This window comes from Pagrus pagrus, assembly GCF_965226575.1.
Source record: "Pagrus pagrus genome assembly, chromosome: 12".
Taxonomy (NCBI): Eukaryota; Metazoa; Chordata; class Actinopteri; order Spariformes; family Sparidae; genus Pagrus; species Pagrus pagrus.
The window spans coordinates 8,616,077-8,868,502 of record NC_140196.1 but is presented as its reverse complement, the minus strand read 5'-3'; the positions used below and the strand labels follow the sequence as shown (position 1 = coordinate 8,868,502).

The 252,426-nt window shown below is 42.7% G+C and overlaps 22 protein-coding genes and 1 long non-coding RNA gene across 41 annotated transcripts in view; 15 read left to right on the top strand and 8 right to left on the bottom strand.

Moving 5' to 3' along the window:
• ptch2 (patched 2) overlaps positions 1–22,538 on the top strand; it is a 27,302-nt gene extending 4,764 nt beyond the window's left edge. Inside the window, exons 3-23 of the mRNA XM_084369433.1 lie at positions 5,278–5,467; positions 5,554–5,623; positions 5,724–5,815; positions 7,996–8,104; positions 8,222–8,308; positions 8,405–8,526; positions 9,482–9,629; positions 10,444–10,575; positions 10,661–10,816; positions 10,926–11,018; positions 11,096–11,221; positions 12,037–12,418; positions 12,502–13,026; positions 13,568–13,710; positions 13,852–14,032; positions 14,118–14,398; positions 15,853–15,990; positions 16,417–16,559; positions 19,222–19,627; positions 19,721–20,252; positions 20,379–22,538. Coding sequence (XP_084225559.1) covers positions 5,278–5,467; positions 5,554–5,623; positions 5,724–5,815; positions 7,996–8,104; positions 8,222–8,308; positions 8,405–8,526; positions 9,482–9,629; positions 10,444–10,575; positions 10,661–10,816; positions 10,926–11,018; positions 11,096–11,221; positions 12,037–12,418; positions 12,502–13,026; positions 13,568–13,710; positions 13,852–14,032; positions 14,118–14,398; positions 15,853–15,990; positions 16,417–16,559; positions 19,222–19,627; positions 19,721–20,252; positions 20,379–20,413 — 4,091 coding nt within the window. The 3' untranslated portion in view covers positions 20,414–22,538. The remainder of the gene's footprint in view (positions 1–5,277; positions 5,468–5,553; positions 5,624–5,723; positions 5,816–7,995; positions 8,105–8,221; positions 8,309–8,404; positions 8,527–9,481; positions 9,630–10,443; positions 10,576–10,660; positions 10,817–10,925; positions 11,019–11,095; positions 11,222–12,036; positions 12,419–12,501; positions 13,027–13,567; positions 13,711–13,851; positions 14,033–14,117; positions 14,399–15,852; positions 15,991–16,416; positions 16,560–19,221; positions 19,628–19,720; positions 20,253–20,378) is intronic.
• A 17,096-nt stretch (positions 22,539–39,634) lies between these two features.
• Positions 39,635–46,496, top strand: kif2c (kinesin family member 2C). 6 transcript variants are annotated; one of them, XM_084368515.1, is made up of 23 exons: positions 39,635–39,723; positions 39,926–40,011; positions 40,109–40,203; positions 40,352–40,453; positions 40,674–40,722; positions 40,807–40,842; positions 41,484–41,654; positions 41,932–42,045; positions 42,371–42,468; positions 42,761–42,856; positions 42,951–43,005; positions 43,126–43,288; positions 43,456–43,546; positions 43,652–43,715; positions 43,932–44,023; positions 44,139–44,281; positions 44,697–44,910; positions 45,145–45,255; positions 45,364–45,431; positions 45,528–45,606; positions 45,692–45,772; positions 45,879–45,972; positions 46,139–46,496. In XM_084368515.1, the coding sequence occupies exons 2-23, from the start codon at positions 39,951–39,953 to the stop codon at positions 46,198–46,200; spliced, it is 2,139 nt and encodes a 712-aa protein (XP_084224641.1). In that variant the 5' UTR covers positions 39,635–39,723; positions 39,926–39,950; the 3' UTR covers positions 46,201–46,496. The 6 variants fall into 6 exon arrangements, with proteins under 6 accessions (XP_084224641.1, XP_084224637.1, XP_084224642.1 ...); XM_084368511.1 differs by having other exon boundaries at positions 40,807–40,851; XM_084368513.1 differs by having other exon boundaries at positions 39,640–39,723; positions 39,929–40,011; positions 40,807–40,851.
• Positions 46,497–47,798: 1,302 nt separating this feature from the next.
• Positions 47,799–53,125, top strand: selenot1a (selenoprotein T, 1a). Its single transcript, XM_084368330.1, has 6 exons — positions 47,799–47,997; positions 49,046–49,156; positions 50,896–51,022; positions 52,027–52,114; positions 52,320–52,482; positions 52,601–53,125. Exons 1-5 carry the CDS (start codon positions 47,858–47,860, stop codon positions 52,439–52,441), a joined length of 588 nt encoding a protein of 195 aa, XP_084224456.1. The 5' UTR covers positions 47,799–47,857; the 3' UTR covers positions 52,442–52,482; positions 52,601–53,125.
• A 294-nt stretch (positions 53,126–53,419) lies between these two features.
• Positions 53,420–58,248, bottom strand: LOC311266131 (glutamate-rich protein 6). Its single transcript, XM_084368329.1, has 12 exons — positions 58,223–58,248; positions 57,861–57,927; positions 57,691–57,740; positions 57,444–57,572; positions 57,254–57,346; positions 56,963–57,174; positions 56,777–56,838; positions 56,437–56,624; positions 55,523–55,605; positions 55,166–55,324; positions 54,746–54,965; positions 53,420–54,213 (listed from the first exon to the last, which is right to left on the bottom strand). Exons 2-12 carry the CDS (start codon positions 57,877–57,879, stop codon positions 53,947–53,949), a joined length of 1,482 nt encoding a protein of 493 aa, XP_084224455.1. The 5' UTR covers positions 57,880–57,927; positions 58,223–58,248; the 3' UTR covers positions 53,420–53,946.
• A 903-nt stretch (positions 58,249–59,151) lies between these two features.
• LOC311266135 (uncharacterized protein) lies at positions 59,152–61,725 on the top strand. 2 transcript variants are annotated; one of them, XM_084368336.1, is made up of 5 exons: positions 59,152–59,478; positions 59,598–59,732; positions 59,826–59,944; positions 60,621–61,183; positions 61,262–61,725. In XM_084368336.1, exons 1-5 carry the CDS (start codon positions 59,202–59,204, stop codon positions 61,686–61,688), a joined length of 1,521 nt encoding a protein of 506 aa, XP_084224462.1. In that variant the 5' UTR covers positions 59,152–59,201; the 3' UTR covers positions 61,689–61,725. The 2 variants fall into 2 exon arrangements, with proteins under 2 accessions (XP_084224462.1, XP_084224461.1); XM_084368335.1 differs by having other exon boundaries at positions 60,621–61,725.
• Positions 61,726–63,761: 2,036 nt separating this feature from the next.
• Positions 63,762–65,909, top strand: LOC311266272 (uncharacterized protein). Its single transcript, XM_084368562.1, has 5 exons — positions 63,762–64,116; positions 64,200–64,346; positions 64,448–64,566; positions 64,690–65,775; positions 65,858–65,909. Exons 1-4 carry the CDS (start codon positions 63,834–63,836, stop codon positions 65,764–65,766), a joined length of 1,626 nt encoding a protein of 541 aa, XP_084224688.1. The 5' UTR covers positions 63,762–63,833; the 3' UTR covers positions 65,767–65,775; positions 65,858–65,909.
• A 1,372-nt stretch (positions 65,910–67,281) lies between these two features.
• On the top strand, positions 67,282–79,936 carry LOC311265987 (schwannomin-interacting protein 1). 2 transcript variants are annotated; one of them, XM_084368168.1, is made up of 8 exons: positions 67,282–67,502; positions 67,810–68,231; positions 72,756–72,865; positions 77,012–77,129; positions 77,279–77,485; positions 77,904–78,027; positions 78,412–78,505; positions 78,654–79,936. In XM_084368168.1, exons 2-8 carry the CDS (start codon positions 67,995–67,997, stop codon positions 78,706–78,708), a joined length of 945 nt encoding a protein of 314 aa, XP_084224294.1. In that variant the 5' UTR covers positions 67,282–67,502; positions 67,810–67,994; the 3' UTR covers positions 78,709–79,936. The 2 variants fall into 2 exon arrangements, with proteins under 2 accessions (XP_084224294.1, XP_084224295.1); XM_084368169.1 differs by lacking the exons at positions 67,282–67,502; positions 67,810–68,231 and adding an exon at positions 70,034–70,168.
• Positions 79,937–81,304: 1,368 nt separating this feature from the next.
• Positions 81,305–83,570, top strand: LOC311266048 (interleukin-12 subunit alpha). Its single transcript, XM_084368233.1, has 7 exons — positions 81,305–81,345; positions 81,447–81,598; positions 81,687–81,773; positions 81,918–81,959; positions 82,421–82,540; positions 82,878–82,922; positions 83,340–83,570. Exons 1-7 carry the CDS (start codon positions 81,327–81,329, stop codon positions 83,469–83,471), a joined length of 597 nt encoding a protein of 198 aa, XP_084224359.1. The 5' UTR covers positions 81,305–81,326; the 3' UTR covers positions 83,472–83,570.
• A 2,269-nt stretch (positions 83,571–85,839) lies between these two features.
• On the top strand, positions 85,840–89,524 carry zp3b (zona pellucida glycoprotein 3b). The gene is made up of 8 exons (XM_084368947.1): positions 85,840–86,284; positions 86,412–86,527; positions 87,355–87,458; positions 87,581–87,758; positions 87,854–87,971; positions 88,100–88,185; positions 88,322–88,563; positions 89,194–89,524. The coding sequence occupies exons 1-8, from the start codon at positions 85,904–85,906 to the stop codon at positions 89,313–89,315; spliced, it is 1,347 nt and encodes a 448-aa protein (XP_084225073.1). The 5' UTR covers positions 85,840–85,903; the 3' UTR covers positions 89,316–89,524.
• A 1,579-nt stretch (positions 89,525–91,103) lies between these two features.
• Positions 91,104–92,530, top strand: LOC311266398 (putative membrane protein C3orf80 homolog). Its single transcript, XM_084368748.1, has one exon. The coding sequence runs from the start codon at positions 91,155–91,157 to the stop codon at positions 91,647–91,649; it is 495 nt and encodes a 164-aa protein (XP_084224874.1). The 5' UTR covers positions 91,104–91,154; the 3' UTR covers positions 91,650–92,530.
• Positions 92,531–92,574: 44 nt separating this feature from the next.
• On the bottom strand, positions 92,575–93,315 carry arl14 (ADP-ribosylation factor-like 14). Its single transcript, XM_084368747.1, has one exon. The coding sequence runs from the start codon at positions 93,259–93,261 to the stop codon at positions 92,659–92,661; it is 603 nt and encodes a 200-aa protein (XP_084224873.1). The 5' UTR covers positions 93,262–93,315; the 3' UTR covers positions 92,575–92,658.
• Positions 93,316–99,883: 6,568 nt separating this feature from the next.
• Positions 99,884–109,540, bottom strand: ppm1la (protein phosphatase, Mg2+/Mn2+ dependent, 1La). The gene is made up of 4 exons (XM_084369036.1): positions 107,903–109,540; positions 103,566–103,740; positions 102,681–102,842; positions 99,884–102,420 (listed from the first exon to the last, which is right to left on the bottom strand). The coding sequence occupies exons 1-4, from the start codon at positions 108,299–108,301 to the stop codon at positions 102,065–102,067; spliced, it is 1,092 nt and encodes a 363-aa protein (XP_084225162.1). The 5' UTR covers positions 108,302–109,540; the 3' UTR covers positions 99,884–102,064.
• A 2,098-nt stretch (positions 109,541–111,638) lies between these two features.
• Positions 111,639–114,537, top strand: otol1a (otolin 1a). 3 transcript variants are annotated; one of them, XM_084370149.1, is made up of 5 exons: positions 111,639–111,701; positions 111,819–112,294; positions 112,377–112,466; positions 112,617–112,688; positions 113,393–114,537. In XM_084370149.1, the coding sequence occupies exons 2-5, from the start codon at positions 111,841–111,843 to the stop codon at positions 114,259–114,261; spliced, it is 1,485 nt and encodes a 494-aa protein (XP_084226275.1). In that variant the 5' UTR covers positions 111,639–111,701; positions 111,819–111,840; the 3' UTR covers positions 114,262–114,537. The 3 variants fall into 3 exon arrangements, with proteins under 3 accessions (XP_084226275.1, XP_084226273.1, XP_084226274.1); XM_084370147.1 differs by having other exon boundaries at positions 112,377–112,688; XM_084370148.1 differs by having other exon boundaries at positions 111,678–111,701; positions 111,840–112,294; positions 112,377–112,688.
• A 3,727-nt stretch (positions 114,538–118,264) lies between these two features.
• LOC311267222 (T-cell acute lymphocytic leukemia protein 1) lies at positions 118,265–123,724 on the bottom strand. 3 transcript variants are annotated; one of them, XM_084370150.1, is made up of 4 exons: positions 123,648–123,724; positions 121,768–122,367; positions 121,261–121,379; positions 118,265–120,295 (listed from the first exon to the last, which is right to left on the bottom strand). In XM_084370150.1, the coding sequence occupies exons 2-4, from the start codon at positions 122,328–122,330 to the stop codon at positions 119,772–119,774; spliced, it is 1,206 nt and encodes a 401-aa protein (XP_084226276.1). In that variant the 5' UTR covers positions 122,331–122,367; positions 123,648–123,724; the 3' UTR covers positions 118,265–119,771. The 3 variants fall into 3 exon arrangements, with proteins under 3 accessions (XP_084226276.1, XP_084226278.1, XP_084226277.1); XM_084370152.1 differs by having other exon boundaries at positions 121,291–121,379; XM_084370151.1 differs by lacking the exon at positions 123,648–123,724 and adding an exon at positions 123,470–123,627.
• Positions 123,725–124,856: 1,132 nt separating this feature from the next.
• LOC311267216 (uncharacterized protein) lies at positions 124,857–138,575 on the bottom strand. Of its 2 annotated transcripts, none has more exons than XM_084370128.1 (10): positions 137,865–138,575; positions 136,153–137,357; positions 134,377–134,449; positions 132,393–132,545; positions 129,586–130,754; positions 129,169–129,322; positions 128,093–128,312; positions 127,466–127,578; positions 127,179–127,369; positions 124,857–126,716 (listed from the first exon to the last, which is right to left on the bottom strand). In XM_084370128.1, the coding sequence occupies exons 2-10, from the start codon at positions 137,321–137,323 to the stop codon at positions 126,523–126,525; spliced, it is 3,438 nt and encodes a 1,145-aa protein (XP_084226254.1). In that variant the 5' UTR covers positions 137,324–137,357; positions 137,865–138,575; the 3' UTR covers positions 124,857–126,522. The 2 variants fall into 2 exon arrangements, with proteins under 2 accessions (XP_084226254.1, XP_084226255.1); XM_084370129.1 differs by having other exon boundaries at positions 129,169–129,319.
• Positions 138,576–138,894: 319 nt separating this feature from the next.
• rc3h1b (ring finger and CCCH-type domains 1b) lies at positions 138,895–153,726 on the top strand. Of its 2 annotated transcripts, none has more exons than XM_084370130.1 (20): positions 138,895–139,057; positions 140,425–140,851; positions 141,752–141,872; positions 143,401–143,640; positions 143,737–143,912; positions 144,029–144,229; positions 144,371–144,503; positions 144,733–144,851; positions 145,186–145,298; positions 145,437–145,676; positions 146,168–146,379; positions 146,505–146,911; positions 147,027–147,185; positions 147,329–147,484; positions 147,621–147,861; positions 147,963–148,053; positions 148,199–148,295; positions 148,970–149,188; positions 149,374–149,477; positions 149,870–153,726. In XM_084370130.1, exons 2-20 carry the CDS (start codon positions 140,621–140,623, stop codon positions 150,024–150,026), a joined length of 3,417 nt encoding a protein of 1,138 aa, XP_084226256.1. In that variant the 5' UTR covers positions 138,895–139,057; positions 140,425–140,620; the 3' UTR covers positions 150,027–153,726. The 2 variants fall into 2 exon arrangements, with proteins under 2 accessions (XP_084226256.1, XP_084226257.1); XM_084370131.1 differs by having other exon boundaries at positions 138,896–139,057; positions 147,621–147,843.
• Positions 153,727–153,816: 90 nt separating this feature from the next.
• Positions 153,817–158,149, bottom strand: LOC311267225 (glyoxal reductase). Its single transcript, XM_084370157.1, has 8 exons — positions 158,050–158,149; positions 156,763–156,863; positions 156,139–156,387; positions 155,931–156,032; positions 155,687–155,778; positions 155,237–155,419; positions 155,079–155,138; positions 153,817–154,041 (listed from the first exon to the last, which is right to left on the bottom strand). Exons 2-8 carry the CDS (start codon positions 156,836–156,838, stop codon positions 153,946–153,948), a joined length of 858 nt encoding a protein of 285 aa, XP_084226283.1. The 5' UTR covers positions 156,839–156,863; positions 158,050–158,149; the 3' UTR covers positions 153,817–153,945.
• Positions 157,030–160,904, top strand: extl2 (exostosin-like glycosyltransferase 2). Its single transcript, XM_084370156.1, has 6 exons — positions 157,030–157,570; positions 158,716–159,164; positions 159,254–159,324; positions 159,429–159,544; positions 159,624–160,083; positions 160,327–160,904. The coding sequence occupies exons 1-5, from the start codon at positions 157,566–157,568 to the stop codon at positions 160,021–160,023; spliced, it is 1,041 nt and encodes a 346-aa protein (XP_084226282.1). The 5' UTR covers positions 157,030–157,565; the 3' UTR covers positions 160,024–160,083; positions 160,327–160,904.
• A 384-nt stretch (positions 160,905–161,288) lies between these two features.
• On the bottom strand, positions 161,289–165,737 carry parla (presenilin associated, rhomboid-like a). 3 transcript variants are annotated; one of them, XM_084370153.1, is made up of 10 exons: positions 165,600–165,737; positions 164,666–164,849; positions 164,457–164,561; positions 164,251–164,383; positions 164,057–164,152; positions 163,769–163,918; positions 163,527–163,597; positions 163,335–163,436; positions 162,865–162,962; positions 161,289–162,110 (listed from the first exon to the last, which is right to left on the bottom strand). In XM_084370153.1, the coding sequence occupies exons 1-10, from the start codon at positions 165,677–165,679 to the stop codon at positions 161,951–161,953; spliced, it is 1,179 nt and encodes a 392-aa protein (XP_084226279.1). In that variant the 5' UTR covers positions 165,680–165,737; the 3' UTR covers positions 161,289–161,950. The 3 variants fall into 3 exon arrangements, with proteins under 3 accessions (XP_084226279.1, XP_084226280.1, XP_084226281.1); XM_084370154.1 differs by lacking the exon at positions 161,289–162,110 and adding an exon at positions 163,067–163,128 and having other exon boundaries at positions 162,874–162,962; XM_084370155.1 differs by lacking the exon at positions 161,289–162,110 and adding an exon at positions 163,067–163,128 and having other exon boundaries at positions 162,936–162,987.
• Positions 165,738–182,030: 16,293 nt separating this feature from the next.
• Positions 182,031–215,789, top strand: fgf12a (fibroblast growth factor 12a). Of its 4 annotated transcripts, none has more exons than XM_084370158.1 (6): positions 187,746–189,010; positions 190,393–190,440; positions 194,605–194,715; positions 200,648–200,751; positions 210,744–210,942; positions 212,821–215,789. In XM_084370158.1, exons 1-6 carry the CDS (start codon positions 188,815–188,817, stop codon positions 212,934–212,936), a joined length of 774 nt encoding a protein of 257 aa, XP_084226284.1. In that variant the 5' UTR covers positions 187,746–188,814; the 3' UTR covers positions 212,937–215,789. The 4 variants fall into 4 exon arrangements, with proteins under 4 accessions (XP_084226287.1, XP_084226284.1, XP_084226285.1 ...); XM_084370159.1 differs by lacking the exon at positions 212,821–215,789 and adding an exon at positions 212,656–212,814; XM_084370161.1 differs by lacking the exons at positions 187,746–189,010; positions 190,393–190,440 and adding an exon at positions 182,031–182,498.
• An 11,149-nt stretch (positions 215,790–226,938) lies between these two features.
• Positions 226,939–249,276, bottom strand: LOC311267215 (uncharacterized protein). Its single transcript, XM_084370127.1, has 52 exons — positions 249,017–249,276; positions 247,340–247,393; positions 246,302–246,391; positions 246,045–246,089; positions 245,828–245,872; positions 245,669–245,731; positions 245,458–245,511; positions 245,294–245,320; positions 243,249–243,317; positions 242,924–242,986; positions 242,789–242,824; positions 242,295–242,339; positions 242,059–242,136; positions 241,084–241,137; positions 240,862–240,927; positions 240,160–240,204; positions 240,024–240,077; positions 239,902–239,943; positions 239,716–239,800; positions 239,520–239,555; positions 239,236–239,412; positions 238,552–238,641; positions 238,243–238,323; positions 238,027–238,097; positions 237,744–237,932; positions 237,469–237,640; positions 237,259–237,348; positions 237,019–237,126; positions 236,821–236,915; positions 236,555–236,705; positions 236,337–236,447; positions 235,957–236,121; positions 235,706–235,792; positions 235,441–235,578; positions 234,554–234,652; positions 234,347–234,445; positions 234,115–234,254; positions 233,853–233,976; positions 233,673–233,753; positions 233,378–233,476; positions 233,201–233,248; positions 232,797–232,979; positions 232,330–232,460; positions 231,949–232,021; positions 231,573–231,647; positions 231,236–231,361; positions 230,754–230,849; positions 230,162–230,371; positions 229,899–230,076; positions 229,661–229,775; positions 229,238–229,410; positions 226,939–228,977 (listed from the first exon to the last, which is right to left on the bottom strand). The coding sequence occupies exons 1-52, from the start codon at positions 249,086–249,088 to the stop codon at positions 228,866–228,868; spliced, it is 5,010 nt and encodes a 1,669-aa protein (XP_084226253.1). The 5' UTR covers positions 249,089–249,276; the 3' UTR covers positions 226,939–228,865.
• An 87-nt stretch (positions 249,277–249,363) lies between these two features.
• On the top strand, positions 249,364–251,390 carry LOC311267227. Its single transcript, XR_014623809.1, has 3 exons — positions 249,364–249,518; positions 249,776–249,869; positions 251,305–251,390. It is a non-coding gene; the product is annotated as an uncharacterized lncRNA (long non-coding RNA).
• Positions 251,391–252,070: 680 nt separating this feature from the next.
• LOC311266047 (uncharacterized protein) overlaps positions 252,071–252,426 on the top strand; it is a gene marked incomplete at its 5' end in the record, with an annotated part of 16,338 nt that continues 15,982 nt past the window's right edge. Inside the window, one exon of the mRNA XM_084368232.1 lies at positions 252,071–252,091. Coding sequence (XP_084224358.1) covers positions 252,071–252,091 — 21 coding nt within the window. The remainder of the gene's footprint in view (positions 252,092–252,426) is intronic.

The window sequence follows — 252,426 nt, the reverse complement described above, 5'->3', positions numbered from 1 at the left end:
ACTAAACTCATCCTTCTTGGCAGAGTTTGGGTGAGGCATGACAGACATGTACACAGACTCAAGCTGTCCAAATATGAGTGCAGTGAGACAGGGCCTATCCGGATAGCAGGCGCACCACATGTCCCATAAAGAGGCCGTGTACAAAGAGGATAGGAAAGGGGGAGGTAGAGACCATACGCAGTTCACATATGTAGCATGAATGCATAGAGACTGCTTAGCTTAGCCGGCTAGCGGGGAACTCAGACACGGTCTTTGGCAGATATGAAGAGGACAGGAAACAGATTGATTAAAAAGACGTCTGAGTTTGCGCAAATGAGCGAATGCACACGTGGGCATTCGAGTGTTTGGAGCAGTTTCTCTAAACAAACCTCAGAGCGGCACAGCAGGTAAATGCTATAATTCATCGGAGCGCACACAGCGCCCCAGTTCAGACAGAGAAAGGGAGCTCTATGAGGCATTATTGGAGGTGAATAGTGCGCGGTGGTGCCCCAGCTAGATAAATAAACTCCCAGCGCTCAGGGCCCGGGACCTCACTGGTAGAGAGAACAAACAAGACCAGAGTCAACCTGGGTCACTTCTAAATGTTTATTTCACCCCCCCCTCTTCCCGCCATCCCTCAATCCAAGTCTCCCTCATTCCATCCCCTTTTTCAGCAGCCCCCCCAACCCAAGCAACACACACACTCTCTCTAACAGTGAGACCGAGACCACCCCCCAACAAATAAACACAGATTGAGCAGCTATGGATACATGTGCATATGACAGACACATGGCTTTTTGCTTCCATAACACACTCTGCTCCCTACCTGATTTAAGTAGCAAATTTTAAAACAAAAGTATACATCACCTAAGACTAGATATCCAGCGTTACATCCACATTTAAAGCTGTTGTTTTGGTGCCAAAGCTCTTATAATAAAGGGCACTGGACTGTCAGTCTTTGCAACACTGAATGCTATACGGGGAGAAAAGGCTGCAATGCGACTGAAAACAGGATAATGAAAACTCAATCAATATAGCGTGGCACCCTTTCTTAACCCAGCTGAAGAGCAACCTTTGTCTTTGGTCGGCGTGCAAATAAAGCGGCACCAGTCACCTCAGAGTTTGCACCATTTGCCTCCGTCTTTACACCGTGGAAGTATAAAAAAGTAAAGGGAGAGTGGGACGGAGAGAGACTGAACATTTTCTTGGTACTTGGGAGGGAAAAAAGAAATGGTTCTCGGGCTCAATAAATTCATTTCTTGTCTGAATGAGACCAGCAACGTGGAAAAATTTTGCCTTTCAGGCAGGGATGAATGTATGTTTCAACCACACATTAAGCAGTATTAGCGGTCAGTGGAGTGTCTAATGTGACTATTTTTCACAGTGGCCAACTCTGCCCATGATTAGCATAATTAGCAGAGGCAAGCCTATACATATGGAAATAGAAAGTGCCTAAATGCCAACCCTGGTGGAAATTTATGTGTGGTGGCTAACACCACTGGCACATCTGAATAGAATGTAAGTGAAACTGATTTTTCATGTTGTTTTCACTGTTTTATACTGTTTTTGAAGGTGTGATCTCAGGGTGGTTGTTTTTTTGTCATGACGACTGAAGCCGCTGCTTCAAACGCTTTAAATCGCATCATTTTGTTTTCTTATGTTCACACATTAAGTAGGATTTTTCTCCTTGCAAAATAACACAACTGTCTTCGACGATTAATGAACAGATACAGCGTGCGCGTGAAGACAAAAACACACACACACACTGTATTTCTATAGGTAAGATACCAAAGTGCCAGCTTCTCTTTCTCGCCCCCAGCCTCACCCTCCCACCGCCAACTCCTGCATTGTTTTACAGGCTGGGAAAGTTTTGGTCCATTTGCTTTTGTTGTGAAAAAAAAAAAAAAAAACCCTCTTTATTTTATTCCGCTGTTTGTTGGGAAACATCTGAAAGAAATTGAAGGGTTGAATGACAAAAGGGTGTGCATTCAGTCTGGAGCTGCTGTACTGAAGGATTGTATGGAGGAATGGCCCATCTGCTGGGGGCAGCCTGCTTTAGGCGGTGCCCTGGCTAGGGAATGCCATAGGGCAGGGCCGGGCTCAGGACCCAAAGTGGGGCATAGTCGTGATTCTGGTGGGTCCACTTGTGACAAAAGGACCAAGAGGTTTTTTTTGTGTGTGATGCTGGGTGCCAGGCTGCCAAGAGAATGAGTTTCTCATTTGGCTCTTTAGCTGAAAATCTAAAGAAATAAAGGACCTTTATTAGTGAAAAAAGATGGGTGAGAGTGAATGATGAATAGAAGATGGCAGCCAAAGAGTAGCTTTCTGTCTTTTTTTATGTATATTGTTGCCACTCTACGGTGATTGGAATGCCTTTTCCCTTAATTCGATCTTTTTTTAAATGAGGTTCTGCTTAGAAATCAGCTGTTGGTTTCTCCGCATGTGGTCAAGCTGTGTGAATCGGGAAACTTCCCATGTACGTAGCAGGTAAAAGCATACATGTCACTTTCAACCCTCTTCGTCTTGGCTCTTCCTCCATAGCAGCGTGGGGCCTTTCAGAGGCCCCCTAATCCAGCTAATCTACCACACTGAACTTTGAAGGTGGCCTGGTCTGACCTAGCATGGCCTGGAACTGGGACTAGGCCTGTAAGCCACGAAGATAGAAAAGAATAGAATAGAAAAGAATAGAAAAGAAAAGAATAGAATAGAATAAATTTGAAACACAGCACTTTAAATGTGGCCTCGCCTCCGTCCTAGAAGCCAGATGTGAGAAGCCGCGCATATTTCACCAGGTTAGGGGATTCTGGGTGTTCGGCTTTTGTGGATGGAAGGGTCAGGTGGGGAGGAAATGACTGAGGTTGGTGGAGACAGGGCCCAGTGTTTACACCAGTGTACGCACCCATACACACACACACACACACAGCCACATGTACGCACACATTCATACAAACGTTGCATTTGTACGCCCACTGCCATGAAACCATGTCAGTGCTTGTTATGACATTTTTCATTAGCTTTTCACCTCCCCGATGTCGTAACTGTTGTGAAAGTGCTTTAAGTGATTAAGCTAGTAAATAAAATCACATGTTGCACCCAACAAAGTCGAAACTGCAAGATGGTGGTCGAGTTTCGCAAAAATAGATCCAGTGTAAGAACTGTGGCAGTGATTCAGAAGGAGTTTCTGATCTATTATTTTATTTCATCATTTCATGTTTATAAAATTGCTCCTGTAGTAAAAAGTTACCCGCCGCCGGGGTGATGAAACCCCCAAACTTCCAGGCTCAAAGGCGCTTTCTTCCCAGGGTGGGAAAATTTCCGGGAACTGTCTCTTTAAGGCTGTGTGGAGCGCAGGCTGAGTGCACGGAGAGGGTAGGGGGGATTGAAAGAGAGTGAGAAAGAAGAAGAAAAAGGAGAAAGAGGGAGGAAAAGGAGAAGAGAAACCAGGAGAGGGGGAGACAGATAAGAAAAGAAAGGTTCCTTCTGGAGCGAGCGGTGAACTGAGCACAGCAGAAGCGAGCAGAGTGGCTGCGAGAAGCTCAGAGTTGGGTGGTTGGGGCCGGACCAGGGGTTGAGGAGAGAAGGCGAGAAAGAGAGAGGGAGAGGGAGAAGAGAGAGGACTGGCTGCCTGGGTGGTCCAGATGGGAGGAACGAGACACAAATAGCTATAATTTACTTCAGGAGGCCTGTAATTACAGAGCCAGAGTCTCTCCGAGCCACCCAGTTCCTGTTGGGATCAAAACCCCACACTGCAGAGGTTAACATACGAAATGTCAAAAAAGGTTTAACAGATGTCAAAGAGGTCCGCGAACGGAAAGGGTTCCATTTTGTAGTAGCCCTTTTTTTTGATTGGAAATCGGTGCGCCAAGGAAGCAGAGCAGCGACGGCTTTAACACCAAGGCGCAATCTGTGAAAACGGTTTTAATAAAAGACAAATAAACTCCAAGAACCGGCAAGAACTCCGAGAACTCTTTAAAAAAATTAGCTTCCAAAAAGTCTTAAGGAAATTCTCCTGCATGTCACTGTTGTGGTTCGCTTGGAATTAAAGCGTTATAAAAACTTCTCGACTTTAAACATTTTGTTGGACCAGATGTGCGACGAGTCCCCTTCTTGAGTTTATATCTCCCCTCTCTTTTGGGATGCACTGAGTCAGACACCCATGATTGCAAATAAACGAGCTGACCTTATATCCTCAAGCTGGACCGTGTCTCCAAGGCCCGGAGTTTTTTCGAACCTGATCTCACACTTTTCGCGGCGTAGGCTGAATAGTTTGTTTTTTCTTTTCTCGCCATCAATTATAGGAGCTCGGGGCTGGGGGAGGTGCAGAGAGCGTGGGGGAGAGAGTAAGAGAGAGAGAGGGGAGACAGACAGGGAGCATTAAAGAGTATGAGAGGATAGATGCAGGCGGGATTGAGCGCAGGGCAAGTGAGTAAAAGAGTGACGAGAGTTAGAATTAAGAAGGAGGTAGCCCCTGTTTCCAAAACCTCCCCCCTTCTCTCCCCCCCTCTTCCCTCCCTCTCTCTTTCTCTCTCTGGGGTTGTCATGTAGTGGGACAGCGAGAGGGGCAGACGGGCCCTCTGTGATCCAGCGCGGCATGTTTCATGTCCACTTGGCACAGGCACAGATCCCCCCGGCTGGCAAACTCTTTTCAGGGCAACCTCCTGTAATTAGGGGGCTGGAGTCTACCGCACAGCACAACATAGCTTCTCTCTCTGTTGTTTTTTTTTCATCCTCTTTCTATCTCTTTTTTGTTCATCATCACCACTGACATCCATATTTATCTCTTTATGAGTCTATTTAGCTCTCTTCATCTACTTGTATCTCCAAGCTCTTTGATTTCCTCTTCTCTTCTCTTCTCTTCTCTTCTCTTCTCTTCTCTTCTCTTCTCTTCTCTTCTCCTTATATATTCAAAATGCCTTTGTCAATATATCTGCTGCCTCCAGAAGAGTGGCAGAGGGTTTTCGGGGCATCAGAAGGGCTGGTTTTCCGAGCTAACAGGGCACATCTGTTTCACAGAAGGAGCCAATGAGAAGCTGTATTACTCATTTCTCTTGGCCAGACGCTGGCTTGTGTGAAGTGCCTTCAAAACCAACACTGGCGAGGGCCAAGGGCGTTGGTCGATATATGTGTGTGTTCTGTGTGCAAGTGCGTGTGCATATGTAACACACTTTGTTACACGATCCGCATCTGTGTGTGCGTCTTTGTAGAAATCCTGCGCCGATGCATGAATAATGTAAAGTCTATCTATCCGCCGAGCTGCCGAGGCCAATTATTTACCCCGTTATATTCTCTGTTTTCTAGCTGGCAGTCGGGTCAGCACGGAGCTTCACTACACCAGGGAGAAGCAGGGAGAGGAGTCAGTATTTACCTCACAGATGCTCATCCAGACCCCCAAAGAAGAGGGCACCAATATACTTACCCAGGAGGCCTTGCTGGTTCACATGGAGGCCGCCCTGTCCGCCAGCAAGGTTCAGGTGTCACTGTTTGGAAAGTAAGTGGACCACAGACGATGTGACGTGAAAGCGTTTCTTGTTGTAAATGATTATCAGTCAATCATGATTGTTTTCTCTCTTGCAGATCTTGGGATCTTAACAAAATATGCTATAAATCAGGAGTCCCTATTATAGAAAATGTCATGATTGAAAGGGTAAGTTCACCAAAAAAATGAGCGTCTTGGCTCTTTACTTACATATTTCCTCCTGATTCATGATGTTTAATCCCGCTTCCTTTCTATTTCCCGATCCCAGATGATTGACAAGCTATTCCCCTGTATGATAATCACCCCACTGGATTGTTTTTGGGAAGGGGCCAAACTTCAAGGAGGCTCCGCCTATTTACCGTAAGTCTTGGAATATTTGACTCAACTTCCATTTCTTCCTTTGCATATTAAAACGTTTCATAGAAAATCTTGGCTCTCCCGTTGCTGTCGTTGCTTCCATCTGAGTTGCGGACTTTTGGTGGGGTCCTGTAACTTTTAGCTGGATGGAGACATACAGTTGGGCTTTCAGTAGTCTGTCAGTGGGTGCTGTGACTGACAGCGGCCAGTAATAGAGTTCTTTTCGGGCCCAGAGAGGGACAGGAGGGGTGAGGGGGGGGTGTCCTGACAGAGAAATTCAAAGAGAGAAAGTGAGGGGAGAGATGCAGAGGGATGGAGAGAGAGAGAGAGAGAGAGGAGATGGCTGCAGCAGCAACTGGGTGGTGGGTTGGTAGAACGGAGGGCGGGGAGGCGGCGGCGGCGGCGGTGGTGGTGGTGGTGGTGGTGGCAGGGGAGCCCTTTGGGTCAGACAATGGTAAGCATTCTTTCAGTTTACGAGTGAGTGTCCATCAGTGCAGGGGCCCCGGAGGAGGGAGGGGGGCCGGCTTTGTCAGCTCACGGCTAACACTCGGCATTCTCATGGTAATGCCTCGGGCTCCCAGCTCCCAAGTTGTCCAACAAATAAAATGGGCAGTATTCAAGCCTCAAGTCCCTCGAGAAAGACAGAGAGAGAGGCTACAAGACGGTTAACAGCGGAGTCGCGGCGTATTTGGGCATTTGCGGATTTTTTTTCTCCCTCTTTTTTTTTTCTGGAAGTTCTCTTGAGAAATTGAGTCACTGAAAGAGGGCTTTTTTTGTGTGTCGTCAGAAGTGATATTTCAATCGAGTTTATAAAAGATAGTTTAGATCGGAGCAGATGTTTCTTTGCAAACAAATTATTTGTTTATATTTCTGTGCAGAGCTGACAGCAGTATGTTGCATGACAAGCCAGCACACACAGAAACAAACACAAGTTTCCCATCCTCTGCATCTCCCAGTTGGCCCGTGTGAACTGAGAGCGACAGAGAGCAGAGAAGGGGGTCTTTGATGATTCGCACGTCTCTCAAGAATTCCTGTAAATTACACAAAGTGTTCAGCATCTGTTGTTATTTATTAAATGTTTTTTAAAAGCAAAAAAAAAGCCGTGAAGGGAAACTCGCGGCGGTCGCTGAGGCCTGTGTCCTCCGAGTCAGCTTCCGCTTCACTTCAGCTGTGGTTTTAAATGCAGAAAAAAAAAAAAAAAAGAGAGAAAAGATTGAGATAGAGAGGGAGAAAGAGGGAGAGTGAGGAAGAGAAGTGAGTGAGAGTGAGAGAGAGAAAAAACTTTGGGGAACAAAGAGCAGCAATCTATGAAAAAACAAAAGGGCCCAGGCCCGGTTCACTCAAGCAAAAACTAGCTGATAAAGGAGTGTGTCTTTGCAAGCAGCAGCAAAAGGGACCCTGGTATGTGGGAATAGGAGAGGAGCTCTCTTCATGAGCCATTGGAGGGAGATTGAGCCTCAAGTTGAGATACTTTGGGATTCTTTTATTTTCCTCCCCTTCTGTCTGTCTTCTTTCTTACTTTGTCCTGCTGCAGAACATGTGCATCCAAAGTGTTTTCTAGCACATAATCACAAAATCTTTCCAATAATTTAGCATTCCACTTTTTCTTTTCTATATTTTGGTACAAAAAAACAGCCTTGGGTAGGCTGAAGCGGGAGATCGAGCTAAATTTGAGGCTAACTTATTGGTCAAGACATGTAAAACCCTTCAGAGAGTAGATTTACAGACCTTAATATAGAGCAAATAATGCATTTATCTGAAGGGGATGGTACAGGAGAGGCTCAGAATGAGCTCCCTTTGCTTCTCCTCTCCTCCCTCACCTATTTCCCTCCCATCCATCCTGCCCAGCCTCTCCCCTTCCTTCCCTCCTTATCAAGATGTTTTGGGAGGCAGAGGTAATCGTTATGACTCAGTGCAGGACATTGAGGAATGGAAGTGAGCAGGCAGCCACCGTGCCTTTTCCCCGGGCATTGTGGCGGCGTGAAACAGGATAATAAACGCTATTTTATCCTGTATCTGCAGCTAGCCTCCTGCGTGGCCCTGCCCGACGAGGGCGAGAGAATTAAAGCGAACTGAAAGAATCAGAGGTTTTCTGGCAGGAATGCAAAGCGACGCAGCCGTAGTTATTTTGTACGCTTTCTTCTGCGAGTTCTTGTCTCATCTGTGTTGCCTTTGCTTTGCAGGGGTATGCCAGATATCCAGTGGATGAATCTCGATCCTGTCAAGCTGATGGAGGAACTGAGTCAGTTCACGTCACTGGAGGGATTTAAGGAGATGTTGGACAAAGCCCAGGTGGGGCACGCAAATACACACTGACAGATTCACCGAATTAAAGGCTTACTTATACCAACAACAGCTGCATGCTTTTTTTCCCCCATATACTGATATTTGCATTGTTTGATTCCTTAGGTGGGGCATGCCTACATGAACAGGCCGTGTCTCGACCCGTCAGACCCCGACTGCCCCGTCAGTGCACCTAACAAAGAGCAAGGAGAGGTAGGTCACAGTTCAGTCGTTATATACAACGAGAAGTCACAGGTAGATGAACCACATAGACACCTAACATGTTTCCCTGTGTTTTCATCCATTCAGAGTCCCGACATTGCCGGGCGTCTCCAGGGCGGTTGCCACGGTTTCAGCCGGAAGTTCATGCACTGGCAGGAGGAGCTGATCCTGGGAGGGCGGGTCAAGAACAGCCAGGAGACTCTGCTGAGGTGTGTGTTTATTAAGACATGTAAAGAGAGGTTAGCCACCGCAGAGGAGGGTTTTAAGTTTGCTCTCGTCTTATTGGAAGATGTAATAGTAAGGAGAGGGAGGGGATTTGTGCCGAGCAGGCAGCCAGTCCGCCCATCAGCTTGTGAGCCGCCGCGACCGTGGAATCCGTGTAACCCCTAATAACCCAACAGACACATGCTAGGAATGCCTCGTACCGAGAGGGATCGGTTTCCTGCATGACCCCGGTCCAGGATAGGCCAATTAAAGATGATTGACAGCCACATAAAGCCCCCTCCTGCCCCCCTCACCCTGTTACACGTTTGTTGTGTAAGGGACCAAACATGAAGAAGATAGAGAAGAAGGAGAAAAAACACTTTCCCATTGACTTCAGCTGGATTTAAAAGCATGGCCACTTCAAATGGAGTGACAGCACTGGGTCAGAGCCCAGATCACGACCCACACAGGCCCAACAGGGCCTTGAATGAAAGAGGATTCCAGTCCCATCTGCGAGAGCCACACTTACTCTAGGGGTGTGATTTACGATCGCTTCTTTCACGTTTTCAGCAGCACTGCTGCCGGCCGTGGCTGTGCCAAGAAAACCTGAGGACATCTGGGATCGCAGCCTAGAGACCGGCAGACAGGCAGACTAGATAACACCTGCTTTTGGTTGTTTACGTTGGCAGACAGACACACAAGCAGGCAGGCAGGCAGGCGTACAAATCCTGGAAGAAACGGCACCTGCCTTTAGACGTTCACAGAAAGACTGGCTCATGCTTAGGTAAAAGGATACTGAGAACATCTAAACAGTCTGACTGGATGATTTTTAGTGTGCTACTTGTGAGATGGATGATGCTGTGGAGGTTTCGGCTCAGCTCAGCACACAATAAAGCATGTTTGCAGGGGGAGCGTGACATCTCTGATGTGTCCTAAGCTTACGCTCGTGTGTTTTCGCAGCGCGGAGGCTCTCCAAACCATGTTCCTGTTGATGAGTCCCAAGCAGCTGTACGAGCACTTTAAAGACGACTACGAGATCCACGACATAAACTGGAACGAGGAGAAGGCCACCGCCATCCTCGAGTCCTGGCAGAGGAAGTTTGTGGAGGTGAGAGCACACGTACACACACACAGACACAGTAGTATAGAAAAGTAAAAGGAAGATGAGGATTGTTTTGCTTTGGTTGACACACACACGCACTGGCGAACACTCGCCGCATGGGACTTATTCTGCAGTGTCTGAATTCCATCAGTCTTCAGCTCCCTTGTAAAGCGACTCGCAGGGCATACCAGGGCAGTAGGTGTGTGTGTGTGTGTGTGTGTGGTAGGCCAGCCATCTCTCTCTGTCAGAGCCCTAGTTATAGGAACAAGCTGTTGCTGTGATAGCTGACACCCACCACGGTGAGGGTAAGGAGAGAGGGGAGGAGGAGGGGGACATAGGCGAGGGAGGAGGGGTAACCGACTCCAACGTAAACTGACAGATAGGCGACACCTCCTCTCGACATATTAAAGAACAAGATCGGATCTATGTGAGATTGCGAACGACGACTGGATGCGGATAGGTAAACAGCTTCAGAGGGGCGCTCCGGTCGGCTCGGGGTGGAGAGAGAAGCTCCTCTGAGGCCATGTGATCCCATCTCTTTCACCTTTGACCTCACAACCTCTGGCATCTGTGCTCATTACTCCTCAGTTGTCATCCGCACACACGCACTCACACACATGCTAGCACATGTAAAAACACACACACACGCTCATACTCACTTTCACACACATTTCAAAGGGAGAGGAAAGGGGGTGCTTTTTTCTGTCCCCTGACATGTGGGGCCCGGGAAGTTTGTTTTTCGCACGTTCAGCTTCTTTTTGACATATTTTTCTTCTTTTATGAGTTTTATCGTATGTATTAATTGATCTTTATCCTTCAGATTGTCCACCAGAGTATCCCAGACAACTCCAGCCAGTCCATCCACGCCTTCTCCACCACCACCCTCAATGACATCATGAAATCCTTCTCCGATGTCAGCGTGATCCGGGTGGCCGGCGGATACCTCCTCATGGTGAGCACAGTGATGGATTTAAGTGAGTCGATTACGGCCTGTAAGTGAAAAGCATTGAACTAATATTGAATGTCTCCCTCTCTAGCTGGCCTACGCCTGTGTGACCATGCTGAGGTGGGACTGCGCCAAGTCTCAGGGGGCCGTGGGCCTGGCAGGGGTGCTGTTAGTGGCTCTGTCGGTGGCTGCAGGGCTGGGTCTCTGCTCGCTGCTCGGCCTCTCGTTCAACGCCGCCACCACACAGGTACGACGAAGGAACATACATGCATTAACTGTTTTAAATTAATGAAAGATTTATTTTAAGGTCCAGATTCTGATGTCAGACACTTCATTCTGACTCTTTCCTATCACAGGTGCTTCCCTTCCTGGCGCTAGGGATCGGTGTGGATGACATGTTTCTGTTGGCTCATTCCTTCACAGAGGCTGGAAGTAACATCCCCTTTAAGGTATGTTTGAGCCTCTCCTCTCCTCTCCTCTCCTCTCCTCTCCTCTCCTCTCATCACTCTCCCTGTTTCTTTTAAAGGATCGCACAGGAGACTGTTTGCGTCGCACCGGCACCAGCGTGGCTCTGACTTCCGTCAACAACATGATCGCCTTCTTCATGGCCGCTCTCGTACCAATCCCTGCCTTGCGAGCCTTCTCTCTGCAGGTATGTTTTGCACACACACACACACACACACATACATGAACGCATGCGCACAGACATAAACACATGTACACAATCGCACACCGAGAGGCCGGGGGGCTCCTTTGAAAATGAAAGAGATAACTTAAGAGAGGTGACACTTATTCAGAGCAGGGAAAGGCTTTGTTCCCTGTTTTATTGCAGTCGCACCTACAGGGCCAACATTTTTTTGTGTGTCTCTGCATGTGTGTGTACATGTGCATAAGTTTGTGCATGTGTGTAATGTGGAATAATCAGAGCAAAGAGGGTGATGAACAGACAGAGAGAGAACGAGAGGGAGAGGGAGGGAGGAGTGGATCAGTATATCACTGGCCCGTCAAGGCGGTTTGCTCTGATCTGTGACTAACTGTGGGTGGTCTGAAACACACACACACACACAAATACACACACGTAGACGTACACACACTGGAAACCACAGCCAGTTAGAATGTCAGCTTCAGGGGCTGCTGGGGTGAGTGAAGGGTGATGGTTTTGCTCAGACTCGCAACATATATATTCCCTCCCTGCTCCTTTCTCTCACTCTTTCTAGTAGTTCTTTCATTCTGGCGACTCTTTTCTTTCTTTTCTCTCTCCCTCTCCCCCTTCTGGCTCGCTTAGTATTCCTGGCTGGTGATTTAGAGTAAGGCTTTTCTTCGCTTTCGAGGCTGTGGTCTGAGATACTAAAAAAAAAAGAAAAGAGAGAGAGAGAGAGAGAGAGAGAGAAGGAGCGCTGACTCTAGGGTGTCTGTAATTTCACATACTGTTCTGTCTTTTCTCACATTGTTTTTCTCCCTCTCCAGGCGGCCATTGTTGTGGTGTTTAACTTCGCCATGGTGCTGCTCATCTTCCCCGCCATCCTCAGTTTGGACCTCCACCGGCGCGAGGACAAGCGTCTGGACGTCCTCTGCTGCCTGTACAGCCCGTGCTCCGACCGCGTCATCCACCTCTCCCCGCACGAGCTGTCAGACGCCGGAGAGCAGCCGCACACGCCCACGACGGCCACGGCGCACCAGTACACAGCGGGGTCGACAATCACCACCAGCACGCAGATCACCACCACCGTGCAGGCGTTCACGCAGTGTGACGCAGCGGGGCAGCATATCGTCACCATACTTCCACCTACCTCACAGATCTCCACCAGCCCGCCATCCATCATCGTTTGCCCCACCTCACAGCCCCAGGGTAAATAAAGTTACATCAAGCGTATGATGATATGTTATTTTGTGTAAAGCAATCAAGACTCACGATCCACTTTCTTCTCCTAGCCATCACACCTACCCCTACCACCACCTCTGTGCCGGACCCCTACGGCTCCCAGCTCTTCACCCCTACCTCCAGCTCCACACGGGACCTCCTCGCCCAGGTGGAGGATTCCAAATCGGGAAAGAAGTGCGTCCCACTGCCCTTCCTGCACTGGAACCTGTCCAGCTTCGCCAGGGAGAAATACGCCCCTCTGCTCCTCAAGCCCAAAAGCAAAGCCATCGTGGTGGTTCTCTTCCTGGGCCTCCTGGGCCTCAGCCTGTACGGGACCACCATGGTGCACGACGGCCTCTACCTGACCGACATCGTGCCGCGCGACACCAAGGAGTACGACTTCATCGATGCCCAGTTCAAGTATTTCTCATTTTACAACATGTACCTGGTGACCATGGATGGATTCGATTACGCCCGGTCGCAGCGGCTGCTGATCCAGCTGCACAACGCCTTCAACTCCGTCAGATACGTGGTCAGAGACAGCGACAACAAGCTGCCCCGCATGTGGCTGCACTACTTCCAGGACTGGCTCCGAGGTAAGAATCCAGGCTCAGTGATGTAATTTTTTTTGAGTGAGTCGGGTAGTAAGTTACCCTCGGTCCCCCTGAGAGTGTCTGATAGTGATGTCAGAATCCGGCAGAGGGTGCAACAGGTTTTTTCAGGTGTGCTTTTTTTTTTTTTTTTACTGCAGGAGTGTGCTTAGGGGTGAGAATGTGCGAAGGGTGAGTGAGAGTTCAGTCATGCTGTTTACGCCCATCCACCTGGGCTCAGGGGTGCAGTAGACGGGTTGGGGTCATAGGTTATCTTTGCATGTGTGTGTGTGGGTTTGTGTGTGTGTGTGTCCTCAGGCAAGGACGTGTCAGAGGCCCAGTCAGGAGGAAGTGATAGCTAACAGGTCAATCAGAGCCAGCTGAAAACAAAAAAAAGAAAAAGAATTAGAAAAGGAAACTTGATATTTCACGTTTTTAGACTCGCCGCCCACATTGACAGACACGCAGGACAACTCCCATCATTTTATGATAATAGAAACCATAATGTTTTATATATTTAAACTGCAATAATCCTTTTTATTTTCAGGTCTCCAGGCTGCTTTCGATGCTGACTGGCAGGCAGGGAGGATTACCTCTGACAGCTATCGTAACGGCACAGAGGACGGAGCTCTGGCGTACAAGCTCCTCATCCAGACCGGCTCCAAGAAAGAGCCTTTCAACTACAGCCAGGTATGTCCACAGGCTACAAGGAATACTTTAAACCAGAATCCACATGTACACTGTGTGTGGTATTGTAGACAGCATCAGTTTATTTTGACCTTTTTATTCTGGAAAAAAAACTCAATCTTTCGATCTTTTTTTCCTTTCCAGCTGACATCTCGTCGGCTGGTGGATGCAGAGGGTTTGATCCCCCCGGAGGTTTTTTACATCTACCTGACAGTGTGGGTCAGTAACGATCCTCTGGGCTATGCTGCCTCTCAGGCCAACTTCTACCCCCATCCTCGAGAGTGGATTCACGACAAGTATGACACTACAGGGGAGAATCTGCGCAGTAAGTGTCTCATCCTATTGTTTTGGATACAGCGGAAAATGCCCCAAAACCAAATGATCTGACCTCAGCCTTTCCTCTCCTGCAGTCCCAGCTGCAGAGCCTCTGGAGTTTGCCCAGTTCCCCTTCTACCTGAACGGCCTCCGCCAGGCCGGCGACTTCGTGGAGGCCATCGAGAGCGTGCGGTCCGTCTGCGACGAGTTCAGCCGCAAGGGTGTGTTCAACTACCCGAACGGATACCCCTTCCTGTTTTGGGAGCAGTACATCGGCCTCAGACACTGGTTCCTGCTGGCGATCAGCGTGGTGCTGGCCTGCACCTTCCTGGTCTGCGCGATCCTGCTGCTCAACCCCTGGACTGCCGGCATCATTGTAAGCCAACAAACTCTTCGTCGTATCCACCTCTTCTCCATCTTGTCTGTACCTCGCGCTACCTCAACAACATCATTAGCGCCTTCCTCCCTCTCCTCTTCCTCTCACTTTCTTCTCACCCTTCTCAGCACAGCTCAATAACGCTGTCTAGGGGGCCCCTTTTTCTCTGCGGAGGGCCAGTACGCACACACACACACACACACACACACACACACACACACACACACACGGGGACCTTTGTCATTCTAATGTAGGCTGGGCCGGCCTTAGAAAAGGAAATGCAAAGGAGCAAGAAAGGCTTTGCCCTCCTGAAGCCTCTACCTCCAACTCTCTCACTGCTTTTGTCAGAGGGAGAGAGAGAGACTTGGGGACAGGACAGATCTGCCCAGTTGCGACCTTGGCCTGCTCAACCCATCCATCAGGGATATGTGTGTGTGTGTGTGTGTGTGTGTGTGTGTGTGTGTGTGTGTGTGTGTGTGTGTGTGTGTGTGTGTGTGTGAGGGAGAGAGAAAGAGACAGTCTGAGTGTTCAGCGGTTGGAAAACATTTCACACACAAGCTGGTGGGACCGGTGGTCTTTAAGGGCCCCCCAAACTCACCCACACACACACACACACACACACACACACACACAAATCCACATATCCCTGACCATTTGGGGGGGGGGGGGTGAATTGTAGCACAACAACAGTGCCAGATTCAGTTGGAATGTGTTTAATTTAAGTAGCCGTCTCTAGCAGCACTGATTGAGACAGCAGCACAACACAATCTTCAGAGGGAGAGGCGCAGCTACATGCATGCACCGTTTCCAAGCATCAGCCCGCCTGTGAAGGTTTCACCCGGCCTGTATGTGGTCGAGCAGTAAAACGGCTTTTATCATTTCCAATTTAACCGTGCCCCAGCTCGGAGCCCCCGCTGGGATCAAAAGCACCCGTTGGCCGGGAACCGCTTTCTCCCTTCTCGTTTTATAAGACTTGTTGTTGCTGCTTGTATTGTGGTCTACAGTAACATCGCAAGACATTAGTGAAGTGAACACGCCGCGCGATCTAAGATGTTGCGTTAAAAATTTCGGAAACGATAAAAAGGAGCAAACAGGCTGCTATCTAGTTAAAGACGAGGGAATTTGTTTTCCGCAAACAGAGACAGATGTGTATGAATAGTGTCAATCATTTCAAGCACCTCTGGGAGGGAAGAATAGAAAAAAGAGCGAGGGAGGGAGGGAGGGAGAAGGGGAATGTATTAGCCTCAGGGTGGGTAATTTGATGCCATGTGGTTGAGCTCCTGAGCACGGGGTCAAAGATTGTGTGGGGTGAACGGGCAAAAGGGGGCTCAACTCAGCCATTAAGGAAACACACATATTCTTAGTATTTTTAGTTATTTTTACTTCATCCTACTGTTTCTCAAGCCCCGTCAGCTGAAAAAGCCTCTTCTCATCCGTCCTCGTCTTCTTCTCAGGTGTTTATCTTGGCCATGATGACGGTGGAGTTGTTTGGCATCATGGGTCTGATCGGCATCAAGCTGAGCGCCATCCCTGTGGTCATCCTCATCGCCTCCGTGGGCATCGGAGTGGAGTTTACTGTTCACATCGCACTGGTAAGTCAAGACTTGGCACACACATGGATTAACTGTGAAGGAGGGGGGCTGAGCTCCTACAATTAAACACCTACTTTACTTGAAACCTGATGCTTCGGTCAGACTGTTAAATACACACCAACATGTGACCACAGAAGACTTACAAAGCAAGTTATACATGGTTTTACCTACTTCAGGAAAGAATTAAATGTATTTGTTGATTATTGATTAAATGTATCTTTTTAATGCTACAAGAATAATAATGTAAAGGGTGCTAAAGTGTGATTAAAGATTTGTGTGTAGCGTAGTGATCCCCAACAAAACCCAACGCAGGAATCCCGAGGCGTGCCAGTCCTCGCCGCAAGCACAAGTTTTGTGTGATCGGCAAGATTTCCAACTCATTTCTCCTCTCCACCTCCCCCCTCTCCTCCTTCTCCACCACCGCAGGGCTTCCTGACAGCGATTGGCAACAGAAACAAGCGCTCCGCAGTGGCTCTGGAGCACATGTTTGCCCCGGTGGTTGACGGAGCGATCTCCACGCTGCTGGGCGTTCTCATGCTGGCAGGCTCGGAGTTTGACTTCATCATGAGGTGAGACGCTGTGTGTGTATGTGTGCGTGTGACTGCATCTGTGAATGTATGTGTGTGTGTGTGTGTATAGCCCTCCACAGCCCATTTGTTAGCCTCAGAAGAGGCAGTGTTTTGGTTTTACGCCGTCGGTGTGTGTGCGCGGAGCCAGTTGTCTAGCCTCACTCGGGGACGGGAGGAAGCCTTGTGGGGGGTCAGTGGTGCATGCAGGTGGAAATGTTATACCCCTATTTATGCACACACACACACACCCTGAGTGACAAATATGCACCTGGTTCTGTCACTCTGGGCACACACACATCCGTCTCCCCAACCTCAGAGCACAACAAATGGGGAAAACATCAAGGGTGTGTAGCAGCTGCTCGTAAACATGGAAGTGTTCTGCTACCCACTGGGTTGTGTCTGTGTGTGTGTGTGTGTGCGTGTGTGTGTGTCTCTTTCTCACACACACACAAACACACACGAGGGAATCTGTAAAAATTCCTGTCATCCGTTTGGCATTCTCTCCCTCCATGTTGGGTGCCGTAGTAAAAAGGGGAGCTAAATTTGAACTGGTCAGCCAGTCAGATGGTCTGAAGCCCACCAACAGACACCGCTCTTCTCTGACTGTGTGTGTGTCTGTCTGTGTGTGTGCGCGCGCGGGCATGCAAATTGTGTGTACTCGTGCGTGTGTTTTCTACCACTGTTTCATGGTCAGAGTGGAAAAAAAGGCGAATAGCTCGATGTTTTTCAACCGAATGTGGTCCGGGCCCAAACCCGAAACCACAACCTTGAGCTCACAGACTGCAACAGGCCTCCATGACATAAAAAGCACCGTTTTTCTGCAGAAACAGAGACGCAGGCAGTGAGAGAGGAGGAGCAGGACTCTGAGGGTGGCTTCCTTGCGAGGATATGAGGTCCTGGTGGGTGGGTAGATGGATATTAGATGGAACCAATCTTCCACGGTGTCGGATTGGATAGATAAAGAGGTGTGAATATGTGGAAAGAGAGAAAAATTGAGCAAAAGAGAGCATCTTGTTTTTTCTCCTTGTCTCCCACGGCTGCGTGAGAGATCGTCCTCATAGGACGGGGTGAGAAAGAGAGACAGAAGGGTCTAGTATCTCTGTTGGAGGTCTTGTTTAGCTGTAGCTGTAGCTGTGGTCGGGTGAATGGGGCAAGCCAGAGCCGACTAGCTGGGGAGCAGCATAAATATACTGCTGTAAACATCTCCTGGCCTTGTAATGCACTGAATAAACAGCCAGCCTAATTCAGCTCTGCTCAGAGTCCTCGCGCAAGCATGCATACACATGCACGCAGACACACACCAGGAGAAAATGCACATATGTACAGGCATGTAAACACTTACGCTGTCTTTCTCACACACGGCTCCCCAGGCCCTGACAACGAATGGAAAAGATTACAGTTTATATAAACAACAGAATTCCTAACAGTGAGACACTGTTGGAGGTCTCACCAACGTCTCACTCTCTTTCTCGCTGTCTCACTCTTCTCTCCTCTTGTTTTGTTTTGTTTTGTTTTTTCACCTTGTAAAGAAGTTGAAGGGCAGCATAGGAGGCCCCCGAAACGGGACGATGACCTATTTGTGATTTCAGCGTCTGCATGTGAGCAGATGAAGTGTCTGCGTGTGGTTTGAAGGCAGCAGACGGCAAGAAATTGCAAATATCTTCCCTGAAGTGTTTTGTCAAAAGTGGTTAGGATGACATGCGTCTGATAAAGGGAGAAAACAAGGACGGCGGTTAAAGTGGGAAAAGGAAAATATGCCAGAGAGTGTGTGGGGGGGCCCTTGTGAAATCACACCCAACATGCAAACTTGTTCCTGAAGAGTGACCTTTGTCAAGTGAAGTGGTAGTGATAATCACCGTCCATTCAGAGGAGACGACGCAGCTTGTTGACTTTTTTTTCCTTTTCATTCCAACAATCATTTTTTTCTTTCTTTTACCTCTTTAAGTCTGGCTGGCGGTTAGCATCTCACTGTCTCCCGCTCTCTGCTTTCTGTTAGTGTTTAAGTGGAGTCCTCTCTAATTTTCTTGTGGAGCTCTTTCTTGTGGCCTGCCTCCACCCCTGGCCTCCTCAGAGCTCCGCTGAGATGCACGCACGCACACACACACACAAAATAAAAAAAACGTACACACACACACAGCGCGAGTGAAAAACAGAGCGAGAGAAAGTCTTGTAGCAGCAGCAGTGGAGGCATCAAAGCATGTTTTAGTTGGACTGAGCGGGGAATCAGATTTGCCCCCCCTGCCTTTGATACACAAACACTGGGCTTTCCCCTGACTTCTTCCCCTGAGCTACTTCCCTTCCTCATGTGCCAACTGTGTGTGTTCGGAGCCGTGCACGTGCATGTGTGTGTGTGCATTTTTGTCCGCGGAAAGCATGGGGCCACTTTCGTCACATTACGAGAAAAATTGAACAGAAAACTGTCAAATGTTCGATGCCGTCCAATTTGTGTAAAAGTTGTCATGAGTTTGGCTGACGCTCTGAAACCGTCGGAGCTTTTGCCAAATCCTTAAAAATCTTAAGATGCAAAAGAAAATAAGATTAAATGTGGCTGTGTGACTGTGGGTAGCTGCACTCACTGGTCTCACTTCTTGTTTCAGACAGGAAAAAAGAGATTCTACCAGCTAAACTTCAAACTAACGTGCCTCATTTCTCTGCCCTTCAGGTACTTCTTTGCTGTTTTGGCCATCCTGACTGTTTTGGGGATGCTGAACGGTCTGGTTCTCCTGCCAGTCCTCCTGTCCATGATGGGTCCTCCAGCCGAGGTCACCCCGGTTGACAACGCCAGCCGCCTGCCCACGCCTTCCCCCGAACCCCCGCTGCCCCCACCAATGACCCACCACGGGTACTACACAGGCCATCACAACCCGCGGTCGTCTCGCCAGCAGGCTTTTTCAGAGTCGTCGGACTCTGAGTACTACTCGGAGATGACCACCACATCAGGGATCGGGGAGGAGGATTATAAGTACTGTGACCGGAACGCGTACATCGCGACGCACACCAGCGTTCCACCTGCAACATCTCACATTCTGCTGGAAGCCAGCAAGAACCCCAGCTTCCCCAAGCTCACGGTACGCTGAAGATAAACAACCTTCCTGTGTTTTCAAATGTTATCAAAATTCATGTGTTTCTCTGAAAGTAAACGATGATTTTATCTGTTGTAGGTGGTGAAACCGTTCAGAGAAAATGCAACCAGTGGAAGGATAGAACCGTTGAACGAATCCTCCCACAACGCACAGTCACCTCTCGGCTCCCAGGTCACGTGCTGGGACGGGAACAAGCAGCAGCCGGGCCTCCAGAGGAACTTACCCAGCGACAGAGCTCACTTCCCTGGGAGGACTTGTCAAAGCGGCCCCAGGCTGCAGAACGGCAGAGGGCCTCAGCCAAACAGGACTAAAGGGCCGAGCTATAGCAACAGTAGCTCCGCCCAACAGGGCTCCGCTGGGGGGCCTGTTACCATGGTAACAGCCACAGCCTCCGTGACGGTGGCTGTGCATCCGACCCTGCCGGGGGCGGCATACCAAGGCTACATGCATGAAGGTTTTGACACGGACAGCGAGTCGGACTGTTTCGAGGCCACTAAGAGGACTTGTGGTGACAAAACAAACTTTTCTTCATGTAAGAGAGACTCTCTAGAGCTCCAGGACTTGGAGGCGACACAGAGCCAGACGGAGCATCAGCTCGGCAAGACACAAGGTGAGTCAGCAACCAATCAACCGTAGGTTTACCTTACTTGTAGGGATATTGAATTTAAGACACAATTTCTAGTCTCTCTTAGCAATATCTAACCTTTTCCCTCTCTCTTCTGTTTTCCCGCTGCAGGTGGGTTGAGGATCCAGTCAGCCAAAGATTGCTAGACTCTCTCACACGCTCCCGCCGTCTCTCTTCGAGCCCTCCGGCCGCTTCCCAGAGCACCTTGACGCCCGCGCGGCGTCACCATCGAGTCTTGAACTCTCGACTGTACATAGACTTCACACAAAAAAGGAGAGGATTTATTTCAAGGACATATTAAGTAAAAAGAAAACAAACAGACGTTTTAAGAATTATATAAATCTATGAGTATATATTTTAATACTAAAAAAAGAAGGAAGCTATTTAAAAGAGTACTGTATAACTTGGGTATACTCTTGTGTAAAAGTTCAGATGTAAAAGATTATTTGTTTTTTGTGGGGCGGCCTCCACGGTGTATAGAATAAGAAATGTGCTATATGTAAAAAGTGTCCACAGAAAAGTGAGATGTTATTAAGATATTAGGCTATTGAACATACATGTCAGTGTTTCTATTTGTATTGTTATTTTCTTTTCTTTTTTTTTTCTTTTTTTTGCTGCTACACTTCAAAATAATTTTAAGTGATTTGCCTTAAAAAAAAAAAATGCAGTACCCCCTCTTCCCCCCTCTGGTTTAAGTCGCAGTACTACACTGTGAGAAAGTCTGAATCTGACACACTGACACGCTCTGTGTTGTATTTTTTAAGTGTAGAAGTTCTCTGTCACTGTAAAAAAAAAAAAAAAAAGAAAGCAGAGAATTACACAGCAGATACTGTTTTCTTAACAGTAGTAACCGTCGTGCCTTCGATTTGTCCCCTTTCTCTTGTGTTATCACAGCATTCAGAGCTCAGTGTTATGTTCTCACTTGTACCTGTTGTGTCTCATCCGGACACAGAATGTTTGTCAAGAAGCAGTAGCGGGCCGTCCGTCCGTCTGTCTGACGTCTGTCCGACATGCCGGCAGAGTCCCGTCTGAGTCATATTTCATGTTAAATATTTGTCCTCTGCAGTTTTAAACTACTTGAAGGAGCTGTGATAAGATTCTTTCTTTTATGTTCCTGCAGTTTTTGTAAGCTCTACGGGAGGTGAAGTTGTCACGTTTGTGTTTGACAATTGCTCACCTTTCTGTGTTATTCTGAAAGGGAATTTTAAAAATCCGATGCAAAGGGAGTGATTATATTTAATTTTATTAATTATTTTGTCCTTTTTTTTTCTTTGCTGGCTGCTTTAGGGTTGTAACACGTTCAACCTGACTCTCACTCACTTTTCTAATTCCTCGCTCTCCTCGCTAATACCAACCTCATACATGCCACGTTACGTTTTCTTTTTTCGTTCTTAGCGTTTTTTTCTTTTCATGTCATTTTGCTTTACAAAGTTCTTGTTGTTGTTCAGTATTGGTCTCATCACTGCCAGGTTAAATTGCAGGGAAAAACTCGCGGATCTATTTTTTAAAATGTCATTTTTTTGTCAAAGTGGCAGCTTCGGTTTTCTTTCGTAAATATGAGAGAAAAAAGTTAAGTAGCTACTGTGCAGTTGTGAATGATAATTAAGCGACGTGAGCAAAGCACCATATTACAGTTGGATCAGACCATAGGCAGCCAGCAGGTGTTGTCAGACAGTGGTGAGGAGTTTTAAAAGGGAGGGGGGGTCGAGGGGGGAGCTCCTGCATTGGTTTGTAGTTTATTTCAAAAAAATTGTTAATGTCATGCCATATAAATTATTTATATTAAAATTTTATTTTTGTAGTTTGTACAGATGTTAGTATCTAGACTGAAGTTCTATTTTTAAAGAGTGAATATATATTATATATAAATATATCTATTTGTTGGCGAGTTTGTTTTTGTTTTGTTGTTTTGTTTGCATTTTGGGATGGGGGGGGATTCGGGGAGGGAGGGGTTGACAACACTTTAGAGCAGAGGCCTTTTTTTGTTTTGTTTTGTTTTGTTTGGTGGGGCAGTTGGGGGACCATGAAGGAGAAGAAGGTGTGTAGGATTGTGTCACTGTTACACCTTGTTTTTTAAAAGTTTCCTCTTGGCCCTTCCTTCTTCATTGTCATTTTTTTTTTTTTTTTTTTTTTAAAGAAATGTTCTTGTCCATGTCTAAAACACTGTGACTTCTGAAAACTATGCTCAAGAAAAAAACCCTCGTGTGACCGTTATGTTCCCTCACCTGCTATAGAAATTTAACTAACAAAATAAATTGAATGAAAAAAGTGGTTCTGTTGTCTTTGCCGGTCTTTTTCGAGCGCGTGTTTGCCTGTGACCCTGCGAAGAGCTGCGGGGTCGGAGCTGTTATCACTAATGCCAACAAACTGACAGTGTTTGCTGGTTAAATACACCTCTCCATTATCAAGGTGCATTGTTGAGGCGTCGGACAAAAGGTTTGGTTTCAGTACGTTTACATTGTAAACCTAGATAGTATCCATGTTTACAAGTGGATTTACTTTTAGGCACAAATCTCACTGAAATCAGATGAATGCTCAACATACTGACTGATAATCATTGACTCACTTACACAAATCACAAGGCATGCACATGTCAGGATCGATAGGCCTTCTTTATAAAGGATATAATGCAGCACAGTACATCAGATCATTATAGATGAAATACCAGTTTAGACTGATAAATGCTCCTAGTGCCATCAGATATCAAACAATGTGTTTGAAGTGCTGAAAAGCCAGTACACAAAAATGAGCTGAAATTTCGTGAAGCACCTTTCTCAAATCAGCATCATTGGAGCTAAACTCATGAGATGAGACGATTTAAGAGGGGACTCCATCCTACCTCGTTAGCAAAATGACCAAAAAGCACAAAAGACATCCTGCAGAGGGGTTGTATAGTTCAGTTGGGAGGTATAGGTGTGTGTGTGTGTGTGTTGGTTGATGGTGTGGAGGCAGGGGGTCGCTCACATTGGGCTATCCTCCCTGTTCAAAATTAACAAACCATTGACCAAGAAGATTTTATGAACAAGGCATCATCTGATATTCAACCTCATGCTTCACAATCACATTTTACCTTTCGTCTTATTTCCCTCAACTTGAACCGAGGCGCCCCTGGGTGCGATGTCAGTCAGAAGAAATACATCTTTAACAACTGAAATAGAGGTTTTGCATTGTCCCCAGAGGATGATCCTGATTTTGGTAACGTCTTTGACCTTTTCTCCTGAGCTTTTTAAAAAAATCTTGTACCCCTGCCGAAACATTTTGACAAGACAAGATTCAACCCCAACATTTTTCTGTTGACGTTCATGGTCACTGGAGCGGCGACATTTTAGAGGACGGCGGGGCAAAGATACAGAGTCCCCTGTGCAAACAGAAAAATGTCAACTTTAGTTACATACGGATATTGATCAAGATAACTTTCATATTTTCAGTCACATCGCTGCACTTACGTTGTTAAGAAAACCACATGAAGTGTAGTGAGGACACGATAACATTGCACAGAGTCGGGGTGACTGTAAGAAGCCATTTGCTGCCTGTTTTGTGTAACATGGAGAATTAGACACACTTCAGTGCTGCCTAAGCTACTGTAAGTTGAAAAAAAAAGGGAGAGATACACACATCAAAAAGCTCCCGGACTTTTATTTGCTTCACTGCCAGAGTTATGACATATTGTTGTAACAATTTGGGTCGAACATAATTAAAAATATGACTCATTACAGGATATAATTACAACGGTTTTTAATTTCTGTTTAATTTTCATTTCATTGTGCCTGAGGCGAACATCATGCTCTGGCTTCCTGTAAGTCACCTGACACCGACAAAAAAACCCGGGTAAGGAAATAAGCTCTCAAAATGTGTTGTCTCACACACTTCGCTGTCGCATTCCTGCTCGTCTGAGGAGATTTCTTGTTACCTTGATAGATTCAAACATTTGGCAATATTTCATTTCTCACTTCGGTGTTTTAAACAGTCTCCACTTCGTGAACAATTAACGCAGAGAGTCACTGAACTGGAGCGTTGAACCACCTGGAAAGTGTCTGGGATCACCGCCTCCTGGATCATTGTTGTGACTCGCCTGACTCACACACACGCACACACACACACACACACACACACAAATATCACAACTGTACTTATGCACGCTACACATTCTTATAACCTCAAACGCAAAACAAACTACAAACTCACATACACATACACACATGTACACCCACGTTGCCTCCTCATACACACACACACACACACACGTACACACAGGCCCACCTGTGTAGATGAAAGGTAGATGCTGTAAATTCCTTCGCTTCTCACACAACAGCTCCTCGTTTGTCAGCCCAAGCAAAGCTGCCCATGTCTGAATCTGATACCTCGGTCTTTTGAAGTTACTGTCATGCACGTCCACCTCTAAACCGAGCCTCGTACACACTCACACACACACACACATGCACATAAAAGCAGACAGTACAACGCCATGTTTATACCTGGCTATGTGGTCAGACACAAGGTAAACGTCACTTCTGTTTATTTAGTATGTCACAAACACCCCGGAGCAGTAAACAATACTGGCATGATTGTTTTATTTTTGGAAGTCGTATGTGAACGAGAACATGTTGTATTTAATGTTAAAGCTCTGTGACAAAAAAAATGAAAACGCGCTCTCCTGTTACGGGTCATGCATTTGGTGGAAATCAGGTTAAACAGCTGTTCAGACTAATATGAACAAAAGGAGTCAGAGAACAGGGACTTAAATGCAACGTTCACTCAAAACAGGCGGCCTTTCTTAAGTTTGTCTTTCTAATCACTCAGCCACCGTACCACATCTTTACAGTCGTGATAGTTAGTCCTTTTTTTGTGGTTGTGATGCTGAAACATTTTAATTTTAGAGTACACTGAGGCAACACATGAAAGATTCTGCAGCACCCATTCATTTTCGTCTAAATGTCCCAGAGAGAAATTAATGAAATAATCAAAAGCAAATGTGATCACACGGGCTGGTTTCAATAGATTTAACTCTCTCTCTCCCTCTCTCTCTCTCTTACACACACACACAAACACACACACACACACACACACACACACACACACACACACACACACACACACACACACATACGAGACTCTGGTATATTTGAGCTTCCCACAGGCATTAGGCATTGTACGGATGTATATCAGATAAGAAACGAGAGATAGCTTTACAGTTTTTACGGCGTTGACCTGAACTTTTCTTTATGTTTGGGTTCGGAGGAGGATATTCAGGTTTATGATGGTGTAATGAAGACGAATGAAGACAATACTTTCACCAGAAAACCTGCCAAAAACCTGGAGAAACCTCCAAGCTCCATGGGTACTGTTCCACATGTCTGATTCTGACCTTCACGAGCATGAGAACTTCTTGTCTCCCTGTTTTGATACCGTCTTATAGAGTAGTATGTCGCAAGAAAAAGACCTCAAAAATATTCAGTTTGTTCTTTTATGAGTGTTATGTAAGTTTGGGAACCTCCCAAGATGTGTCTAACACGCCATCTGCATTCTCACGATGAATTAATGTGTATATGTGAAACAGTTTTGATCACGTTAATCGAATTTCTTGTTTTTCGACTGAGCGAGACAAACGTTAGAGGAATTATCCAAAGAGTGATCAAAGGAATCTGTAAGCATTCATGCTTGTTTTCACATCACAGTCAAAATATACTGTATTTTCAGTATTTATTGAATTATCTTGACATTTTTTTCATCTCTAACCACTGATTAACAAAACACTTCAGCCAAGGAACAACTTATTAAAGATATATGTAAGGTTTTTTGCTTCAAAAGACCTTTGTAGAGTTATCCCGAATGTTTCCAACAATGTTCAATCCCAGAGAAATCCATCATTTTACGGTGCAATTAGTTTTGTTGCAAGTCACTTCCAGGAGCGAGAGAGCGAGGAAGGAAGTTGGCGAATGAGACTAAATGTAACGTGAATAAAACTTTAATACATGACCGCATCCTTGACCAGATCAGATAGATTTTCATTTGCAACAAAGAGATGGAGGGATGACGCATTTCTGTTGGCATCGCCTTGGCTCCTCCGTGTTCGGACCTTTAATGTCCCCGACAACCTCTGTAGTCTCCTTTAGCCTCTTTTTAGACACTTGAACGCTCTGTAATTCAAACATGGGATATTTACCGCCATGTTTTATGTTGCAGACCAAAACGTGAACATTTCTTAACCATGTGTTAACCACCGTATTTCAGGCATTTAACCAAAAAGCTGCAAAAATGCAAACTTATTTCCGGGTTTCAGGACTTATTCCTGATACACCCTATTGTGGTTGTTTAACAATGAAAACAACAACTCCCATGATCCCACGCTAGGCCTACTTCACATCATCAAAAAGACCCCAAGAAGCAGAAGTTACGTACTGTATGTTTAAGTACATTACACAGTGTTGCTCCTTGAACCTTTCCTAGACCGATTATCAGTCTCATTTTTCAAAAGTGAAATAAGGGTAACGAGGAGAATAAGATTATACAAAACAGTTATAATAAATCAAGGGTTCGACCAAGGTTCATTTATTTGTCATTCTAGCAGGCAGGGTTGCACAACAACCTGCAAGTTGTAGTCTATTTCTTTTTCACGGTGGAGTGCAGAGGATCAGTTAAGGAGTTTCACAGCCCGAGGAAAAAAAAGCTGCTTCGTAGTCCGGTGTTAAACGTATGCATGTCTGTGAACTAACGTACAGATAAGAGCATTAATGGAACATCACAGTCAATAAATCACATTAACGTGTGCATACATCCTCACTGTAAATCTCCTAAATGTGTGCTTCTGCACGGTACCGCGAGAGCAGAGGATGTAACTGGTGCTTTATGGAGCCTCCCCCTCCCTCCCTCCGGTGTGTGGGCCCAGATCGCAGCTGATAGTCCAGATAACACGATCTCCCAGTGCCAACTCCTGACCTGTGTGTGGAGGTGAGATCAATGGAGGAAAAGAAAACACAATGAGGGAACAAAAGAGTGAACTCGTGATCTGGTGATGCTGGTGTCGGTGTGTGTGCATGTGTGTGTTTGTGTGTGAGTGTGTGCACTGCTTGGGTGGCCCGAGGATGAGCGCCCATTGTTGCTGGAATTCAATAGGGCTGATTAGTAAAGAAATGTGTGTGTGTGTGTGTGTGTTTGTGTGTGTGTGTGTGTGCGTGTGCAAAAACATGCACTGGCATGCGTGTCTGTGTGAAGCAGGGGGTGGTGTATGTGTTTGTACTTTTGCACTAAGCGCAGCAGAGAAGAATGGGGGAATTAGCTGTAAAGCCAGTGAGAAAGCAGACTTCAGGGTGACATACCACACAAATCTGAGGAATGGGGATTGTTTCTCTCCACATCCACAGCGAAGCTTTGTTTCAATAGAGCAACTCTCTCGCAGCCGGACAGAAAAGAAATATGTATATAGCTGAAGAGCCGCTGTAGAATTCGAAAAACACAAATGAACCCACAATAATCCAGAAGTTTGTCCTCAGTGTGAACCTCAAACCATTACTGGCATTTTAATTAAGTAAAACCCCATTTCCAAGTTTCCTAACACTAATATTAGTTTTGTCTCTGAAATAAGGATGAAACACCTCGAAATTAAATTAACAGAGGAGAGGCAAGTCTTTATGTCACATCCATCACACAGTTAGTCTAAGTTGTGTAATTTGTGTAATTGAATATTGCCTGTAACATGACGTGAAATATTGAGTATCAGTTTGACATTTTGGAAGAGGGTTAGATGAGAAGAACGACACCACTCTCAAATCTGTCATTTTCAATATGAAGCTCGAGCAAGAAGATGGTTAGCTTATCTTAGCTTAGCACACAGACTGGAAGCAGAGGGAAACAGCTAGCCTGACTCTGACCAAGGTTTAAAAAAAATCCATCTTCCAGCACATTTGAAGCTCACTAATAGGCATTGTATACCCTTTAGTTATACTTCCACCTTATAAATTCAACATAAACCACTTTTTGTACAAATTTAACAACTACAATGCGTTGATTGATGAGCTTAAAGGAAAAGTTCACCAGTAAAAGGGTTAGGGTCTTTTACCTTGCTACTAGCTAACAGTAGGCTCACATACACACAAAAACAGCTCACTCTTCTCTGCTCATGCATGCGCAGTTGTTTTTGTTAGTTCACCCATTCGTCCAGATTCGCTACATTCAACTAGGAGTGCTGTTTCAGCTGTTCATGAAACACTGACTGCTCTTCGCACTCTGTAGCTCTGATGGTACCAACCAACGGTCCAGTTTGTCCAGTTTCAAACGGTCCAGTTTGAATGCACCCCGAAGTGGCCTACATATTGTAAATAATACAATAATTCATTATAATAATAAATAATAATCCCAATAAGAATGTTACTATCCCTTAAAGGCAACACATTTAACATTTAAAGTGTGTAAAAACGCGTAGACCTTTGTTATATGTTCAAGGTATGTGTTTCAATTTGTTGCCTATAAACGGCATCATATCCTGTAGTCGCTAAAACTTTGGGTTGATACTGCAGAGAGTGTAGAAGGAAGTTAGCGAGCTAGCTAACCAGCCACACCTTTTTTTATTAAACCATTGTTTGTGAGAGAGATGAGATGACATAATGTTAATCAACGTGAATGAAACTTTACCTCAACACATTACCTCATCCGCGAACATCTAACTCCCATGATCCCTTGCTCCTTCACAACATCCCCATGCTACGCCTTTGTTATTGTTTTGATTGAGAAAGCCTTAGCGACATAAACTATGAACTATGCCTTTAATTTGCGGCACAAATGTTGGCTTTACACGTAAACACTTCACATTGAACCCTGTCAAATAATGCCATAGCTCTCATGTATTGTGTCCAAATAATAAATATAGTAAGGATACAACAGATAGCGAAAACAGCAAATCATTTCTGTGATTGCATTGACAATGTAACTAAGCATTTTGCAGCCTTTTGTAAATAGCGGTGACGTTATTGCGAGAAGTCTTCTTTCAAATCTCCCGTTAATCAATCCATGCACACTCGTTTAATCACACAATCATCTGTTCTCTCACCGTTCTGTGCCTGTGTAAATCTCCTTTGAGAGTCGAGTTTCCCTGCTGACTGCCCGTATTTATACGTGTTCCTGCGCTGTGATTGCACGCTGCTCCAGATTGTTGCTCTGACTGGGTTCTTCTAATCATCTCTCGCAGAAACAGAGGAAGAACGAGATCAATATTTACTGAAAACGCTCCTCAACATAACAAATGTGTTTGTAATCTATGCCCCCTGTGTGTGTGTGTGTGTGTGTGTGTGTGTGTGTGTGTGTGTTTGTGTGTGTGTGATATACCTTGGCCGTGACCGGGCCTATTGAGGGGTGGCAGGAGGAGGAGGAGGAGGAGGAATACGAAGTTCCAGGCAATCATGCAGACAGGCGGGAGGGCCCGTATAGTGTAAACATGTTTTAAATAAACAGGAACCAGCGTAATGCCCTTTTAATTGATTCATTCTGTGCTTTGCTGTTTACAGAAGGGCCTAAATATGAGCCTCGTAAGGCAGAGGCCTTGTGTTTATAAGTGGTTTGTTTAGTTCAAACAATAACAGTTTGAACACCAGACGGAGTTGTGGATCAGCCGTGATGTGTTGTGCTGTGTTGCATTTTTTTGTTGTGCTTTTTTTTTCACGTTCTCTTCGTCGCCCTCTTTGTACATGTGTGTGTTTTCCATTTTAGGGGAGAATAAAGGAGCTAAAGCAGCTCGCTACAGTACCCCACTGTCTCCTCTTTACAATTTGCAGGCCAGCCAGGGTACGTCGGTGTGTGTGTGTGTGTGTGTGTGTGTGTGTGTGACTGAAGTTTAAATTGTAGCCACAGTGTAATGATATGGTGGCATGGCATTGAGGGGTACTCCAAAGGGAAGGCGGGGGTTGGTAATTAAACATATGCAGACACAGACACATACAGAGGGTGAGACACACACACACAGTCAGACACACAGAGAGGCAAAGAAAGAGAGCAAAGCTAAACACATCCAAGTGGGGTAGTAAAAGCTAATGAAGGCTCAGCGCTAGGCTGGCACAGACAGCCATTTCATGTGGTGAAGAGGAGAGGAGGAGGAGGAGGAGGAGGAGGACTGGGCCAGGCTGGGGAGCAATAAGGCAGAGCCTTACTCGAGAGCAAGTTAGGCAAACCAGAGGATAAACTATAATTGACACCATACATAAGAGTGGTTTTCCAATATTGTTTGTCTCAGGCACTGCCAGATCATTGTCCATGCCATGCAAAAGGCAAACAATGGCATTAACACGTTTGGGGAGCAGTAGCAATAAAAGTAACACTACAGTGTTAGGAGCTCATTACAGTAAGTGTTCAGAGTGACATTTCTCTCATTATTTTTTTCTTTGTTCAGATTTCTTGGTCATACTAACTACAAATCTTATATTTGTGTCTTACCTGATGAAGACTGATGGCATAATTCTGCCATCGGGCGCCTTTCTCAGGCGGCACTGTCCTCCCTTTGGCTATCTGCATGTTAGCGTTTTCAAAATCTGCATCGCTACAGTAAACAACAACAACTGCGTTCGAGCTAGCAGCCCACAAGCTGAAAGTGGCAAGTTAGACCAGCCTAACTTGGACGGTAACGGTACGAAGCTAACGTCGCTTACCTTTAATTTTGCAGGAATTACGCAAAAGCCCTGGCGAGCCCTGACGATTTTAGCATCACATGCAAAACAACTTCCATCCTACACTATTTTGCTGGGGCACCAAACGGGACATTACATATCATGAGTCAGAGCGACTTTATGTGACCGAAACGGTTTTGTTAATTAACCAAAATCTTCATCTTGTTGCGTAATGTTTGCACTTTGCTGAACCCTACAAGTCTTCTTGTTTTAAAACTGGTGAAACTATCATCTGCCCTGTGCAGTACGATTATTTCATCTGTTTCCAATGCAAGTCAGCTTGTTTCAAGACTTTTGTAGACAGTAATGTCGGCATCTTGAAGGAAGACAGAAGAAGACCAATCACTGCACTAGATTAAGGGAGAATGGCACACATGGGAGACATGATTTGGGGAAATGTTTATTTGTAAGAACACTTTTCGCAATTATCTCACTGCACCGGCAGATTTTTCACTTAAAGGGGCACTATGTAGTTTTGGAGAAGACATTCACATTTAAATATTAACATTAATGAGGTAATAATCGAAGTCAGAATTTATTTATTTTTTTTCCCATAAGCTGTTCTCAGAGGAAAATAAGGTCCCCAGAACATTGTTTGGAGCTAGAAAGGTGGCAGAGTCCGCCACATATAAACAAAGTGAAACAGTATGAAACTGTTGTCCTTTAAGGTCAGTTTGTTTATTCAGTTTATTCGGTCAGGAAAACGAAGAGACTTTGTTTATCTAGTTTGTTTAGGCTAAAAAAAAAAAAAAAGTCAGTGAAGATCTTTGTCTGCTGATTAAAGTTGCTTCACTAAAACTACACAGTGCCCCTTTAATATAAGGGAATAAGGCTTCTAGGATTCAACAATAGACAGGATTGACTTGATAAGTTGGATATTTTCGTAGCGCGTCCCATCGCTGTGGTTTCAGAGAAGGCTGTAAAACTCTGGGTATAAATGTAGAGAACTGTGGGGTCCACATGTTGTAGCCTGCACTGTGCAAGCAAACATATGACTTCTCTGGTGAGTCCCGTAAAACGGAAAAAAAAGAAACACTGGTGGGTTTTAAGGATTAATTTCAAAAGCATACTAACACATCTCTGCGCTATTCATGGTCTGTGGTTTCGACTGGTGTTCCCTTGAAGAGTTTGTATGCAGGCCTGCAGTATCTCAATCTTTATGGTTCATAAAAAGAAACTTATTGGGTTCAGGAATATAATTTACGGGCTAATTTCCCAGCTGTGGATGAAACTTTGTTTCAGATGTGTTTTGTTCTGTCACTTAAGTTTCAGTGGAAAAGGTTTAAATTAAGCTTCAAGCTGAAAACCTGATTTTTCCCTTCTTAACTTTTTCACCTTCTCTGCACTGTAGTGTCGATGGAAAACTGATGAGGACCGACGGGGAAATTGTGAGTGACAGAGGGGCCCTGTGGACTAGTTACTGACCAAATGGTAAAACAGGGAAACCAAGAGCTGCACCCTGTTACTGAACGTGTGTGTGTGACTGTTGGCATGAAGCAATAACACTTATGGAACTCAATACCGTAGCCCACAAGACATTAATGCTATTTATTAAAAATGTCAGATTATATCACTTTAAATGTTAAATTTGGTGTTGCTGATTTTGCGACTGGTTATATAAGTTTGTGTTACGCACATACAGCTCAAGCATGAAAATATCTAGCTTTTTCCACATATATATTTATTCTTTATATCATATGTTGACTAAAGCTCTCACATTGGACATACACAATGCTGAATGCTATATGTATAACTTTCACTGTGTCCTTCAACATCTGCAACATGCTCTGACCAACAGGGGGCAGTTTACAGCAAAACAACAACGGAAGTGATTTTAGTCGAAATTTCAAAAAGTGATTATAAATTTATCACAACTGGAAGTGTTCATCTGATCGATCAAAAGAGGCAAGACATTTACATTTGTGCACAGGCGACCACACACAAGCACGTGAATGTCCACAAATACACACGTGAGTAAGTGAAATACACCGCTGAGTCATTAGGAAGCAAACGCAGATATTCACACATGCAAATGGCTGCATGTATTTTGTAACCGGCGGCAGAATTCAAGTTTAAGATTCATTCACATCCGTCACTCCGAGCACACAACACCTCTCTCCTGAGTGCATGAGCCAACAGGTCTACCTCACCTGCACTCTGGGGGAGACTGCACTGTGCTGCTTAGCATGGTAACCAACTCACTGACATCTCATGTAGCTGATTTGTAATTTACAGATAATTACCAGTAAATAGCACAGGGTAGTGGTCTCCAAGGAGAAGATGAGGTGGATGGACCTGAGGTGCATCAACACTTTGTTGGCATGTATGGGGCCCTTGCTGTTGAGAATAAATTGATGATTTTATTACATCTGAGAGGTTTTCTTGTTTTTTTCCACGATTTTCTGCACCACTTAACATTCAGGAAAACTACCTGAGTTTTCCTTTCTTTACTCTTCAACTGCCCCACTGAAGATCACCTGTTGGGTCAGCCATCTGTGCTTCCTTTTTCCATTGCAAACTATTTTGCATCTGTTCTTTGTATGGACTCAAATAATTCTATCAATCTTTTAAATCCTCCCAATTTTGGTATGAAACCGTTTCGATTGCCTGCTATCAGCAGAGTCGTGTTATAGTCCTGGAGAAGTGACCAACTTGTGGACCGACAAGCCATTCCCGTGGTGTAACTGCAGCTGTGTGTGCTGCCCCTGACCACTCTTAACTGCAAAGAACAAATAAATAAACAAAATTACAGGAAACAAATAACACTTGCCAGCTGGGCAAACTTAGGTGGCCGTTGGCACAGGCTCAGGTGTGTGTGGCTGTCAGAGCTCAGAGGTGAATAAACTGCTCACTGAACTATTTCACTGCTTGAAATGATGTATTTGAAGAGCGGTCTATATGGCAGCTTTTCTTAAATGATGGGCCGGGAACCAAAATGGGTCACTGGCATGTTTCAGAGGATCCCCACATGCCAAGAATACTAATATGCTTTAATGAGTGAATGTTCCAGACTCACTCTGTATTTGCTCAGTTTGGCTCCTTGGCTGGAGAAGTTTTTTTTAAATCCCTGCTGTAGCTACGTTGTTGGACGCACACTAAGTTCAGTTATGAAGCAATAAATCACACCAGACCATCAATTGGTTGACACTATAGAAAAGCACTCTTATTTTCTATTATTGGCTCTCATGTCTTGTTAGTGCTGTTTTTTCCAAGTCCAGAGTTTTGTTCTGTTTGTAGCTATATTGCTCTCTGCTGGCCATGTTGTATAACGCAACAGGCATCCTAATGTTACAGAGATGTGAGATTCCTTTAAAAAAGATGCAACACATTTCATAAAAAGGGGATTTTACAGAACGGATTGATTAAAACAGTAGGTTCACAATAATTATTTGTGTTCTTGCAGTCTTCCCATAACCTTACATGTCTGTATTTTGGCTTCACCGTGAGACGTGGCTGTCAAAAATCAAGTTTACTCTGCAATCAAGAGTTTCTCCGTGAGCCAAAATGTCTGAATCTTGCCCAAATGCAACATGCTAATAAGTGTTTGTCATAGAATTACGTAATATATTTATTTACTCTAGCTAAAACCGAAATAAAGAGACAGGAGGGTTGAAGGACCGAGTAGATCAATACTCTTCTTTTCTTCTACGACCTTCCTGGGTGGTTTGTTAAGTGTGTTCAGCTCACGTACTGTATGCATGTGTGTTTATTTAGTCTGTATAGGGGAACAGAGCCGCGGCCTCTGCCAATTTTCTTTACACTGAGAAAATATGCTTTTGGACGGATGGAAAAAAGGGGGAGCAGTTAAACAGACTCAGGGCCAACAGATACAAGACCCCTTCTTCCTCAAATCAACCACCAGCACGACCAACCCTCCAGTTGTGCTGCTGCTTTTCCATGACTGCAGTCTCCACACGGCGCAGAGCTGTAGGGAGTAACGAGACTGGCTTTTTAAACGAGAGCCTCTACTGCACTTCAGTTTATTCCTGTGAAATATTGAATCCTTATCAGCACGAGCAAATCGGTGTGTAACAGGGTTGGTCCGAGAGGGAGGCTCAGCAGTATATTTTCATCCAGTGCATAGATCAAATGAAAAGGATAAGTCTAATTTATGAGAGGCCGAGTAAGATAACAAACTCCTCTGAACATGGACGAGCACAAATCTTAACGAAACAAAAGCCTTCATGATAAGACACAGACCACCAGAATGCTCAGATAGACGGACACGTGGATACACTTTAACGACAAACTCGAACCAATAAAGTATCGTTGATTGATTATATGCATTCAGGAACATCCACTGATGATTAATCTCTCTCTTTGTGCCCTCTAATTAGTTTTACTCCCAGATTTCATGTGATATAATGTTAGAAAGGGGGAATAATGGGGAAGGATGTGTTAAATTGATGATGTAATGTAACTAAGTACATTTACTTAACACTGTGCTTAAGTATTTTGAGGTATGTGCACTTTAGTTGAGTATTTTCCATTTTCTGCTACTTTATATTTCCACTCCAGCACATTTTGGAGACAAATTTTGTAGTTTTACTCCACTACATTTATCTGATAACTTTAGTTGCTAGCTACTTTGCAGATTACATGCTGCATCAGAAACATTTTAATTAAATTATTATTAATAATATTCAGTTAAATGTTAAATTTTGAATCTGACTCATTGTATACAGTATATACATACATGAAATCATATATACTTTAACTTGTAATTTACTTTTTAGACTTCAGTACATTTCATATCAGTTACTTTGAGACATTTACTCAAGTACTACTCATATAGTTGTCTTTCACTCTGGAATATTACAGAATATTGAACATCGGTGATACACAATATATGTCAAAGTACTTCATACATGTTGGGACAGGGCGACAAAATCAACTAAAGACCATCAAGTGACTGGATCACACCAACCATAACGCCCGTCAACCTGTCGACACTCCAACCCATGAGTACTCAGTAATCATTATAATATTATCTTTCTATTATCTTAGTCTGTTCACCGTGCTGCCATCTGGCAATAGGTACAGAAGTACATAGTACGTTGCCGTACTGCCAGACTGAGAAGCTGCTTCTTCCCCCAGGCTGTGGGACTGCTCAAGTCATCGGTCCACGCACCAGTTCACTCCACAAAATAGTTTGTTTTGGTTTTGTATTATTTTTCTAAGGAGATTAAACTAAATTTCATTTTGCAACCACTAATTATTACATTAGTGCTCAGTACTCATGGGTCAGACCAAACTCAGCTTTCATTTGGATCTCAACTACACACCTGTAAAGTTTCATGACTGTATCTTCACGGTTGTGGCACAATCGCACTACAGTTCCTGTGTTAGCTCCTTGTACAAAAAGTGTCTCCAGGACCACATTTTGCCACGATGACACACACGGTGAAAAATATTACCAGCCGACAGTGGCGGGCTCAGGATGTTTTAGGGGCAGGGGGAGAAAAAATTAAAGGGGCACCAGCCAGCAGAAAGGGCACTAAAAGGGCACCCTGGACAGCACTTTTGCTGCGTTTTCTCGAACATGGGGGCACCAAAATATCAAAACAATGTGATTTTTGATTAATAATCATCAGATTTTATGACAAAGTGGGTAAAGGCAAGTATTAAAAACAAGTAGAACTGTCATGTAAGTTCAGAAAATGACATCACTTTACTGTAATGCAACCTTTACTTATGCCATATCACAACAAGATGATTCATAGTCTCAAATCTCAATAATGATGTAATATCCATCTATTGCCCATTGAGCAAATGTCTTCTGCGGGTGTATTCGGGCACAAATCACTCCCTCATAAAAGTATCTAATAGCTGAGGGTAATAACGAGGTATACTGAGCTCAAGCGCCCACATGGCGTCATTTTAAATAATTAAGATGTAGAAAAAACGCACAGAAAGGACCAAGTAAAGACACCGACGAGAAACCTTTTTTTTTTAAATGCAGCAGACAGAAGTTTAAAAGCTTGTTTAGCCTACTCCATCCACTCAAGGCCACTGAGGAAGTGTTTAGCCTGTGAGAATGGATAGACTGACTGACTGACTGGAAGGGAGGAAAAGGGGGGAGGAGCGCTCGGAGCAGAGAGCATTGACGGGGAGAGGAGGGTTTGAGGACGAGAGGAGAGGAGGGTGTAGGAGTTTGGGGGATGTGAGGAAGAGAAGGAGGAGGGGAATACCACCCACTAAGCCAGTTGTGGAGAGGTTCTGGGGGTTGGGCTGCTCACAGGAAACAGTTGTGGCTCCATCCCAGGCCTCACACCGAGCAGCTCTGGGCCACCCAGTCACCGACAGACAGACCTACCAAATGGCCTGGCCGGGCCAAACCGACAGGGATTTGTTTATTTTTCATCCTTTGGCGGTGGGGGGAAAATTGTTCAGCACAAGCTGTTTATTAGACCTTTGATTTGTCATGTGTCAGCGTTCGCTTGCGGGGAATGTGTATACATAAGTCCAGCTTGTGTATAGTTAGGAGGTTTGGAGGCTGAGAGGGTGTGGGCACGGAGGAGCGGGGAGGCTGGGGGGGCAAATAGAAAAGAGGAAAAATGGGAAGCCTCCCACGCTGAAGGCAAGGCTGAACTGCATTATGGGTCATTCTCCAGCTGTCCCTGATTGTTGATGTCACGGGGGACTGAGCTGTTGTGCCTGGTTTGCAATGGGTGTGGGGAAAGAGGGAGCATGTGGACAAACACAGGATTCCTGCGGTCACATGGATGAAATGCAGTAGGCTAAACGGATCAGGGTTTAACAGAATTTGATCAGGAAACAGCACAATAGTCACTGTGGAAGCAATCAAGTCATTGATTCACTGCAGCTCGGCTTTGTTATAAAGCTGCTAACTGATTCGAAACCTGGCGCTCTGTGACCTACAATCAGGGATATTTAAAAACAGATATATTACCTGTAGGCTATACGTACACGACATAGACAAATCACACACAATTTATATCGCCCATCCCTGAATGTGTGCAACAAATGATTATTTTCACTGTTGGTTAATCTGTCGATTATCAATAAGTTGTCTAGTCTATGAAATGACGATCAGTGTTTCCCAGGGTCCAAGACGACATCGTCAAATGTCAAAGATATTCAGTTTGCTGTCGAGGATAGGGAAACATTTAAGAAGCAAACCAAAAAGAAATCAAATCAATTAATCAATTATCAAAAATAATTGTTGATTAATTTAATAGTTGACAACTAATCAATTACTCAGTTGATCGTTGCAGCTCTAAATGGCAGTCAGCAGTGATCTTTATATAAAAGACTTCTTTTAATTGTTATTAATCACTTATAACTGAAGCAGCAGTGCAGTAAGAAGAGTAACACAACGCCCGCAGGAGCTGCCTCTGGCAAACTTCATACTGTCAACGCTCGATTTGACAATGTTTCAGGAAACTTTCCTTCTTCATCAGTTTGATAAAGAACAGAAACCACAGCGTAACTCGACGGCTTTCGCTTGTCAACTTTCACCTCTTTTCTGCATGCCAGCTTTTCCCACTGGACTGACAGAAGTAGTACAAAAGGTCCAAATCTCCAGCCAGTTAGTCAGACTCATTTGAAAACCCACAAGAAGGAATTTAGCTGATATATTTTTACAGACGTGCCCAATCTGAAACATCATCAGTTAGTAAGAGGCAGATGGTCTAGTATCATGACTCCAGATAGTTGAGTAATCATAATGAAGCTTTAAAATGACGTTTTTATATTAATGTCAGATTGCAATTAAGAGTGAGGAATTCAGTAAACAGGCATTTTTTTCAGAAAATTACTTTTCCACAAGACATATTTATATGAGTTTAAACTCTAATGGCATGTAAACATGTCACGTTATATACTGTCCTTGGTATGTCATTGCTGTTACTCCTGCTTTTAAGTACTATGAGGAAATGACAGCAGGTTATTGGTAATCAAAGATATCAGATCTAAGAAGTATTATCATGTTGCATGAAATGTAATTACTTGTAGCCTACAATCTGTTTGTAGTAGTTTTCTTTCTTTCTTTCTTTCTTTCTTTTTTTTTTTTTTTTGCAGTTGGCTGTCATTACAATGGCCATCCCTAACAGAACCAGGTGGTGGCAGTATAACACTAATTTGGATTTTACCTATAAAAGCCATAGAGGAAGGACGAGAACCAATCACATTTTTAAACAGCAGAAGCGCCGTTTAAAACGTTATATTTACTTTTCTTTAATTTCTTCTTCTTCTACTACTTATTATTATTATTGGTGTTGTTACTGTTGTTATTATTATTATTATTATTATTATTATTGTTATTATTATTATTATTGAGAACATTACAAATACAAACAAGGCACAATTACATGTCTTTCATGTATATTCATTGAAAATGGTTTGCAACATGTTAAGCAAAAATAAAAAAACAAAAAACAAAAATTACATCCTGCTAAAATATATATATAAAAAAAATACAATGCTGGGGAAATCTCAAAATTAGTTAAGCGTATGAAAACAACTCTTGTCTTAAACTAACTTTAGTGACTTACTTAAACTAAGGTTTCAGCTCAGATTAGCACAATGTTTAAAACTGGGTTTAGTCTAAAAGTATCTACTTATATGTATAAAATCCTTCCCAGTAACAACACAGTAAACAAAGCATATATTTATAAATAACAACATGAGGAAACGTCTGACAAACAGCTGACAACCCGGACACTGCAGGAGCTAACTACCTCCGGTAGGTGGCGGTGGTGACACACACAGGAAGTGAGCTGCCGTTAAACGTCAGACACGAAGAAGAAGTTCAAATCTTGGGCGGCGTTAAGTTTGGCACGTAGGTAAGTTTGATTCTGTCGTTAGTCGGTTAGAAAAGATAAACAAACAAATATAAAAGGATTGTATGGTTACAGCTCGATTATATATTTGTTAATGTATCGATGAAAGGAGTGTGAGGTTTTGTAGCGGACCACAGCAGACAGATAGCGCGAGTTAGCTTGTTACCAAGAGGCTAACGTTACCTGAATCCTGATTTCTCTCCAGCAGCACACTCACAAGGAGATAAAAAATGGAGGGCAACCTGTCCAGACTTCTCGTTGGACTCTCTGTACAAATCAGTCGAAGTGACGGTGAGCTCACGTTGTTTTCGCTTTTTCCAAATAATACCGTTTTGGCTGCGTTAGCAAAGCCTGACTTTGACTCGCCGTTTGTTTGTATGATAAACAGGTCGAGTGCATCTGGCGACGGTGAAATCCGTGGATGGCGTCAAGTCCACGGTTATGGTGGAGTGGAATGAGAGGAACATCTGCCGAGGAAAAGAGGTCAGTCAGACGTGTTATTTTAGCGATTACATGACCCATCCAGCCATCTCTTAAACGTTCATTATGACAGACTTCATGTGTTTAAGCAAGCTGACCTCTTATCTAAGTTAACGTTACTGTATTCTTCCTCTTGGCTGATTTATTTCAGGTTGAGTTGAGCGAGTTATGTACACTCAATCAAGAGCTTTTGGACCATATAAACAATGCAACCAGCAGAGCTGCTGATCCACCCCTTCCTGCTCCAGACAAGGTAAGTGTTAACTTGTACTTTTCCACATAACAAAGTACTGGAGCTGCTTCTTGTCAGTGTCAAAGGTTGGACACTATTTCACATTTTCATTAATATAATCTTATCTGAGCTGCTTCCTTTTTCTGTCCGACAACATAAGACGGCTCACTTTCTCAATAACAACTAAAGAACATATAAGGTATATGACCATTTTGTTCCTCTCTTTTTGTCTCTTCCGTAGAAGTATGAGGGTCGACTGCGCTCATCCAGGATTCCTGCCCCTGCTCCCTGTATGAAAACATATTGTACTATTTCATTTATACGTTGCCATGTCCTGTAGTTGGTCTCCTAACGGCTCATTTTCCTTCCAAAAGCGTCTGCTCCGGCAATCACCAATGCTGAAGAGTCAGGTCGGAAAGGCACGCATGCTCATCCTCTTAAATAAATTATTTGCATTTTTTAAATCAGTCCTTTGGTGATTGGATGGTGTAAGTTAATAAAACTCACACCCCTCAGAGAGCTGATCTCTACTCACTGGCCACTGATTATGCGTAATTAATCACCTGCTTATGGACAACTTTGGATGATTCTGGGCAGCACTATCTGTTTTTGTCCATCAGCTCTAGGTCTGGGTGGGAATAAGAGGAGAAAAAAGGAGTGCTATCTACTGATGATGAAGGCACAGCATTTATCCTTTGAGGATAAAGTGGACTGTGATGATGCAATGCACTGCTTTTTTCTTTTCAAGAATTTGACTGAAAGTAACATTATTATTCTTCTGTCAGTAACATTTTCATGTGCAAGTATAATCAAATATTTAATCACCTGGTAGATTTTAGCTCTTCTGTACCTAGTTTGATCTGTCATGGCTCACTTCTCTGCTACTCTGGGTGTCTGAAAGCTCACTGTGTGGCAAACTTCGCTGTGATCACTTTTGATTTATACCAGACTTTGCATTACATTTAACCCCAACACAAACAATGGTAGCAATATTTCACACTGACACTCTGACTGCAGCTGTCTGACTTTGATTTTTGTCTTTGACTTTCAGTCAACCGGTCTCAGGTCAGGCAGACCTGTTTGTTCCAGGCCCCGGCCCCTGTTCCAGCACCGGTCCAGACCTCTGAACCTTCTGGAGCAAGCCCAGAGACGATCCGCCCTGAACTCCCTTCTTCTTCTTCTTCTTCTTCTTCTTCTTCTTCTTCAGTCCTGACGAACTCTGGTTGGTAGTGATCCTCTTAAAAAAAAAAAAAAAAAGAAAACTCTTCTATGTCTGCTAAATGCACAAAATGGTATGGTTTCTGCCCTTATTCTGAAAAAGACTATTCCTTTCTTACTTACATGGCTAATGAAAAGGAATATTTAACTAATATTGCTATTTACATCCAGCTGTGCAAACTCCAATATTTTACTTGAATAACAGTTAGCTTTCTTTGCTCAGTCATTTATAAATATTTGTCATATTTATAAACCTGAGTCTGTTCTCCTGCCTCATCTAGTGCTTCCAAATCAGCAGCGTAGAAAGAACGAGACCAAATCATCCCTGGCGCTTGTGCGTGAGGCAGTAAAGGAAAATGATGCACCTGAGAAAATGCCTCCACCGCCTGCAAGGGGTCAGTAAGATATTTTACACTGACATATCATGTGTATGCACCGATTTCCTTTTTCTACAGAAAGTCCTTCACAAGTCCTTTTTTTTTTGTCTCATTTAGCACAAAACAGAGTTGTTGTGTATGCACATGTGGATCATATCACCTCCATGTTCTATGAGAATAAGAACATGGGGTGCATGATATGAGGGCACATACTCGTTTTGTGATTTGAATTTGTTGGTTATTGCAATGATGACAATGAGATGTGGTGCTATTTAATGTTACTGAATGTTTTTAAATCTGCTGACAAAAAAATGAAAGTATATGTTATCCGTATGCACTTTAGGCAGAAGAAAGTCTGTGGCTCCCCAAGAGCTTAACAAAGCCAACAAAAGGCTGTCGTGTGTTGGAAAGCCCACAGACATGCAGAACAAGAGGGGAAAGGTGAGATTTCTTTCTCATTCTGCCATTCATGACTTTTTTAAATGTACTGTATATCATATCAGAGGTTTACAGTTTCCCTTACAAGCAGTTACTATCAGGTCCTTTGTATATATAAACAGTTACCATGAAAATCTGTATAAAAATAAACAACTCACACAGACACATCAAAATAATACTTCTTGGACTTGTTATTTGTATCTATTTTTCATTGGAAAAGTTTGATTGGACCTTTTTAAACGAGAGAAAAGTTCATTTTCATATTTTATTTACGTTCCTTTTGGTTTCCTTTAAGTTTGGAGAACCTTCTCGACCAAACCAGAAGTTCTACGACATGATCCAAGACTTCAGAGAGACCTTGGAAGTAACCCCTTTATCAACTACTGACCACGTGAGTTTGTACTCGGGACAATGTGCCTTGTATGAAGCTGCATGCTGGTGTGCCATTATAGCTCATACTTACAACACATCTTGTGTTTTTATAGATTGAACCTCGAAGAATTTGTGTGTGTGTCCGCAAGCGGCCTCTTAACAACAAAGGTATACTAGGAGTGACATCTCACATCCTGTGTACAGTATCTTCTGATTATAAAAGAAATGAATGACTCTGTAGAGATATTAGCCATCGTAAGTTGACTTTTACTTTCTTGTGTTTTCCAGAGGTCACTAAAAAGGAGATAGATGTGGTGTCTATACCTGGAAATGGTGCTTTGCTGGTTCATGAGCCAAAGCAGAAGGTGGACCTGACCAAGTACCTGGACAACCAAGTCTTCCACTTTGATTACTCCTTTGACGAGACCTCCACCAACGACATGGTCTACAAGTAATGGCCTCATTCCTCCTTTTATTTAGTAAAACAAAAACTGGATTTGATGGAAGGTTTTCTAGATAAGATTGGGTGTTTATAAGCTGTCACTGGTCATGCATGCTGCTATTTTTTTAAATGTTTTTTTAGTTCAATTCATGACGGGTACTATTTTTTTTCTTTAGGTTCACAGCCAAACCTTTGGTGCAGTCCATTTTTGACGGTGCAATGGCAACATGTTTCGCCTATGGCCAGACAGGAAGTGGGAAGACTCATGTAAGAAGGCTCTGCTTGCTGTACAGGCTTGGCGTGTCTTGAAGCAGGATTTTCCATAATCAGAATTTATTCATTTTTTGCTTGTTTGGTACATTTTCTCACTAGACCATGGGAGGTGATTTTGCAGGGAGGCAGCAGAACAGCGCTAAAGGAATCTATGCCTTGGCAGGTAGGAACAAAAGCATTCACAGTGGCTCTCTGTGCATCTCATAAGAAAGGAAGTAGTTAAACTGGGTTTTCACATTAAGCTCACCAACAGGAATCAGTCAGTCTGCTTTATTTGTATTTGTTAGTCAGGATGAGTCCTATTGCATCTTCGTTGCTTTACCCTTTAAACTACAGAACCATTCAATTGGCCTTTTTACATGAGTCTTTCCTTCTCCAGCTCAGGATGTTTTCACCTACATCAACCACAGGAGATATGTTAACATGGATCTCTCTGCCTACGTCAGCTTCTTTGAGATTTACAATGGAAAAGTAAGATAAAAACCTCTCCTCCCATCTCCATGAACACATTCATTGTGAATATTTTACTGAAATATCAACTTATTCAAGTGTTACCCTTACACTGAAACATATTTTTGGATTGTAGGTGTACGACCTGCTGAACAAGAAGGCCAAGCTCCGGGTTCTGGAGGATGACAGACAGCAGGTTCAGGTGGTGGGCCTGGAGGAGGTCTACGTGTCCACAGCAGAGGAAGTCATCAAGATGATACAGATGGGCAGTGCATGCAGGTACTTGTGTGTTAAGTGTAGAGATCAGTCTTCAGATCAGATTGCAGTCTTACGGTACATATAATAGTAGTTTTTACCCTCACTAGTCGGCGCAAGAAATAATAGCTGGTTAAACTTATTGAATATGTGCAGTGCTGTTTATGGATTAAATAGTGCTCAATTTGGTTTGCTTGAGTGTTTTCTTACTTTTAGAACGTCAGAATAGCAACACATTAATAAAATATGTTTATGGTTTCACATCAATATTTCAACTGCAACTTCTGGTTCAATAAAAAAAGGAATAACTCCTTAAAACTGTTAGCCTAGGAGTTAGGACAGTGTGCAATACCATATGAACAGCATTTACTTCATTTTCTGACATTTGTGTCATTCTGATCTCTGCTTTTCCGTTTCTTCTCTCCTACTGTCGATCCAGAACATCCGGCCAGACCTCTGCAAATGCCAACTCCTCCCGCTCTCATGCCATCCTCCAGATTGTCCTACGCCGAAACGACCGTGCCTCAACACTGCACGGCAAATTTTCGTTGGTCGATTTGGCTGGAAACGAGCGCGGCACAGACGTCAGCAGCAACGACCGCAGCACTTTGGTTGAGACTGCAGAGATCAACCGCAGCCTGCTGGCTCTTAAGGTAGACTGCAGTGGAGTTGGAGTGCGCACATCAGAGAAATGAATAGCTGTGAGCTGCAAATTGAGAAGAGTCCATTTTCTCTCTGGTATCTCAGCTGGGGTAGTAACCAAACCATGGCTTTGTCAAATTTAGACCGAAGAATCTGTTCAATTATTAAATATGCATGCACAGAACCTAAGAGAATGTTAAAAGTCATACCTTACATGCCTGTTTGTTCATTCTTGTGTCCTGTAGGAGTGCATTCGTTCACTGGGAAAGAACAGTGATCACATTCCTTTCAGGATGAGCACTTTGACCAAGGTCCTCAGGGATTCCTTCATTGGAGAAAAGTCCAGGACCTGCATGGTATGTTTGGCAATCAGTGTATTATGTTGGATTTCATTAAAATGCAGATGCACACCAATCAAGCACACAAACAGTGGTGTGAGTATGTGTCCTCGTCTTCTTCCACAGATTGCCATGGTCTCTCCAGGCATGGCTTCATGTGAATACACAATGAACACGCTACGTTACGCTGACAGGTACAAATTTAGCTAATGAGGTTTAACTTTTTTTTATTAAAAAGACTATCATGCTAGGGAACAAAACTTGAAACATGTTCCTTCTCTCTTTGACAGAGTGAAGGAATTGAACGGCAATTCCACGTCCAGCGGAGCAGCCAAGGTACAAGAGCCTTTGGACAGCTCCACAGAGGAGGTGAGATTGATTAAAATCATAGTTTATGTTGATTTAGTGTATTTATAGTTAGTTTAACTTTTGCTGCTTGCTGTGTGTGTTATAGGAATCTGTTGTGGATGCCAGTGTGTATGATGCCATATCTCAAGTGGCAGAGTTGGAGGAGAAAGTCTATGTAGAGCTGAAGGTAGAGTTGGAGGACGTCTTCTCTTCTTTACAACATACAAGTGATAATGCCATGTTTGTTTTATTCGGCTTTAGTCCTCAAACATTAATCTCTTTTTGTTTCTCAGAGGGTAAATGACTTCGTCAAGGCGATGGAGCAAACCTCATACAACATCAAGGAGGAACTTCCTGACCTGGTGGATCACTCCCGGAAGATACTGGGTACGAACCACAGCTTGATCTTGGTTTTCCATTAGTTTAGCAAAATATTCCGATCTAACATCAAATGTTGAACAAGCCAAACACCAACAACATTACGTAAAACACCAAAATCTTGGTGTTGAGTGTGCGTTACCTTTGTTCATTAAGTCTTATCTGTCATCCACAGACATGGTGTTGGCTTTGCAGTCTGCTGTGGACCAGGAGAGCCTGGCGATGATGAAACACTAAGACGAACCCACCCACACAGCTTCTTTTTTGTTTTTATTGCAAAACGTTTTAAAGCAATTACCGTTTGATTTTATTGTATTAAGGACTTAAATAAAGAACATGCATTTAGACACTATCTCATTGAAAATATTGCAAGTCTTGTAAGAAACCGCTTTGGGATCTCCGGGTGTATATTGTTCGATGCGGCACTTTTCGCTGTAGATGTTTTACCATGAATAAAGTTGGATGCTACTTTGGGAGCAGCAGCAGAAATTCTATTAAAAATAATAAAGTGTATTTTGTTTTTACTAAAAACACATTTGGCTCTTTTGAGTGGCATTTCTTTTATCAGATATTTGACAAGAGAATACACCAATATGACGTGCCCTAAAGTGATTTAAGGGATGCTCAGTATTTACTTTTTAGACTCAGATAAATCCATACGTGATCACTGTTTGATCAGAGTGTATTGACATAAACTTTGTATGTAGTTTATGGATTTACACCTACACCACAACTAAAAATACAATATGATCCTCTGGCTTCACTACAGTTGGAAGAAGGAGCACACAGCCGTCAACCCCCTGAGAGGGTTAGAAATTAAAATTTACAACAGAATTGTTAAATACTCCATTTATTATTTCCTCAGAAATTAATGAAAATGTCAAGTGAAAAACCACCCTAAATCACAATGTTAAAGAAAGTGAGAAAAAAAGTCCCGGATTTGTCCCTTTTATCCGGATCAACACCAAAAGTTACAGGGGTTTATTCTGGGCTGAGATCCATCCTCCATCAAAGTTTGAAGGAAATCCATTCAGTAGTGTTTGTGTAATCCTGCTGACAAACCAACAAACAGGCACAGTCAAAAAGATAATCTCCTTGTTAGGATCACAAGCATTTGAGAGGAATTAACTTCATGCAAACTAAACTAAGCTTGTTTTTTTTTTCATTTCAGTGTCCACTTCCAACTCAAATTTTCACACAAAATACACAAACCAACATAATACACAGAAAATGACTTGGTCAATGACTAGGTTTGGGGAAAGAAAAGTAATCAGAGGAGAAAGATTCATTGACCAAACGCTTTGCTTTAATGACTGAATGAATTGAAGAAACAAACTGACCTTAAAGGATAACACAATGTCATACTGCTTATATTTGGCGGACCCTGCCAGCTGGGATTGGCTCCAGCCCCCCTGTGACCCTGAAAAGGATAAGCAGTGTCATTATAGGCTACATTATAGAAGGTGTCCAGGGCCATTTGTTTATTTAAAAAGATCTCAGCTATTTAATTGTTCTATATAGATTATTTGGGCTTTTTTTTTTAAAGCAACAAAAAATTAGTGTAATAAATATTTTTTTACTCTACGCAGACAGTAATATTTTAATGTAATATATTACTTTAAAATGAAGGTAACTAGTAATATTTAATATATTGGTGATTACCTCATTAATATTGTAAACACAGTGTCCTTTTTTAGAAATGCTCAGTAAACTATAGCGTACAGGGTGTAGGACAGTTGAACAGCCACAACGGTAGGGGGCGCTGAAGGTGCGCGCCAGCCGTGTGTAGAATCCACGATGAGAGCGAGAGGAAAAGGAGGGACCAACCAACGGACCGTCCTGATCAACACACCTCTCCGTCGGACCGAGTGAGGAAACAGACCCCGGAACGCGGATGGCGATGAAGTGGTTGCGTTTTTCGCTCCTCGTCTTGGGGGTTTTCTCGCTGTGCTGCGCCACCGCCGGTGACAGCAGCGGCGTGAAGAAGATGAAGATGCAGTTCGCCACGGGACCTCTCCTAAAGTTTCAAATTTGGTGAGCAGACGAGCGAAAAAATCTGGCGAGTCATTGCGAGCTAGCTAGCTAGCGTTCAACTCCCCGGCTAACAACAACGTTGTGGGGCCGACATTCGGAAGAAGCTAGCTAACTCACATGAGGGTTGCTCGCGTTTACACGTTGTAGGAGGAGCGTTTCTGTTTTGTTAGTTATTTATTAGCGAAATTACTCAACCACTGTGCAAAACATGTTGTGGGGGTTCCTGTTTTTTCCCCCCAGTTTCTCGACTGAAACATGGCCCCGCTTCCGCTGTCAAACATGCGAGTTACCGAGCTAACGTCAAATCGAGCTACGTTAGCCACCAGTCTTAAACATATTTTCTTAATGTCTCTCTCTGTTATTTATGTTGATCACTTCGAGTTGTCTTATTGTTTGAAGGTAGTAACATCATTGTTTAAATTATTTTTCCTCGTGTTGTGGATTAACGTGTTCATTGTAATTTATGGACAATGGGATTATGATAAATCCCTGTAAAGTGCTCAGTCAGTGGAAATACTTAAAGCCATTTAAACATTTTAAATCATGCTGGAAAGTTAGCATAGCTCACTGAAATGTACTGGAGACAATACTTTAACTTTAAGTTATAAATCATTAACAATAGTAACGTAACGTGTTGATCATTAACGTGGGGGGTATGCTAATCACAATTTCACATGATTTTAAGGTGTTTTTGTGTAATGCAACTACAAGTAAAGTAAACAAGAACACAAATCAAACTGTTGTTTTTTCTTTCTATAAAGCGAGCAAACATGTGCCATAAACAGGCATGTAGCATTGGAGCACAAAGTATTGACTGTAAAGTAGGCTAACATGCTGCTAACAGGAATTTCACACTGCCACCAAAACTTTCCAAGAAGAGGAAAACATTATTTACAGTTCGCATGAGCTTGATCTCAAGGCTATCTTCATTGTCAGTTGCTGTGGCTGCCTTCTGTCCCTGTTTGTTCTTGCAACTGTACACTGTGTGTGTGTGTGTGTGTGTGTGTGTGTGTGTGTGTCTCTAACAGTGTTGTTTGTCTTCACACAGCATTTCCTGAGGGTACAAGCGGGTGTTTGAGGAGTACACGCAGGCTTTGTACCAGCGGTACCCAGACATCCGCATTGAAGGGGAGAACTATCTTCCCATACCCCTCTACCGGTAAGAGAGAGATTGTCTGCTTTGTCACAAGTGGATTATATCCAGATTTGTTAAAGCTGAATGGGATTAGCTGCGATTTGACTGAGGAAATGGAATTCCCATGCAGTTTACTCTTATCTGGTCGTGGATTTGTCTTTAGTAGTTGTAGAGACAAAACCACTGGCCCTAAAAATGATGAAGTTAAAGTCAAAGGTGCATCATGTTATAAATGTGGGTTATTATCTGAGCTACCGCAGGAATTGTTTTCGCTTTTTGATTGTAGTTATTTTAAGGGAAGTGTTAGTATGACTCACACACACTCAATTGCCAGTTTATTAGGTACATCTAGCTAAAACTAATGGTCTAATACAGCTGTATAGCCCCACTGTATATCTACTTTCTTTTGAATTGTTTCAAAGGGAGCCCTCATCTTTCAAGTCATTGTAAAAATCCTCACCCTCCCATCTTTGCGGAAGGCTCGACTTCCCTGTTGTTTCCCCCACAATGATGATTATCGGGATAATATTGTGAACTACAATAACTTAATCCAGCATAATCATGACACAATATTTTCATATCGTTCCAGTTGTACTTACAGTTGTTCCTATTATTCTGTCTTCCATATTTATGCTATTGAGGATAGGCTTAACATCGGAAATTTAATTGTGGTCTGTGAGCTTCTGTAAAGCCTGTTGGTTCTTTTAATAAGATTGTCAGTGATATAACAATAATTTACCTTGATCTGTGTCTCAAACTGCGCTGTGTTGGGTCCTTGAATTTGAGGGAACTGGGCCTGAAAAGCCCTTGAAAAGTCATTGAATTTGATGTGGTGTGAAAACCCGGGTTACTTTTAGAAAGATGTACGTAATAAACTGTCCACTGAGTGTATATTTCTGACATTATGAATATGTGGACTACATGAAAGCTTTGTCATTAATGCTTTGAGTCGTCACAGGATTTCCACCACATATTTCCACAATTATCTGACATTTTATAATAATGTGTTGCAGCCCACTGATTAATATTCCTGAACATTTATTTTTCAATCTGTTTTGTGCACTGTTACAGATACAGACTGATATTTTTACTCTGCTGAAATTTTAATTGAGAGTCTGTCAAGCATCACTGGCACAAACTAGTCTCAACGTGGGACTGGTTTTTGCAGTTTATAATCCCAGGTGTTACAGTTAGAGGTGTGGTGTCACTGACACCCTCAGGTCCTCATCAGTTGAACTCTTAATAAACACACTGGAGATTTGCTCCATTTTAAAAAAAGAAGACACTGTTTCTTTCTGTCTCTGTAAGAAGAGAGAAACCTGTCGTGCTACCAGTTACACATTTCGAAGTTCAAAGGTAGTAAAACCGGAGCAAACAGGATTCTGGCTCTGTGTTACCCATAATCATTGCTGAAATGGAAAATAAGTATTTGTATGCGAGGAAGCCATGGAGCTACACAGTTGATTTGCAATCCCTTTTATTTGTTTTACACAATGAAGCTCAATTTGTATAAATTGAAGCCACACCCTCCTGTCAGTGTTTTATTAGGACGATGTCAGATATACCTTATTTTCTACACCTCAAATAAATATGCTGACTTTGATCAGGAATCTCAAGAGACTTTGGGTATTAGACTGTTTATTAGACAAAAGAAGCGATTAGAAAGTTTTTGACTGATTTGATGTCTATAACGAGCCTTTTTGCTTTGTGTGCCCATTTCTAGAAATGGTATTAAAAGTCACTTTCTTTTTTTATTTCCTCAGACACTTTGCTTCCTTCCTGTCTATGTTCAAACTGCTGGTGATTGGGGTGATTATTATCGGCAGGGACCCATTCACCCTCCTTGGTATGCAAGCCCCAGGCATCTGGGAGTGGGGCCAGGGAAATAAGGTAAGGTTTACTGGAACAGTCGGAGGCATCAAAGCTCCGATCCTCATTTTCATGTGTGAAAGAGGGTGGAGGCAGGATGTTGGTAGGATGCAGCTGAGCATTTGTTTTGCCTCCCCACAGATACCACACAGAAGCACAAACTGAATATAGATATGGAGTAGTGGGCTGTAGTTTGGCAGTGTGTATTCAGACCCATGGGATTTCATTAGCAGTTAATTCAGAGTCTTCAGACTGCTGTTCGGTATTGTTTGTGTGTTATCCCCAGGGTTACACACATGCCAAAGGCTCAGAGAGAGACTGGCCAGTGACGGCTAACATCAGATGTATGCAAATAAAACAATCTTGCCCTCGGCTACGCTTGTGTTTTAACAGAAACCGAAAGCTTGGGCTGATAAAATGGAGTATGGTTGTGGTAGACCAACAGATAAGTATCAGAAAACCTTGTAATTGTATACAGAGTAGATACAGATCAAATATGCATTTGACTGATAACAGAGCTAGTCGGATTGTCTCCTCTGTGTGTTTAAAGCTGCTGTAGGTATACTTTCAGAATGATTTAGGTAATATCGGGTTAAATTTTGTTCACATCCTGAGATCTGACTGCGCCCTAATGTCATCAACCATGAGGGAGAGCTGTGTGTGAGGTGTGGCACATAAACACAACTCTGTCCATTTCTGACTGAGAGAGCAGGCAACAAGAAACAAATGGAGCAAAATGAACTGAGAACCTCTTTTTATAAATGGCAGCTATCTTAAAACTCCAAATTGAGGTCTGTAAATCATCCTGTTTGTTCAGAAAATATCTAAAACAAGTAACCTGTCAATCGAGAATCGCATTCATCTCACGTGGGTACGTTTAACAGTATGTTTCCAGTGTGTGGCTCTTCAGATCAATTGAGTGTGCAAGAAGAAAACATGCAAGTGTCACAGGCAGCAAAAAAAAAAACAACCTGAGAAAATAGTTTTTGTGCAGAACTTTATTTATGATCTCCTGTTTCTTTCAGATATATGCCTGCATGATGGTGTTCTTCCTCAGCAATATGATCGAAAACCAGTGTATGTCTACAGGAGCTTTTGAAATCACATTAAATGGTGAGTCAGTTATTTACCGTCTGGCTTTATTGACTGAACAACTATTTTTTCTTAAGATTGATTTTAAAATGTTTGCAGTAATTTGTTTTTCTACAGCTATAAAACTTCTAGGAACCTGTAGTACCATTTCATAGCATTACTTTGTAACGTTAAAATATTGATGAAGTTGTGTGGTGATGGATCAAAACGTGTTGTCTTTCCATAGATGTGCCAGTGTGGTCCAAACTAGAGTCAGGTCACCTGCCCTCCATGCAGCAGCTTGTGCAAATCCTGGACAACGAGATGAAGATGAACGTTCACATGAACACAAAACCACACCACTCCTAACCCTACCCCTCACATCCTGGCTGAAGCTAAAACCCCTCCATGTAAGTATAGTGGTGTTTACAGTCCTTTTTTTAAAAATTCAGTCTTTTGAAGATCTTATAATCTGTGGAAATGTTCATGTATTTAAAGTGATCCACCCTCTCCTCTCTTCCTGTGTAGGTTTGAGGTGGGTTTCTCACAGGGCTGTGAAGTGATGTTTATGAAGGTCTGCGCTGAAGGCAGGAAGACTGCTAGCACAGACTGGATGCCCCCATCACTCTTCACCATGCCCCTTAGAGACGTCCCGCCCCCGACGCCAGAGTGGGATACATGGCAACATTGCCGGCCATTTTGTCATTTTCTTGTACTATTCCAACTACTGCAGATTTCATCCAGGTGACATCAGTGGTCCCGTATGAAGAGATTTAACATTGATTACTTCTAGTCTTTAACTTGTTGCATACAATTGATCTGTGTGAGTAAATAATCGTGTCATTTGTACCACTGAGCCATATGTAGAATTTTAAGTTTATTGTTCTATAAGTAGCTTAGCCATGTAGAAAATGCAACATTTAAAAATCTGTCATCACTGTTGTGGAAATAACGACTGTGTCTTGGTATGATTTCTGAATAATTTTTATATTTACATAACTTGGAGGAAGCTAAGAAGATTAATAAAACCTATTGTAACTATTTAACGGTGAAGCTGTGTTGTGGTGTTGATGTTTACTGATTGATGTGATGGAACAGGGTGTTTTTAAAAATAATGGTTTGGTCAGTTTAGTGAAAGGAAGTCTTGAATGGCTTGTAGGTATTGTTTTGTTTTGTTTGTTTTATTCCCAGAAAGCAGACGAGTGCTTTACGAGAGCTCATCTTTGGACCATCTGCTCAACCTAATGTTATTAGGGAGAGTTGGGGAGCTACACTGATTTGATTAGAAGACACTAAACAGATTAAGCATGAGTACAATGCAAGACTAAAAGTCAGTGCCATACACCCTCTATTTGATAGGGCTTTTATTTGTCCGCAGTATAATCCTGCGTGCACAAGACAAAAGAACAACATGAGACTATTCCTTTGGGTTTTAAGAAACATTAAATCATTTGGTGAACATTTTTTTACTTTAAATAGATCGATGATGTAGTTATGTAGAAGCAATCTAGATTTTTAGATTTAGATTTTACATTTCTTTGACCTCTGGGTTGTGGTCTTGAATGCCATCCAGGAATGACTACCAGTGCATCCTATGTGTGAGGACCCAGCATTGTGATCTAAATGCCATTATACTTTCTGAAATCCCATTACGCGTCTTAAAGTTGTGACGAGGTCTTAGCTTCTGTGCTCTTCCTCATGTTTCCCTTGTAGTTGGAACTTGATATATTATCAAAGCAGACCAAATCAAAGTTAATTAAAGAATTTGTCATTTTAGTCAGATTTAAAGTATTTTAATCTGCCTTGTGGAGTATGACTTAACTTTTTGCCAAAGCAGAGTTGCTGTCAACTGCGAGTACTTTATCACTGGTACATCAAAGACAATCCCGAAGGCACCTATGAATAAAGGCTCTGTCACGCTCACTCATCATCACATCAGCACTGACTGCCAGAAGCCTTTGGGCAACAGCATGGAGGTGGCGGACTTGTGAAGTCTTCGGCAGCCGGGGACGGGAGGGCGTCCTCAGGTACTGGTGAAGCTGCAGAAAGGCCAGGTGGATCCTAATCTTGGCTGCTGATGCAAACAGCTCCTCCTTCAGGAGTGATGGTCCTGGGGCAGCCATGTTTGCTTTACATTCACCCTGGGAAAAAAATAAATGAACATTGTTGCCATCAAAACATGGTATTTTCATTCCTATTTTCTTAGTTTTTTTTACTGTAAGTCCAGATGCCGAAGTTAAAGAAACCAAATGAGTGAGAAAGGATTGTATAAGAGGGGTGCAAGTGAGATGCAGCAGACACAAAATATACTGTAGAGCAGAAATGGCCAGAATGTATTAATAACAAACAATATTAATCTCTGTCTGTGGGTTTGTCTCTTTAAATATGTGGGATCCCTATGTATTTTTACATAACCAGATTCAACACAACACAACTGGTGCTTGCTTTTTGCCTGTGGCTCACCATTAAGTTTCAGTTTTGGCTCTCCACGGAAAAAGCTTGGGCACCCCTGCTGTTAAGAGATTATAACTGGCATTTTAATACTGTAAAGCCTTTTAAGCTAATGTAAGAGTTACATGTTACATCAAAACTAGAAATGCCAGCAGAAATGGATTATAAGAGCTGGAAATGCTGGCCACTGCAACATGAATATGCAGATAAACAATGCTTCACCTGAGTGCAGCAGGTGCCCACGCTGAACTTGGCCTGTTGGCCTCTTGTCAGGAAGGAGACAAACACCTGTGCCCTCCCGAGGACCCGGACCCCAACAGTTGTGTTTAGAGACAGGAAGACGGGGTGCAGGGGAGTGGGAGCGAGGCTGCTCCAGCTCCACTGACGAACCCTGGCACCCTTCTCATCCAAACACCGACCGCCTGATGTGTTTAAGGCCAGCCTGCAATATAAACACTGTCTTATTGTCTCAAAAACCATAAATATAAGATGCATCCATCAGTATAGAAACATCATATAAATTAGCCTTATTTGTATGTACCTAAAGACAAATTAATTGAATTAGATATACCATAATTATTACCAATATTAGTTATAATAATTTTAAATACAGATGATAAATATCTACATTGTGCTGTGTACCATATGTTTCCATTTCTGTGATAACATGTTGACCTGCCATCAGACAGGAACACGGCTCTGATTGGTTGACAGGGGGCATCGCTGTCATCATATACGATGCAGACCCTTCCATTTTCTTCAGTGACCACGACGACGACAGCCAAGAGGCCTGAGGGATAACTGTTACCATGGAGATAAGGATGGGAACACCCACTGGAGAGTGTGTGTTGTATTCAATGTAACTCACACTGGGATTTGCTAAATTTCCACATTATTCTTGTTTAAATGACACCTGTACCATCTATTTTGGTAAAAACCCTACTGGAAATCTAATCACATGATTAAAAAAAAAGCAAATATTAAACTGTGAGTGGATACAAGACCTGAGCAGAGCCGTCAGGGAACACTGTGAGAAATTTCATACCGTTGGAGTAAGTCTTCTGTAGAAACTCTGCCCCATCCTGTGAACATATGAGATTGAACAAAGTCAAAAGATGTTTAATGTTAACATGTCTTTTTAAGGGTCTTGTGTCTCTGGTGGTCAATGCTCTGGAGAAGGTCTCAAAGTTGGATTTTAACCAGGTGCAGAGAAAGATGCTACAGCATTATGGGAAATGTAGGATCAAGTATTTTTTGGAGCCTGGCCTATGCAGTTTTTCACCACAGCATTTTGAAGGCAACACTACATTTATTTGATAGCTTTAGTTACTTTGCAGATTCATATTCTTGAATCTAAAGTATAAATAAACTAATAAATCATAATATATTATATATTATATATATGATGCTTGAGAGACCTCTAGCATCAGAAATGTATGGAAGCCCATGATACATTTGAAAAGCTGATGGAAATGAAACCTTGATAAAGAAAAATATTCCCATGATAAATTATAGTCTAAATTATGAGATAAAAAGTCATAACTGTGAGTTTGAAAGTGGAAATTACGAGATAAATGTTGACTTTAAATATCAAAATGATGAATTTTGATCCCATAATTATAACATACCATGTTATTTATTATAACAAGCAGCTTTCATTTGTCAAGAGCAGCTGGTTTATGGTTGTATACACTGATCAGACACAGTGTGACCACATGGGGGCAGTGTTTATTAATGTGCAAAGAATCATATACAGTATCACACAGTCTTCTGTCTGAATAAATGATTATTGTTTGTATTGTCTAGTCAGTGTTGATAGCAACAATTTCTTAAAATAGTCTTACTATTAACTTTCTGAACTGTTTAGTGCTTTGTGGGTCGTGACATAAAACATGGTAGTAGTTTGTGGGTACCTGGTGATGACACAAGCCAAACTGAATCGACTTATGCTCACAAAAGGGGACCGACACCCGCTCCTCGTCCTCCTCCTCTTTTATTTTCAAGTGTTTTTCAGCTGGATCATCAGGATACTCTGTGCTGCATCCTGTTTCTGGAGCACAAGAGAGCCGGAAGCTGAACACCCTTGAAGTCGGGCCAACATCTGGAAAATAGCACCGAACAAAGTGTATCAGTCTCACAGAGCTACTTAAAAGAGGAATTATTTAGTTTCTTATTAATAATCTGAACAAACAGAAACATGATGCACACTGTATCAGCTCATGTTTGCTGAACAGATCTGTAATAGTTACTCACGGGCTTCTGCTACAGGTAGCTGGATGGAGTCTTCCTCTGAGTATCTCTGTTCTGGTTGTTCTCTAATAAGGGATACAGATTGCATTGCTGCTGACTTAAATGCTAAAAGATTTACTGTACTTTAATCTGTGTGTTTCTGTGTGTTGGATACAAAAACAAAGACATTTTACGATGCCGCTTTTGTACCCAAATCCCTGCGGTAACTCCATGACAAACTTGTTGCCGTCCTCCATCTCCCTGGCCTGGACGAGAAGCTCCTCCGTCTCTGTGGCTGGCTTGTTGTCTCCCTGTGTTGTTGGAGCAGCTGTCCTCGACAGGTCGCATCGCCACCCAACCAAACAGGTCTGCTTCACCAGCATCTCACAGAGCTGCTGCCACCGGGCACAGCAGAAGACTGTCTAAGATGGACACAAAAGAGAATGAAGATCAGCGTCAGGTTTATTCAAGGTTGTTGAGAAGATTCACTCTCTTCCTCACCTCAGGCTGATGCACCCATGTCAGATCCAGTGAAGGTTTGGCCTCTTCTCCACAGTACTCACACCTCACTGGGTATTCTGTCAGAGGCTGAGTCTGCACAACAGTTTGTCAAATTGGACTGATCAGTCACAAAGCCATGTTGCTGTGGGAATTTAACAACAGTAGGTATTGAGGAATTTGATCTCAGTACCGCTTGAAGAATGGTTGTTAAGTTTATCCCGTGGTTGTCGGACTCCCGATTGTACCTCAGAACTCCTGCTGCGCCGATACAATAGGTGGGTGGGTCACTGATAGACTGTGGACAGCCCTCTGGTATCCTCTTACCAAACCCAAAGAGCCATACAAAAATAAGCAAACAAGCAATTCATCAAGGACTACAGTAGATCAGATATTTATTGATAAAATAAAACAGGACTCTAAGGGAAAATAGATCTTACGTCATCCAGTGGCTCACTGAGATCACGCTCTAATGTAGCACCAGCAGCATCTAATAGTACAATGGAAGTTACTGAACTCAGCCACACAAAGGGAAGTGAGCATTGACCCAAATAAGATAAGAACTTCCCCTTCCAATAATTTAATTTTAAATAGTTTGCAGCAGACTCACAGGAAAAGCCAGACCGCATCTTTCTTTTCTCTGTCCAGCATTCACCGCTTGTTGCAAGGTTTCTTTCCTGCTGAGGGAATATAAAGGCCATGAGAAGGCTGATCAGGAAGCAATCAGATGGAAAACATCTCAGACTTTAAGCCACGTTTTATCTCTAACACACACACATACGTTTCAGTAGAAGAACCAGCCTTAGATTTTCCAAAATATGAGATCAAATGTCAGAGAAATGTCAGACAGACAGAAAAAAAACAAATATATGTTTGCTTGTCCAAAATATGAGCTTTACTTTCGTGGAATATATAACAATAATTCACTAAAGCAATAAATGTAGTACTGTACATACAGAGTAATGCACTCACCTCACTTGCCAGTGTTGTCAGTAACCTTGGAGATGAAACAGCTGTGTACAGGAATGTGCAAACGTAATAGGCACCTAATTATGGCTGCTGGCCGACTGGTTTTAATACCCACAAGTACTATGAAACACATTTGTAAAATACTGTACTGCATAATACTGTGCTGGACTGTAAACTCCTGCAGAAGAGAACTGCTACTTCATACTTCCACTCTACTGCATTTTGGAGGCAAACATTGTACTTTTACTCCACAACATTTAGTAATTTTGCAGATTACATGCTGCATCAGAGACATCAATTTATTTTATCAGCAATCGGATAAAATAAATAATCCTGATTCTGATAATCATAAAAGTGATCATGAAGTTTATAGGTGTATATTGACATTTTTTTTGTGTGTTTGTTTTGTATTGTCACCCTCCTTTACACTCTTTCTCAATCCACAGTGACGACATGTTTTAACACCATTTCTCCAAAAGATAGCGGAGTGGTTGTGCCTTTGTCCTTATAGACAAATTACACTACTCAAAATCAGTTAGGGAAATTGGGATATAGTGTTAGAATTTGGTCCCCAAAAATAATGCCACACATTTCATTTGACTTTTATTGCATATCCACACACATGCATATATGCAACCATATCCCAAAAACTAATTGTTGGTAGTGTATAGAGGTAGGAGAGGGGTTATTGTAACTTCTCCAACTGGCTGAGCTGATAAAACAGAAAAACTGATGATAAAATCTTATGATAATCTGGCATTAAAGTCCATTATCAGCTCACCCTCCAACCCTGCTGTCTCTTGACCTCATGATGTCACCCAGATGGAACCAATCCCAGTTAATTAGAGCACAATCAATCAGCCCACCTTCTGCAGCTCCTGATTGGCTGTTGCAGCACCTGCTGGCAGGTGATGTCTCAGATCAAATAGCCGGGGCAGAGCATCACCTCCCAGCTTCTAACATTTGCAGGAGTCAGGACAGAATGATGCTCAAAGGAAAGAGGAAAAGTCCCACTTTTTACCTGGCTGCTGTGATGCTCTCGTGTTATTTGGCACAGACGACAGACTGTTATCGACTGACGAAAACAGAAAGACGAGAAGGACGGAAAGAAGCGTACGCAGGCAAGACGATAGCTCTCCGAGAGGGGAAGATTGTGTTCGGGAGAGCTTTTGAGAGCGGGTCACAGCTCATAGACGAGACCAAGAACCCCTCAAACGCTTCTGTGGAGGATGAATCTACTTATCAAGCAGACTCTGCAGGTAGAAATCTTTTAATAACTATGCATTGCACAGGTTACTTTACAGTTTCATAACTTCTAAAGGTGTCACAATGAGTTTGTAGGCTACACTAATTGTAATGTTCCCTGTTTGGATAACAGGACACACTTCGGTAAAAGGACAAACTAGTGATGCAGAAGCATTATGGAGGCACATGAATCCTTCCCTCCAGTGCGGTGCAGACCAGATGAGGTTCAGAGCAATGGGACCAGGATCGTCATTTACAGTGGGACAAGGTGAATAAACAACGCTGTCTTTTTGTTTACAATTTTACAATGCAGGTGTTATTCCCACCAATGATTACACTCATCGAGATTCTCTCCACACAGGAAGTGCCCCTCAAATGCCTCTGACCCAGATCCCTTCCACCTGTGGCTACAACATGCAGAGGAACGCTCTTGGATTTTCCATGTATGCTCCATACGGTGGCTGCAACATGGTTCAACAGGTAATGTTTGAAATGCAATGGCTTAAACGTTTTAAATGTGGAATCGTGTGACATAACCAAGCGCTGGAATGATTTGACCTGAAACTTTTGATAACCAATTTGTTAGTTAGTGCCACAATTAATATGGAACTTAATTGCTTACAATATTCCATTAAGTGGTTTGAGAAATCTAGTGTCCAAAGTTTCTTGACTCCTGTCGGTAAAATGTCTCTGATTTGGACAATGCAATTTGAGACAATCTCAGGCTCTAAGGAAAGCTTGCCATTTTTCACCATTTTGGCATTTTATAGACTAGTAATTGAGAAAATGGTAATGATAGAGAATTAAAATAATCATTAAGCTCAATCTTCAGCTTCTCAACGTCAACCAATTTACAACTGTTTTTTGTTCTGATTTTTACTAATCATTCAAGCAAATCTGAAGATTAAATGTGCAATATGTACAAATTGGCCACCTGTCAAACTACATTAGCAAGTAAGCTCAGTTAACTGTGCCGCTAGGTCATATTGGCTGACTCTGCCTGGACTTGGCGTGTAGGGGTGGTTTTTCTACAGGCCTATCACTACTTGAGGTACAAAATGGCTAGGGGCTAGATGGTTGGGTTTGATGATTAGGTTTTTTTTTGTTTTGTTTTTTAATTTAGATGACTAACTTTTTTTTTTTTTCACATCCCCAGGGTGGAAGCTATGTGCTCCCAATGCATTGGCAGGGAATCCCAGTCTCCCTCTGGTGTCCAAAACCTGCAGCACAACCCACTACTGCAGCACCCACCACCGCTGCAAAGCACCCAGAAATGCCTAAATTTCCGTATTATCCTTTCTATCCTCTTCCAGTTACTCCAGCACCAACAACAGCACCAACCACAACAGCTCCAAAGCCACAAATGCCTGTCTATCCTCCTTTCTACCCTCCTTTCTATCCTCTTCCAGTTACTCCAGCACCGACCACAACAGCTCCAAAGCCACAAATGCCTCTCTATCCTCCTTTCTACCCTCCTTTCTATCCTCTTCCAGTTACTCCAGCACCGACCACAACAACTCCAAAGCCACAAACGCCTAAATTTCCACAATATCCTCTATACCCTCCTTTCTATCCTCCTCTTCCAGTTACTCCAGCACCAACCACAGCAGCATCAACCACAACAGCTCCAAAGCCACAAACGCCTAAATTTCCACAATATCCTCTATACCCTCCTTTCTATCCTCCTCTTCCAGTTACTCCAGCACCAACCACAGCAGCTCCAAAGCCACAAATGCCTAAATTTCCACAATATCCTCTATACCCCCCTTTCTATCCTCCTCTTCCAGTTACTCCAGCACCAACCACAACAGCTCCAAAGCCACAAATGCCTAAATTTCCACAATATCCTCTATACCCTCCTTTCTATCCTCCTCTTCCAACTACAACGGCACCAACCACAACCGCTCCAAAGCCGCAAATGCCTCTATATCCTCCTTACTACCCTCCTTTCTATCCTCTTCCAGTTACCCCGGCCACTCCAGCCACCAAACCTCCTCCCCTGACATTTCATTTGCCTCCCTTCCCTTACCCTATTCCTGTGCCAGTAGGCTTTCCTGCCTATCCCCATCATCCAACTACAGCGCCGACCACTGCAGCGCCGACCACTGCAGCTCCAACCACTGCAGCGCCGACCACGAAACCAGACGCCCCAACAACTCTACCTCCAGTTGATCATAGTCACCCACATGGGCACTACCCATATCCTTTCCATTTGTACGGCTAATGAGATGAATTGATTCTAATAAATAGTTTGGAAGACATTAAGTGAATCTGTCAATTTCTTTATACTTGTTTACCCTCAAACTGAACCAGAATATGAAGTTGTCACACTTCAGGCTTAAAAACAAGAGGTTATTGAGAGTAACTGTAAAAATAAGCCGTTGGACTAGTAAACTCTTTTGCTTTTAAAGAAGCTTGTTTTGGCAAGAGTAAAGGTGCTTTTCTATATGATCACTTCTGGTAAGCCTTGAATGAAAGGTCCTGTATTTAAAAACTGTTTACTGAAGCAACAGTGTCCACATGGTGGCACCATGATTCACCCATATCTGCTTGAGTCTCAAATTTGACATGACATCACAATAGGTTTTTTTTTTTTTTTTTATATTATCTTCAGTCTTAAGAACTGTTAATATGCCTTTGCATACAAACATGTTGGCATTTAGCAGGTGTGAGTAAAGCTCTACTAAACTGTACAACTACATTGTGCCACTTATTAACCAGAAGCCGACCTGCTGTATTCTGCTTTGTGCCTTCCCTCCTGATTTGGTTTTGTCAAAAGATCCTGAAAGGAGTTGGCAAAAAGAAGTACTTAAGTAAAAGGAGCAATACTACAGTGTAGAAACACTTACAAGTAATTGTGTTTTTTTTTTTTAAATGAAAGTACAAAACACTGTAGGGATCAGATTGTACTCTAAAGTATTCATTATGCAGAATGTCCCATTTCAGATTTGACTACTTTCTACTCCCCTCGGTGATCAGTTTTCTTAGTCTATAGTATTATTTAGTATTATGATGTATTTGATTATATTTGGTGTATTAAGCGGAATCTTCACTCATAACTAAAGTTGTTATTAAACTGAAAGAAATTATGATTTATAAAAACCCTAATGGGTGACACCTTGAATCCTCAAAGAAAAAGATCTTATCAGCAGTGAACAAAGCGAGAAATGTGATATTCCAAGGAAAGTCAAGTACGCTCTCAAGCTTCACAGGAAATTCAGTCTGAATCCTGTGGTCACATGCTTGTTTTCAGTAAAGAAATGAATAGATTGATTTGAGTTTGAATGCAGCCTTTTTTTTAATTTTATTTTTTAAACAAAGTAAATTGAGCCTTTTTGATCAACAGAAAAAAAAATCAAGTGCCTAAATAATTATTACAGACTTACTGAGTACATAGAAGAAAAGGATGTAAATACAATTTCACATGTTGTACAACTGCTGTGTCAAGTCAATTTTATTTATTGAGCTTAAAATCGCATATTTGCCTGTTTAATGCCCTCCATCCTAAAACCCGTGTGTGTTTTAAACTTGTCTTTCTCATTGCTATTGCCATTATTGACAGCATTGACCATGAAGTGCAATGTCCCTGGTCCGAGTCAGGCTTTTGACCTTTGCAGCATGTAATTTCCAGTCTCTCTCCCTCTGGTTTTCCAGTCATCTCTGCTTAAAAAAGCAAGCCCAACCCATGGGCCACATGATCGTCAATTTAAAAAACTTAACCATTTTCAGGTTAAAGAACTCAAATGAATGTAAGTAAGTGAAAAAAAATGTAAACTGATTTATTCATGCCTTGTTTATTTCCATCCATCATTTCGTAGCATGTAAAGCTGTTAATGTTTCTACACAATGGAATAATGTTGAAACAAACTTATCATTATTTATGTAGTCTACTTAAATCTTTTAAAGTAAATTTTCTTTCAATAAATCTTTTTATATTTGAATGTTTCATAAGCAAGTTTCCTCGTTCCTTATTTTCTTGAATATAATTATTCATGGGAAAGCTCATAATATAAAGTTTGTGGGCTTCTTATAATGAGAATATAATAAGATATTATTCCAAATGTTAGTGGAGTTATACGTATTATCCCATAAAATATAATTAGTCACATAACCTGACTGAAACATAAATATACCTACAAAACAAATTCGAGCTGCCTTTATTGTCCTGAGGCAACAAATTAGACGTCAGAGGCTCTTTACAAGGCCACCTGTTGCGATCTAAGTGAACACAGGTGCAAGCTGCACCTGAAGTTGCATCTAATTGGTTGATTACTTGGTGCCAATATGTGCCCGGTGCTAAAACTTCAGTTGTTCTGTGTCACAGCAAGCAAGCGCTCCCCACCTGAGCAGCCGGACGTGCATCTCCAGTATGGCAGGTGAAGATGGAAGGGGACGCCAGTCACCTCAAACTGTAGCAGTCATATTAGTCCTGAGCTGTTTGGCCCAGAGTGTTGCATGTTTTAGCTTGCGATGGCTGAGTGGAAATGTTAAGCAGGGCGAGCTAGCTAGTGAGGCTACAGTGATGGAAGTAAGGACTGGAAACATTCTCTTCAATGGGAAAGAGCTCAAGTCCCAGTCAGGGTCTGCCTTTGCTGCTGCCGCAGGGAATGATGTATTGCTGCAAACTAACTTGGATGAATCACATGGCTCAGGTAAGATATTGCTGCCTAATTATCTGCTAAACCCAATGGATGTGGTCAGTATTGAGTTTGCATCTGGACTTTACATTTAAAAGGGATGTTGGAGCTGACGTTTCAGCTGGAGGACGCCTTGGCCAGTGAAGAAGCATGGAGGCGCTTAAATGTTACCCTGCACTGTGGTCCGGACAAGATGAAGTTGAAAGGAATGGGACCTGGAGCTTCTCGTTTAAAGCTAGACATGGGTATTGAGACACAACCAAGCTTGTATTATGTCAGTTTATGTTGCCGCACTAAGCGCATGATAGTTTGGCATAGAATAATGGTCCCTTTCTCCTCCTTGCAGGCGACGCCAGTCCCCTGCCTTTGACCCAGGTGCCTGAAACCTGTCACTTCTCAGTGAAGCAAACTGCACTCGGTCTTGTTTTGGAGGTTCCCTACAATGGATGCAATGTGACACAAGAGGTAGGACTTTACTCTTAATTGGGCTAACTGGCTCAAAATTGTTTCAGTGTTTGTTTTCTTGAAATTTGAATTCTGCTCATTGGGATGAGTATTATAATCTCAACTGCTTGTACACTGTTTCAGGATGGCAACTACTTGTTGCCAATGCGTTGGCTGGACACTCCAGTTAAATTCACCTGTCCTATGTTGACGGGTTCCGCTTCGACGACCCTCAAGCCTGCTCAGCAGCCATGGCAACTTCCTGTCCCTCATGGGCTTCGGAGCCTGAATCGTCGTAAGCGTCAGGCATACCAGACCCTGCCAATCTACGATCCTCGCCATCCATATTATCGCTATTGGTATTATAATTATTATTATTACTATTACTTGTATATGATGCGACAAACACCAGCACCTAGCACCGCTACAACTACTGCCAACCCTGACACTACTACATCTACAGTCAAACCCCCTTACATGTACTACCCTTACTATTACCCCTATTACTACTACTATCCCAATACCCAAGTGACTACTACAGCGCCACCAACTACCACTGCCAGTTCTACTGGTGGAATGACCACGACAGCCGAGACAACAACACCTCCCATGACTTCGTCTGCTCCCACTCCCACGACGGCTCCCACGACGCCCACTCCTACGATGGCTCCCACGACGCCCACTCCCACGATGGCTCCCACGATGGCTCCCACGACGCCCGCTCCCACGACGCCCACTCCCACGACGCCCGCTCCCACGACGGCTCCTACGACTGCTCCTACGACGCCCACTCTTACGACGCCCACTCCCACGACGGCTCCTATGACGACGGCTCCCACGACGCCCACTCCCACGACAGCGCCCCCCACGACGGCTCCCACGACGGCCCCCACGCCCGCGGTTGATCCCACGTCCGCTCTCACGAGTAGACCATGTACAACAAAGCCCAGCGATGGCGTATATCCAGGCACGATGAAACCGTACGTTCCTTATGACCAGCTCCAGTTTGTTCCATATGTTGCATACAACAAGGCTGGTAACGTGCCGTACGACCTGAAAAGCATGCCTCAAGCTGGCTACAAATCTGGACCAGGGGCTCGAGCACAGCCACCCCCACATCCAGGCTTCAGCCACTGGCAACCTGCACATTGGTTTCCCCAACAAACAGGCCAAGACCATAATCAGTTCGACTTGCAAAATCTGCTGCCTAAACCGGCCTAACTCCAGATGGTAAGGACGACTTGTAATTCATGTTTGAGTTGGTATTTTAAGAATTAAGTTTCTCAACCATAACTTTGTTGCTGTCTTTCAGGGGCTGGTGTCCTGGTATACTGAGCATTTAATAAAGCTGTTTTACTTAGAAATGTGTCAATCATCTTTCATTTGTTATGCAAATATTTCCCTTTGGTGCCATGTGGCTTAAAGCTTGGGAAAGTGATTCTGAAAGATGATCGAGTTTCATTCCCAGGTTGTCAAATACTACTGCTTTTGGTCGGTATTCATCCAGAAATTCTAACCCAAAGTGTCGGTATGCAACAACCTGGCAATGAGACTAAACAAACTGTCTCCAGTCGCCGTCCTTTTTTCTTTTTTTTTTTTTTTTTTTTTTTTATTGGCCCGTGTGTGTGTGTGTGTGTGTGTGTGTGTGTGTGTAAAGGGCAAAGTAATTCAACTGATTAGGTAAACCTGACTAAAGGTCAATGACTTTATTTGCTTTCCAAGCCAGTTTGCAAGTGTCCTGCATAAATTGGCTTATGCAGAAGATAAGACGGTCTTGTTTTTAAAAACTTGTGTCCTTGGCAAAGAGCTTGATGGTGACAAGTCCTACTGGAACAATTTGCTAATCACAATAAGGGCTTTAATTTACTCAAGCTGTACACTGCAAATGTCACAACCTATGCCAAGGCTGCTTTAGACCACATTAATGCTAACCCTAAAGCCTTAGCATTTCTGGTATGCATGAGGGCCGGCCCGCGTAATCTGCATCCATTTGGTGCATTGGTTATGCACGTCATAAATAAATGCTACACGTGCACATATGAAAGGTTTTTCCTTTGCTAAATTTGGGCTCGTCTTAGGCTAGAGGGTGACCTATGCTGTAACATTGTGGCAAATTTGGGTTATTAATAAAGCTGTCTTGACTGACCTCAGATTAAATGGACTGTTAAGGTGCAATACACAGTCCTTGTTCTAAAATTGTGATTTCCTGCTGGCTGCCTCATTCAGTGCTACGTTTATTGAATTTTGACTAAAATGACCCACCCAGATACTGCTCATGTACCCAAGGCTCATCTCTTACTGCTTCAGTGAAGCTGCCAAAGGAAGACTGGTTGTACCTGACAGCCTGGAGATGCGAGTGAATGTGAATGTGAGATGGCGTTGCTGGAAAAAAATGTTTGCCTTGCTTGGAATGAATTGGATAGGTTTGATTTTAAAAAAACAATACATTTGTCTACTTTTTGAAATCTTTTCTGCCTCTAAACACTAATTATTTTCTGAAACATCCCCTCACTCTATACTCAGAGTGCCTGCACACACACACACCCTATTCTGTCTGTTCCTATATACTTCCACATGGTGCTCTCTCCTCTGGGCACGCTGTGACGACACACATGCACCCATATCTACACACATCACTGAAACTAAGCCACACGTGACAACGGAGAAATGTGTAACGCTGGTCTTTGAAAGCAAGGATGCGTGTCTGTGATTCTTCCTTCTCATTTATTGCTGCTCTTCGATGTTAGCTGCCTGGGATTATGCAGCCCTGAGCTCAGGAATAAGAAATTATTTCGCAGAGGAGCAAGACATCCTAAAATCCAGCCTTTAACGGTCATCGTTCCATGTCTGTCCACCATGGGAGAGACAGATGTCCTTTAATGCAACAGCGCGCTGCTTTGGTTTTGCTATAATTTCTGCCTTTGAATTTTTGTTTCAGGCATCTTTTTTCAATCAGGGTGAGTCCTGTGAACAGCATGTGTTATATATGATCTTTTTTATGTTACCAGTGTTTGGAAATTGGGATGAAATAGCATGATATGCATTTGTAGGTCATCTAAGTTTAGCAGAATTTGTTTTGTTGTGATTTCTGTTGAAACAGACCAATGAAAAAGGACTAAAAACTACAATCAGAGACTGAAACATGCCAGAATAGGAACACAGAATCTACACGGAAAATGTTACGACGAAGAATATTGCTTTAATTTCACGTTGAAGTCCATTCTCGATTATATTAATCCATTTATTTTATTTGTGTGATCATAGGAAACACTGAGATACCATGGACATTAAAGATATCGACACAGCCTGCATTCAAGCAGTTGGTTTCAGTTTCAGATCTGCCTCCCATCTCTGAATATCTTCAGTCCATCTGTGGCCATATTCCCAGCCAGGGCACTTAGTCCCTCCCCCAACCACTGACATTTTTCTCCACCCACTCCATACAGTTTATGGAGGACTATGATGTGGACATGGATGAGGAGGAGGAGGGAGAGGTATTCATGAGAAAGGCCACAACAGGCCCTTGGTGGGAGGACTGTGGGGATAATGGCAACTGTGACATACAGGGAGGAGGAAGAGGCTGCATGGTGAACAGCCGCAGTTGGGCCGAGGAGCTCCAGGATATCTTTGCACCACAGACAGAAGACTGTTACAGCGGAGGGCGAACCAGACCGTCCAGCATCTCTGTGAGTTCATTGTCTTTCTCTCTGTGTGTCTGGGCCGCACAAGCACTGAATTCCTCCCTCTGAGTCCGGACGAGTTCCTTTTAACCGAAAGAAAACCAAAGGAAATCCAGGTTCCTACAAACATTACGTCTATTAAAAGATGATAACATAAAACAATTTGCATATAGCATTTGCAGTCTACTTCTAAAGTATCCACACACATCTTGAGCACATTTATTTCGGCCTGGAAGTACAACAGGCTGGGTTTTATCAAATGGTAATGTTAGCTAGGAAAGTGGTTAAATGCTAACGTTAGCTAATAGGTTATCAAAAATGTTGTTTTACCTTAAAATATGGTCCGATGTCCCTCCGGATTTTCACTATCTATCATCTTTTTTGGTGAAATGATAACAATTTGTCAGATACACCTTTATAGTTTATACTTGCAACCTAGAAAACACAATCAGCAGCATAACATTATTCTTGGCCACCATGTGACTATGGTCTATATATGATGATACACCATAGTGTCACAGCATTTTGTTAAATTGTCTCTTGTGTACATGGACGTGAACTTAAAATTGTTTTTTTTTACGCTCAGCATGTCTATCTTTCTTGCACCACGTTTCTTTGCTTAAATGAAGCACTCCATTTATAAACAGCGGGGGAGTTGCACGGAAGTATTCGCGGTGGCCGGCAGGCAATTAAAAAACCAGAACTGTCACACCAGAATCCAGGCTTTGCATCCAGTGTGTAGTTAGGTTTAGGCAACAAAAGCTGTTCGGAAAACATGGTTTCAGCTCATGACACAATCAGGAAATGTAATCTGTAGGATTCACTTTGGTGTTAAGGTCAGGGAAAGATCGTCAAACAAATGTAGGCTGTCAGGAACATGGACAATTTGATCCCACGTACACGAACCCTATAGATGAAATTTTGTCACTATTTCACGAGTTATAGATAATAATGCCGCATACATCGCCATTAGAGAAATGCAAAAAGGCTGTGAGGCTGAGGAACATGGCCTCTGATGCTGATGATGGATGAAAGATGACTCAAAAATGTAATGTCGTTTAATGAGCCCGCTGCTGCACTGTGACACAGCACAGTGGGAACTAAATGTGGGTCTGTGTACGCGCTTTTTCTGTGTGAGTGTGTATATTTTTGTTTCTCTTCGCACGTGTGGGCACGAGCACCCTGTGCCGCCTTGTCTCTCTTACAGCTCATCACACTTGAATCTGTGATGTGGAATGAGGCCTGAGGAGATTCCTTTTTGGAGACAAAACAAACAGAGGATGTGCAATTAGAGATTCACAGCTCAGCTCCGGGCTGACGAGCAGATGCAGACGTCGTGTCAGTGCTGCTCAGAATGCTGACATTTATTTGAGGAGCTATTATTGATCACCCTCTTTAATGGTATTGTTTTCCAGTGTTGCAGTCTCATTTATCAGATTATGTTTAGCCCCGGCCTAACGTTCACCTGACCATGCAGCCGATCATATGCCCTTATTTCTGTGAATCTATAAGGTCTGTCCCACTGTTGTCAAGCTTTCTAGCAGGTGCTATTATAAAAGAAGGATGAAGAGGAAAGAAAGCCAAGTGAGGAAGATGGAGGAGCAGATAACAGATCAGGAGAGCAGTGGCAGCACTGAGCAGCTCTGACTCTCCTCTCCCCTCCCTCCTCCATCCCTCTCTCCTCCTCCGCTTCCGTCCCTTCCCACTCTTTCCTCTCCCGCTTCCCACACTCCCCCCCCACCCTCCCTTCTTCTCTCTGCTGCCTCCAACCCTCCCCTCGCTGTTCTCTCCACCCTCCCTCCCTCCCTCGCTCTCCTGCACGGAGCTGCAGTATATGAGAGGGTCTCCTGGGTCTAGCTTCACTGCAGTGTAGAGAAGGGCAGGGCGGCTGTTCTAGTACGATGCGCTGAAGGATGGTGCACCAGGAGAAACGCGTTTACCAGGTGTGTGGATTTCTGTTTGAATAGATGTGTTGGTGATTGTGAGGGCGTAGTATGTGTAGCATAATATTTACAAGTATGCACGACGGGTATCCATCCTGCTGTGGGTGAATCGGCCACAATGGATGTGTGATTCTGAGGTGGCGTGGGTGTGTTCATACGTGATCTTTACCTGTGTTGCTGCATCTCCTCAGTTTTTAAAATATCTTCATCTCTCATATAATGTGTCATCGTATCAAATGCATTGTTCAGTTTTTCATAATTGAAATCATTCTACATGAGGTGCGTTTGCTATACCACCTACTTCCCTGGGAGGGTAAAATAGGTTGTGTGTGAATCTATATGTGTGTGTGTGTAGACAGTGTACTGGTAAGGATGTCATCCGGCTGTCTGAAGTGGATGAAGAGGAGGAAGCGAAGAGCTGGTTGGACGAGTGAAGGCGATCAACTGCGATTTATGTTCTTACATCACAGACTCGTGTAACGATGCGTCACAAAGAAGATGAGAGGGTGTTAGTGCTGGGCCGCTTTTGAGGTTATTTCGAGAGAAAAGCGTTGACACAGAAGAGAAACAGGCCTAATTTTGGATGTGTTGTTCAACGGTGTCACAGGCTCACACACTCATGAAGGAAGTGGTAGGACACATGTACACACAACACCATGGAGCCAGAATAGGCCATTGTGCACGCTTCAAGGGAAAAAAACTGAGAACTCAAGACCTTGGATTTTGGATTAACCAAAAAACAAAAGACAGCTGACAAAGGCTGAGAGAAAGTGAAACTGATAAATGATTCAGTGGCATAAACTGAAGAAGCAGAAGAAAAAAGGGAAGAGGAAGAGAAAAAGGGGACAACATTAGATCAGGACAGCCGAACTTCTAGATGCTGAGAAATGTGGTCAACATGAGATTAGAGCAGAATGACGAGGCAGTTTCAGTGATTTCACTGGAGATAACGGTCTGCTGTCTCAATGATGGGCTGTAAATGGACAAGTGAGCAAAGAATGATCGTTACTGATGAGTTACAGCAGTTATAGTACTGTGGGTGCAAGTGATTACCAAAGATCTTAAAGATTTGGAAGTTTAACGGTGAAATTTTTACCCTATTCATAATTTTTTTGGCAACGAATATATGGAATTTTACAATACGTATCTTTAAAGGCCGTTTCCCCATTTTCTTCTCGTGCTCTGATCCAGAAATCTGCTCTTACATACACCAAAAGTTCCGGTTTACCTGTAGTCTTAAAGGTTTTTACAGAGAGGATTGTTCATATATCATTCATAGCCTGATTTATACAACATTTTATTCCTAAGACCATGGCTGCTGACAGTATTTTATCATTCATGGGTTGATAACCCATAACCCAAATAAAATGAAACAAGAATGTTGAACCTGGCTTTATCCAATGTACAGATTTCTGTCCTGGAAATATATGCAAATTAGTGCACATTTCATAAGATAATGTCTTGTTTGCATATTTGAACATAACATGTCAGAAAACTTGTATTTAGGTTGGTAATCAACTGGGGAGGTTTAATGGTGATATCTATTAGTTAAAAATGTTACCCTATTCACCTATAGTGCCTCCCGTTAGACGAATAAGGACGCACGTAACAATAGATAGAAAAAATACCAGTAAAGATATAAATATATATGTATTTTCTTTTTTAGATTTGATGTCTAGACCTGGAAAAACATTAATAAATGTACTTTATACATTCAAGCCTCCGTGTTGAAACAGGAAACTGTGTGGTCACTGTTCATGAGGCTAGATTAATCCATCCATTTTCTATACCAGTCTATCCCAGGATGCACCTGTGAGCCGCAGGGTTCATCCTGGACAGGTTGTCAGCCTATAACAGGGCTGGCACATAAACAGATGAATTCCTTCACACTAACATATACAGTATACGCTGATCTGCATGTCTCTGAACTGTGGGAGAAAATCAGACCACCTTCATCTGCCAGGCGTGCCTCTTCCGATATTTATCGTAACGTCTGCTTAAAAGGAGGATCTTCTGTTTTCTGCGTATGATGATATAAAATCTCCATCATTTATACTTGATATTTTTAGGTTAGTTGATTGTTTGGAGAGAGAACAGGAAATGAGAGGAGGAGGGTTACATAAGGAGTGATGTCTGTACCTATTATTGGTAGAGAAGAAGAAAAGGCTAAAAGCTGATTTTCATAAGTGTGTTACCTAAGCTTTTGTTAGCGTAGTTACATATAGTTAACGTATTTATTCAATCATAATGACAGTGTCATATGTGAGCCAGTGGCTGGATTATATTCATGTGTGAAAGGCAGGAAATTGGATTTCCTGACTTGGCTACACTCTCTCTAATTTTCCCACATAAACCCACATTTGTCCCTCCTCTTCACCTCTTGTTTTCCTTTCATCCTCCACCTCTCCACAAGCATCGGCATTCAGTACAATACACGTATTTATAGCTTTAATTTAACCAGCCGGCTTAATATCTATTCCCATGAGTATTCCTCACTCGGTCAATCGAGCAGAGATGAAACTACAGCGACAACAGCGGCACTAATATTCTTTATATTCATGCATTTTATTCTCTTTTTCTCCGGCAGGCCCAGAGGAACGACAGAGAGTCCATCAGGCAGAAACTTGCCCTTGGCAGTTTCTATGACGACGAGCCAGTCATCTACACCAGCTGCAGCAAAAACGGCCTGTCCTCCCGGTGGGTTTGGATCCAGTGTTTGTGTGTGTGTGTGTGTGTGTGTGTGTGTGTGTGATCGTGTTAACGGTTTGATCAATGAAGCCTTTTGAAGGCCGGCACCTTTTTAGATGTTCTCCTGGAATCTATTCTTAGACGGATGGCAGGTGAAAGAGCGAGATGTGGCCTAGATGCGATGAATTATTGAGTCACAGAAAACAGTATTAATCTATTTTAAAGCCTGAATATAAAATTAATGTGTGTACCTGTGTAGGGACTGCAGAGGGAAATTAGTTCACAGCATATTCGGCATAAATCATCTGTTCTCGTTTTAAGATTCATGTTTTTTTTGTGCTGCTTCTTGATGTGTAGGTTTTGTAGGCTATATGTGTTGCTTGTATAATGAACCTGCTCTTATGGACTCCCCAATATAAAAGCTTTAATAATATACCTGCCAATCCTACTGGCAAACTAATATATCAGTATCAGTCTATTTTGAGTGTGGATCTATTCCCAAATTTGGTGATTTTGATTTTTTCAGATAAACTGCTGGATTTTGTGTTCATTTATGGGTCGAGGAAATGCTCTTACTTCCTAAAGGGGCTCTGTGGAACTTGTGTGTTGTGCTGGAAGCTGGTCGTTAGTTAATGTTAGCAGACGTTAGCTACTGTTGCTGTCTGTAAGCGGAGCGGAGAGAGGCACTCGAGTCCGTCCAGAAAGTCACATCCTTTGGACTGTCGCAATAAATCTGATCTGAGTACTTTACAAAGAAATCCACAGTCCAGCAGCATTAAACACCTTAAACAAATTGTCCACAGGCTTCAATAGACAACAGAGAGAGAGACAAGGAAGGTCTCGTTACAATCTGCTCACATATGGCTAATAACAAAAGGGATTCATACATGTAAATTGCTACAAATTGTTACATAGAGACCCTTTAAATAATGGTGTGCCTCAAATGTCAATTCTTGAACCTTTTTCTTCAGCCTATTTGCTGCTCTTGCATTATATCATCCGTAATCCATTGTCAAGCAGCGGATAGACACTTGTACCTCTTCATAGGCAAACTCCAAAATGAGCATGCAGATTGCCACCCACCATTAATCTTCAGTTCTGGACACCCCTGTTTTAGACCTTTTAATGCCTCATGAATGTGTTTGTAGTTTGAGTCTAGGCTGAAAACTAAAGGGGACAAAGCCTTTACCCATCAGAGCCTCGAGGCTCTGGAATGACATGCTTAAAGGAAATAAGGCTGTCTGAGTCAGTTTAATGTTAAAAACACACCTTTAATTAGGAAGCATAATCTGATTTTCTCTGGGCTGCCTGTTTATTTTATCAGTTTTATTTTCAATTTTATTATTTTAAAGTTATCATTCTGCCATTAATTTTTTATTTCATTCATGTATTTAACAGTTTTTTTCCCTCTGTGAAGCCCTTTGTACTTTGTTTTGTGCTCTATAAATAATAGAGTTAAGAGTAGTTAAAAAAATATGTAAAACCCATGGAGAGAGAAAAACGGTGAAACTGTCACCGAGTTAAAAATAGGGCTGTTTTTCTTCTCATGAAGAGTTCTTGTTCGGTGGCTTGTCTGTTTCTTAGCATCTGTAACAGCTTGATCTTCACGGTAAATTCATGCAGTCATTTAAGAGCCAGGAGTGGAAACTGTGGCAGCTCACTTTACCGAAGAACTTCAAGGTAAAAACACACGAATCAGAAAGAACAACATGATTGGACTGGCCGGTTGGCTCGTAGGTCTACTGTAAGTGTAAATGACAGTAAATGCGAGTGGGAACTTTGTCCATTTAGAGAGCGTGAGTCATTGAGAGGAGAGTGCAGCACAGTGCGATAACAGGGGTTAAGTACAGTAAGTATGATTATCCTGTTTGTATGTTCGACTTGGCAGCAAAGAGGGAGAGAAAGAGAATGAGTGACTCACATTAATGACGGACTGGCAGATTGAAAATGAAGGGTTTCCCAGAAAGCCACAGTAGTCTGTTTACAGTTAGCCCAAAGGGAACTGACATCAGACTCAACAATAACTAGTTTTACTATCCACAGCGGAACAAAGTACCCAAGAATGGAAAGAGTTGGCACACAGGAGGTGGCACAGTGGTTAACCTCTAATACGTGACAAGTTGCTGAAAGAGAAACTGAGCGATGTCCAGCTTCCTGAGCCAGACCGTGGGATAAAGTTTAGATGTGAAAAGTTTAATGTCAGAAATGAGATGATTCCCATTGCAAAACAGATTTTCACATTTTTCATTGTATATTTGTTTATTATTATTATTATTATTATTATTATTATTTTTATATGTATTTTTTATTTATATTTAACATTCAAATTCTGCATTTTACCTTAAAATAACCTATATAAAAGTGCAATAGACATGAAGTTTATTTTTTTATTTTCATCAAAACTTGAATTTGACATACAGCAAGTTTGACATAATGAAATCAAACTAAAGGGCACCATTTTCCATAAAAACTGATATTTCATGTTTGTGATCGGGGTTTCGGATGCCCACAATCACAGGAGCACACACACGTAATGGAAAGAGTTGCGTTACATCAGACACAAGATGGTTAACCAAAGCCACAACAGCTACATCACAACTCTGCTTTGTTTTTATGACAGCTTTGACCTCCAGTAACTTTCTGCCACTTTGACTTTCTCATCAGAGGGGGTGTTTAAGTCAAACAGCAACCACCATCCCCCCCTTCTTTGTCCTCGACCATGCTACTGACTGTTTTAGGAAGTTTGAGGGAGTATAGTTCTGTCTGTGATCCAATTGCGCCAGAAAGAGGAAGTGATACCTGCTATGAGTCCGTGGCTCTGATTGGTGGACGTGGTCACGGGACCTCCAGTGGAGGTAAAGGTGCACCCTCTGGAGTGTAGTTTGGGGTGGAAATTCCACCTTCACCCTTTCAAGTTAATGAGATGTTGTACGAGTTATTGTTCTCCGGGGGAGGTGTTACTGTGGGTTGTTAGGTTCTTTCAGTCGGAGTATCGTGATCTGGAATCGGATGAATGGTGTTTTGAGCTCTTGGAAAAGCTGAGGTTTGAGGTCTCACTGCTATGGAAGAGGCAATGATGTCATGTTTTTAGCTGTTGTTTGTTTGATCGGTGACATAGGCATGGATACACTTTGTGGTCAAAAGTATGTGGACACCCAAATATAAGTAATTGTTCCACAACCATGGGTATTGATATTCTGCTATAACAGCCTCCCCCTTTGGGAAGACTTCCCTCAACATTACTGGAACACGATTGCAAAGATTTGCTCTGAGTCAGGCTGAGCACTGATATTGAGTCATGAGCCCCATGATTGCAGTCAGTGAGGACACAGTTCTATAAAGGCCAATCAAGTTCATCAAACTCAGGCTCCTTATATACCTGATTTATGTTGAAACAGGTCACGATCTTCCTCAAATTGTTGATGCACACAATATGTATCATGACGTTCAAATATACGCTGTGGCAGTAAAGATTTCCTTTAATTGGCACAAAGTGGCCAAGCCAAACCATGAACTACATCCTCAGACAAAAAGTACACAAAGTATCCATACGGGGTTGTTCTTTATAAGCAAAAACTAAATAGCAGGGGTGCCCAACTGAGCTACTGGGTTGTGATTGTTTTGCACCGTAAAAAACGCAGCGCTCTTTCAGTCATGTGCTGTTCCAGCTGATTTATCGGGGACTCTGGCACGTGATGCACAGTACAGTATACCGGGCTGGTAAACTTTTTGAAGACTGTTTTTTTGTTGTTTTTTTTCTTTCTGGAAATTACAATAATCACCTCCATTAAGTGTGTTTTTCACGATGCATTATTTTTTAGAAATTTGAAAATGCTTGAACCTTGTGGCCAAATATTTCCTGGCCTTTCCACTCTCTGGTCCTTTATTCATCTTTAGATATGCACAATTTATTAAAAAGCCTTTTAGATCATCTTGTTGAGGATTAATATAAAGACATACATTCCTACCACGTCCTATGTCTTGTGATTTTTTTTTTTTTTTTTACTTACATTGTGTTTGTGTATAAACAAAATATGTACACACATACAGTAATTTCCCATTCTCTCCATTGGTTTCACTCTGACTCTTGAAACACAATTGTCTCTACCTGAAGATCAACATTTCCTCTCTCTCCCTTTGTGCTCTTCCTCTCAGACTGCAGAGTGGCGTGAACCTGCAGGTGTGTTTTGTGAATGACAGCAGCAGTGACAAAGACAGCGATGCTGAGGACAGCAGGACAGAAACCAGTCTGGACACACCGCTGTCACCTGTGGTACGCACAGCTTAGATTGTGTTTTTGTGTGCCTGCTGTGGGCGTGTTTCTTTCTCGTCTCACAACTCTCGTTACTCTTTGTAATAACCATTTGTGACAACCACATTGACCGTTACATGATGATATCACTTACACCACTTCCTCTCCAGAGCAAGCAGAGCTCATCGTTATCGGATCGAGACACAGCAGAGGAGGACTCGGACCCGTTGGATGACTGCGGCGGGTTCTGGAGGGTGCAGCGGAGGCTGCAGGAGGAGGCCCGGGTGGCGCTGGCTCTGGCTCGACCCATGGCACGCATGCAGGTGGAGGTGGAAAGGCAAATCCAACAGCACAGACGCTCACCTGTGGCTGACTTGGTTAGTCAGTGAGAGAAAAATAAAAGGGGATTTGTGTGTTTGTGTGTGGGGAGCTCTTTGTTCCTTCTTCCATGAAAAATGCATTTAGGAGATGATCAAGGACAATAAAATATCTGTAGCATATGTGACTGTGAACACATTACAAATTACATAAGGGGCTTACATAGCCTGAACAGAAGGTCAGTCAGAGCTTGTCCGTGGACGTGTTTGTGAGACCAAGAGAAAACCCCTGATGCTTGTAAACAAAAAAAAAAACAGCAGATCTGTCCCACTGCTGATGGATGAAACCAGACTGATAACATATCAGTAATAATCATGTGCGATCCAGCTGACATGGATCAATATTAACTTTTGGTTTTTATTCACATTCTGAGCCGTGTCACAGTAATTCCTTTTCTCTGTGTGTTGACATATGCAGCTTCCCCATATGCCCCACATCAGCGAGTGTTTGATGAAGAGGAATCTGAGGCGGGGGGACATGAGGGACATGAGTCTAGGACAGCTGCAAGTCATCACGAATGACTTGCACTCACAGATTCAGAGTAAGTAGATCACACACGCAGATATATACACGTATGACACAAACATCCCTCCAATTATTTTTTAAAAACCCAACAAACATCAAATCAAATGGTGGAAACGACACAAGCACATAAACATAATCACTGAACGGCTACTCAAACAGTAACTGCTGGAGAAGCTAACGCTGATGTTAGCCTTTTGGAGAAGCTTACACTGGGATTAGCCTGTCAGAGAAGATGGCCTACACTGACGTCATCCTGATAGCTTTAAATTAGTGAAGAATTGCTTCTGTAAGAGGAAGATTTTTCCTATATTTGAAACTTGAGTTGAGATTGGCCAAGCAGTTAACATTTGTCACTCATGAAAGCTCAGGCTCCTAAATCATCCTCTCCTCTCTAACACAGGTCTAAATGAGGAGCTGGTGCAGTTGCTGCTAATAAGGGATGAGCTGCATGTGGAGCAGGACGCCATGCTGGTGGACATAGAGGACCTCACCAGGTGTGAACCTCCTTTTTTCTCTCACCTCTCCTTCTGTCTGGAAAATCTGCCAAATTCTCAATCATGAGTGGTGCCATGAGCTGTATTTTAGACAAGTGCTGTACGTTCTGATCTCGCTCTAATGTACTTCTTGTTTTTCTTGTGACAGGCACGCTCACACGCATCAGCCGCGGCAACACGCGGAGAAAGCTGTCTCTAAATAAAACACCCCCGTCTTCAAAGTGTGTGACCATTTGCACGCCATCTTTACCTCCCGCTCCATGGACCGTCACCAGTGTTACTAATGAAACTCCATCTGTGCTGACTGTTTCTGGAGAGATTAATACACCATATACTGTAATATTAACACACAGACACATTCGTATTGTATAGCACCGCAGGACGAAGGACAAGAGGGCCCCGACGTCCGACGGAGGCCGAGTCGTCGCTGCTTTCAGTGTGGACACAGTTGAGTTTGTGCAGGCTTTTCATCACGCCATATTTCACAGAATTAGGGGAATCCTCTCAGCTTAAATCCATCCCTAACCCCGATTTACCTCGTCATGATTTTGCACGGTACACTCATGTATGTTAATGCCGGGTCGGAGAGAGCACCTGCACGCCTTGTTTCCTCCCCGATGATGACTTCAAGGGGCCACATCTGACTGAACTGAAGATCAATTTGTATTTTTGTTTGTCTCGATAATAACCACGATCGATCAGTTCATTTATAAACATGCTCTGTTCAACTGTTTATCACCTCTTTCACTAAGAGCACTGTGTCATCACTGTCTAACACTGGAATTCACTATTAAACATGTACTATCTGAGCTGTTGCAATAGAAAATGATAGACTGTGCTGTTTTGCAGCTTAGCTTTAGTGTTTAAATGCTGCAGCAGCTTCACTAAGGTTTGTGTAAGGATCATTTAGACATAACTGGATGTAGTCAGTAGCTGCTACAGTTTCCACTTGCTTTAAAGATGCATTTAGAGCTCTACAGGGCAACATTTTGAACTTTATTCACACAAATTCGAAATTGTCAGATGCCTTTATCGACATATTGGTTTAAAAAGCGGAGGCATGTCGACATGAACAGCCCCTAAATAAAAGTATGTAAAGTCCTTTTTGTTATGCTCAATCAAATAATGCTAAAAGAAAAGAGTAACTATAAACGTGTAAAACAAATATATTGATAAATCACAGCCTCATACATATATCTATTTTATCTGATTTATGGACATTGTATGTAAATGTTAAAAGAGACTTTATTAAAAGGATGAAGAACTGAAGCCTCATCGTCTGGCTGTGTTTAAGTGTTTTCACTCTCAATGTCTTAAGAATGTCAGTCATCACAAAGATTTCTTTTTCTAATGTAAGCTTTACTGAAAAATGTTCTGTATAATTACTGTAAAAAAAGAAGAAAAACTCCAGAAATAAATGTTTCAAATGTGTGAATGTTGGTTTTCATCAGAGTTCATTTGCATTTCATATCCCAGCTAACTCTTGTGCGCTGGTGTTACTGAATGATTCATAAAAAAAAAAACACAAGCGCACCTCGGGAAAGTGTGCCCGCTCTCATTCACATATCCGGAGTGGCACAAAAAGGCACAGTCGAGTTTCGAGCTTTTTCGCACATTCACACTTGTGTCGACACTTACGTCAGTGCGTTTTGTGGATTTCCACAAGAGAGAGGGGAACAACTCTGAGCGTGAGGAGCGAAAATAACACTCAGTAGCACGAACAAGTTGATCCAAATTAACTGCTGTCAGATTCTTCTTACTCATATTCTTACTGTTATTACTAGAAAGTTACTGAGCCAGATTAAAAATTCCCACCTTGTTAGCTGGAAATTATTTAAGAAATTACATTCATGACATTAATGTTAAATAAACTTGTAAAAGCAGAACAATAAATACATCTTTACGAACATCTTTTTCACTACACTTTATAATTAATAATTTATGGTTAATTAAACATCAGTTAATACTTATTTCATTGTTAACAAAAAATGAAATGCTTCAAAAAAATTTGTTAACATTTTGTAAATGGCCAAGTCAAGGTACAAGATACATTTAAATGTCAGTTTTTACAACACTTTGGTTTCAAAAACAAAACTAGGTTCAAGTCCTTTTATGCTACATTCATGGAAAAACTAATCTATTTGATTAAATGTATGTGGAGGATGTGAATGCCATTATAGTAACTGATGTTTATAAACCTTTACGACTATTTAATAAATGGTTTACAAAGCATTTCATTGATTGTCAACAGTAAAAAAACTGTTAACCAAAGTTCAATCAAATAAAAGTATAGAATTTATAAATAATTGTTATTATAAAGTGTTGCCGAAGCCAAATCTTTATACAAACGTTGATTTAAAATTATTTTTTCTAAATATTTGCTGTTAAATATATCAAAATTGCTCACCATCTAATTAAAAGAGATTTTTTTTCTTCAATAAAACTTTATATGTTTTTCTCTGTTTGGCACTTTAATAAAATGAAATGTTTTTTGTGTGTGTGATTAAAAAACACACTGGATGTGGCAGATATTGTACAGATGTTGGAGGTGTTTAAAATAGCACATAACATCATGCTTTTCACTACTGAACAGAAAGCAGCGTGAAGATGCATTACTCATCAGTGTTTGTTAATTCCAGTTTCACCTTATAGGGGGAAAAATTACACAACCTTGACTTCGCACTTTCATTTTCAGAGTTAAGTGTCAACACGCCGCTGTAGTGGGAGGGAAATCCCTGCGTCGGGAAGGGTATAAAACACTTAAGGATGTCTGAGCTCAGTCAGTCACACCAAAGAACCTGAATCAACAGTCTTATCCAAGATGCCTCTCGTCAAGCTCTGTGAGTATAATCCACTCTGACTGAACTGTGCTGTCTCTGTGCAACATAGTTGAACCTGAAGATTTATAACGGTGATTGTGTTTTTCTCTTCTTTTCGTCAGACTTCTCTCCTGCGCTGCTGCTGCTGGTGCTCTTCTGTCCTCTGTGGCAGGTCAGCCAGTCTTTGCCAGTGATGAATAAAGGACCAATGACGGACTCCTGTGTTTCATCCGCCAGAACGCTTCTACTGAACATCACCTCAACACTCGCACAGGTAGGGCCTGCAAAAACTCAACTCAATATCTACACTGTCGTCTTAAATCTGTAATTAAGATTATAAAACTCTCTTTCTGTGTCCTTAGAACAACTTGTTCAGTGGAATCGACTGCACGAAGCAGAGCGTGGAGCTGAACATGGAGACCAGCACGGCGTCTGTGTGTGCACCAAAGGTAAATGATGAAAGTCAAAAAATACTGCACTGAAAAAGTTGCAATATCATGACTATTTATTACGATTTAATGTCCAGATACATTGATTTTGTTCTGACGTAGTTGTGCCTCTGTGTAACTTTAAACTGTGTTTGTGCCCAACAGGAATCGACATGCTTGGGATCCCTGAAGTCAGAATTCAATCAGGTATGTACGTACCTGTGTACGATAAAAATACCCTTTATTATTGCATTATTTGTCTACTTTTATGCTTCTTGTAAGAGCCTATGAAAGTCAAATTATTTGGCTTTAAAATGTTCACATTATTAGATACACCTGTACTCTAATCTAAGTCTACTTTAATTGTGGCTATAATGTACAGTTTTTTTTTAATACACTGTCATTTAGATGTTAATTTAATTATGATGTCACAAGGACCAAAAAATAGGTTAACCTCTCTTTATGATGGAGTCCAGTATAACACTAACTTTGCCCTCAATAATGAACATTTAATGAGATTTATACATTTTAAACAAAAACTGAACATCATGAGACAGGGCTAATGTACTGGTCCGCATTAAATTGTAGGTAAACTTATAGGGGGCCACTGAGTGTACACTATATGTATACGCTGTCTTTACAATCGTCTTTGCTGTTTTTCCTTCCAGGAGTCATGTCTGACAAACATCGGTGAGGATCTGCATCACTACTACAAATTTCTTGCTGCTCAGCCGGATCCACACGGTGTGCTCGCTCGGTCGGTTCTGTTAAGCCTCAAAGAGCTCATGGTAATTCATTTTACTCAGTTTTATTCATCTTCACTGCTGTTTAATACGATTTGCACCAATGCTATTACCATTAACACTGGCTGTCTCTTGAGAGGCCAAATGACCTACTATAAGATCTTTTGTCTGTTTTAGATGTGATGGGCTTATATATGTAAAATATGTGTTTGAGGGGATAAAGAGGGAGGTTTCTGCTCATACAGTTTATCTTTTTTAATATACTTTAGACCTGAAATCAACTTTTAGATCAACAGCCACATCTCGTGCAACATTGAAATGTTCATAAAAGACAGTGTTTAAGTGTGAAATATGTGACAAATAAATATTTTTCTCTCAACAGAACTGCTTCGCATGGTCTCTGCCAGCAGACATGGCCTCAGCGGTGGTAAGAGATCTTTTAATGTCATAACCATGATTTAAGTCACAGTTGTTTACTCGGGAATATTCAATTTCCAACTTGTAAATACAAGAAAATGTTGCTTAAAGGGTAACCCAACCAACTTTACCACCTAATTGGGTGTGTAAACATCTCTTGGGGAGTACGACTAAGAAAAGAAAAAAAAGAAGAAGAAGAAGTAGTATGAAGGATTTTGTGGCTCCAGAGGAAGCTGTATGCAATCTGATAAATTGTGTCTGGTGATTTCATTCAGTGACTAAGTTGCATTTACGGGTTGTCAGTCAGAGTAACATCACTGGATGCAATGTAAGAGAGCTTTGGAGCCACTACAGGCTAACAGAAAAGCATTCATACTCTTATGGTAACACATCATTCATAATTCCTCTGTGTTTTTTTGTTTTTTAGGCTGCTGCAGGTCGTCCAAGCTCCTTCGAAGAAAGGCTGAGCCTCTGCAAAGTGCTGAAGGGCTTCCAGGTCCGCACCATCACGATCAACAGAGCCATCAGCTACATGAACTCTGGTGAACACACTAAATGAATCACTGAGCTCCAACAGATCTTTCAGAAAGCTATTTAAAACCACTTTACATCAAATTAAGATAAACTACAGTAACTGTTGATGTTACGTTCGAATCACTAGTCTAACACTCTTTTTAAGAGTACATATTTTATTACTTTCATGTAACTTATATTTGACATCAAAATGATGTGTTTAAGTACTTTTTTAGTCTATTTACAGACTGTGCTTTTTATTTATTAACAATATTTGTTTTATTCTGGACTATTTATTCAGACTATTTATTGTTAAATTATTCCCTTGTTTGTTTGTAAGAATCAACAAATAAATATTTATTACTGCATAAATCCTGCTGACTTATCATTCATTTATTCACTGTTGTTCACTTTTATTTCCATGAAATGTGAGATGATTTAAGTCGTATTCTCCTTGATAATGAGAATCTTAAGTGACACTTCACAGTCACAGCTAGTGCAGGCTGATCAAATTCGGTCATTGGATTTTCCCTCTATCATGTATAAGTGATTAGTACTGTTGGTTAATCTATTGCAACCACAACAATACAATGTATGTGATTTAAAATTCACAAGAAAAACTCCAAGGCACTGTCTTTTGACAACTGTCACACCATTTTATAGTGGTGGTAATCCACAAATACACGAGAACCTGGGAAATGTGTGTGATTTACAGGAAAAAAATCATCACTGAGAAAAAAGTTCTAACTGTGCTGAAATCCTAAACGTGTGATTTCTTCGCCACACGATTAACCAGACTGTATTTTCCTGTGACCAGCAGAGCAGCGTGGGAATATGCAGGATGCACCAAAGCGTTTGTTTACACCTCTTTTGGAAAGTCCAGTGTTAATTGTCAACTTACTATCGGTTGACCATGATAATGTCGGTTAAAAGTATTTTGACATTAAGAGGGATGTGAAAGTCAGTCCAAAAGATATTCAGCGTTTGGTTTAATAAATTAATATTTGAGCTGGAGTCACAACGAGGTCGTTGGGGTCAATAGAAATACAGCAGATAGTTGAGCATACCTCTGTTAAACGTTAATAGGAGAGTGTTTTTTCTACTCAGCTGAAGACTCTGTTATGTTTTCATGAACCCACCAACTGAGCTTCTTCCCGTTAATTCGTCAATCAGTGTTGGTCACTTTGTTTTGGCAATTATTTGTGGAAAGTGCAAGTAAACCATGTTGGTTCTAGACACTGAAAGTGAAATGTAGCGTCTGTGTTCAGTGGAAATGGCACAGCTGACCTTTGTGGCCACTGAGGTTGAGAGAGATCTGTGACGTTCTTGCCACAGAAAAACGCGTGTGAAAATTTACTGAAGAAGTGAATCTGAGTCAGACACAGGACAGACAGACACACAGAGCAGGTTACCTGAACACATCTATGACGTCTGTGAAGCGTGTACATGCCATCTCTGTGCTCAAGCCTCTTATGACTGCTGCTGCTGCTTCTTGGTCACGAAGCCCTACACACAAGCAGAAAAATGTGTTAAAATAATATAATTCAGTACTTTGTACAAATGTATTGATAGGAAACAGAATTGAGACAACTGAGGAAAACTTTTGTACGACAGCATCCTGCACTTTTTAACAGTATAACACAAAGGTAGCATAACATGAACACTGAGATGTAACTGATGTATTATCAAAGCACTAACCCTACCTAAAATACAATTTCCACAATAGGGATTAATACTCATTAATACTTCTTTTTTGTTAAAATTATGTGTAACTTTATTAACAGAGACACTTAATGACAGGTAAAGGTGGATTTGCATCTTTCCTACAAAGAGCCAAGTGTCCCTTAAAGGGTAACTCAGGTCCATATTCAGTTATGGAGAAGATAAATACTTCAGAGTTTGTATTATTACCTCATTAGTACTGCAAATATTAAAATTCTGACTTTGATTTTTTTTCTCTAAAACTACATAGTGCCCCTTTAAATGGCACTTTGTTTAGTCTTTAGCCAAATGATTCAGTTGATGCTAAAATGGCAATATTTACAGCATGTAGCTGAGGACATACCTCAAAACAAAAACAGACATATCATTTTGAAACACTATGAAGTGAAATTACTTAATTTAATTTGGGTTATATTCATTCAAATCATTCAAACATGAAGTCATTTTTGCAGCTGTGGTGCCACCCAGTGGAGCTCTTAGCTAACAGCACAGTTAGCTTAGCATACTATCAAAAAGCCTACATATGAAGTTGATACCTGAAGTTATTAATTAATTACATGGCCTGGAAATGCTAAACACTTCCATGTTGACACGTTTCGAGTCAATATGAACGGACATTGTTAGTAAATCGAGTTATAATCAGTCAAACCTGCGTCCAGGTGCGTTTGAGGACTTAAAAATCACCACATCACTCACAGCTGCGGTGTGACGTTCACATGCTGTAGGATACCCCGCCACTCCCTCCCGACCCGAGAGATGAAGCCAAGAATGGACCTTCAAACAACCACTTTTTGGTGGATTATCGTCCTTATCTCAGTTTCCACACTCACAGAAAGCAGATTAACAAAGCCCCACACCCCACACAGGACTCGCGGTGACATCCAGCCTCAGTTATCCGCCGTTGAGCAGCAGCAAAGCGCGCCACCTGGCCGACCTGTGGTGGTCCGCTGCCACCCGGACTCGATGGAGGTCGTGGTGCAGGCGGACATGTTTGACAGCGGCCTTCAGGTGGACGGTGGACACCTGCGGCTGGGCTCGGACTCTGTGAGCGAGGGGAGTGCATGTGCAGCAGTCCAGTCAGCAGAGGAGGAGTTCACCATCCGGGCCCACCTGAACGACTGTGGCACCAAACTCTTTGTAAGGATTATATTGTTTTTTAAAGGAACATTATGTAACTTTTTTTTGGTCAGGCTCTCTGTGACTGTGTTTAGGATTCAAACTTTTGTCTTCAGTCTTTCTGAAAGACTACCATTGTTTATTTCAGTCGACAAAAGACAAAATCATCTACTCTAACGTTCTGGTCTACTCACCTGAGCCATCACCTGAGGGTTTGCTCCGACTGGATGGAGCGTTCATCCCAGTTGAATGTCACTATGACAAGTAAGTCCTGGACATTTAGAAACAGCAGTTTGTGTTGAAACCAGTTTCTTGGATTTATTCTCTTGCGCTCATCCTTCTTTGGCAATTATATAATTGGAACCGCAACGATTAATCGTTGGTCTACTGTTAAATTAAGTAATAGTAAATGTACTGCTGCAAATAAGTCACGCTCAAATGTGTTCTTAAGTAAAAGTGCAAAAACATTGGCATCAAATTATGGTTTCTAATAGTAGGCACTATGCAGAGAAGCCTGTTTCAGAATAATTGGATTATTAATGTGTACGTTACTTTACTGTTGACGCTGGGAAAAGTGGTCTGACTTCTACCACTTCATATACTTTATCTGCTGGGTAGCTTATGAAGTTTTTTGTCAATATAATATGTAATTTTTTGTTTATTTTCTGTATTATGACTCTGAATCTACAAAGTAACAAAAAACTAAAGTTGTCAAATAAATGTAGTGGAGTAAAAAGTACAATATTTATGTATTTTTCTCCTAATTGTAGTGGTTTGGATGTATAAAAGAGCAGAAAATGGAAAAATTCAAGTGAAGTACAACGATTCCTAAATTGTAGTGCACAATGCTTGAGTAAATGTATTTAGTTACTTTCCACCGCGGCTGGAAATTAGTGAATTTAACAGGTTACATCCTGAATCTTTTAAGGAAATGGTTAATATTCTCAGAGTCCAGCATCTTAAATGTGAATATTCTTGTTTCTTTACTCCTCTATGACACTTAACTGACTGACTTTGAAACAATGATTGACATTTTTCACCATTTTCTGAATATATCCTGTACTATTGCACTAACGCGCTCTTATTTCCAGGAGGTACGCCCTGGATGGCATTACCCTGAATCCCACCTGGGTTGATCATGTCTCCATGGCCTCCGCAGAGGATCACATAGATTTCAATCTGCTGCTCATGGACGGTATTAAAAGGATTGACAGAGAATCTCTTTTTTCTATTATCATGTTTCTGCAAAAATAGTCATTTACATTCCTGATTATTTCTGGAAAGTTTTGATTTCATCTTTGACTCTCACTTCCACAGATGATTGGCAGCACCAGAGGGGCTCTTATTCGTACTTCCTGGGTGACCCAGTTAATTTTGAAGTTTCTGTCGTCACCGGTCACCACACGCCCCTGCGAGTCTATGTTGACCACTGTGTTGCCACGGCAACCCCCGATGCAGAGGCTACATTAAGATACGACTTTATTGAGCATAACGGGTGAGCCCCACAGCCAAGTTCTGAGACAGCAGCAAGGTTTTTACAGTTCAATGATTTTTTTTCCCCCTAACATTTGTCCTCTGCCGCCCTCACAGTTGCCTCGTTGAAGCCTACCTGACAAACTCCCGCTCCCATTTCCTACCAAGACTTGCAGAGCACAAGCTGAGGTTTCAGCTCGATGCCTTCAGGTTCTACCAAGAGCCCAGCAATCAGGTCAGTGCAGTTTCCTGTCCTAGTTTTGGTTATTGTCCAAAGTGCATGCCATTAGCTACACGATTCTCTTCAATATACTGTACACGAGACCTGATGGAGGAGTTTGATCACATGTCTCTCTCCCACAGGTCTACATAACCTGTTATGTGAAGGCTGTTCCAGTCGTGGTACCCGTCAGCTCTCAGAACAGGGCTTGCTCTTTAATGGAGAACAGGTATTCTACTAATGATGCAGCGATTTTATAATCAGCACGATCAGTGGCCGAAAAAGTTCCTTTAATGTCATCCAAAAATGTAAGGAAAATGCTGTGACGTGCCACAATGATCTCACTAATTTGCCTCCTCATCCAGATGGAGGTCGGTTGATGGGAACGACCAGGCGTGTGGAAGCTGTGATATATCCAATCAGGTTGAGGAGCCTCCGTCTGCAGAACCCCCTAAAACTACTGTTGGCACAGAAGCACGGCAGCCCACGATGCAACAGGAGAGTTTAGTTCAGAGCAGACCAGCCAATTTTGTCCGTGTTCATCCAGACAAACGTCCGCAATCTTCTGCCAGACTCATGAAGAAGAGAGGAGCAGAGGACAAAGAAGGTGAGTGCAACATTTACTGAATTCTTACATTTCTTCTTTTTAAGCAGAGAAAGTGCTGTGTTATTCCCTTTTGCTCTAAAAGCAAGAAAACCTACAACAACCAGAATGCACTGCACCGCACAAGATCAATAAACACCCCCACTGATGGGTGAGATACTGCGAGTTGGGCGGTGCTTGGTTTTGGCTCATCGTCTGTGTTGAAACAGGAAACGGTGAGGCGGCCAGCTGGTAACGACCAATATCATATTACATATTATGTGTATTTCTCTGTGAGGAGAGAACATGGACAGAAAACAGGATTGTGGTTCATAATTGATCAGAACTCTCTGATCTTTCTTTCAATCAATCCAGCTATACTCTTTGTGTCGATGGATGCGTACAAAAATGCAGGAGTACAATATTAACTTGATACAACAGCTCTTAAATCCTCCTGATGATGTGTTTTTGCCTGCTGGAGAGAAGTTTACCATTGTTCAGTAGCATACAGTATGTAGTGACACAAAGCTGGTTGAAAATCAGCAAAGATCCCATTTAACAACTGGCTCACTTAGTTTATTTGTATACTTTAGTGCAGCTGTAAGAAATCCTTCCACAGTTTTGAATGAGCGCCCGTGTGATTTTGTTTTACAGAGCGAACTGTCCAGCTGGGACCCATTACCGTCCTGCCATCCAGCAAAACCGACACTCCAACAGCATCCAAAACGACACTTTCACAGAGAACACCTGAGACTCAGGATCACAGCAACTCATGAGGATGGAGGAAAAAAAACAGATTTCACTGCTGCCATGTCCAAAACAAACAACCGACAACCCCTGTGAGTGCAGAGGTTAATCTCGTCATCCAAAATACCATCTTCCTGTCAACTTTACTCCCTCAACCCCCTGAAAACATTTAAATTTACTTTGTTAAACTTATATTTTCCCATCTTTTTTATTTTCCAATAAATATTTTACATCAACATGCCTTTGTTCGTTGTTGTTGTTGTTGCACCTTCCCCACACACACACCACACAAGCGTAACAATTGCCTCAATTATTTGAAATCTGATCTTTACGAAAATCCAGCGTCCGGTGTTTCCGTTCCTAGGACTCCATGTCTTTGGCAAACAATTTAATTAGCATCTGGTTTTTAAGCACTCAAAGTCATTACGCCCGAGCATGAGAAGCGGATGACTTGAGGATGTCATCGTGTGTTTGTGTATTTTAACACAAATGCACGAACGATGCATCCTTTTGGACATCCACTGCGAAGATTCATCCGACATGACACCGGCTATTTTGAACCGTGGAGGAGAGCAGATGCACTATTAGGGAGCACTTCCCTCCATTACTACCCACAACCTACTTACCCTGTAGTCACATTATTGATTAATCATTGTGAGGGTATATGATGTAATATAAAATGTTGGCTTTGCCTGGCACATAGTCAATTAGACATATAATGGCTTATTTCCTTACCACTCTGTCATAAGTTGTATTTGTTTTGGAATAATTTCATGAAAAAGAGTCTTTTCTGGTTTCATTGAGACTTTCCTTGTTGACGGAGGCGGTGCTCTGCACTCCCAGCATCATAATCAGCCCAAATGGACGTCGAGCAAACCATCGACGCTTTTTAAAAGCAAAGCCCTGGCTTGACCCCTTAATGTACACCAGTATTAATATTGCAAATGGAAAATTCTTTGCGCTCTTGCCAGCGAGAACATTTGAGTTTCCCAGGTTTTAGTTGTGTCAGCACCTCGGACAGCGCCCCTCATTGTTTCCTCCTCCTCTGTCCACGGTCCTGGAGCATCAACTGTCCCCTCTTCCACCTCCACCATTCGTCCCATCTCGGTGCTTCAGACACGACTGGTCGATGTCCTGGGCGCCTGTTTACTTTCATGTGAAATGAATAAACCATTTTGTTTGCAAGACTGTGTTTACGATTCAATAAACCCGCTAAGTGCACAATAAATCAGGGGCAAACTGAAGCACACTTAGGATTAGTGACAGGCGTTCATCAGTCTGCTGTCAGAGCCCCTGCTGCGTGTTGACTCTTCTGTCGACAACTTCTTGTGTGTTGATCGCTTGTTTCTCTTCTTTTCTGTCAGTATTTCTTCTTTAGACTGTCGTTGATATGCAGTCTATGCAGTTGCACTGGTCCCCTGAAGCAACGAGAGGCCCCCAAGCAGTGTGCTGTAGAGATGATGGCACAAATTATTTTTTTTAAATTTTAAGTTTACTATTTTTGCAATCCTTAACAAATGTACTTCAGTAAGTTTTCAGGAGTTACTTGACGAAGGGGAGCACCAAGGTTTCCCGTTTATTATCACTTTCTATAGGTTTGATTTGCAGGGGTCAAAATGTATGTGTAAAAACTTAAAAAATCACTGCCTTCGAGGGCTTTGAATCCCTCACTTTAGTTTCACAAAAGAGGGGCCTCCAAAAAACTTTTGGCACAGGCCCCCCAAAAAGCTAGAAACGGCCCTGGTGCGCGCTGTTGTCGTTGATGCCTCTGAGTCAGCGTTTCAGCCGACGCATCTCCATCCGAGCAGTCTCCCTTCGGCACCCTCTTGTTTATTCACCGGATCATCTCCTTTCTGAGCACAACAGCGATGCTTTTCCACAAATGCCAGGCGCTGGCGCTCTTCACGGCGTGCTTTCTCGTTCGCACTCTGGTTTCTTCCATCCGCAGATGTGGACCGGACATCTGCCGGGACGAGCAGGTCTGCTGCGCGCAGGGCAACGACACCACCGCGGTCACCTGTTGCAAGCAGTTCGTGGACCAGACTTACTACCACATCGCGATGGTGACCCGGAAACTTTCCGGGGTGCTCATCATGCTGCTTCTGTTCGCGGTGGGATACTTTGTGCAGCGGGTGTTGTGCTCCAGGTCCAGGCAGCTCACACCGCCGCACGACGGACACCCGCCTGTTACCACATCGCAAGAGCCGCTGGTGGAGAGCTGCACACCGGGATGCTCGGTGGAGCCGGGTCCTTCTGCTCAGCTGCCCTCGTATGAGGAGTGCAAACGTCTGCCGACATATGAGGAAACTGTGCGGGAAGGGAGCAGAGGACGGCCGGAGTCCAACATCGGACAGACTACATGACAAGGACGTTAGTTGGATGAAATGGGCTCTGAGGGATTCGACATTTGAGATTGTATTTTATATCACTATAATGGACGTTTCAGAAATACAAAAAACTCAAAGGACGTTGTCTGGTACCTGAACTGTGCGTCTTTGACCTATACTGAGGATGTTATCGCTCATTGCTTCATTTGTTCCAAGGATAAGTATCAGCCAGTCTTCAAGTCATGTGTGGCCACATTTTCGATCGAGGTATTCAGCTTCATTTGCTCATGTTAATACATCATCCATAGCTGTGCTTAATAAATCAGGAATTAACCATTTTCAACAAGAACTTTTTGGGGTTGCCAAGTCGTGGATCGTATTATCCCCCATCCTTGCTTTGGCTTTTTGACTCTTTTACTTAATCATGACTTGAAAACCAGTTCATTAAAGCTGCTATTTGTAAGAAAAGTGATTTGAAAAAAAAAAAAATGTATTCGTCAAATACTGACGTTTTGGGGTGGCGACCTACAACCACAATGCGTCAGTATTTGACGAATTGGGAATGAGTCTCAAAAATCAACTTTTCTCACAAATACGACCTTTAACTCATCAACATGCACCACTACAGACTGGATGATGATTGTGAGAAACACTGACTTAACTCACAACACATGTATGCACTTATAGCCTCCTTATCTGGCTGATACTGATGCTGTATCAGGGAGATGCCTCCATGAACCCAGGAGTTAAATGATGGCCGTGGCTGTTTGACATAATCAAATTCAGTTAATAATTGAAAGAAGATATCATTTCTAGGAGTTGATTTGGTTTAATGGCAGTAACCGACTCCATGGTATCTTGTGTTTCCTGTTGCATCCATAATATCATAAGAACTGGATTAATCAATGCTGTGGATCCATCTGCTGTGTGCGCATAGAAGAAGTTAACTTAATCCAAAATGTTTTATCTCTTTTAAATATGATTTATTGTTAAAGCAGTTTAGATTTAGAAACAACTCAGAATTCACATTTCATATAAATAAAACTCAGTGTCTGCTACTCGCTTTCATGTGGTGCACTCTGTCCTTGATGTTGTCTTTCACTGTCGCGGGGTCTGCTGGGAGTTTGACCATTTGGACCACCCGTTTGAAGGCCTCCTCGACTCCGACTCCCGTCGACGCCGAGCAAGGCTGCACGAACCAGTCCCGACCCGCAGCCCTGCTCAGGTTGAATCTGTCCTTGAGCTCTGTGACAGTCAGAGCTCCGTTCACGTCCTGCTTGTTGGCCAGGATGATGAGCGGTCTGCCCCGCAGGTGCTCGCTCCTCAGCGTGCTCTCCAGCTCCCTGCGCGCCTCCTCCAGACGCCCCGTGTCCGAGCTGTCCACGACGAACACGACCGCCGCCGCGTCCTGGTGGAAACCCCTCCAGTGCTCCCGCATCTGCTTCTGGCCGCCGACGTCCCACATGGTCACGTGGATGTTCTTGCCGTTCTTTCTCGCCTCGAGCATTTCCACGTTGAAGCCGATGGTGGGCACGGTGGTCACGCACATGTTGTGCTTCAGCTTGTAGAGGAGGGTCGATTTCCCTGCGTTGTCCAGGCCCAGAAGGAGGACGTGGGCCTCTGGTAGTTTGGATCCCTTCAGCCCCATGGCGACATGGAGAGGGAGACGGTCAACACAAGTGGGAAAGGCACATCTTCCTCTTACAGTACTCTTTTGAGTCAGGTGTTTGCTTAGTGTGTGGCCTGGAGTTTAATAGATGAGCCATTAGGTCCATGCAGACTGTAACTCAGGGGCCACTGATAAGGCCACACACCAGGGGGCAAAGTTTGCGCCAACCAGAGGTGATCCCTTGTTTATTTACCCTCTGTAATTAGAGATATGTAAAGTTTTTATTGCATTTTATGCAATGGCAGTGTGCTAATCTTGCCTTGCATGGGTTATAAAAGGTTATCGAAAGGATTTTACTGGCTTTTTTTCCAATTGTATACACAAACAAACACTGGAACTATGCACACAAGTCTGAAAACTCAACACTCTTAGATTCAAAGACTCCAGACTGCTGAACTCCACGAACAATTCTGCTTTTTTCACTTAAATAAAGTTTCTAAATCACATTTTTGCAAGACTCCCAACAGCCTCACCAATTGGTCCCCCTCACTTCTCACTGGTTCAAACTCAATTGGCAAAACTCTTCAATAACATGTCAGAGCAGGCCTATAATTCCCCTTTCCCACTGATCAAAAACGCCTCAACCTGCTAAGATCAGTGTGCAGTGGGAATGTGTACACTCGGCATTTACACCCGGGTCAGTAAACCCTGCATATTTTTGAAAACATAATAAGAATGAATGTAAAAAGGAGTCATTTGCTTTATTATAATGGAACCTGGAGCCTTGGATGTATTATTACACACGAGATAAACAATCATTGGTCTTAAAATGCTTTTAATTCTAATCACATATTTAATAATGGATCACACTTGTTCCACAACACAATCAAGAATTCACCTGCCAAATAAATAAATGCAGTTTCTTGCAGAACAAGAGTTAATACAGAAAATAATATGTTTTAAGCCTTTAAGTTCATTTCAACATACATTTCCAACAGTCCACACAGTCCACACAGTCAAATGTGAAGTGTCAAGTGGATGTTGTTTCCCTCAGATGCACCACAACTTTCCCCAAACCTCAAACTGAGCCGAACCCTTCAGACGTTCTGGACAAACATTCAGTAAATAGAAATTATTCTATTATTAATTATTATAATATTACATTATTATAAATACAAAAGATACATTCAATTTTAAGACATTTGTTTGTGCTGTGCTGTTACAAACATTGAATAAATTAATTCTAAAAAAAGAGCACTGTCAAATAAAAAGGAAGGGAAAATCAATGAAGGTTGGTCAGCCATCGGAAGGATGCAGTTTTCACCTTGACAAAGTGGCCATAGTGCGATGTGTTGACAAACCACACTCGTTTCTTTAAATAGCAGCGGTATGCGAGCCAACTCAACCCAAGCTCCCTTCTTTCATTCGATCTACTCCACATTATTCTGAAGAAAACAGACGTGATACCTCAAAACCAGGTTGAAAACAAGACCATAGGAGCACGTTTCCAAAGAAAACACATTATCTCAGTGCGCATGACGCACGGCTCTCTTCATCTCCTGTCATCAGCTTCCTCTCATGCAGTCTGACACTGAATTATTAATGTCTCCTGAAGACTAAATGAATGAATTTCAGTGATCAGTCCAGCCATCGCTTCCATGTCGCTGAGATGATTTAAATCCACCTTGCTTCCACGCCTTGCAGCGTGGATGCGACATGGAGACTCACCAAACTCCAACCAGCTGCATCCTGCTGCTCGGAAGACACCAAAGCTTTAAGGACGCATGTAATGCATCTGGTCACGTCGTGCGCGACTTAATTCAATCGATGAATTGGTTTGCATTTCATCTGAAGATTTCAATTTCTGCATCAGGATCTGCTCCATTTCTCTCCCGGCTTCACCCACACGCCTCCGGTTGGGTTATCCATCACGTACACCAGCCCCCCGGAGTCACGGCGGCTTTGGGGCCAAGAATGCTGTGCTGACTTCTCCAGTGACCGGGTGGAAGAGTGAAGACAGGTCGGCTGACTGGACACTCTCTTCTGAATGCGCACAACGGAGGCTGGAGTGGAACATGCGTCCGTTTTCTGACACATTTCCATTGAGCCAGCGCGCTGGAAGATCACCCGCGCCTCCATGGTGGATTTGGAGCCTTGATGTCCCATAATGTGGCTTTCACAATTCAAAAAACTTTAAAGTATCCTAAGGAAAAACAAAACAAAGTCGTTAGATTCTTGGTTGTTTCTGTGTTGTTGGCTCAATGACAAGTTTCTTCCTCTGCTGCCTGCGCGCACTCGTCTCACTTATAAAGTGCCAAAACCAGTTTAAAATGGGGCAAAGAGTTCCCGCAAACCTGAAGTGTGACGCAGTCGAGTGCGTGCGCGTTATGGTTATAGAAGCCTGAATGTTGTAACACGGGTCTTGGCATTTGGATCAGATCTATTCTGAGTCCCTCCACCTGGCACAACCCGTCACTTAACTTGGCATCATGTAGCGCTTCCGAGCTGTCCGCGCCCCCTCCTGAAGGCTGCAGCCGGGACGACAGCGCAGAGTTATGACACGGAGTACACGGACCGTCTGAGACATCCCAGAAACTCTCAGAGGACGTCACAACCTCGCTCTGATCTCATCGACTCATTTTCTTGTGTGATTATTGTTCGCTAAATGATTTACAACAAACAGGTTCATGAGAAGCGATTCAAATTCCTGGAGATGATAGAAAGGCATAAGAAGGGCAGAACACTCGTCATTGCTTACTCATTGCCTCTGCATCTGTTCTTGTTGCGCCCTTGAGCAAGGCACTCCAAACTCAGCTGCCTCAGGGAGCCAGAAGCAATGTGTGAGTGTGTGAAGGCGCTCAAATTAATGGAGAGTCAGTGGTGGAAAATAGATTTACACTGAGGAAAACAAAAATCTCAGAACTAAGTACAGAAAATATCATATTTTATGGAAGCCCACAGGGCACTTCATTAAAATGATAACGCAAACATGAAGATTAAAATGCAGTTTATTTGTTTATTTCGGGCATGTCAGTTAGATCAATCATCATCACACATCATCTTAGTTTTAATCGTACAATACACATGGCCTAAAGGGAAAGCGGAAGAAGCAAAAGCTCATCTAGTCGCGCCCCCGTTACCCACAGAATACATTATTTTCATCATACTATTTTTCTTATGACATTTTGACATAACATGTTTCAACAGCAGGTAGCAATCAGAGCTGCAGTCTAGCTCTAGACGGTCAAACAGACTACGTGTGTGTCTGCACATGTGTCCATATTAGTCCGTCATGAGTGAACAACAGTCTCGACTTGTTGCCTGGCGTGTCACAAAGTGGTCCAATCGACAGAGATCATTTCAGTGATTTGATTATTAACTGGGATGGTGTGAGAGCCCGTTTCTGCCTTTTTTTTTGGTCTTTAATCATCCATCTCTTCTGCAGCTTTCGCAGCGCTTAGCTTCGCCATGTCCTCTCGATTTGTGGCCACGTCCGCTCGCATCCTTGCCACGTACTCGCGAATTGCGGAGATGTCAGAGCGCATCCCAACCACAGCGCTCCGAGCCGTGGCGTTGTCCGCCCTCGCACTGGTCTGCTCGGCGGCGATCTTTCTCAGCTTCCGATGTTGCATGAACATGCCACATCCCAAGAAGAGCATTCCGATTGTCATGAACGTGAATATGTACACATCCTCAACATCCTCTATATCCAGTGCGGCAAGGCACAAGACTCTCCACTTTTCCCATCCATCCAGGATGTAGCCGGCCATGAAGGTCCCGTCCGGGCATGTAGGTTCGCCAGAACCCGCACGCCTGGTTGAGAACAGTCTGTCAATCGCATTCAGTGACCAGCTTGGCAACTCCATCGTGGACCAATTGATTCTCCTTAGTGTCTCGATTTACAGGAGTCGGCTGAATACTTCACAGGAGTTGACATTTGTGCTTTTCAGTGTCAGCTATTGTTTGGGTACAATTGGTTCTTGTTTTTTCTCCCATGCCGTCTCAACACAGTGTCTGCTGATACCTGCCTCTGACCTTTATCAACCTCTCTTCCTTGGTCATTCTGTAACGATTAATAGTCATATTTACATACTTCTTTTTGAAGACACTCAGTTTTACTGATTTTTTTGACCTCTTCATCTAGATCACTCCACTGTCTGACACCCGTGACCGCCATGGTAAAGGATTTTAATGTAGTTCGTACCTTTCTCTGCCTGAAAATCATGTTCCCTCTCAGATTGTGTCCCTCCTCTCTGTTTAGGAATAGTATTTGTAGGTTGTGAGGGAGGCTTTTGTTGGCAGCCTTGTACATCATCTGTACTGTGCGGTAGTTTATTAAATCATATCATTTGAGTATTTTTGATTTGATATATAATTGACTGGTATGTTCCCTGTAATTGGCATAATGTAGAATTCTCAAAGCTCTTTTTTGGAGTATTAGCAGGGGATGCGTGTTGCCTTTATAAGTGTGTCCCCAAACCTCTGTACAGTATTGTAGGTGTGGAGAGACTAGTGCGCAATACAGCAGATAAAGTGCTTTCTGATTTAGTAGTTTTTGTGCCTTCCAAAGTATGGACACACTCCTGGCCAGCTTACTTTTTAAGTGTCTTATGTGTGGCTTCCGACTTCTATCTAGTTTTCTCTAGATTTAGTGATAGTTTATTGACGCTTGGCCATTTCATTATTGACTGTTTCCACTAATTGGTTCAAGTCATCCCCAGAACAGAAAATATTAGCATCATCTGCGAATAATATTAATTTCAGAATATTGGATACTTTGCATTGTCATTTATATATAGTATAAACAGCTTTGGGCCCAGAACTGACCCCTGTGGGACCCCACAAACTATGTCCAAGCAAGTTGATGTGTTATCACCCATTTTAACATATTGGGATCTCTTAGCTCTTGACCCATTCCAGCACTATACCTCTAATACCATATCTCTCCAGTTTAGCTACCAAAATAGCATGGTTAATGGTGTCAAATGCTTTTTTCAGATCTATGAAAATTCCTATTGAATGTAGTTTTTGGTCAACAGCATCAGTAATGATTTCCACAGACTCAGTTAAAGCTAGAGCAGTCGAGTGGTTTCTTCTGAATCCATATTGGCTATCGTATAGCAGATTGTGTTTGTTGACGAAGTTGTCTAGCCTATTGTTAAATCGCTTCTCTAGAATTTTTGACAGTTGTGGCACTATTGAGACTGGTCTGTAATTAGTAAATTCGTGTATGTCACCTTTCTTGAACAATGGCACAACTTTTGCAACTTTCATTTTGGTGGGAAATGTCCCAGTTTGAAATGACAGGTTGCAGATATATGTTAGAGGTGAAATGATTCCATCTAATACTTTCTTAATTAGCTTCATGTCGAGGTCATTGACATCAGTGGATGTTTTTGCTACGCATTTGTTGACCAGGTGTCTAATCTCTATGTCCTTCACTGGTGTGAGAAACATTGTGCTGGGATTTCTGCCTCTGTCCTTATCAAAGTGTTCCCATGCAGTGTAGGGATGAGTCAGGAATGTCCTTGGCTAGACTGTTTGTATCTCGTTTCTGACTGGTCCGTCCTTAATTTTATGTACTGTCTGTACAGGGTGTTTTTCTTCCTGCAGGCATTTAGCAATGTTTTTGTTAGCCATGGTTTCCCCTCCTTGTTCTGATTTGTGTGTCTTTTTTTCACAGGACAGTGTCTGTTATACAGCGTTTTAATTATTTGCAAAAAGGAATCATATGCACCATTCACATCTGTTTCATTGTAAACATTGTTCCAGTTTTGCCTCAGTAGTTCATTTTTCAGTGAACTACTGGGGGGCTGTTTGAGATTTAACCTACATTGACTTAACCTGCCCCAGTGGTCCAATGAAATAAGCAGAACAGCGCTCCCCAGTGTAATGCATTTGCACCTACGTTTCCTCACAGTATTTGGGGGACAAAATGACAATGAAAAAGCAATTTTATGAGAATTTGAAGGTGAAAATGATAATGGAATTCAACATTTAATTTAAAAAAAGACTTTACTGCTCCAAAGTGGACAATAATCAAATTTAAATTCAAATTGGAAAATTAAACTGTAACATTATCAATGCAGCAATCAATTTGCAATGCAGCATTGTTTAAGTCAATTAAAATGATATTGTTTTTGTTTTCATTCAAAAATGTAAATGAAAACAGGACTTGAAATTTAATATTCAAAGACTTAACCTCCTTCAAAGCGGACAATATTCAAATAAAATAACAAAAGTCTGCACCAAGCTTCTTTCTCCCACGGTAAACACTGCTCCTGAAACGCCTCCTCAGTAGTCCCCCCTTCAACTCTGTGACTTTACAGAGACCTTAAAGAGACAGGAACTGAAACAGAGCGTCTCAGACAGAGAGGAAATACAGTGCCGCTGAACTGGACAGTATGAGAAAAGTGATGTGTTTTTTGAGCATTAAAGCATGTAGACCTATTCTAGTAGTAACCCAAAATACAACTATGAAACTGAAAATAAGCATAATGTCTCCTTTAAACTGCTCTAAAGTGGTCAAAATTCAATTTGAAGGGACCCTCGACAACGAGTTGGTGTGTTTGGTAGTGACTGAGCTGCTGCGGTGATCATGCTGCAGTCAGAATGAAAAGTCAGGCCTTACGAGATAATAAAGACTGAAGGGAGAAACACATTTAAGATGAAAGAGTTTGTTTAATACTGATAGTTTACATAGAGTTTTTACACTTTTTTTTTTTTTTTTTTTTACACTGAGCATCAGCTCAACATGTGTGAATAATCGTGGACTGCTCCTCAAACCAAAGTGATGTGTATCTAATGTATTGTAAACTTCTGCTCATGTACAGAAGGACAAAAAAAAAAAATGTATATACTGATTTGGCAAATCTGCCAGACACATCCAAGAACGTAATAATAAATAAGGCATTAGGTAAACTGTTAAATAAAAAAAAAGGCTTCTGTCGACTGATGCAAAGATCATGAAACACAGTGGTAAAAAGTAGTTGAACTCAAAACAGTAGTAAATCAAGTATGCTAGCGCAACGCTCCTCGACAGGTTGTTGCTGTCATTGACACCAGTCGTATTGCTTCACGAGCAGATCACATAACTAGCTACTAGCGTTCAGGCTGCGGCTGTACAGTTGTGTCATCTCATAGTTTCTCACGGCAGCAGCTGTTGCACATCCCATTTCGTGTGCTTCCCGGGTCAAAGGCAGCCACCAGTGCGTCCATGGATACGTACTGTACTGTATGTACTCTGTTCATGAACATGGACAGTGCCAAAGCTCGTGCCCTGACAAAGATGGCGTACATTAACTCTGATGGGGACAGCTTCCATAAAAACTGCAGAACCGAGAGGTGAAGGTCAGGAACTAAATCAGGCTCTACATACGTTAAAACCTTTGTGTGTTACTGAGGATATACAGAGTTTACATCGGCTGATATGCAAGGATTCACCGTTCCAAAAAATAAACATCTGAAAAGTGCAGTTTTTTCATACGTGTTTGCGTGTGTGTGTGTGTGCATGTGTTGTATGTTAAAGTGAAACTCCACTTGAAAATCTATCTTCTGAGTATCACTAACCACCTAAACACTAAACACTACACTACCCGAGACTAACTACACTAAACTTGGCTGTAAAGCTTTGCAGTTTCATCCTCCAAGGACGAGAGTGTCTGCAGTCAGTTTGGATGATGGTGACGAAGGATTCTTTACATTTGAAGAAAAATGAATAGAAGCTTTCGAAAGCTAGTTATCCTGAACAAATGTGCTCAAATCAACATTTATCCTACATTTAGCAATGTATCGTCACTTTGTTTATTTTACCAGATGTTTATATTAACTTTTATCGCTTTTTATCACATTATTTCATTTGAGACATCAACAGATTTTTGGTTTAAATTAGTGATTATTGAGGTAAAGTATCAGCTTCTGATAAAAATCAAGCATCTTTCAAGGAGTGCATCCGAATTCCAGCTTCTTCCTAACTTTGAAAACAGCTCAAACTGAACATTTTCCAAACTTTTAAGCATCTGTACAAACCCTGTGCGCTACTTTTTTCTTCCTCTGTCACGACTGCTCGCTTTTAGATTAAAACCAGCTGATGACTGCAGCAGATAATGAAACTACAAATGTTTAACAGCTCTCTCTCTCTCTCTGCAGGAAGTGATTGTTTGATACTCAAAATACAGATTTTAACTGGAGCGTTGCCTCATGTTTAATAAAAGGTATGGATCCACTGGAGTCTTTTCATATTTGACACAATTTTCCAGGTCAAAGATGTAACAGATGCATGTACAATACTTGGGATTATCATCAAAATGCAGCAAGCAGGGTGGAGTTTTTTTTTTTTTTTCTTTTTCTCCGCGAATGCGTTTTCAGTAGCTTCCTGTAGTTGCACAGTAATTCTTGAGTAGGCACTAGTTGAAGCCTCCTCTGAAGAAGCCTCCAGTGGAGCTGTACCATTCGCGTGCATGTACAGTAAACAGTAGTAAATCAGTCACAGTCTAATGTGTGCTGGTTGAGAGAAAATCCCCTGTTTGCTTTGTGTGTCTTGTGTTTTTGTCTCTCATTTCAGTATTTTAATGCATTCATCGGATGATTATGAGATCTGTGGTTTGTTTGAATGCCCTTATCTCAATCAGAAACCTACAAACCAAACAAAACCCTTTTTTTTTTTTTAACATGTTGTTGCATGTGTGTGTCTGCATGTGTGTGCACTTATCAACAGTACATTTCTCAGTGTCCAAACTTTAACTTCCTCCAGTCCTGCTGTCGTGTCACCCTTTCTGCTCCATCAGAAAGATGGGGAAAAATCAACATTGATCACAATGTGAGCTCTAAACCTACCCCTGACCTACTCCCCGCCCTTGCTACTCCCCCCAGCTCCGCTTTTAAACTTCACCACCATGACGGTGATGTTGTCGGGGCAGCCGCGGTAGAAAGACTGGAGGACGATGCTCTTGGCGCCGAAGTGAGGCTCGTCCAGACGCTCGCGGACGAACCGGACGGCCTCCTCGTTGCTGAAAGCGTCCCACAAGCCGTCGGATGCCAGGATCATGAACTCTGGCTGAAGTTTGTCCAGGTCGAAGGTCATGATGTCAGGGTCGGGGATGACTACGTTGAGGTTCTTCAGCGGGTAGTCTCCAAGAGAGCGGGACATGGCCAGGATCCCCTGGACTCTCCAGGATCCGTTAAAACTGATGAAACCTCCTGGAAGTGAAGAAATAAGGATGAAACAGTTCAGTCTGATGATCGGTAGTTGTTAACACACTGTGTATCTGTCAAAAGCATGGGCTCACCTGTGAAAATCCTTTAATCACATATCTTAGGTTTCACATTCTGACTCTCTGCTTTGTTTAACACAATGCTGTTCCCTGAGTACACCAACAGATGGCAGCCAAACTCAACAGCATGAGAGTGGGGCACAGGTACAGTCAGCATGAGCCTGTTTCCCTCATCGTGTACAGTACCTGCCCTCTTGATCCTCTTGCGCTCTTTGAGCTGATACGGCTTGTGGTCATGCGACAGCGCAACAGCGTTCCCATCTTTGTCGCACAACACGCCGCGGGAGTCTCCGACGTTGGCCACTGTGAGCTCTCTGTCCGACAGCAGCGCCATAAGACATGTCGTTCCTGCAGGGGAGATCGACAGAGAAAGAGGAAACAGCTGAGGAAGCGGTTAGAGAAGTTCCTACAAATGTCTGTAACAACCCTGAATCAGATCTTGCGGGTTTACTATATTCATGTCTTTAATATTCAGAATTGACTACGGCTGTCCCCGGACAAATCAACAATGAAAAAGGATAGGCCAAACAAAACGGAGAGGAAAAGCTGTTTCTGGAGCTGGACGTATCAGATGCCACCAACTGATCAATCTGGACCGTGGCTCTGAATTTCACAGCAGTGCAGAGAGTATCTACTACACCATATTATACTGCAGTGTGCAGCAGCATAATGTTACGGCACAGCAGTCTCGCTCAGAAGCTTTGTGCAGAGAGGATGTTGTACAGGGAATGGTGAGATTTTTATTTGACAGCAGAGAGTAGAGCACGGAAACACGCAAATGTTGAGTTATCGATTAAAACCGTGTGCGCCAAAACATGTCTGGTAACACTGTAAAACATTTGTGTGTATGCTACAGTTATGTGGCTTAGATTTCAGGATGTATTTTCACTATACATCTCCCAAAAACACTCATCTAGCTTCTCCGTGCAAGTTAAAAAGTCAAATTTTCTTCCTATCCTCCCTCTGTTGGGTCATAAACTGTCCCCCCACCACACACACACACACACACACACACACACACACACACACACGTATACATCCACTTCCCACCGCTCTCCTCCCCCTCCTGACCTGCTTCATCGTGGTTGGCGGAGAGCTTGTCCAGCATCTCACGATCCACGGTCAGGATGCGCTGCTCGAGGATGCTGGCGTACGAGTGAGCGCTCTCTCTCTTCTCTCTCTCAAACGCCTGCAGCTGCTGCCTCAGGGTTTCTGGCAGGTGGGCCTTCACATAGTCAGCTGCAGCCTGCAGAGAGGGAGGGGGATTAGACAGAGGAAGGTGGATGAGACAGAGCACAGAGCTGTGTTGGTATCGATTTAAACTCAGTTTAGAGGCTCAGAAATATCAAGCTGCACTCTCTTCTAAAGCTTGTTTAAAGGCCCCATAACCCTCATAACCCCCATAACTTTCATTTTGGGTGTGTTCTAGGAAATGTTTACATGCTTTAATGTTCAAAAAAGCACAGTTTTGTCACACTGTTCATTGCCTCAGCACCTGTATCCCCACTCTTATGTCTGATCACTTAATTTTAGTGCCTGTGTCCCGAAAAGCTCAGTCTGCCCTGATAGGTCAGCTGTCACAGGCCCGAGCAGGCACCGGCCACCGTGTTTCTGCAGGCTTGTTTTTGCAAACAGGTCTACAGCTTTGATGTATAGTGAACCAAACATTAAAATGGCACATAAGTGTGTTCCCACAGAAGTGATGTGTTGTTGTTTTTTTATTAATAACGACCAGAAATCTGTTTCTCAACCCACTGTGATGTGTAAACACCTGGCAGCAGATGCTTGTTTATTGTGCAACACCAACTGAAGTGACACACAACCTCAGTTGCAAGCTCTGACTTGAGTCCACAGCGACAACAACGTGCCAGATTATCACATAAAGCCTAAAGCTTCGCTAATTCTTGTATTAAAACTGGATTAACTGACTATTAAAAGGTGTCTCGGTACTGACAAACCCACAGAACAGTCGGCGCCTTACTAACTGTTTGGGGTTGGATCACTCTCACTCTCGCTCGTCAGCTGTGCTTTGGGCCGCAGTGGGCAGAGACTTTCCTGAGGGGTTAGTGGAGACTAAAAGGAAGGTAAACATTTTCAAAAACACCCGAATGTTGCTTATCCTAGATGTGTAAAATAAGCAACCCTTTGATAACACGTTCATTACAGCAGCCAAGGTGCATGTCTTTGCTATTTATATGTCAATATGTTGTGCTTAGGGCTAGTTCTGCTGCCCCCAACAGCCTAAAAAAACCTCAATAAATACTGCTTTATAGAAACAGTTATTTTTGGTGCCTGCACTAAATGTAAACGAAACATGTTCTGAGTAATCTTCCTCACTTTGACAGGTCACCAGCATGGGATAAATACTAACGTGAAGTTGCTGCTACTTATAATCTTCGCCTCCTGTAGTTGCCAGGTAATTTGGCTCTATGGGACTCTAATTTGGAGGAGTGCTTTCTTCGCTTCATACAGCAGGTGCTCTGCGCTGAATTATTGAACAACCTCCTCATCCACCAACCCACTTGCCCTCCTCCTCCTCCTCCTCTTCCTCCTCCTACATTTACTTATCTGCTTCTTCCCTCATTTTCTCTGCCAAGATTTCCATTATGCTAATGCTGTCGAATCAAATCTGAAACGGGACGATTTTATACCATCTTAATGCACCGGTTACAGAGTGCACAGACTCCATATTTCATCATATCTTATATCACGCGCTGCGCCGTTTGCGCTTTCTGATGCTCTGATGTGCTGCAGGACAAGTGTGACACCTCGTGTGAATCATGGAAACGATCATGCATTTTTTTGTTTTAATCAATGCCGACTAAAGTACAGCCAAACACACGAACAAGAGGTGCAACAGTGCGTCTTCAAACCTCTCTGCTACATTATTCAGGCACGACTAAAACCTGCGTGTTTCCATCGATCTAGTGGTCAAGATCAGATTGAGATATTCCAAATAATCAGTGGAGTGAAACCATCTCTTTCTGCAGCACCCCACCCTCCCTCCCTTTCCTTTTTGCTGGACAAGTGCACGCATTCATTTATTTAATTGGAGAGAGAGGCACTCCTGCTGCAAGTGTAAATTTCCATTTGTCGTAAACAGCTGAAAATGCCAGCACCGGCACAGTTACAACCTTCATAAATGTATCAAATACTTTGACGGTTTAATGAGCGAATGTGACGTGTTGGCTCACCCTTATTAAAAGTTCATTAATCTGAATCTCTTTTTGCTCTTTTGTTAAATCCTGCTTGCCCGTCGAGTCAGTGTGGGACTATACATTTCATTTTATACAGTAAAGTAGTGAGCGAGCCTTTTAAAGTTCCTGCTTCAGCAGCAAATGGTCTCAGTAAATCATGTTAAAAGAGGAGCAGCAGCTTGTGCTGACTTTACTAATTCTGGGCCATAACTCGCTGGCTTGATATAAAATACAAAAAAAAAAAAAAGAGAGAGAGAGAAAGGAAGAAAAAAAGAGAAAAAAGCCATTGACGTGTTTGAGAAATATCCTGCATATTTTCAGAGCTAGAACACACTGCACTGCCAGAGACGGCCTGCTCTATCTGGACATATTTGGTTTGGCAGCATTGCTTCATTTAATAGTGCATGTGTGTGTGCGTGTGTGTGTGTGTGTGTGTGTGTGTGTGCTTACAGTCGTGCCAGATTGCAGAAAAATGCACGGGCAAATAAATCTTCAAGGGTATCCCCACATGTAGCTCTTTTTCCCCCAACAACATCATTAGCATGGAGAGAAGGTAAACACGGCTTTCACCGAAATGAGCCTTCAGATCAGAATCATGTCACTGATTTAAACTGAACATGAGGTCTGTGCGACCCTGTAATGTCACTGTCAGAGTGACCCGTTTCTCTTTTTTTTTGTCTAAAATTTAAACTAGATTGTGATGGAAGGGTAAACTGATGTGAAGTATAAGTGAAAGAATATAAGAGAAGGCAAATATTTGCATGGATACAAATTTGCCTAAATGAGGAAAGGGAGGAAGAGGGAGACGTGCGGACGACAGGAAGGATAAATATTTGTTTACGGGACAGGAATAGACAGAGTGATCCTGATGGTTAAACACCCCGTCCTCTCTGTTAGTTGTCTCCCTCTCTGTGACTGAACGCAACCCAGCTAATCTTTTTTAAAGAGAGAACACAGTGTTTTTTATGGCTCCAAATGTAATAAAATGCAGATGCACAGCGTGTCAGACAAGGACCTGAGTGTTTGGCTGCGACGTGATGGAAACTTTTGGTTTGAGAGACGGAGCTCGTGGCTGCGATTGCAACTGATTTGATTTCCATATTTAGGCCAAAAGTTTAAGGGGGGAAAAAAATCAAAAACACATATTTTTCCGATTACCTGTAGTGCTATTAATCCGTCCAGGTTGTTTTGGTGTGAGCTGCTGAGCTCTGGAGATAACGGCAGTAGAGTTGTCTGCCTTTGATTGAATGTAACGGCACTCAAAGTCCCCAAAAAAGTGTGTTTTAACCGAACTGGATTCAAATTAGAAACAAACACCTTGTCCAACTTCAACCGCAGAGACTTCCTTTACTCAGGACTAACACGTCTCCTGTGGCCTAAGAAACTTAAAGCAAAAAAAATACCAAAACTTCACTTCTCTCAAATGTGAAATTTGACATAATTAACTAAATATCTTCTGGTTTTGGGTTGCTGGTCAGACTTAACACACAAGTTGCAGATGTGACCTTGAGATCTGGCAAGTTGTCGCAGACAAGTTAAAACTATTCTCTGACATTTTACGAGGCATCGATAGATTAATAGAGGAAATAACTGGCTGTACAGTCTTCCTTCCAAACAGTGACGACACGCTACACATCCCTACACGTTTAAAAGTGGAAACAATCACACCTTCTCTTGTATAAGTCACAAGAAAAAAACGTTTTCTCATGATGTATACCGGCATCTTTAAGTGAAACACAGTGGAAACCTCTGGGGAGGACAGATGGCGTCCAGGACACATGGTCTGAAGCCAGCCATGAGAAACCAGTGACCCTTGACAACACAGGGAGTGGAGACACACACACACATCACTAACCCCCAAGCTCTTTGTGATGAAGCCCAAGTTAACTCCCTGATTGGCAGCGGGGAAGGAGGAGGTGTTGGCACAAAAGAGTACAATGATGGAGAGAGGAGGAGGAGGAGGAGGAGGAGGGTTGTGTTTGACAATGGGATGAGAATAAAGTTACTTTTCTATCTTATAATTTCATGTTTTTAAGTGATGTTGGAGCTTTTTGAGTAGTGTCACCCCCCTAAATTTAAAAAAAAAAAACTTCCTGTGTGCTCTGAATCACAATGATGCTGCCCCCCCTGTGCTGCAGCAGCTTTCTTGGAGTCGGGACAAACGCATTCTGCTTAAAATCTGGCTCACACCCTTCTCCCTCCCCAGCCTACCTCTCCACCGTGGCCGTCAAAGATCCCGAATATGGACGGGTGGCTCTTGTTGGCGATGTCGGTGAGCACCTCGAAGCGGTCCTCCATGTGATCTCTCCTCCCCTGGATGGAGTACACGGCTACGTTGTTGTTCTTGAAGTCCCAGGTTTTGGAGAACTCCGCATCCAGGATACTGAGGCCTCCAAGCCGGTCATTCTGCATCATCTCCGCCACTTTCCCTTTCACCATCTTCACGGCGTCCCGGCTGGACTTGACGATGGTTTTCACCTCGTCGGTGTGAAAGAAATAGCTCCACAGCGCCAGACTGATGCACAACAGGAACAATGTCTCAGGCCTGAGGAGAAAATAACGCATGATCCGACCCAGAAGAGACAGGAGCGTCATTGTGTCTCCTATCATCACACGCAACCGAGCTGCAGTCTGTCTCTCTCTCTTTTCTGCACAGTTCACTCCATCCGCTCAGCGGACACTATATGGAAATCGATTCACTACAAACGATGGCTGACAAAGACTGCATTTCAACCTTTAAAGTGCATTTCGACCTTTAAGGAGCTCCTCGGGAGGCCTGTCTTCTCTATTCGGACCGCATTTACGCGCAGTGCGCCGCGGCTGGCTGCCAGACACCGGGCCGGGAGACGCAGGACAAAAGCGGACAGGCCACCTTCATTGACTCCGATGTCTCGGTCCTACCCTCGGCTCTCTGAACAGCTGCAAGAGGATCCTCCGAGTCGAGCCGATCTCCCACAGCCCATTGTTGGATGACGGATTTTTTTTGGGTTAGACCCACCCCGGAGAGAGTCATGGGAGTCAGCGGAGGAGGTCGACGATGTGACTTGGAGGTGTCCTCCGTTTTTTTTTTCCCCTCCTCGTTTCTTCCCTCGGTTATGTGTCTATTCAGTCTCCGCAACAACATTACATTTTTCACACACACACCCCTCCATTTTTTGAGCCGTGTCAAAGCACCGCGATGGAGCAGGGGATGAAACAGGAAGTGAAGTGTGGTTAGCTGAATAAAGCCCAACATTAACATGAGCCGTCCACATGTGCTCCATACATGTTTCTAAAAGAGTGGGTTTTATTTTGAAAGTCTGCAGCGGAAGTGTGTCGTGATCATAGATGTTTGACAGCAGGGGCTCTTATTCTTTAAACATAGTGGGCGCTGACACGAGTGCGCAGCTGCAAACTCCTGCGATGGATGAACAAAACATGGGACCGATGACGGTGGCTGCGGCATCAAGTGATGATGTCATCGAGTATCATATGACATCATCATCACGTCACACTTAAACATGATTAAAGTGTTTTGACTAGTTGTTGAACACTCCTGCTCTTACCGACTGTAAAACAGCAAAGGTCAACTTTATTAGATTTGTGTTATTATTATGAATTATTTAGGATTTTTATATTATTATCATTATAATTATTAAATTTTCAGCTCATTGCGTTGATTTATTTTGTTTCCATTACTTATTTTTTCATATTTATGCACTATTTTGTTGTTATCAGCTCTTCTGTATTCAGTTGTTTGTGCCTCATATATTTACTTTTTGTTGTTGTGTGATTAAGCTCAATAGAGCTGAAATAATAATAATAAAATAATCTTATTACATCTAAATACAGTTTCACTCCATATTATCTACCTTTTTTTATGCCTAAACAAACAAAATAAACAAACGCTTTGTTTTCTTGATTAGACTGAATAAAAAAACTGACCCTAAATGTCATACTGTTTTACTTTGTTTATATGTGGCGGACCCTGCCACCTTTCTAGCTTCAAACAGTGTTCTGGGGACCTTATTATCCTCTGAGAACAGCTTGTTTATTCAGTTAGGGAAAAAATAAATATTACCGAGTTTGTATTATTACCTCATTAGTATTGTCAATATTAAAATTCTGAGTTTGATTTTCTTCCCCAAAACGTCATAGCGCCCCTTTAAGACCTTTAATGATTAAATGAACATTCATCAATGAATAGAATATTATGGAATCCATTGTCCCAATTCATGCAACAACATTTAAATTCAAATTAAGTGCCATGACACAATAATAACTAATTATGGATTATAATACACGCTATTATTGCCCAATAATTATTGTGATAAAAGGCCTTTGTTCAGATGTTGGTTACAACAGTAATTGCATTGAGCAAACACTGCCACCTGGTGGCTTTATGGAGTAACAAACCTCTATCTTTTACAGTTAGCTCATGTGTTCAGGAAGTTTAGTTGGGAGATCAAGATCTCTTTTACAAGAGAGACCTGAGGAAAAATTAAGTGTATAGTCATCACACACAGATACAATGATTAAAACAGTCACAAACATTATTATAAACTTGATTAAGCACAACATTAAAGTCCTGCAGACGACTTAGTGGCTTTAACCTCAGTTTGTTTTGCGTAAGATGTAAAGTACTGGAAACCAGTCTTAACCAGCTCAGAGTTGTTGGTGATCTGAACTGATTTTAATTGAATAAAAAACACTTTTGTATAATCATTTAGTTGTTTGTTTGTTTGACAGGGATGATGCACAGCTTCTTAGCTGTAGCAGAGTTAGCTAAAAGCTCATTTACATCTGCGGTCCCTCAGGAGGAGACAGAGACATCTCTGTTAAGAAAATAAAACATTACAGTATAAATACCCAAATAAATGGGTAATGAATCAAATGGCACTGCAGTGTAGACATTGTGTTGGGTAATGTTTTTTTTCATCAAAATCCATGCATTACTCCCTAAAAATTAAATAAACGGAAATGTGAAAGAAACAAAGAAACAAACAAAAAAACACCCTATCTTGCAATGTTAAAAAAAGCGAGAAAAAAATCTTGGATCTGTACCAAAAGTTAACGTGGTCTATTCTGGGCCGAGACCCATCCTCCATCTAAGTTTTATGGAAATCCGTTTGTTAGTTTTTCTGTAATCCTGCTGACAAACCAACCAACAAACAAACAGACATAGGTGAAAATATAACCTAATAAAGCAGCATACACTCGATTTGCCAGGATATATTCAGAATATATCTTCGGCGAGACAATTGCAGATGTCCGTGGTGACCTTCTCTACCTTTCTGCTGTGTCGACCTTGTGCTCTTTTGAGTTGTTTATCTCTTATTTTATATCAGTATGAACGAGGAACCACTCAGAGTTCATGTCAGAGGCTGAACAACACCCAACACACACTCTGAGACACGTAGCGCTCGGTTCAGTGGGGCCATGCTTCCGTGAGGTTTACTGGGTTTACTGGGCTCTTTGGGTTGGTCAGATCAAGGAAACGTCGGATCAATGTTGTCTCGCCGTCGTTTTTTGGGACACTGATATCTCTCCCACCGGATCCATTTTCTGCTTTGAGGTCCTGCCAAACGGTGTGGTCACTACAGGGGCGTTTCATTCGGTAGCTCTCATATGAGACGTGATTCATTACCAACAATGTGTGAGCTTGTTGTGTGTTCATACTGTCTGCGTGTACACATGTTCTGGAAATGTGTGTCTTTGTGTGAAACTTTATATTTCTGCTGTTTGTGTACAAAGCGAGCAACACTTTAGCAGCGTGTGTCCTCTTGGGGGCTGAAATCATATCCCATATCACAAAGAATAAAGTCTTGCCTTGTATGCAACCTGCTTTATTTCATATCCCTCAGGAGTCATGTAATCTGTTCCTGCCAGCCCACCTACCTCCTAATAACCTTGGTGTTTTCAGTCCCTTGTTCTCTCAATGCTACCGGGGCAATATAAGGAAGGAGGCAGCCTGCATCCGTCACTAGTTTGAGGGGATGGAGTGAAGAGTCAACACCATCTACAGCAGCAGGTAAGACGATGCACTTGTTGCTTTGTTACACATCTGAAACGCACCGTGTTTCAGCAGAGAAGACGTTTCCAAAGTGCTGCACCTGTTTTTTCGTTTACTTTCTTCAAACCCTTACAGGTAATTGTGTCGCGTCCTCAGTATGGCATCAGTTCGCCTTGTCTTCCTGACCACCCTCCTCGTGGTAACGATGGCCGTGCTGACCTCCGCTGGCAGAACCACACGCTGGCCCAGACCTCAGAACACCAAGAAGCCCCCTCGAACTGGGAGCAGTGGTGGTGGTGGAGGTGGAAGATTCGGACGGACCACCACCACGACAACATCCCCTTCCAGCATGCACACAGATGAGACAACTGATGTCATGATGGACGCTTACACCCTGTCCCCTACAGACAGCACCACCTACTCCAGCGACACTTACACTGATTTCCCCACCGATGCCATAGCGCCCCCCGGGAACATCAATGGAAACTATACCCTTGACTACAATGAGTGCTTCTTTAACTTCTGTGAGTGCTGTCCACCGGAGAAAGGCCCCGTAGGGCCCATGGGAGAGAGAGGACCACCGGGACCTCCTGGAGAGAGGGGCCCTGTCGGTAAGATGGGTTATCATTTTCAGGAGAATTATCTTCTGGAGGTCAACATTTCTCCTTTTTCATATGCTTCTTTGTTTTACAGGGTTACCAGGAGACAAGGGAGAACTAGGGCTCAGAGGACCTCCAGGACCTGCAGGACTACCTGGAGCCAACGGACTCAATGGCGACATAGGTACAGCGGCGATTAGCAGGAGGAGAGTTCTTGAATGTCTCTCTGTTTCCCTCTCTCTGTCCCTCTCTCCTTTGTTGCCAAACGCTGTTTTGTATAAATACTTTGTGGATGTCCTTTTCTACTACGCTCTATTTATCAAAATTACCACAGGTGAAAGAGGTGATCAAGGACCAGCGGGTGTTCCTGGTGCCCCTGGGATCCCGGGAAAACCAGGAGAGAGAGGTATGTCGTTTTTTTTTTAGAACTTCAGTTAAATTGTTTAAATATTAAATCAGTTTTAATCACACTAAATTTGATTAAAGTCGACATATTGTACTCATTTTCAGGTTCATCATTTCATTATTGGTTACTACTAGAACAGGTTTACACACTTTAATGCTGGAAAACAACCCATCAGTATTTTTTATACTGTCCAGGGCTGCAGCTCTGTCTGAAAAGCTCTGTTTGAGCTCCTGTCTCTTTAAGACCACCTCCCAAATACCCAGTCTGCTCTGATTGGTCAGCTCACACAGGCCTGAGCCAGCGATGCTCACTGGGTGTCCAGTCAGCTCTGTTGTGCTTTCAGCTTTCCAGTTAGCTTCACTTCTACCATTAATATCCGCATTACTTATGTAAATGTCTGACATGGTCACGTAGTGTGATGTCACAAAGTCATTAAAGGCGGGACTACTGATGAGGCGTTTCATGAGCAGTGTTTTCTGTGGGAGAGAGGAGCTCCCGTTGGTGGTTGGACTTTTACTTGCTCAAGAACCAATCTAACACACTGAAGGAAAGAAAAAAACAATGAAAACGCGTAGTAGGTCTCCTTTAAACTTAAATGTATAAATGCACTCTATAAATGTATGTAAATTTACATCTCTAATTTAAAAAAACAGCATTCCAGTTAAAACATGTCTTCTTATGTGAATATAACCTCTGTACTATAGGTGATCCGGGCCCCAAAGGAGAAAAAGGTGAACGTGGCTTCAGTGGTCTGAAAGGTGACCCGGGAGAAAGAGGATGGCCTGGCTTTAATGGGACTAGGGGCGTCCCTGGGCGAGAGGGGCCTATGGGTCCCCCTGGGGTAGCTGGGACAAAGGGTCCGAAAGGTGAACAGGGACTGACGGGAGAGTGTTTACAAGGTGAGAAAGGCGATGTGGGTGAGCCTGGTCTGAGAGGTGAGATGGGCCCCCCGGGAATGAATGGGACTAATGGAGCAAAAGGAGAGAGAGGGGAGCCAGGAGTGAAGGGGGATACTGGTGCCAGAGGGCCCCCAGGACCTCCAGGAGGGAGGGGCATGCTGGGCCTGAGGGGGGAGCGGGGAGTTAAGGGTGCGCGTGGGCCTCGGGGGCCTAAAGGTGCGCCAGGTGAGAGTGTGGAGCAGGTCCGCTCTGCCTTCAGTGTGGGCTTGTTTCCGAGCAGGTCCTTCCCTCCGCCCAATGTGCCTGTGAAGTTTGATAAGGTGTTTTACAACGGGGAGGGGCACTGGGACCCACATCTCAGCAAGTTCAACGTCACCTACCCAGGGGTCTACCTGTTCAGCTACAGCATCACCGTGCGTAACCGGCCTGTTCGTGCCGCCCTGGTGGTTAATGGCATACGGAAGCTGCGGACCCGAGATTCTCTGTACGGCCAGGACATCGATCAGGCATCCAACCTGGCACTGCTGCAGCTGAACGAAGGCGACCAGGTGTGGTTGGAGACGCTGAGAGACTGGAATGGAGTTTACTCCAGCAGCGAGGATGACAGCACCTTCTCCGGCTTCCTGCTTTACCCAGACTCAAAGAACAAACCTACCCCCTTGGAGAACGTGTGACCGCGACCTGTGACCTTTGAATGAGCTCTGATTGGATCTTCTTGTAGACTCTGCTCAACCTTCAGCCTATTGCACTACTACTGTCAAATTCATGTGATTCGCCTAAATATACTGCTGCTTCGGTATACGCTCACGCTCTGCTCTGCTGTCGCTCTAATCAAACCAAATGCTTTTGCTTGCCTTGCTGTATTTGGAGATATGTGAGGCTTGGTTAAACTGCTGCATGCAACACTTCAGTTCTTTGTAACAATGCATTAAAAATGGCTACGCTTGAAATGGATGACCCTTGAGTTTTATTTATTTAGAAAGCAGAACTAGAAGCTAATTTGTAAGCCATTAGTCATTGCAATTAGAAGAGATAAGCTCTGTCAGTGAGGCCAATCCACATCGGGAAACAATTGGAGCAATAATCCATGATTGCATTTATTTCCCACTAGAGGGTGTGAGGTGCCCAAGGTTTGTGAAGAGGCACTGGAGAGGCTTTATATAGAGATATTGTATTTATGACAAGTTTTCATTTTAATTTTGTTTTTACATCAGTTTAATTTCAGGTAGTTTGCTCACTTCAGTTTTTTAGTACTTAGTTTGAGTTTAGTTTTTATTACTTTCAGTATCAGTTTGTTTTTCTTTTTACATTATACTACAGGGGTATTTGTCAGGGACAAGATCCAGTAAGTTCAGAATAGGTATTGAAATAAAAACACTTTGTGAAGGCAACTGACTCACAGCCACATAGATGTCATACAAAACATACACACCCATGCCTCTTTGTGGTTGTTGTAATGACAAATTGACAAAGACTGAAACTAAATATATCATAAATATTTTTTATTTTGAGTACACAATATTCCTCAATTAGTTTTCCCTTTCTCTTTTTTTATGTCCTATATTCCAAATGAATACAATACAAATTCACAAAAAAACAAAACAAATTAATACTAGACACCGACAACAATAGCAGAAAAAGCCTTTAACGCAGAAACCATTCACACCGCAGGATGTTAAAGGTAATTCTTGTTGACCCTCAATTCACCACAGCTGCTGAAATTCCTGAATTTGGTTGGTAATATTAATTTGGTTATTTAGCAGGCCTTTAAGGCAGCACAGCGCAGAGACAGCGGCAGGAACAGGAATAGGAATCCTTGCTGTCTCTCTAATTATGAGCACGGATTGACATTTCATTTGGGTTTTTTCAAAATCGTCACCCACAAGTAAGAAGTAATGCCTCACTGACGTAACACAACAACAGATTGACGGCTTCACCACTGAACAGGGAGGATAACCCTCTGCAGCAGAGAGAGATGAATGCACTGTAAATTATCCTCTTGGTGTCCCCACACTGTATGAAAAATAGCATTGACTTTTGCAAAAGCAATATCTCATTAGACTCCAAACAGTCAAGTCTTCTCTCAGCAATCCATCTAGAAGATACATTGCGTTTTGTATTTTTTTTCCCTGAGAGGTTAGTGCGACATTTTTATGTTGTGCTATAATTTAAAAAGAGGAGATGACATTACATTCATGGAAAAGATCTTTCATTGCGTAGCGTTATATTTAAGAGGATATACAGAAACAGTTAATCTTTGAAAAACACAAAAGCCTGTTTTTGAGTAACTTTGCCTAAAATCTTCAGTAATTGGAATAAAAATATTAAATCACTGAAAGTCTTTTTCTTCTCTTGCGCATACATTTTACCTCCTAAGGTAATATTGTTGTTTCTAAAATTAATCATCATTTTATCTACTTGTTAAGGTGTGTTTTTGAGTGATAATAAGTGATGTTTAATTTTTCCTCTGAAATGTAATCCTACCTTTTCCTTCTTAAGTTTAGACTTCTACATCAAAACGCTTTAAATTTAATATCATATGCCAAATTATTCTCCAAGTCTTCTCTTACACATTGATTTTTAAATGACATTAAAGCAATGAACATCTGGGAATTTCATAGCCATTTAACAACACAATACACCAATAGTTGCTAACGTGTACGCACGTCTTATTCATATTTATGAAAATATAAATATTGTAGTTTTTCTTTGTTGAATTTGCTCCACAGATCATGCATATTTCCTCTGTTTCCCTCAAGGAGACACACAGTTTAGTGTACACTTAAAGAAGATATAGCCAGTGGCACATAACCTATAATTACTATATCATTAAATACTGTGACATAATAAAAATGAGGGAATTACCTTTTTAATCACGTCCAAATAAACATCATCAAAGACCTGTTTTTATGTTCATCCGTGTCTTTAGATTAATTAAAAAAGCAGGTGATACCTTTTTCTTCCCGATCCAGCGTCTGTCAGAGACTTTAAAGTCAAAGCGATAGAAATAAACCGAGATTACACGTGTTATTAAATATAATATGTATGTGAATTTTGCCTGGAATTTAAAAAATGCTATTCTGGAGTGAGTTTTGCGACTGATTTCATCATTTTTAACCAGACTGGAAGGAGCTTATTTTTCATCTTAGTTTGGGTCTTTTAAGCTAAAATCTCAGTTGGAGAGGCTTTATTGATTGGAACTAAAAACATTCGCGGAAAATTGAAAGTTCACTTTAATTAAGAGCATATGTTATATTGAAGAGAAACATAATAGTGTGAGGAAAGCCCTGAATGACATCTCCATCTACTGGTGAAGGACATAAATTTGCCTCAAATTTCCACCTTATTTATGCTGCTGTTGGTGGTGATGGTGGTGTGTGTGTGTGTGTGTGTGTGTGTGTGTTAAAATGTTATTTTGCTTGTTTGTTTATAGGCCTATCTGTGGATGTGTGTCCGTGTGTGTGTGTGCATTTATGTATTTTCTACTACTCCGTGTGAAAATATAAATAACTACCTTGGCGGTGTGTGCAGTGTAATCTGTTCCCAGCAGGCTGGATTCCCACTGTGAGAAAGACAGTATATTGTTCCTGCAGCGCCACAGATAACAACTCATTAGCATACTGAATCATTTGGCTGCAAGAGCCACTCTGCCACCCATCTGCACTGAGCTGATAAACACACACACACACACACACACACACACACACACACACACACACACACACACACACACACACACGCCAGCTCACTCACACACACACACACACACACAGATCTATGCAGAGCGAACGCATACACACTCACATAAGCCCGGGCTCACAAACACACAAGCATGTACATACACACGCACACGTACAGGCACAAGCCTCCTCTCATTCCCTCCCTTTCAATCCCTCATATACACTCCCTGTATCCCTCTCTTTTTGTGAGTCTGTGTGTTTTTTGGAGAGCGAGGAACACTGAAGCAGGTAAAAAATGTTTGGCAGGCATTAACCCGGAGAGCCCCCCAGTCAGTCCCAGCACAGCCAGAGCGGAGCGCAGGAGAGGTCTCCGAACACCTGGATGTCTCTGATGCTCTCTGGAAGCAATTATAGTTTTGAAGAAATGTCTAAGAGCTGTAGTAGTAGTAGCGGTGGCACTGGTGGCAAAGTCTGCTGTGAGTATTGGAATACAGGGACTTCAGAAAAAGTGGTGTTTCTGTGGAAAAGCTACAGCCACTCTGTTAATTTCCTATCAACGACCACATAACTTTTCGGTGGCGTACGTGAATAACTTTCGGGGCTGTGGGAGTCTCGGCCGGCGTGGCTGGCTGTTTCACAGTTTGTTCAGACACGACAGCGGGCAAACGAGTGCAGCGGAGGCTGTCGAAACCACTTTCACAATGGCAGGATATCCTGCAGGTCACCGAGCCACGTTAACCTCGATAGGAAGTCGTCACTTGTTGGGAGGAAGTGAGGATTCCAGCGTTCATTGGGGGAGTTTCATGAGGAGGTTGTGGTTGAAAGCTATACAATCTGTACAGATAAGGCGGGGAACAGTTGCCTCCAGGAATTTGAGGTTATGTAATTGTGAGTAAGTGTGTCAAAGGTATAAGATTTGTCATATATGATGAAAGTGTGGCAAGAAATGTGTCGTGTCTCAGTTTCTTGCACAATGAAGGAATTGAATAGACCCACAATAGGCTTACAAGGCTTTTCCTCTGCGTGTTTTATTCAGGGGTTTTGTATAAAATTCATCGATTTTAACATTGGATATATTTATAGATACAGCTATCATACAACAAATATGTCATTACCAAACGTACAATGTCCCTTTACTGCAATTCATAAAATACCATAGTTACCAAAGGTACCAATATAGGCTACTAGGTCCTGCTGAAAAAGCAGAAAAACCAACAACAGTGAGCAATACTTAACTTCATTTGTCAGAAAACTGCTGGTGTTGTTATGATATTAACAGTGTGTGGTGTGTGTGCGCGCGTGCATGTGTGTGTATGTGTATACGTGAAATGCGGCAATGAAGGGATTTATTTGTGTACCTTACTAAACTACAACTGCATTACAGTTAAAAAAACAAAAACAAAAACAAAAAAAACACTGAAACATTCATATCAAAAAGACTGCATGAGTCATTTCATGTTATCATACGACCCATATTTTGTACACTTTAAGAAACACTGCATGTCTTTGTACCTCCACAGCAATTTCAAATATTCATTCCAGGCAGTGAAATTGTTCAAACTCGTCTGTCGCCGTATTTGGTGTCGCTTTCTCATCACCACACGTGAAACAGAATTAAATGGTACCACATTTGATGTACTATACGTTCGGTCGCTTGCTTTGCCCTCTGAGTTTCATCTCGTCTCTTCTCTCCTCGTGTCTCCTAAAAGACCCGTTTGGCTTGTAAACCCATTGACAACACACGCTACGGTACATCTTAAAACCACATGACTTGAACTCGAGTCACTGTTGTTAACATTGTGCAGTGGAAATATAATGCTATTTACAATACATATGCGACTGCATGGGTACAATAGAGTCCGATCGGTTCATTTACGGCCTCCAACTGAGGCAAACTTGCTTCTGTTTCGTTATTATAACAAGTCAGATCTGCTGGGCATAAATCTCTTGGGTTTATTCATTAATGTTTTAGAAGCAGCACTCTAGGATCTATTCTGGCTGCACCACAGTGTAATCAATAGTATCATTAACGAAGCATTGATTTAAACTTCCTTTTACGCATCAAAATCTTTTCTAAGTGTCTCGATTGATTTTTGTTTGGTTTTGTCTCGTTTCGTTTGCTTGTTTCTTTATTTCTTTTTTTGTATGCGTGTTTTATTTTTTTGAGTATCCAGTCTTTGGGCTTTGAAAACACGGAAAGTCATGATCCGCAGGTCAGCCGAAGACATGAGACATGCAGAATATACAAGTCTTTTTGTCGGATCAAATTCAACCAATCACCAATCAAAACCATCATCAGTGCCACCTCGGGTGTAGTGTGGAGACAGGAACGTACTCATGATCCAGTTCGGACACCACTATCTCACTACGCGGAGCTTCATTCTCCTTCCTACACTGACAACTCAAAGCTAACAGGTCCTGAGCATATCCACCTCTCTTTTAGTCCCTCTCACTCTTCTCTTTCAGTCTCAGGTGTTGTGTCCGTGGTTCTTTTGGCATCAGCATCATCGGCGACTGGAGCCGTCTAAAGGGCGTCCATTGCGCCTCAGATCCCTAGCAGCTAGATGAAGAGGGGGCCCGCGTGAAGCCGTAAGAGTCCTTGGAGCAGGAGGTGAGTCCTGGTCCTCCATAAAGCTCTCAGGACTGCCCTCGGCATCGCCATCAGGCAGGCTTCCGCAGCTGGAGCCTGGCGACATTGTCTCTAGGAGATCGTCCCTGGCCAGGCCCACCACTGTGTCCTGATGTGGTCCACCCTGCGGGCCCCCCTCGTGGGCCCCAACCAGCAGCCCAGTTTCCCCATCAGTTGTGCTGCCAACGTTCCTCCCCCCGTCTTGGTCCTCCAGGAGGTTGGAGAGGAAGCTGATGTACTTCATGGCGAGCCGCAGGATCTCATTCTTGCTCAGCTTCTTGTCCGGGGGGTGAGTAGGGATGAGTTTGCGAAGCTCCGCAAACGCCCCGTTTACGTTCTGCTGCCGCCAACGTTCACGACTGTTTGTGAAGATACGGCGTACAATCTTTGGCTGGCCAGCTAGCAGAGGGACAGGGAGGAAAAGACACAGACACAGAGAGAGTAAGGAGAGGAGGCGTGGAAAGGAGACGGTAACACAAATATCATGAAATGCAGAGCTGGGCCAGATGATGCAGTAAAGCATTACGAATACTATAATATAAATGGAAGAAGCACTGGCAGGAGAACAGATGCACATTTTGAGGTTTTGATAAAAAACAATGTGCTTGTCGGTAAAATCAAAAAAAGTTGAATAATCCTACAGAATCAAGTTGCAAAATTGTCCTCCGCACAACCATGGAGTTTTAGATGATGGAGTAGAAGCTAAGGGCTTGCAGAAATGAGTACGAAATGCTGGGTGCCAAATACTATGCAAATGCGAGACAAGAAAAATGGTTGGTTTGGCACGCCAACCCCCATGATAGGGTGTGAGGGAGCCTGTGTGCTCCCTGTTCCATATTCTATGTACTTTTTTTTATTTATTTAGGTACGATAAAATGCCCCGCTGCAGGTACACACATCCTCCCACCCCCAACAATGGTGTCTTCCAGGCTATTGTCGCCCCTGGAACACACCCAGTCTATCTTAATCCTTCAGCCCACTCTGCAGTAAAACCTTGGCATGGAGGCAGCAGCACCCCCATCCTCCATCCCTGTATATGGCACCGAGTGGGCAGCGGTGGAAAGGATGTTTCAAATGAAATAAACCCCAAATCCGCCTGAAAAGAGCTTACTTTAATGGCATGCAGGTACATGTATTTGACACTCTGATTAGCGTGCATTCATTTATGCCATGAATTATGATGCGTTTATTCCTCTGGGTTAAACACTTGGGCTGAATTTTTCTCCTTTTGCACGGCATCTTCTGCAACACTCAGATTAGGTACAGTGTAGGTCCATGTCAGTGGATGAATGACAATGGAGATGAGGAGACATTCAGGGGAACTAGATTGGCAAAAAGGAGGACACAGCAGAAGTGCGTCTTACCATACTTATAAAGATCTAAAATGCGCCTACCCTCGTCGAGTTCAACCTCATAAGGCGCCGGGCGGCGCTTTACCCTGTTGCTGGGGTACATGCTGTACTGCTCCGACTCCCCTCCGAGACTTCAGCGACAGAAAACAGACAAAAGGTGCAGGTATGTGAGAAAAACAGGAGTTTCAGCCTTTACTTCATTGCACATAACCCTTACCACCTTCCACTCTTTGCAGCAGGAGCACACACACACACACACACACACACACACACACACACACACACACAATTATTGGCTCATCCACGGGCACACACAAGCTTAATAACTTCAACATGTTAACTCAAGCAAGCATCCATTCACACCTATCGCTGCAGGGCCACAGGCCTGAAGTGCAGCCACACATCTCTTAACTTTCCACAGTGACAGCCACGATGATTAAAATGAAACGTGCATTAACGAAACTACACTATTACCCCCCCTTTTTTTCTCTCTCTCTCTCTCTCTGCCTCCACCTTTACCTGTTGATGGCGGCGAGAGGCTGCGCCAGGTTGTAGAGCATCGCCCGGGCCGGGACAGGGAACGCGTTTGGGCTCAGTTGGACCATTCGAGCGTCGTCTCGTTGCGGCGGCGGCAGCGGCAGCGGTGGAGGTCTGCGAAGTTCCGTGATCGGCACCAAATGGCTCTCAGTCCTCTGCTCCACCGCTTTTATAGCGTCCCTCCTGGAGAGCTCGATCACCGGCACTTCCCTTTTCAGGTCAAGGGCGTTGTGAGAGGCAGTTTCCTTGGCAACGCCGTTGATGATGATGCTGATGCTGGTCCCGTTGCTCGAGTTCTGCAGAGGAACGTCATCCGTCTCCTCAACCCCCTTGAAGCGCCCTCCCCTCTCCCTCTCCCTCTCCTTCTCCTTCTCCTCCCCCTCCTCCTCCTCCTCCTCCTCCTTCTCCACCACCCCCCTCCTCGGCTCCTCGTGCTCCTTGCATCCGTTCAGTCTGGAGATGATGGAGGAGTCCTCTCGCTTTCCAGGACCGGACTCTGCATCGGGACTCCCGGGACAAAGCTCCGGCTGCCGTTTTTCCATCATTTTGATAGCGTCACCACTCGCTCGAGTCCTTTACGTCCTACAATAAGATTTCCTTTCGATTAAAAAACATTGATCAGGAGGAAAATGTGGCAGATAAATAATCAAGGTTTTTGCTCCCCATGCAGTAAATATGATGGCATTAAAATTAATTTATCCTTTTTTATTATTATTATTATAATTATAATTATTGCTGTCATTGCAGACTTCTAACAAAACAGTGTAAGAAAGAGAGATTATATCCTGCTAGTTGCTCGCTGGCTACATTAATTATTCTTCTCAATTATTACATTGTCTTAAATATTTTAATAAGATAAACGATGACAGTAATGTTATGTGACAAATAAATATAAAACGTATTTAATTCTCGGCTATTTTTAATGAGGTGTTGAAGGTTTGAGACTCTTCTTGAAGTTAAACCGGCTGGCAAATGACAACAATCCAGTTTTTCTCTCTTAAGGCGGATTTTACAGTCATAAACATTTTTATTACAATTTCTCAAACGTTAACTTTGAGCTTTATCTTGTGGTTTTTCTGCATGCATGCGTGTGAATCTCTTATCTGCAGCTCGCTTGGCCTTCAGCACAGTTCATGCCGTTATAAGCTCGCACTTAAATGTACACTGCGCTCTGCGTAAAAACGCAGTCGAACAAGGCTGGAAGCGATTTTTTTTGGTTTATTCGTTGGTGAAATGGTGTTAAATCGCGGATGCCAGCACCACGGCACGAAGAGAGCGTTCATTCCTTCGTCGAAATAAAATTCCTCCATGTTTTTTTCCCCCCCTGCCTTCAGCAAATCCAGAAATAACCGCGTGAAGCTTCCCAAAAATCGCTTGGACCTGATCGTTTTCGTCGACACGGATTGTCAGAGCAGGTTGTGTGATATTTTTTTTTTCATCTTGTTGTTGTTTTGTGGTGGTGTAGGCCACAGAGCTGTTGTTGTCAAAGCCGAAACATCAACGCCTTGTCACATTCAATCCAGCACACAACAGCGTTAGGTGTTTTGTTTAGTGCGTAATTAATTCAGTAAATGCCCTAAAAATGTGATTTACAAAACGAACAACAGAGCGTCGACTCCAAACAAAATAAAAGCGCACTTTTATTTGTGGGAATTCTCCAACAAGGCCTCGCATCCGTTATTACCTCCCGGAGGCGACAAGTCTTTAACCCATCCGATCGGACAATAGCGGGAAAATGAAGGCTAAATATTTCGCACGAAACACCAACAAAAAATCAGCCGATAGAAATCCAATTACAGCGTTTAAGGAACAACTGACATGCTGCTTTTAAATAAAAGACATGTATTTTTTTTCGCACTTACCGCTCCAGCCGTGTTGTTGATGTTACTGTGTAAGTGGAGCCATTTTGTGAGTGGGTCATCCATGTCTGAGGTTTTTTTTTTTTTTTCTTTTTTTTTTTCTGCCAGTTGTGGAGCAGTGTGTATATGTGTGTGTGAATGTGTGTGTGTGTGTGTGTAGCTGAGTTATTCCTCGCCGCATCCAGTGCGCTCCTCAGTATGGGGAGCGGAACACAGGCCGCAATGTGGCCGAGTGAGATAAGCGCACGGCAGCGGCCTCTTCATTCCCGATAAGCCCCTAAACCCATTATTTATGAAATGATTCATTATTATTTGGCTGTCGTGGGCTATATAGGCTTGTGGAGGGCAAAGCATTAAAAAAAAAAAAAAAAAAAAAAGGCAAACAGGCACAGCGCAACGGCCTGTAACAACGTGAGGTGGTGTACTGTAGCCCGAGCTATAGCTGAGGTGTTTTAATTTTTTTTTTTTTTTTTTTTTTTTTTGATGGAAGAAACAAAAGCGCAGGTTAAGCTTGTGACCTATTTATATTTCCAACAAAGGTTTTTTTTCTGTCACTAAGCCCATTTATCCAGCATTAAGATAACGAATGATAGCAGAGGGTTGTCTATCTTATTCATTTTTATTTTTTATCTTTAAAAAAAAAAGAGTATATCCATTCCTCCATATCCATTTCTGCGCCTTGAGGCAGGATGTAGCCCACTGATAGGCCTACATAGAAAAAGACGAGGGTGTAATTGCGATAACGACCCCTTAATTGAATGGGGGACATGAGTATTTATCGATCCAGGGGAATAAATAATGAAATAAATAGATAGCTAGATAAATAAATAAATAAATAAATAAACGCGCTGTTGCGTGTCAGTGTTTGTGTTTGGACGGCGGTTCCCTCGGGGTCCAACGCAGGGAGTCGTGGCTGCGGGAGATAAACGCGTATCGGCTCCTGGTCGCATCAGATAAACGAGCTGCGCGCTATCAGAGCGCGTTCAGGCCTGTCTAAATGGTAGCAGGTACATCCTAATAACGGATCTTCCACACAGCTTACAGTCAAATACATTTATGAACTTTGAACAATCACATAAATGTAGTGAAATAGATCTATAGATAGATAGATAGATGGATAGATGGATATATTTCTAATAAGGTAAAGAGCCCCACAATTAGTCACGACCCCTTAAACAGACCTGTTGAAGCTGTTCAGGCAGCAGTCACGACCATCATCCTATACATCCTGTGCTCACACAGCAGCCTGACATAATCCCTTTAAGAGTTTATGGAGGAAGGAAACTGCAGCTGTGCCAAGAGTTTTTTTAAATTTTTTATTATCATCATTATTGGTGAGGAGCACTCAGCAATAATACTTTGGGTCCAAATTAATGATGCAAAATGTGCAATTTAAGTTTTTAAGGTTTTCTTTTTTTTTTTTTTTTACCAGGATTCAGGATTTTTGGGGCCAGTTGGGGAGTAAAAAGTGTCAATATTGTAGAAAATAAAACACATCTTTCTCCAATGATCCCTGAAATGTGGTTATCAAACATTAAGACAAATAAGAGAGGCAGGATATGTGACAGTTTAACAATAAACCTTATTGTCCGACATGATTTTAGTGTCCTGAATCAGTAAACTTAACAGGTAATTTAATCATAATAAATAACCCCGAGCATATTTTTCTGCATTATGTTCTGCAAAAAAGTTTTCATATCGTGTGACATTGGCCAATAAAATCAGACAAACTGACACATCAGTTTAGCTTTTACCGTCAAATCAAGACTAAATAAATAAATATGAGCAGTTCATATCAGTGCAAACCATATTATGAGTCTACATATTGTTCATGCATCTAACTGAATGGATACAGAACAATGTGACACAAATTGTAATCTCCTTGTAGTTCATGTGTTACATTCAGCAATAAAGGTTTGACAAAATAAAAGACTTTTTATTTAGATGCAAACCAGCGTCAATCTCATGAAGCAGTGGGTGATACAGCACAAGTAAAAATGAAATGATCGTGCAGAGCAGCAGGGAAATATGATCCGATGAAGAAAAATAAGAGAGAAAGATAATTAGGTTTTTTTTGTGTGTGTGTTGCAATGCAATAGAGGTCACTTTTAATTTAAAAAAAGGTGAAATAAAAAGCTTTTTGTGCGTGTGCAGGTCGCTCTTCAGTTTGAGGGTCTCGTGGGACAAGATGACATTTGTGGCACATCCTTACACGTGTCAATCATCTGCAATAATCAACGAGATCGAGGGGAACAGATCTGTGCAACATTTAAAACGTATGACAAAATACAGATCCACCCGCTAAGCATTTAGGGTGTTATACTCTCTACTGTGTGCTGCTAACAGCAAAATAAATCACGTTCAGAACAAAAGAGAAGTGCTGTCGTCTTTTTTTCTTTGATTGTCGAATAGCAAAGTTAATATAAACGCAGTTTGCTTTTTAAGACGGAGCTAATTCATGAATGAAATTATCTCTGTTCATCCATTTGTGACCATAAAGAACAAACATACGTAGTCATGCTGGATTTGAATCAGTACCTCTAGTCTTTACCTCGTATTAAAATCAAAATATATACTCTGATATCCAGTTTCTAGCTAGCATAGTCCTCTACTACTGGATATGTTTGGTTTACGATGTGTTATTTGGTTGTTTTTATGATGTGTCAATGAAATCCAAGTCCCTTGCAGTGTCATATTGTTTTGCACTAATAGGAAATTAACCTCTAAACCCTGTTATCCTAAGCAGCCATTTTGATATGTGTTTCACCTGAAATATACACTGAGTATCTCACGTCTACCACAGGTTTCGGTCCATCAGCAGTGTTTTTAAAGTGGCGAGTTACAATCCAGAAATGGGCGCCATGCCATCTACTCCCAGTCAGCGCTGGCTGCGTCGGGCCGGCATGATCCGAAGAGAAGCGGTGCTTTCCCGGGTCATGAGCCGCGTCACCTGGTCCAGACTGAGGCCGGCCACCGCCTCTCCGTTCACCTGTAGGATCTCATCGCCGACGCCGAGCAGACCGATGTAGGGGCCTTCTCCACTACCGTCGCCCACTTTCTCTACATATACACCTGGAGGGAAACAAGAGAACATCATTCGATATTTTTACAGATATTAATTTGAATATGTAACAGAATTTCTGCAAAATCGTCCCTACATTTTCACATTTTGGATGATGTATCTGATTATGTTTGATTGCCTTTGTTAACAGTAAAGCCAAAGGCAGAATTTATATCTGAACAAAGGTATTTTATTTATTTTCTCTTATCTACAGGCTAACTGATAATGGATTTTCAGGGCCGATACCGATATTGGGGAGAAAATAAATTCTGACATTGATATACCTGCCGATATTCTTATATAAACACACATTTTTTTGCAATGATCCCTCAAATGTGGTTACGAAACACTTGTGATAAAGATGTGTACATAATAGAGGCAGGATATTTTGTCCAATATAACATTAAAGCACAAAAATAGTAAACTATTAAACTATCAAACAGTACCAAGATAATTAGGATTAAAAAAGTTACCCGTGTCTGGTCGACCTTTGCCCCTTGAGATGACGAAACCAAAGGGACCATTTGGGGGTCTGGTGAGCTCCAGGAGGAGGGTCCCATCAGAGAAAGCCTGGGTAGCCCGGCCCACCGGACGCACGATTCTGGAGGGAAGTACGTCTTCGACACTCAGAGCCCTGTGTAGCTCGAGCTGAGGGCTTTCAGGGCTGTAACAACAGAAATTCAGCTCTAGTCATAAGTAAACTGATCGAGTAAAATATCTTAGTACATGTTCTCTTCTCTACTTTATTTTTCACACTTACCTGGGTGCCAGACCATACGGTATCTGCACCTCTCCCAGTATCGTTGAACGCTCAGTTCTTCTCTCTAAACTCTGCACAGAGGAAGCTTTGCGCAGTTGGGCCAGTGGCAGCACCTAGTGGCAAATAAATGGCACTGTAACACAGAGTGTTTTTCATCCTGGCAAAATTCACCAGATCAGCCTTTGGAAGTGTAACTTTTTGGCTGCGACACCCCTCCAAAACTAACGAGTGTGTGCTTGGCACCGCTCGCACAATATGCTAATAGAGGCTGTGATTGGCTGGAAAAGAAAGTTGTTTACGTCTGTTTCGTGCGCTCTTGCAGCTGCCAAGAGGACAACAAGGCCGGCTTCCAGAGAAAGTGGAAGGAAACACGGACAACCTGGAATGCATTATTTGTGCTCCCAGTGTCGGGCAGAGAGGTTGGTAATACTTCAAAGCCTCGGTGGGTCCACTGTGGCAAATAAGCAGTGAGAGGCAACTTCAAAGCCGAACTGGAAGTTTAAAGAAATGTAAATAAGATGTTTTCTCCCCACGGCCGACCTATTTGAGGTACAAAATCACATCTATTTGATGTGGAGAAATAAAACAAAAGACAACGACCGAGAACTACTCGCTGCTCTTTCTCACCGTGTGCAGGGTTTGCAGTGAGGGCGTCCTCTGGATGCGGATGGTAGGCTGTGGTCTGCGTGTGGGGCTCGGAGAAGCGGAGCTGACCCGGGGGGCGGTGGGTAAACTGAGCTGCTCCATGCTGCTGGAGCGGCCTCCTTTCACCAGTCGACCAACGCTGTTCAGACCGATGGAGGAAAAGAAGCGACGCAGGAAGAGCTTCGGCCGTCCATCCAGCTTTCTGTAAATGCAAAGCAATTAATGTTTTTCAGCCGAGTCCCCTGGATGAGCTAATGCTGGCACACATGTGATCATGTCATAGGCTTTGTTATATATTAACATTTCTACAATACGTGTCATATCACATTCACGTTACATGTTTATGATCTGATGAGAGGTGAGGGGGATAGTTGTGGAGGTGTCAGAAGTTTGAGTTCTGCTAAGCCAGTGACAGCAGTTCAAGTCTACGTTTCAATACTTGCAAGTGTGAAACGACAGGATATTTTTAAGGAGACCTCGGGACGATTTCAAGTCTTGTTTTTGCCGACAACACTGCTTGTTTTTAAAGAAGTCCGGTGACATCTCCAGCTGTGTTCGTGGTGACCAAAGCAGGTATTTTAAGCTGAAAAATTATCTTTTGCTAACCCTAACCAAGTGGTGCTTGTGCCTAAACCTAACCAGAGCATAAGCACAGTGTTGTAATGACAACATAAAGAAAATGTACCTGAAGAAACATAAAGTAACATAAACTTAAAGAAATGTAAAACTTCAATATATCCATTTACAAAACAATGATAAATGATATAGACTGAAAAAACTGACAATCAACACACCAAGAGCTGGTAAAATGCTTATTTTGCTAATGATTTGATCACTCTGGCCTCAATGAATAGGGCTTTTCATTACCAGAAGAGGGCAGGATTGCCTTGATGATCACAGAATATTTTTAACAATAACATCCTGCAGAGTGTAGGTCAGGGTTTTAATCTCCTAACTGCTACCAGTCTGGCACGCTCAAGTTGCTTTGGGAACAGCGTTGGTGGGGGCGAGGGATTTATTTTCTAAGCCATCATAAGAGCGCTGTTATCTTGGCTTACCTGGACCCGTCAGAGTTTTCCTCCCATATGGCCTCGGCTTTCAAATGTTCTGCTCTCAGCAGCTCAGCCCTGAGGTCCTCTGCCCGGGACATAGCCAGGCCGCGCAGAGCAGGACGACACTCAGAACCAGAACCGAGGTCTCCACTCAGACCTGCTGGTGAAAAGGCTGATGTCAAAGAATCACTTAAAATATTCTCTTCTGTTCTGTGTGATAAGTAATCAAGTGGTGCTTCTGCTGTGGTTTGTTTATATCTTTTATATTATATGTATAACTTATACGTCATGAACAAAAAAAGCAGATTGAAGAAATCAGTTTGGGTTCTGGGAAAATTATGAGAATTTTTCACTATTTCTTGACATTTTATAGAGTAAACATTTAATCAGTAATTTGTGAAAATAACTGAGATTACCACTCACCTGTCCCATCTGGAGTGGCATCCCAGAGTTCAGCAGCTGGCAGGTCAGTGGTGATTCGGGCGGGGGAGTACCTCAGGGTGGAGGGCCTGATACAGGGCACTGGGTTACTTGTTGCAGGGGTCCCTTGGGTTAAAGCTGCTGGAGACTCCCTTCTGGCCTCTGGAGAGTCCAAAAGGACCTGGGATCCTCCCTCACCTCCCTGATTTGACGTCATCTGAAACTGAACTGTGGATTGACCTGCAGCAGAGCGGTTTCTTGAACTTGACTTTAGGGCTGACTTTATAGGCAGCGCTGGGGCAGGTGGTTGTCCACCCGAGGCCTCGAGTAAATGTGGCTCCAGAGCGATGGGGCTACCTGGGGCGAAGGAAACAGCTCTGCTCAAATTGACCCTGTTCCTGGGATTAGAGTTTCGCCGCTGAGCCCAGGATGGACCGTATGGACCATGGCCAGACTCCAGTCGACTCTCTCCTTTCCTGCTCCTTCTCCTGAGTTTCCCAAATCCTGACGACTTCCACCCTGTGCTGCTCTCTTTATTTTCCCCCAGAACATAAGCTCCAGCAAAAGTGACGGTTAGAGGAGCTTTGGGCCGAGTGCTTGCCTCTGGCTTGTTTGGAGGCACCCAGTGAGGAACGGCTTTTCCTCGTGGGTCCTCAGGGTTGCCTGGGTGCTGTGGCTCAGTGCTCTGTAGGTCTGTGGTCGATGAGACAGGCTGAGGTTCCCTGACCACAGAGCCACATGCCTCACATTTCTTCACCAGCACTATTATCTCTTTAATCACTGTTGTGGGCTCACCACTGACAACCACATCTTCTTGCTTCTGTGGTGGCGGCATGGAGACACTTCGATGGCCTCTACTCCTCTCTGAACCACTACTGCTAGAATCTGTATTACTTTCTTTACTCTTTGACTTGGGCATCCCAGACCTGCCTCGCTGTCTCATCCTATCCAAGTACCGGGACTCTGCTTCTTTCTCTGATTCATCCTCAAAGCGTACCCGTGTGGGCGAACAACCATAGCGTTTGGATCGAACACCTTGTTCTCCGGGGGAAGTGTCTTTTTGGTTGGGGACAAGGAGGGGACCAGATACAGTTGGAGCTGTAACATCTTCTTTGGTTTGAACAGCTTTCTGTACTTGCGTTGGATGGGGAGACTCAGCTTGCTGCTTCTTTCTGCAAGAAATAACACAGAAGTGCATATTAAAGACATTTTATTTTGTCTCTAATACCCCCTCCTGACCAAAGCAAAACAAGTGCTGGTTAAAGGCTGGTGCTAGTGCTGTTTCGGAGTTAGTTCAACCTGCAAATCTTTGCTTTTCCCCCGGGGTGGGAGCCACTGTAGAGTCAAATCATTCAGTATCATCATCATTGTATATGTCGCCAATTTCCCAGCATTGCTAGGGACAACTATGGCGGACTACATCGACTCTTTACACGTGTTGCTCCTGGCTTTGTATGTACACTGGCATCCAAACATGACTGGTCCTCAGACCACTGCTGCTGGTGTCCATAGAGAAAATATTTTGTTTATTCTCACGTGGATAAGTCAGAACACTCTGTACACTAGCTCTGTTTTTAAAAATGGCTGGCATGAGCGGTTTTTAGTTGTCCCTTGGTCACGATAACGCTGCACCCAGCCCCTGACGTAAGTGGTTCCTCGTCTTAGCGTAGCAAAGCGTTGGTGCTGATCTGGAATCAGTTTTCCGGGCAGAGAGCCAGTTATTTGGCTCCAGAGTAGGAACTGGCTCTGGACCAGCACCTGAACCGCCTTGGTCACAAAGGGTATAAGAAAGTTAAGGGCCCTCTACACCAAGAATGAGGATTATAACAATAATTATAACGCGTCAAGCATGCGCTGCACACTCCAGCTGTGTCAGCAGCTTCGGAAAATGGATATTGATGACCTGTTACTGCTATACCTAACCGTAACCCTAACCCAGAAACAAACAAAAAAACATAAAGATATGGGTTCACAAGATTTTTCAAAGATGAGAGGAGTTAAGAGTTGATGTCTTTTGAATCTTATGACCATGATCAGCATCAATTATCCTGCTGATTGTCAAAGAGGACGTCAGTAAAGACAAACTTCAGAAAACCCATCAGCACCAAAGACCCTAACATTATTTTATGTAAGCAATTTTATGTGAGCAATATTTAATATATTGTGAATGTGACGCCCTGTGAGTTAATTCATTTGTGAGCTAGTAGCTTCTGAAAGTGAGACAACATGAAACCAAGAATGAGCATGAAAGTGAAACTGAATGTCAGGAATCTCTCAGGAATAGACCAGGTAGATAAAAGCGTTTATTACAATTACGTATGCTGATGGGGGTGTTTCAGATGGCACCCATTTTCATTTTTTGACATAATAAATTGTAATGACACATACAGTACATGTAGTTGCTGCAGGTACGTTTCACAACCCTAACCCTAACAACAGGTTAGCTGTGCATAGTCAATGCTTTCTGCTGATTTCAGGAACAAAATCTGTGACAAATATGACATAAACACCGAATATTTTCTCAACATTGTCAGCTCTGTCTTTGTAATTACAAATCACAGAGAAGGATAGGCAAAACAGAGACAAAGATAAGGGAGACACACGTTTGGGAAATTGAGGGATAAACAGGAAACTAAAAGAAAGAGGTAGCTGGAGCACCAACGCAATTTGCAGAAAAGGTATTAACTTCACACCACTGAGTCATACCCATGCACGCCTATGCAAAACTGGCACAAGTGGAGCAGTCGCAGCCTCTAATATCTAACTTGTGAAGATGTCATAGCCCTCAGAAGTAGCTGTAGCCAACTTACACGGTTGATCTCTGATCAGAGTGGGAGCGTCTGCTGGGGCGATCGCCTTTAACGTGATTGGAGCGAGCCTTGAGTCGTGCTCGCTCCAGGAGAAGCTTGGCTTGCTCGTGTCGTGGGCTCAGCGGAAGCTCGTCAGTGATTACAAGAAGTGACCTGATGTTCGAGAAAAAGAGAAAATAAAGTCATTTTTGAGATGAAAACGGGGAAGGGAATGGACAGAATTCAGAAGACTAGGCCGTATCTGATTGAGTGAAATGTAATATTCAATGAAGTCTATAAATGTGCAAAGATTATTGCGTGTTGTGACATATCCAGCAACATCATATTCCCCACAGAATGACTTAACATAGAGTGAATCAAGCTGCGTCTTCCTAAGCCGCCTTATGTAATATCAGATAGATAGACTGGGGTGTGGCAGTGGTAGTGAGCGGCAGAGAGAAACGTCACCCATCCATCCATCTATCCTCACGCCCAGCAGCTAAGCTGCTCTGCATTGTGCTTCATCGTCTGTACTCGTCTTTATCCCCTGGCCCAGTGATAAAGATAGCATGATACACCAGCCATGTGGATTATCCTTGTAATGGACTGAGAGTGATTCATTCTCTCCTGTGTATCAAGAGGAAAACATATTATGTTTCAATAGATTACAGTTTGTCATGTCAGTGTTTGACAAACAACACATAATTAGCAGCCGGTTGCCCGTATCCAGCTGTTTTATCCTGCATGTTTATGATGATGATTCAATGCTATGTAACTAAATACTTGTAGTCCAACACATCCTGGAGGCAAATATTGTATTTTTTACTCCAATACATTTGTCTGACAGCTATTAATAACTAGTTACACTTCCTGTTCAGTAAAAAAACATATATTTCCAAATTTTGATTTTAAATTTGAATGTTTCCGATACGTTTAAAGATCAACTGTTAATTTTCATGGGCTGAGAAAAATGAAAATCCCTTGTATCAGCGCTACAAACATAATGTGATGATGTTATAGAACAGGATGCGTTGCTGTAGATTAAACTACCCAGCAGTACATAAAGTACTTAAAATCAGCTCAAACATCTACAGCAGTAAAATGCAACATACACATTAATGCGGCAGTAATATTAATCCAAAAAACATCTTATATAAGAGTAAAATTATGGCGGGGACAGTCGTCTGCACAGTGAGTACTTTCTGATAGTTTGTAGTTAACAAACTTTCTTCAGTAAGGTTTCGTATGAAGGACTTTTACTTGTCATGGATTATTTTCACGGTGTGGTACTTTTACTTCTGAATAGTAGTCTAAATATTTCTCCCTCCACCACTCCAAAATATAAAGTGTTGGGTATACAGACATGAATATAACAGCCGATATTCTTGTATAGACAGAATATATAGTTTTTTTGCAGTGATCCCTCAAATGTGGTGGTCAAACAAGATAAATGCAGGATATTTTGCAGTTTAACTTAAACTTAACTGGGAGTTAATAACTGTAAATTACGTAAGTATCTTTTTCTGCATTATGTTCTGTTCGGTTGGGCTCTTGTCAGTATTTCACGATCCGCGGATGAGATTCAACAATGAACTATCTTTCTACAGAGAGTCACATGTCGTTCCTTTAAAATACGACTGCTTTAAAAATGGTCTAAAGTCCGTCTGGAGTCTCAGCTCCAACTTTTTATCCCTATTGTTAAATATCACATTTTGTGACATCTCTTCAGCTTAATTCAGAATTCATTAATATTCAGCATCTTATACGTATGTTCCCTTATGAATACATCCTATTTCATGCCTGCATCACCTCTAGAAAATGATTAAACCCTGTTTGTTTTGCTTGTTCAGGGTTCGGCAGCTTGCGGGAAAAACAGAATAGCCTCTGAATTCCCACGTGTGCGGCTGTAAGACTGGAATTTATGAGAGGTGAGGATATAAATAGAGCATAGGAGTTGTATGTCGCCGCCCCTGCCGAGCGCTTAAAGAAGGATTGCATTGCTCACCTCAGATAGGGTTCAAGTTCCTGAGCGAGAATGGCTGAGTCTGAGCTGTCCGACGCGCCGTGAGCACCTGCGACTGGCGTAAAAAAACAGGAAAAGTACAAATTTCAGCACACATGATACGAATAAAACTCTTGTGTAAAAGCTTTAAAAAGTACTGTAAGCTAATCTAGTGTATAATTCATATTTTATTCTTTATTAAAGGCTCATTTCTTATTCAACGTGCAACAAAGCTGCCAAGAGAGCCGTCAGCCAGAATTACAAGGACATGCGGGTATTAAAATAATTGGGTCTATGTATGATCATAAGGATTTTCATAAAGCTTTATACCATTAGATTCAGTGACAGTGTAATAGGTTATCCACGCTGATCCTTAATGTCAGTCCAAAAAAAAAAAAAACACAGGTTATGCAACTACTGAGAGTCAGATAAAGGCTGATTTTCCAGAGACAAGAGGGAGAAAATCACCTGATAATAATGGATTATCCCACATGTCTTGCAATACTTACTGCACTCATATTGACACATGCACAGAGGAGACGTACACAGCGTTGTTCTCTATAGTATGGGGAAAATACTTAATCTGTCACCGCAAATGCATATGAAAAACATCCATTAGCACACAGACAGAGATACAAAAGCAGGGACACTTCCCCCCACCGCTCTGACTGCTAATAATAGCAACACCCGCATGCACATCTGCACATCTGACATCTGTTCAAAACAGGGGGAATCAGCCAGGTTACATTTTGTATTTCTAGTTAACGTAACAGGGAGACAGATAAAGCCTTTGTTTGAGGAACTGTGAATGGTTTTGCGGAAGCTGGACGACAGCCAAAATATTAAATATATCATTATAAAAAGCTTTATAATGTTTAATTACCATTTCTGAGGCACAGATGTGAGTTTTCTGTTGCCTGAAGTTAACAAATGCCTGTTTTTGTTTGTGTTTTTTGGACTCACACAACAGAATGTAACAGAGCAGAGTCAGATTAACGTCACAGCCGGTGTCTTTACAAACACTTTGTCCTTCGATGTAACACAATCCTTTCATCAGCAAACTAAAAATACACCACCTCAAGACCAAGAGGAGGGAACGCATGTTCTGAATTGTTTCTGGACTCTCAGCACGACTATCTTGACTTAATGAGTAATGAAAAAGTGAGGTGGTCGGGGCGGATGGAGGGCATCTACAAAGTCCAGGACTTTCGAACCAGGATCCAGGATTCACTTCCGGTCTGTGGTTGGGTTTAGGCGACAAAAGCACTTTGGTCAGCTGGATTTGCGAGATCACGCTACTACGTCTAGCCAGGCTGCAAGCGTGTGCCGAAACACACTGTAGTTGAAGCGATCAGTGTCCCTTGAGCAACAACTGGCGGCTTTAGAGACAACCAGCGAGAAACACGACAATGGCGGCTCCTCAAGGGGTTAGCTAGCTGCTATAGCAGAACTAAAGAGTATATATCATTGAAAGAAGAGCAAAGAACAGCACTGAAGGCTTTTAACAACGGATTTTTTCGCTCTTCACTCGACTGGCTTCGGGAAGATTTTGATTCATAGACGGATGGTCCAATCATTTATGAAGGTCTTCTCTTTTCCAAATAGTTTCTAAGAAAAACTTTCCCAGGTGGATGTTGTGCCTCAGGTTTGCACTTTGGTTGAGGTTAGGAAAAGATAAAGTTTGTGCTGACGTTTGTATCCTACAAACTAACTTGTGACTCGAAGTGATCTCTCAAACACTTGAGTCAAGCTTCTACCCATCACCCTCAAGAGACCTACCTTTACAATCCACCCTGTACGTTGTGTCTTCATGACAGCCAGCACTTTCTTCTCCACTCTGCTCTTGCTCCTCCCTGCAGTTCTGTTGTCTTTCCCTTAACTTGGCGTAAGCCCTCTGCTTCACCTTCAGTTTCTCGTCGGCAGACGCTGCCCCGCTTTGTGAAGACACGCTCTCCCAACTGTCCGAACTGCACATCCCTTTGCCGTCCGTCTCCTTCTGCTCGCACCTTTCCAAGAAGGACTCCACACTGTCCGAGTACTTGAATTCGGAGGATTCATCAGACTCATCCACTGCAGTTCCCGCATCGCTCCTGGTGCCCGTTTCGGCTGGTCTGGGCTTCCTCTGAGGCCTCGCCAGCGCTTCTGTTCGAGTGTGGTCCTTCAGAGGTACGGTGGAGGGGATGTTGTTGGGGCCGACGCCATTAAGAAGCAATGTCTCGGGGCGTGCCACCCTCCAGAAGCCCTTGGGTGGTGCCCAGCGTCTAGTTGACGTGGAGGAGGAGTTGGAGGATGTTGCAGCAGCAGAGGTGGAAGCAGGAGATGAGGAGGAGAGCACAGGTAGAGGAGGAGGATGAGGAAAAGGAGGGGATGGGTCATCCTTACTGCTGCTCGAGTTATCAGACAGAAGACTCTCCAGACTGGTGCCCTCCCCGAGCCCGCAAGGTTGACCATAATTTATCTCTGAACTCTCCCCCTCAGTTTCCTCTACCTCCTGGAGCACCTGCTCTCCTTTAGCGTCAGCCGGAGGACTGTGGATCTCCAACCTAACTTGCACCTCCACCTCCTCCTCTTCATCACTGCTGCTCAAGACCCTCGCGGCACCCGATCGCCAGGAGGAAGAAGGCAGAGACACCTGACCCTTTCCTCTGGGCCGCTGTCTGAGGAAGACTTCGGATGAAATCCCAGCCGGACCGCTCACCAGAACCTCCGCGTCCAACCTTTCTTTCTCTCGGTCTCTCCCTCTCGTCCTCCTCTGCGTCAGGGACTTCACCTTCGTCTGGAGCGAGTGCACCGCCGAGCTCTGAGGAGGAGGAAGCTGGGTGCTCAGAGAGGGTGCAGGGAGAACGGGCTGGACAGGACCGGTGATGAGGCCCCAGTTGATGGGGAGGACGGCGGGTACAGGGGAACTGGATTGTGCTTGGTTATTATCAACCACCTTCTCTTCCTCCATTGGCTGGTCATGCACAGAAAAGTCCAGACAGATCCTGAAGATAATAATACAGAAGTTATTTATCTTTTACCACGTCTCTTACAACTGTTCTACATTTCTATTACCGGGCTACTTTTTTATCTGATCTGCCTGGTGAGGAGATATGTAATGTGGATTCAGTCACGTTGCCTTATCCACTGATTACTTTGCAGCGCACAGGATAATCCGTCAGAATGAGAATAAGCAACTGCTGCCTGCAACTGAGCCCCATGCACGAATAAACAATATTATAAAACGTTTTGTTCACCAGATATACCAAATGAAAATAAAACTTTCACTGTGAATCAGTCATCTGTGCAATAAGAGAGCAGAGAAATGTAATTATTAAGCCTCAAGACATTGAAAAATATTAAAATCTTGTCACATAATGCAGATAATTTGCAGAATATCTTGCAAAAAAGGGCAGTTTGAGGAAAATAAAATGAAAGTATGCTTCACAACATCCACTTGAGATCCAGATTTAGTTACATAAACAGGCAAAGACACACAGTGAGTAACGTACCTGGATATTTAGTGAAGATTGTCCTTTAAAGCACAACTCCAGCGGTGCTCATCGTGAGAAAGTTACCATGCAATCAGGCGCAATAGTTCCCATTAATGCGCAAAGCTGCACGAAAACGTGCAGATGTTGCAGCAGCGCGCATCCTCCAGTCGGTCACGTAAAAAAGCAAAGAAAACGGAGCAACTTTCCCTCCTTTGATCAGCGAACAACAACACCACACACAACAACAACGAGCAGGAGACCAGATGACATCTCTCAGTGTCAGCTCCGGATCCTTGTGCCACTTGTCTACTCGGCTCCCTGTCCAGGCAGCGTCAGGCGATCCAGCGGCCTCTCAATCATGATTGGTCCGGTAATCCCTTCAGAAATCAGTGGGATTAGACAAAAATGGAATACAAAAAAAAAAAAAAGAAAAAAAAATGCCTGCTTTAATTTTTGTCCTTGCCTCGAGAACCCGTCACCGACTGGAGCTCCTCTGTTGCGTAAGTCCACCAGACTGCCCTCCTCCTGCACACAGGAGTCTAACGAGCCAATGAAAAACAGACGCAAATTAAACTAAACATGGTTTAATGAAGGCGGCAGCCCCGAGCTCGTGCCGTGCATGAGACACCCCGATGATCCCAGAATAAGGAGGGTATGTTTTTGAAAGGATAGATGGCAAAATCTCTTTGCATCGTGAAAACAACTGTCGTCTTATTTGTCAATACAGCTGATCCCTCCCTCTGTGTCAATTCATCCCAGCTCTCTCTCTCCCTCCCTCTCTCTCTCTCTCTCTCTCAGACACACACACTTTCATGCATGTGCACACACGCACACACACACATGTGCGATCGTGCACAGCAGCCTAATTGGGGACAATGCTCTGCTTGCCAGTTGTCACAATCCCCCCCAGATGTGATCAGACTCTGGCAGATGCTGCTCAGTTGTGTGTGTCGTGTGGCTGCGCGTGTTGCCAGCAGAGGGCGCTGTCCACACTCTCCCCCTCACTCACACACACACACACACGCACGCGCACGCACACGCACACGCACACACATCTCGCCCAGCTAGCTGTAACCGGCTAGCGAGACTGTTTTCGAGTTGACACCCTCCCCAAACCTCGGCAGCAGCTAAGCTGCACAGTCGACATGGCAAGAAAATATCGCAACAATTTCCTACAGAAAGATGAAAATCTTCCAAGTCTTTTGGAATGAGTGAGTAGCATCGACAACAATGATCTGTTTGTTCCGACGGAAACTACGAGTAGAAGTTGCATATTTTGTTTAAGTCACGTTTAATGACGCATAGCTATGGATAGCTAGTTGTGGCTAACGCGAAATGGTAGCTAGCTAGCTCGCTCGCTAACAAGCTAACGGCTACTAGAGGGAGGAGTACGGTCTGTTCGCTAGGGCTTGCTAGCCTTCTGTGCTCAGTCCGACGACAAGAGTTAGCTTCGTCTCGGAAAACGTGTCCAAAACACAATTGTGCGATGAGCCTGAGCATTTGGACACAAGTAAAAAATTAGCGTCAGTGAGTCTGGTGAAAATAAACATATGGTGAAGGCAGTTGGGTTGCTGGGTAGTTTCGGATGCTAGCGTTACATAATCTCGCCGTTGAGAGTCAAATGGCTCCACTTTCCAGTGTCACTGTGCTTCTTCTGTAGCTATCGTTTCTTAAACCAATACATGAGATGGTACCTAATGTTCTCGGCAGTGTTGTGAGTTATTTATCACGGTAACTTTAGCAATAATAGCGGTTTCATGACCAACCAGTGGATAGTTTTCGATAATTTAGCAACTGTGTGTGTTTTTTTGTTGTTTTTTTTAAATCAGACGACGTTTGCTCGCTAGCTAACCTAGCAAACTAGCCACCCATAGCTTAGCTTGCTAAAAGTAAGCTAACGTTACCTACAATTATCGAGTTAGCTAACGTATCGCCTTATTCCTGACAAAACATTAAAAATGCGCGTAGAGTAAAAAAACAAGGTGATCACAGTCATGATAACAATCTTTAATACCAGAAATACAATTAATTCCGGAAGCATAATTTTGCCCAACTGTGTTAGCAAGCGTTAGCTTCATGATAAGTTAGATAGCGCAGAGGGACTTGGTTGTTAGCCTCTTCAGGACCCTTTGTCCATAGTCATAGTGGTAACCAGCTCTTGTAAGTAGGCCACACAGCAGTTGTTTTGATCCTTCTCCGTCGCTTGTTTCCTCTGTATTTTACAAATAGGTGCTGTGTCACGTCTGATTTCATATTTAGTTGGTTTTGTGTTACGGTTGAACAACGCGTACCGACGGGTAGTCAAAGCTAAATAGACTTGAGATAATAGATTTTTGATTTGTAACGTAGTCGAGTATCAGTAGTCCTCCCAAAATCCTACTTTGCACTTCCACTGGCCTTTACTGCCCATCTCAGCTGCAGATGCACTCATACACAACAAAGCCATCTTTATGTAGTTATATATATATATAGTTAAATTGTGTTGTAATGTGAGATAATAAGCATTTAAAACTGCATTGTGACTCTTCAGATGTGCTGAATTCATTGTTAATCCCCTTTTTTCTCTCTCTTTTTCCAGTATTCATCACGCGATGTGATCCAAAATCCACAATGTGTGAGAACATTTAAGAACGATTGAGTTCGGAAGAAAACATTTTGATTCCAGTGGAATCTTCCATATATAAATATATATATATTATTTGATTTCTTTTTTTCTCTGTGTTAAAACTTACATACATTTACACACACACACGTGTCCCATCGAACATATAATCATGCCAGTCCAAGCACCACAATGGACAGAGTTCCTGCTGTGCCCGATCTGCACGCAGACATTCGAGGAGACTGTCCGCAGGCCCATCAGCTTGGGCTGCGGACACACGGTCTGCAAGATGTGCCTGAACAAGTTGCACCGTAAGGCCTGTCCGTTTGACCAGACGGCCATCAGCACAGACATCGAGCAGCTACCTGTCAACACGGCCCTGTTGCAGCTGGTGGGAGGCCAGGTGAGACTTGTGTCTTTGTTTATTTGTGTATTTTATTAGATAACGACATCTATGCAAAGCTCCTCTTGGGCACCAGCTCATGTGTGTGTTTGTATAGTTTTAATATACCATTCATGAGTCGACACTGCGATGCTTTCTGTAATTACTGTTTATGGACTTTAGTAGAGTGTTGGGCAAGTGCTGTTGCATGATGCGCACAGCGAGGAGATTCCTATTATGAGTCACGCTTCAGGCGTTGAGCAATGACTTTAATTCTGCTGGTTTACTGAGGAACAGATCAGTGAAGCTGTAATTCTCCGAGGTGGTGTTTGACCAACAGGGTGAGGCACAGCTAATGGCGTATTGGGTTTGTTGGCCAAGTTTCCAGCCATACAGTGCATGATAATGGATAATGTCAGTGCATCGACTGTGAGCTGTCTGATACAGTCATGGCTGTGATGTCTTGTCTCATAGCTGAGTGCATTGAATATCTCTCAGGGTCTGAAGTCAAGATGGTAGACTTATTTGGTTAGTTTGAATGAATGTTGATTTTTTTCTAAATTGGCACAGCGTGAGCATTTAAATAGAAACATAATGGAGGCTCCAGACTAACTTTTCATACCGGTTGCACTGGTGCACCCAATAATATGACTTAATGTAGTTACTCATCACATTAGTCGCACCCCGAAGCCCTGATAATTAGATAAATGCTTCTCTCAGGTGTCATGGCTATATGTTATATTGTGATTATGTGAAGTTCAGTGTTGACCTACAAAAAATGTGGCATATGCCTTCGGTACAATGCAATAGTTGTCAAATGTTTTTTTTTATTTATTTTTTTATGCATCAGTCCTATTTCTTTGTTCCAGCTATTGTGATGCGATATTCGTCTAATTACTCCCCCTCTCTGTTCTCCTGCAGGTTCCTAAGGCTCAGCCAGTTGCCTTGATTACCAGTCCAGAGGACTCGCAGCATTATGAGGAGGCCAGGCAGTGTGTGGAGGAGCTGGCCCTCTACCTCAAACCTCTCAGCAACACCAGAGGTACAACACACACACAAACACATGCTTGTTACACCTCTATTATTATCTGTTGACACTCTTGTTGCCCTTTAAATGAAACTCGGAAAGTTGTTTTTAACACGGGAAGTCTGGTCCCCGATATTCTTGGCGGTTCCATGTGGTTTGAGATGTGAGCATGCTGCTGCGAGGTGAATGTTGATGGTCGCCTTGTTCCCTTTTTATAAACATGCTGCGTGAGTTTGTGCTTTCTGCGCGTCAATGTCACACAAGGAACAAGAAAGGGATGGAAAGCTAAAGTTATACAAAACAGTAGTCAGTAATTTCTATAAGGACAAACATTTTTAAAAAACATCAGCCTGACAAGTGATGAACCCGGAGTTCGGTCAAAACTTCCCCTCATGAAGCTGTGGATATGATATCACTAGGCCATAAACGGACGATACGCTGTTACAGATGGCAGATGTGTCAGATAATTTACATTTCTGACTGTCATCAGTTGAAAATATCAAAACTAGCGTGTGTGATCCTCTACTATTCTGTGATTCATGTCATGCGTGGGATAAACAAAGATATTAGATGTTTGATAAGGCTGTGAATAGTTTTTGTTGCTCGAGTTGGACTGTTGCCAGATCAATTGTCATTGTAAATAGAAAAAGCAGAACTACTGTTTCTGTTAATATGTTACAGAGACATTTCTCATCACTAGTTCTCATAAATGGCTGTTTCATAGGGATAGTACTGTCTTGATGGAGCCACTTTTCCCACAAAAATTAATAGTTACTACAAAATTTAGATTATATTTTCAAAGAGAAGAGAGGGTTAAAAGGAGCTCTTGCTAAGTTGTTCACCTGAAATAAAATGATAACAGGACATTGAAATAAAATGTTAAAGACCCTAACCTTGGTGTCTGTGGGCAGAATTGCATTAAAACTGCATTAATTGTTCTGCAAATATCGCAAATAAAGCACAATATGCTCGTGTGGCAACATTAAAAAGGTTCATGGTGGTGCTGTCCTTGATTTCTCTTTGTTTGGGTGCCAATTTTAAGCAATTTCCTTGATTTTTCACTGACCATATTAACTGAATATAGTTGACTGAATTAAAAGCTTGATGCAAAATGTACTTGTAATTGAAACCATTGAAAAAGGCTCATTTCTCATCATTACTGAGTAAATGAAGTGTTTTAATCATTGTTTATTTAAACGTTAGGAAATTAAATCAAACAAAATAATCCTGTCACTCTGAATTGCTGCTGATTTTCTCGCTCCGCCCGTCTTAATTCAATGACAACATTTAAAAAATAACAGACTTACTCTGTTGAACCCACAAGCTTTATTGGACCGCACGCATCACGTGACACATGCAGCGTTCTTTAAACGTAGCCTGACACATTTTGGTATCAACAAAGAGGATTATGTCTTACAAAGAACTTGATCTTCTCACAAATCTGTTTGTAATATGGGCATTATCTGTGTAGCCAGAGCTGTGAGCTGTGTTTTCAGTGTATATCCTCTCGGTTTACCAGTTGTCATCTCTAACCTCTCACCAGGTGTGGGTCTGAGCAGCACAGCCCAGAGCATGCTAAGTCGGCCCATGCAGAGGAAACTGGTAACTCTGGTCCACTGCCAGCTGGTGGAGGAGGAGGGCCGTGTTAGAGCCATGAGAGCTGCCCGCTCTCTGGGCGAGCGAACTGTCACCGAACTCATCTTGCAGCACCAGAATCCACAGCAGCTCTCCTCCAATCTGTGGGCTGCTGTCCGTGCACGAGGATGTCAGTTTCTCGGGCCAGGTATGTCGTTTTCCTTACCTTTCCTTAACTGCAAAGTGAGACGAGACCTCTCTTTCAACTGTCACTGATGTTTTTTTTATGCCTGTCCTCTCCCAGCCATGCAGGAGGAAGCTCTTAAGTTGGTCCTTCTCGCTCTAGAGGATGGTTCTGCTCTGTCCAGGAAGGTGTTGGTTCTCTTTGTAGTCCAGAGGCTTGAGCCGCGCTTCCCACAGGCCTCTAAAACTAGCATTGGCCATGTGGTGCAGCTCCTCTACAGGGCCTCCTGCTTCAAGGTATGTTGCTGGTTGAAGTTTGTCAGTTTGCATGTCATGAAAAGCTCTCTGCAGAAGAAGGCAGAGGACAAAGCTAACACAAAAATAACTCTTTATCTCCTCCTGTGTCTACATAGGTTACCAAACGTGATGAGGACTCATCCCTGATGCAGCTTAAAGAGGAGTTCAGAACTTACGAGGCTCTGCGGCGCGAGCACGACTCTCAGATAGTTCAGATTGCCATGGAGGGTGGGCTGCGCATCGCACCTGACCAGTGGTCCTCTCTGTTATATGGAGATCAATCTCACAAGTCACACATGCAGTCTATCATAGATAAGGTGTGTAAGAGATGTAACTGTTTGTTTTCATATCATAGTATATTCTGGTATATTTCGTAGATGATTTGTGTGTTCTGCGATACGTTGGAGTTTCTTATCTCCTTATATATAAAAGCATGTTCTTGTCTTCTTCTGGCGCAGCTGCAGACCCCAGCGTCTTTCGCTCAGAGTGTTCAGGAGCTGACAATTGCTCTGCAGAGGACCGGAGACCCAGCCAACCTCAACAGGCTGCGGCCTCACCTGGAGCTACTGGCAAACATTGATCCAAGTCCTGGTGAGAAACAACTTCAGGAATCTATATTTTGTATTGACATAAGGATGCAGTGTCACAAGCTGGAATCCACACAATGACCTTTGCATCTTTTCAATTCTTTCTCCAACATCTCTCCTATTATTCTAGTATATCTTGTATAAATACATTTTGTTTTTCGTTTTGGAAACATTTTTGATTTAAATATTTTGATAAGTCTGTTTTTCTCATATCTACATAATTTTCTCCACAGATGCTCCCCCTCCCACATGGGAGCAGCTCGAGAAAGGGCTGGTAGCAGTGAAAACAGTGGTGCATGGCCTGGTGGACTTCATTCAGAACCACAGCAAGAAAGGAGCTGACCCTCAACAGGTCAGTTTATGCAATGAACCACAGAAAAAATGGGGCCCCGTCCCTTTACGAGTTAATCCAGGATACACTGACTGGAGGTCATAGTCTAACCACTACCATCATTAATACATCAATGATAAGACTTGTAGTGATGCCCTTTGAAGCCGTTCCTAAGCTTTGTGGTGAAATAGATGTTATCAGTATCACCCAGTTCTGTCCTTACTGTCATGTTTAAACACCTGTGTGTTTACCTTTGTTTGTTGTTGTGCTAGGCAACATCCTTGAATAGGGTTTAACCGTAATGACACAAGAGGTAAATGCTTTCTGTTTCAATAATACTGTGTCTCTCTTTTAGCCTCCTCAACACAGCAAGTACAAGACATACATGTGTCGTGACATGAAGCAGAAGGGAGGCTGTCCTCGTGGAGCCAGCTGCACCTTCGCTCACTCTCAGGAAGAACTGGAGAAGTGAGTCTTGACAATTACCAACATGTAGCAGTCTCTCCTTTTTAGCTAAAAAAATTACATATTGAAGTAAAAAGGAAACCGTTTCCACACCACTAAGCATCTCTTAAACACGTTGTGCTTTGTTTTCTGTTTCGTCAGGTATCGTAAGATGAATAAGCGTCTGGCAGCTCGCCTCCCCGGCTCAGGAGGGCTCATGCCAGACGACGGCCTTCCTCTCGATGTAGCAGTGACCAGGAAGCCTTCGCCCCTCACCAATGGCGCACCCTCTTTGCCCCAGCTGATTGCCCGTGGCACCGAAACAGTCCCGTATGAGCTGTTGCGTAAACCCATGAAGATGGACGGAGGGAGTCCCAATGCCCCAGGATCACCACCTGATCCGTGAGTATAGCTGTGCATTCAAGTCTGTGACAGCCAAAGAACAGGCAGTTTCTTTTCTCTAGGTTTTGGTTGCGTTTCCATATATGGAGTAAAAATCAAATACTTTTGAGAATAACCGACCTTTAGTTGTAGGAATGTCTTGTTTTGTCCAAATCCCAAATATATTAGATTTACTGTCATAGAGGAGTCAAGAACAACTACTACAACTACTAAAATATTTTTTTGCTGCTCTACTTCTGTTAATGTTTTTGTGTTATATTTTGTCTGTAGCTGTCGACAACTCTACCCGGTGCAAACACTAAACAGTATAAAGTCGGTGTAGTTCAGTGGTTGCACAATGCAAAGGGGTCAGGATAAGTCTACCGAGGACAGGACGAATGTCATTATCGAATCTGTAGAATCATATTTGAATAATGGGTTTATGGGAAAAACTGTCTGCAGGTTGATGATCACTCATGACTCATGATGATTGCTAACATTTGTCCCTGTAGCATGGACTCTGTGCCCAAACCTGGTATGCAACTGCCACCTCATGCCATGGCCCATCCGAGGATGCCAGCAGACCACCTCTCTGGGGTAAAGCACATGCCGGTGGTAGCCAGAGGTTCACCAGTGTACCCACAGCCACAGCTCCCTGAGATGTGCTACGACGCTCGCCCACCACCCTCTGCTTCTCAGTATGAGCCCCCACAATACTCCACAGGTATGGGTCGAGTGAATTGCGCTTCTGCGCTTGTGACTGGTGAAAAGTTGCCATCTTTTTATTTTGTGCTTAGAGATCATTTAGGAAAGTGATGTTAATAAAAGTCTGCCATTTTTTTTTCTCAGGGTACCCCTACCAGCAGCCGCAGTATGTTCCTCGGGATTACATGCGTAATCCTCCTCCACCCAGTGAGTCAGGGCCCCCTTACCAGGACCCCTACCCTGGCTACGGCCCTCCAGAGCGCCCATACCAGGCCCCTCACTCTGGTCAACCTTTCTCTTACCCACATCCTCCACACCATGACCGGGGTCGCCACGGGACCTACTCTGGCCCACCACCCCCTCCACAGCCTTACCCATCTCAGAGGGATGGCCTGGTCAGAATGAGCCCTGCCCCTCTGGATGTCCCCCCACCATCAGCAGCACAGGCTAATTCGCTTTACCACCAGGAGCCCAGTGCCCGGGATAGATACCCTCCAGATGGCTACTATCCACCAGGTGCCCAGCCTCCACCCATGAGGACTTATGTCAGGGTGAGTCATTTCAGGAGTTTGCCTTTAACTCTTTGTGTAGCCATCCTAGTTACAAACCACTAAAATAAATGCCAGTTGTTCAACAGTAATATTTGAGCGTGTGTGTGTGTTTTAGGGACCATCATATGGTGGCTCGCAGCCCAGCCTTGACTACCTGCACCGACGTCGCCAGGAGCTGTTATCGCAGCTGGAGGAGAGGAAGGTCATCTCCCCTCCACCATTCGCTGCCTCCCCGACTCTTTCCCATTCCTTCCCCAGCGACTATCCTCCAGAGGTTAGCACCTTGTGAATTTCATACATCTCTGCGACTGGCTTCAAGAATCAGGAACTGCAATGGACGTTGTGGTGTAATTGTTAAAAAGAGGTACTGGAAGTATTTGTAACATCACTTTCTCTGTGTATATTCTGTGTTTGCAGTACGGGGAGGAGAGCTCCAAAAACATGATGAAATGCAGAGAGCCTGACTACGCAGGGCAATACTCTCCCTGGTCTTGTGAAACCATTGGCTCCTACATTGGCACAAAGGACGCCAAACCCAAAGACGTTATGGTTCCTGGCGCCATGGAGATGATGGTGAGTTCAGATGGATAAAATCTGTCAGCAACCCTGTCAGTATACAATGTTAAACAACGTTATTATTAGAATCAGGTGAAATGCTTGTAGCCTCATCCTCTCTAACCGCTAATATCCCTCTTCCTCCCGCTGTCAGAATGTGGAAGCTAAGGATCTGAGAGAACCATCGCTGGAGGCTCCTCGGAGGGGTGCAGAAGTCAAGGATGATGACCCCATTATCCCCTTTGGCCCCCAGCCCACTGTATCACGCTTCGGTGCCATTTCCCGCACCTCAAAGACTGGCTACCAGACCACCTGCCCTGTGCAGGCTATGGCCTCCACTCCCCAGAACCCAAACTCTAAACATATGGCTATGCCAGGTATGAGATCACAACAAGGTATTAATGACTGATACAGGGGTTTTTTGCAATTTGGTAATTTCACATAATTGTGTCGTTTAATTAAATTTCTGACAACCATTTGACCATCTCTCCTACAGAATACACATACGGAGGCCATGTAGGATGGGGTGGAGCTTCATACCCCTCCCACCAGGCTGCCTCTGCCTCTCAGGGACACTTAAGTGAGCGGTAAGGCCTGCGTGTTTTTGTTTTTTTCCTCTTTGATGATAATCCCGCTTTCAGGAAGATATCAGAAATACACGTGTAAAAATGAAAATTTATGCCCTGAGATGATTTTAAAGCAGTTTTTTCCCACTGTATTTCACCCTCACAGCCTGCCTATGGCAGCCCCAGACAGAGAACAGTTAAAGATTGAGCTGCAGCAGGTCACCCAGCAGATCAACCAACAGACCCAAATGCGAAGCATGGAGGTATGTATGATGCATCCACATGCTTCTTAGGTGGTCCCATTTCCCGAGTTGGGAAGTCCTTACTCCTTTCGATATGATGTGTTAGGAGCTTTTAAGTTGTAATGCGTAAACAAAATGGATGCTACAGTGAAGATGGCAACTAACCATATCAAAAATTACATGTGAACAAAAAAATGATGTGCAATACATGGATTAAAAAAACATTTCTTACCATCAACCAAACATTTACTTTGGTCTGTAGTGTTCTGCGTATATAACTTAAAAGCCAAGTACCAACATTTTCAACTGCTTTCCAACTTGTTGTCCCAACTTAAGAGGGTGTTCATGTGAATTTTCCCAGTCAGGAACCAATTTTTCTGGTAATTCCTACACCATATAATTTCAATGTCTAACAAGAGGACCTTCAAAGGTCTAGAAAGTACAGAAGTGGATTAAATATTGCAACTTGATAAGTTCTGCATTTAAAAAACATTATGATTTTTTTTTAATTATTAATTAGAAATCAAGAAGTTTTTTTATGTCCCTGCTTTCATTTCACATGATAAATGAATCAGCGGTTGACAGTCATCCTAGTCTAGTCACTTTCAAAATATAGTCATTACTGTGCCACACTTCTTCAGATAATTGCCAGAAATGCACACTCATCCTTCTTCACTTCCTGTCTCACTTTCCAGGCTGCCAGTAACTCTCTGCTGCTGCAGAGGGAGGCCAGCGCGTTGGCAGGACAGCCTGTGCAGTCCAGTCAGAGCCAGGCGGCAGCAGCAGCCCAGCAGCAGCAGGCCAAGTGGCCAGCAGGGGGAGCAAGCACAGCAGCTGTATCCAGTGAACAGCTAAGCCTGGAGCTCCACCAGGTGGAGAGAGAGATTGGCAAGAGGACCCGGGAGATGGCTTTGGTAAGGGTGGTGGGGAGCTAATGTATGCTTTGATAAAGTTGGGATAAAGTGGAATTATTGATTTAAAAAAAGTTGTAGTAATCTAGGCCGTGGATCTGATAAGCTCAACATTTTAACAAAAACAGAATATGTAGCCGAGTGTCTCTCCAGCAAACTAAGCCTGTTTTTGTTCATCCCCAAACCAGGAAAACCAAGTAGCCCATGATGTTCAGCAGTACAAGATGAAACCTGCAGAGAACGGACAACCAGAGCACAAGACACAGCTGGAAGAAATCTCGCTGGCTCTTGGGTGATTATACACATATTTGACGATATGTGCGTTAGAGCTGCAACAATCATTCGATTAGTTGATCAAAAAGACTGTTCTGATAACTGATTAACTTTCAACAGAGTCATTTGTTTAAGATTTTCTGGTTTTAGCTTCTTAAATAGGAGGATTTGCTTGATTTTTAACTGTTGGTTGGACAAAGAAGCAATTTGAATGATGTCACTATGATCTCTGAGAAATTGTTATAAGCTTTTTTTCCATTTTATAGAGTGATCAGTTAATCCTGACAGTAATTAGCATATTAATCAATAGTGAAACATGTCACAAGTTGCAGCCCTAATGGGTATGAGTTATCCTGATCTCTCTCCAGTGTTCCTTCTTCTCACTTGTGTTTTTCTCTTTCCTGAATCCAGCGAGGTGTCAAACGGCTCCAGCAGTCTGCAAGAAAGTGCAGTGGGCGGGTCCATGCTGTCACTGACCAATAAGACGTCTGCGTTGAGCATGTGCTCTGATCCTGGTGCCACTGGTTCAGAGATGCAGAAGAATGGCGTCGTCCATTCCTGCTCTTAGGCAGTGCACACAGACACACACACACACACACACACACATACACACACAAGATGCTCATTTGAAAAGCATGCACAGGCACACACACACACACCCATTCTATTTAGAAGATGAGCAGTATCTGCCGTGATATGAATTTTCTTTCTTTTTGTTCTGTGAATGAGCTTTTTTTAATGACTTTCCTTGCCTGGAAACCAGGGCATATGATAACATTTCTTGTGTGTGTTAATTTTTTTTTTCTTTCTTTTTTTTGTACTGGGATTACAGATTAACAAGGCTCACAATAGATATATTAGGAAGAGAAAATGGTGGTGACGTTGACAGTGGTATTATAATTTCATTCAGCAAGGAAAGGCCTATTCCATCTTTCATTAACACAAAAAACATTTGTTAAGTATTTGCCTGATCCTCCTCATATCAGATGTTTTTGGCATACATGTAGACGAACGGTTAGATACAAAGGAGCAGGTCAATAAGCACTATCGCAGCACATCACATGCACTCTGAGGAAACCTCTCTTGTTACAATCTGACGATCTATAAAGATGATGTAGGAAGTGTGTCGCTTGGTACTCACCCCCAGAATCGTAAAAAAAAAAAAAGAGTGGTTGCCCAGATCTAGATGGTCTGAGGAGGGAAAAGCATTAACAGTATTCCACCAGTATTCATCTGAAACAGAAACGCGTGGTGTTTTTTAGAAATCACTTTAGCGCCACATGCACGTCCTCACCTGCCACGAGAAGTATGATTTTTATTAGTGCATTTTATGAACACATCATATATCTGTTTCATACTTGAAAGCAGTATATTATATTTAATTGAAGCATTCTGTTTTAAGGATTGCAACAAGTCTTTTTGATAATGACCTTTCCACATGTTTTCTATAAGGGAATCTACCGTGCTTCTCTCGGTCGTGGCGTGACCTGATGTGGTTCGGTCGGCTTTTGCCCCGAGCGCCGCAGGGCTGCATTCAGTCCAAGCAGATTATGTTATGAAATCGTTTGCAGCATGCTCAAAAAAAAAAAAACAGTTGAGTTTTCTGGTTGTATGCAAATGATCAGGCTGAGAGAGTACATCTTTCTGCCTCAGGAGTCCGGTGAGTGTAAAACTTGTCTGTCAGGGTAAAATAAGGATTTCCCTCCTCAGAGCTTCTCATCTGGCCACACAAAAGGCCTCCCCATTGGGATTATCTTGTCATTTGTTCTCCTAACTTCTATGAAGTTGCCTTCCCTTTGTGTTTTTTTTTTTTTTTTCGTTAAATTTTTTTCATGCTTTATGTTGTTACGATTTGGGGGGTGTGGCCTACCTAGTGAAGGCTTTATAGAGTTGCACGCGTGTCCTCCTCTCTGTCATGAAATGGTTGAATTCCAAGCAAAACCCAGACTTATCTTTTGTACTCGTAGAAAGGAAACTGTTGTAGCGTTTTTAGCTTCACAGTACTTTTGAAATCATGTTTACAGCTGAGGATATTAGCGTTGGTTACTGAGGGGTGAACACATCAGACTTTTCAAATATAGCTATCCGCAAAAATAGCAGATGTGAGTATATTTAAACATCTTTATTGGTGAGTCGGACAATATTCTGTTCACACTATCACGTTTTCCTTTACACACCTCAATGTCATCATCACCACCATTGCCACTATTATTGCTCTTTCTCCATCATGTCAGTTGTTTACTGCTGATGCTCGACACGGAGCTCTTTGCCTTTTGTAAACAATTAGCATGATGGGCTACAGTTTTACAGCTCTGCTGAGAGCGAGTGAGTCCTTGTGTTTGAACGGTTGAAGGATAGAGGAGACGCTCCGGGGCAAGTCGCTTAACGCTGAGCTGTCGTTCAGGTCAGACGAGGGGTTCTGTGAAACTGACAGTTTGACAAATCCCTGATAACTGATGAGTCAAATAAATAAAGACACAAATGTTTTGTGGGTTATTTGATAGGCATCTCTTCCAGTTAGTCAGCGCCATGAATAGTGGATGTTTGGGTTTTTCTTTATTTTCTTCAAATTTTCCTACCACACTTCAAGCCTCTGGCTGCTCCTCGCTACATTTATTGTTTAGGTACACAGCTCACTTATACATATGAGTATGTATACATACATTAATATACTAAAGCACTATTAATGTGCCACCTCTTATTTTACTCGCTCAGCATTTATATTAAATGATCTCTACTAGAATCAGCATTTTTTTTTTTGTTTTGTTTTTGTTTGATTTGTTCTCTGTCCACTGGTTGCCAACACAGACTTTATCCTTTCCCAGACGAAGGACTTCTGTGCGCATTGATGTGTGTTCACTTAATCTTTTGTGTTCAAACAAAGATGTTCTTTATAGACTATGCTTCCGAAGAAGACAAAAATTCTGTAACTTTGGAAAATTTATGGAGACGTTTTGTGTGTGCTAGATTGTATTGTAGAAAATGTACCCTATTTTTTTTTTCCTCAAAGTGTGCTGTACTGGGTGATAGTGTTGAGGTATTAGAAAAGTGTTGGGGTTTTTTTCCCCCACCCCTGCCCTACAAGAGGATATTCAGGAAGGTGTGATGAAAGGTTGGCCTTAAATCCTCTTGCAATGCTCCTTTACCTTGTCTGCTTTAGGAGCATGAGATGATCTCAAAAATAGTAATTTACACTGAATTGGCATGACTTAGAGTCATACAGACGGACTCTAGTAGATTTCCCCCCCGTTTTTGAAAATTACTTATGAAACTACAATAATGCAAATCTCTTATGATTTGACGCAAAATGTGTATTTTTTATTATTTTTAAAGGAAAAGTTGACCTAGCTTTCTTTTTTTTTCTTTCTTGTTTTTTTGTTTCTGCAATAGTTGAGTGAATTTACTGACCTACAAGTCTTACAGTCTTTAAAGCATCATCTGACCTGATGTGTAGTCAACAGCTATAAGAGTATCTGAGTGACATTCACACAATAATTTTGTTCTGCAGTTATAATTCCATGAATTGGCGACATTTGACGGTGTTAATTCAGTACGTTGTTTTTCACTTCTCTAAGTGCGAGTCAACCAAAACTATCACGATGCTGATTCGACCTGCTGGGTCCCCTGCAGGTCTGAATGAGCCTTAAAACGCCTTTAGCTTAGCAGAACTGACATATGACAATGACGAATGGGGTGGTTTACTATTTAGTAAATAGCAAAGATGTTCATTTCAATCTCCTGTGTGTTTTTGTTTCTGAGTGGAACTGCTGCCTCAACCCCCTCATTTACATAATTAACCCCTCCACTCCCACCCTTGACCACTGAACTCTGTTACTGCTGTTTGAGGCTCACATTTTATTCCCTGACTTTCTGGGGAAATTCGCAAATGGCTATTTTATATGATTACTCCCTTGTAAAATATCTCTTAAATTAAGGTACAGGTTTGATTTCAGCAAGAAAAAAGAAGTTTTTATATGTATATTATACTCCATTAAGGAATGTCTAGAATTATCTTCCTCCAATGTGGATGTAGCCATTATTACGCCATTTTATGACTTTGTAAGAGAATTCACTGTGTGAAAATTGGTTTGCATTTTTGTATAATACAATCTGCTTTTTTTTTTCGTTTGATACGAGAGGGAGGTCAAACTGGAAGTTTGAAGAGAGAAAAAAATGAACCTGTGAAATTGAGAAAACAAAGTGTAACTTATGTACAACAGTGATTCTAAGCTGAGGGGGAAAGATTAAATGATATTGCTAACTCAGAATCGTTGTGTCGTTGTTTTCTATTTTAATCAGCGTTCAACCAGTTCAAGAGCAAATTCAGCTGTAGATGTATATTAACCAGAATATGAGGCTTCGGTTTGACAGCTTTATTTCAGCAAAGGCAAATATTTTATATTCAGACATTTATTTTTAAATAAGTAGTTATTACTATAAAGTAAGGCACTTAAAAACTTTTTCACACTGGGTTATCTCGCATATCGTTACTCCACGTCTGTTGGATCCCACGTCACACGCCTGTCTTCATGCAGACTCCCCAAAGTGGCCATGTCCAACTCCTCCAGCTGGAACCCAAACACCTACGTACAGGTAGAGGAGGAGGAAGAGGGTGAAATGAAGAAAGGAATTCAATTCAGTCTATCCTTTAGAGGTCCAATTGATCAGAAATGTAGTTTGAAATATTCAATTAAACTTATCCAAACTGAAAATGTCAACCGAATGTGAAGATATAGGAGTTTTGATATTATATCAAAGTGTACTGTGTTGCAGAGATGTCTACTGATGTTAGCATGCTTGTCCTGGTCTTTTTCTCCGACACTCCTGTCCGGGCCACTAGCTGCACGTCTGAGTCTAACGCGTGTCTTTTTAATGTGTTGTCTGTCTTCATGCATGCTTGATTTGTACAGAAGCCCTAAAGGGCCATGCATTCATACATTTTATTTCCTCTCTTTTCCCATGATAACTAGTTAATTTCAATTGTTTTCTCGAGATCTTGAGTTATTATCTCGAAATAACAACTGCGGTTTTCCTGAGATAACGGGATAATTTTCTCAAGATAACGAAACTTTGTTTTCCCGAGATAACGATATAATTAATTGGAGATCTTGAGAAAACAAAACAATAGTGTAGTATATTAAATCATCTAAATCTAAAAATTTAATCTAAAAAGACGGCTAGCAAGGCTTCAGCTATACGCAATCTAAATGAGCCTGATGTCGTCGTTAACTACATAGCTGACCAGCTACGAGGTCCGGGGCGTCTCCATAATCTCAGGCCTATCGTATCACAGTCATTATCTCGAGATCTCAAGTTAATTATATTGTTATCTCGGGAAAACAAAGTTTCGTTATCTTGAGATCTCGAGAAGATTATCCCGTTACCTCGGGAAAACGGCAGTTGTTATTTCGAGATAATAACTCAAGATCTCGAGAAAACAAATGAAATTAACTCGTTAAAATGGAGGAAATAAAATGTATGAATGCATGGCCTTTTAGGGCTTCCGTAGATTTGTCCATCACAACATAATGAATCTTTCTCAACCTCTCAATTTTCATCAGTTTTTGTGAAGCTTAATGCGCAATCATCCAAAAGACTGTCCAAAGCAATTCCAACTCACTTCACAGTTTTCTTTTATCCTCTTTTCATTGGTGGATTTTGGTATCGTGACAACTCCATTCTGAGGAAAAGAAGGAAAACCATAGCATTAATTATATAAATTGAGATATGTGTGTCAGGCTAACTCAACTTAGGGCAATGTCTGATCAATGAACCAACCTGAATGCTCCAGCGGATGCAGATCTGAGCTGGTGTGCGTCTGTACTTTTCTGCTATCTGGAGAACAGTTGGGTTGCTGAAGACCTGACCCTTGGCCAGAGGACTGTACCCTTCAACCACGATTCCCTCCTTCTGACAGTACTCCTTCAGCTTACTGGGCTGCTGGAAAGGATGGTACTCCATCTGATGAGAACATTTTTAAGATGCATCATAGACAAGTTTATGGGGCAAGTTAGTACTCAAACAGCAGACTAATATAAGTTTATGGACGAAAGCTACTTAGAAATACTTCCATAAGTGTGGATATGGGGATGCAGGAGGGATCGCACCCTCACCCCCACAACTACAGTCTTTTTTTATTATCATATCTGAAACAAATATATCATTCCCCAAATCTGCCCTGAATTCCCCTAAGAACCAAAAAAAAACCCAAAAAAAACTAAACCCTACCTGGTTCACATGTGGCACAACCCTGCAGTCCTCCTTTAACTGCTCCAGGTGGTGGACCAGAAAGTTGCTCACTCCAATAGCACGGCACACCCCTTCAGTGACAGAGATACTTATGCTGTATGAAATATCGACTATGCATAATGTACATATTTTTGTGTATTTTGCCACGGCCTGGATTGCTGCCGAACAAAGTTTTGTTGTATTTCAAAAATGCAATGACAAGGTATCTATCTATGTTCTGTACCTTCTTCGTAAAGTTCCTCCAAAGCTCTCCAGGTCTCAGCTCTCACCTCCCTGTTGGAGCAGCCTGGTTGCATTGACCCCGGCCAGTGCATCAGGTACAGATCTGAAAAAAAGGGGGCAGGTGATGAGTTGAGATACTGCCAAAGATGCACAGAACAAGCATTATTAGACAGAGCAAAGCAACAACAAAGACAACTGTAGTTTCATACCAAAATATTCAACCCCCATCTTTGAGCGGGAGTCAGCACAGGCCTTCTTTGTAGCTTTGTACCCGTAGTCCATTGGCCAGAGTTTGTCAGTGATCCATAGATCCCTTCGAGGTATTCCACTTTCTCTGAGAGCTTGACCCAGTTTCTCCTCACAGCCATAGCGCTTTGCTGTGTCAATGTGGCGCACACCACACTCAGTAAGAGCGTACAACATGGCATCATGAGAGTATCCGCCGAAATGTGATGTGCCTGTTAAAGAGAGGAGATATCAGACAAATCACAGGCTGTCTGAATTCAAAGGTCTTTTGTGGTCATTGTTGTTTTTGGTATATTCAGAAACAACAGCGCCAAGGCCCTTCACGAACACAAATCTACAGTATGTTCATTGCTGAGAGAGAAAAAACTGTCTGTCTGAAAAATAAACAGAAAGAGAAATTCAGAATTGACTTTCTAAGTCTGAATGTTACAATTCATTCATTAACAAGACAAATCATCTGATGTGAACACAAACAAATGTGTAAAAAATAATGGTAATAATAGGCAAAGCACCATACAATATGTTTAGTTTTATAATTTGCATTATTGTCATGATACATATCCAGGATTTACCAAAATAAAACGTACCTAATCCAAATATTGGCATCTGCAGTCCATTGGAAAGTCGGACTGTGGGACAATGCAGCACTGACGTGTCAGTCATGTTCACCTGAGCAGTGCTGGGCAACCTGTGATGAAAATAAGAGTCATGATTAGTTTTTACTGACTTCTTGATCTGCTAACTTTAACGAACACCTGGATCCTATCCTGCTATTACACATCTGCAATAACAAAGACTACCCACATCCTTCCACAGCACTTTTTGTTCATAATTTACACCCGTTGCAAACACCGAACCACCACAAACGACACGTACCTGAACTTTGATGTGACAAATGTGGAAGTTCAAGTCTAAGCTCATTATGAAGTAGTTGTGTGTGTTTAAGGGTTGGGGTGTTGTGTGTTTTAGGGTTGGGGTGTGTGTTTTTCAAAGCGAACACATTAGCGTCTCTGGGGTGAGAGGAGATGTGCCTCCGAGAGGAAAACCAAATGACACGACAGGCAGGCCTGTGGGTAATCCGTTGGTTCAGCCCACAAAGATGGCGTCTGTTTTTAAAGCGCTCAAGTGAGTGAAGACTGGTGTACGACACCGTTACGTAGAAAACGCAAACTTGAAGACTCGAGTAAATCGCATTTTATTATTATTTTTCAAATAATTGAAGGCTTTAAGCAGAGCCGTTCATTTTTATTTTATTTTATTTTAGCAGTGGCCGCCACTCATACTACGTTTCTGCTAATGTTAGCTTGTAAGCTCTTAGCTTTTAAGGTCTCTGGTCAAAGTCAGTTAACATGGCGACCATGTAAAGCGGGCTGCCTGAAGTGCAAACAAAATGAGGTGAGTGTTGAGTTACGGAAAGAAATAAACCATCACTTCTACTGCTCTCAGTACAAACAAACACCTCCTCCGTGCGGCGGTTCAACTCAACGCATTTCGTCACGTAGGAAGTAATACAGGAGTTGAGCATAAAGTCGTGTTTTCATACAGCAAGAAAGTTTTGCTGTCGGCTAATATTTGCTGTCATATGTTTACAAAGCATAGCTAATGAGCTAGCTAGGGATTCTGGAGCTTCGAGTCAAACTATTGTAGGACTCACTTTGTTAATAAAATGAATCTACTGATGTTTACCTTCTATAATCAACAAGTCTTTAAACGTTGCTGGTTAAACTGTTAATGTGCACCAGGATTATCTTTTAGACACTTCCTGGCAGAACCAGTGTGTTCAGAAAGCTTCACCTGGACATGAATGAATGCAGTGAAAGAGTCTCTACAAAAATAACATATGATAGATATATAGATATGGTCTTTTAATATACCCAGCGGCGTCTCTTTCTCAGTTTCACCCAGTGTTTGCAGCAGGAGGACGGTTAGCTCCCCTCCCAGCACCTCGGCCTGGGCTGGAGGATGACTTAGGGACCATCAATAAATTACACTATTGTTTGTTTTGATTTACACTAAAACAATGTTTCTTCATGCTGACGTGATGATATTAGTGAAAATTATTATTAAAAAAAAATTATACTAAACTGATTTTATGTAGCACTTATTTTGATTGCTAATGTGTTATGTATTTGTTTCGCAAAAATATTTTTATATGACAATGGCTTTATTTTTCAATAGCTTCTATGTCATGTGACCCAGTGACTCAAAACCAATGCCGAATTGTATTACTAAATGGGACAAATAAGACACACCTCTTTTAATCGAATTTTACTGCTTCTATTATTTTATATGAATATTTATTATGAAAATTCAGCATTTCTTTTCAGTAGCTTCCATGTCATGTGCCCCAGTGACTCAAAACCAATACCGAATTGTATCACTACACAGGCCACATAGGTCACACCTCTTTTTATTAGATTAGATATTGATATATTGCCCAGCCCTATTTTCATCTAGCCTCACCAGAGTCTATTGTAAAAGCTAATGTTCAAAAACAAAATTACATTGTAATAGGATGTCCTGCGCCTTCTGTGACACAGGGTCCCCCGTTGCTGCATGGGGCTCAGACGAATCTATTTGGTTTGGCCAATCCTGCTGCTTCTCCTGGTGGGTGCAGCCTTGACAGCTCTGCTGCCCCCCGCTGAGGACCAAGGAGGTCGTGGCGTCCTGGGAGTGCTTCGCCGGGCCACGTCACAACAGGACAATCCTGCACAGGGCCTCCACGGTGACAGCACAGAGGAGGAGCAGAAATTTACCATCATCATTCAAACTTACAACCGCACAGACGTTTTGCTCAAACTCCTGAACCACTACCAGGCAGTGCCTCATCTTCAGCGGATTATCATCGTCTGGAACAACGTGGGGGAGCAGACACCCCTGAAGTTATGGAACTCTTTGGGGCCTCATCCCGTCCCTGTGGTCTTCAAGGAGCAGACCAGCAACCGAATGCGCAACAGACTACAACCATTCCCTGAGATTGATACTGATGGTCAGTTTGTCAATAACTTTCATATTGTTTGTGTCTGTGTCAACATCTTTATTTAGTGTCTTTTTACTTATTTTTGCTCTGATCCTTAGCTGTGCTGATGCTGGATGACGACACCCTCGTCAGTGTTCCTGACCTCAGTTTTGCCTTCTCTGTCTGGAAGGTAGTACGTTCAATGAAAAATACAGTTGAGAGTGGTAACCGTAACATTTAACTGCAACATACACAATGTTACTGACCGAAGTCGTTCGATCTTTGGTTCCACAGCAATTTCCAGACCAGATTGTTGGGTTTGTCCCAAGGAAACATGTCTCAACACCAGGAGGGGTGTACAGTTACGGCAGCTTTGAACTACAGGACCCAGAAACATCTGGAGGTGACAAGTAAGTTGTGCCTCTCTTTGAAAGCTTCACATATACTGCATGTTTTTGGTGTACTGACATCCTGATCCACTTGCTGCAGATACTCCATGGTGTTAATTGGTGCTGCCTTCTTCCACCGCCGCTACCTGCAGCTCTTCCAGGACCAACCTCAAACAGTGCACTCGCTGGTGGACGAAACACAGAATTGTGACGACATTGCCACGAATTTTGCTGTAGCGCTGTATTTGAGGAAACACTCCACAGGCAGCATTAAGAAACCGTCTGGGGTCTTTGTCAAACCCGTGGACCTCCGCAACCTGGAAAAGGATGCCAGCAGTGGGTATCAGGGTATGTGGCATCGCCCAGAACACCTCCTTCAGAGATCCTACTGTCTGAACAGGCTGACACAGATCTATGGCTTCATGCCACTCTGCTTCTCCAACCTGATGGTCTCCCAGTTTGGCTTCCCCAGCTATGCCAACCACAAGAGTCGAGGCTGACGACCCGTCGCATTGCTGACCGTTTTGGATTGAAAGAAGACAGGCTCAAGTATCAGTCTGGTAAGTGTGTTTGTGAGAATTGGTTGTTCACCTGCTGTTCAGCTGAAACTCTCATGATCATTTGATCTGTCACTGGAAACCATCATTTACTTATTTATTTACAATTTTGTTCAAAAACATGCAAACCTGGCATTTGATTTTTAGATGCTATCAGAAATATTAGTAAACATGACCAGTAAAGACATGGCTGCACAATAAGAATCTTTGTTTACCTGCTCGGTGTTGTGCTTTTTTTTATTTCAGGATACGGAGCATTTTCACTGTGGCATCAGAAGGTCTGTCGTGGACTTTCATCCTTTAGACAACAGCGAGGACTCTTAAAGGATTTTCTACACATGGTCCAGACTGAATTGTCCATATTTATTAACGTTATCAGTATATTGTTGCCAAAGATGCCTTCCCCTCGGCATGTACAGCTCTCTGTGAATTGAAGTGCAGTTACTTTATAGCCAGCAGGTGTCAGTTTTGGGTCTACTTTGACAGTTTGCCTGGTTTGTAAACATGAATTACAACAGCTGATGCTGTCTCATGTTCTTTTTACTACATTTAGTATTGTTTATGGAATGTGTCAATTGGTGAGCTTGTGTACAGTCCCTACACATTTTTAATAAATGATTTTTTAATGAAGAATACCCACCAAAGTGTGAATCAGAATAAAACAGAATCAATATTGAAGTATTATGTCCATTTTTGTCTGATCTTTACCTTTATGTAAAGTAATATGCATGCGTGGACAATCTTTTTTTTTTTTTTAATGTTTGAATAAATGTCAGGTTTGTTGGACTGTATCATGTGATTCAGTTAAATAAAGCACTTTTTTTACAAAACACAATTTGTGGATGAATTCATTGTATTCAGTCACTTTTCCTTTAAGAGTTAAAGGAAAAGTTTACCAAAAAAGTCAAATTCAGTCATTTTATACTCAACGCCATGATGATTGAAAATCAGGTTAAGTGTCCCAGTCCACAAAACATTAGTGGAGCCTCACAGCAAAATGGTGTTGCAGCATTCTCCTGAGGAGCTGAAGTAGATGGGGACTTGTTTTAAAATGTAGAGAAAATAAACAAATAATAAAATGGCTCCGTTTCCTGGCTTCCTGTCTCAAATATTGTCAAGCCAGTAAGGACCAAGATCCCTCTGCAGTATCTATGGCACCTTATGAAAGGCGCTCCCACTCGTCAGAAATGAAGAGATATATTCTTACGTGAATATGGACTGATCCCCTTTTATTAAATAATTGTGAAATTGATTGTTGCAATACTTTTTTTTAATAGCAACATAAGACCAGCCCACAGGACTGTATATTACACTGAGTTCAGCAAATTATTTACTCATTGAATTGTATCAGCATTAAAACATACGGGAGGTTTATCGCTGCCACCACAGAAAAAGAAAATAGATCAGTACGTCATAACATAAAGAATGGACAAGTCACTAGTTGTTATCACCTGAAATGTTTCACGTAATGTAATATAAAATGTTTAATGTTATAACTACAATAATATATGTTCATGTTAAAACTTGAAACTTTTATCATGATAAATAGTAAATTATTATATGTTATTTGCTATAATGCGATAAGATGGTGTGTCGTAATAACGTGAAAATATCTTGTTATCTTGTAATAACTGAACTTTTCACGCTACATGATACCGAACACTTTTTCTTTTTCTGGCGTGGCAGTTATACACGGCTGTAAAAAAACAGACCAGCTTATGCTCAATACTAACCTTGATTGAAAAACTATATTTTCTTAATAAACAATAACATACGACTCCTTATTGGTGTAAAAAAGTGTCCTTGCATATTCTGAGGTAACTCTGGTGTCCAGTTCTTACAAAGAGGATCCGAGAGACCTTGCAGAGTCTCACTGTGGTCCAGGTCCACTGCTGCCACCACCACCACCGACACCAGGCCCACCTCCTGGCCTGGATCCACTGCCACCTGGAGAACGCATGTCATGCCACAGCTTCACAAGAGGTTCCCTCTTCCTCCAGATCAGTTTGTGGCCATATGCTACATACCATCTGTGGGACGAGATGCATAGAGAAGGTTAAATGAGTGCAGGACAGCAAGCCACCAAACCACGTTTAAGCTCATTAACATGCTATTTAAAGATTTATACCGCTGTAAGCGATATATAATGCTGAACTACATTTTTAAGTCTAAAGACATCCAATAACACATAATTATGAGTGTATTCATCAGCTGTTAACACATGAACTATACTGAACTGCTACTTTTACTTTTTCACTTCAGTTCTTACAATGTGAACCGAACCCCAAATGTTTTTCTCCCAACTACATCTCATGTACCATAATGATAAAAGTGAGGCTTTAAGAGACACTATGTAGCTTTAGAGAAACAATTCAAACTCAAAACTTGTACACTTACAATATCAATTAGGTAAAATACAAACTCAGAAATATTCTTTTTTTACATAACTGAATAAACAAGCTGTTCTCAGAGGAAAATAAGGTCCCCAGAACACTGTTGGAAGCTAGAAAGGTGGCAGGGTCCGCCAAATATAAACAAAGTAAAACAGTATGAAATTGTGTCATCCTTTAAGGTCAGTTTGTTTATTCAGTCATGAAAATGATAGGTTTGTTTAATCTGTCATTAAAAAAAACAGTCAATGATGTTCTTTCTCTTCCGATTAAAATTTCTTCCCCAAAACTACATAATTTATACTTTATATTCAGTTTTTGAATCTTTTTTTCTCTCTTACAAAAACAATAATCGCATATTCTTTTCAGCGCTGGAGAAACATTGGACACTCACACTCCAAAGAGGGCTCCGCCAAGGTGAGCTGCGTGATCAAACAGCCGCCATCCCAGAATAAGCCCTGCTGCATCTATGGCGATGAGCGCTTTCAGAGCCTAAAGATAGACCAGTGACAGGAACCTGAAGTTACACGCAATGTAAATCGCACTAGATCAACGACAACTATCCGCCTATCATGCATTCAGACATGCATACTTACACATTCACTCACACACACTGGACTTTGTCCGTTTCGTTCATGCACAGATTTACACCTCTTGCCTGCAGCGAAAACACAACATGTGAATGTCAACAACATCCTCTTCATCGAGTGAATTACCAAACTATTTAAATTCACATTACACATCAGAGGTGTGTACATAACAAGAAAACTTTTTTTTTTTAAACACGCATGGTGCACACCCAAGACCAGGAGTGCAAACACAAACATGCACACAAATACAAACCTCATGTACACACACACTTACATTCCCTGCTGTGAATGTGATCACGGGGAGGAAGATTATGCCCAGTTTGGCCTCCGGCACCTTTGTACAGACTGCGGCCAGTACTGCCATGACGGCACCCGACTGTGGATCAAATTAAAGACGGGTCAAAAGATTAAGATTATTGTACTTCTTTTGTGTTAAACTGTATGAAGTATGAAGCAAATATCTCACCGCTCCTAATGATGGATAGAGACGTCCAGTGGCTGTTTTACACATGTAGCTAACCATAGTGGAAATGACACCTGAAGAAACACAAAATACATAAAAAAGGTTGACTTGTTTTTATTGCCAAAACGTTACGTATTATATCTTTAAAAGGGGTTCTGGTTTGATAGGTTCAAAGCAGTTGCAAGAGTTTACTTATATTCAATTTAATGTTATCACACTCCAGTCCTATTCTTTATTTTACTCACCGGCAGACATGTAGACTGCAAGAAACTGCTCCTTCCCTAAGAGAGAGACAATTCCTGAAGAGAATGTCCACAGGACATACATGTTGGCCACCATGTGGATAATGGAGTAGTGGCTGAAGGACGACAGGACCATGGGAAGGTACCGGGTTTCTGATGAGGGAGTGAAAAATGGACTGAAAATTAAACATGCCCTTGGATGCCACAAAAATTGTCCTCATTATCCTTGTGTAAGCACTTTGTATTATTTATTTAATTTTTTTTAAAAATGGGAAGAACAGGCATACTCACTGGAGGCTGGGTTAGATGTGAAGTACTTAATCATGCTCCTTTGCATTGCAGGGATCCGCCAGCAACACAGGACTACAGCATTTACCGCAATGATACCTGGAAAACGGTAAAAAGGAAAGCTCCTTACTATTTAGAAATGTGAGACAATATCAAACATGAACAGAAGAACAACATGAGTCTGCAACATAACTTACCAGTGACTGTCCTCTGTCCTTCTGTGAGGCTGCTCCAGAAGTCATCCGCCATGGACATCACGAGTATGAGCTGTCGTTGGAAGCCTGACAGCTGGTTCCACCAGTCGTGCCAGTACGCCATGTCCTGGGACCCCTAGTGATGAGTGGACGGCTGTAAGCAGCTTATTTCTCACATTGGTTGACAGTTTGTTTCATTAAAACCTCACCTGTGACATTTTTTCTTCCTCCTCTTCATCTTTTGCAGACTGAACTCTCGACTTCAGGGTCTCATATTGCAGAATGGCCGCGGCACCAAAGGAGGAGCCTGTAAACTGACATGGAGTCAGACCACAAACAACGGCATCATACTGTCCCAAACCTCATAACTGCATGCATCTATTTTCTCTTATTCCAGCAGAGAAATGGGAGGACCTACCCCTACTGTGAACATCAGCGGTTTGAAGAGTGTCGGTCTGGGGGCTTTGGGAGGAGGCGGGGGACCTGGTGTGCCAGCCTCAGAGGGTGATGGGTTTGTTTCTTGGGTGACATTTCCTTTCTTTGTATCCGACCTTTTGGCTTCCCGACGGAAACCGCACCTCTGTTGGTTGCAAGGGTCTAGTCTGCCGAAAAAGACATGTTGACACAGGAGGAAATATTAAAACCTAATTTATAGATAAACAGCTTTGGTTTGGTTCTGACCCATACTCGATTTTTGGGGGCCGATACCTATACCGATATAAGGAGGTAAAAAAATTCTGATATCGACATATCGGCCAATACACACACATTTTGTGCAGTGATCTCTCAAATGTGGTTTTCAAACACTAAGATATGTAATGGGGGCAGGACATTTTACAGTCACGTCTAAAACCACATTGTGCACTTGAATGGTAAGCGTCACTGGGAATTTAAAGGCACAATACGTAAAAAAAAATGGCCACCTGTACTCAAGACCAATAGGGGTTAGAGTAACTGCTGCTAACTTGGTAGTTAGCACAGTTAGCAGTGCAGTTAGCCGGCCAGACTGGCAGCTTGAAGTACAGGGGGTGTGTTGGTGTTAACACAACTAGCACAGGAGCTGTAGCTTTGGCAGAGAAAGTGATACGAAGTAGGAAAAGCTGTATATTAATGAAACTGCTGGAGTAGCTTCGCTCGTCAATAACCTTAGTTAGCAGATAGTTAGCTAACACGCACGGTGCTGCTGGTCTGGCAGTTTGCTACTGTAAACAAATGAAACACACAGCCGCGAGTCTCTACAATGACAGTTAGGTAACCACACACTGCTGCTCGACACACATACACGCACACAGACACACACACTAGGTTACTGCTCATTTTCTTATTTACTCTCGTTGCTCTAATTTGCTCACCTGGAGCGTTTTGAGGTAGTGTTGGTGGATCTGATGAACTCTGTTTTGGCCCATTTCATTACACATCCTCTCCACGCCATGTTTGTGATGACCTCCTGCCTGAAGCCCGTCCCCCTGCCACACTGGAGCTGCTGCTGCTGCGTTCACTGACGCTTCTCAAAGCTCTGACTTTTCACTTTCCACTCAAGAGCTCTTGGTGTGACGGTTGGTTTGTTATACCGCTTTTCCACCAATATTAGCGGGTCTACACGGGTTTTTTTAAACGCGGGTCAACCCTCTTAAAATCGCCGATTGATCCCATTCCCACTTCCCGCAGGCAGGGCAGGCCATAGACATATTTATGTATGTCTATGGTACAGCCCCGTCTGTCATTTTTATCTGAAGCGTCACGTTGCACGTCACTGACGTCACATTTTACGTCACGGATGCGCCGGGCACAGTTGTAACAGAAGAGAAAACAACAGTTGTTTATTTGTTCACTCCTCAGCCCTCCCTTACCCATTAAACATTCATATTTACATATTTTTTGAACTTGTTTGTAATTTTACAAAAATACTTGACAGGTCGGCCTAACAGACAGGTGACAAATTAATGGAAAAACCTGAATGAACGAGTAAAGAAATACAATAAATGCAAATACCATCATGCAGGACACTAGGCTTTATTGAATGGCTTGATGAGAATAAAAATGATGTGTATGAATTGAACACGTATGGGAGAATAGACAGGGTTCTTAGGTCTGGGGTGGCTTTTTCTTTAAATTGTCACTTATCTTTATGCAGTCTGTTGGAGGTCATTGTTGCTTTTTAGATATACTGTATTTAAAAATACTATTATTCACATTTAAAGTTCATGTAAGGCTAAAGAACAGTAAATAGCATGCGACTGCAATAACATAACCAAATATCCATGTATTGCGAATAGTGCAGACACACTGTAGGCTACATACATACACTACTGTACATATATATACTTTATTTAATCAGGAAGTTTCATTGAGATCACAAGTAAGTAAGCTCAGACTAAAACAAAATGATAATAAAAATGGAGGTGGAAGCAGTAATGACAAAATCATACATAACATAAACCACCTAAATAACTTGCCAACATACTCTAATAATATTATCCCCCACACACCCTTGTAGTATTCCTAAATATGTACACAAGGTTAACAGTTAAAATGTAATCCATATATACATATTGGATATTATTTTCCATGTCCTACTGGAAGCTACTGGAAACCAATGACTCAATTTCCTTCTGCACTTCAGTGTGGAGTTGATTCTCACTCTGAAATAATAGTCAGGGGACCTTGAATGCAGCAGAGAGTGTAGTATGCCTCTAGGCTCGACAACAGGGTGGCACTTCACCTCCCTCTAGTGGTGCATTCACAGACCTGTCAGATGTGGGAGGTCTAGCCAGTGAAGTCAGAGTGGTGGAAGTAACTCAGCAGGCATTTACTAAAAGTAATGACTCTGTCAGTTTTGTACTTATATTGTGCTTTTTACTCCACTACATTTATTCAACAGCATGTGACTAACCCTAACCCCGCCTGTGCTTTTCCTGGAATGACACATCAAAATGTCGGCTGTGAAAAAGGTTATATATTCAAGCGTGTAGAGCAGTTAAAATTACACATTCATGAATTTGTAATGATAACTACATTTTGCTTTTATGCCCTTTTTCCTTATCTTTTGCAGGACCTTTACTTACGAGAAAGTAGTTGTATTGCTACTTTTTACTTCAGTAAAAGATCCAAATACTCCTCCTATGTTCCTCTGAATGTCAAAATATGACTAAAATCACAATAAATCACTCCCTTTCTTCTTGTTATTCTTATTAAAACATTTGGCATACTGAACTTTGTTTTCATTAAAACCACAGAGAGAAAATAGTGGCAGCCTTGGACAGCAGCAGAACAGTATTGATGACACTAGGTGTTGCTATTGGCATCTGGACAAGTTCCACAAACTTCTCATAAGCCCGAGTCCAGAAATAGGTGAAGAAGGTAGAATTTACAGGGAGAAGGCTGCACTGCAGTGTCCGCAGAGTAACTGGGGCTCTCCTCCAATGCAATGTCTGCGCTTGACTCGCCGGGTTACTTTAGACAATACTGCACAGAAAAATGCTGTAATAGAGCGAGGAAAGAAATGAGAGAAGTTTAGGGGTAAGGCAGGCAATTAATCTTAACTGAGACAGGCAATGCATCCCGTGGGGACATTATAATACGATCTCACACTTCTGCGGGGAAATTATATAGTTTTACAGAAAAGTGGGGGTGCAGAGGTTTCAGGGCTCAGATACAGTGTGCAAAGTAAGGAGAGCAATATGCCTTTGCCACTGTATGGACCCAAGGACACACTGCCAAGTTAGATGATATCCTATGGGTGCAGGTCTGGGGCAGGGGAGGACAGGGAGATGTGGGAGAGGAGGGGAGGGATGAAGAGAGCAGTGAGGGGAAGGGAGGGATGACAGGGCGGATTGAGGTGGGGGAACGGAGGAGAGTAGACGAAATAAGGGTGAGAATCATAAATATTTAAGCGTCCACGGAAGTTAACTTAGGGAAAAATCTGTTTGGGATTTTGGCAAAGAAACGGCCGTACAATGCTGCAGCCTCGAGCACAACCCTCACACCAACACACATTCATCCCTCCCTGAATCTGTAGAGGACTATAGGTTCCTTTCTGATCAATGCAGTGCATTTTCCCCCCAGCAGAGGTGTCCTCTTTCAGGTCCTCTCATCGATTTGCTGTGAACCGACGCCAGCCCAGAATTCAGCCTGTGTCGGCAACAGGGCAGCAAGGCCTCGGTCATGTGACAGGAAGTGTCAAGTCTGAAACCAGAACAACTTGTCATTCGTGTAGGACACTCATTCGTCTTACTGCGAATATGTCCGGATAGAGTGAAAAATAAAAGCAACTCTTGACGTATGGCTCCCGTATTGTAGTGCTCATATTTTTTTGGATCGACAGACGTGGTGCTGAACGTCATTTGGCCTTGAGGCTTCTATTTCAGGCCAGAGACTTGAAGCATCTAATACCAGCAGCACGGTCTTTTTATACCACCAGAGGAAACTCTAGCTGTTATCATAGCGTCCCATCAGAGTGCTGACGAGGAGCTTTCTAAGACACGGATCAATGAGCCAGTTAGATAATACCACACTGTCACTTGTTTTCTGTTTTTTTTTATTTTTTCCTGCATAGATTTTGAGTCTCAGTGGTCAGAGTGTGATTGTGGTGTTCTTTAAAGGAGACGCTCGCCCAAAAAACGCAGTCATTAACTTCTCACCCTCATGCCGGTGGAAAGTCGAGTGAAGTTTTGCGCATTTCTGGAGCTTCACAGCAAAATAGCATTCTCCTAAACAGCTGAAGTCGATGGGGGCTGGAAAATAATTCAAAATGGCTCCATACAGCTTAATTGGCATATACCAAGTCTCGAGAAGCCCCAAGATCAAGATAATTGATTTGAAAAGACGCCAAATATAACCTCAGTGTGGAGGTCAAGGTTGTGTAACAGCTTCAGATGGGTTCTGCGCTAATGCTATTAGCTTAGCAGCTAAAGTAAAGATTCTGGCTATAAATAAAATTCAAAAATGTATTTTCAAATCAATTTGGGATCTTATTGCTTCCAGAGACTTGGATTAAGTTGTTAGAGTTGCATGGAGCCTTTCTATATTTTCATTTTTCAGTTCTTTTTAATGTTTTAAAACAAGTCCCCATCTACTTCAGCTGTTTAGGGGAATCCTGCAACGCCGTTTTGCTGTGAAGCTCCAGACATGATCAGTATGAGGGTGATAAGAGAGTGACTGAAATTTATTTCCTTTCAGAAGCAGCCCGGAGCTGATTTACAACATTTAACGCCATGAGATTTTAAAAATTTAATTCCACCATTTCTATTAAAAAATAGCATTTTAAAAAAGGGTGATTATGTAAAGCTTTGTTTGTTTTGTTAATTTTGAGTAAAAATGAGAGAGGCACTTGAATGAATATGAGAGCGGCACACTGTTATGCACACACTGTAACCTTGTGTACATATCTGCCCTGGCAGTTCACACTGACTTGATTACACAACAACTTGCTCCAGAGCTTTTTGCACCAACCTATTACAGCGGCACAGCCAGCTCATTCTGAATGCACACTGCTGTCTTTGTATTTATTGTACACAATGTTTTTTTTCATAATTCTACTGCAGTATAATCAAATAACAGGCACATTAAAGAGTCAGATGTTCAGGACACGACTATTGATCCGCGATTCGTTCATTAAATATGGATGTCTGTCAGCAAAATATCATCTGGCTTTGCTAACAGTAAAGCAACACGGTGGTCAGCAGGTGTGTGAGGACGGAGCTCATCTGACAGTGGAAATGATTTATTAGTAAGCAGAGTTGGTTTGAAATAATAAAGAATATATATATATAACAAGTGCATGTGCATAAAGTATGTGTTTAACTTGCTTCTTTGTCTCAAATTCTTAGAATAAAAGCTAGATTGATTGATTAGTTTTTATTATCATTTCTCTCATGATGTTGGGATTTAGTTTTATTGTTTCATGTTTTATTTTGTCCTCATGTGTCATGTTGTGTTATTTCTTGTCTTTGCCTTGTTTTCCCTGTCTTGTTATTGTCCTGTTTTGCTGTGTTTTGTTTTGTATTTTCCTGGTTCTTGGCTTTGCCTGTTTTCTTTTCATTAAAGTTTAATCTTGTTCCACTGTTTGCCTGCCTGGTGTCTGCATTTACATCCCTTTTTTTTGTTGCTACAATCATAACAATTTCTCTGGTAATTTTACAGAACATGTTTTAGTAAGGAGGTTTGTTGTTGACGTGAATCTCAAATGTTATAAGTAGTATTCTGGATGTGGCTCGTAGGAACTTTTGTTGTCTTGCAAGGACTGGTTTATAGTCTGCATGGCACAATATTAAGAAATTCATTCATTCATTCAATACACAGGCTATATCTGCATGCAAAGATTTTCTTGTATGACCAAAACTACAGCCACCAGATCTTTTAAATTGAACAGTGATATCAACTCACCAACAGAACAAAACAGATGCTGGTTTGCAGAAAAATGAAAATCTTGCCTGGTTGCTGAAGTGTTTCAGTAAACAGTAGAGAGGAAAAACAAGCTCCTACTGTACTCCTGCATCAAGACACAATGCTCACCCTGCAGCCACTCTCCCCTGCAACACACACACACACACACACACACACACACACACACACACACACACACACACACACACACACACACACACACACACACACACACACCTCCCTCAGTCTTTACCTGAGCCCTCAGTGCACCTTACTCAGAAACTCTTGCAAACACCAAGGGGGAAGGTACTGAAGGCTGCCTGAGAAGCTCTGCATCCATCCGGTGTCGCTGCCAGGAGGGGGTGTCCCAGAAGGAGCTCATTTTGCCCATCTATCTCTTGAAACAAACAATTTGCCTCCCTCAGCTCCTTCAGCTCCCTCAGCTCCCTCCTCAGCTCGGCTGTCCCATCTGAAGTAACGAGCGCGCATCCCTCCAGCCTCCGTCTGCAGCATCTCCAACTTCTGCGCCGCGAAGGGACATGGGTGATAAAAACGCCGGTAAGAAACTTCCACGTGCTTGTAAATGAATGAACTTATATGTGCTCGTTTTTATTTTGTTTTGTGTGTTTTTATTATTATTATTATTATTATTATTATTATTTGGACGTAGCGCTGCTCATGTGTGTGAATCCTTTGCGCACAGACGCAACACCAACAACCATAACTTTGTCATGTTATTGCATGCGGCGCCACACGCAGTGAAGCAGGGATGCATTTCGGGAAGTTGAGGATGAGGGATGCGGATGATGCTGTGGCTGTGGGCGCGTTAACCGGCCACAGACCAGCAGCACATGCTTCGGTGCTGCGGCGGGATGCTGCTGCTGTATCCCGGCTTCCTACCTCTCACTACTCCCCCTCCCTCTTCCCCGAAGCACTTAAGATGTATCAACTCTTTTAGTCCAAAATGTGCTGAATTGCATTTGAAATACAACTTGTGCAGATATTAGGCTTGCATTACATTGTTTTCTCCCCCCCTGTGTTGCGCATGGTAAACGGCTTTATTGTCCCTGCCGGAGCTTTCCTTCACTCTCCCGGTGCTGTCAGCTGATTTAGACAAAAAACTGCTGGCTCTCCACTTTCTCTCTCTCTCTCTCTCTGGGTGAGATGAATGTGCTGCTATTCCCTGTGCAGCGGCGGCAGTGTGGCCTCAACCATCAGCATGCGTGTTGTTGACAAAGCTTTTCAACTCTGCCAGCAATGGGCTATATAGGAGCTGCTATTAAGAGCCTGCAGCATACACTAGATGCTGCTTAGTGGTTACACACACAGTTTGAACTGTGTAACTCACTCTGAAACACCATGTGTCTTGTTGTGGGTGTGTTGTTTTGCAGGGTAATTTAAGGATGCATCCCTTAAAGCACAAAAAAAAAAAAAGACACAAGCTCATCCCCCTTCTTCAGATATATATAGGGATAGGGACAGGGTGCCCTTGCTTAAGTAGGGTAACCTTCTCGCTTATGGTCACCCTGATCTGTAAAGTGAAATCCAGAAGTCATACTGTACATGTCAGGGGAGGCTCCTGTCTTGTGTGAACCTTTCACCTTTTCTTAAATCCACTTTGGTATCTGCAGATTTTACGGCCACATTCATTGATCCCACACAGGCAAAATGAAGTGTCCACTACCACAAATATGAAGTGCTTTATGCGTTACCGCAATGCATAAAGTCCTCCATAGCACATCGCACAGTCGCCTTAATCTCATCGGTCTCTGTGGGTTATTTCTTTCGTCAACACTTTTATGACGCATGTGCACTCAAACCGTGGAAACATTAAATATAACTCCCCAATAGCTATGACAATGCAAATCAGCTGAATCAGTTAGATTGGTCGTAAAATCAGTGAGTAATAGACAATAAAAGACAGTTCTAGCTCGATACAGTGTGTCAGTCTGACCTCACAGTATGAAGCATCTTTTAACAGTTTGTTTCTTTTTGTGTTTGTCTCTCTGGCTCTTGTATGATGGCAGTAAGGCTTATTTATTTACTTATTGATTTCATATTTGTTTTCTGATATATTCATGCTGTTTTAAGGTGCACCACTTGTGGTCTGCGTCTTATGTGTTAACTGATGGACTGTATTAAAGGTGTACTATGCAGGACTTGTGGGTTGCTGTTTGAAAACAAACCATTTAAAAATGGCTCCTCCTCAGCGGGTGTGCAGGTAAACTTGCAAAAATAGGTGATTGACTCGCTTGCCATTTCTAGTAGGTGGGTTTGTCTTTCTGTTTTTTTTTTTTTTTTTGGTATGTCACGTTCAATGTCACCAACGCACTGGAAAACGGAGGCCCGTAACAACATTACAGTGGTTACTTTTTCGTATCTTTAACATCAGATTTTCAAACTCAGTGCAGATGAAATGTTGCTTGAACGGAGTCGTGTGGAGGAACTTTTGTCGTTACATTTTTACTCGACCTTATTCGTCCTTAACTTCAACCCACGTCACATTGCGGTGTAATTTATCCGTCATTGCTGATTGGACATGGAGCCCGTGACTACTGCTACTCCTACTACTAGTCATTTGAAGTGAGAATGAACTCTGATTGTAACCTTTCCCACTGGAGACAAAAGCCAGATGTTAGTGGGTGTTTTGTCCAGTGTGGAAGAGGTATGACTGAGTCTGAGAGAGTAGCAGTGGTCGAGTGAATGAAGAGAAGGCGTGGCAAGAAGAAAGCAGTGACTCAGAGAAAGAAAATGACTTTGGAAAGGTCCCGCATTGCCGGCTTTTGTGTGAATTTAGCGAAGTGCACACGTCATCCTGTCCGCTGTTTGCCTCTCTGCTCTATATGTGTGTGAGTGTGTAGCCCCTCCCTCGGTCAAACAGACACACAGAATAACCGCTCATGACACAAACAGAGCAGAGCAGAGCAGAGAGACGAAACAGCGATTTAAGCTGGTCACTATGTTTTTATAGAGTCCCTGGCCAAAGATTGACACCCAGAAATGTCCCAAACACAGCAACATACTAAGGAAATACAGAGGGCAGGCTCTGTGCAGACACATACACCACTACACACTTATTAAGTGATGATTGAAAGGGATTAGTTTTGTATTAGTCTGTACATTTTTAGGGAAAATCCTGCATAGTATACCTTTAAATATATATATGTATTTTGATTCATTGGTTTTGGTTTTGGACTCTCAGTCTATAAACCCATTTTTTTCTTAATATCCCATGTTTTTTTTAGTAACTTGTAAAACCCTTTGAATTGCATTTTGATTTGTATAAATGTGCAATATAAATACATTCAGATTGATTGAGTGGGCTACATTTATGTCCTCTAGGATCACCTGTTCATGAGACTGGGCCCGTCAGGTTGCGTCTTTTAGCATTTGTACACCAAAATTAGCACATACATGCAGGTTTTTTAAATGTGGGTAAACAAATGGGCGATTGACTCCTTTAACATTGCCAGGAGATGAGTCTGATAGTCATGAGTGGAAGTAACTAACGAATGAGACAATCCTACTTCTCTCTGGAAGCAGTGACAATGTTATGGTGGCTACTATTTTTATACCTTTAAATTCAGTCTCTCAAAATGAACAGCAACTGAACGATGTTCGGTGTTGCATGAACAAAGACTGATGGAAAAGTTTTTACGCACCAACGTTCTTAACTTCAGGCTGATAAACACCCGTGACTGACTGCTGCAGAGTCATTTCACCTGGGAGGACAAAAGACAGATGTCAGTGGGTTTTTGGTAGTGATACTGTGGCAGCATGTCTTCATATTTGTCTGTTGTGACCTGTCTATGTTTCTTCTGTTATTAGTGACTCCACATGGGTCTAGTTTCCCCTCTGAGGATTCATGAAGTTTTCTAATGTGATCTAAATCAGGATTACCAACTGGCCTAGTGTATAAATGCTCTGGGACCCTAAAAACCCAGGATCACTGTGGCAATTAGTGTGTTATAATTTGATTAAATCTAATTTTGTTTGGGAATATGCTCAACTAAAGCACTGTATCAACTAACACAACAAAGGCCTTATAATGGGTCCTGCCCCACCTGACCTTAAGCTATTGTCTAGATAATAGCCCCTGTGTAAAAAGCTGGTTAAACTGTTATTGTGTTTACACGGTGCACATTATTACATTACTTCAAGCACAACCAAACCTGGGGTTGTGAAGTGTTAGAGGAATAGGAATACTGAACACAATGCACTGTGAGAGGGAGGAACGGGGTGTTAACTAAGGTCCCCCGGAGTCGGCCATGACAGTCCCCTCATGCTGTATACAAACCGTATGTCAAGATAGAGCAGGTTTCTGTCACTGTTTCTGTGTTCTGGTGGATTTGTCATGGCCCCGGTGACGTCCTTATTCACCCCTCCTTAAGAAGGCAGGAAAAGCTCTTTACAAACATGTACACACAGCCATTTAGTGCTACTGCTGATTCATTTTTCACGTCTCTCTACTCGCTCTCACTCTCCCCGTCTTATAAATCCCCTCTTTCTCTGTCATGCACACGACAGCAATCTTAACCTCTCACTTCTTATTCCCCACATATTTGCAGTCTTGACTGCTGCATGATTTAAAAACTCTCCTTTTGTTCTCTTCCTATCTTGTCCTTACCCTCTCTTCTCAATGTACATGACACATCACTTTGCATTGTTGGCTGTTATTTGCTGAGCTGGTTGTTACCAAAACCAGGAAACAAGAATGTCCACACATTGCCCAAGGAAATACACACAGGTAGCAAACCCCTGTTGGGACTGAGGACTACACACTGGGCCCGCTGAACAATAAATTCTTCCTGCTCTAATGTGAGAAGTGAAAAAGCTAGTTGTATCTTTATATTGTGATGCTGATACGTTATCTGTGACACGTATCTTGTTGCTGTCTTGTACCTCATTGAGCCTCTAACCTCAAGTTTGCACACTTGTCATTGTGAAAGAGATTTTTGGCAGCTTTACTTAATGCAACCATTAACAGTTTTGCAGTGCTACTGCGTTAAGCAAAACAGACATTGCTGTAGCTTTGCAGAATATGAGAATGCTTTCTGACGTTTCAGCGAACGGTGGTTACCATCAGCAGTGACTGAGAGCTGTAATACAAAACAGTGTATGTTTATCTGACTGCCTCTTATTGAATCAAAGGTCTTCTTCTTCCTCTTCTTCTTCTTCTGTAGCTGAATGTTGTCGCAGCAGTTCAAAGAACAAACTGTTTACATTATTAGATTTTTTATGTGTTTTGTCTAACTTTGAGTCAGTCACATGAGTCAATACATAACTAGAATGGCACTCAGTAGAGAATATACCTCCACCGAGGCCACCAGTCCTCTTTTGTTCTCACTCATAGATAACAGCCACCTAAATATGCCTGATTTTAGTTAATGGGCCTGGGCTGAGACCCATCCTCCATCCAAGTTTTGCGGAAATTGGAAGAGAAACCAACCAACAAACGGACACGGTCGAAAACATAACCTACTTGGCAGAGGTAGTGATCATTTTGTGCGGTGTGTGCTTTAAATTGGTCATGATAGAGAATCATGTCCTTGTGTTTTTGTCTTTGGTGCAAGGCCATGAGGTGCCATGCACTGAAAAGTCTGCAGTGCAATAACAAACAATAATGTGACTTTGACAGGCAGACGTGATGTTTACTGTGATGGATTCTGTCTCTCAAGCAAGTACGTTTTTTATGGTGTACAACGAGGGACTGAACACATCAAAAATCGTTTAAGCAGTCATCATTGAAGTGGGCTAAAACATCACAAACATTAGTAAAGTTATAAAGAAACAGTAATCAATACAATATAAAACTACAATTGTAAAATTAAGACCCAAATATTTGGTGTCACTTTAAATTAGTTCTCTCATCAGAATATTTTTGCATAACATGATATCAGGTTTTAAATGAGCGAGTGGCCTTTTCATTTGTTTTGAAATGATCTGTTTGTCTCATCCAGCGTGCCCCGCTGTGGGCAGCTGTAAAGCTATAAACACATACAAACAACTGAGTCATCCACCCAGTAATTTTACACTCAGACCTGTTTGAGCAGCTTGTTAACAATATACTGTATGATACGTTTACATTTTATGTTCGATAAAACATTTTCCCCACGGTGTTCGACATACTCACACTGCTGTATATATCGCGTGTAGTCAAATCCCAGATGTGTCGTGCATTGTTTTATACATATTTCTGTGTTATGATGGTTGATTAATGCTCGGCTGCACAGCATGAATTTATTATGATGAAGCCATCAAAGTGTTTGTTGGGTTGAGTAGTTTGAGGTTAAATATACTTAAAATACAGTAGTTTTGCTTCCTTGTGCACCAAACCTCTGACGCAGGAACAATAAATTAATAAACACAACTGGCTAACAAACATCACTGATAAACGGTAAATCTATATTTGATTTTAACTTAGTTAATAGTTAGTTAACAATTAAATGCTTTATAAACCATTTATTAAGGTTATTGTGAAAGTTGTATCAGTTGTAACTTTATAATGTTTATACAAATGTTTTACAAAGTATTATAAACATCAATAAACAATTGTTTAATAAATGGTTTATGATGCATTTTTCTTGTAACGCTTGACTCGCATAACGACAACACATACCTACAAGGTACATTGCGATTGCAGTCACAAAGCTGGTATCACCTTACAAGGTGAGCATTTTAACCTCACTCGTGTTGACTTGTGTAGGAAGGTGAGTGAGAGCAGGCTTGTCCAGCATCTTTCCACAGTGTCATCACAGACAGACCCTGAGTTTGCTCAACGGACAGATAGGACACGTCTTTTTTTGGACAAGCTCGTTATGACACATGTGGAGTGATTGAAGACGGGTCATCCACCACGTGGCACAAGCGTGGTCGAAGGAGGGAGGATGAGTTTAACATCTAAAATCAGTACTCCCCCTCACATTTTACTACTTAGCCATCATAGTGCAGATGATGGCAACTATTTATTAATGCTTCAAGCAATGAGTGTAGGATTTATCTAATTTTTTTTGCCCCTCAGGCTACACACAGCCTGGCCTATCTTATAGATGAAGGTTGAAGGGGATCTACACCCTGAAAGTAAAAGCCTGCAAACATTACCTCATTTTTTTAAAATTGAAAATCATTTAATTTTTTCTTTTGATATCAGTTAATAATGTCACTAGAACTGAACACCAGTCAAAGATAGGAAAGCAAAAAGTCAGTGCAGTTTGCAAATACGACGCTATCCGACAGTCGCCTTCTTAGCACGATGTATCCCCCCCTTGTTAATCTCCCCTCTCCATCTCCTGGTAGCGGAGAGAGTGCAGGGGCAGAGGGGTCGTTTAGTTGAATATCTTACTCTAGTCTGCCAGACTCGTAGATCCTTAATCTGACTGAGACTCTCACAAGATACAATCTATGGCCCTGACCATGACTCTGAAATATAACTGCTGTGTATTGATAAATCCATGGAGCTGTCCGTAGTGCTGAACTAGCAGACAGGTTTGTAATTGCACCTTTTTCTATCAATCCCTCCTCTCTGTCAGTTTGGTCTTGGATAATAGAATATTCTCCAAACTATGCACTATAAAACACTCTAATATATATACATTGTAGCCTATACTCTATAGAGTAGTGTCACCCTGATCAAAGTGACAAGTAGCAACAAGTAGAGGATCATAAAGACACATAATACTTCTGTGATCATTCTGTTGTGTCTGTGCTGCTGAAAAGACACCCCCAGTAGTTTAATGGAGACATGGCTACAGGAACAGTTCTTATTACAGACATTTGGTGTAATTTGTGAGTACAGCAATTGATGTAACTGACAAAATTAACATGCACTTACTGCACCCCGTGCAGGAGGAAATGGGGAATGAGGTTCTCAGTGGTTCAGGAAGCGATTCAGAATTGGCCAGGGGCAGATTCAGTATGAGGGTGAGAGCCACCGGTGTGCCATTTGCCACCTCTCTTAAGTGTTGTCACACCCTGATTGGCTGGGAGGGAAATGCTCCAAGCTGCTTCCACTCCTCAAATCAGGAGTCAGTCTCCTCACCTGTGCACAGGTGATCTGAATCCCCTGCAATCAGTCATGAGGAAAATCAGAGAAAAACAAAGAAAAATAGCAAGTCAAACAATTGGACTGCTACAAAGCAGGGCTGCCTGATACGGTCAATAAAACATATTGTGGTTGTTTTTGAGAGACACTGCGATTGCGTTATGATTCGTGATTAGTGGAAGTGATCATTTTTACATCACATTTTCATGAAATCACGATGATGGGACATTTGTTGGGGTTTGTACCAAACAAACATGTTTTCTTACATCAACAGGGTTTTCTCTGCAGCTCTACAGTACTTCATTATAAAGCTGTTTTCTCACACAATTTACCTTTATCACAAAAAAACCCCTAAAATTGCAGCTTGTTGTGATCTGGATATTGCACTTACTGCACTTATATTGCACACCATATTGTGATCATATTGCGTTTAATTGTGCAGCCGTACTGTAAAGTGAAATTAATTTGCAGCCTGCGTGTTTGTGTTTTGGTCATAAATCTGTCTTGTAAATTTTTGCTGATTTTGATTACTTTGTAGGGTGCCCTCTGTGCGATCGACCCCTTTTCTTCTTTCCCCCTCCTGCGCTCTCTGCATACAGTGGTGATTGGCTCCTCACTAGGACAGTGTAGTGGGAGCTGAAAATACAGCACCATCACCATATCTGTGACTTCTGGGTCTGATGCCAACTCCCCCCACCTCCCCCGTCCGTCCCTCCCTCTCTTCACCCATTCTCTCTTCACTCCTCTCTGACCTTACCTCATTTACATGGATGCTGTCGTTGAGGCATTTTGCTGACCTAAAACGTCCTTTTATGCACATTGTATATATAATACATCGTGGGGCCATGTTCCCAGGGTAGTTGATGGCATATGATTTGTTGTTTTTTTTATGGTGCAAGGTTATATGAGGACCAGAAAGAGGAATGTTGATAGATACACAGTGAAATACTGTAAAAATGCAGCAGTGTGTTAAATTAATGCTGCAGCAGAGGTTGTGCAGAGTGTCTTTGTCCACTTCACAGCTTCGAGAGCAATGTTTTTGTCTTTTGTCTTTCTGAACTTTACAAACTAGTGATGTCTCATTCTCTCTCTCTCTACTTCATGGTCAAATCTCAGTCCCTCTGCATCTTATTTCAGTCTGAGTGTTTTATGTTATGGCGCCCTCTAGAGTAGAGAGGAGCACATTGTTTGTCTTTTATGATATATTTTATCGCCTTGCGAAAAAAGAAAACAAGATCATGGAGACTGATGTATCCTCAAAACTGCTGTTTATTGTCTTGTGTTGCTTGCTGTCGTGGTTGTTTTGCTGTTATTTTGTGGTGTGTTGTTTGTTATACAAGTGGACCACACTGGAAATAAGCATTTGGTTTTATTGTGTTTTCATCCTCACTTATGTTTAAGGCATGTACTGACTGATGTTCAGTGTTTTATGTGTTTTTAACCATCAAATAAATTCACTAAGGAATCTACTTAATTATTTGTTTCCTGTTTTTAGCACTTTCTAGCCTTTATTTTGAAATGCCTACTTACTCAGAAATGTCTGTACTTAATTACTTTTATGAAGTACTATTACTTTACTCAAGTATTTCCATTTCAATTAACTTTATACTTCTACCTCACTACAAATCAAAGGAAATACTTGTTTTTACATTTATTACACAGTTTTGGTTACTTTACAAATTAAGATGTTACATTTAAAACACATGCTGATGTTATGTAGTAGAAAGCCTGTAGTGGCCCCAGAGAAAACTGAATGAGAAAAGTTGCATCGTGGGTAATGTAGGCACCAGGTTTTGAAAAGGAATACAAACTCTCTTGTGTCTTGTTCTGCTGTATGGATTTTGACAATTTGTTTTTAATATGTCAATGCCAGACCAGTGGACTGCTTTTCAAAACCTGGTGCCTACATTACCCACAATGCAACTTGACTCACTCACTGAGTGACGTCACTGGAAGCAATTTATCAGATTACATGCAAACAAAATGCTTTTTAATATTTTTTTCACATATGCAGTAAAACTCCTCAAGACCTATAAACATACTTTAATGTGTAAAATTGCTGGAGTTACTGTCAATGGATGACTTTTACTTGGTGTTTCTACAGTGTGACATTTGTATTTTTAGTAAGTAAAGGATCTGAATACTTGCTCCATCATTGAAAACCTGTCAAGTGTCAACAAGTTAGAAAAACTACATCGCCTGGTGCCACAGGACCTGATCAACTTTATTATGTTTATCACTCACATCACGTGAATACTTTCTGATGTTATAGAGAGACTTAGATGGATGCAGTAATCTTTTCTTTTCTTTTCTTTCTTTTCTTGTTAATACACTTCTGTCTTATGTATAGCCAGGGTTCAAGTCATGTGGAGCCAGAGAGATCTGAGCTCTCATGAAATAATACATCTGTGGGGGTCATTAAGACATTACCAACAGCCGTTACTGTAATCACAAATAATGCATTTAATCTAATGAGTTTTGTTTATGTTAATGATACAAATAAGATGAAAGAAACATGTTTTCTCAAAGAACCAAACCTGACCACCAAACACTTCAGTTCAGAGGAGGAGGAGGATGTTAGGGAAGACCATTTCTGCCTTTTAAAAAACAAATGTTGATAAAAAATATATAATAATCTCATTCAGAGGAAAAAAAGGTGAAATTATGAGGAAAAAGTCATAACTATTTTTAAATTTTTGACTTTTTACATCATAATTTCGACTTGTTATCTCAGAATCTTGACTTTTATCTCATAATTTTGTTAAAGTAGTAACAAAATTTAGTTAAAGTTAGGAAAATAACTCGCACTTCTTGTGCACAGCCGGACACGCCGGGGTGACCACCTGTGCTGTCATAACGCAGTGTGACTGAGCCAATAAACTTCCAGGTATATATTTATTTATTTATATATATGAAGCAAAAAACACCTTTGTCTTTAAAGCGGTGGGCTGCAGCTGACGTAGGCTCTGCGTTGTCCGCGTCTTCCCAGTGGATCTGTGGAGGGGAACAACTATTGGCTGTTGATGCAACATCTGTGCGTCCAGCGGTCGGCTCGCGCAGCCCCGTGTCGCCTTTGAACCGTCGGCTCCGCATTACCTCACTCGTGGGCCGGCCTGCCACTTCTCTCCCCCCCTCCCTCCCCACACCTCCCCCCTGCAGTTTAACTTTGGCGTGCATGCTCTCTCCCTCCCTCCCTCCCCTCTCTCCCCCTCTCCCGCTATTACGTCCGCTGCTGGTAAAGACGCGGAGGCAGGTGGAGGGTGTGTGTGTGTGTGTGTGTGTGTGTGTGTGTGTGTGTGTGTGAGAGAGAGGGGAGGCGGTGGTGGTGATGGGGGGGATGTACAATTAAGAGCACATTGTAACGTCCTTGCGTTGCCTGCCGTGGCGGAAGAGGAGTGTGCCGTGAACGCGAATGACCGTCGGTGGACGAGAAAGGAGGATAGACAGAGAGAGATAGGGCTAGAGGAAGAGAGAGAGAGAGGGAGAGAGAGAGAGAGAGAGAGGGAGAGAGAGAGAGAGAGAGATAGAGAGGGGGGAATCACTCAAGATGCCTCGTTTTAGCGTAATTTGTCCTGCAGACTGTGCCCTTCCGGCGTTTTGAGGGCTGCTTGCGAGCCTGTAGAGAGAGAGAGAGAGGCTGGCTGGCTGGGCTACGCTATGCTGCCTGACCCTGCTGTGTTGTGATAGCGTTGTCCGATTGTTTGGATTGAGGAAGGCTCCCATCAACCCAAATCAATGAGGATTCTGAGGCCATTCCTTCAGAAAGGAGCGCATATGCTGCAGTGTTTCTGTGGACAACGATCGAAGTCGACCACTATCACCAACGGTGAGAGACTAACAACATAGCACCATAGCTCTATGGCTACCTTTGGCTTTGCATGCTTTCTCTCTTGAGTGATGGAGGTGGTGGTGGTGGTGGTGGTGATGGTGGGGGGGGAGGCAAAAAAGAAAAAAAAAAAGGGGGGGGAGATATAAGAGAGAGACAGAGAGAGGGGGGAGGGTGAGTTGGTTTCATTGGCCACTCGAGTGTGTGAGTAACATCTTCCGAGTCTGCAGTGGAGAGAGCCTCTCCTTGTGTGCATCTGTCCCGAGTTGTGTGTGCAGCGGGCACCGCCGCCGCCTGCTGCCTGCTGCTGGCAGCCAGCATCCAGCCAAGGATGGGGGCTCCGGTTACTTCAGCCCCAGAACCAGCTGCATTTTGCAGACGAGCGCGTTCCAGCAGTGCTGCATCCGAAGCGGGCCAAGAAAAAAAAAAAGAAAAAAAGAAAAAAACCCGGACAATGCAGGGATCAAGTCATTAAACTTCAGGGGCCTGGAGAGGCAGCGTTGTTTCAGGGCCCCAAACAAAGCAGCACCGCGGCTCAGCACCGCGGACAGCGCCATAGCAGACGGGAGGGGGGGGGGAGCAGGGCAACTTTTCATGTTCTGAGCAGATGAACGTGGAACCAGGACACCGCACACTGATCACACAAGTGTCTCTACTCTTGCAATTGGATATCATGTGAGAAGTCCTTATTTTGTTGGCCTGTCAAAGACCCCAGGAAGTCCCCCCAAACTCCACTGTAGCTTCAGCTACTTTAAAGAGGCACTGTGTAGTTTTGGAGGTAATAATACAATCTCAGAAGTATTTGTTTTTTCCCATAACTGAATAAGTGAGCCATTCTCAGAGGAAAATAAGGCCCCCAGATGACTGTTTGAAGCCAGAAAGGTGGCAGGGTCCGCCATATATAAACAAAGTAAAACAGTATGAAACTGTCCTTTAAGGTCAGTTTGTTAATTCAGTCATGAAAACAAAGAGAGTTTGTTTATTTGGTTTGTTGAGGCTTAAAAGATTTCTCTCTCTCTACATGATGCACCTTTAAAGCAAAACCAGGCACAGGATCAGGCTCTACTTTGCGTCCAGTGTATATCATGCTGCATCTACCGCCGTGAAGTCACAATGACACGCTCGCAAAAACAACCAGCACTCAACAGTCTTTGGCATCCAGCCTAAGAAGCCTGCCATGTCCTCTAGTCATGTCTCAGCAATCCACTGCATTGCTGCTGTTGTTTCACTCCTAACATACCTCAAGTCAAAGTCATTAAAAAAACATCCTTCAGTGTTTCCAGGGCGAGACAAAACGCTGTTTTTTTTGTAACTGGGGGAGACAAATGCAACACCTTCCCTCCCCCCCATACGTCTCCTCCCCGTCACTTGCAGGATCTCCGGTATAGTTTGAGCTACAGAGCCGGCTCTCAAATTCAGGGCAGACAATTAGAAACTCCATTAAGCACAGTTGATTCCTCTGAGGTGGTTGGACCAAAAGCAGCACGCACACTGGGATCTGTAGCACTCGGATATAAAGCGCCACCGGTCCTAATCCTGCATCTCTGTTCACTGTTAGAGGAAACCTTTTGACCTCAATCAGAACCTTTTCGAGTCAGCTCACAGGTGTTGACACACATGCACGCACAGTGTTGGACGCACAGCTGTTTGGGGAGAGTTTCGTTTGAAGTTTTGTTGCATATTTTACAACTTGTGAGCTCATTTACAAGTTTGATCCTCTTCTGCAAGAGTTCCACTGCTCATCAAAACTCTAACTTCATGATGATAATGCTTTTTTTGGGGGATTTTAAGCAGACACACTTGAACTCATCTCGAACTTGTCTAACATATGTGAGCAGTTACACATCATTGATCCGGTGTGTGAATCAAAGGGGGGTCACACGCGGTTCACTTTCTGGTTAAAAGGGGCCAAAACCTCGGCTGGTAATCCGCCTGCATCGTTTCACCGCTCTGGGGGGACGTTGGCCCGCACAAGATCATGTAAAGCAGGCAGAGCAGAGAGTGTTTTGCTCTACAGGATCACGGCAGGATGCCAAAATCACCACCCAGGGATTTTCTGTAAAAGATCTTTCTGAGTAGGCTTAAATGTTTGCACCTGCGGGTCCTCCGGGGTGTCAAGTTTGCACCTGGCTTTTCTGGAGTTAAAGATTTTTGTGAGCGTCTAACCTACATAACATCTGGTTTTACTTTGGGGAAAGCTTTTTATTTGTTCTGTCAGTCAATCCTGATGTCTTTGTAGACTGATGGGTGGCATTTGCATTCTCGTCAGGCGTGATTTGTTTTAATGACTGACTTAATTAGTGTTAGTCGTCTTAATTAGCAGTTGGTTGTCATCTATCTGCTTGTGTTTTGTCTGGTTTTGTGGCTTTTTGTCCCTCAAGAACAACAGAAAGATTGGTTGCTGAAACATTGCTTCCCTTTGTTTTCCTTCATCCATACAACTCGGGCTTTGTGCAGCATCACTCCGACTATAATCAGACAATAAGCTGTGATTTGTGCTGGTAGTGTCCATGTGTTAACGAGCACTGTGAGCCACAGCATCGCACTCATCCTCACGCGTCTCTCCTCTTTGCCTCCTGCAGACTTGGCGGGACGGTTTATCAGACTATGATAACGCCATGAAAACTAGTTCCAGCTATTGTGAGTCAACAAATCTGTGAGGTAGCTCAAGGACACATTAGAGGGATGAAGTTCAGGGAATGGAAACAGCCACTAGTATCTTTCTGTGTGTGAACAGCTGTGGTTTGCTCTTTTTCCACAAGAGGGCAGCAGGTGCAAAGAAATGACTCTTGACTCTGAGTTATTCCTGTAGTGGTGGCACCTGAAGGAGGCCACAGGGATGCTGAGGATTTGGTTTATGTCTCTCTGCTTTTCAGACATACTTCAGTTGATGTGGCTCATACTTTAAGTTATAAAATCCAAGAACTGGCACTGACTGATAAAAATACACACGAGAAGTGCTTCATTTTCACACAGCAGTCTGACACATGACTCACACCGAGGACCAGACACATCTTAAACGCTGACATCAGCCTGTTTCTACTTTTGCACAGAGTCAAATCATTTCTAATTGAGAATTCTCATGATTGAAATGTATTGCCCGCAGTGCATTTCACAGCAGCTGTGTTTTATCGCTCGTGGACGTTATCTCAGCTGGAAATGAAGTGAACATCAATTGTCTCCGGTAGAGGGAGGACGCCTAGCAGATCCTCATTAGGGAATACTTTATCTTTTCCTGACAAAGATATATGTGCTACGTGTCTACGCCGCAAAGGCCCGCCCATTTCTGAGAAAGCTCACGAACCACTGGCTGATGGTTTGGTTTTTTTTTTCCCTTCCAAGAAATGTATATCACACTGCTGCATATCCTGCTGGAATGATGAATGTTGTATTGAAGTTGTTATTGATATTTCTTTATGCTGCGGTGACATATTCATTTGTGCGGCTCACCGGCTGCTCAATAAGAATACAAAGCTGGATTAAGGGTTTTGATTCAGATGCCAACCTTGAGTTTCTAACTTTTATTTGGCTGTCTGTCTGTCTGTCTGTCTGTCTGTGGGAAAGCATTGTAGCTCCCCGTCCATCTCTTTCTCTGTTCCTCTCTCTCTCTCTCTCTCTCACACATAGTTAGAAACACACAATGGGGCTAACTGGGGTACCGGTGCTTCACATTCAACACTTCCATCCATTATATCTGAACCTTACGTAAGACGGGGGGGACAGACAGTGGTAGTGAAAAGAAAAGAAAAAAAAATCTCTCCGCCTCTCTCTCACCGTCTGTCTCCGGGCTGTGTTCGGAGAGGGAATGTCAAACCAAGTCCTGGAAAAAAGCCTTTAAATGTTTCATGCTGTTTCATCACGGGGAAGAGAGAGGTTTTGCTGTGCTGCCGAAGACTCACGTGTCCTTCCTCCGCACAGTGTGTGTGTGTGTGTGTGTGTGTGTGTGTGTGTGTGTGTGCTCCCCAGTCCATGCACTAGATAACATGAAAACATGCACAGGCACATGCTGGTAGACACACGTTCTGCAAGACATATTCAGGGACTTTGCTTTGATTTGTTCTGATAACTTATTCTTCACAGTAAGTTACAGTCGTTCCCTGATTTCCAATCAAAAGAGGAATATTTAGCATGAAAGCCAGGGGCGGTTCTTGAGTCAGAAATTCCCTGGGGGGCCCCTCCAGCCTGATAAATAATCTGACACCAATGAAAAATGTACGCAAGCAAACCTTTTCCATTATTCACATTAGTGAAACATTTTAAAATATAAAAAAACAGAACAATTAAAATGCATAGCAACTAAACCCAGTGATAAAGCAGTCTGAGGCAGCAGAGGTGCACAGTGTGGTGCCTTTATGGGAGGTTTATAGTTGTCATTGCAAAATGTGCCAATATGAGTGGCCACTAATGGCCCCTTTTCCCCAAATTTCTTTGGTTTCTGCAGCTGCATTGCACTCACATGGTTTGCATCTGTCCCCAGATGTGATACACGCAGACCACAGTCCGCTCTCTCTCCTGCAAAGAGTGTTAAAGGGCACTTTTCTATGCTTTGGTGTTACAGTATTTCCCACGGCTTGTTACGAGGACCATTGTGCTGCTGTTGAGGACGTTATTTGTAATGTTTTGGTGTGTCATGGGGTCGTCCATTTCATTTCCATAAGCCCTAAATCGCATTTATCCGTGTTGTGTGCCCGCCTGGGTCTTCATTGTACCATTGGATGTTTTGGTCGTGCAGGAACCTGTTGCAGGTAATCCCTTTAGCCAGATCCAATATGTTCTTTATGGCATGTGTGGAGACCAGGGGGGTGTTTGAATAAAACGGGCGCTTATGTCCCTTAAGTATAAGCTATGAAGAGGATGAGGATGCTGTACAGTATCAGCCAAAGCTGATTAAGATGCATCTTTTTCATGCACACTGGGAGAGTTGACTGTCCCAGACTTTGCAACAGTGAGATCACCACACCTCTTTAGATAGACACATTGCCCCCCCCACCCCCTGCGTAAACATCCAGCCAGCATTTACCCCCCTGTTCCCTTTACACATTTTATATTCACACCTTTTTCCTCCTGGAGATCGTCCGTCTTTCCCTACACACAGCCCCTCTGAGGATTCCTAATACGAACCTCAATCACGTATGATTGCGTTAAAAGAGTTGAAGAGGGAGAGAGGGGGTGAGAGAGAGAGAGAGAGAGAGAGAGAGAGAGAGAGAGAGAGAGAGAGGGGGGAGGCTGTGGACCGAGACCGTCCACTCTCGCTGTCGGCGATGTAACGCACCGACAGGACGCGCTTGGAGACGACGCTCGGGCTACTTTATTATTTGGTGCGCTACAACAGAAAGCACTCCGGCGCGCGTCCACCTCAAAAAACTAATTGTTGCTTTTTTCCCAGACGAGATTCCCGTCCTGCAGCCTGAAAATTATCTCTGCAGCATCCTTGCAGAGTAGCCTCTCTTTTTTCCTCTCCCTCTCTCGAGGTGCCATCGTCAGAACCGGAGAGGCTCCTGCACACACACACACACGCATACACGCATGCACACGCACACGCAGCCTCCTGGAGCAGCAGCAGCAGCATCAGCAGCAGCAGAAGCAGCAGCAGCCAGCGGACGGTGTCATTCATCGATGTGCATGGAGTAAATAAGTTCCTCTCTCCAACCCTGGATTCAGGTTGACGCGATTTGCTTCAAAAAGAAAAGGCAGCCGGAGGAGAAGGAGAGGCCGGCGTGCAGATGAGGATTACGGAGTCGTGCTCGTCAGACGCGCCGCCGTTCACCTGGAATACCTGAACGCTCTCCCATGACACGCAGCTGCATCAACTCGCCAAGACTGTTGCATGTATCCGCGGCTGATGTGTCGGCCCCTGTGGCCTAGCCCGTAGATTTATTGTTTTCTATCAAGATCGGCTGCTGTTGATTTGAAGCCCCCCCACCTCCCCCCCACCCCGCGGGTGCCATCACAAACTCGCAGCGGCTGATTTACACGCCACCGTCCGCCCGTCCGTCCGTCCGTGCGCCTTACAGAGGATGCTGCCTGACGCGCAGTGATGCCCGGGACCCCGGAGGATTTTTTTCCGATCAGGATGACATTTGGTTGAAGACATCCGCGCGTGCGTGCGTGCGTGTGTGTGTGTGTGTGTGCGTGTGTGTGTTAGTGTGTGTGGACCACGAAACACACAATCAACTCTCTCGTTTTTTGTTTTTTTTTTCCTTCTTCTTCTTCTTTTTTTTTTTTTTTTTTTTGCGCCAAGAAAAGCTGCACCAACATCCGACCTCTGCCGAACTAGACTCTCGGTTTTTTTTTTATACGGACTCGGTTCGGGGAGATGGCCGCGATCGCCAGCTCCCTGATCCGGCAGAAACGCCAGGCGAGGGAGTCCAACAGCGACCGGGTCTCGACTTCGAAACGTCGCCCCAGCCCCAGCAAAGACCCCCGCTCTCTGTGCGAGAGGCATTTCTTGGGGGTCTTCAGCAAAGTCCGCTTCTGCAGCGGCAAGAAAAGACCCGTTCGGCGGCGACCAGGTCAGTGCTGTAGATTTTTTTTTCTTTTCTTTCTTTCTTTCTTCACTGATGTGTGTTATGTGTGCGTATGGAAGCGATGGTTTTCCCCCTAACTCCCACCCCCCCTCCCCAACACCACCACCAACACCACCCCGCCCCTCTTTGGAGCAGCAGAGACATTATACTGCAGTCAAGGGCTCCAATCTGAACCGGAGGAGAAGGTAGATTTTCTCCGCGGTGCGTTACAGAGAAAAAGATCCACCTGTTCCATTAGATCCCTCTTGTTGTCTGTCGATCCACCGCACGACACAAACCCTCCTCCTCCTCCTCCTCCCCCCCACAAGAGCAGACCTGGATGTATGGGGAAATGATCTATATGCTGTGACGTTACCCCCCCACCCCCCTTACCTTTTATAGTTATTGTGATACAGCTCTCTGATCAGAATAATCAATAACCCTCTGACATAACTCGCATCCTACTAGAAGCCTGAGTAGGGTTTTTGTCTCATACACAACATTTATTTGCACACTTAATTTTTCACCTCCCCTCCTCCTCCTCCTCCTCCTCTTCCTCCAAACACACACACACACAACTTGAATACATTCAAAAAAAAGAAAGAAAAAAAGGGGGCAGCTTTGAAACGCCTAATTCAATATTACTGCAGATTGGGGTACAGAGGGGAGATAAGTTGCACCGCAGTGCACCAAGGCTCTTTTGAGATTAAATGTTTTAATGGTAAATGTTTATTGCAGAGAGGGGAGCTTTACTGCAGTGAAGGGAGGTATAGCTTTGGGTGATTAAGGGCTACTCCGGCTGTATTGATAGACACAGGCTCCATGCCTACCACACTCCATGATATATCCTCCCTGGGGTCTGTCCACGTCCGTGCACAGATAACAAGCCAAAGGGGTGCAAGTCACCTCTTCCCATCCCCTGAATCCAGACAGATCTGTCGTGTGACGGACGACAAAGTCAGGTCCTCTCAGGCAGGCTGATGAGGGACGAGGCAGGACGGACAGACATGAATTTTTTAAGGCAGAAAGGGAGGACAATGGAGGGAGACAGACAGCCAAGCCAGACTAAATCCCCGCTGACGTGCAGCCTCATCAGACACACAAACAATCTGGAAAGAAAAAAGGAAAAAAAAGCCTCAATAGGAACACAAGCAGACAGACAGACAGACAGACAACAAGTCAGCCAGGGCTCCAGTTGGGCAGGTAGGTAACTCCTTCCAACAGACAGACAGATCCTGCATTTCCTCTAATTGATGATCCTTATATTTCATGCCATATATTTGCATATAAACAGCCGATACGCTGGAGGATTTATGAATTCTGCCTGTTTAAAAAGACTTGTTGTTTTTCCTTCTATTCCCCCCTCCCTCCCCACCCCCTTCGTAAAGATGCACCCTCGAAACCTCCACAGGTGTCCCATAAGGGCTGCAGGCTAGGTCAGTAGCTCAGCCTCCATCCGTGTGTTGCTGTGTTTTCTCTTCTCGTCTCCACCCCATCTCGCGCCCATGTTTTCGACTCCCCCTTCTCGGCCAGGGAGGGGGGAGGGAGGGAAGGGGGGTGGGTACAGAGCGGGAGGGAGGGATGATACAGGGGCGGGGGGCTTCAACACCTGTCTGACAGCCGACGACCCTCTCCCTTGCTGACTTCTTCTTCTTCTTTTTCTTCTTCCTCTCTCTTCTCTCATCCCCTCCTTCTGTGTGGCTTTCTTGGGTTTTTTAAGCTTAATTTCGTACCTTGTTGTTGTTTTTGTTTATTTTGTTTTTTGGTTATTTTTTTTCCTCCTCGTAGCTGAAGCTCTCCTGTAGCCGGTCGTTTGTTGCTCCTCTGTCTCTCTCCTCTGCCTTCTCCTCATTTTCGTTTTTTTCCTGCCTCATTCTCGTTGTCAGTCAATGTCGGATCAGTCTCTTACTCCTCGCTCCGTGTTCAATGTCTGTAAATATGTGTCAAGTACTTCTTGTGTAAGTGTAGTAGAGGCTCTTACTGTGTAGTTGGTGTACATTATGGATATGATGTGTCTATCAGAACAGGTGACCATTCACCATTTCACGGTCATGACGCCATTTGTCGACGTACCTAAATGTTTTTTGTCTTTCTGTATTGGTATGAAGTAAATTTATGACGTTTTAATCGCCCTTACACTCTCTCTCTCACACACTCACACACACACACACAGTGGATGATCTGCTGCAGGTTGAAGCCACCGAAAGACATTTTTCATGCACATACACATGTTGTACACCAGAGTACAGCCAGCACACACACACAGGAACACACACTCCGCTAAATGATTGGAACTGATGAGCCGTCAGCGACTGCTCGGGGGCCATGTTGATGCCTTAATTTATGGAAGTGTAGTTATCACATGTGATTTACCGATGTGTACACTCCCATGTGCTTTCACACACACTCACATTAGCACACACACACATACAAACAGACACACCTTCTCCTCACCCTGTCTGTGATGGATGATGAAGGGGCCCGGTCCCAGGAATTGATGGCCCCACCCCAGGGGTAGGTGAGTTGGGGACCGATGGTCAGGATGATGTACAGTTGAGGTGAACCCACTCCAGCTGGGGGTCATCGCTCAGTTTAGTCTCTCTATGGGCTCTCTTGCCTTGTGTACAATGTAAATAGAGCTTGTTATGAGTCTGTAATTATTGCAGTGATCAGCCTTCGAGTAAATACTTAACATCTGCTGTTACTGTCGAGGACAGATCCGGCTAAGACTCGGATCTTTTTTCCTTTTTCTCTCCTGGTAACAAGTTTGAAAATGTTTTCATTCTGACAAATCATTTGGGGTTTTTTTACGTGCCCGGGTGGACCGCACCGAATCGCACGACCTCCGAGTCTCGTCGTGACCTTGGAGGACAGTCAGGCTCACTCATATGCTTTCACTCCGATCACGTACGTCGGGTTGCGAGCTCGGCACTTTCACTTCCTGAATGTTTATTCAGTGGCACAAAATGAAAGCGGGCGCCAATTCAATTGTGACAAAATGCATAATTTGTTTCTTTTGTGAGAATAAAGAGAGAGAGGGAGTGAACAAAGGATTAGTAAGATCCAGCATCTGAGTCGCTGTTTGATTTCGACGGAGCTTGTCTCAAAATCTCAGCTCATTACTGAGAAGTAGTGTTTCATTATTTGCAGTAAACATAAAGGAAGGCAGGACTGGATTAGTTACGTATAGCTACGCTCTAAAGAATGACTGTCAGACATCTCAAAGCTTTTCCTTGTCATAAGCCACAACCCGAGTCTTGTCCATGTCATCTGACTCTGGCCACCGCTTGAACACAAAATCAAAGACTCTGCCGGACATCAGACACACTTTGGAGACTGCTCGAACTCCCCTCCCCCCCACTCCTCAGATAAACACAGTTTTATACACGTCTATTTTCTTCCCTGCCGTTGCCTCAGGCTTTCTTTGCCCCTGAGCTGATCCTCGCTTCCACCTGCTCCCCTCCGAGGTGTCGAGCGCTCCGAGCAGCACTCTGGCCGGGCGCCAGATGTCACAGCCCCAAAGTTGGGGGTCGATTCAGGGTTATTGCAAAGAAAAAAAAAAAAACTCTTGAAACTTTAGGTCAGCTTCCTTTGAGGTCAAGAAAAAGCATCGGGATCCTCTGGAGGTGAACCTGTTGCATGTAAAGAGGGAATTTTATTGACCCCCCCAAAAAAAATGCACAGTTGCTTCATACCAAATAAAGAAACCGTTGGCATGTCGATGTGTATTATAGAGTGATTTTATAAGGGTTTTCCAAATGACGCAAAAGCAGCCATTTCTCTGTGCTAGATGCAGTTAGGCATTATGAGAAAGTAACAGCATTCTCATTGATTTCCTGTCATGGTGTTGCCTTCCAGTCAAGCAGCTGTTTACCCTATTTTGGGATTATGTGGTGCAACAGATGACTCATTACAAACTGTCTGTCACAGTCGTATTGATATGCAACAGCTGGACTGAAGTGTTCTAGTGCTGTAAGTTTTTTTTTTGTTAGCAGACGACTGCGGAGGCCGGATTGTGCCACAGGAACAGTAAGGCATTTTTTAATATTGATTTTTTTTTCAAATGGCTGATTTTAATTGAGTTTTTTAATTGCTATATTATGAGATTGAATTATGAGTTATGAATTAATTTGGTGTTTAAAATCTGCAATGAGGGCTGTGTGACAAGAGTAAAAAACCCAGATCCTGATATAGGTAATTCATTTTACAATATATCACATATTATGTAAATTAAATGAATACATTGTGAATAAGAAATGACCACACACCATTTCTTACTACATTCTGAATAAATACTTGACAAATAAAAGGTTTTTACTCATATTTGATTATTTTTGTCTTTTTGTTAAGAACCTTCAATGAAAAAATATAAAAAGGTAAATAGAGAAAACATACAACTATAGTTTTAAACAAAATAAAAAACAAACAAACAAACACAATACTCTTTAACAATTAGAGCTGTTTGAATTGTGAAATGGTGGCATTATTTGCAAAGTATGATTTCAGGTTGATGTCAGACTTTGCTACCCAAACCTTGCAACAGAAGAAGCCACCATTTTTAGGTACAAGCTCCTTTTTTGTCTTGGCTGGTCAGAATTTCGCCGTTCTGTGTCCCGTTCTCCCTCTTCTATGTTTTTTTTGTGTTGCCTTCATGCACATTTCCCGCCTGTATCCATGTGGAAGAACACAAAGCGTTGCCCGAATGATGAAAAATATTACATGTGTGATTTGTTTGGGAATAGTTTATATGGATGACGTTTTTTCTGACGTCTCTTGGGCAGGATCTAGGCGTAGGCATGCCCATGGCCTTATTGCCATTAGGGGACCAGACAGAAGAGAAAAGAACGTCCTATTTTAAATAATGTTTAACATTTAAAATACAAAAGAAAGTCTTTAAACGTACAATTTCTACGGTCTAAAACTTTTTTTCAATGTTTATATATTTTCTTATTCATTGATCAACATATGCTATTTTAGCTATACTTTTCTTGAAGGTACATGATGAACCAATTGGGTTTGGATACCAAATATATAAATATATAATAAATATATGAAAAAATATGCTAAAAATCATGCAGCCTTTAAGTGATTTTGTCTGTTTACCAAATATCAAAAAATGCGTATGAGGGGGCCACTGCTTAGAGTAATCTGTCGACTTAACCCGGCCCTGGTCGTCTCACCACATGTAACGACATATCACACAGCCCTGTTTGCAGTTCAAAAACAGTTTTTCAATGCTTTCAAATATCTGACAGGAAAACAAAAATTTTAACAGGATGAAAAGTCTCATTGTTCGCCTGGTACACTCCGTCTTCCACAGTCACCTTAATTGATGAAACACCGTACATTTTATGTTTGTGAGACATTTGTTCGTAAGACATTGCTGCACTTTAAAAACAAGCTTGATAAGAACAGCCGTGAGTGTGCAAACACGTAGCTGAAGGCAGAGGCATCAGCTCTTTGGTGTGTTGCTGTCACAGTTATGAGAATGCTGCTCTGACATATTCTTGGTGGGGATGGGGCTGTGGTTTGGTCCACGGTTTTGTGTGCGCGTGTGTGTGCGTGCGTTGTGTGCATGTGTGTGTATGTGTGCGTTTCAGAGCCGCAGCTGAAAGGCATCGTGACACGACTGTTCAGCCAGCAGGGCTTCTACCTGCAGATGCAGCCGGATGGAACCATCGACGGCAGCAAGGACGAGAACAGCGACAACAGTGAGTGGAACATTATGGAAGCTACAGCTTCCAGCATAAAACATTTAATGGCAGTGAGTCACTTGGTTATATAATATATTACCACATTTTATATGCTGTGCTTAATCATTTTCAATTCTTATATAACTGACGCCAGCCTAAAGCTCTCCAAAATTAGTTTAAGATGCCCTCGATGAATTGGATTATCACTACAAAAAAAACCTACAGTGTTAAAGGGAACTATTCACCAAATTCAACAAGGCAGAATGGCCTCTTTTCTCCTGGTTATGCAATAGTATGCATGAGATATAACTGAGGACATAAATGTGTCAAAAGCTCCTCAGATGGTTTATGAATTCCTATCCAGTCTTCCCAAAAGCATACCTTTTACGGTAAGTAAATACAATATTTATGGAGCATCTCGATTGCAATATCCCTGCTCTGGTCTCTCTGAGTAAAGCGCTTCTAGTGTGTACACTACATGATTATAAGTGTCACATTGTTTTTATTGATTCAGCTCCGGAAGCGTTTGTGATTATCACAGCAGAAATTCTTTCCTGGAAAAACACGCTCCTTGTCACGAAGATCCCTCCTCGAGCGCCTTTTTTGCAATATTTCACCACCAATCGAATTTCCATAGTGGACTACCAGTGGATAAATAGTCTCCTGGGTATACTCCCCTGAAGCTACCGCAAACCCTTCCCCTGTCACAGGAACTGAAAAGGGGGGAAAATCGGCAGAGTCTGTGGAGAGTCTTTGATATTAAAACATATAGGCATTTGTAACAGTTTCCTATGGGAAGTGAAGGATCAAAGAAGAGATATATGTCAGCCGAGAACGGTCGCCAAAGCGATAATGACGACACTCCCAGTCTGGAGTGAAGCCAGACAGGAAACCAATCATGACCTTTCTTCTCTAAAACATCCTGCCAATCTTGAAGAAAGCCCGAGCCAAAGCTGCTGGACCGTAGCAGTCATGCGGTGAAAAGAACGGTCTCTCCCTGTCACCCGTCGTTTTATATTTTATGAGGAGATAGATCTTCAGTGAGAGCTACTTATGGCATAGATGAAGGGTCTTTGGGACAAAAAAGGATTACCGAGCAAGAGGGGGGAAAAACAACCCCAGCAGCATCCACATAATGCATTTCCTCTGTGCACCTTTAACTCATTGCTCTTATTCAGGAGCCTCCATTGTGTTTTAAGAGGTTTGGGGTTGATGAGGTTTTAGTTGTGTGTGAAGGGTTTCCCCACCTCTAGGTAATCCTCTTGTTAAGCAGTCCCGCTGGCCTGGGGATGGAGGAATGCAGTGAATAATTCAGCCAAAGGAAACTAAAAATACCACCTTCTCCGTTTGTACCCAATGAATAATTCTCTATATGCGATGCCTCGAGCTCTGAGACTGTCCGAAGGACGATACAGAGAGTGAGCAGAGGAGAGCAGGAGGTGCAGCCGGAGGAATTCGAAATGTTTCGAGTAGAAAGACGGAGAGAGAAAGAGCGAAAGTCAAAGAGAGAGTGATGAGAAGAGATAGAAATGGACGTATAGCAGATTTGGTATTCAGGTCTCGCACTGAGCTATTGATTGCTGGGCTGGATTATTAGAATAATAGATTACCCCCACCCTTGAACCACGCCACCCTCTGACCTGCAGCATCCTTCGGCAGATGGAATACAGTAATTTATTTTCAGGGGGAGGTTCAGTGGAACCGATGGGATTGAGGAGCATGATGCCGCCTGCATACTAGGTGCGACCTGAGCCCAGAGTGCATTTCAATCCCATCTTTTTTATTATTTGCTGTTTTTCCGTGCTGAATAACAACAAGTGCTGAGACAAGGACGCAACTGAACACTAATATCCCAATAAGAAACGGAATAAAAACCCAACCAGAATGAAAATGCCTCCTGTAAACAACTTGATTGGAAGAGACTGATCCAATCTGGCAGATCAAGAGGGATGGTATAAACTTCACTTTCACTTTAAATATATTACTGGCAGGCAAAGGAAACTTTAAAAATCAGAAAGCCACAGGGAACAAAGCAGGAACACAGAGGACAATCCAGACCAGACAAAACAACAGAGTGAGGGAAGAAACAGGCTGGTGAGTCGGGAAAAAGTGCGGGAAACAGACAAAGACAGGAAGTGGAAATTAAAATGTGACACAGAGATATGACCTACAAAATAAAACAAGAAATGATTAAACCAAAAAAACATGTCTCGTAGGATCAGTGTATTACGCGTCAATGTAAATTGTCCGTATAACCGCAGCTGAGAAGTAACAGAACAGAACAGATTCATGCTGCAGTACGAAAGTCTGCTTTGAGCATGGCTGACTGCCGGCAGAGCTACGCTTAACTAACTGCAAGGGCTGTGAAACACCGCTCAATTAATTAACACCCATGTTCAAATTTGAGCAGTTATTAATTTGATTGTCGTCAGTTGATCGCCTGCAGTAATTACCTGCGCACGCCGAGGCTCTAGGAGGATATTGCAGGGTATGAGACACCTGCGGTATCAGGCGTTCACACTCCATCGCTCTCCGAGGCTCCTGGTTGATGGATGGCACGAAGCAAGGCTTTTTTTTATTAGTTGAAGACCAAGTCACGAATGTCAAGTGCTCAAGCTCTTCAAAACACATTATTAAACGCTGCATATGAGAACATACGGGCGCTGTACACTATAGCAGCTCTCCTATCTTTGGATTTGCATTCCTCTCCGGATTTTGGAGACATGCCCTTGGCATTTGAAGTTTGGCTCAGTGTTTTCTCTAAACCTGTCCTGCAGGGTTTATTTCCTGCTGCGCCAGTATCCCTGACATCAAACGCACTTCTTTTAGCCTACCTGCAGGATTTGCTTGTAGCCGATTACCGCTCCACTGGAAGAGTGGCCGTTTTCAAGGATTTTGCTTCATTGGGTTGTTTGAACCCATTTCAAGGAGAGAAGATCCCTGGAAATCTCTCCCCTCTGTCCCTGCACCAGCCTCGGCGCTCCCTTTTTCCTCGGCGAGAGATAGGGCCGAGGTTATTAAGGGAGAGGAATCGCCTTCAGAGCAGTCATCAGGTGCTCTAACAGCAGTCGGTGCAGCCGTAATTATGGAGTCCATCAACTGCTGAAGCTGCAAATGGAAAAGCCGGACATTTAGAACGTAGCTGAATGACAGCTCGCGTCAGTTGCGTAATATTTTGGCAGGCAAATGAGAGCGGGGACGGCAGAATGTAATTATGGCGAAATAGTGCACCGGTGCACCATATTTTGTGCCTCTTTTCCTCCCACGTTTCAAGCCAAAGCTATTGTGAGTTCTTTTTGAGGGCCCTATTGCGAGTGCCTGCTCCGAAAAAGCTAGAACATGTTTTGATAGGTGGAGGTACTCTGGGGTGAAACACTCCTGGGTTTTAGCGCTACGTGACAGAACTGTGGACGCTGCCTCTGAGAGACATCGCCAGTCATCAGAGCGACAAAGGCAGCAGCCATGAAAGGCAAATGGAAAGGGGAGCGGGGGAACAGATCGACGGGGAGAGCGGAGAGAGAGTTACGAGGGAGAATCAAAAACAGATTGAGAAGCCAGAGAAAATAAAATTCAAGGTGCTAATGGACTCTGCCTTTACACCCCCACACATCTGGCCATGAAGGGTATTTGTAACTGCAAGAGTGGTCAGTGTGTATCACCTGTTCCAGTGGCCCGAGGGCAGAGTTAAAGCATTGGCAGGCGAAAGCAGCACGTCGATATTTATTGAGTGAAATTGAATCTGCTCGGAGGACAGACCCGTGTTGGCACGTCTCCGCTCGTCCCTGCCAGCCTTATCTGATAGTCCCCATCGCCACTTGCAGAACAATCAGCCCGACAATACAGGCTGCGGGACGTAAAGCGTGTCCTCACACCCTCACCGAACCAGAGCCTGTGAAAGTCACGGTTCAGTCCTCAGATTCAATAGAAGTTAGAGATAACAGTGATTCATTTTCCAGAAGCACTTAGTCGAATGAAATAAGACTCCTTGTTGACAGAATTCGTACAGTAAAGCCTCTTAGATGAAACATACATCTCTGGGAAAGAACGTAGATAAATAAAAAAATCTAAAATATAATGTGGTGTCAGACATTAAAGGCCCTATAAAAGAATATTCTCAATCAGCTTGTTACTATGATTGATGGGGTCCAACATGAACGCACAGTTTTCCCTCAAAGTTACGACAGTTTGGGATATTTCAGATGTCAGATTTCTATTTTTTCACTGCTCATGGTGTGATTCAAAGTGGGCAGGGCTCTGTTGGAAAAAGCCGATGCCACAAACGCCCATGCACCAATCAGAAATCAGTAATAATTGAATGAAAATGTGATGAGAGCTGTGGGGTGGTTTGTTTATGTTGGCAGGCCGCTGTCAACCAAATCTGATCAAACTACATCCACACAGTTCTGATGGAGCAGATTATCTTTCATGAGTGTTACGGGTCTGAGTAAATCAAGGCATCACCGGGGGGGGGGTTAGGTGAAGCAAGTAGTGAGGACCCAAACACAAGACACTGAGGAGGCAGGCAGGGTAAAGAACAAAAAGAGAGCTCTGAAAAAATAAAAAAAAATGCAAAAATACAAAGTTCAAACCAAGAAAAACAAAGTATGAATCAAAAGGCGAAGTTCAAATCAAAAGGCAAAGTACAAACCAGGAAAAAGACGAGGAATAAAAGCCAGAAACTGGGAGACGGTACATGAAGACACAGGAACAGGCTCGGGGGAACAAAACAGACGAACTGACAAAGACAGCACGGAGCACACTGACTATATACACAAGGGCTGATTAACTAATAGGACACAGGTGAACACAGAAAAAGGGCGGGAAATCACACAGAGGGAGAAAATGAAAAGCAAAACATGACGCATGAGGGCAGAACTTCAAAATAAATCATGAAATCACAGAGCCACAAACTCAAACTATGACACGGGGTGAATGTAAACAGCAGCAACCTGATGGTGCTGATGTGGTCGACATCTTCGCCTCTAAACTTTGACATATCGGAAACACTGTGCATCAACTTTGATGGTGTGAGCATCAATGAAATAAACACATCCAGTCTCCTCATCTCGTCCTCTGTCGGCAGCAGTGCAACAGCTTGACCTCGAATGCTGTGGTGGAGACGGGTCTCTGTAAAGATGTGGGCACAACAGTCTCTGATTTCCTATTGCTCGAGTTGGCGTGTAGAAAATAAAAAATAAAATATAAAACAGATTAAAAACAAAGATGTACCAAAGTTTAAAGGAGCTGCATCAGCATGCGCCAGATAAAGTGTTTTAACTTTCATAGTTGCTTATTTAGTCATGAATATTTAACGTAAGAGAGACATACTTTTTATTTGAAACCAAACTTTCAGGGACTTTGAGAAAAAGCACATTTAAGCACATTTGCAAGACTTGAAACAAGTTTCTCCTGCTATAGCTGCTCGATAACACCAATTACGTCCGTGCAAACCAAGCTGTTGCTTACGAAAGTCACATAAATGTAAGTGAGTGTGAAGTTACTTGAAGTTCCCAAAGTCTACTTTAGAGTGTAGTTTCATCACTTTCGCAAATAACAAACGATCTAAAATGTCACATTATTTGTATTCAGCTAGCTTGTTCACTGTTTGCACAAAATGATGATGCTCGCCGGATGCTTTGCCATCCATATTGTGTCATTTATCTGTCACCAGACAGTTTTCGATTTCTGCCCGAACGTTAATGCTTCACTGTCACGCTGACGTGCGACAGTGTTCCCATTGTCCATGTCCTGCGATGCTCACTTTACTGCTGACAGATAGCCAAAGAACAGAGATCAGAGGCTGTCGTGTCTACAAGAGTTAAGTGAAAACTCAATTGTCCTATCCTGTCCTTTCCGTCTGATGTCTCTCTTTTGTCTCTGCCTCTTTTGGATCCGTCTGTCTGACCTCCCTCTCTCCCTCCCTCTCTCCCCCACTCTGTCCGCTGTGCAGCCCTGTTTAATCTTATTCCTGTGGGTCTGAGAGTGGTGGCCATCCAGGGAGTGAAGAGTGGCTTCTACATTGCCATGAATGGCGAGGGCATGCTCTACAGCTCGGTAAGATATACAGTACAACCCCTCGCAGCGGTCGCACTGTTGGGTCGTGCACGTGTGTGTGTGTGTGTGTGTGTGAGAGCGCAATGTGTATATGTTCATTTACACGTGTTGTGTTTTGTTCAGTTTGTTGTCTCTTTTAATATCCCACTGCAGCAAAGACTCAGCCCTTCCAAACCCTTTCATCTCCGCTCCATTCGAGGGCTCTTCAGATGTGCCTTTGTGTTGCGCTGCAGCACTTATTCCCCCCCTTTGTTGTTGAAGCAGCACCGCGCATGTTTTACATTTAATTTGACATCAAGTTCAGTGCTCAGCCCTTTTTAAAACTGCTTCTTCTTCTTCTTCTTTTTTTTATTTTTATTTTTTTATTACGGGCTACTAATGGAGGCTCGTTATGTAGCGGGCGGCCATAAAACAGGATTTCCACTGAATTTCTTTGTCTTCTGATGCGAACGATGTTGCTTTGTTCAACTTTCATACTGATTTCTATTCAGGATTCTTGCTTTCATGGAAGGGTACACTGCAAAAGCATAATTTTTATACTGTACAATCTTGTTTCTGATATAAATCTCTCTTTCAGTAATCCATGGCCAATGAACTGCATCATCGTACAGTAAAAGTCTCGCGCTTGCTTTGAATAAAGAGGAATTATCTCAACACATTAGCGAAGATACTCCTTCGGGTGTAAAGAAAAAAGATCATCTCAAGAGTCAGTGGGGGAGTAAATATTGTGAGAAGGGATATTTTATTTGCAGTGTAAGATACGGGAAGCATATAGGCCGGTGTGGGTAGCAGATGCACGAACGGGGGTGGACACAGTCACAGATGTCAGCTGGAGGAAGCATTAAGTCGTAGCTGTTGCATCCAGGATGAAGATTTTCTCGGAGCACGTTTGTGGAAATGAGTTTGCAGTTGGTGAGAGCGAGTGTGAGAGAAAATGGGGTAGAGATATAGAGACAGGAAGATATCCCTAGTTGGCGTGGTTATGTAACTTTCAGTCTCATGGTTCCTAATCCAGTTAAAGATAGTGTTGCAGGAGGAAGACGAGGATGGGAGGGCTGCTGGGGCGGCCGTGTCATAAGCCAGACAGCGATGATTAATGTCTGGCAAGTTGCTGGAATTCACAAACTGCCCATCAAACTTTTCTTTTTTTTACCTCAAAATACTCATAAAATCCATGAAGGACACGGTGAAGCCAGGGTTAGTCACATTGCAACTTACATTTATTGATAAGGGAGAAGCTTTACTGCCAGGGACAGAAAGGCAACATTAAAAAATAGGCCAGATAAAGGGTGCACATGCTGCACCTTTTAAAAAAAATACAATAAAATGACAAGTTGGGTGGATTCAGTTGCCATTGTTTCAGAGAAACGAGCAGAACTTGAGCAGAACTCGGTGCCTGGGATGTATGAGCACTCGCAAGTTCAGAGAAGGACGTGTGATAAATGCGCAGGCTGTTATGACTCACCCAGGTAGACGGATTCATTCACAACTAAAGGCTCATAAACAAGTGCCCAATTCACAGGCCTGCTATGAGGCTTACAATAATCCTCCACCCACCTATCTACATCTAATTAAAGTTTAATTGTGCCCAGACAGCAGTCTTTTAATTTACTCCAAGTTTGGGGGACGCTGTACGACCCTCAGACACCCACCCCTTAATGAAATGATCATTTGTGCCAGACTCCACCATTATTAGCAACTGCACAAGTGATACAAGTGACAAACACTGCTCTCCGTTTATCATTTTAACCATCGTTTTTATGGGCGGAGGGACACGGGTTTTTTACCTTTCCATCACGGGGAGAGGGGATGTTTTTGCAGCAACATTCGAAAGGGCTATTTTTTTAATCACAGCCGCACAGAGAATGCAGTCTCCGGCCATATGGAGGAGGTCTGGTCTCTCAGATGTGAAGCATGGGAAATTAGCATGCATTGGTAAGCAGAATGCGGGTGGTAGGCCTGATCGCAGGGAGGCTTATGCGCCTTGGAGAGCCACAGAGAGCTCATAAAGAGGCTGAATGACCGTGGATGAAGGCGCACGTAGCCTCTTTCCCTCCCTGATTTCCATGTTTACCAGTTTGATTCACCGATGCAGATTATGTGGTGATGGACAGTGTGAGAAACTTGTTAAGTGTTTCCAGAGCACTGTAAAGGGGAACATTTCTACTCTTTATTCACACTTTTATGAGAGCTCTCGCGGTGCGATCACAGCCATAAAATAAGTCCTTCAATTTCATTCCTCATACTTACTCACATTTACTTTTATTGTTATTTGTCCAGGTCTTTATCTTTTTCCCCCCCCACCTCCTCCTCTGCTTATTCCCTTTTGCTCCCCTCTCTTTCTTCTTCAAGGTCCTCCCTTAAACTCTTTTGCCTCGCCGAACTAGAAAGTTTCTCGCTGCTTGTTTTGTTGTCTTGTTTGGTCTTCCTAACATCTGAGAGCAGAGATGCACACACAGCTCTCTCCCTCGCCCCCCCTCCAGGGAGATAATTACTGAGGGATATCCTCCCACGTCTCCAACGCTCCCTCGTCTTTTTTTTCTCTCCTTTTTTCCTCTCCCGGCTTCTTTTTGCGCTCGTCTTGTTAGCGAGGCGACGCGACAAGCTTTATCTTCTTTCAGATGATTCGGAGGAAGTTGTGTTGCGACACAACTTTGAGAAGCCTTTTATGGAGGTGTCAGGTAGACTTTTCTGTTTTAGTGATCAGTTGGCTATTACAGTTGATCAATTAAGTGGAGCCGATGTAGCCATGGGTGAGCAGGGTGATAATGCTTGTGTGGAGTGTTTAGCAATGAAGTGCGTGGGGGCTGAGCATCTACAATGAAGAGCTCCCTTCCATTATTTATAACACTTCTCAATATGACCTAGTTTACTGCACAGCAGTAACCACTGTTCTCTCTCTCCATCTCTGCCTGTCTCTCTCTGCTATCTATCTATCTGTCTATCTATCTATCTATCTATCTATCTATCTATCTATCTATCTATCTATCTGTCTATCCGTCTATCCGTCCATATATCTTTCTAATTTTACTGCTTCTTATCGAATCTTATTTACGTCAGAGAATAAAAATAATGTGTCGCAGTAAAGCCTTCACTGAAGGCCCTGAGGGAGAGAGTCTGTATGGAAGGTCAGCGAGAGCTTCGGATTTTGTTCAGAAGACAAATGACAGAAGGGCGTTTTTGTCAGTAGCCTCTCTGCCCTCTCTCCCACGTCTTGGTCTTTTTCTGTCTCCAGAACAAAAATCCTTATAAGAAGTTGTTGCAGTGTTGAATCAAAAACTTGTGAATTATGTGCCTGTGTATTGGCTGCACTGAGGCAGCAACTAGCCCGTATTAGGGCCCCCGACGCACCAGGCTGACGGTCAGCCATTGGCCAAAATCGAGGCCGCTGGTGAGCGTCCACGGCCCCTAGCTTTTTAAGAGGCGTCCTACCCTGTTAACACTTGAAAGCCCTTGAATCAGAGGTGGAGCCAGTTGATGAGGGAAATCACTCTGATTGCCTATTCAGCCAAGAAAATCAGTGCACAAGAAGAGAAATGGAAAAAAGAAAGGCAAAGCCTCTTGAGCGTGTCCATGATTTCTCCTATTCAGTGCAATTTCTTCTTATTTTTTGCCTCCACCATTTGAAACTTTTTATCAGACACGTTCTTGATCAGAAGTGGATACGCTGCGTTCCCTTTTTGAATGATGCATACCGTACAAACTAGTTGGCCGTCAGCTGTAGTCTTTGCGGTGCGTTCAAGGGCTTTTTGGTGAAGACACAGGCGATGCGAGTTGGCGTAACAGTCGGTCTTTTCGCCACTACTAAGTCCTTTAATTTTGCTTTGTTGTGTCTGGGCCCTTAGAGAATGTTTTCAGTTTATTGCTCAAGGCACTCCTGTATTCATATCTGTGCAAAATAGCCTCTACAGCAGGTGTTATCTCATCACTCTGTGCATGTTTGTTTTTATCTACCAATTATACCACACATTGCTATTCGGCACACTGTAATGATTCCCTAACACCCACCAATTGCCTGAATGCCAAAATACGGGGGATCCCTGGAGAGTTTTTAAAGGATTTTATATGATTATAAGTATATAATTCGGTTTTTTTTTAAGAAAAAAAAACCTCATTCATTACTGGTTGTAAAGTTGTATATTGCAATAATAATGTATGTTTATAGAGGCCCTCCAGCGTGCCCCATGGGACCCTTATTTCAAAGAGCATATGTACGCTAGTCTCGGGCAAGAGACAAATCATTTTTCTGTCTTGTCTTTTTTTTTGTCATGAATCACACACATGATGTTTGCGAAATCAAAGCATAATTTTGCAATTCAAGAAAGTCGCTGTCTGTCAGAAAAATAGTAAAGCGCAATTTAAAGCCGCTCAGTGAACTACAATCTTTCGTCTCACACAATATACAGAATGTCAACAACTACAATATGGCTGTCACCTTGCCACATTCAATTTCTGCCAGTGCAAGGGAGAAGTCTGGCCAAAAGGGACCGGCGCTACAAGTCCTTGCTGAGTGTTAAATGAGATGTCACTAACACGGCTGTTGGGTGCGTCGTCTTTCTAACTTTTAATTTCACAGTCAACAGTTTGTCATCGAACTGCAACTTAATTGATTTGAAAAATGATCTTTTAATCCGACAAACATCTCGTGTGTAAATCATGCCACAATTTAAACAGGATCAAAAAATGATTTGTCTCTCACCATTAACAATCCTCCTTTTTTCCCCTCTGAAATAAGGCCCCATGATATTTCACCATGAGGGGACTGTGATTCATTTTCTGTCAATTTACTAATTAATTATTTGACTAACTGTTTAAGCATTAGCGTTCTTGCGCATTAAGGCTGCATACGTGTGTGTCGACAGTGATAATTACCCTCTGGAGGTATAAAGAGGAAGTAAAGACGGCCAGGAAATGAGCAGGATGACGAATGCTGAGAGAAACTAACGCTGTTTTTTTTCTCCGGGACAATTGGAGCCATCAGTACGTGTTTGGGATTCGATTTTAGCCATTAACCATCGATGTCCTCTCTGGAGGAAGTTAAGGACAGAACAGAACCTTGTTTGAAAGTGATTGACTTTCAGAGTGAGACGGAGGAAAAGATAAACAGCGGGGAGGAGGGAGGCGAAGGGACAGAACAAGTGAGAAAGAGATTTTTTCAGTTTAAGTAATGTCTAGACGATCCCCGACCTGAATCTCTCCCAGAATAATAATGAGCTCGCCGGGACTTCCATGGCAGGCCTGGGATTCTCACCGAGGCCAAATCTCTCGGATACACCAGTGGCTCCGGCCCATATTTAAATGGAGGTCCCCCCCACCCCTCCTACCCCCCCAACCCCCGCCATATCCTTCACATCTTTATCCTGAAAGTCAAAGGACGCCTGTAGGCAGCAGCAGGGCTCCTATGCAAAGCCGGAGAGCCGGCTTCGTCCCCCGATGGAGCCGATATCTGATTTGGATTCGGGATACATTCAGCCCAGTTCTGTAGGCAACCCAGTTTCATATCTGTTACATCTTGCTTTCTTACTTCGTGTTTCATTTTTTACGCCCTGCCCTCTACAACCCACGGCCACCTCACTCACATCAGGGCATCGTGAGGGATTTTTGTCGTTGCACCTGGTCGTGTCTGACATTTTGTGGCAACAGGCCCCGGAATTAAAATCCCCGTAAATCCAGAGAAGCAGATGACACCGGCTATTACAAAATGATGGCTGACATAAAACTCGTGGGAGAACAGCATTACAAAGCGGTGTCCCGCAGTATGCACTGTCTCTATCAATCCCAGCCCGGTAGCTTTGTCCCATGTCGTATTCCTTTTTCTTCCTGTGTTTCCTGTTTTTGGAGAGGCCTCATGAATGTGTTAGGTCCATTTTTTTAAAATATCATTTGAAATGGCATTGTGTACATACAATGCATGGTTTTTTTCTGGCGTTAACACCACAACTAGTTGTTGTAACTGCCTGTTTCCATCACATCGGTTGATTTTATGTGCATTTCCAGCCAGCAGCTGATGTTTTCTACCCTTCTCTGCATCTTGTTTTCTCACGTCCGTCTTTTCTTTTTCCATGTTTTTCATGACTCACAATCACTGTAAATGTCTGTGGACCGGTTCATCGAGTCATTTCCTTTTTCCAAGACGTGCTCTTGGAGAATCACATCCGTCTATTTTAAACTTGCATTAGGTGCTTTAAATTCAGCTGACAGTCGGCTGAAATCGCTGTAAATTTCCCGTGTGCTGACGCTGCCGAAAACATTTATATTCTGTCCCAGGTTTCGTGGTGTTTGTTCACCGTGGTCTCAGGTGGTCCTCTGTGTTTATTTATCTTCAGCTCCCTACTGAGACCCCTGATGGTGGAGCAGCCTCACGTGCCCAGTTTCACTAACAAGTCCTTCGCCTTTCTCCTTCAGCTCACCATGGAATATAAATAGGCGTCCTTGTAATCAGTTTACCATCACTAACATGGCCCTGAAACGTGGCACGTCCTTTTTTTTAATTTTCCCTGTTTTGCGCCGCTAACAACTTTGGCTGATTATGTATTCCTGGCGGAGGAAGCGACAGGGTGAACCTGTTGGCGTGCATTTTAACGATGACAGCATGCGTGTTGCACTGAGACTGTGCGTGCCAGCGTCCCTCCGCCAATCTGTGCTTTCCCTTCCCTCCTGTGTGGTTCTGGTTCACGTGTGTCCATTAAGGAGATCTCATTAATCACGAGAGACTCTGACCCCCGTCTCTTCACCTCATATTTCCACTCAGTCATCCGCAAACAAGGTGCTCTGTCAAACACTTCAAAGTCACTTACATTCCACCCCTATCATTCCCGAGCCACAGTCAGGGTGCTTTCTAAACTGCTCCGAGCCCTTTCGGAGACAGTAACAGAGCGTCGTCCTTGTGGACAAATTTGGAGGGGATCCTACAGTGTGTCAGCACGGCAAATGTGAAGGATAGCAGAGCGCGCTTACGTGATTATGTGGGTGTGTACGTACGCGCGCGAGCTCGGCCCGATTCGGGCTCCAAACAGATGAAGGAGGCACAAAGCCTGCTGGTGTGAAATGTATCACTGTCTGCCCCCCCGCCCACTCGAACACATATGTTCGCACACAGCCAGACAGGCACGACGTGACCCCCAGTGCCCCGACAGAGAGAGAGATGTCTGCTGTTTGACAGTGTGTCGGCAGGCCCAGATAAACTCGGTCGCCAGCTCTCCACAGAGCTTGTCCTCCCTCCTGCTGACCAGCGAGACGTTTTCACACCGCCGACCATGTGACCTCACCTTGCCCGAGTCCTTTACACAGCCTGCTGTGCACTGCTGTGTCTTAAAATGGGCAGTCGCAAGCACTGAAGCTTAATCTGCTGAACTGTGTCAGGCCATGCCGGCACACACACTCTTTAAACGGCATTGTTTTCAATTCGGATTGGGAGTTTAAAGCTACACTAATCAATAGTTTTAAATGAAAAATTGATTAAATTACTACATGTTTGTGAAAGGTGTTGCTTATAGTGACAAACTCAGAGAATTATCATCCATATCTGAGTTCTCCTCAGCTTTACTTAACTTTGTAGCGTCCCTCAGTTCATTGATGAGATGACTTTTGTTGTGAATTGGTGCTATACAAATAAAAAATGGCTGATTGACTGAAATGACTGCAAAACTTCATTAGCAAGAGGGTGAGTAGATGATGACTGCATTTTCATTTTTGGGGTCAACTTATCCTTGACGTGACCCCGACTGTTTTGATTCACTCTCACAGCTTTCATCCACCCTGTTTCCATCTGCAGCAGGCAGCTGTTTTACTGCAAAATATCTCTGATTAATCCCCAGCACACTACCTGTTGGCACCAAACAGCAGAGAGACAAAGTTAAGTCTAGCCTGTGAATATAGTTGAGCATTTAGCAGTTAGACTAAAAAGATGGGTAATTTTCTCAGAAGTCGATGGAGACAAGATTTTAAATAAAAACTAATCTTGGTCTTCTTCTCCTGGATGTATAAATATGCTGTTTGTAAGAGGTTTGCCATAACAGCTGAATAAGGTGGTGATATGTCAGTGTTTTGTTGCGCATACTGCAGTCCTGCAAACAAATTTTCAGGGTCATTTCACCTGAATTACAAAAACACATTTCTCCATTTACCGCGAGTAGTATCTAAATGTACTGTAGATAGCTGAGGTGTAACCTGACCTAGATTTCTGCCTCAAACTCAGTACAGTGAAGATGAGCATTGGTGATTAAAGATATATGTAACATTTCTGCTTTAAAAATGTCTAAAAACAACAAGACCTTTGTTGTTTATTTTTTTTGAGTTGTGTACTTACATCATCCCAAAAGTTTACCAGAGAAATCGGTCATTTTGTGTTTCCCTCGGTCGCCTGTATCAACGTCAGATGATACGTCAGAGAGTGAGGAAGGAGGACGGCAAATGTGACTTGTCATAAAGTGTATAAAACTTTACCACATCTGTGGATATTTCTGCCTGAGTTGCATCAGATAGATTTTCATTAGCAACGGTGGTTGTTCGACAATGAAGACAACAACTCCCATGATCCAATGCTACTTCACAATGTCCTCGGATTAGGTCTTTTCTTTTTACAGTTTTGATTGAGAGACCCTGGGTGGCAGAAACAACATACTCTAGGTTTAAAACATTGCAAAACTACTAAACTACTGTATCAACAGCCATAGCCTGGAAGACATCAAATTTTAATGTTATTTTCTTTGCCTTTGAGCATCACAAATAAAAAAATGTAACCTCCATTGTATTGTAGTGGAAGCAGAAATTGTTTTGCAGGTTACTTTTTTTTGTAATTTGGTTGACCCAACCCTTTAACTTTATTTCTTTTAGCTTCTCCTTCATTATTTATTCATTCATTTTGTAAAATGCTCTCTCTCTCTCTCTCTCTCTCTCTCTCTCTCTCTCTCTCTCTCTCTCACACACACACACACACACACACACACACACACACACACAAACACATAAACTGTCACCTCCAGCGGGAAGCAGAATTGGGCTGTCAGTCAACTGGACAACCTTAAAAGGGCACAGCACCCTGCAGGAGATATTAATGAATGAAATACAGCACCGACACCAAACAACACACACACACACAAACCTCGCAAAGCCTGCCTAAACTGAGATGGCACAACATCCACCAAGCCAGCTGTTCCGCATCACCAGCATCTATTTTTGACACACACGACTTCCCCGCCCTTCAAACTGACTAGTTTTTAATTTAGCCTCGTTCAGTCAGGAAGCACTCAGACAAGGAGGACAGCAGGGACGAGGGGTAAAGGTGACGAGGTTTGGCATCTCAGCTTGTCAGCGCACGTTAATCAGCTCAGCTGCTTTATTAAGTTTAGATTAAGAAGTATTTTGCTGCCAATTCAAAAGTTGGTCCCACCATTGCCTTCTTTAGAATTAGCCACGTTTTTTTGCAATGGGTAACACTGTCTGGAGCATTGTTTCGTCTCGAGAGCGGGCATGGCAACAATCTGGCACCACACTCAGTCCTGACGGTGTATCCAATATCTGGTTCGTTCCATTTTTTTTCCTGTCATCCTCTCCACCTCCCGTGTGTCCCCTTGACTTTCTCCTTGACTCGCTGCTTTGATAATGAAGCAGAGAGATAAAAATCTTCCATTGTTCACCAATATTGCAATAAGGCTATCAGTCTCATTACTTGGATTTCCCAGGATGTGCGTGTGTGTGAGTGTGAATACAGTATGTTTACTGACCTTGGCAGTGTACACATGCTAGTTATGAGCGCCAATATTGGCAGAGTGAAAGAGACACAGCTTTCTTTTTTTCCCTCTCAAATGAGACTTCATTAAAAACCAACCGCCTGTTTATCGCTGCGTGTGTCTTTGATATTTGTGTGGATACAAAAATTGATTTTGTGTGTTCGCATGCATCGATTGATATGCGCTGTACGCCTTCCTTTAACGTGCCGGCCCACATGCGCATGCTGTATCTAAATCCCTGACTCCCATCTTTTTTTGCAGGAGATGTTCACGCCGGAGTGCAAGTTCAAGGAGTCCGTTTTCGAGAACTACTATGTGATCTACTCGTCCACTGTGTACCGGCAGCAGGAGTCAGGCCGGGCCTGGTTCCTCGGCCTCACCAAGGAGGGACAAGTCATGAAGGGCAACCGGGTCAAGAAAACAAAGCCCTCGTCACACTTTGTGCCCAGGCCCATTGAAGGTATGAGAAAAAGTGATCTTTTTAATGTGTGTTTGCTCCTTTTTGTGATTATGCATGTAGTATATATACTATACTAATGATATTTAAAACATTTAGATACAAAACAATTAAGAAAGACACTGAGAATATGTTTTAATTCTTGCATATTAAATGTTTCGGATTGCAGACGACAACGTACAGTAGTTTCATATATCATAATATCCTTCAGCCACAAGCAGAGTTCCTTAAAGACATTAGCTCGCAGTGACACAACTGTGCATTTATGCTGTGATGGATTATATCTGAAGCAAGTTTTAATGTCTCTGAACGTTCCATTATGGAAATTAGCAGAACAGAGGTTCCTCTGAAGATGGGGAGGAATAAAAAATTCATGGTATAGCTTGGAAAGGGTTGGCAGTAATTTTAAGTATACACATTCGCCATTAATAGGATAAAAAATGTCTGATAGAGTCTTTTAAATTCATAGGTCTAATATGTATAAAAAATAATACTGGAATCACATAAGATATAATAGGAACTGATGGCTTATTTATGGTTATAGTTTAGGAAATATGCTTATTCTTGTTTTTACAGAGAGTTAAAGGTGCAATGTGTTATATGTTGTAAGAAATTAATTAATGTGAATGTGAAGAAATAACAGTTTTGATGTTACATCAAAGATGTCTATGTATTGTTTTGCAGAGATATCTAGGAAAGTTAGCATGTTTAAGACTTAGCCCCAGCCCATCTTGTCTTGTGATACCACTTTGTACCCCAAGAAGTAATCAGCAAAGGAATAATTCTTACATCTATTTTCATGCAGGAAATACAACCGTACACCTTCAGAATTCAAGTTTATCTGTTTTACTGAAGTAACAAAACAAACTGACTAGTAAGAGTCCTGGCTGGAGCCGCTGTAAATCGCCTCCATACTGTATCCCCTGTTGGTAAACTGATCCCTGTACACTCCTGAGGCTGTGTTCATGCCAATTCTGATGTCTAGCCATGTTCTCTGGGAGGCTAACTGAGCTAAATGTGCTAATTATGCTAATTATTGATTTTCTTTCCACATTGCACCTCTAAAAAAAATGAGAACTGACATTATCAGTACCACTCGTATGTTTGTATTCTAAATATGAGGTACAACCAGCAGCTGGATGGGTTAGCATTAGCATAACATCGTAAAACAATTAGTTTGGCTCTGTCCAAAGGTAGAAGACAATCCACCTACCAGCACCTCTAAACGTCACCTATACAGATTGCATTGATTAAAACCTTGTAAAGATGAGGTGTAGAAACACGAAGTTATGATTTTATCACTTTTTACTCTACATTTAGGTTTTTGAACAAATCAAGCTAACTAGATATAACAGATGCATTATTATAGGGGCACTGGAGCAGAATGCAATGAAATTTTGGCTAATAGCAGTAGCATCATATTAATCATAGACTTACAAGAGTGGTATCGATTTACTCATCTAACTCTCAGCGAAAAATCAAATAAGTGTATTTCCAGAAACGCCAAAGTATTTTATTAAAGTCTATTGTTTTGTTTGTTTTCCAAGTACCGAGCCTCAAGAGGAATACACTCACATACACACATCAAAAGTTTATTTGAATATCATGGGGTTTTTTTTGTGAGAGCAGTGTTGGATATTATCATAAAAACTTTTTAAGCAATGTGATAAAAGAAAAGTGCTGACATACCCTAATTCCCTGTCTTATCCCTCCCAGCCTGGTATTATTGTCCCTCCAGCCTCACACCTGACCTTGTCTCTGTCTTCACATCCATCTCTTCAATCTGCTCTCCATTGTCCCCCTTCTGAGCTCCTCCTCCCTTTGTCCTCTCCTCTTCTCTCCCTCCATCTCCTTTTGCCTCTCTTTACACCTCCGCTGCAGTTTGTATGTACAGGGAGCCGTCACTGCATGAGATAGAGGACAAGCACCGCTCCAGGAAGAGCTCAGGGACTCCCACCATGAACGGAGGGAAAGCTGTCAATCAGGACTCCACATAGCAGCGGGGGGAGGGGCTTCCAGCGGGGGGGAGTGGCCTCGTCCTGACTCAGGGGGGAGGGGCCCTAGGAAAACTCAACGCCCCCCTAAAACACGCACCACCATCCCCTCTGATTTAAAAAGGAAGAGGGCGTTGCGAAGACGACGACGACGACGACGACGATGAGGAGCTATTACTGTACACCCAAGACAACAAAAACAAAACTGAACTCTTGCCTGTGAAAACCTTTTAGATGAATTAATATGAAACCAGAGGATATATATATATATATATGGAGAAAAAAAAAAAACATTTTCAATCAGGACTTGACCAACATTTTATGCAAAAAAAAGAGAAAAAGCTGTGATAAATAAACAAAGGAATGGTGGTCTCTCTTCACACAAATGCGAATATTTATCATTTCCAATTTATGCTGTGAAAAACAAGCTTTAATACATGTTCAATTTTCATACATTGGTTTCTTTTTTCTAAATGCTATTGCACTCTCATATGCTTTATTGTGTTATTGTTGTCGGTAATAACTATAACATCATCATCATCATCATCATCACCATCATAACTAATCTGTTGATCTTTACCATCCCAGTTACTACCACGGTAATCCTGGCTTGTTTTTGTTTCTGAGACGAAAGGAAGTAGTTTTTATTTTTCAATTACTCTTTATGTTTTTTTTCTCTCATAGTTTGATCTTGAATGCACTGTCGCACTACCTGCTCTGGTGTGAGGGTAAGACTGAATGTATTTGAGAGTTCTCTGTGTTGGACTCCAATAGAAAACAGAGTGCTTTGGGGTGGGATGTAATTTACTCAGGTGTGTACTGTAAGTGTAACTAACGTGACTAAGACAGATAGGGCTGTTTCAAATGTTCTAACGTGAACTTCCCCTATGTTGTTCTGCCACGACAGGACGGGACTGACACAAGCAATATAATAGAGAGCAGTTTAGTATGTCTCTAAAAAATAGTAATAACAAAAGCTGACAATGCATCTCCGTGTTCGTCAGCAGGGAGGTCCGACGAAGAAAGTTGTAAAAGTAAGTCCAAATCGAAGGTTTTGATATAGCTTCAATATACTCTTAACATTTGGATTATTAGGTTTTAAGCTAAGAGATGTCCAAACTTGTCAACAATGGCAAAGATTCTCTCCCAAAGCTGAGAGGAAGATGACGACCAGCATCAGCACTATGAGCCATGGCCTAGAAACGGTCACTTCACATTTTGCACCTCAAGAAACACAGATCAGTTTCTCTGCTGTTAGCTAGGCTACAACAACAGCTCTCAAAATATAACTATATAACAGTATTCAGGCTTTTGAACTATACGGACAAATCATGAAATAATCCTTGATAAACGACTTGTGCTGTGTGTGTTTTTTTAAAGCGAGAGTAAGGATGGGAAGTTGTTCGGCGAGCCTGGCAGTGAAGATACGTGTTGACTGGTTTTCAAGAACTGTTTCTGTTACTTTCATTGTGAAGGAGATTTCAAAACACTGGTGGACAGGGTGCCTGACTGTTTAATAATCCGCTGACCTGACTTGTTGATGATTTCCATGTGAGGTCGGAATCATTAAGGGTTTTCCTTCACAATGTGAGCAGCAACGTCTCATTGAGGAACCGGTTCATCTGGATTTAGCCAGGTTGGGTCGAGGGTGTGTTGCCATCTTGGTTTCTCTGACATGGTAATCCATACAGTCTCCGTCCCCACTGGTTTTATGACCCATGAAATGAGCCATTTGCTGCATTGTGGAGGAAAGCTTCTCTTTCATAAATCAACATGCTGACAGGGCTGTATAAACAAGGTGAATTGACTGGTACACCGCGTACGCCGTGTACGCCACATAGCTCATTCCTAATCCCCAATTAGTTTGTCTAACTCAGGAAGTCCTACACTTGTTCCGCGAATGGGGCCAGACATAAAGGCTGGCCGCTCGTTGTCCAGCACCCGTTGCACAAAGCCTGGCCACTGGTGTGGGGTTTAAGGAGATTGGGATGGGGTCGATGGGGATTTTATCATTAAAGGTGGTGTACAGCTAAGCTGAGCCAGTCTAGGAGGGATGAAAAGGAGCTGAGACAAAAGCATGAACATCGCATGACTGTAAAAGTTGATGTAAGCGTGAGGAGAGAGAATGTGGGGAGAAAAGGTACCAAACTTTTTTATGCAACGTTTTAGAGAGTTTATACATCTCTTTCTCTAGAGAGTCGGTGGTATGTACAGTAAATAGCACACATTCAGTTGCACAGAGCAAATCGCAGTGATATATCATTTATATATCATCTAGGAAGGGTCTTCCACCTAGGGCCCGGGTCCATAGCCAGTGCGAGTTACCTGCAAGAGCTAACGGTAGATTAGTTCGACTTCCACGGCACCTGCATCATAACACTGACACATACAGTATATTAGACGTGACACTGAAAGTCAGCAGGCAAGACCAGCATATCTAGGTATCTTTTTATAGAGGTTTATATTGGTGCAAATGGGATACATGTGGACTTAAAGCAATGCATGAAATCGGATGTACTCGATGTCAACAGTTGACAGTAGAATGAGAGGATTTGAGAAAAAGGGATGCCTAAAGCGAGGAGGTAAAAATAGCTGATGTGAGAAAGCCGTAAAGGAGAGCACTTTTCGGGGGGGGGGGGGGGGACTATTGATGTATGAAAGGGTGAGAAAAGGCTTTGGTTGTATGTGATCTTAAGTATAATTTATTGTTTCTTTGTTTGCAGATGATTTCACTGCATCGGAACACGCTCATATATGCATTATGAATTGTGAGATGAAATAAAAAAACAAAAAATATGCATTGATATTAAAAATCAGAATGAAGTTAGTGATTGTTTAAGAATAAAGACTATGTTATCAAAAGCTTGCACCTACGCAGTGATTGATTCAATGTGTTGCTGATCATGACTGACGGCTGTTGTGTCTGTCTTCTTCTTTTTATTTATTGATGTCACTCATCGCAAACAACAAGAGAAAGCCGCAGACAAAACTACATCCATCAACGTGGGGTTTTTATGCAGCGGTTCGCATCCAGAAAATCCAATCCGTTTCCTCTATCAATTCACCGGGGGTGATTTATCTCCTCGCTAGCCCCTAAATCCGTTGTGTCATTTTGGGATGGCGCTCCTTCGCCCTTAATTCTCCCGTTGTCATGGAAACAGACCTTCCGTGCCGTCTGCAAGGAGAATGAGGAGGAAGAAGAGGAGGAGGAGGAGGAGGAGGAGGATGAAGGCTCCCCTGACTTTCAGGACGTGGCTTGTCTTCTCTCCCGCTGATGGCTGCAGCACAGAGAGTTGGAGGAGGGAGGGGAGGGGAGGCTGGCATGTTCTCTTTTTTTCTGTTTCAGCGTTTCACTATGTTGCGCTAAACAGCTGAAAAGTGTGCCGCGCTGCAACCTGGAAGACTAATGCATCGATGCACCCGATAAGATGGGGAAAGACGGGGTGATGGAGGGAGAAGGGCGACAAAAAGATAGAAAGTTAAAGGCAAATATAAAGGGGACAAGCTAGACGAAAGTTCTCCATCTAATGTGTTTCATGGAAATCCATCCAATAGTTGTAACATTTCACCCACAACCACAGATGGTAGAGCATGAGGAAAAGTAAGGAAATCACTAATCTCGGAACCGCATCGGCCATCATATGACAACAATTTATGTCGACTGAGAAGTCAGAAAATCTGGGTTCCCAGTCAGACACCGACTTCAGAATCCAAGATGGCTTCCGAGCATCAAAAGCTGTGAAATTAGCACTTCTGTCTTGTTTGTGTCTCACTGAATCGGTCTTACACACAGTACTGTCCAGCATCTACCTGTAGAAATGTTGCCTCTGTGTTTGTATGCACATAATATCGCGTAATATGTTGTTACTAAATGTTAATGTGATACACCTTTAGCCTCTGCGGGCAACTGCCAATGTTTTGGGGCCTCTGGTGTAGCAAGCTAGGCCAAGACTTCCTCTTCTGTGTGCAGGTCAGGGCTTACAGTCCAATTAGCAACTAGGGACACAAGAATGGAGCTGGAGTTGAGCCACGACTAATCTCTGTAAACAGATATTGATTATAAATACAGATAAATCAAAGCTGCTGTGAGCTTTGTCGTCAATTTACCAAATTTCCTGTTTGTTTTACAGTTAGCAATCATCTCCCTGCTCTCTAGATCACCACACTTGCCGTACTTCTTTCTTTTTTGTCTAGGCAGCTGTCTTTGCCTTCCTTATGACCAAGTGCTTTTCATCGCTTAGCCTGTTCGTTAGTATAATTCGTCATTGGGATCGCTGGAAATGGTAGCTTTCTCTGTTCTGCCATACATTTCCAACATTACATGTACAGGATTCACTAACACCAAGGCGATTCATCTTCTGATAGCCACGACTGTCAGTACAAAATGTTTTGCTTGTTCATCCAGCTGATGTTTTGATGATTTCTCAGGATAAGTGAAAATTAAACCAGAGGGGATTTGGGGATCACTGAAGTAATAAAGTAAAGAAATCCTCTCATGAAATTCCAAATACCGAATTTTATAGCATCCAATAGCTGTCAAGAGATGTTATCAATGACTTTATTTTTTAATCTGCTGGAGGGGCTAGAGGAAAAATATGGGGATCAAAGCCAGTAGGATTCATTCTTTGGGGGAACAAGAATGTTTGCACAAAGGTTCACGGTAATCCATCCAGTAGTTGCTTTTTCAGTCTGGACCAAACTGGTCCGACCAGCTTTGCCATCGCCACTAGCATGGCTGAAAAAACCTGCAGCTCACACTCATGTCTAATCGCAATCAATATTCTGTCCTGTTCACAGCATCCTCCTCTGTAATTAACTTTCATTAAGATACATAAACAAGTCAAGGCCAGCTATTCAGACTCCCGGGGGAGTTTGAGTCTAAACAGGGTCATCTGTTTAGCAACACATAGGAAGGGCGAGAGCTGCAATCAGCTTGACGGCTGCTCCACTCTCCTCTCTTCACCTCTCTTCTCAGCTACAGCTGTGGCTGTGACCTCTGCTACACCTCTGCCCTCCACCCGTCCTCCACCACCTTCCCTCCTTTCCCTCCTGCGTGGAAGAGGCAACGTTTGACTCCGTGGCTGTATTGAAATCTTGCCAGGAGTGCAGATGGACTTTGTCGTGAAGCATTACTTTACTCACATGTATTATTCAAGTATATTAACATGTTAATAACATGTTGGCATCTCATTAGGAGTGATTGGCAATATTAACTTTGGAAAAGTTTAACTTTTTCAGCGGTATTTGTTTTTCCATTCATTTCATTGTGTGATAAGTTATATGACAGTAAGAAAGTGGATTGTCATATTTACAGACTTGGACAGGAACATTGCAGCTTCAAAACAAAAATGACAAATGATTTAGTGAGTCAAGACTAAAGCTGAGCAACCTTCTCCAGTAATACTCTTTGTAAGGTTACTCTTGACAATGCAAATGTCGCGTAGGATGTACGCCTAAATCAAAATAACCTTCAAACCTTTCAAAGACAAAGGAGACGATCACGTATGGCCATCAATCATTTGAGCCAACAAACCAACGCTTCACAGCAAACTGGACATACAGGAAGACCCTGGGAAGAGTTTGTTGATTTAGTTTAGAAGCGTTTCTTAACCTTTCCACAAAACACATGAGATACAGAATATGTTAAACACATGTCAGTAAAGAAAAAAGTTGGTTGGACTTTCATGCAAGGCAATTGTTTTGGAATAAAATGAACATTATAGCTGATATTTTAGTGCAAACCATTCAAAGTGGCATCTAGTTCCATTATATTCATGAAACAACTGAGGCCAATAATAAATCCAAAACTCAGTGACTCACCAAAACAATCCAGAGGTATAAAAAGAATTACATGCAGGAGGAAAATATATATTTTTGATTTAGGGGTGAATTTCTGTACCAAATTTCATGGCAATCCATCCAACAGTTCCTGTGATGCTAGACAAAAGCTCAGGAGCTAACCAGAGTCAGTAAGACTCATTCTGTGTGGTCTGTAATTTCATCTTAATCCTGTTTAATAGTTGATAGTTCAGTCGAGACCAAAGTGGTGGGCTAATTTACAGACATACATTAGCTGCTAGCGTGGCTAATAACTACTTGCCCGATATTTGCTGTGGATATTCATGAATGGATTATCTTTCCTTCCTGTTACTCGTCCCAAATTTCCACGTGCACACAAGAAATATGAGCATGTAAAACTGCTGAGACATTTAATGAGCGCAATTCATGCTCACCTCACAGAAGATGAACTGTTTCCATTTTGGACACACTATGAGCTTGTTCCTGTGCCACCCTCGGGTCAGAATATCAGGTTTGTGTACACGAGATCTCCCATCTCACTGAGATAAAGGAGCTGTGAAATTTGATTATCCCAGCAGGATGCCTGTGAGTACTGTGAACACACTGTGCACCTGATATAAATCCGTTTGATACTTTAATCTCTCAAATTGTTCATTAAACAGACAAAACAGGTGGCGGTTTTAAAACGACACTACATTAGTTTTGACTGCTTAAATACCATCCTGTGTTTTTTTTTCCAAAAGTCTCATCCCGTGGTGATTTCATTCCTCTATTTTTTTTTTCTTCAAACCACCTGTGTTAAAATGTGGCAGATTTGTGGCAGGAGACTGAATGGATTTCATTGCATTTTAAAGGTCTCAGCTGGCACACTTAACAACATCTCTGCAATACAGAAATCCCTTTGCCAGGATTATGTCAAATGCTTCTCAGTGTCATAAGCAGTGGCAGACTGTGTTTGAAGGGCAGGGGCAAAAAAAAGTCATGACACATTTATGGTGAAAAAGTTACAAATCCTGGTTAAGATTAAAACGAAATACGCTTCTATGGTAGGAAAGTTTGGAGGCCAACTAATTTTCAAGCATGAAGGGCAGCCTATATGGCACTGAATTACTTTTTGTTCAGTGGAAGGGTGTACTAGAGGGCACTTTATCACATTTCCTCCACTGGAAGGACACCCTAGAGGGCACTTTATCACATTTCATCCATAGGAAGGCCACCCTAGAGGGCACTTTATCACATTTCCTCTACTGGAAGGGCACCCTAGAGGGCACTTTATCACATTTCCTCTACTGGAAGGGCACCCTAGAGGGCACTTTATCACATTTCCTCCACTGGAAGGCCACCCTAGAGGGTACTTTATCACATTTCGTCCACTGGAAGGCCACCCTAGAGGACACTTCATCATGTTTTATCTACCATAGGGGCATCGAAGAGGGCACCCTCTCTCTTATTTGAACATGGAGGCAACCCCACCAGCCCCCACCAGTAGTCATAAGTGTCATGAGTTACATTTTCTGAGCTCTCATAAAATCATAAATGTTCTTTTGGCGGCACACAACGCCAAAAGTCCTTCAATGAATATTAAATTTGAGCATTTGGCTATAATAAAGATGAGCTAATGGAGAACTTTTAGGCTTTTGCAAATAGCTAGGTCAATAACTCAGACATCTATTTACGGCCTCTACGGTTATTTATACTCACCTGCACATGACTTTGTTTGCCTTTTGCAGACTCATGAGCACACAGAGTAAAGCATGTTCCCCGTCTTCTATCCCAGGCATCTTTCTTCCCTCTCCGTCTACCTCTTTTGTGTCCTGTTGTTTTGATATGGGCCTGCGCCACTGGGACTCTGCTTGTTTCTCTTTTCTTGTCCTCCCAGGGAGAGGATGAGGGAACTCCTACTCAGAAGTGGGGCGTTCAGTTCTACTCATTAAAAATAATTGGTCTCTGTTCAATTAAGGCTCAGTGATGCTCCTTTGATCTATCAAGCTCAGAGTTTTTTATCTTTGTCTTTTAAATCCAAATCAACTGCTCAGAGTTGGCAAAAGTATTGGATAATTGGCTCTAATGTGCTTACTTCCGTAAAGTTGGTAGGGAGGGAGGAGGGGGGGGGGCAGCTTGGAAGTGGTTATGAATGAATGAAATGAGTTCTGATGGTTAAAGAGTTAAAGAGATTGAGTTCAACCCTCTAAGATCTGCCTTGCACCTCGTCCCGAGACGACAAAAACAGATCACTTTACCTTCTCTCTGCCTCACTTTGCCTGCGATTCGCTGCTTTTGGCTTCTCCACTGCCAGCAAAACCGATCCGTCAGAGACATAAGACACACAAACCTTCATGCACAGTGCACACACGCGCCCACACACACACCGTAATCCCACTCACCCAGCCGCCCGCCCACACACCCACTCACCCACTCACCCACTCTGTATTTGTTACTCTCACGCACTCTTATTGAAGAAGCTCTGCAGTATGAGCATGTTAATGCGCTGGCAGTGGTTCCTGTTACCGAGTGAAGCTGTTCTGTTGAATCCCAATAGCCCAGGGACAGAAAGGATACTAAGCCAAGCCTCGACTGCAGTTATGCTCCAACACTGCTACTTTAATAATTTTTCTCTCTCACCCCCTTTGCACATCCTCTCTTCCTCTACTTTCTCACTTTCTTAATCTCTATTCCCTCTCCTCCTCTCTACCTAATTTGATACATTTCTCCTCAGTCTTCTTCGCCCTGCACCCTATACATCTACTTCTTTTTCCTTAATGTGTTCCACCTACAGTCGTCTAATTGAGGTTAATGAGTTCATGTAATTCTCACTGAATTTATCTTAAACGCCCACATGCATGCATAATGCATACATGAAGATCGATGCATTTTTACCGGAAAGGTCTCCAGGACGTACACACTGCTGCTGCTGAGCCACCTAAGTGCATGCTCATCATCGGTGCAATAATGTGTGACGTTACGAGGAATATGTTGTGCACACCAGCGCATACAGGCATGCATGAACTGCACGCACAGATGCAAAGAAACATCTTGCGTCTCATCGCTGATTGCATGTGTAACACTTCAATGAGGAAAAACATACGCTTTAATCGCTGGAGTAACAATTGGAGGGAACATCAAAGACGAGAGGAATGGATGTCTGTTATTTTGGTGGTTTATTGCTTTGCTAGTCGACCACGGAGACCACTTGGCAACATCAGACACACTGCAGACGTTTATTACATTTAAAGTCTATCTGGATTCAACAAAGAGAAGAACAGCCTCCTCTGCTGGAGTGAAAATAATGTGACAAAGAGGGCTGGTACAGTGCAGGAAGAAACACACTGATGTGTTTGATGAATGAATGCGAGTGGTCTTGACTAAAATAGAACAAAATACATCAAGAACAAGACTCATTTCAACAGGCCAGTGGAGTTTTTCAGATCTCTGCGGGACTCTTTAAACTATATGTCTTTGAGGAGCACAATATGCTGTTGATTCACCGATCATTGCATATTCAGTTGGTTGTGATCACCTCCCACAGACCACAGACTGGTGTACAGGTGTGCTGTCAATAATGCAGATATGCAGCAACAAGAGGGTCAACAGGTGTTGCACAAACGACAAGAATGGGAAGTGGCTGTCGGTACAGGGAGGCAATACTCTCGTTCATGTTTAACTGCTTATGAATCCAACATTTTTTCATTTATAAGCAGAGGGGTTTGTTAAATCTTGTTTCAAAACTCATCGCTTTAAGATAAGTAATGGATGGATGCTAACAAGCTAGATCCACGCAGAAGCAGCCTTGCTAATCGTTTTGGTGCCTCAAAGAACATAGGCTTTAAATGTTGGGTATATTCAGTTAACATGCTGTGAATGATGTTGTCGAAAGTAGCCTATTAGTACTTCAATACTTATTCAGTACCATGTGTTTAAGGCAACGTGATATCCACATTTGATGGTATCAAAACAAAAAAAGACCAAAGATCAGATTTTCAATCCAAGGCTGCACAGATAATTACATTATTAATAATATGTTGGTGTGCGTTCAGTGACTTTTTCTGTAAAATAATAAAATTTGATGAAGAAAACCATTACCCTACTGTGTGTGGCCTTTTTTTCATTTTTTTCCCCAGTACTGAAGGAGGTATAGGGTTTTACTTTTTTATACTATTGTTGCATCAAAGGTTCAAATTTCTTGTATCATCACAACCTTAGTATGTAGTCATTATATACATTCATACATAGTTTGCAACCACTATTTTTACATTCACAGGCAACAAATTAAAGCTGCCAAAATGTTCTTTAGAAATTACAAAAATAAATAAATATCCCGTCAATGTTGATGTGAGCATGAACAGCATGAAGCAGTTTATTTTTTATCACAAGACTGAGTGCAGTTGAAAATAATTGCATGGGACATTAAAGCAACAAGTTAAAAGGGAGCTGTCAAAATCAATCTTGATCTTATCAATAAAAAAAAAAGTTAGCAGGCAGTCAGGGTTTTCCAGAAGAAGACTCTGCAGCCGGCCTTGCGAGTATAAGCTACCACGCCACCCAGTCCACGTCGATTCTTCTCCCGTTTGTCCGTCTCTGCAGGTTCCTGGGGGATTATTCCATTTTCGGATTTGAAGAGTTTATAAAGCAAGTCTGTAAAGCTCTGTTTCTTTGTCGATTCCTATGGAGAAAATAATGGCATTGTGTAAATGTTAAAGAATCAATAACATTTGAATTTCTACCGAACTGGAAATCAGTATAGGAGTGTCAGAACTTTTGCATTTGTAGCTTAAAGCCAGAAAGAGAAATTCAGAGTTGTTTTGCCCCTCTAATCTTTAATCTGCAATTTCATGGAGCTGCAGCTGTGAGGATAATCAAATGACAGATATCTGGGCAGGTAGCTCTGACAGCATCCAGAAGGACTCACTGAGACTAAAATTACACTTCCAACAGATCAAGATCAATAAAATGTCTGCGCACAAACAGCAACAAACTTTTCTAAATTGGCAAGCTGCAGGCAGGATATTCAATCGTGGCAGGGATTCGGGGGATGACAACAAACATGAATTAAAAAGTAGAGAATCAAGTGAAATAAAGACGTCTTTACCTGTTGTGCGTCTCGTAGTTTGTCGAGCCATGACAGCGAGTCTGGCTGAAGTTGGAGGTCTTTAAATTCCTGCTCCGTCTCTGTATTTTCCGCGACACATGATGCGAAACACAAAAGTGCCAAAATGCACAAGACGTGGGCCATCGTTAGTTGGGAAATCTTGCTTGTTGAGAGAGAATTCTTCGTGGTGAGTAACAACAACATCCACCGCTGATGTGCACCCTAATTGTACAGCACAGTGGCACTTCTGTTTTTAAAGTGGCACCTGGGCCTATAAAGGAAGGAGGAGTGTGGGAGTTACTTGCGTAAAGACCATCTTCAATTTTGTGTTTACCCCCATTAATTCACTGAAGCATGTACTGTGTAATTTACAGCAGTCATTAGGAGCGAGACAAAAGGTCTAAATAAGGACATTTTCACCCTCCCGCTTTTTTTCGGGTGTCGTCATTTACATAAACACACCGTAATCTGGCTGTATAAGTGAAGGTCATCCTGATGCTGTCATTGCAGTAACATGTAAATGTGAAAGATCCCCTCTGTCTCCTTGTTTAAAAGCAAATTCTTGTAAGTTAAGTGCGATGTGCACTCATGTAAAATAAAACATTAATGACGCCGACATGGGGGGAAACAATGATTTCATTAACCCTGCTGAGCCATAAACGTGAGTCAACGGGCACCGCGGAGACATCGGGATATCCAGAGGCCATAAAGGTCAACTTATCATTTGTTACACCCCTGTGAGTTTGTTCTGCGCATCTCTTTAATGAGATTTCTGCTCTGTTTAACTTAACAGTTCTGCTGCGTCTGAATGAAGCCATTGTTTGTCACTGGATATAATGATTTTGTAATGGTACATGTTGCAAATGTGCAATTACGTTATGTGGACTGAAAATGTAGCAAACCACACCTTAAAAAAGTCGTCCTGTATTAATGTTTCAGGGTTATGAGGTTAAAATGCTTCTTAATTCAGAGAGATGTGAAGGCAAGGTGGGTTAAAAAGACTTAATTCAGTTGTGAATGAGATTGTAAAATGAAGGTAAATGGGAAAACAAATGTACATATGCTACATTTCTCCATCTATCGGCACCAACAAGTGCTAATACGTTGATCTCAAATGATGAATGTTAATGACTTTAGCTTTATCTTAACAAAATTACTGCAACCGAGCAACTGAACCTGTTAACTGTAGGATTATCTAGGTTAATGAACGGTAATCCTACTGAAACACAGTTAGCTTTGTTTCACCATCATCATATTACAGTTATTAATCTTTCATAGCCACAAACAGAAACATTGCTAATCATTTTTTAAAACACAAGGGTTTGAAGGGGATAGAGGCTGTTCTGTACTTCCGTATCTTTTGCCAGGCAGCAGGCTGAACAGACCGTGGCTGGGGCGGGTGTTGTCTTTTAGTACCTTTGGGCTCTGTGCAGACATCTGTCTTCACAGGTATCACTGATGTGCTGTAGATTGGTACTGATTATATTCTGGGAGGTTGTAATTACCCACTGTAGAGACTTCATCTACTGGGCCGTGAAAGAACCATGCCGGTTTGTGATGTTTCCAGTCAGGATGCTTTCTTTTTTTTTTCTCTCTCTGTAAAAATTGACCAGAATCTGGCTCCTGAATTTAGCCTTTGTAAGAGTCCTTTCTGTGTTTTTTTTAACCAAAAAGATACATTACCTTGTTGCTATACATCCTGCAAAACAGCTGTGTTAAAATAAAAAGGAAAGATGCACAATCTAGCCAGAATCAAATCGTTTAGGTGGTGGTACTCGTGCCACTTTTGTCCACAGGGGCCGCCAGAGTCAACAAAAAAAGTGAAAGTGAAAGATCCTTGTAGCTGCTTTAATAAAGTCTTTCCAAGTAATAAAGTGGCAACCAAGGCCAATAATAGGAAAGTATTATCTTATGAAGGTGCATCTTAAGTCTCTATAGAATTAGGCTTAAATGTGAGTGGACAACATCCTGTCCCTTCCTACCTTAAGTCAAATGCAGGTGATTTTTTCCTCGAAACACACTGGGTGTAAAAATGAATAAATAAGTCTTAACCAGAGTGAGTCAAACAGGCAATTTCTTGACAGTTTCTATGGAAATTGCCTTGCAAACCTGCAATGAAATGTTCATAATGGGAAGTTATTGACTTTGCCTGTAGTCATTTCTGGATTAAGATTTGACCTTGTCTGTCAGTAAGTATTTACCTTTCAACACATGAAGCTTTCCTGTAAAAAAATAAATAAAAGCAAATGTCTTCTAGTCCATGTAAGGCATATGTGTGGGGAAAACTGAAAGGACATGTGTCCTTCTCAAACAGGAGACAACCTTGAAATGCTTCAACCTTTCAACAAATCGCCATTCTAACCAAATTAGAGAGGTGTAGAGGCCTAATACAGCTGCCTAAACAATTAGTAAGTGCACTGTCGGGAGCAGAATAATCCTGTTAAGAAGGCTACTGAGAGCACTTTACAGCAAGAGTGTTTCTATCCATGCTGACAACTGTCTGCGCCAGGCCATGTAAGACTTATCTAATTCAAGGTGGCATTCAAGGAGCGGCTGCTGGTTATATCAGGCTTTGCAGATGTGTGGGAACTACGATGAACTGAGATTTTTGCTCCAAAAACGTCAAAAAATTCATTAGATAATCGGCGTGATAGCCTATCATCACAGGTTTTTAATTCACACAAAGAGGGTTCAGCTGTTCTTCAGCTGTTACTTGTGTTAGGTGTCGTTCTTACATAAGCATATGAGGCTGTTTGTTATTTTAGACGCTGAGGAATCGATATCTTGGAATATCTGCGTGCCAAAAAGCAACAGTATTTCGAACACAGTGTTGTTTAAGGACATTATTGGGCCCGTTTGCATCTAACTATGTGGGGAGTTTGCATCTATTGATCAACGGCAGATTTGGATGGGCGAGTTTGAATGACTGTCCCTCAGGGGTGAACTGCTCTACTGATTCTCCGAGAGAATAATGGAGAGGGATACAGTGCTGAAATAAAAAAGAGGTATGGGGCCATTCTGCATTTAAATTACAGATTTATCCAGCTTTTGAAAATAGCGTATTTCAAACATCACATGTGGAATCATTGGGCAGATTAACATACCATAAAAACAACCATTATTTCACTTGATTTGTGTTTTATTTTGATATTACCAACCCCAAATGACACACCAAAGAAAAAGAAAAAACATCATTCCAAAACGTCCTGTTTAGTCTCGGGATCTTAATGTGCATTTTCTGTCCCCGAAGCCACAGAGGCGGCAGCAGCAGTTTGATTGCAGCGTTGCCTTTCATTTAGAAAGTTCATTTCGAAATGGATTGGAAAAAGTTGCAGGCAGTATGAGTCATAATACGTGAGCTTCTCCATGCACCATTTAACATCAAAGAAATGCTTTTTAGAGCGACTGGCACCAATGACGCACGATATTTGCGGGTGAAAACACGACAACGTAGCAATTCCACAGCCAGCGTCACATTTATGACACGCTTCCTCTCAAGATGTCATAGGAACATGTGTGTCATCTGTTGTGACCTCAGACTTGTATACTGGCTATAACCAGTCTTCTCCAGTGACGTGGAAAGAAGCCGCAAATCAGCACCGTATCAATAAGTGAATAATCTCTCAGTAGTTTGGCTGTCGTCTGCACTAATCAGGACATTTGGTACTTGTTTTTATCCGAGGAGAGGGTAACATAGACAAGGTGATGTGCTGTTATCAATGAAGGTATACATGGTCACAACCTGGGATTGTTGAGGTCACAGACGGCTTGTATTCGATATCTAAATATCAGTTATTTATAATATTAAAACAGGGAAGAATCTCAAAAAAACAGAAGAATGTGAGATGTAGCATTTGAAGTAAGACAGAGATCTCAGTGGAAAAAGTTGAAGAATTTACAATTAAGAAAAGACTGCTGTGCTGCTACAGTATTATTACTAGAGTTACTACAAATACAACTACTGTAGTACTTTTATCACTGTGGTTTCTAGCCGTTATAGACCCGAGTCTATCACTGGAATAATAACACACTGGTGGCACGCTACAGCCTCTGGAAGCCTCATTATTTCAGTGTACACCATCATCAGAGCTTATATAACAACTGTCTATCAAGATGATTGGCAGTTCGGTTGAAATGTGTTTCAAAATGTGTGTTTTCTTCAGAGGTTTGACTTATAAACGCAGATTTTTGTAACATGAAAGCACCCGTTTACCAAAATAGATATGAACACCACACACTATCAAGACTGTTTTAGCTCACATTTCTCATGTCTTCACACTTTAAAGCTGCTGTAAGTGATTTATTTTTATTAAAAGAAGTATGAAATGACTCTAATCCATCGCTCTCCTCCTCCTGCTCATGCAGTAAAAGAGAAGAGACATTTTCTGGTATCCCTGCCCACTTTATCCACTCAGGACAGAGAACTCCATTAAGAGGCGGTCCTGTCATGGCATGGTTACCCCCCTCCCTACCTCTTACGATAATTTAAATAAACAAAACTAAAATGAAATTAATACAAATAAAATCAAATAAAAGGCAATCCCTCGTCATCGTACACACTCCCTCCTAAACGGTCTGAGAACGGTCCAACGTGGAGAGGACAAAAATTGTTTTTTTATTGGTGTTTATGTGCATATATGTATGTATGTGTATGTATGCATGTATGTGCGAATGTGTATATCTATGTACACGAGTGTATATATATGTATATGTCTATATGTATTTCTTCTCTCTCCTTTTCTCTTTCTCTTTCTTTTGTTTCTTTGTTGTTTTGTTTGTTTGCTTTTGTTGTTCTGTCTGCACTGGTTTGTTTTGTAAACTTTATCACCAATTTAAAAATTAAAAAAGAGGCTTGTATGAGCGCAGACAGCAGGATCCTCCTGTTTGTTGCTATGTCTGGCAATTAATGCTGCGCATTCATGTGGTGACATAGTGAGGAGGGAGGGGACTGCTAACTGCAAAACGGAGAGGAGGTTAGCCAACCGATGACGACACTTACAGCAGCTTTAAATGACACTGAAAAAAAGGAAATGCTTGATGTTGAACATTAATTGTCCCCACGTCTCTGATCCCTGCCAGATAACAATTTCCTGCAGACTCGACAACGGCTGATGACATCGAGCGTAGACCGCCCCTTCACAGTCTGAGGGATGGTTTTACTATAGGAGAGGACAAAACACACACAAGACACAATGTTAAAAAGGTGATTTATAAATCCTGAATAGAGTCTTGGCTTGCAGCTGCATAATGGTTGCACAAGTCTAAAGTAACACAGCAAAGACAGAAATTCTTCTACAATAGCACCATTTAGGTCATCATGACACACTGAACTCTGTCAGTGGTGTGATTTAACCTCTCAAAGAGCAGTGTTCCCTATGGCATGCATCCACGCCTGTTAACACAGAAGAGAGCAATTTACCTGAACATGCTGTTGGGGTCCAGGGAGGCCAGCCAGTAGCTATAGGAATCAGGGTAGTAGTTGCATGTTCCCCTGCCGTGACACTCGATGAAGGGCACTTGGCGGAAGCTTTCCAGACAAGAGCCAGGAGAAACCAGCGGCTGGGAGGAGCCCTCTGCACCAGCACCAGTTTGCTAGCATGGATGATGGTCAAAAGATGAAAATCAGTGTGAAAGTGCCAATATAGCAACTGTAAACTAAACTATACTCTGTTACATGTTAAAAGACCTGCATTGAAAATGACACTAAAGTGGAATGGAAGCAGAAACTGTAGTACAAGTACCTCAAAATTGTACTTAAGTACAGTACTTGTGGAAATTGCATTGAAAATGGTATATAAGAGGAGCCAGGTGCTCAGGAGAAAAAAAACACTTATATCTTTACCATGACAAATGAGTATCCAGACCACAGGGACTCCCAGCCTCGAGGACATTCAGGTGTCCGAATTGTCTGGCTGTGCACGGCGATAACATTGGAGGTGGTTTCACACACTGAGCACCTAAACCACACATGCACACAGACACAATTTCAGCTGATGAAAATGAAGCTGAGTAGAGCCATGTACTGCATTTAGATTTTGTTCAAGAAATTATCAACTATAAATACAGTATGAGTCTTCTACCTGCTGATGTAGGAGGCCAGCTTGTCCCCTGTGATGGAAACCATGTTGGCAGGCATTGGCGTGTCAGTGGACAACCAGTAGGAGTAGTCGTTGCGAGAAGCGTAGCGGCAGCTACTCTCTGTGTCGCAGAACATGAAGGGCATGGTGGAAAAACGAGGGAGACAGCTACCCATGGTACCTAAGAGACAGTTTAACCTGTCAGAACAATGTCATACAATGACTCAGGCAAGTTTTTGTGTTCATGAAGGTTTCCATGCTCTTACCAAGGTCCTGACCGTGAGCTCTCTCGTTTCCGTTGATGAAGAGGAGGGAGTAACCAGAGTACATAAGGCTGGTGCCATGAGGGCAATCAGGGACATGGATGCTCTGACTGTGTCTAGCTATCAGGAAAGTGTCCACAAAACCTGAACTGCCTCTGCCCGGCAACCCTGAAAGACCCTTGTGGCCTGGATTTCCAGCTCTGCCGCCTGGACCTGCAGAGGAAACAGACCATTAGGCTGTACAATGAAGTTAAAACTGACATCATTTTTGGGGGAGTAGGGGGTTGTACTACAGTCTTTGTTTTTGATGGACTGACAAGTGTGTTTTAATATGCAATCATGTGCAAAGAACTTCACTGCGGGGGCAAAGTACATGTGTTCCCACTAAATCCCTCACTGGCTTCCCACCCACATACATATAGTCGGACCTGGGTTCCCTTGAGAGCTTTGCAACCGCACCAACAATAGGACCAAAATAAATGTGAACACGTAGAACGACATGACAGGAAATTCCTATTGTCATCGTCATAACATATCAAGCTGGCACCCACATCTGCACCCATTCACACCTTTTATCGCACACACATGTACACACCTGGCACTCCTGCTCTTCCTTTGTCTCCTTTGTGGCCAGTAAACCCTCGCGGGCCGACTGGGCCCAAACCAGGCACTCCTTTGATGCCCGGCTGGCCTGGGATGGAAAGATTCAGCGTCACATAGTGCAGAAAACCAGCTTGGTGGAAGTGAAACTGTTTACAAATACTGTACATCATACAACTCAACAGTTATTCTTGGGGGTGGTGCTTGCAATGTTGATTATTTCTAAGTGGTGATGCTCGCTGTATTTTATTTCAGATTTGTTTTTGTATAGTTGCATGCAAAAATGAAAAGCGCACTACTTAGCCTAATCTTTACAAAACTAAAAGTTGCAGGTACTTTTGGTGAAAATGCAGCTATTGAGTTTAAATGTATTTGTTTACAGCTTCATATCAAACTGACAAAGGTGCAGCATGCTTGTCTTTAAAGATTGTGAGTAACTGAAACTAGATGGTATTAGCACATCTTATAAGTTTGGACCTTGACGGCCTGATGGTCCTGATGGTCCTGCTATCCCAGGGCCTCCTCGATTGCCAGTGGGACCTGGTAAGCCAAGCGGCCCTGGTTCATAGATCCATCTGCCAATTCCTGGTTCACCTTTGAGGCCTGTAGGAAAAATGTGGGAACAAACAGAAAGCGATTTCCCAAAATATATAATACCATCGGTCCATGGCTAATCTCCTATATATCATCTCTGCTGCTAGTTATAACTGACTGACTTGTTGAATGTAAAACTGGAAAAAGTTTTGAAGATATAACCAGGGCTCAGAGTTATCCTGCTTATTGTGAACAATAGTAAGATAGACTTGTGCCGCACCAGGTCGTCCAGGAAAACCTTTGATCCCAGGCGGTCCAGGTGGGCCTGGGCTGTATCCAGGGTCTCCCTTGTCACCTTAAACACACAGGTCACAAAAAGAGTAAGTAAATTAGCTTGTCCCCATGCCTTACTGCATAAATGTCATCGATCATATGATCATATCAAGTATAACAGGACAAAATTAAAATTAATCCCCATATATCTTTTATTTCTCTGCCCACTTTATTCTCTGTCCCATTTGGAATTTCATCTCAGTTGTGGGAGCATAAATCAGTCGTAGGCTATTGCTCCTTTGTGGTGACGGACCTGCCTTTGCCTGGGGGAGAATTCAAGGAGAAAACTTAATCTACAGGCTAAAATTGAAATGATAGATTACCAAAAGGCCCTTGGTTTCCAGTAGGGCCAGGATCACCTCTTGGTCCCTGGCCTCCAGGTCTGCCTCTTACACCCTGGGGAGGCAAATCAAACAAAGAAAGGTTAATTATTGTAGTAAGTATTGTAGTGAGTATCGAAGACTCAGGATTAGAAATTCAGATTGTGATGTAGCTGCAGATGATGTGAAAAAGTAATTTCATTTTGGTTAATCTGCTGAAAGAAAAGCCACAAAAAAATAAACTTGACAAGAAAAATCACACCGCTGTTGTTATTATGAATGCAGAGCATCTGACTTGAATCTTTAATATATACTTTGTAAATACTTTTGCTGTCAGGCATTTGTCAAGTGTTCCTCAAAAAGTACTTGTTCGGGGTCACTTACAGGTGGTCCTTGAGGGCCCGGATCTCCTGGGGGTCCACAATAGCCTCGGCTTCCTGTAGGACCTGGGTCCCCTGGTTCTCCTTTTAACCCTGGCACTGTGGGACCTGGAGGACCGGGTGGGCCGGGATTGCCTAACGAGTAGAGAGGACAGAGATTGTGGATTGCTGAGGATCATTTTCGTATATTTCAAGTACATCCTGTATGTGGCAACTGAGAACCAAGCAAAGACAGTAAGGGATCACTATGTCAAAATATCTTTTGGACATACAGGATCATTTAAAGTACTGATGTTTGTACATGACGCAGAGAAAGGAGACACCAGAACATTAGGTTGCATCCCACTGTGTATACACCTATAAGTGTTCAATTGTTCATAATGAGCTGACGAGTCCTGAAATTGTGGTCTTAGATTGTGGACTCTGTGTCACTTTTTAAAAAGGGTATGTGAGACAGTACTACTTCCTCACCTGGGGAACCTGGACCTCCAGGATGACCCCGACCTCCTTTTGGCCCAGGAATACAAGCTCCTTCTCTTCCTGGTGATCCTCTTGGACCAGAAAGCCCAGGTGGACCTGATAGTCCTCTGTCTCCTATCGGTCCAGGATACCCTGTAGTAGACAAGCCAGGTGGACCGGGGTTCCCAGCGGGACCTACAGCACAGATATACAACATGCTATTACTGATGTTTCCAAAAATGAAAAATGACACTTTTTTTTGGTGGCTGGGGGTGTTTTTCACTCATCTGAAAAAATAAAAATTCTCCAAATGGGCCAAATGTGTAAAAAAAAATCTCTTAAAAAAAGGGGGAAAAAGACAAGTGGGACGTTCGTAAATGTCTCAAAAAGGATGATGTGATTTACCTGAGACTCACCTGGTTGACCTGGATAACCACGCGGGCCAGGCGTCCCTCCTATCGTGACTGCAGAGAAGAGATGGGATGATAGATAAGTTTTGACTGCAGCCATAACTTTAAAGACACAATTGTTCAACAAAGGTTTTTAATACATAGGATGAACTCAAAGAGCCATCCGTGCAGGATTCTTCTTACTAGTATCTCCTTTTTGCCCTGGTGGTCCAGGGATCCCATCCCGGCCCTGGTAGCCTTTAGGACCTGAAACACCACCAATTCCCGGTGGACCATGGTGACCTGAGGAAAAAGAGGTATGAAAGAAGTAAAGCTGTGTAAAAATATAAATAAAATGAACCAGTGGAAAACTAAAAAAAAGAGTATGTTCTACAGTACAGCTTTCACAGTGATAGCACTCTTAAAGTATGTTAATGTTAAATGAAAGTATTTATATAGTAAAAATACAAAAAAAAAACAGTATTTCAAAGGATTTTACCTGCCGGTCCATAAGGTCCTCTGTGTCCTTTGGCTCCTGGAGGTCCATCTGAACCTTTAGGTCCTTGATAGCCCGGTGGACCTGAAATAGCAGTGTGGGATGGAGACATTAAAAGAGAGTGTGCAAAAAGTAGACTCAGTCATAAACTGTCTTAATTTAATGACCAGTGGTGATGACCACCTTGTCCAACAGGTCCTGGGTTTCCTTTGGCTCCATGGTATCCTGGTATACCTCTTGGTCCAATAACACCAGGTTCTCCTTTCTGACCCTTCATCACGTTAGTACCGATCAATCCTGGTTCACCCTGAGGACCGGAAGAAAAATAAACAGTAAAAGCGAATGTGAAATCATCGATATTTATTATTTACATACATTAGTATTTTACTAGATTCTGCTCTGCTGCATCAGTTACAGAACCTCAAACTTTTCAGATCATCAGTACCTTTTGTCCTATTGGCCCAGGCACGCCATTTCCACAGATGTTTGGGTCTCCTTTAGCTCCTTTGTAACCAAGTGAACCAGGTGCACCATCTGGACCAGTGTCTCCGGGGATTCCTTGATCTCCTTTTATTCCCTTTGGGCCTGTGAGAGTTAAATCGAACAATTATGTAATCTAAGATACACTGCAGCTGTACAACTCTTGTGTACTTTAACTTGTGAGGTTAGAGTCCAACCTGGATGCCCTCTGAATCCTGTGTCTCCTGAGACACCAGTAGGTCCTCGATTTCCTGGTAAGTGCGCTGTTCCATCAAGACCAGGATCACCTGGGGCACCTGGGCCCAGACATATTGTTTTTAAAAATGGTTCATATAGACAAATTGATTTGGTACACCAAAATACAAAATATATTTATTGTTACAAATGTGAAATGAATTTCAAACCTCTTTGTCCAACAGTTCCTGGTGCTCCGTCTCTCCCTCTATACCCTTTTGCTCCAGTACTTCCAGTATCTCCATTTGGTCCGGGTAGACCAGGCTGACCTGACAAAGTACAGGGAGAGTTACTGTAGGATATCATCACCATCTCATGGGCTATACTACACAGTATAACAGTAAGACTTGCAAAGACTGCATTCATGATTTCACTTGCACTCTGGCGAAATGTCTTCTACTGACAAAATCTAAGGTTGGGTGGAGTTTAAAAAAAGCAGTAGAGAAGAGGACTTATCATTTACTTTAACAACAACAACAAAAAATACATATGTTACAAAAAAAATCCTTAGTTAAGGTTCCATATTGTAGAAAGTGAGATTTAATGTATTCTTTTGATTATAAAGCAGGTCCAGATGTTAATCAATACTGTGAAAGTATCCAAATGTTAAATTCACAGAGACAGACCTAATATTCAGAAACTGTGCTGTGTCAGGACTTCCGTAAGGTTGTAACGCCACACCTATACAGTCACCGCCCTCAGCAAGGCCAGGATTGCAAAAACAAAAAACACTGGTGGATCTGATGTGGAAACAATGTGGCTGTTGTCTACTCAGGCCTGCGTGAGCTGACCATTACAGTAGATGGAGCTTTTCGGGAGGAGGGGCTTAAAGAGACAGGGGCTAAAATGGAGCGTTCAGACAGAGGGTGAATAAAAGTGCTGCAGCAATAGGCAATATGAGAAAATAAACGTAACATATATTGAGTGGACACATAAAATACAAATATGACCCTGGAAATGAGCATAACATTGAACCATTATATTTTATGAAACTCCATCTCAGAGTGAGTGGAGGTAGAAGGATATTTTTGCAAGAAGAGTTTACTCTAAAGCTTACCTGGATCACCAGGTTTCCCTTGGGGCCCAGGTATATTTATCTTTTTTGATGGAGGACCTGGAGGACCATGGAAACCTGGGTCCCCTTCCATGCCTGGTGGACCTGGTGGACCTCTGGCTCCATCTGTGCCACGGGCACCTTTAAATAGTGAGGAACAATAGCTTAATCTCAGTGACACAGGAAATGTCAGAAACCTGAACTTAATTCAAATGCATTGGATACAGCAATGTTCTTGTCTGTGAAAGTGTTTGAATTTGTGTGTTACCTATTTGGCCTGGTGGTCCTGTAACTCCAGGCAATCCTTCTGGTCCATACCCTGATGTCCCATCTGGTCCAGGGTCTCCTCTCAGTCCTACGGTTCAAGTGAAACTTTCAAAGACAGATTCTCAATAAAAGTCTACAAATATAATTACATAGTACGTACATTCTCAAACGTATTTCACATCCATCATAAAATCTGAAGAATTAAACATTATTAAATGAGTATTTTGGCCTCTCAGAGAAACATTGCCATACCTGGTTGACCAGGACGGCCATCTTGTCCCTTGATCCCTTTATATCCTGGGGGCCCAGGTGAACCTGGCACTGATGGCCCAATGTGACCAGGCTCACCAGGGGGACCAGGATGACCAAAGCCTGGCAAACCTGTATCCCCCTTCTCACCAGTCAAGCCATTAGGTCCTGGGAGGGGGAGGCAGAGAGACAGAAAACAATGAAGGTGGGGAGGTGCAGAGACTGATAGAAAATGATTCATTTCCTCTATGTAGAAAGTGTTTCTTTGACAGTGTTGTACTCCAAGAGAGTCGACATTTTGTCCTCTTTTATCTTTCATCTTCTGCATTCATTGTCCTTCTGGAGTTGACATTAAATTCATCACGACTTCAATTTATACTGACCTTGATGTCCTGGAGAACCATCTGGTCCAGGTAGTCCTGCCGGTCCAGGTAAACCTTCACATGAACCTTTATCAGCAGATGGTCCTGGGAGGCCTTGATAACCTTTACTTCCTGTATTTAACATATAATAAAGTAGTAAATATCTGTGTGCGGTCAAAAATACATATAATCTTATTTTGTTCATCTGCAGTTCTATATTTGATTAATCAGCACTGCACCTTTTAGTCCTGGAACACCAGGATTGCCAATTAGTCCTGGGTTCCCAGGTAGGCCAGGGTTCCCAGGATCTCCTACAGGTCCCTGATCTCCGTCTGCTCCTGGGCGCCCCGGGGGGCCTGCAGGTCCAGTGTATCCAGGGCCACCATCACCCTGACAATTACAAATATACAGCACACTTATTGTTCCCGAGGAAGATATATAGGTGTATACAACTGTAAAGAAAGACCTTGCATTGTTTAACACAAATTTTTTTTTTGTCTCTAACCTTCAGTCCTGGAAGACCTGGAAGGCCTGGTGGACCTGGTCGACCATGCAAGCCCCTTCCTGAATGGCCTGATAGACCTGGCTGCCCTTTGTCACCTGAACAAAACACACACAATGATAAAAATATATGATAGCTACTCTCCATATCAAACTGTAAGCTATAACTGTAAGTAGGTTGGCTTAATAGTACATGGACTACCTTTCTGTCCTTCAGGCCCAGGCCTTCCAGGTAATGTCACGTCACCTCTCTCTCCTTTCTGTCCTGGCAAACCTGGTGTTCCTGTGGCACCTGGCACTCCATGATAACCTGGTAAGTATGAGAGACACTTTCATAATCTATTAGATGGTAAAGACTGACCATCCATCCGATCATCCGTCCGCTTGTCCATCCCGGCAATCAGTCTGTTAATCAATCTGTCAATCATACAACCATGCTTACCTGTGCCTCCAGGTGAGCCAGGGAGACCTATAAAACCAGGTGGACCAGGAAGTCCTTTGGCATGGTAGTGGCCAGGTTCCCCTTTTTGACCTTCCAATGAAGAGGGAGAGGGGAAAGGACAAACCATGGCTGTCATTCTCTGTCTGTCTACGTGTGTGTTTATGTATAAATGTGTTTGTTGAATCTATATCCTTCAATATGTCTCTTTACCTGGAGTGCCAGGCAGTCCAGGCAGGCCAGGTACCCCATCATCTCCCTTAATTCCTGTAATTCCAGTAGGCCCATATCCAGGTGGACCAGGGTAGCCATCTGGTCCTGGTCTGCCTTGAAGTCCTGTTCGACCTGGGTAACCACGATCTCCCTCTGCACCGAGGATGGAGTACTAGAGAGGGGATGGAAAACATGTTCCAACAATCACTTAACAACTATGATGCATCAAAAAGTGACAGCAAGCTCACTTAAGATCAAGTCTCTCAACTTCTCACCGAATCCCCTGGATATCCTTGACTGCCTTTGCGACCTGGTAGGCCAGGAGTGCCAGGATGGCCATCTGCACCGGGCCTGCCATGATGTCCTGGCTCTCCTTTTTCTCCCTTTATTCCAGGGATGTCGTAGGAAGATGACTCCCCCTTTTGCCCAGGACGCCCTTGAAATCCTGGTTCACCAGTAGGACCCTTCAAAGAAGTATTTGTACCATAAATAAATAAACAAACACACACAAGAAAAGAGGTGAAAACAAACTACTTTTTTGAAGACATGCTGTCTTACTGGTCTTCCAGGAATGCCTGTAAGTCCTGGGTGGCCTGGATCGCCTTTAGCACCTGGTCCTGGGTTGTAGCCTGAGTGCCAGAAACAAAAAAGTCTGTTCCAGTTTGACACTTTTGACACTCACCGGTATTACCAGTATACATTCTCTAGTATTTGAATGTGGAAGTCAGACAGAGTTAGTTGAATTTGTGTGTTTAATGCAGTGAATTGTTTTACCAGGGGCGCCAAGTGGACCACGGGGACCACGGGGACCTGGTGGTCCTGATCCACAGTCATAACAGGGCTCCCCCTTCACTCCTGTACAGAACATTAGAGTCCCAAATACATTACACAATACTACTTTTTTCCCGTACTTTTTCTAGTAAAGACTGTTGGAATGATGCGATGCTATGTACAATCGACTGGACATCACAGTCTACCAGCAGAGCTTATTGTTGGATGCAAAGTAGCAGGTTGGAAGACATGTCAAACCAATGCAAAACAGATTAAATGGTAACAGGTAATTAATGAACAACAGTTGCCCACCTTTCATTCCAAACACCCCATCATATCCTGTAGGTCCAGGTATACCCCTCACTCCCTCTATTCCTGGGAGACCCCTGGTAGTCCTGTTGGCTACAAGCAATAGAAACAAAGTCCATCTGTACCAAAACGGTTTTTGATCTCATCATTGGTACATATGTGTTGGTACTTCAACCATCAAAATGATCAACAATCTTGACTGACTGATCGATAATGGGCTGCAACAGTTTGAATTTTAATTCCAACCTCCAACACTGATGCTTTAGTATCACCACCATGTGTTATATCTGAGAAAGTAAATGTTGTAGTAAATGCTCATTTGTTAAACCCAAAGAGTGTTGCAATTTTTAATATTGCATAACGCTAATGTTTGTAAATTCTACTGTAAGGGGCATTTCATCTTTAAGAGAAGAAAACAAATGAGCTTAAAAAAAGATGTCTGGCAATATTTGTAGCAGCAAAACATTTGGTACACGGTAGACGCCTATAGAACAAAAGACATCAAAAAGCCAAAGTTTACACAATTGAAATCACTTAGCAATACATCTGTTGAGTTAATCAAGATATTTGATTATTATATTACTGAACGATTAGCAAAACCAGCAGTACCAACATTAGTTGTGTAAGTATTTGTGGTTGTCCTGTTTAGATGAAATTACTCTTTAGACGGAGAACATTTACACATACTTCTGTCTTCAGGAGGTCCAGGTGGGCCCGGATCCCCAGTGGGCCCAGGATCACCAACATCCCCATCAGGACCTGGGAGTCCAGGAAAAATTCTCCCAGGCTCCCCAGGGTCCCCTTTCTGGCCTGGATAGCCAGTGGGACCTTGTGGGCCTGGCACATAAATCCCAGATGCATAGCCTGTATATTGTAAAGTAGAAGTCTGTGAGACTGTGACCGAAAGAAGCCAAAAATCACACCTCTTTATACTCAACTTTTAATACTTAATAGTTATAGAAAGAGCGCACCTGGAGGTCCAGCTGGTCCAGGAAACCCCACAACACCTGAGAAAAGAATAGTAACTTGTGTTATTTCTGTATGTGCACATCTGCTGCGGGAAACATTAGCATATAGAGTTATGACCATCTCTACTAAAACAACATCCTTTGCTGTTCATCTCATTATTTGTCAGTCTGCTTATTATATAACGCTACGTTGATCTACCCTGACGCCCGGGAAGTCCAGGTTGGCCTTTGGGACCAGGATCTCCAGGGTATCCTTTCAGAGGCTCAGTCAGAGGCCCTTGTATCTGCAGAAAAACAAACACAGGAGGCATGAAGTAGAAAAATGGTAGAATAGCTGTATACACTTAAAACAAATCTAAGTAGAAAATGACAAGAATAAACTCACTTCTCCAGGTGGACCAGGGGGACCCCTATTTCCCTTTTCACCCTGAACATTAAATCAAAGACTCATGAATCAAAGCTTACCAAAAGACTGGTTATTGTTTTTGCCACTAACAGATCACTGACCTGCCCTCCTGGTGTCCCTGGGTATCCAGGATCACCTCCGGGGCCAGGCCTTCCCTAAAGAAAACCTTATTATAGTCAAAGGCCACACACGTAGTAATGATAATATGACACACTTGATATACACTCAGAACAGTACCCTAAATCCATGTATTCCAGGATCACCATCCTTCCCATACTTTCCCTGTGAGGAAATGAAGGACAACGGTAAGAACCGGTAGGTGCTGCTTTCTATAAACAGAATATTTTACCAAGGGCCCCAGGCATCTTTTAATTAGTATCACTAAAGATGTCTGTTTGGTTGGCATAAATCTTAACAGCAATCAACAGCTACGACTGAGGGGAGATCCTTCTTGCATTAGATACGAATAAATGTGATTAACAGAGGCCCCTCAGTTGAGGTGTATATGACAAGCCTTCGTAATAACATATAAATAAAATAAACAGTTTTTAATCTGCAGCTGAGATGTCCTTGATCAAGTTATACACACCTCAGTACAACACACCTAACTTTGCAGGATTATAAAACACAATTGGTGAAAACCTTATCTTTATTAACCGACAGAGTGACAGATAAAGCAATCCTTCTTTTCTTTTCTTTTCTTTTCTTTTCTTTTCTTTTCTTTTCTTTCCTTTTCCTGTTTAATGGCAATTCACATTGATGTTAATGCTGCATTGCTGCCCTCTGCTGATCATCTTTGTTACTCCCAAGGTGCCAATAGTGGCCATTCAATGCAAAATGAGTCAAACAAGATTGGAAAATTTTCTTTTGGGATAACATTGGAGGGGCAGGCTTATAAAAAGTGATGGTGATTGGAATAAATGACATGTAGTATCTCACTTCTGGACCTCCCGGTCCTTTGTCTCCCTTTGCTCCTTTGGTGGGATAGGCATAACCAGGGTCTCCCTGTGGACAGATTGAGATAAGAAAGGATATAAGTTAAAAACACAACTCTAACAAGGCAGTAAAAATATCGCAGAGGAGCTATGGAGATTTAAAAAATCCAACAGGACATTCATAAATGTGTAAGAGATGTGGTATGAATTTTAAAGAGAAACTTACTGGTTCCCCCGTGCAGCCTTTTCCCCCAGCGGCTCCTCTATCTCCTTTTCCACCCTGAAAAGAAATGAACTTCAGAATATGTTTCATAAATTGCAACAGTTGTCTGTCCGACAAGTTGGTCCAAAATATACAAAGATATTTTAATAGTTATGAGTGAATTTCGCCATAAAATCTGCCGTGGGCATTTATATTCATAAGAGGATGAATCTTTGTGTTCTCGGTGACCCTGTGACCTCTAATCTAATGCCACCTCCGGCCACACATAGTCTTCAATTTTCAGTTCGACACAAGAAATATCAAGCTATAATGAAAAGATTGCAATGAAATTTACTAAGCACGTTGATGTTGCTGAGAGCCTTTCCATTTTTTATGCTCCATGAGCTTTTTCTCTAACACCACTTTCAGGTCACCTTGCCAACAGCCTCCATATCAACTGATATATTTTTTTTTCTTCCCTCTACTTCCTCCGCTTACAAAGAGAAATTAGCATTTTTGTTCAGCCAGAATTTTGAACCCTGACTGAATGGAGGTTGTGTGAAAGCTTGCTAGACACTTGAAAAAAAAATTGGAGACTGTTCTAGCATGTGAATTGCAAACACCACAGGGCTTATGTTTAATTCTGATGTGTGAAAATACAGACTCGGTGTGAGATTCATTGCCTCCTGTGCACTGGCTATGTCTCAAATTCATTTTATAGGCACTGTCATTCAGGGCAGTTGCAAACCCAAAAAATAGGACAAGCTTAAACATCTTAATAAATGGATGGATGTATAAAAAGATGGGTGATATGTTACCAATGAAAAACATTGAAATCATTCTGTTTTGGCAGGACACATATAAGGTTATAGAGAGTGTGCTTGATGCCTATAACTTTACCTGAATGACTGCTTCAATACAGCCATTTTCCCCATGCATACAGGAAACACTAGTATATGATTTCTACAGTGATCTGACAGTAACAGCTTGTTACTGTACCTTTAATGTAAGACCCCCGGACAAAAACTCCTTAATACGACCCGGTGGCCCCGGTGGGCCATCTGGCCCTGGTCTCCCCTGTATCAAAAAAAGAAAAAGAAAAAGAAAATTAGATCAACCTCAAGCACAATTAAGACACAAAGCACACAGATCATGTTATGATCATTTCACAGAAATAGTCAGAGGAACATATAAAGCTGCAATTAAATGTAGCCTTATCAATAAAAATAAATTACCTTGTGCCCACGAGGTCCTGTGTTACCTCCTATGCCTCCTTGACCCTGTAGGATGGGAAAGCTGTTGTAACTTGTTTGTATAAATAAGTTGGTCTCCCAGTCTTTCTCAGACTTTTTTTTTTTTTTACTGTCCTTGGTGCTGCCAACTCCCACTGAGGAGTATAGACTGCCATGTCCTTCCTTTATCACCACCTGTCTGAGAGGAGTTTCACAGAAAACCGTATCACATGCAGACATTCACGCTGCTTTCCAAAATATTGCCCTGCCAGAGACCAAGTATTGTGGCCAACCAGCAGCAACAACTAGGAAATGTTCCCAGGTCGTATGAACGCTGCCAGCTGTAAGGATTGGAGAACCTGGCCAAAACAAAAAACCTGCAGCTGTGGTTTTCCTCTGTGCTACTGAGACACCCAGTAAATATTCACGCCTGTTATCACAGGTGCAAGCTGTCAGACACATAAACACATATCCAAAGAAATACTGATTAGCATTACCTTCGGTCCAGAAGCCCCTGAACGACCAAGTCGCCCCTGTTTGTAAAGGATGCGGACAGTTATATTAAGCAGCACATAATGAGTTTCTCAGGCTGATATGTACTCTGTGCAATGCTGCCAAAGAGCTTTACTCACGGGAGAGCCCCGTGGTCCAGGGTCCCCTTGTGGCCCTTGCTCTCCTTGGGCACCTGAAACTCCCTGAAAAATAAGGGACGTTTCCTCTTATTATAAATACACACATGGAAAGAAATTTGTTAGCATTTTATATTAGGGTACACATATTAACCATTATTTAGTTGCATATTGGCACTTTATTAGTCATTATAAAGCATTAATCAATGCCTTATTCTTATTAAAGTGAGGTGTTGTTCGTAACTAATATGATATTTATCTTTATGATGGTTAATATGTGTTTCCTAATCTAAAGTGTGATCATCAGTAATTTAATCTTAATAGTTACCGGCTCTCCTTGCCTCCCAGGTGGTCCATGTGGCCCTGCTATTTCTCTCACTGATACCTGAGATATACCCTGAGAAATAGAAAGTATGTTTATTTAATGCTGAAGCTGTTAAAACAAGTGAATCTAGTCTTCGAATACCCGATAAGTTAAGAATTGTAGTAACACTGTGTGGAAGATGTAATAATGTCGCGGATCTCCCAAGAATTACAGCTGCATATCATGGCTGGGCCTGCAGGCATCATTACTCATCTTTATGTCACTGTGCACTTCGCATGCATGCATGTGCTCAGAATCTGAATGACCATATTCAATTTCTTGGAGGGCGCCTGCGAAATGGCCTCGTAAACCTTACTTGTTACTCAGAAATTCAGCAGCTATCGCTACAGCGAGGGTTTAGTCTGTGCTTATAAAAAAACATGGGGAAGAAATGACAGCCTATTCCACATAAGCTTCACCTTCTAAAAAGGGATTCAACAGGCTTATGGGCTCTTGCAAGTTAAAAGTGTCCACTGGCCATGACACAAACATGACAACAAAGCATTAGGGGGGTTAAGTGGTCAAATTGAACCATCACACACTGTAATCCCTCACACTCATGAGCCTCAAAGTGCTAAGAGTCTGCATGACGACTGACATGGACTCTCATTAGGAGTCTACTACTCTGCCGGCCTCATCAAGTATAGTATACTCTCATGGATGTGTCTATGAACACCTCTGTCCCATAAGTGTTTATTCTACCAGGACTCACGGGCAGATCCAATAGTCAAGTCTTCTTTGTTTGTGATCTCAAAGTCAAATTAGAAAGCTTTACTTCATAGTGTACCCTTATTGTGTTTGACACCTAGTCGAGTGTATGTCTGAAGAATAAAATGGCTGATTCTTCATGCCATGAGAATGATGTCATCTAGGTAAAGCTGCAGCAGTTTGAGTGACGTGTAAAAATGTGAGGATTTGACAGTAATCAAATAGTAGCCTTCAGGAAAAACTTAAGTATCTCTTGTGCCTGGAGCCACAATTCTGCAAGACTAATTCATTTAGTGGGAGAACATGCCCTTGCAGAAGTAGTTGGCACATGTTTTTTTTTTTTTTTTTACCTCCGAGAGGTCACAGAAAGTGCAACATCAGTCTATCATGGTAAACCAGATGAATTTTGTTTCTTTGGGCTGAAAATGTGGAGTGCTTTCTGTCGATGGATTTATCTGGTGCAGGTTTGGAAGATTATTTTCGTCTGACCAGCTCAGTGAAAATCCACCATGAAAGAACACAGCGGTGTAGCAACTACTGGAAGGGCTCTGACAGATGGCATGTTGTCAGTTGCGGGGCTACGGCTAGCATGTGGTCAGATAACTCTCTAATCATCACTGCTGACAGTCTGTCCCAGCTCAGGAAATCAGCCGGTGGATATCGTAGTCAAAGATGAAAAACTGAAGAGTGCAATCTTTTGACAGCTCAGACATTTTTTCCCACTATCACACAAAATGTCCGTGAGCACACTGGTTGAACAAGTACAGGCAAATTGTCTGAATGTCAGTTTTTGACAGTGACACAAAGATGACTATAGAGGTCTACAGATCCACACCTTAGGGCAAAGCCTGCGACAGAAAATCAGGATTAATGCTCACAAGAAGTTACGTTCTGATTACTGAGGTCAACAAAATATTCTCTAGTAACAGTCACTGTTAACAATACTGTGCATGTAAGTAAAAATTAAAACATTTTTCTTCTAAAATGTATCTTTGAGAATTAATATACTTCATGTTGCAAATGAAAGTGGAAGGACAGACTTGATAGAAGGATAAAACAAATAAAATCTTTAAACAAGTTATTGGTCTCACAAGGACTCGGTACAAAATGAGCTCGGGGAGCTTAGGGAGGCAGAGAGGGCACCTGCTTGTGCAGCGTCATGTTATTTCTTTTTCTACTTAGTGCATCAGCATCCTGCTGATAAACTTCTTTAAAGGCAGTAAGTGCCAAGAAATTACGCAGTTTCATCCTTCCTAAATACAAAAGGTACTTAGCAACTGGCCACAGCATGTTTTTATTACCTTAGGTCCAGGTGGACCGGGTGGACCCTGTAAAGTAAAGACAAAGCGGAGGCACATTTGTTAAAAAAAACACAAAAGACTGAAGTTGATTAGCGGTGTAACAAATCAGAACACTGTATTTGATTACAACAGATCAAATAAATTATTTTGATTTGGTCACTTACTGGAAGTCCATCAATGCCGCGGCCCCCGTCACCACCGGGATATCCATCGTCTCCCTAAAAGCATGTGAGCAGAGACTGGTTCAACTTTGTTTGACCATACAGAAGAAAGTGTATTGGAAAAGCTCTCTACTCACAGCTCCATTACGCAAGCATCTCACAAATAAGCTCAAACTATAACTATACCAGTGTTCATATGTTATATTTTACTTACATCTGTTCCATTGCACCCTGGAGCCCCTGGCTCTCCTGGAGGCCCTTGCAAACCTGGGGTACCCTGTAAAAAATATCAGCAGAAGTTAAAAAGTACCAGGCATCTATTGCCATCATAATGATCATGTACATAAATGTATAAGCGAGTAAGACATCTCACCGGTAAACCGTGAGACCCAGCAAATCCTTCCTTTCCGTCAGATCCCTGTAATGAGAGTAACAAAACAACTGTACTGTTTTAAAGGCACACAGGAGCGATTGATTACCACACTGTTTTACTTTGTCTGCACATGTGATATACAAGCATAACTTTTTCACGCCGAGACATCAAATAAACACCCAACAAACACCCGAACAGACGCAAGCTTGAATGTTACCGGATCGCCTTTTGGTCCCACAGGTCCAACAGGCCCAGCGTTTCCCTGTCAAAGACATCAACCTATGATTAATCTCAGTGATCTAGTGAGCTGCAGTATGAGCACAACTAAAAAGTGTTGTGTAGGTACACAAAGAGAAAGTGTAATCCATCTCAGTCAATTTGAGTCAGTGTGTTGCCCTCTGAGAACAGCGTTGGGTTTGGGGATGTACAAACAGTAAAAGCGAAGGAGCCACAAGAGCCGGGCTGAAACTTTACCTTTGGTCCCATAGGTCCAGCATGACCATCTGACCCTGGACGACCCACCGCCCCCGGGGGACCGACATCTCCTGCAAAACCTTTGTCTCCCTGTGTGTGTGAGTGTATGAGAGACACAAAGAGGGGGGACAGAGAACAGGCAGAAAACAACAATAAACGACAAAGGAGATGTCATTTCAAACTTCACACATTTTCAATGATACACGAGCCAGTATCCATATAAATGTGAGTTATGTTTACGTATGTAGAAATCAGGTTTTCCTGTGTTTTTAAGATGATCATAGTTAACAATATAATTTGTTTACTCCTATGTTTTCAGCAAATGTTGAAAATATACTTCAAATTGTTGTCAAGTGTTAGCCCCTGTATTAAAAGACAATAATGTCAATAACTTTGGGAGTGATGAATCTGGTGGTGGGGTGATGCTTTTGACAGTGAGCAAAGTGAAAATGAAACAAAAGCTAAAAAGTAAAAGAGAGACAGTAATTTGAGCTGACGATGGCCTCAATGATCACATTTCTTCTAAAGAGATACCAGTCAAACAGCAGCATGTACAGTACAGTACAATGCAAGGTAACAGGAGTGTTTGTAGACCATTGCTGTGTCTGAACTGTATCCGACTAAAGAAGTTTAATGTGTTCTGCTCTGCTGCTTGGAGCTCACGGCAAAGTGATTTAAAAATGAAACACTTGCTCTTTCTAGGCGATTATGCAGGATGTTGAGACAAAACTAAAAAGAAGCTTATTTAAGCTTTTGTATTAAGGCTCTGCACCCGATCTGACTAGTGTACCTGCACCTGAAGTACTCTAGCACTTTGAAAACTCCCGTACGGCTGGCGTTAACCTTATTAGTAACACGGCTGCGTTTCCAACATGTTTGCTGTGAAAAAGGCCTATTCTTTCATATATTTATGGCTGCTGAGCTGATGCATTATCTGATAAAAGAATAAAGACTGCACAGTTATAGTGTCTATGATGGCTAAAGAAACAATTAAGTGTGTCGCTCATATTAGTGCCAGACAATAGATGGTCCACTCACCCGGCTGCCTTTCACTCCGGCACATTGGCACTTCGATCTTCCACTGCACACACACTAAAGAGAAATTGTAACATGGTTTAAAATGAGTTGTGTAAATGGAAAAACACTGTCAAATCACTTTGTTTCTCAAACCACGGGGTCATTGCACCTGAATCTCAATAACCTCTCCTCCTTTTTTTGTCGAATCAGACTCCTCCAAGTTCAGTCCGAACGCCCACCCATCAATTATTTGTTGTTAACGCAGTGAAGAGAGTTTACTTCGGAAGGATTTGCGGAGGATTCATGGAAGCAATTTGCCTCAATAACATCTATAAGTCTCCAGTGTAAAGGGGCTAACACCTCCAATATCTCTCCTCAACACAGTGGCCATTAATTTGAAGGCTGTAAACATTACTGCCTATCAGCAAAGGGAGAGGTTCTTTGAGGTTAAACAAGTGGAGCTCTAGTAATAAAAAACAGTAAGATACACGGTGTTGTCCGTAGGCTAAACACTGGGTCAGCAATACTATACAGCTCCTGATATAATGAACCATTACCAAGTTACTTCAGATGCATTACATGTACAGTTCACCTTATCCTTGAGGCGATCCAGCCATGAACCAGAGTGCCCCTGATGCCATTTCTCTTATATCTTAAAACTGGGTCATTTAATAGTGGCGTTCTTATATAATTAATCCAATTTCCTCGTGCACATGAAATAAAAATTAAGCATGAAATTAATTGGACATAATTATCTTTGTCCTTTTAAGGTGGGAGAATCATTTTTTTTCCCAGTTTCGGCATGAAAATGTCGATTTTCTCATCATTCTGGATGTTTAGCCTTAAAAACAGATAACTTCATCATTTTATTATTAGTTTCTTTATCAAGCTTGTGATGTACAGGAAGAGTTTTTCCACAAGAACAGTTAATGTTAGTGTTAACCTTCCCGTCTCCTGCGTATTTTTCTCACATGCTGTCCCTTTTTTCCATGACCTTCTATAAAAAGGGCCCACCAACATAGCCCCCGGGAACACTGTACACAGTGAAGTACATGTACAAACAGCCTGCAAAGAAAGAAAAAAAACCCTCATCTCTTCAGGATACAAGACAAGCAGAGACACAACAGTTACAAACAGACCACAGCGTTGTATATCAAAGCTGAAGCTGTGAAGAATGAATGGTGCTCACATTAAACACAACAGGAAATACTCCTGCAGAAAGCTGTTTCTCTCCTACAGACGCTGATTTAGTGGGTTTTTGTGTGAGACCTGGGAGAGTTGCAGCAACATGACGGTGAAGTTACACTAAACAGCATGAAGGATTGTGTGAAACCTAAAATGCTATTCACGCATTGCTTACAAATGTCAAGACAAATCAGCTGTGATAAAAGTTGAGCAGTAAACAGAAAGACACAGATTTTTTTTTTTCTTGAACAATGTTTTCCTTAACCATTATAGCACACTTTCTGCAGGCTAATATGAAAGAAATAACAAGCAATAGTACGATCCTGACTGGAGTACCAATGAGAGTAAGTGTCCCACCTGGGCACAATATGAAATAAAAGCAAAAATGAAAAAGACAGCCATTACGCCGTTTGCATTTCAATTCCTGTGCAGACGAGAGTCTCAGATGTTTGCCAAATTAAATCAGATCTGTCTTCTATACAGTGTCAGCAAGGAAAAAATTAAACATCTTACATCGTTGGCCCCGGTCCCCAGCAGCATCACAGCAAACAGGATCAGAGGAGCTACAGTCACCGGCTGTCCCATGGCTGTTCTTGCTCCAGTTACATCAAAAGCATGGGAGTAAGCACATATACCACCATGTCCTTTTTGAGCGTCCTCTTCAACAACCAGCCGTCACTGCGCACCCACCCACCGCTGTACTATGGGTTGATGTTAGTGGCTTCAGTTAAATTAGAGTTCTCCATCTGGTTTTCAAGTGTCTTGATAGACAACACAGCTCAGAGATGTTGTTTAACTTGACCCTGAAGAGGGAGGCGGTCTGGATTCACCCATGCAGTCGACCCCGATCATCCTCCCTCTCCTCATCTCATTCCCAATACTCACAAACAGTGGCAAACACCGCTCTGTTTGGTTTTTACTGATCCGGAGGCAGGAGTTTGGATCCTTTCTGAGATTATCCAGCTTGGGAGGCACTGAAGTGTTCATGAAGATTAATTTGAGCTCCTGAAATTGGGTGAGTTTTGATAATTGTTGTATGTAAATGATGGACTGCTACCTATAGATTACACAGGGTGTAAACTTTTACGCCTGAGTGGGAAGATAGTACCAATATTTTCTTTATCAGCGGCATATCTTAATTTGTTTTTATCATTATTGCATGTACTACATTTGATCTCAACGACAAGTTATTCTTTAATGTCACAAGCTATCAACTGGCCCATGGTTCACAGGTGTCTTTGGTGTTTCATGTTATCCTTTCATGCACCACAGGGTGCAGCACTGAGTCCAACACTCACCTGTTACGCACACTGATGAGATGAGAGATGGGATCCTCGGTTACTGCTGTGACTCTGTGCCCCCTCAGGTGAGTCCAACAGCAAGGATGTTAATCAATAATACCAAGTAATAACAGCAGTATGACATGCATGTTGTGTTTTTTAAAGATTATATTCTTTCCATGCCATATCCATCCGTACAATTTAGCTGCTTTCTAGTTTACAATTCATGACAATGAGAAACTTCAGTCGAAATTCAAAATTTCATCTTGGTATTTCGGTGCATAACAATAAACAGAGTAAGATAAATAAAATAAAAAGTACTACAAGAATTATAAACATGAAACAGTATATGTGTAAATTGTTCTAAAAATGCAGTGATGTAATGTAACTAAGTACATTTACTCAGGTGCTGTACTTAAGTACAATTCGGGAGAGATTTGTACTTCACTTGAGTATTTCCATTTTCTGCTTCGCTACCTTTTGGAGACAAATATTGTAATTTTAACTTCACTACATTTATTACCAGAAAAATGACTTTTGATAGTTAAGTAGATTAAATATAAGATCATTTTATTGAAATACTATTGGGTGTCTTTCACTTGTACCAAAGTAATATTTCAGCACAATATCTTTACTTTTATGAATGTATGTCTTTTGGGTACTTTTTACAACACTGGTTTACAGTATGAAGAATATGTATAATGCACAGAGAAAATACAAAAGTCAGATGTGGAGACTCGTCAATATAATGAGCAGTCTTCTTATTAGCAGAACTTGGTTTCCTCATTCATCCCTTCATTATAAAATGTATCAACAAATCTATTTAACATTTATTGTTTGATTTTTATCTGAAAACTACCCGATTTGGGGCAGAAAGACAAACTGCTTTCATCAGGAGGATATGTCCTACATGTCACTGCACCCTGATACAGAATATAAATTAATCAACTGTAAACATTTCTGATGTATGTCTCATAAACGTTGCTGACATTCACTTCCCCAACTTTAATTGTATTTACCTGAAGGTAAACACACTTCATGCATGTTTAGTCAGACACCCAACACATCTGCATACTTACATTCCAATATGTAGACTGTATAAAAACTGACCTCCACGACACTTAGAGGCACACACACAGGCACAAGGACTGTGTGTGTCACCTGCAGTCTGATGAGAGTTCGGGTAGAAAACATTCTCATTACTTTCCATCTCTGAGGAGAGTGGACTTTCAACGAGAGCAACATTACGAGCTGATGTGCAGCACATTAACAAGCTGAATTGCCTTTTTTTCTATTTCGGATTGAATGTTCATGAATAAAATTATTGCATCACACTCTGTGAGGGTTGTAACACGTTGGCAGCAAACCAGAGTAATGAGGCTGGAAGTGTTTTTGCTTTCAGTGCACGCGCTGTTTTCGTCATGCACTTTATATAACAGTCATTTATGGTTGTGCGAAAGCTTCCATTAGCTGGGGCTTAATCAAACCACAGCTAATTCATTGTCATTGTTACATTCACAGGTTGATCCTTGTCCTGGTCATCTTGGTGCAGCAGCTAAATGCAGTAAGACCTTCTTGAGCTTTGCATGATCTCCACACGTGTCTAGGTTTCCTTGCAGGTGCACTGACTTCCGCCCACGTTTTAAAGATCGGTTAATTGGCGACGTAAAAAATGATTGTTTGCCTCAGTGTGTCAGCCCTGTGATGAACTGGCCACCCATTATCAGCTGGAATCTGCTCCAGCCGCCCCTCCGAGGGATAAATTATAGCTGGATGTAACCATGCTTTACACTTGTATATGATCATCCTGGTGAGAATAAACATCACATAGCAAAACCCAGAGACTCCTTGTAAAAACACAGCAGACATTTCCTGTAATCTAAACTGTTAAGTCATCCCACGGATGTCGCCAGAACAGTAGGCCTAATAGATTTAATTCAATTTGCTATAAGTAAATTGCAGATATTACATTTTAGAAAAGATTTTAAGATATTAAAGATGTTAATAGTCGTTAGCCTCTTTCGCACAATGTAGGGCTAGCGTTAGCTAAATCTAGCTAAAGTTACAATCGAGAAAATGTTAATTGCTTCTGAGGCTAACAAATGCTAAATTGTTAACATTCATTTTATCTTTGTCTTCTTTGCCTGCCTGTACCTGTCTGTCACATGTTATGAATAGTTTCCCTTTTTTAATTTATTTAATCATTTGCTTTCAATTTTCACATTCTCAGATATAAGAGCTTTGTTGCTAACGCTAACTGTGAGTGTGAGTGGTTGTGTTTTTTGACATGCAAATGTTTGGCTACAAGGTAACACTTAAGGGCCTTTAATATTTTATGTGTACATTGTCAACATTTACACAGTGATATTAGGGTTTTGAACATTATCGTGGCCAAAGTCCATTCTGGTCAAGCTGAACTGAAGCTAGAAACTATCTCAAAGCTTGTTGCATATAGCTGCTACAGTAACATTGTATATCATTGGAGACGTGCCAGTGTTTTTACTTCACTGAAGTGTTCCCAGGTTGACCCAATGGCCTGTCCAAGACAAAGCCAACTGCTATATGTTTTGCTGCTGCGAAAGATAGCCGCGAATGTTTGGAAAGAGAGAGTGGGCCAGCAGATGTGCGGTAGACCTCAATTTC

Bases quoted from the DNA above. Each gene is read 5' to 3' on its own strand.
- kif2c (XM_084368511.1), top strand. From the start codon at position 39,951: ATGGAGGGCAACCTGTCCAGACTTCTCGTTGGACTCTCTGTACAAATC. The intron at 42,857-42,950 runs GTGAGTTTGTAC...GTGTTTTTATAG, and splicing joins CTTTATCAACTACTGACCAC to ATTGAACCTCGAAGAATTTG. The intron at 45,607-45,691 runs GTGAGATTGATT...TGTGTGTTATAG, and splicing joins TGGACAGCTCCACAGAGGAG to GAATCTGTTGTGGATGCCAG.
- LOC311266131 (XM_084368329.1), bottom strand. The intron at 57,573-57,690 runs GTAAGATCTATT...GGGTTTGGTAAG, and splicing joins TCAGTGAGCCACTGGATGAC to AGGATACCAGAGGGCTGTCC. The intron at 55,606-56,436 runs GTACCCACAAAC...ATATGTTCACAG, and splicing joins TTGGCTTGTGTCATCACCAG to GATGGGGCAGAGTTTCTACA.
- LOC311266135 (XM_084368335.1), top strand. From the start codon at position 59,202: ATGATGCTCAAAGGAAAGAGGAAAAGTCCCACTTTTTACCTGGCTGCT. The intron at 59,479-59,597 runs GTAGAAATCTTT...TTTGGATAACAG, and splicing joins TTATCAAGCAGACTCTGCAG to GACACACTTCGGTAAAAGGA. The intron at 59,945-60,620 runs GTAATGTTTGAA...TCACATCCCCAG, and splicing joins GCTGCAACATGGTTCAACAG to GGTGGAAGCTATGTGCTCCC.
- LOC311266272 (XM_084368562.1), top strand. From the start codon at position 63,834: ATGGCAGGTGAAGATGGAAGGGGACGCCAGTCACCTCAAACTGTAGCA. The intron at 64,117-64,199 runs GTAAGATATTGC...TACATTTAAAAG, and splicing joins GGATGAATCACATGGCTCAG to GGATGTTGGAGCTGACGTTT. The intron at 64,567-64,689 runs GTAGGACTTTAC...ACACTGTTTCAG, and splicing joins GATGCAATGTGACACAAGAG to GATGGCAACTACTTGTTGCC.
- LOC311265987 (XM_084368168.1), top strand. From the start codon at position 67,995: ATGGAGGACTATGATGTGGACATGGATGAGGAGGAGGAGGGAGAGGTA. The intron at 77,130-77,278 runs GTACGCACAGCT...CTTCCTCTCCAG, and splicing joins ACACACCGCTGTCACCTGTG to AGCAAGCAGAGCTCATCGTT. The intron at 78,506-78,653 runs GTGTGAACCTCC...TTCTTGTGACAG, and splicing joins GACATAGAGGACCTCACCAG to GCACGCTCACACGCATCAGC.
- LOC311266048 (XM_084368233.1), top strand. The intron at 81,774-81,917 runs GTAAATGATGAA...TGTGCCCAACAG, and splicing joins CGTCTGTGTGTGCACCAAAG to GAATCGACATGCTTGGGATC. The intron at 81,960-82,420 runs GTATGTACGTAC...TTTTCCTTCCAG, and splicing joins TGAAGTCAGAATTCAATCAG to GAGTCATGTCTGACAAACAT.
- zp3b (XM_084368947.1), top strand. From the start codon at position 85,904: ATGAAGCCAAGAATGGACCTTCAAACAACCACTTTTTGGTGGATTATC. The intron at 87,459-87,580 runs GTATTAAAAGGA...TCACTTCCACAG, and splicing joins CAATCTGCTGCTCATGGACG to ATGATTGGCAGCACCAGAGG. The intron at 88,186-88,321 runs GTATTCTACTAA...CTCCTCATCCAG, and splicing joins TGCTCTTTAATGGAGAACAG to ATGGAGGTCGGTTGATGGGA.
- LOC311266398 (XM_084368748.1), top strand. From the start codon at position 91,155: ATGCTTTTCCACAAATGCCAGGCGCTGGCGCTCTTCACGGCGTGCTTT.
- arl14 (XM_084368747.1), bottom strand. From the start codon at position 93,261: ATGGGGCTGAAGGGATCCAAACTACCAGAGGCCCACGTCCTCCTTCTG.
- ppm1la (XM_084369036.1), bottom strand. From the start codon at position 108,301: ATGATAGGAGACACAATGACGCTCCTGTCTCTTCTGGGTCGGATCATG. The intron at 103,741-107,902 runs GTAGGCTGGGGA...CCCTCTCTGCAG, and splicing joins TTGACGGCCACGGTGGAGAG to GCTGCAGCTGACTATGTGAA. The intron at 102,843-103,565 runs GTCAGGAGGGGG...TCTCCCCTGCAG, and splicing joins CGCCAACCACGATGAAGCAG to GAACGACATGTCTTATGGCG.
- otol1a (XM_084370147.1), top strand. From the start codon at position 111,841: ATGGCATCAGTTCGCCTTGTCTTCCTGACCACCCTCCTCGTGGTAACG. The intron at 112,295-112,376 runs GTAAGATGGGTT...TTTGTTTTACAG, and splicing joins TGGAGAGAGGGGCCCTGTCG to GGTTACCAGGAGACAAGGGA. The intron at 112,689-113,392 runs GTATGTCGTTTT...TCTGTACTATAG, and splicing joins GGGAAAACCAGGAGAGAGAG to GTGATCCGGGCCCCAAAGGA.
- LOC311267222 (XM_084370150.1), bottom strand. From the start codon at position 122,330: ATGATGGAAAAACGGCAGCCGGAGCTTTGTCCCGGGAGTCCCGATGCA. The intron at 121,380-121,767 runs GTAAAGGTGGAG...CTGTCGCTGAAG, and splicing joins CCTCTCGCCGCCATCAACAG to TCTCGGAGGGGAGTCGGAGC. The intron at 120,296-121,260 runs GTAAGACGCACT...TCCCTCTGCTAG, and splicing joins TTTAGATCTTTATAAGTATG to CTGGCCAGCCAAAGATTGTA.
- LOC311267216 (XM_084370128.1), bottom strand. From the start codon at position 137,323: ATGGAGGAAGAGAAGGTGGTTGATAATAACCAAGCACAATCCAGTTCC. The intron at 128,313-129,168 runs GTAAGCCAAGAT...TTGCATTTACAG, and splicing joins GAAAACTCTGACGGGTCCAG to AAAGCTGGATGGACGGCCGA. The intron at 126,717-127,178 runs GTAACTTTTTTA...GTTTCCCTCCAG, and splicing joins CAAAGGTCGACCAGACACGG to GTGTATATGTAGAGAAAGTG.
- rc3h1b (XM_084370130.1), top strand. From the start codon at position 140,621: ATGCCAGTCCAAGCACCACAATGGACAGAGTTCCTGCTGTGCCCGATC. The intron at 141,873-143,400 runs GTACAACACACA...ACCTCTCACCAG, and splicing joins ACCTCTCAGCAACACCAGAG to GTGTGGGTCTGAGCAGCACA. The intron at 143,641-143,736 runs GTATGTCGTTTT...GTCCTCTCCCAG, and splicing joins ATGTCAGTTTCTCGGGCCAG to CCATGCAGGAGGAAGCTCTT.
- LOC311267225 (XM_084370157.1), bottom strand. From the start codon at position 156,838: ATGACTGACACGTCAGTGCTGCATTGTCCCACAGTCCGACTTTCCAAT. The intron at 155,779-155,930 runs GTACAGAACATA...CTGTCACTGAAG, and splicing joins GGAGGAACTTTACGAAGAAG to GGGTGTGCCGTGCTATTGGA. The intron at 155,139-155,236 runs GTTGGTTCATTG...TCTTTTCCTCAG, and splicing joins GCATCCGCTGGAGCATTCAG to AATGGAGTTGTCACGATACC.
- extl2 (XM_084370156.1), top strand. The intron at 159,165-159,253 runs GTCAGTTTGTCA...TCTGATCCTTAG, and splicing joins CCCTGAGATTGATACTGATG to CTGTGCTGATGCTGGATGAC. The intron at 159,545-159,623 runs GTAAGTTGTGCC...CACTTGCTGCAG, and splicing joins GAAACATCTGGAGGTGACAA to ATACTCCATGGTGTTAATTG.
- parla (XM_084370153.1), bottom strand. From the start codon at position 165,679: ATGGCGTGGAGAGGATGTGTAATGAAATGGGCCAAAACAGAGTTCATC. The intron at 162,963-163,334 runs GTAAGTGTGTGT...GTCTATCTTTAG, and splicing joins TCACATTCACAGCAGGGAAT to GCTCTGAAAGCGCTCATCGC. The intron at 162,111-162,864 runs GTGAGTGTCCAA...CTCGTCCCACAG, and splicing joins GGCGGAGCCCTCTTTGGAGT to ATGGTATGTAGCATATGGCC.
- fgf12a (XM_084370158.1), top strand. From the start codon at position 188,815: ATGGCCGCGATCGCCAGCTCCCTGATCCGGCAGAAACGCCAGGCGAGG. The intron at 189,011-190,392 runs GTCAGTGCTGTA...CCCTTCGTAAAG, and splicing joins ACCCGTTCGGCGGCGACCAG to ATGCACCCTCGAAACCTCCA. The intron at 200,752-210,743 runs GTAAGATATACA...CTTTTTTTGCAG, and splicing joins AGGGCATGCTCTACAGCTCG to GAGATGTTCACGCCGGAGTG.
- LOC311267215 (XM_084370127.1), bottom strand. From the start codon at position 249,088: ATGGGACAGCCGGTGACTGTAGCTCCTCTGATCCTGTTTGCTGTGATG. The intron at 245,732-245,827 runs GTGAGATGTCTT...TATTTTTTACAG, and splicing joins CTGGGTCTCACGGTTTACCG to GGTACCCCAGGTTTGCAAGG. The intron at 235,793-235,956 runs GTATGGCAATGT...CTTGAACCGTAG, and splicing joins TGGCCGTCCTGGTCAACCAG to GACTGAGAGGAGACCCTGGA.